The 287,801-nt window shown below is 42.8% G+C and overlaps 6 protein-coding genes and 2 long non-coding RNA genes across 17 annotated transcripts; 3 read left to right on the top strand and 5 right to left on the bottom strand.

The window, feature by feature from the left end:
- The first annotated feature begins 4,800 nt into the window (after window positions 1–4,800).
- On the top strand, window positions 4,801–18,874 carry FAS (Fas cell surface death receptor). 2 transcript variants are annotated; one of them, XM_081189771.1, is made up of 9 exons: window positions 4,801–4,955; window positions 7,236–7,410; window positions 8,111–8,251; window positions 9,270–9,381; window positions 10,774–10,838; window positions 11,354–11,446; window positions 12,465–12,520; window positions 14,286–14,322; window positions 17,760–18,874. In XM_081189771.1, the coding sequence occupies exons 1-9, from the start codon at window positions 4,896–4,898 to the stop codon at window positions 18,041–18,043; spliced, it is 1,023 nt and encodes a 340-aa protein (XP_081045897.1). In that variant the 5' UTR covers window positions 4,801–4,895; the 3' UTR covers window positions 18,044–18,874. The 2 variants fall into 2 exon arrangements, with proteins under 2 accessions (XP_081045897.1, XP_081045898.1); XM_081189772.1 differs by lacking the exon at window positions 11,354–11,446.
- A 71,219-nt stretch (window positions 18,875–90,093) lies between these two features.
- Window positions 90,094–91,624, bottom strand: CH25H (cholesterol 25-hydroxylase). The gene has a single exon (XM_081192461.1). The coding sequence runs from the start codon at window positions 91,552–91,554 to the stop codon at window positions 90,598–90,600; it is 957 nt and encodes a 318-aa protein (XP_081048587.1). The 5' UTR covers window positions 91,555–91,624; the 3' UTR covers window positions 90,094–90,597.
- A 15,358-nt stretch (window positions 91,625–106,982) lies between these two features.
- LOC308584736 (putative lysosomal acid lipase/cholesteryl ester hydrolase) lies at window positions 106,983–161,030 on the bottom strand. Of its 3 annotated transcripts, none has more exons than XM_081189748.1 (9): window positions 125,791–126,049; window positions 124,730–124,847; window positions 120,728–120,926; window positions 120,130–120,191; window positions 117,006–117,145; window positions 114,544–114,690; window positions 113,779–113,850; window positions 111,874–111,945; window positions 106,983–108,478 (listed from the first exon to the last, which is right to left on the bottom strand). In XM_081189748.1, exons 1-9 carry the CDS (start codon window positions 125,917–125,919, stop codon window positions 108,245–108,247), a joined length of 1,173 nt encoding a protein of 390 aa, XP_081045874.1. In that variant the 5' UTR covers window positions 125,920–126,049; the 3' UTR covers window positions 106,983–108,244. The 3 variants fall into 3 exon arrangements, with proteins under 3 accessions (XP_081045874.1, XP_081045873.1, XP_081045872.1); XM_081189747.1 differs by lacking the exon at window positions 125,791–126,049 and adding an exon at window positions 160,771–161,030 and having other exon boundaries at window positions 106,985–108,478; window positions 120,082–120,191; XM_081189746.1 differs by having other exon boundaries at window positions 107,780–108,478; window positions 120,082–120,191; window positions 125,791–126,046.
- Window positions 137,029–205,063, bottom strand: LOC308584734 (putative lysosomal acid lipase/cholesteryl ester hydrolase). 4 transcript variants are annotated; one of them, XM_081189745.1, is made up of 9 exons: window positions 204,855–205,063; window positions 204,205–204,322; window positions 199,141–199,339; window positions 156,752–156,813; window positions 154,489–154,628; window positions 151,470–151,616; window positions 147,075–147,146; window positions 140,380–140,451; window positions 137,029–138,271 (listed from the first exon to the last, which is right to left on the bottom strand). In XM_081189745.1, the coding sequence occupies exons 1-9, from the start codon at window positions 204,981–204,983 to the stop codon at window positions 138,038–138,040; spliced, it is 1,173 nt and encodes a 390-aa protein (XP_081045871.1). In that variant the 5' UTR covers window positions 204,984–205,063; the 3' UTR covers window positions 137,029–138,037. The 4 variants fall into 4 exon arrangements, with proteins under 4 accessions (XP_081045871.1, XP_081045868.1, XP_081045870.1 ...); XM_081189742.1 differs by having other exon boundaries at window positions 156,704–156,813; window positions 204,855–205,062; XM_081189744.1 differs by lacking the exon at window positions 199,141–199,339 and adding an exon at window positions 157,601–157,799 and having other exon boundaries at window positions 204,855–205,062.
- Window positions 205,064–207,033: 1,970 nt separating this feature from the next.
- LOC308584806 lies at window positions 207,034–213,719 on the top strand. Its single transcript, XR_014007022.1, has 3 exons — window positions 207,034–209,601; window positions 210,151–210,220; window positions 213,390–213,719. It is a non-coding gene; the product is annotated as an uncharacterized lncRNA (long non-coding RNA).
- Window positions 210,781–258,179, bottom strand: LOC308584732 (putative lysosomal acid lipase/cholesteryl ester hydrolase). Of its 2 annotated transcripts, XM_081189739.1 has the most exons (11): window positions 257,908–258,179; window positions 256,924–257,041; window positions 252,143–252,341; window positions 250,326–250,435; window positions 249,033–249,172; window positions 247,340–247,486; window positions 243,917–243,988; window positions 241,180–241,251; window positions 236,842–237,165; window positions 212,884–212,913; window positions 210,781–212,850 (listed from the first exon to the last, which is right to left on the bottom strand). In XM_081189739.1, the coding sequence occupies exons 1-9, from the start codon at window positions 258,034–258,036 to the stop codon at window positions 236,932–236,934; spliced, it is 1,221 nt and encodes a 406-aa protein (XP_081045865.1). In that variant the 5' UTR covers window positions 258,037–258,179; the 3' UTR covers window positions 210,781–212,850; window positions 212,884–212,913; window positions 236,842–236,931. The 2 variants fall into 2 exon arrangements, with proteins under 2 accessions (XP_081045865.1, XP_081045866.1); XM_081189740.1 differs by lacking the exons at window positions 210,781–212,850; window positions 212,884–212,913; window positions 247,340–247,486 and having other exon boundaries at window positions 257,908–258,097.
- On the bottom strand, window positions 212,850–232,757 carry LOC308584731 (putative lysosomal acid lipase/cholesteryl ester hydrolase). 3 transcript variants are annotated; one of them, XM_081189736.1, is made up of 9 exons: window positions 232,535–232,757; window positions 231,553–231,670; window positions 226,570–226,768; window positions 225,353–225,462; window positions 223,276–223,415; window positions 221,526–221,672; window positions 219,941–220,012; window positions 217,469–217,540; window positions 212,850–213,235 (listed from the first exon to the last, which is right to left on the bottom strand). In XM_081189736.1, the coding sequence occupies exons 1-9, from the start codon at window positions 232,661–232,663 to the stop codon at window positions 213,002–213,004; spliced, it is 1,221 nt and encodes a 406-aa protein (XP_081045862.1). In that variant the 5' UTR covers window positions 232,664–232,757; the 3' UTR covers window positions 212,850–213,001. The 3 variants fall into 3 exon arrangements, with proteins under 3 accessions (XP_081045862.1, XP_081045863.1, XP_081045864.1); XM_081189737.1 differs by lacking the exon at window positions 221,526–221,672 and having other exon boundaries at window positions 232,535–232,754; XM_081189738.1 differs by lacking the exons at window positions 231,553–231,670; window positions 232,535–232,757 and adding an exon at window positions 230,846–231,474.
- Window positions 232,906–236,568, top strand: LOC308584817. The gene is made up of 2 exons (XR_014007033.1): window positions 232,906–235,275; window positions 235,322–236,568. It is a non-coding gene; the product is annotated as an uncharacterized lncRNA (long non-coding RNA).
- Window positions 258,180–287,801: the final 29,622 nt, after the last annotated feature.

The following is a 287,801-nucleotide window of genomic DNA, read 5'->3' as shown; positions in this document are numbered from 1 at the left end:
AGGGACGTCCTAGGGAAACATTCCAGGATCAAATCAGAAACTGGGACTGCTTCTCTAAATCCGGGACACCCCTGGAAAATAGGGACACTTGGAGGGTCTGCATTTCGCATACAGTAAATGCTCTTCCTTTATAGCAACTGGGAGGGGAAACTTTTCAGTTGATTTTCCCTACTAGGGGCTACAAAGAGAGCACAATCCATGCCAACAGTGGCATTTTCCCAGTGGTGGCAACGCTGTGCTCCTCTTGATGGGGCAGAACAAGGCAGTAGTGGGGTTGGGGTAAGCTCTCGGGCAACAGCGGTGGCAACTCTGCCAGTGCCAACCTGGGGCTCCACAGACCTCACTGTGGGCTTGGTATAGTTATTTATTAATGTCTCAAAATTATAAAATTGTCAAGTAGCACCTTAGAGACCAACTAAGTAAGTTCTGGGTATAAGCTTTCGTGTGCATGCACACTTCTTCAGATACCTGAAGAAGAAGTGAAGAAATGGTATCTGAAGAAGTGTGCATGCACACGAAAGCTTATACCCAGAACTAAGTTCGTTGGACTCTAAGGTGCTACTGGATAATTTTTAATTTATTTATTTTGTCTGCATCAGACCAACATGACTACCTACCTGAATCTATTAATATCTCATAAGAGATAATACAGAAGGCCTGGCTCATTTTTGGAGATTTAGGCTGCAATCCTATGCACACTTACTTGGGAGCAACTCCAATTGAATTCGGTGAGTCTTATTGCTGAGTAGACATACATAGGACTGTGCTGTTAGGCTTTTTTGTTTGGTTTTGGTGTTTTTGATGTTGTGCTTTTACAAATGATGCAGACTACCCCAAGGATTAATGGAGGGTTGAAAAAGCAGGAAAAGGAAATGCTCTTTTGCTGTAATATTGTACACGAGAAGCAATACTAGCTTCTCAGTCACCACAACTTGCTAGCAGTATCTGCCTTTTTTTTTTTTAGAACTTTGTGCATTTCATCCCCCCTCCCAACTGCACATCCTGTGATGAATTAGAAAAACAAGAGCATGATTTCAAAACTCAGCACCTACGTAGTGGAGAACTGCAGTTGGATTTTGAAATACTGCTCTCAGACAATAACTGCACATGTCTGCCAACTATAGATAGTGACACTGGCCGCCATTTAATTACTCCCAGCTGCCATCTTCTAAAAGCTGTGGTTTGCCAAGTTCATGAAAGTGGTAAAGGACACATATTTTATGATGCCTTCTAAATGATGGGATATGAGCCATTTGGAAATCTAGATCAGTCAGATGTCTAGGATGAATACCCCCCTCATGTCACGTAGAATGCAAAGCAAGAACCAGCAAGGGAAGATCACATTGGCCTGAGCTAGCTCAGAGGTCGGTCATCTGCTTTACGTGCAGGAAGCCCCATGTTAAATCTCCAAGTAGGGAGGGGAGAGACCCTCTGCCTGACACCCTAAAGGGTCACTGCCCATCACTGTAGACAATAATGAGCTAGATGGGCCAGTGTTCTGACTCAGTACAAGGCAGGGTCCTATGTTCCTAAATGTCCTCTTATTATATCCCTCTACTTTATCTTATCTATTTATTTCATAAACTTTATACCTCCTGATTGATGAAAGAAAGAAAGAAAGAAAGAAAGAAAGAAAGAAAGAAAGAAAGAAAGAAAGAAAGAACACCTCAAAGTGGTTTACCAAAAAAAGATAAAACAATAAAATTATCACTAGGAAAAATTAACAAGACTAATTTAAAATTTTCAGAATGCTAAAATAACAATAGACTAAGAACAGATGAAAACTGTTCATGTTTTCTAATTACGTATGTCTTTCAGATCTCACATAAATCCTGTTTCAAAGCAGCTGCACTGGTTGCCAGTTTGTCCCAGGGTCCAATTCAAAGCTAACATGAGTGTTTAATGACTGAGACTCCTGATAATACCTGGTAAATCTCACTCCTTCCTTACAGACCCCCCCCCCCTCAGATGGCAAGATCAGCATAGGGAGCCCTTTTGGTTGTTCCACAGCCCTCAGAAGCTCAGCATGGTGGTGGCCAAGGACACAGCATTCTCTGGGCAGCCTCTAAGTTGTGGAACTCCCTCTCCACAACGGTGCATCTGGCATCTTCTTAAATAGCTCTCATTTAAAAAAAAAATACCTCTTTACCCTGCTTTTGACACTTGAGCTGTATATCTTCAAGATCCACCTTATTTCTGTGATTGTAATTTTTTTAAAAAAACTGTTTTGAACTATTGTGCTTTAATTCTTGTAATCTGCACTGGAGTTTAAGGATGAAGGGTGGGGAAATTAATGATGATGTTTCATATAAGTAAATAAACAACATATAAAACATTACATTTCTGATAGAAAATTACCTCAGAACTGACAACGGTGTAGTACAAAGCTCACACTAGGGAAAACCAGGAGGGGATTCTTTCTGTAAAGCTGAAAATTCATGGGAGCCTTGTGGCTAAAATAAAGACTCTGAGATGGAAAGGCATTTACATTTAAGGCTAACGTTGCAGTGATTGGCTGTGAGCACACTAAGGCATCAAGCCAAATTGTTGTTGTTCCAGTCTAAGGGAATGCTTGGGCTATTTGAGGGGAAATGCTGGTTCTACTGTGAACAATGCAATGGCAATTTTCAACATATGGTTTTATGGCTAAAACAAGATACATAATAATATGTGAAACACATATTCCATTTAGTTTCTCTCCAGCTGCAGCAGTGTCATCGTGAGCAGGAGTCTTTCGACCTAATCACCTACTACTTACCCCCCAAAGGAACCATTTAAGGGCAAAATGGTTTTTGTGGTTTCTCAGCTGTGCTGGCTGCTTGGGTACTCAAACTGAGTGGCTTCAGATTACAGGAAGAGATTGGAGCTGTGTAGCTGAAGCCCAACTTACCTTAGAGACTTTGGGTGGTGTCTAGGGCTGAGCAATGTCTGGTTTTCAGTGTTGTGATATATCACCAGCTAAACATTGCAATACAGTGGTACCTCGGGTTAAGTACTTAATTCGTTCCAGAGGTCTGTTCTTAACCTGAAACTGTTCTTAACCTGAAGCACCACTTTAGCTACTGGGGGCCTCCTGCTGCTGCTGCGCCGCCGGAGCACAATTTCTGTTCTCATCCTGAAGCAAAGTTCTTAACCCGAGGTAAAATTTCTGGGTTAGCAGAGTCTGTAACCTGAAACGTATGTAACTTGGAGCATATGTAACCTGAGGTACCACTGTATACCGATATATCACAATATCTGAAATAAGGATGGAACTATGTAGAGGTGAACTGGGTAATGTTCTGGCAACTGCTACTACCTAGGGCAGGCACTCCCAAGCTCGGCCCTCCAGATGTTTTTGGACTACAATTCCCATCATCCCTGACCACTGGTCCTGTTAGCTAGGAATGATGGGAGTTGTAGTCCCCAAACATCTGGAGGGCCAAGTTTGGGGATGCCTGACTTAGGGGGCTAAAACCGATACATTTTTACTTAGCTTTAACATATTGTTACAACTGTTATTTTATAGCACAGAGCAACTGGGGTGGCAGAAATCACGAGAGAAGCGATGACCGACTTCACAGTTTCTCCCACATCACAATTTTTTTCACATAGCACATGCAAACATTGTTAGCAAGAAACAATAAACCCGAAGAGAGATATAACACTAACCAAACAAAAAGGCTGCTTTGTCAGATGATCTAGTCGTATAGATCACAGCACTCAACAAGAGTTTTATTAAGGCTAAGGGGTTAACACTGAAGCACTTTTGTGCATGTCTAGTCTCCCAAACGAACTCAGCCAGCCCTCACTCTGACTGATGGACAGAATCATACTGTCACACGCCATCCTTATCTCCAAGTGGTGAGAGATTCCAAAATCTGTGCAGCTTGATAATATATTGTTGCATGCCACTCCAGTCTCTGAGAGATTCTATGGTTTCTGTGCTCTTTCCCGGGGTTCGTGTTTCCTTTTGGGAATTACGTACAGTGAAGACTGCAGTGTTTTTATATAATATGGTTTATTTACACATGTATACAACCTGAGCCTGTGATGGAGGGGTGCACAGCATTAACACCCCCAAAAGTTCTCAGTTCTTGTTTCTCCCATAGCCACAACCTTGGATTCAAACAGTCACTAAACTTCCTCTCAAATGTTGCTTTCTAGCTTGTTACTTCTAAGTCACATCACTACAAACTCAACTTTCTGGATTTATCTGTTGAGGGAGGGCCCCCCACCCATTTGACGTCTTTCACCAAGCCTCTTAAGCCCCCTTAATGGCTCATCACCTTGGTTCTCACCTCATCAGAAGGCTGGCCTGGCTATTACAATAATTGGAAGCCACCCCAAACACGCATAGGATCACAGGTTTGGAAGGGTATAAGGAATCATCCAGACTGACCACTCCCCCAAACTCATAACAATATTTTGCATTCTGAACCAGAGAGAACCTTTGTGGGGGAAAGATGCTCAGCGTGCGCTGCATCTCGAGCTGTACAAATTCTTATTCCTAAACAGGAAACCTTTGAGGGCCTTTGTACGCATTTGCAAGCTGGAGACACTATTTAGTGCAGCTTGTGCACAGTGCAACCACACACCCAGAATAAAGGAGCTTTCAAAAAGCCTTGTTCTTTCTACCATAATGGTCACTTGTTTGACAGTTGAGGTGTCAGGACACCTAGTGGCAAAGACACAAGTAACAGCAAATGCTTTAAAGATTCCTTTGGCTCACTGCAAGAATGACATGACAAAGTCCGTTTGACTTGAGCTGTTCACAGAAGGGTGTTTCCTTATCTTGAAATAGCATGAGCTCTCCAAAGCAGAGTGTGTCACCGGCCCTTCAAGCCGTGTTTACATTGCTGACTATAAGGGGGAGGGAGTTTCTCAGAAGTGCTCTCCTTTCATTTTCTTTTTACATGCGCCGGCGAAACAACATGGCCAAGAAACTTGTTCTCTGCCTCTTAACCCTGTGTCTGGTAAGTATTATTTTTTCCCCCACATATCACCTCCCTGTAATCATTGAAATACCTGTTACTAGCCACAACATTCTTATTCAGAAGCATTCTGTCAGTCTGTTGTTTTGAGAGTTTTTGCCAACAGTTCTGAAGGAAGGCTGCATGAGAAACGGTAGTCAGAGAGTGGCAGGGTTTGAAACGGTATCCCAAATGATTGGTTTGGTTTAGTGTTTTGAACAGTGTGGTTAGCTGACCCAGAAACAGTTTGTTTTTCTCTTGTGTAGCGGAAAAGAAGGTACTTTGAGAAGCTTAAACCTCAATAAAGATTATTAAAGCCTTTTTTTAAAAAACAACAAATTAAAAGCATTAATTCATAAACTATTGGATGCAGCCTGTACAGTAAATTCCTTTTCTTATCTGGCTATGCAACTATCACCAGCACATGATGGTGGTTTTTTCCTTCCCTCAAACGACTAGGTTAGGTAAGTTAAAATCTTTGGATACTTAGTTTATTATAATGCAATGCTGAGTTGTGTCAATAGGAAGTTGGTCATTGTTGTCAACTGGTTGGGACTTCAGCTTTCTTCCTGAATGTATTATTCACAAATATATTTCAGAGAAGCAACAAATCTCTCGCTCTTAGCACGATGCACTTTAATATCTATGGTTGACTGATACAGATAGGTAGCCGTGTTGGTCTGCCATAGTCAAAATAAAAAAATCCCTTCCTGTAGCACCTTAAAGACCAACTAAGTTAGTTCTTGGTATAAGCTTTCGTGTGCATGCACACTTCTTCAGATACTACCAAGAACTAACTTAGTTGGTCTTTAAGGTGCTACAGGAAGGAATTTTTTTATTCTGACTATGGTTGACTGAGTTATTTTACTTTACAAATTAATCAAAGGGAAGTCCCAAGAAAAACTTGAAGGAAAGAGGGAGATGATACGTGGTAACTGTCAAGTCTGGGCATATGCCGTTGAGCTCAAGTCAGTAAGAAAGTACCTATGAGTCATTAAGTGTTATTGTATTCATGTAATAGAATAATATAACAGAATTTTCCATCCTGTGGACCACCACCTCATGCTAGATATGGTATTTTTATGTGCTCTGTTCTGTAGAAAAAGTCCCTGTCTTTTTTCCCCTTTTTCTTTTAAACTAGCACATTAGAGACAAGATTCTAGATCTTCCTGTCATGCTAACTTTCTAGACACATGGACACATTTCACTTGAGGAACCGTTTAAAGATGCAAATTTCTCATCTTTAGCAATTTGAAGGAGGGTAGTCTCAGCTGGACTCTATCGTGTGAATTTGCCCTGAACATGATGAAGATTAGAAATTCTGTTGTTTTACTCACCTTAGTAAAATGCAGCATATTATTATCAGTTTCTTATTGTTGTAGTAAACATTATGTAGTAGTTTTGCTACAGATAAGCTCAAGACATAACAGAAACAGGAAATCTTGTTTTGGGGGAGGTATGGAAGCATGCCAGGTGTACTAGATTTCTAACACTGTATCTGGCAGAATTTAAACTGGAGTGGCACAGAAGCTGCACTGATTGTGACAAGGACAGGCCAGAATGGAAATTCCTGCCTTCTTAACTGGGTAATCAGGGATGATTGTAAAATGTGCAGGATTCCTTTGCTTCCTTCACTACTCTGCTCAGGAGGGGAGAACTCCCTTAGTCACTGGTCATGTTGCCTGGGGCTGATGGGAGATAGATTTTTAATGAAATGGCAACATTAACTTGCAAAGCAAGGACACTCAATATGATACCAGACAGGTTACTATGCTATAAAATAACATTTAAGACACAGCATGCCCTTAAAAACACCAAAGGAGCCACAGCAGAGAGTACTCTGGTTTCCAGATGGGGAAGGGCCTACAACATCCCAATAGCTGCTTCTTCTATTTTTCCTCACAGAAAGGAAAACTTAAGCTATGTCCTTGGGGTGCTTACATCTTCCTTGGGGTCACACCAGTAGCCAAGAGTGATTCTCAAAATTACCCACAAGGAAGCCTCCCCCCACAAACTCAGAACTCCCAGTCCCTTCTGTGCACCCTTCTGTCATCAGAGTATATCTGCTTTGTTCTTTATTTTCATATGAATAAAACTTGACAAGGAGCAATTTGGTTGTCTTTATTGCCTATCAGAATCCAAAGAGAACTATTGTCTTTTCGGAAAATGCCATAATGCATTGAAATGCAATATTTATATAGTCTCTCTCTCTCTCTCTCTCTCTCTCTCTCTCTCTCTCTCTCTCTCTCTCTCTCTCTCTCTCTCTCTCTCTCTCTCATATAGGCATTTGATTTTATTACTCCTGGACCATTGCATGAGAATGTGTCTATGTCTATGACGCCCAGAGCACATAAGAAACCTGGGCCAGTGAAAAGTATTTTTAAGCGGAATGTTATCGGGTGTCGGAATGATACACAATATCTGTTTCAAGATCTTTGCTGTGATAGTTGTAAGCCCGGTAGGTATGATTGTAAGATAACTGAGAAGCATTTCCATTTTCAATAGTGGAGAGCTGAAACACGGGCACATTTTAGGAACATGCTCACCCCTATGGAACACTCAGCCTCTCCAGGCAGCTTTATACTTTGTTTTTGCATGAACCTGATTGCAAGGCAGTAAATGTTAGAGGGAAATGAATTAGGTTCTCATTGCCAAGGCAACCAGACTGATGCTCCCTCTCTCTCTCATCCAGTTAGAGCAGAATACAGATGGGGAAACACATTGAAGCCCTGTGCAGGCATTCTAGTCCCCATGAGGGAGTGGCTAGGGAAACCCAGCCAGATGGGTGGGGTATAAATAATAAAATTATTATTATTATTATTATTATTATTATTATTATTATTATTATTGCCGAGATAAGTGTGCTAACTCTGGCCTCTGTTGCCATCACCATCACATTTCATGTGTCATTCTCATAAGGTTATCTAAAAGGAAAGCGTTTGAATATTACTCTGTCAAGCTCCACTTAAGTCACATTATTAAATAGTTTGGAAATGGATACCTGTTTAACCTAATCACTATCTGGTTAGCATTGTTCCTGCAATGATTTGGCACTTAGGTGGTGCTGAACAAGAAAAAGTGATTCAGGAAATCTGAGACATTCAAGTGAATCACACAATCTTAATGTTTAAACTGCTTTTTTGTTTTTTTTAAAATAGGTTCCTTTGCTAAACGGAAAGGTTGCACAAAGGACAATCCTACAACTTTTTGTGGAAAATGCATAGATGGGGAAGAGTATATGGATAACTACAATTATCACCCTGAATGTCTGCGATGTGGTCACTGTGACACTCTCCATGGTATGTTCACAATCTAGAACTATTGGTTGTTATGCATATTGCATTAGAGAGAAATGTTTTAAGTGCATGTCTTTGCAGAAAGCCTAGCATGTGCATGATCCACCTATAACACAGAGAAAAGGCTTCTTGTCTCCCTACACATGTTCCTCCATATATGCATCAGATTGCATGCTGGGTAAGGTGGTGGTGGCAGCCATTGCACACACTGGCCTCTAGGGGATGGGAACCAAATAACAGAAGAGGACTCTTATTTATTAAAACAGCTAAACATTATGTGTTGCTGTGGTGAAGACATGTAGACACATGGAACAAAATAGAACACAATGGGTGCAATATAGAAGTTATATCCTGATTTTCATCAACTGAAGACTCTTAAATATATGATTAAGCCTTTGGCTTTTCATTGAACTTCAAGAACACTTAGAATCACAGAGCTGAAGGGGCCTTGCCAATCATCTGTTTCTTTGCAGGGAATACAGGGCTACAGCAGCCCCTAACAGATGGCTGTCCAGCCTCTGCTTGAAGACCACCAGTACTTGGTTGCTTTGTTGACTTGTCCTTACCATTAAGAAGTGTCTCCTAATGTTTTCCAGAAAATCATTGGGCCGTAGGCCAGCATGCAGCTATTCCCTGCCATTTCCATGGAGGAACAGAAGCACGCATGCACATGAAAGGTGGGAGGGTAGCAGCAAGTCTGATAAAGTCCACTGGTGTGAATGAAATTTAGCACACCTTGGTGGCATAACACAATAGGTAATGCAGTGTAAACAGAACATTAGAAACTGGGGAAGAAGTACTAGCATTATAACCAGGAAACCTAACACAACAATCCCAATGTACCTCTTTTTTGTGACAGTCCTCCAGGAATCAGCTTTGTTTCTCTTCAGATTCAGTCCAATTCATCTGAGTCTTCAAAACCTGCCCACTATAAAAAGAACCAGTTCATTCATACACACACACACACACACACACACACACACACACACACACTTTAATATAATGTTTCTATTTATTTTAGGTTTTGAAGTTGAAAAGAATTGTACCATCCACCAGAACATAAAATGTAGATGTAGGTCTGGCTACTTCTGCAATTCTTCTGAACCATGCCGCCACTGTGATCCATGCGATGAGTAAGTCTCCTGCACAATTACTGACTAAAGGGCAATTTGAATGAAAAACAGGGACCGGAGACAGGATCTAAAGCATTTTTGAATTGTAGATCTTGCATTTGAACCTCTGAACCTGCTCCCAATATATGTGGTCTCAGAAATATACAGTATCCACCCCATAGTTCTAAACATCTATTGCTTTGATGAGATAGGGTTGACTAGGGATGCACGAATCCTTTAAATTGAACACAGTTTTGTATGCGATATTCCCTGCAGTGCACATTTTGTACAGTTTACAACACTCTGCTCCTTAAATATGCATTTTTGTATGATTTTCTAGGCACTGCTCTTGAAACACACCCTTTGCACATCATATTTCCCCCTGAAAAATAGTTGTTTTTATGCATTTCCCCCATAAAATCTGCATTTTTTGTATGCACTTTCCCATAAAAGATACAGATCCCCGAATTTGAGCAATGCAAACCATCAACCTCTAGGGAGCCACAGATTTTGCACCCCTGCTCTGTATTCATAGGAATGCAAGCCTCGATGGTCTGATTTGAAACTTTGTCCAAATCACAGGCTACTCATTATGGACTACCACAAAATAAGTAAATCCAGAAGGAAGAGAATGCACAATAATTTCCAAACACTAGGTGGCATCTTTGCTCTTCTTCCATGTGTTTCCAACCATTCTCTGGGTGTGTTTTGGAGTGGAGCATAATCTGAAGCTTGGCCAATGGTGAGGGACGATGTACAACCATAACCACACTTTCCAGCTTCTCCGTAATGGACTCTAAGTTTCACCTAAACAGGGACCTGAACCTAGCCTAGAAAGCTACTGAGGAGTGCACGTGCTTATGCTTCAAAGTCGTTTTCTGGAGCAGAATGGAATAAGGGTGTGCATCATTAGCAATAAGTATTGGATACTCCAGGCATGGTATATAAATACCAAGAGCCCACTCTTTTGCTTTTGCATAGTTCAAGGATGGGAAATCAGTGGCTTTCCAGATGTTGGACTTCAACTCCCATCGTTCCTGGCTATTCTCTATGCTGGCAGGGGCTGATGGGAGTTGGAGTCCCGACAGCAGCTGGAGAGCTACTGATTCCATATCCTTGGCCTAGCCTGTGGAACAGTGCCTTCTATTTGTTTCACATAAAGTTCTAGCTTCCAGCTCTGGCCATTGATATCAGAGACTCTGAGCTGGAAAGTCAAAAGATCTAGACTGCAGCTTCTGGGAGGTCCAGCTTGACAATGTCATTGGAGGACACATTCCTCCAAAATGAACTTCAAAATTCCTATATCATAATAAGAAACTCAAAAAGCAATAACTTGAGGAAATTGACTATTTTGCTCTGTTCCCTTGACAGATGACCTAATCTTTCCATTGTTTTCAAACAATTTATTCACAGGTGTAAAGGTGGTAAAATTCTAGAAAATTGCACCCAAACCAATAACACCAGATGTGACAGAACAGGTAACCGTTGGGATCTTTGACTTAGCTCTGAAATATACCTTAAACAAGGGAATGATTACAAAAGAAGAGTTGGCTTTCGGTCTGCTGTTTCAGATGCATGACAACTTCAGTTTTCAGTCAGCCAAACTTTGGCCATCCTATCACTGGTCACTGGTTGGAGTGGGGTGGAGACCTCTCCTACATACAGCGCTCACTACTCTGCCTTGGGGTGGGTGGGAAGTGAAAGTCGGCATCGATTGCTCAAAAACTCAACAGCCACAGAGTGAAACAAACAGTTGTGTGAATGGGCTGTCAGTTGTTTTCAACCTGACTATATTTAAGGGGATGTTTGCATTTTGTACTGAGTGTGGTGGGGCTGGATTTCATTTGTTCATTCTACCCATAAAATGGCTTTGTGTCAAAGCTGAGCCTCATGAAGCAGAAACCTGCCATGTGAGCCATATAAGTCTAAAATGCTTATTGGTGAAAAGTATCTGCATATTCTGTATGAAACTTTGCAATGTTCTACTTAACAGAGATTGTACAAGATAAAACAGCTTCAATTGTTGCACCCGTTGTAGTCATCATAGTCGTCATGGCGGCGATTGCCATTGGGGTAATGTGGTATGGTAAGTTGATGCACCTTTAAACTACCTTATTTATGTTCTAAAATATTCCACAACCTGCAATGCATGCTTGAGGGTTGTACTTAAGGCTTATGTAGCATAGACATGGGTCTTTTCATGCCCAGCCACATTTAAGAAAAGTTTGAGAGATTGTCTCAAGGTTCATGTGAACGTACTTCCAGAGAACTAAGGTAGTAAGCCTAACCCCTCTTACCTGGGAGTAAGCACCATTAAATTCTACATGATTTAGTTCTGAGCTGGTATTCCATCAATCTGTTTTTTTGTCCCCAGCTTGAATCCAAGGGTGGATAGGGCTAGCAGGAAGGTTTGGGCTGGATTGCGATGAGACAGTGCCAGATTGTCTCGAGTTGGGTTGGCCCACCTGAAGTCTTTGTACTTCAGGAAATGGGCTTCTAAACTCCACCCAACAACTTGTTTAATCGAGGTTTTAAAACCCTGATTAAGCATACAGTCAGGAGGGGGTGCAAGAAGGAGGTGCTGTGTCACACCCTGTCCCCACATGACTACAGACCTCTGCAGCAATCATGATCCAACCACCCACTCATCTGGTGAGCAGAGGGTTCAGTACTGCTCAATTTGGCTGCACGGACCTGTTCACCTGATGGAAGCAGGCTACTGGGAACAGCACAGTGCAGGGCTGTTTGAAAGTCCTTTTGCAGACAGCCTCATGCTATTGTTTTCAGGGGTTGCCTATCTCACCTTCTTTCCCCCTGTAATCCATCACTCCCCCTACCTTTTGACCATCTCAGATCACTGCAGGTGGGCCAACTCAACTCGAGACAATCTGGCACTGTCTCATTGCAATCCAGCCCAAACCTTGATCCACCCAAATAAGCCCGATACAATTTGGGATATGGACTTTGGTCAAATCTGGTTCACAGCCCTAATGGGTGCTTCTAGCCAGTGATGTAGAATTCTATGTCCCTTCCTATTGCTACTCCTGTTGTTTTATGAATGTAGTAAAACAAACAAACCATAGTTCTTTTCTGTGTGGCTGCAGTGCGTAGAAAGAAGAAAACCGCAGAGTACAATCTCAAAGAGGAGCCAAACGGAATGGTGAGTATCCTTTCTTACTTTGAATACAGTGCATGGCATTTACAATAAAATAGTATATAAATTTTATGAAATAAATATATAAACATAACCCAAGGAATATTGTAAGAACAGGGGGCAATGTTTCTCCTTAGATGAAAAATAGTTTTGCTTCTCTTTGGGACACCTATTATTTGCAGGCAATGATGAAATAGCCAAACTGGCCTGGACCAAAATCAGATCCCTGGTTATACAGTAAATTCAAAGCATATTACAGCTGGCCACATAACAAAGTCCTTTGATCTAGATATGTGTATGTCTTTTTCACATTCTTATTTTAATTGAGTTTTATAGTTAGTTGCAAAAAAATAAAATAAAATGTACATTGAGTTGCGTATTGAAAACAAAAAAATAATGAACTTAACTGTGTCTTACTATGTTTTAATTTATTGGAAGCCACACAGAGTGGGTGGGGTAACCCAGTCAGATGGGTGGCATTTAAATAAATTATTATTATTATTATTATTATTATTATTATTATTATTATCCCTCACCCCCCCACTTTTACCCAACCCGAAGGCATAGTTCAGATCTAAATAATGATAGTAAAGTTCATACAAGCACTGAAATGAAGAGAGTCTGACATCAATATAAAGGAAGATATTAACATATTACATAATGCGGCAGGTACAGTTTGTCCTGTAATAATCCTTGTTCTTGGGCTCGATAAGCATGCATGCCATTTTGCAAACCTCATTACAAACTGACTATTAATCTAATTAGAAGATGGAACAATCAGATGTACCTTTGTGCATCATTTGGCCATAGATGTATTTAATTGCTTCTTTAGATCACATTGAAGTCAATGGTATTTAAATGCCATGAGTAACCTTGTGTTAGTTAGATGAGGGCTTGCCAATGTGGTGTTCCCCAGGTGTTCCTGGACTACAATTCCCATCATCCCTGACCATTTTGTCGTGTTTGTTGGGGCTGAAAGGAGGGTACTACATTGGCTATACCTCTGTTAGATGATGTATCAATAAGACACAAGGTGCCTGGTCTTGTGTCCCTGCTACAAGGGGCCTTGCACCTGGCCTAGGGGGTGGGGCCCAGGCTCATGCTGAACAGCTAAAAGAGGCTCCTGGGAGGCCACTGGGACATTGCTGGAACAATTCTTGGGTTGGGACAAATGGCTAAAATGTTCTAAAATGTTTTAAACAGTTTTAATTTTGGTTCCTCTGTTTCGTTTTTGTCAGGTTGGTGTTGGTTAAATGTTTAGTTCCCCCCGACCCAAATTAATTACATTAATTTGGGTGAATTCTTTCCAGTAGCACTGTTTATTGTTGTTGTAGTTAGTGATTTCTATTGATTTATTGGTTTGTTGCTTGTATAGGATATTTTGTTTTTGACAGTGTTTGAAAAAAGAAAAAATTCTGACCTCCTTTTTACTCTTTTGCCTAGTGTTCAGACCTTAGTTGGCACAAAGAGTCCTTAAGAAAGAGCACTTTGCAGAATGCTGTTTTTATTCTTAAAAAGTCTCCTCCAACCACGATCGACAGCTTTACACACATCAAACACAACCAGCTTTCTACCATCCAACCAACCCAACACCACACTAACATTGACCACTCTATATATACAAGTACAATTTGGTGAAAGGTTGCATGAGTCATTGTAGGCCGCTGACACATGCTGACTTAGTTCTTTTAGCATTAAAGAAACAGCGGCCAATTTTTAGCCGTAACAGTTTTTAATGTTTGATGTTTTGTTTTTTTATATATGTTGTAAGCTGCCCTTAGAGGAAATGGAGCCTCTCCGTTATCCAGGTATGGAAATATATATATGATGACTGTATTATTATTATTATTATTATTATTATTATTATTATTATTATTAATTGAATTTATATACTGCCCTATACCCGGAGGTCTCAGAGTGGTTCACAGAATAAAATCAAAATATAAAAGCACAAAATACATAATCAAAATAAAAACAACCCAATAACCCCCCCCCCAAAAAAAACCCCACCACATTTTAAAAGGGAATAGGCATGTTGGCCTGTATACAGGGGTGGAGGAAGGGAGTGCTGTGGGGGCAGGATGCCCCGGGTGTCACCACTGAGGGGGGGTGACAAAACGCCGGGGTGGCACTCACCGCGGGGCCTGCAGCATGCCCAAGCCAAGCGTCTCTCCAGGGAGTGACACAGCAGCTTGGGCATCCGCTGGCTCCGTCTGCCCCAAACAGTCCTCCCGCTGCCTTCCTCCCAGCTGTAGGGCGACTATGTGGGAGGAGGCAGGCAGATTCCGGAGGCCTCACGGAGTGTTCTGGCCTGGCTCGTCCTGTCTTGTGGGTGGCTGGCCCCGCCCCTGGGTGCAGGGCACACGCAGCCCCAGGCGCCCGATCGGCTTGCTCCGCCACTGCCTGTATAGCACAGATTTGGCCATGGTATCATCTTAGTTACAGCACAGACTTTTGCAGTATGTTCTGCTTTTAGCAGAGTCTGGAAACTTCAGCTGGTTCCTAATGTGGCAGCTGAATTATAAACTGGAGCTGCCTTCTTAGGAGCATGTTAGGAACTGCACTGGTTTCCAATGGTTTCTGGACCTAATTCAAAGTGCTGTGGCGATCTTTAAAGCTCTTTATCATTTGGGACAAGTTTATCTGAAGGACCCTTTACAGGCAAACCTGCAATAAGGCCTCCTATGTGTTTCATCTACATTGTCAGGAATAGGTAGAGGACCTTATTGGTAGTCATCATTTATGGAACTCCAGAGAGAAGAGGAAAGCAGGGGCTCTCTAATGGTCTTCCACTATATGGATAAGACCATTTTTTTTAGAATTGGACAGTTCAGTGGTTGTCAGGGACTGGACTGAGGAGGAATGCTGGAGACCGCCTCCCCCTCCTTCTGAACCTTCCAGAGAAGAGGAAGACAGTACTGATTTACAACAGTGGTTTGCAGAAGGTCACGGCTCAGAGATAGAAGAGGGACAAAGATGAGAAATAATGAGGGGGGGGGGAGTAGAGCCAGAGCAGCTGGCTGACACGTTCTCATTAGAAAGCATTCCAGACCCACCTTCTCCCAGAACCCAGCGAGCAGTGAAAGTGGGAGAGCAGAAAGCTAAGAGGCAAATGGCCTTAAGCAGCCACCATAAAGGGGGTGGTGCTGTTGACAATTAAGAAGGGAAGGGGGGAGGAGATTATTTGGAGCAATGCCATTACCCCAAGAGGCAACATTTCTAAGCTTCTCTCTGTGAACAATGAATAAAAGACATTGGTAAGAACTTATTATCTATCTATTACTGGCAGTCTGGTGTGAGGGGGAGAGATCGGATTCGCTGAAGCCTGATGGGTGGAGTGCAATAGGGCCAGCAATGGACCCTGTCTGGACTCTGTTGCCATCACATGATAGGAAGTGGCCCAATCTGGGAACTGGGGTAGCCAACGACATTTTTCCAACCGATCAGCACAAGTGCCAGGGCTGTTGATGCGGCACTGGCTTCCCTTCTCTATGAAGCCCACTCACTGTCGGCCAGGATTTAGTATTACATATTTAGATATGGATTCTAGTGAGACAGGTTTACATGTCTTGCTATTTTTTGGTCACTTGATTGCTTTCTTTTTCATTTGTAAAGCTGTCTAGGGAGCTTCTATGAAATTTTCTATAGCACCCTTGTCAGCTTTTCTCTCATCTCACTTTGATTAAATTAATAATAAAAGTCATGTAAAATTTTAATAAATGAGCTAGATGTCGCATGGTAGACATATGTAACCATCTCCCCCCTTTCTTTCTTTCTTTCTTTAGGGGGGGGGGATGAATAGCATTGCTGAATCATCCCAGGTTTTAGAAAGGTAGTTGTTTGCTTTGAAAGCACACACTTCCGCAAGAGGAAAAAAATGTATCGCCTTGGAGAAAGCATTCTTGTTATAGGGACATTTTTAAGCAAGTGTAACTCACTATACGACATGGGTGGCACTGTGGTCTTAACCACAGAGCCTAGGGCTTGCCGCTGAGAAAGTTCGAATCCCCCCGGTGGGATGAGCTCCCGTTTCTCGGTCCCTGCTCCTGCTAACCTAGCAGTTTGAAAGTGCAAGTAGATAAATAGGTACTGCTCTGGCAGGAAGGTAAACAGCATTTCCGTGCACTGCTCTGGTTTACCAGAAGCGGCTTAGTCATGCTGGCCACATGACCCGGAAGCTGTACACCAGCTCCCTCGGCCAGTAAAGCGAGATGAGCGCCGCAACTCCAGAGTCATCCATGACTGGACCTAACAGTCAGGGGTCCCTTTACCTTTAACTCACTACCAAGCTGTGTAAAAATGGAGGTGGAGCAGTCACATGAGAAGACAGTACCTCCTTGGAATGACATATTTATGGCTTTACATAGGCGTCATATATATAAATGACAGTAAAATTGAGGAAAATATTAAACAGGCAACTCTCAATTTATGTGGGGGTTACATTCTGGGGATAACATGTAAAGCCAAAATCAAGTATAGTCAAAACACATTAGGTTCAATGGCAGGTTGGATTGACAAAGTCTTTCCCCCTAGAACCTGCCCCCTTTCTCCCTACTTTTTTTTTTTAAAAAAGCAAACAAACAAACACAATTTTTTTGGGTAAACACTTAAAGATGAATGAGTGCAAGTTAAATGTGCATAAGCTGCGATTTACCTGTTTATGCAGATAATATGTTGTTGTGGGTTTAGGGGGTCAGTCTGGGTGTTACCCGAGTACCTTCTAATTCTTGGGTCCCCACACACAGTGAAGGCCAAAATCTGTTGCTGAATTCATTGGACAAGGTTCTTTGCAAGACAATGAGCTTCTCTGGCCAATTAAATGTCCTCAACAGCAACCCAAAAGAATGAGCTAGGTTGCAAGAACAAAAAATGTTGTGGTGCCCTCCTGACTAATGCACGAGCCTTTTTTCCACCCCCCTCACCTAGCTGCTATGTAGGAGAGAGATAGGGGGACAGTTGGGTGTGAGCTAAGCTAGAAGCAGGCTGGGAGCTGGAACATGCTTGCTCTGTGCTGGATCCAAATCTGTGATGAATGAAGAAGGAAGACCTTTGGGGTCAATAATGCTGTGAGCCCCTCCATATTATGACGAGGTTGTATATATGCATAAATAAAACCATATATCCTAAAGACACCTGACCTTCATTCCAAGGAAGCCAACCCTGGGAAGCACCTGGAACCCCTCGATTCTCTCTCTGTTTGGAGATTTGGATGGTGTGTAACATTTCCCCCATTTTTCCTTTCTAGATATTGATCTGCTCCCTCACATTCCTGTTATTGCAGAGGAGATGCGGCACTCAGACGTCATGACTTTTGTTCGGAGACTGAATGTGACGTCCAATCGCATAGATGTGATCATGAAGGATAATCCAAATGATGGTGCTGAGCAGAAAATAAAGCTGTTGGAATGTTGGTACCAAGAACATGGGATGAAAGATGCTTATAAGACTTTGATCACCACACTGAGAGACCTTCGCTTTCGTGCCACTGCTGATAAGATTGAACAAAAAATAAATGGTGCAAGAAAATAGCAATCACGCTCCTTCCTGATCACTGGTTTATATACATTCAGTTGATCTTCTGCTCACCTCATGCTTTTGTTGGTGTCATCAAATAGTGGATTGGCTACAAAGTGTATGACTTTTGTTCTCTTAATCCAGTGTCTCTCAATGAGGGGTGTATGAGGATCTAAAGGGAAGGAGGATATGAGTGCTTCCATGATATTTAAATTCATTAGAAGTTCTAATGAAATAAAGGAGCCTCGTTTGAAGAGGAGCATGAGATTTGTTTGAAGAGGAGCATGAGAGGAGCATGCAGAGAAAAGGAGGCATGGATTAAAAAAAGATTGAGTTAATTCTTCATTGAATGGGATCACACTAATTCAGGAAAACAAAACAAATAATCATGAAATCTTTCTTCTTTCGCTGGCGGAAAAAGAAAATCGATTTGTCAATCCAAAATTCAAAATTCGGGAATATTCAGCACAGCTCTCTTTCTAAAGTGCTGAAACAATACTGCTTGCAGACCAGCACTGTTTATGTGTTTGTTTATCACTGCAAGAGAGTGGGTCTTTTCAGTGGTGGCACCCTGGCTGTGTAATGCCCTGCCCAGAGTGGCTTGGCTGGTTGGTGCCTGCCTGGGAGTGAATTTAGTGCTAGTCAAAAACCTTAATATTATTTTCTAGGCCTTTTAATCTGTTTTAACTTTAAGCTACCTTTGCTTTCTGTTACTTCTTTGTTTTTATTGTTATTGAATTTCACATGGTTTTATTTCTCCTTGTAAGTCACTCAAGAATGCTGTTGCAGCCTATAAAATTGGTTCAGCGTGTAAATATGTAAATAAACAGTTTATTTAAAAAGGTATCACTATTCTCCAGTATTCTCTCCTCGTGAAAAGATGGATCCTATATAAATTACCTGTGAAATTTCTTACCATTCAAAGAATATTATGATTTGTCCCAGCACCTTTATCTGAAACCCGCCTACAAATTTCTATATAGCCATTCTGAACATCTTCCAAAGGCCAATTAGGCCTGGCAACAGAGATGTTTGAATGCAACTCACCCATTTTTACATATTTGCAAATAACAGCTGGGTGTGTGTGGTCCGTATTAGGACATGATGCAAGAACACTGTCGCTTTACTGCTGCGCCATTTTCCAAAATGGAAATTGCAACCCCCCCAAGTATATTTTGCCCCATTAAGAGGAGAGCAAGCGAGAGATCTACATATATACATTTTTTCCCCTAACAGTGCAAATAGTATGTTTTACCCTAGTGTATGTGGGACGCGGGTGGCGCTGTGGGTTAAACCACAGAGCCTAGGACTTGCTGATCAGAAGGTCGGCGGTTCGAATCCCCATGACGGGGTGAGCTCCCATTGCTCGGTCCCTGCTCCTGCCAACCTAGCAGTTCGAAAGCACGTCAAAGTGCAAGTAGATAAATAGGTACCGCTCCGGCGGGAAGGTAAACGGCGTTTCCGTGAGCTGCTCTGGTTTGCCAGAAGTGGCTTAGTCATGCTGGCCAGATGACCCGGAAGCTGTACACTGGCTCCCTTGGCCAATAAAGTGAGATGAGCGCCGCAACCCCAGATTTGGCCATGACTGGACCTAATGGTCAGGGGTCCCTTTACCTTTACCTTTATTCATTTTTGTACCCATTCCATGGCTGGAGAAATGCAATGCAAAATTTGGAGAAGCATGAGTTTTGAATGAGGACTGCATGTTTCAGTTCGCTTATTGTTTCAGAAAGCACAAATGCTAACTGAATTGAATTTCTCCCCTATCCCTACTATGGGGCCAAACAGAAGTTCCCTGCCATTCCTTTCTAGAAATGGCCCTGCAGATGGGGGTCTCTAACTCCCAAACTACAGGCTCTAAGACTGGATGTGTTGGGTCAAGCAGGAAAAAAAAGAAATGGGGGGAGGAGGAGAAAATGACTCAAATATTTCAGGAGCCAGACCAAGCTCTCCTGCTCACAAAGGAGACATGAAGCTGATGTAGATTATACCCTTTCCTTCCTAAAAGGTGCACAGACCTTGCATTTCCGTCTGGTGGCGAACTTTAGATAGAATGGAATTTCCCCAGCAGCTGTGACTATTCAAACCTTTCTTCTTCTCTTCCTCTTTTTTATTTTTATTTTAAGAAAAGCACCTCAGGAATGAGTCATTCCCTCCCAAGAGAAATGTGTAGGCCTGGCCTATATATTAAATGAGGGCTGTAACAGTGGTTTCAACCTTTTCTCCATAATTCAAGAGGCAAAAGTCATTCCAATCCCCCCCAAAAAAGAAAGAAACACCAAAAGGGGGAAGGAAGAGAAATTAAAACATTTGGTGCTCGCTTCGGCAGCACATATACTAAAATTGGAAAAAGAGAAATTAAAACAGTTGCACAAATAATAGCAATGCATGTGTTTATTAGGAGAAAGTTACACCCAAACACCGATGAATTGTCATGAGGATTTTAAAAAGAAATTAATCACAAATTGCTACAAAAATGTGTAGAGCCAAATTTGACATTGGCAAGAGGAGAAACAGAGAACAAACATTGACAGGTCCTTCCATGGCTTTTGAGAGTATTCTCATTGAAACCAGCCGGGCTTACGTCTAAGCAGACCCCATGAGTTCAGGGAGTCTGTGATAGGCATGGTGAAAGTTGAAGAAGGGCAGTCTGTTATTCCATATGCCTTAAATCTGAACTCTTTTTCCATACTGGCTTCACTGACTGCCAGTCTGTGGTCTCTGAGAGTACAGTGGTACCTTGGGTTACAGACGCTTTAGGTTACAGTCACTTCAGGTTACAGAGTCCGCTAACCCAGAAATAGTACTTCGGGTTAAGAATTTTGCTTCAGGATGAGAACAGAAATCGTGTGGCGGCAGCGAGAGGCCCCATTAGCTAAAGTGGTACCTCAGGTTCAGAACAGTTTCAGGTTAAGAACGGACCCAAGGTACCACTGTACTCCTGTCCTCCAAGTTAATGCAGTCCTCAGCAGGAAAAGAGGTTTCCTGAGTTGTTATGTGATATTTGTATGATGGGGAGAAAGTTACACATCCTTAACATAATCGGCTCAACTGAATGGTTTTCCCTTTGTGGAAGTATCCACCAGATGGCAGCATTCTAATAATAAATAAATTCAGGAAGTTGGTGTCTTTTTTTTCCAGTAAAGAAAAAAAGAGTTCCAATTTTTTAACTTTTTTTACTTTTTTAAAAAATGAGATTGAGCCCCCAAATCCTTCCAGCACTCAATTCTTGTCTGCCAGTTACAGAACTATTGGTGTTGAAAGTCCTCTATGCTGACTGCCCTAAGATCTTCCAGAGCGTGGAGCCAAACAACCACTATTTCGAAGAATGAGTCAGTCTGCAAGGCCTGCCATGGTGCTGGCAGCCGTTTCCCCCCCAGGAGGGAAATGAATGAAGTGGATTGCTAAAAACAAACAAACTGCCAAACTCATTTCTGGAAATTGCCGCCTTTCACACAGCCTGCCACAATTATTTTAGCCTTATTAAAAGATATATAGCTATAAAATGATCTGGGCAAGTTATGTTGCTCAAGTTTCAGTTACACATGAAACCTTAAACTCAGGGCTGCAGCTTTAACTTACTTATCGGTTAGGCTAATCTCTCTGAAATCTACTGGTGGACCATAAAAGTGCCCCAATTAATTGTCAAGCAGTTTTAAAAGAACTGCTTTTAATACAAATATTTATAAAAGCTGCAGGTGGCAAGCATTATTATTTTTAAAGGCTCCCCCAATCTCTCCCACACAGGTGAGAATGCCTCTTTTAAGATTGCTACTTATATATAAATAAAAAACAAAGGGTCTACTCAGAAGTAAGTCTTTGAGTTCAATGGCACTTGCTTTTGGGTTAATGTGTGTTAGACTATAAGCGATGCCCATGTGATTACTTGACTTTTTCAATCCCAACCATGGCTACTCAGAATTAAAACGAACTTACCCCTAAGTAAGTGGCCATAGCATTGCAGCCGGCAGATTTTTAAATGCAAGAACAGCTCTACTTAAACTCTGCTGCTGCTCACCTGTAGATTTTAGTAAACTCCAAGATCATATTATCAAGAATGGAGGGAGCATATATTTTAAAATATGACAGGTTGATCCAAAATTGAAATTAGAACTTTTGTAGAAGCAGCAATGCAGACCTTTCTCTTCTTTGTTATTATTGGAAGTCATTAAAAAAATATAGCATTATGGCTATCGAGTCAGCATCAGGTTAACACAAACCAATTCATCCATGCTATTTAGAAGTTTGGGACACAGGTGGCTCTGTGGTCTAAACCACTGAGCCTCTTGGGCTTGCGGATCAGAAGGTTGGTGGTTCAAATCCCCACGACGGGGTGAGCTCCCGTTGCTCAGTCCCAGCTCCTGCCAACCTAGCAGTTCGAAAGTACGCCAAAAAGTGCAAGTAGATAAATAGGTACTGCTCTGGCGGGAGGGTAAACGGCGTTTCCGTGCGCTGCTCTGGTTTAGCCAGAAACGGCTTAGTCATGCTGGCCACATGACCCGGAAAAACTGTCTGCAGACAAAGGCCAGTTCCCTCAGCCTGAAAGCGAGATGAGCGCCGCAACCCCAGAGTTGTCTGCAACTGGACTTAACTGTCACGGTCCTTTACCTTTACCTTTTTATTTAGAAGTTTGTTTGTCATTGCATTGTCCCAAAGAATCTGTTTTCCAAAGCAGGAGGGTGAAAGCTTCGCCGGCAGCCATGGGACTGAGTGGTGGTTACGAGTAGCCACAAACGGAAATCATTTGGTGCCAGAGGTTCTCCATAAACTGGAATAAACTGTTCCTCATCAACCACAGATTGCATGAAGCGGATAAGCATGGTTTGCTAGCCTCAATTTTAATTGCTGGTAGGAGAGCAGTGAGCAAGCACAACATCTCAGATGCACTTGGGGAAGTGGCTTTGGGGTTCATAAATAATACTTTTAATTGCCACCAATGTATTTATGTTTTAGCCCAAAGGTCTGGCTTTCTTCCACACTTGCATGCTACTCCTATGAGCTACGTGACTCAAAACATGCGACAGAAATGGCCTCTTCATTGTACTTGTTCGGATTGTATAGTCAGCCCTCTACTCCACTTGAGTCTGTTTACCTTGAGACATTTCAAATTTCACCTGCCTGTTGAAGCGCAGGGCTGCTTTCCTCCTCCTCCTCCTCCTCCTCCTCCTCCTCCTCCTCCTCCTCCTCCTTCTCCCAAGCTTGAAAAAAGAGGAACTACACAAATTTAGTTAGTTATTTTGTATAAAAGTACAGTGGCACCTCTGGTTACAAACAAACTTAACTTGTTCCAGAGGTCTGTTCTTAACCTGAAAATGTTCTTAACCTGAAGCACCACTTTAGCTAATGGGGCCTCCAGCTGCCACCATGCCGCCACCACCCAATTTCTGTCCTCATCCTGGGGCAAAGTTCTTAACCCGAGGTACTACTTCTGGGTTAGCAGAGTCTGTAACCCGAAGTGTTTATATTCCGAGCTACCACTGGATTGGGACAGTGTACAACAGTAAAACATAAAACACAAACTATACAGTAATCATTAAAGTGCCTGCAATTTAAACAGCTGCAGACATCAGTCCATGAAAAGGGCTTCAACAGATGCTTGTAAGTCAAGGCCAGCCCAAGTAATAATAATAATAATTTATTATTTATACCCCTCCCATCTGGCTGGGCTTCCCCAGCCACTCTGGGCGGCTTCCAAAAGAATATTAAAATACTATAATACATCAAACATTAAAAGCTTCCCGAAACAGGGCTGCCTTCAGATGTCTTCTAAAAGCCTGGTAGTTGTTGTTCACTTTGACATCTGGTGGGAGGGTGTTCCACAGGGAAGGCGCCACTACCGAGAAGGCCCTCTGCCTGCTTCCCTGTAACTTGGCTTCTCGCAGTGAGGGAACTGCCAGAAGGCCCTCGGTGCTGGACCTCAGTGTCCGGGTAGAACGATGGGGGTGGAGACACTCCTTCAGTCGGTAGAGCACGAGACTCGTCATCTCAGAGTTGTGGGTTTGAGCCCCATGTTGGGCAGAATATTCCCACTGCCTTGCAGAGAGCTAGACTAGATGATCCTGGCGGTCCCTTCCAACTCTACAATTCTATGATTCTAAGACATGCGACAAACAACATAATGCACCATTCCCAGTCAGGGAAAAAGCGATGAGTGAAGGTCTTGCTGCCTGAGGCATTTGCCTCAACCTTGCCTCATGGGTGGGGTGGGCTGGCCTGACTGAAAGTCAAATGTGAGCATACCTGCTGAATCTCTACTGGAACAATATTTCACAGAATGGAACCGTTGGCATAAAATGCCCAACTTCTAGTGGAGGCCAGTGGGGCGCCCTCTTGTAACATGGGGGACAACTAACAACTGCTCAGGCAGTTCTTAAGGTATCATGGAAACCAAGTTATTCAGGGCTTTGTATATCAGTATGGGAATCTTGATCCTGGCCTGGTGGCATATGGGCAGCCAATGTAGATATTTTAGCAGAGAGGTCCACCATCTCTCCCTAACCACCCCCCCCCATGGTCTAGGCACTGCATTCTGCACCAGCTGGAGCTTCTGGCCCAGGTCCAAGTGTAGTCCCACATGTTCTTTCAGTCCATTCTCAATGTTACCAGTGCATGGAGTACAATGGTCAAGTGATCCCAGTCCCAATAGGGACATGGTCGGCATAAAAAACAAAGCTGGTGATAGGCATCCCTAACCACCAAGGTCATGTGGACCTCTAATAACAAAGACTATCCCACAGTTTCCCCAAGCTATATAACTGTTCTTTTAGAGGGAGTGAAACCCGTTGAATAACAGGCTACCGGCCTATATTCTGGACACCGGATCCACCTACTCACAGTCGCCTTCTCCCTAGGTAATTAGTGTAATCCAGGAACACCTGAAGTTGCTCCATCACCGCCCTCCTCAAAACCTTTCCTACTTGAAGAAATCCTGAAGAAAAGATGAATACATCTCTGAAGCCAGCAGAGTGCAATTAATTGGGGAACATTTGATTCCCCTTAGGAATGAGGAAGAAATGGATTCATTTCACTTTCCAAGGTGAACCTCCCTAATTTGCAATCACACCAGCCTAAGACTGATGTTCTTGAAGGAAGGGACTCACAAGTATGTTCCTTCCCCACACACCAGATGTTTGATAAGTTTAGGACTGCAGCCTTAGGAAACCCTTTCTACATGTGTCCATTTGCTAGAGAATGTCTTTGCATATGTATTGCGAAAGATACTGGCTATACCCACCAGCCTAGTTTAAGTATGATGCTGAACAGGTAAACAGTTTGTAACTGTGCAGGGATCCACACCACCTGGATCACGTCTAGTTGTCACATCTGAGGTATCTGTTGAAATATCAATGGTACACTGTAGCACATTTTTATTTGTTAATGGCCATTGCGCTTAAATTGTCTGTTCTCTGGACTGCTTTGAGCACAACGTAGTTGTAGAAAATGCAGTATGTGAATTGTGAAAATGCAGTATATGATTATGCAGTCTACCTCCAGGCCACAGAACAACAACAACAACAACAACAACTCTGGGTTGCCCCATCCCAGATCAGCGACATAAACAATCTGGCTCTTCAGAGAGGAACTCCTATGTGACTTCATATGTGAATTTCCACTTCTCAGACTAACATCCTGATAAGAACTTAGCTATCCAACAGATCTTGCACTTTTTTGAATGTCGCAGTGTAGTTCTCAGCAGTTTAAACATGTAAAATGTGGATGGAGATACATATTTTGAGAGAAAACACACATATAAATATATATTCAGATATGTATACAGTGGTACCTCGGGTTAAGAACTTAATTTGTTCCGGAGGTCCGTTCTTAACGTGAAACTGTTCTTAACCTGAGGTACCACTTTAGCTAATGGGGCCTCCCGCTGCCACTGTGCCATCGCTATTTCTGTTCTCATCCTGAAGCAAAGTTCTTAACCCGAGGTACTATTTCTGGGTAAGCGGAGTCTGTAACCTGAAGTGTCTGTAACCTGAAGCGTCTGTAACCCAAGGTACCACTGTATGTAGTTTGAGAGGGTCCCCCTCCCCCCCCCAAAAGAAACCCTGCATATTAGTGCAGAAATGGGACAGGCTGGACTTATGACGAAAAGCTTGTTTAAGTGACTCAAACCAAAACCAGACTCCTCCATCCCTTCTTTTCATACAATTCCAAGAAGCAGAGTGTTACTTGGAACACACTTTAAAAACCGCTGTTCTAGACTCTCTTTTACATATTTATTTATTTTTAAGCATTAGCTTTATCTTCAGCTGACCACACCCACAGAACAGCTTACACAAGATGAATGACAAATAAAACAGTCCCTCCAGCCGATTTACTGTCCTAATTGCAAGATGGGCCCGGGTGTGTGTAGAAACAAAGCAAGCAAACTCTGGCGCCAGTTCTTAAAGCTACAGTTGTACTGGAAACAATTCAGGGAGAGGACGGTGCAAGGGGAGCTGGTGTCCGAGCAGTTGACTGATGCATGTTTGCATGTGGTGCTCATAGAAAAATCCTATTGATTAATCCTTCACATTTCTATAGCGCATCCAAATGTGTACAATCCTCTGCATGTCTTCTTAGAAGTAAGTCTCACTGAATTCAATGGGGCTTACTCCCAGGTAAGCAGCTATAGAATTGCAGCCAGAATAGGTGATGGTCCCTTAAGGAAGCTTAAAGGCAGGCCCAGCTCCAAATTTTGGTGCTTTTTCCCCACTCCCCATCACTTACAGGTTCGCAAGCTGTGTCAAGGTAAAAGGTAAAGGACCCCTGGAAGGTTAAGTCCAGTCAAAGACGACTATGGAGTTGCAGCGCTCATCTCACTTTCAGGCTGAGGGAGCTGGTGTTTGTCCACAGACAGCCTTCTGAGTCATGTGGCCAACATGACTAAACTGCTTCTGGTGCAACAGAACACCGTGATGGAAACCAGAGTGCATGGAAATGTCGTGCCTGTCAGTCTGTAGCAGAGCTGCTGAGCAGAACTCAATATCTGTCTCCACCAGTGGCACCATTACAGCAAGACTCTCTGGTGCCCATTTGTCAGGGTGGGCCGGCTTGATTCCAGGCAGTGCTTGGGAGGACAGAGCATGGGGGCAAGAGCTCTCTTCTGCACCACTATCAGGCCTCTTGTCCAGTGCCTCCCTTGGGTCTAGTGCCACTGAGTGGTGTGCGGCCAACAGAATTAAAATGGTCCCACCATCAAGTTAAGGCATGCCATGTAGACCTGGAACTGCAACTCATCTGTCCCCTCAGTCTGTGACACGACTCTGCTGAGACACATCAGTTGTAGTGGTGCTGGCAGTGGCTGTATTCCAGTATTTGCCTGAATGGGCCTTGAGCTGGTGCCTGGCCTCTTTAAGAGTGAGCAAGGCTTTCTTCTTCTTCTTCATTTCTTAATGAGCATCCTGGATGGTGTTCTAGTTTTACATCATAAACACAACACCGTTTCCCACACTTTAATTGGCAGAGATCCAACAGATTGCCTCCACAGAGCAAGGTAAAAAAAGGTAAATGACCCCTCCCCTGACAGTTAAGTCCAGTCACGAACAACTCTGGGGTTGCAGCGCTCATTTCGCTTTCAGGCCAAGGGAGCCGACATTTGTCCGCAGACAGTTTTTCTGGGTCATGTGGCTAGCATGACTAAGCCACTTCTGCTGAACCAGGGCAGCGCACGAAAACACCATTTATCTTCCCGTCAGAGTGGTACCTATTTATCTACTTGCACTTTGATGTGCTTTCGTACTGCTAGGTTGGCCAAAGGGTAGGTCGCTAGATAAAATTATAAGAATGCAGTAATAATAATGATAACAATGCATCCCATCTCTGTCTTGAATATGTTAACAGTGCCTATGCAATAAGTTATTCCAATCAATTTTCTGATGCAAACTTCTATTTAAAAGGGTTGCAGCTTCATACTACTGTTTTACTGGACCCAGCACCCATTGTCCTTTGCTGGTAAATTTGCTGCCTTTTTCAACATCAATCTCAAGACAGAACTGTTGGGGGGTGGAATAATAACTGTTTTGCACTGCATGTATTCTTTTAATTGAAACAGAGGTGGAACATTTGGTCAGAGGTCAAGAAACAGCCTGGTTGTGGACACAGCTTTGGAATGCCATGGACCTATTGTAAATTCACAAAAGGAAATGGCATGACCGTGTACAGTAAGCACAGGACAAAGAGACATTCTAGGAAAACACATCCTCAAAGTTAAAAATATTCTATCTCATTTGGGATATGTATGATCGTTTTATAAAGCATCAAGGGATTAGTGATTTTTTTAAAACACACACACACAAACACACACACACGGTGCACCAAGAAATTTTGGGCCCAATGTTTTCTGGTCTTGAAAATACTATTGCAAAGGGGAGGGACAGCAGTGGAGGTGGAGTGGACTTAATGATGCTATTGTAAATACGTATGTGATGGTTGTAATAATTATGATAGCCTACCGTGTTTGATGGGATGTTAAAGGTGTTGCAGCTTGGCATGAACCCATGTGTACAGTGGAAAAGCTACAGTGGTGCCCCGCAAGACGAATGCCTCGCAAGACGAAAAACTCGCTAGACGAAAGGGTTTTTCGGTTTTGTGTTGCTTTGCTAGATGAATTTCCCTATGGGCTTGCTTCGCAAGACGAAAACATCTTGCGCTTTTTTTTTTAAAGCCACTTGAAGAGGCGCAGTTGCGACAGACCGTGCTTCGCAAGACAAAAAACATCGCAAGACCAAAAGACTCGCGGAACGAATTATTTTCGTCTTGCGAGGCACCACTGTATATGGAAACCTTGAGCACTTATTAAAGAAGAAAATGAATAATAGTTTCCCGCTTTAATGTCATTTTGGGGAAATGAAAGGAAGCCAGGAAGAGGGATTCAACAACTATTGTATACTTTACTAGTTTTCTCTAATCTAAGATAATAAAAAACCTCATGAAGTAGCTTCTCTTTTTATTCAAAGAGTAAACAGTTGAAGAGATTTCTGGCATACACGAGGGATGCACTTTGCCTTCTTAAATAGTCAGCGTGTTTCTGAAACGGAGAAACAGGAAACTTTTCCAGTTAGGCTGTGTCTTCACCAGCTGACTTCTCCGAAGGCAGTGATGCACAGGAAACAGGGCCACAATGTTAAATGTGCTTGGTATGCCCATTTGGTAAATGTGCACAAGACTAGCCAGCTCAATACGCTGTAGAGATGTTGTTCGACTCCCTTAAGCTACCAAAGCCCATGAGCAGGGCGGGTGGGAACTGAAGCCCACAACAGCATCAGGAAGGCACCAGATTTGGTCCAAAACAATATTTTGCCTTTACATTTCAGCAGCTGTTCTGAAGGGGAAGTCTATTGGATAGGTTTGATTTTGGTCCAAAATCACAGCATACCACACTAAAAACTCTGGCTTTCGTCTATCAGATGTGCAGCTCTGCACTGCAATATCAGACAGTGAACCCTTCCAAGGCAAGTAGACTAGACATCACCATATGGCAACCAGATTGACAAAGTTGTTGAATGGTGGATCACAGAGACAGGGAAAACTCAACCCTTTCCACACAATCATGGTTTTCATCCATATGCGTGGGAACATTTTCTACCACGTTAGTCCAGGGCCATGCCAAGACATGTTGCTCCCTGGAGCCCCCACCCATTTTGAGTATAGAATCCAGTTGGTCTGACAGTATAATTCTTCTTCTTCAGCACTAGTGCTGTCAGCAGCACCCTCCCCTGCATCTGGGAGCAGCAGCCCAGCTTTGGGAGCACAAGGCAGGCTAGCTTAAAATTCTCTAGAGGAATGGGAGGGATGTTGACCTCCCCCGCATATCTACTTCCCTCTGCTATGGTAGGGTTGGTCCTGTTTTATGCGAGCAGATGTGGTTGCTTCATAAAGGGGAAAAAAATCAATAAACGGAAGTACTTACAAACCAGTGGATTCAAATTGCAAGAAAGGAGATTCTGACTAAACATTAGGTAGAACTTTCTGATGGAGAGAGCTGTTCAACGGTGGAATAGACTACCTTGGAAGGTGGTGGACTCTCCTTCCTTGGAGGATTTTAAGCAGAGGTTGGATGGCCAGCTGCCAAGGATTCAGTGGGTGGCAGCTAGGGAAGGGACCTCTTTAGTGGTGGCACCCTGGTTGTGGAATCTCTCTTAAAGAAGCTCATTTTGCACCTACCATACTTTGGAATCATTTTGACCATATATTCTTTTATTTGTAACAGAGACAGACCAAAACTGATACAGGATCTTATTACATTTACAAGATACAAAATATGTAGTGCACATCACTAAGAATTCTTCCCCTCTCCCCAATAACTCTTTTGTAAGATGTTGCTGCTGCTGCTGCTGTTTAAAAGAGAAAGCTCTTGCTTCCAGCTTCAAATTATTAATGTATTTTATGAAAGCCCTGAGTGCCAAACTTTAGCTGGAACCCAAAGGGCCCTTTCCACGCATGTCAAGAACTTCCACATGCGCCCTGGCTTATTTCACCACCACTCATCAGATGATCCTCCTGATGTTACTTTAAAAATTGGAAATGATTTGTGTGTGGAGTGACATGGGAAGTTGCTTTCAGAAGTGTGGGAAGACAGAGCTCTTAAGACCTGCCAGTTAGGAAACTTTTTGGGAAGCAAGTCATTGTGTCAGAATATTAGGCCTGGTGTAATTGGTCTTTTGGACACAGCAAGAGTAGGAAATCCGAGACCTAGGTGCCAAACTTGGCCCCCCATATCTCTCTGTTGGGCCCTCAGGACTCTGCCAAGAGACAAATGTCACTGGCCCAGCTGGAATGTATTCTTGTGGCAATGCCTTTTGTGATTGTGCCTTTTGCTGCCTGAGATGGAGAGATGTATAGTGGTATGGCTGGCTAGAATGTAGCCTTATGTGCAAAATCACACCCACAAAACTTCACTTTTGCCTCTGCCCAGTCAATGGACCCTCAGAAGGTCTGCACACCCGAGCTGAAAAAGGTTTCCGTCCCTGGTGTACCATAATGGAGGAGTGAGGACAGGAATGTGATGAAATGCTGGGTAGAGGTAGAGTGAGTGACAGATAAGAGAGTGTCTCTGTTGGGATTGACAGCTGGAGGTAGTTAAAAAGAGAGATGCTAAAGAGAAAATGAGGGCATGAGATTGGATGGAGAGTAAAAGGACAGCCAGTTTTTTGGGCATCAGAATAGCCACTTATTCTGGATGTTATGTTCGCTAATTATTTACATGTTGATGCTTTAACTGTCTGTGCTCTGGTCTTTGGTTACTCCACATGTCTCCACATGGATGTACTCAAGTAGGAATGTAAAGTGGGGGGAAGGGACCCACTGCTCTTTGTAAGTCAGTAGATGGTTGAATTTAAGGGAAGCCTAGACTCAGTGGAGTAGCTGACGGAAATGACTTACTGATCTCCTGGGGATGTCAGAAACACTTGTTGCCTTTTTGTTCTTCCGGCTTCCCAAATGACACTGAATGTCAGCCAATAGCTTCCTGGTAAGCTAAACACAGTTTTCTAAACATTTTCAGACATCAACACATCCTTTTTACAGTAGAGGGGAAGTCAGACACCCATTGTGTGGCCTATCTAGAGATCGGCTGGAAGATAATATTTTGGGGGTTTTTCTGCCTGGCACACCTTCAGTTACTTCTTTACAAGGAGCACAACTTCAGGATAATAGAGAAGTGCAAGGAATAACGAGGACCTGGATGGCGTGGATTGCTTGCTACAACACATTCCTGGCTACTTTCCGAGAATAGAACAAACAAGCAAGCAATAAGAAGAGAGGCATGTGTTTGTACAAATGACGATTTAAGCTACAGACATAACATGAAGCCGGAGAAGGAAGGTTGTGTTTACACAAAAGAGTGCGGAAGAAAAAGAAAGCCAAGACTAAACTCAAAGGCTCGTGTGATTTTAGGTTGTATCAATAGTAGCATCATTTCCTAGAAATAATAGCTCTACTTCATTCTGACATAGTTTGACCTCACCTGGGGTTGTGTGTTCATTCCATGTTCCTGGCTTTAAAGAAGATGAAGACAGACTGGAGTGGGTTCAGAAGATAGCAGCATGGAAAAAAATGAAAGGCTGAAAGAACTGAGTATCTTTAGCCTGGAGAAAAAGCAACTGGTGGGGGCAAGATAGCACTGTGCAGATACCTGAGGAACGGTCACGTAAAAGAGAACAAGTCATAGGAAGACCATGTCCCAGAGAGCAGGATCAGAGGTTTAAGGATGGTAAAATGTGGTTGAAGATTAGGAGACATTTCTTCATGGTTTGACCATGGAACCAATTACTTAGATAAGTGGTGGACTCCTCACTGGAGTTCTTCAAGGAGAGACCGTTATGTCATCCGTTGAAGATGCTCTAGCTCTGGATTTCCTGCATTGAGAAGGAAGTTGTACTACAGAGCCTACAAGATCCCAACTCTATGATTCCAAGACACTGGAATGGGCCAGTATATATTTAGGCAACTCTTGGGCCTATTTTGCACATGCATTACTTGGCTTCTTTGCATTTGATGACTGGCACCTGATAACATTGTTTTTTTGGGTAGCTTACAGCATCACTAAAATGTTAACATATAAATAATGTTAAAACAAAACAAAACAAGCAGATTTAAACAGAATTTTAAATATTATCAGCTCCAAGACCTTCAAAAGGCCCGGAAAGAGCAAAGGCTCTTTGCCTCACATCAAAATGACTCCAGAGTAGGTGCAAAATAAGCTTCTTTGGGAGAGATTCCACAACCAGGGTACCACCACTAAAAAGGTCCCTTCCCTAGTCGCCACCCACTGAACTTCACCTCAGGGTCCAATTAAATACAAATGGGAGGAGATAACCAGAACAAAGCACAAACATAAAATGGTCAATCCACCCAGTGCCAGCTGTCAATCTAGCATGTGAGAATGTGGATATAACTAGGGGTATAAAAAGGCATTGTTTTCTGATCAACCTTGTATTTGTTGCATGCAGCAATGTTTCCATTCTGTTGCAGTTCATCTTCAGCCAAAAATATATATTAATCATCTTGCTGCCTGCTATGGTGAAATTGTGACATTTATGCAATGCTATTTTTCTAGAAAAAGAGGTGCCAGAACTGAGTTCTGGCTGAAAAAAGCCCTGCATTTATGTAATTTGCATTGTTACTCCACCCCATTCATTTAATTACAAAGGAAACACAATGCAACTGTGGGGTAGGGGGAGTAACCAACTACATATCCTTTACAGATGGAGAGCAACAGCAGCAGCAAATACTGATTGTATTTGCTGGATTGATTTCTCTTCTGGAATGGGACAAATAAGGGAACATTTCTGCTCCTGTTACTGTTTTTGACAGATTTATCACATGATTTATTAAGCATTCATGTTCCTGCTGGGAGAAACAGTCAAGAGAGCCATTGTTGCTTGTGCAACGTATGGGCACACTAATTCTTGTTCTACAATCAAACACATAATGCAGTTCTTCGGAGCAACTCAAATTATTTTCCCTGCCCTAGAAAAGTATATGAGCAAAAATGACAGTGAAGCAAAAGAAAAGTAAGTGAACATTATTGGTACTCTCCATTATGCCACCATCAAATCTCTTTAAACAATGATGACTATTGTTTTTCTCCAGCTAACGAACAATGCTTCATTTAAGAACTGTTTACAAACAGAGACTTGGTTGAGACCAACAAACAAGCTGTACTTGCACTATATAGTTGTTCTTGGACAAAAAGAAATTACATGATTGTCTCTTGCTGCATTTTCTCAAATTGTTAGCAGATGGAGGGTAAAGATCTAGCAATAAAGTCATGTACTAGTAGTCAGGAGGAGAAATCTGGGAAGCAGGGGATATGTACACAATGAACCTCTGATTGCTTGGAAGCAGTGGGTGCATATTAAGTAACAAATCTATAAAGACCAGTCACTAGAGTAGGTGGTGGTTAGAGGAAAACAATAAGGTCATTGGAAGGAATGGTTTCAAGCTGAAAATCTTGAATCAATTAGATTTGATTTAATTTTTTTGAAAAGCACAGACTGTCACTTGCATTAGAAGAAAGGCATGTTTGGCTACAGCAGGACACTCACAGATTATGGGTGAATCAATTGCTATTCCCTGGTCCTGAATGGGGTAACTGTGCCCCTGAAGGACCAGGTGCGCAGCCTGGGAGTCAATTTGGACTCACAGCTGTCCATGGAGGCACAGGTCAAATCTGTGTCCAGGGCAGCTGTTTACCAGCTCCATCTGGTACGTAGGCTGAGACCCTATCTGCCTGCGGACTGTCTCGCCAGAGTGGTGCATGCTCTGGTTATCTCCCGCTTGGACTACTGCAATGCACTCTACGTGGGGCTACCTTTGAAGGTGACTCGGAAACTACAACTAATCCAGAATGCGGCAGCTAGACTGGTGACTGGGAGCGGCCGCCGAGACCATATAACACCGGTCTTGAAAGACCTGCATTGGCTCCCAGTACGTTTCCGAGCACAATTCAAAGTGTTGGTGCTGACCTTTAAAGCCCTAAACGGCCTCGGTCCAGTATACCTGAAGGAGCGTCTCCACCCCCATCATTCTGCCCGGACGCTGAGGTCCAGCGCCGAGGGCCTTCTGGCGGTTCCCTCATTGCGAGAAGTAAAGCTACAGGGAACCAGGCAGAGGGCCTTCTCGGTAGTGGCGCCCACCCTGTGGAACGCCCTTCCAGCAGATGTCAAAGCGATAAACAACTACCTGACATTCAGGAGACATCTTAAGGCAGCCCTGTTCAGGGAAGTTTTTAACGTGTGATATTTTATTGTATTTTTTGTTTTTATGGAAGCCGCCCAGAGTGGCTGGGGAGGCCCAGCCAGATGGGCGGGGTATAAATAATAAATAATAATAATAATAATTATTATTATTATTATTATTATTATTATTATTATTATTATTATTATTATTATTCTATCCAGAGCAGATGGAAGCAAAGGCAGTTTGCAGGCTCTTTATACTTAGGGGAAGTTGGAGTAAAAAGAGCATCAGAACAGACTGCTTTACTCCAACCTTCCCCTAAGCAAAAAGAGCCTGCAAACTGCCTTTGCCTCCATCTGCTCTGGATAGAATAGCAGTTGATCTCCTAGTCTCTTTAGACAACTCTTTGCTCTATACCTGGACCTATCATTTCTGAAAGCCCAAGTTGCAGCAGTGACCAAGGACTGCCCTTCGTAGCTCCAAGGGTAGAGCTGCAGCCCACATGTGCATGGTAGATGGGAACAGAGGCAAAAGTGAGCGAAGGAACTAATATGAACTTTGCCTTTATACAGTGGGCCAGTTTCTACACACACTTGCACACACCCGTCTATCCTCCATCCAGGAATGCTTCATCTGAAAGATGTACAAGTCTTGCATTCAGTCATCACAATCAATAAGTGAAAATTTTAAAAAGAAGAAATATAAGCTAGAGTGGTGCTCACATTCCCATATGAGGATGCCTTCTATATGATTAAGTCCTGGGGGCATTCATTAATGCTTTTGCAATATTGAGGCTGGACTACAATAAAACACTCTCTTAAAGACTCTTTTGGTTGTATTGAAGCTTTAATTGGTGTGGGATATAGTATAGTAAAAAAAAAAAAAAAAAAAAAAAAAACCTTCCTTGAATGGCTTGGAGCCTATGTAACTCGCAAGGTTGGGAAATTGAGGGATTGCTTCACTTACAAGCCACTTTCCCCACCATAACCTCTGCCCAAAGCATCCTCTAGCAATCATTCAAAACATCAAAATGCCAAAGCACTTGAAATCCAAAATATACCGGCAGAGGAAAGTGATGGACTATATGACACTGGCCGAGATGACAGGCAGAATCCGTGACCAACGAAAAGAGACGGTGGAAGAAGAATGGAGAAAATTTAAAAGTTATCTTAAGGACTATTATAAACTTAATGAATGTTAAAGTGTTGTGGTTCTTAGAAACAAAGGGATACAGTGACATAAGATCAGAGCATAGAGAGGACTAAGATGACAGAGGTTGGAAAGTAACAATTGGGAGTTGCTATAAAATTTTGGATATTGGGATGCAGAAAGGGGAGGTATGGGGAAGTCCCAGAAAAGAGGTTTATGAAAATATGTTATGAAATTATACGTGTATGTTTGTCTTTTTAAGTGTTTGTTTGTTTTCTAAAAATTCTGCAAAACCAATAAAAATTTTATAAAAAAAAAAATGAAATCCAAAATATACCAAAACAGAGAACATGTTACGTGACAAAAAGAATTTGGCAAACATCAAATAAATTCAATATTACAAAACAACCTAATCTTTAACTCCATAGCAAAATAAGAGTTGACCGATGATAAGGTTTCTGTTGCTGCTCTGGCCTCACTCCATGGAACCTGGCTTAAATACAGTTCAGAAGGGAGAGATAGATGACAGACAGCGGTCATACAGGCTAGATGACATACAGCTGGCTCCTATATCCGACACTGACACATGGCCATCCACATGTTGTTGTACTACAGCTCTAACCATCCTTGACCACTGGCCAGACTGGCTGAGGCTGATGGGAGTTGCAGTTCAACAACATCTGGAGGGCAAGATGTCCCCCACCTGGCTTGGAGACAACCTTCTCCCCTATATTCCATCATTACATTTAAGCTGAACCAAGTTAATTGTCTTGGCTGCACTGCCCATCATTTCAAACAACTGGAAAAATTATCCTCCCAGCTTTAAAACACTCCTCCCCTTGAGATTTTCCAGATTCCAAACCTGAGATGCAGAACTTTCAGAAAGCTCAGCAAAACAGCATTATTTGGGCTGCCGTTTGGCGATGGGTGTTAACTGGGGTGGTGTGAAGTAACTGTAATGCTGTTTGTGTGTTTGTCATGTTTAATCACGTTGTGTTCCATTCTGCATGTATTCTCTTGTGCTTTTAAACATTTTTCCTTCCCCACCCCCATACAATCTAGAGATGAGGCTGAGTAGAGAGTGAAATAATAAAAAACATCTGAACAGAGCAACAACAAGGAGAGGCAAATGGGAAATGGAAACCAATCACAAAGCAAAAGTAACATGAGATCAACATTTTTTGAAATGCTCGTAGGACCTACGCATGCAACTACATAAAAAAATAAAGTTCTTTGCTTATAAGTCACCATGGTAGATTTTAGCATTTTGCTGAACACTTTGTCTTCTTAAGGAGGCATGTTTAAATCACATTGCAACAGATAGGATTTAAGCACCCAGTTGCCTGCTTAATTTGAGTCCTTTTTATTTTAACAGAAAACCCATCTGGAGCATGCCCATGTATTTAAAATAGTTACTGGAAGGATGGAGGGGCCAACTTACTCCTTTGACACTGTTCTCATCTTGCCCAACCACATATTTAGGCTAACAAAGGACAGAAGGTGAAAGAATGACATGTGCATGTGGTTAGTTTAAAAAGAACACCCCCAACAGTATCTGAAGCAACAGCATTTGACACATGTCTTCTCATGATTAATCATACTGAGTTCAGTGAGACTTTCTACCAGCTAAGCATCTTTGGGGTTGCAACATAAATGCATTTGTCAGTAGAGATTGACAATGTGATCCTGCAGATCCTCTCTAAATAATAGTTTAGACTGAGTGATTTTTTTTTTTTACTTATAAACACAACCTGAACATAAAGAGAGAGAGAGATTGCACGTTCTTTTGTGGTTCATGAAAGTCTTTAATAATTTTTTTAAACAAACAAACAAACAAACAAACAAACAAACAAACATCTGTCTAGCCTGACAGAATGCACTGGAAATCATTGTATAATTACAAATGCTTGAGTGTGTATTCTCAGCTCACTTCCCAAAGATTAGACCCTGTTTCTTCCATTTACTATCCAAATGCACACTATACAAGTTGTTTTAAAAAGTTCTTAAATGGGCCACCTTTATTTTGAAAGCAGCTACCAATCCACAACGTGCTATTGATATAGCTCAAGGCACCCCACCAGCTTCCAGCTAACCCCCCCCCCCAGCTCTTATTTATTCCCCAGAGCTGCTGATTAGCACAAACAGCATCTTGTTGGCCAAAGAGTAATAAGAGAGAGAGAGAGAGCGCTGACAGAAAGCTCATATGTGGCCCTGATCTATATAGGTTGAACATTCCAAATCATTGTCCCATGGCTTCTTGGTCTTCATAGTTAAAGTCCCTTGTTTAACCATGCTTTCAAAAAAAGCAGGAACTGTTTTGTGCAGATTTTGCCCTTAGTACTTAATGGTTAAATGGCAGTGAAGAGCAAAGCTTACCGTAATTCTTTCATTGGAACAGAGTTTATTATCTATACTAGCCAAAGTACAGTCATCTCACTTTTCCAAGGGATCTGCGTAAAAATTGGATCCAATAGAATTAATCTGAGTCTGGAAAACATGTCAAGCAGAAAGAGGAAGTGGAAAAGAGCATCACTCTTCCAACTTCTTCCTTCAACCCTTTCGTATTTTTCAAGGGAGAAAATCGATAACCACCCTCACTACTTCATAACTAAATGAGGGGCTCAGAAGCTCTATTTGTGCCAGGGGAAGACCTCATGGGCACCATTTTGCCTGCAAGCACAATGTTAGCCACTCCTGTCTTAGACAAAAGGAGAATGAAGAGGAAGGAAAGGGTCACATTCTGCTACTATCCGGGCTACTGCTACAGAGGAAAGGGCCATATGGTAAATTGCACCTGGTTGGGGCACCAGTTCTAAAGCAAGAAACAGTACAGAGCAGCGTTTCCCAAACTTGGGCCTCCAGGTATTTTTGGACTACAGTTCCCATCATCCCTGACCACTGGTCCTGCTAGCTAGGGATGATGGGAGCTGTAGTTCAACAGCAACTGAAGACCCAAGTTTGGGAAACCCTGGTATAGAGTAAAAGAGCTGCAAACTGTACACAGTACAAGGGCTGTAATTTATTATTATTATTATTATTATTATTATTATTATTATTGACAACCATCCAACACATTCTCCCATAAAATATGCTGCCCACAGTAGGAATTACAGATATGGTGTCCATGTTAGTTCTATTCTTAAGCAACCTTCGATTCCAGCATATTTGTGCACAAGAACTTGCAAAGGGCAGACTGGTGTAATTCTTTTACGGGTGCAAAAATTCTAGAATCTTTGGTCTAGAGACAGGTAGGTATTTGTTGCTCAAACATGGCCTTCTTTCTTCACTAGCTGTGAAAGGTCTAGTGATTTTCTTCTGTCCCCAGATATTAGAGAGAAGGAGCACATCACATGCACGTATGCACACACTTTCCTGTTATACAGTTTGTTTTCTATTTCATGATCAAACATGCCACAAGTTTCAGGTCAGATAATGCTTTTGTACTTTGTTCTGTTCCCACCCACTTTGGGCTTCCACACCACACCCCATGCTAGCTTCCATTCACCATCAAGACACAATGTCAGAGGACTTCCCCTCTGATTGCAGCACAAGAACAGGAATTGGCACATGAGCAATCATGTTTAAACCACCCACTCAAAAGAGTCCTGTCTGCTAGCCTGGATTTCAAATCAGGAAATAGGAAGCATGGAATTCTGATTTCCCAGCAGGAGAAAGAGAAGAGGAGAGACTGTTGTTAAATGCCAAGTTCTAATGCAGTAGATGTTAACCTTTTCCTACTGAGGACCCAAGATTAACTACAACTTGGGACAAACCCTTGACTTATTTCTTTTAAAAAGAGTTCTCTAGAGTGCCCTACCCAGATAGAAGGGAAAAGAGGGTTGCTGCATACCTACAAAATAACTACGAAACATGTACACTTTTAGTAGATGTAGCTAGCTATGAATAGCTGAGAAAATCCACCTTCAATGAAATTCTTTTTTCTGCTACAACCATTAAAGGTACAGGAACCCGATCTTCCTTCTGCTTTGGACTCTGTGTGTCTCTCTGTGTTTCTTTTCCATAAGAACACAATATGTTACCAGATGCTTATGAGAAGCCCACATGGAGGATGTGAGTGCAATAGCACTCTCTCCTGTTCATGTTCCCCAACAACTGGTATTCCATGGGCTACTGGGAGCTCCTTGAGATGGCCTACTTGTTGAGCAATCATCCTGAGTTGCTAGCACAAAGCCTACACAGATGTTATGTCTTGTATTTCTTTGGGTATTTTTCTTAAGTTGTTAAATTTTCATCCCACATTCATCTTGCTCTGTTTATTTGTGCTCATATGTCTTCCCATTAGTCATTTGTTCATCCCACACTCTTTGATGCATTTCCCTGGCACTTCCCTAACGGCAAAAAGTCCATCTCTTCTTTTGAAGTGAATTAGCTGCCCTTTGGCCGACAGAGCACTTTAATCCACTTCAATCACACAGAGCTTAATTGGCCTCCCACAGAACAGCGACAGTTTGAGAAGAACCCTGTCTCTGATCTTGGAGGTGGAAAATATCCCTTCTGGATACCGATAGCCTTATTCCCCATGAATTTGTCAAATCCTCTTTTAATCCTTTCCAAGCTGGTGGACAACATTACCTTTTGTGGTAGCAAATTCCATCGTTTGTGTGCCATGTGAAGTGCTTTCCTTTTTTCAAAATAATGTTGCAGTGTTCCTACTGGGGCTTACTTAGCTCAGAATATAGCCCATGTCCGCAACTCAACCCACCGGCTGAAGGACAATGCACCCGTGTATGTTCAGGGTCTCTCTCTTCTCTCTGGCGATCACTCGTAGCCGAGTAAGATTGTCTTCCATAAACACAGCTTTAAAGATACTCATCCTGCCTTGATGTGTGAATACATTGGCTTGTGTCCAACTAAATTAAGAGTGGAGCTAAATTAGCCACAACCATTATTTTCTAATCTGAGCAGAATTAAATGTGGGATGCCACCCACAGTGTTTATCTACACCACAAACGTATGTTGCTTCTCACCATCATGACTGTCTGGCCCCACCAATAATCCTATGAACCATAATTTGGAACTATAGTTCCCAGGGTCATTGAAGAGGCTGGGTGGCAGGAGATTGATTGTTAAACCAATGTAGATTTGTAGAGTAAGAATGGCCAAGAAATGCATTCCTTTAGGAGCACATGGATCGAGTTATATCCTGGCTCTTTCTCTGGGATTTTATCAATGCCGGGAACAGACCTGTCTTATTTTCCCAGGCCTTTTAAGACTTCCAAAGATCTCATATATCTATTTTTTAATTCTTTCAATCTACTGATTAATCATTGCATTATTTCATTATAACAGTAAGCTGCCTGGAGAATGTTCATGTCTGGCAAATAAATATAATATAGATGATCATGCACACACATTGGAAGATTCAAGACAGACCAAAAAAAGTACTTATTTACACAGCACACAGTTAAGCCACAGAATTCATTCCCACTCGATGTAGTGACAGCCACCAACTTGGATGGCTTTAAAAGAGTGTTAGACAAACTGATGGGGCATATTCTACCAATTCTACCAATCTCTGCCTTGCTTGAATTTCTTATTGGGTACCAGAAGTGTCCTAGTGTTCTTCTCATTACATAGAAGACAGGATGCTCATGCCTTACATGGTTATATGCCCATAAAGCAACACTTGCTAAACTGAACAGTAGAAGACAGACTCTTTTTTTGTAGAGGTTTCAGGACCAAGACTGAATGGCTGCCTATCAGGAATGATGTAGCAGTGGATTAGCAAATGGCTTGATTTCCATACCATGTGGTCAGAATGGTACTGTCTTTGTCAGCACACATAATGGAAATGCAAAGAGCTTTGCGTGGATGTTGTCAGTCCTTGCTTTCTCCATGGGCCACTGCAGCTGTAGCAGGACTGAACCCCCCCTTCCCCCACTACTGAACTGTTACCTGCATCAGCTGAGTCAGTGAGGAGAACTTGGACATCGTGGTAGAAGAATGGGAACAAAAGTGACACCTGAGGGCAGCATCTTGCCTAAGACTATCTAGTAACTTTGTGCCTTAAGCCTTAAGTAAACCCGTCGCTTGGAAGAGACTTTCCAGCTGATCCCTGTAGAACAGGGATGTCCAACAGGTCGATCATGATCTACTGGTCAATCCCTGGGAGGTTTTGGTAGATTGAGAACAATTGCTGCCTTCTCCTTCTGGCCCCGCTATCTAGATCGCTATACTGGAAGACAGAGCTCTTGCTGCGAGGCTGACTGTTTCATTAGCGATCTCTTGGTGAGTCACTTTTTTATCTATTCCTTCATCCTGATCCCCCCCCCAAACAGGATTTCCCTCCCTACAAATGCTCAACAAATTTGACCTGAACCCCCCCCCCCAAAAATATTTAATAATATATGGGTAGATCATTGCCAGTTTTTAATTGTGTGAGTAGATTGCAGTCTCTTGGAAGTTGGCCACCCCTGCTGTAGAACATTCAATATTGATGTGTCTCTGCCAACAATTAAAATCATTCTTGTCTACCAGAGCACTTGCAGGCCCTTGATCATCATCATCTCACTTATTCTTTGTGGTTTATTCTTGGCCTACTGTGTGATGTGTATATTGCTACAGTGGTACCTCAGGTTACAGACGCTTCAGGTTACAGACGCTTCAGGTTACAGACTCTGCTAGCCCAGAAATAGTACCTTGGGTTAAGAACATTGCTTCAGGATGAGAACAGAAATCGTGCTCCGGCGGCGCGGCAGCAGCAGGAGGCCCTATTAGCTAAAGTGGTGCTTCAGGTTAAGAACAGTTTCAGGTTAAGAACGGACCTCCAGAACGAATTAAGTACTTAACCCGAGATACCACTGTATTGTATATTGTGTGGTTATATTTTTTTAAATTGTTGTACACCACTTCAGTGAGTTTTGTGAAAATCTTTTAATAAATAAAAATAAAATAGCAGATAATGAACAAGAGAGAGAGAGAGAGAGAGAGAGAGAGAGAGAGAGAGAGAGAGCCATAATCAGACCCTGCCTGAACTTCAATAATCAATGTGCTTACTCTGTTCTGGTTGAGCAAACAATGTACTCCCTTTCACCTCCAAGCTGAACTATTATGCAAGAGTATCTCCACAGACAGATCTGGATCCAAATCTAGGAGAGTCCAAAAATAGACTAGAGACAGACATGAAACTCTTTCAGATGACAATCAGGGGAGAATCAGTGCTCTTGCTCCAAGTCTGGGGCAGCTGCAGAACCTCTGCAATGCCAGGGGGCCCATGCACTGCCATTTTGGATTCCAAATACAATGGACACACAAATGGGGTGAAGGCTAAAGATTTTATTAAACAACAGGTGGGGGGAGGTTGTATCAGACCATGGTCCATCTAGCCCGCTGATTGACAGTGGCTTCCATGGGCTCATATGGAGACTTTTGCCCTTGATTATCACCTAAAAGTGATAATCAAGTTCAAAGGTAAATAAGTGGCTGAATCAAAAGGGTGAAATGTTCATTCATTAGATGATGATGACGATTACTACTAGATGTATCCTATCACATAAGTATTATGACTTAATGCTTAATCATATGTCATATCATTTAGAGCATGAATGGAGAAACTGCGGTCTTCCAGATGTTGTTGGACTGCTGCTCCCATCCTCCCTCACTTCTGGCTGGGCTGACAGGGGCTTGTGGGAGTTGGAGTCCTCCATCTGCAAGCCACAGGTCCCCACCCCTACCATACAGACCTGATAACAGAGATTAGTAACCCATGATTGCAAGGAAGGGGGGAAAGAGCCACAAACACAACAGTTGTTAAGTGACTGAAGCAAGCTTTTCAGGACATAAATAGCAGAACAAACTGAGGGAGATCTGAGGGTGAACGAACTAACTATTCTGCTAATTTGTAGAAATGTTGCACTGAGAAGTACAAAAGGGGAAGCAGAGGGAGAATCTATCATTATGTGCCTTCTTTCAATGCATTCGGTAGAACTGGGACTTCTAAGTATAAGGTCGCCTTATCCAAGACAGCCTGTTCTACTGTGGCTAGTGGCAGCTCTCCAGGGTTTTTCCCACAGACATGAAGGAGGAATCTGGCTGATGCCAGGGACTGAAGTGGGGATTTCTACATGCAGGTCATGTGCTCTCTCCTCTGATAAGTCATTGCTGTTATTGGACTCCAGCTTCCACAAGCTCCTGCAAGTGTGGCTGGCAGTCTGGGAGGGATGGGAACTGTAGGCCAATGATCACATTGTCTTGTTGAGATGGGGCAGAGTGGCTTGACTTTCCCCCCTTGTTCCCTCATTGCTTTTTTGCCCTGGGCAGAAAATAGCAAGTGATCCATCTGTGGCTTTCCAAAAGACTCAAGTCAGTGTTCTTGAGCAGGTAGGAAGCCTATATATGTGTTCTGCTGTAAGGATGCAGAGGCTCCTTTGTGCATTGCACAGACTCCAGCGACTACATTCCCCCTTCACTTTTCACACATTCACTGAACCTGTGTGTGTATTGCTGGGTGGAGGGAGAATTCTAAAGTATCTTGCAGAAACAGGATATGATTTTTACATCGTTCCTGGATTTGGGCTTACCAGGGAGAGCATACCATGAAGGTCAATTTGCCAAGTCTTTTGAATAGACTTTCTGTGCAGACTTTTAACTGCTGTGCTGGCGTGCAAGGCAAGGGTCTTTCCAGCATGGAGATGCAGTGGTGGGAGCAGAAGTTTCACATGCTGTTTTGATGTTTCACACGCAGCTTTTAAAAGCATCACAGACCTGCCCAGGGAAATCTATGGGGATTGATGCTTTTCAACTTTTGACTGAAATTGAGCTGCTTCGTTGTGTGTTTTTAATGCTTTCTTACACTCATCCTGGGATAAGTTGTTTTGCAAATCAGAATAACATTTCCTCTCCTTGCTCTAACTCAGCCCTCACCTACATAAGGCCCACCAGATGTTTTGGACTATAACTCGTATCAGACCCAGCCAGCAGGGAAATTGTAGACCAAAATGTCTTGGCTGCACCAATTTCTAAAGCACCAAAGAATGAGGCAGAAAATATGGAAACTTTTTTTGGGGGTAGAGAAAGGTGGGGATGTGGATTCTAGAAAGTTGAGGATAGATTTTGACACAGCACTAGCTTTTCTTTTCTCATTTCTGTACTCTCTCTCTCTCTTTCACCTTTACAATAATTTTGCAGTCTTGTGATTATAACCTTAGTGCATCTCCTCCAATACAAAGTGACTCCAAACTGGGACACCAGCTTCCAGGGCTGCATTCCAGTGTGAGTCACATAACCCACACAAGAGTGTGCCCCCCCCAAACCACCACTTTTTCCAGCATGGTGCCTGAAAATGTTTGATTAGGGGTGCGAAAGATAGGGCTTTTTTCAGGGCAAGAGTGTGGCCCAAAATTGTGCAAGATTGCAGTGGCCATTTGGTAATGGTATGTTTCTTTTCTCTGGGACAGTTGATGGGCATATTAATGTTGCAATACATAGGGAGCGGTCAGGTAAAAAAAAGGGTGGGGGCTCCTGCAACTTTAATAGTTGTGTAAAAGAAAGGATTTCAGCAAGTGTATCTTGGCAAAGGTGCAGGATATTCTTTTGCATCTGGCTTCTCTCAGTGTTATTATTAACCACTCACTCTTGATTTCCAATGGGCTAAAAACAAACCCCCAAACCTGCCACTCAAAGCTGTTTGTACAGTTTCATTTCACAATCCACCTTTTTAGACATGGCTTTTGACTCTGCATAACAATCAGAGGAAGGGAATTTTCACGCCGCTGGGATTTCCCATGGCACCACAGAGGCACAGAGTGCTTTCTGTCCCTATGAAATCAGCTGGGGATTTTCCCATCCTGAGTGCTGACTACATTCTGCTTGGTCATTCATATTATTTTGCTTTGCCGCAGTCCACCTGTACAAACCCTACCAGACTGATGTGTCTATTTATATGCAATATTTGAATCATACTTTAAGGTGCTCGGAAGTGACTTTATGACACACTTTAAAAATCAATGCAATATCAAATCACAAACTACTTCTACAACTAATAAAGGTTAAAAGAGCAGAAAAAAGAGGCACTTACCTACTCACCAGAGCTTGGGTGAAAACTATTGAGCACTTTATTAAGGCGGTTCTACTGCAAGCACAGAAACCCTTTACCAAGACAGTTAAGAAAGGCTACCAGTGTAAAAACACCTTCAAGAATTTCAGATTAGAACAAAACAAAGCTAATTTGCCCCACCCTAATATCAACCATTAGAGTCACAGGCCCCCCACCAGCAAACGTGGGTGCTGCAATTCATGCTCCTATTATTATTATTATTATTATTATTATTATTATTATTATTATTATACCACCTTTATCTGCCAAGGCTCTCAAGATGGTGTACATGGTTCTCCTCCTCCCCATTTCATCCTCACAACATGAGGTGGGTTGGGCTAAGAGATGGTGACAGGTCCAAGGTCACTCAGTGAGCTTCAGGGCTGACTGGGGATTCAGACCCTGCTCTCTAACCATTGTGCCACACTGGCTTCCATTAGACCCAGATCAGAGACCAGTTTTGATACAAAAGGGCATGGATAAAAAAGGGGTAGATTTTCCTTCAGAGAGGGCCTAGATGCATGTTTCCCTAGCACTAGAGGGTGTACATGTTGGAAAAACTTGCCACTACTCAGTGAATTTCTGCACAGAGTGACCTTGACACAATCTTGCATCAGATGTTCACACCTGGTGGCCATTAAATGGATCTTTTTCCTCTGTAAAAACTGTGCCCAGAATCCTGAGTAAAAAGCTGTATTAAAATGAGCAGTTTTAAAAATTAAAATACTGGGGCAGCACATTTCTAACACTTCCATTCGCACTGACAGTAATGCCATTGAAAATTGCCAATTTCTTCAACGGCAGCTGAAATTACTGACTGAAGCAGAACCTTCATTTAGTTTCTGCTTTTTATTGTTTTTAGCCATCTGATCACATTTCTAAAGAAAGCCTGGGTATATGTGATGAGGGGAAGGAACTGAAACAGACACCAAGTCATTTCCTTGCTTGCTTCTGCATGCTGTGGCCGTGATGGGCTTTCATGAATCAAACTAGCCTATCATTTATAGCTCTAACCAAATAAAGTAGGGGTAGGCAACATGGTGCCCTTCAGGTATTTGGGTGCCTGGCAATGATGGGAGTTGTAGTCCACAATATCTGGAGGGCTCTACGTTGGCTATCCCTTGAACAGGACATTTCATGCAAGACTGTACAATATTCCAATAGGCATGGCATGATTTCCTTTTTGTGCAAGATGTGGGAAATTGCTCTTGGGCACAGCAGAGTGTGGCAGATCATCAGAACTATCATAGCAGTAGCAGTCGATACAGTAGTGTGGCTGATGTGCTCCCAATGTTGAGCATCACTGCCAGTAATCAAGGAGAGGGGCAAAGTGGCAAGCAATTTTGGCACAGCGTAGGTACGGCAACAGGAGGAACACCACTGCTGCACCTGCACTGCACAGAGCTCCCCGCGGCCTTGCCCTTCTCCCTCTTGGTACTTGGCAATTGTCATGGACTGGCTGGGTACAGAGGAGTGGTGGGAGGCACTATCTGGGGAATCTCCAAGGGAAGAAGGCTCGTAGTCTGGAGACTGGTGGTGGGATGACAATGAGTGGTCAGAGGGGAAATACTGGGGGAGGAGGTGTTGGAAACTGAGGAGGCAACAGGGTTTAGTGAGCAGGAAGAGGCTGTGGCAGAGAGCAGTCCAGAATCAGAGGCAGAAGCAGAAGCAGAAGCAGAGTGGGGTCAAGAGGCAGAGCGGAGGGCAGCTGCTGAAGATTCCAGAGAGTCTCCCTCTCCTGCTGCAGCCAGCTCCCATGTTTCCCAGAACAGAGAAATGAAGGGGGTGGACCAAAGAGAGACAAGGACAGCCCGCCTTTTCTTTCTGCTGAGTGGGGCCCTGACTTCTCTCCCAGTATCCTACCCAGATGACACAACTGCCCAAAACACAGCTGCTTCAGAAACGGCACCGAAATTGTGCTTGCTACAGCACCCTTATAAAACCTGAAACACAAATACATTGTTAATGAAGGGATTTTGACAAAAGTAACATAACCCTACTGTGCTCTGCCCTTTCCAAAAGAAACAGAGTTTATAATTGAAGTATAGCCCCTTAGGCCCAGAGTTCTGGGAACTGCTGTGAAGCTCATTGGATCGTAGCCACAAGCCTTTTCTTTAAAAACAAAGCATCACATGCTTCATCCACAGCCACATTTTTTTAAAAAGAAAAAAGATACAACAGTTCATGCCAGCTTCAGCATAACTCTCTCCCTGCCTCTCCTAGAATGCAGAATCTGCTGCATTTGGCCAAAGTTAAGGAGAACCTTCTTCCAAATCCTGTAAATTCTCCCTTTTCTTTTCTTTTCTTTTCTTTTCTTTTCTTTTCTTTTCTTTTCCTTTCCTTTCTTTTCTTTTCTTTTCTTTTCTTTTCTTTTCTTTTCTTTTCTTTTCTCTTTGTGTGTGTGTGTGGAGATAGAAGCGCTTGCAATTTTTTTGTGCCAGAGCTTGTTGTTCTTAACCTGAGGTACCACTTTAGCTAATGGGACCCCCCGCTGCCGCTGCACCACCACCGCATGATTTCTGTTCTCATCCTGAGGTAAAGTTCTTAACCCGAGGTACTACTTCCGGGTTAGCGGAGTCTGTAACCTGAAGCATTTGTAACCTGAAGCGTTTGTAACCTGAGGTACCACTGTACCCATTTTTAGGCTTCCTAGCCTTCTCTTCGAGACTCCTCCCCCATCATGGAGTAAATAATATGATTTCTTTGCCTCACATTGCCAATATAATTTGGTTTTGTTTGTTTTTCAACACATGTAAGATGCTCCTAACTGGCCTGTACATGCAAGACACAAGAAAGGCTAGACCTGGCTGCAGCAACTGCTCACTCTGAGCTCCACTATAACAACAATACCTCCTCCTTCTTCTTTGCTGCCCTGTCTCCGTGTTTAGGGGGGTGCCTGGTCACTCTCTTGCTGCTCCTCCATTCATCCTTCTCTCCCTACCTGCCACCTCGAGGATGGGATACAGCCAAGAAGCAGCTGCTCTCCCTCCTGGACCACCACCAGCAACCTGGGGACAATAATGAATGAAAGTGCCCTTTCCGTACACGCACACAGCCCATGTAGTCAGAATACCTGATGTTTTAGAGTCAAGCCATGCACTGGACATCAAAAGATAAAAGGCAGGGGGGAGGGGAGAGGACAGCCTGGAAGAAAAAAAGAGCACTGGACCTCACCACGTGCTGCTGCTTTGCACTGCACTACTTAAGAAGAAAGCAATCAGTGCATTTTTTCCCCAGGACACACTACCTATTGAAAGGCCAACATGCCTTCCAACGGGTCCCCTCCTCTACTGGTGGTCTCTAGTGGGCTTACCTAGAGACAGTGGTGACTGCAGCAGTGCTCCAGTTTGTACTGATAAGTATTTTGCTATTCCTGCCACAGCTTTGGTGAGATAACGTATTGGGCTGGATCATTAACAAAGGGGGACCTCATTATAGAGTCTTGGAGGCTGCACAGGCCTTACATCACTCAGCCCTAGTTGCCCACTGGAATCTAGATGCTTGGCCTGTGACACAGTGGATACCATTGTGCTGGCAACTCCCAGGACGTGGCCTCAGCAGACAGGCTCAGGTGTAACCTAGGGACAGCAGATGGGCTCTCTAATAACCTGTCTATGTCTTATGCCTAGGTAACCCCACATTCTTGCTGTAATCATGAACGTTGTGGCCTATTTTAACGCATCTTTGGTTCTCATTCTACCTTAATTCTGCTCCTGGGAGTTAGTCACCTTGTGCAGGACATACAATTACATTGCTATCTTCACAAGAGTGTGGGACATGTGAATTATTTGAGTTCACCTCATAATTTTCCAGGAACAAATGACTCAGGCATCCCTACTCAGCTCATATTGAAGATCAGGGATTTCACCTAATGCCTTCATACGCTCTCTCGCTGCAATATGAAATAATCCTCTTAGGTGCACTGTGCTCTGTCCCATGAAAGCAAAATGAAATTTCCAGCAAGGCAGATCAAAAGAGTATGACTAATACTGGATGTGAAATTGGGTTAGAGACGGATTCTCAAAACTTGGGAACTAAAGAGCATGTCTTCGGCATGTCTATACAGGAACCAAATGAAGAAGTTGGTTATTTCTAGTTTCTGTTTTTCTAGGGTCAGCTTTTCAGTTTCTTTCTAGTCAAAACCAAACCGAGGCAAAACTGCACACAGAAAAGTATATATTGGAAGAAATGTGAGCTAAAATGCTGGTGAATCTTCATTAGTTTTTAAATATATATACACAAACATGAAACAGATGTGGAGAACTGAACTAAAGGTTGGGAAACCAAAATGGACAAATCTGCCCATCCCCAACCATAAGGCTTCAAAATTCTTGTTAGGGCTGCTCAGGGTTTCATGGTCACCATCACAACCCTTGGGGCTTGTAACCATCCCAAAACATGTGACAAAAGACTTTCTGAACTTGGTTTCCTAAACCAGGCAGGAGGATTGTGATCTGAAGTGGGGTGTTTCATGATATTTGGCTTCATTAGGTAGAGATCACCCACCACAGTGCTGTGTGTCTCTTTGTGTTGTGGGGTTTTGTTGTCGTTGTTGATGATTGCTGCTGACACCAAAATTGATGGAGTCTTGGAGGGGTCTGGAAGATTTAATTGCGATACCAGATCAGGACCAGGATAAGTGGTTAACCATCTGCTGTATTAGAGTGATCCACTCTTAGAGACTAATGGGATCGCTGAGGGATTCATGGGGGCTATGAAAATGTTACAGCTGGTATGGTTGATGTTGAAGTTTTACTAGTGCCATGAAATTCAGAGATGATCCAGGTGGTCCACACAACTATTCCCACTTAGGAACATGTTAATCTGCTTTATACTGAGTCCATTTTCTACACCAATGAGCAGTGGCTCTCCAGGGTATCAGACAGCAGGTCTTTCCCTGGCCCACCAGGAGATGCTGGAGATTCATTCAGGGATCTTCTGCATGCAAGTCACTTGCTCTCCTACTCAGCTACATACATGGCCCTCAGGCCTGAAAGGGTTGAAGACCATTGATTCTACTTTAGTCATTCCCTCCTGTTTGAAGGTACGAATCAGAAGGGTGCAATTTCAGATTTCAGGGCTGAAGGATAGGGTTGCAGGGGGGTGGAGGAAGTGTCCCAGGAAATATATCCCCTTTTGGATATATACAAGATTAAACTCAAATGTATGGTTGCACTTCCACTAAATGCATCAATTATCTCAGCAACACAGGTCAAACAGTCACCGTGTGTGGTCCTTGGCATGCACACCAAGGACATAAACCTATTTAATAGCTTATACTATTAAGTTGCTCAGCATGAGAACCACAGAGTTGGCTTGAAGATATAGGTGTGTGGTCTGAAATGTGGGAGAGTGAGAGAAACCCCACCCACCTTCTGAAAAGATACTAAAGGGCCTTTAGGAATAGTGTTATGGCCTCTGACCAGCTGTTCCTTTTGTCAGGCAGATTGCATGTTACTTGCTCAGAATGGTTGGAGGGTGGGAGCTAATAGGTGACAATTTCTCCTGAGTGTCAGCCACCAGAACTTTGCAAATATGCTCTTCCTTCCACTGATGAAGGCATGCATGCCTGTGAAGTAGGGATGGAGAAGAAATTTGATTCAGCTCACTTTTAAAGAACTTGCCTAATTTGCACCCTCCGAAACAATACACAGGCTGCATCTACATTGCTATTAAAAATGCTCTGAAAATGCTCCGGGGGGTGCATTTTAAACCTCACAATGGAAAATTTCATAGAGTTCCGATTTCAGCTCTACAGCGCCATCTGATGCCACAGTGTTACAATGCAATTATAACGTCTCATTTTTAATAATGTGGCTGAATCCACAAACTGAAACACAACCATTCTTTGAAATTCACATTTCTCTGAATTTTGCAGCGCAGTTCTCCAGCCAAGCAATGCATATATTGGCATAAAGAATGCTTTGGTATAACACACTAAAAGCATTCTATAAGGGAAAATAGCTTGGGGAAAAGTGTGCATATTTGTCAAAACTGCATAGAAAAAATGTATATTATGAGAGATTCGCACTAAAATGATGGTGAATTTCCATGAGGATTCTTCTAAATAAATAAATCACAAATTGCCACGAGATGTGAAGAACTGAATTCAAGATTGGGAAAATGAGAAATTGCAGGACCTGTAAAAACGACAGAGCTCAAAGCATCTTAAGGAATCTTGTGCCTCTTTCTGGAAACTGGCATGGAGTAATAGATGGATGGGAATGTTAAGCCCAGTGGCCCCAATTCATCACTCCAAACAACTCCCAAGCCTCTCATTCTGACCCTTGGGACTCTCCAAAATCACACCACTTTCCCAAAAATAATTTCTACAGGTCCTGCTTTTTGCACCTTCCTTGGGTGTTTTTCCTGACTGGAATGTGTCCCTGAACTCTGCTAATGCCTCTTCTGCCCTGGAGGGAGGGATGTACAAGTGTGCATAGAAACAAATCTCTTGTACATAGGTACATAGGTAACATAGGTACATAGGTAACATTGCTCTGCCCTCTTTTGCTTGCACAGCACTGGTCTGTGACCCCTGGGAGTCGACCCTTGGCTTGAAAAGGGTTTCCCACCCCCAGGGTAAGGGATCTTCTGCCCAAGAGGAGTTTGCAGGCTGCCTGCCTGCATATTATAACTAAAGCAAATCTTTCAAAAACACCAGTAGTTTCTCCAGCAATCCCTCCTTCAAAACCCTGCCCTTGGGACTTCTCATTGCTTAGGGAAGTGTGCAGCATATCGCAAGAGGCTTTCTTTGGAGTCTCACCAAGAACAGCTCCCCCAGGCAAAGCAGTTCTGTGTGTTGTTTCACACACGGCTCCCTAGAAGGTTGCAACAGCTGCGATGTTGGCTATGACCAGTGCCTGGCTATTTATCTATATCTCTCTTGCACTTAGGGCTACATCCATCACAGCTTCTGTGGAAGCAGCAAGTTGGGAAATGAATGGCTAGTATTATCAATCAGATTTTCATACTTGTGTTGGTAATCCACCAAGGCTGGCTTGACAAAGCACTGAGCTCAGTGACTGGCCGATTTATCAGCTGAAAGTTCATCCTACAAACTCTGAGAGAGAAGATGGTGGTAGGAGGAGCACATAATGTTCTCTCTGTTGCATATGCTTCTTGACAAATTGTACTTTGTTACCACCAGTTCCACCAACCATTTCATGATTTATTGATTTACTATTTCCTTGTTTGCCTTGGATGATTAAAAAAGACCCCTGCTTTTCTAAGGAATTGAGTTCGTTCGTCTAATTGTCTGAGATTTTTTTTTTTACAAACACCTACTTTAGATTTCACAGAAACATTTAGGGTATTTCCAAGAAATTGCATCAAGTGTACTTAGTGCAGACTTGTGAAGAGTTTATGATTAAGCAATAAAAGTGCACAATCAAACAACATTGTTTCTAATGCATGAAATGTCAGGGATCTGAGTCATGTGTTCTTTTGCTTCATGGTTATGGAGCTTCATAGCTACAGAGGTGGCTATGACTAATAGCATCTTCAAAAGATTTCTAGCATTTAAAAGTCGGTCACTGCAGAGTAGAACACACCAGATTGCAGAATCTTATCAGACCCTTTGGGATCCCCTTGGTAGCTGGTGGAACCATACCACAACTTATTTCTGAACCATTGTCAGAGTTGGGAAGCAACACCCTTTGTAGGGTAATGGGGCTGACTTTCCACTGGCAACAACTGCATATCTCATTATTTCGCCTTTCCCTTTAAAAGTAGTAGTAGGGGGTCAAAGGGAGTGTAGAAAAATGTATGTCATGCAAATTTGCAAGCATTTTGGGAAAGGATATCCAATAGATATGGTGGCCTGTTGCCAATTAATGCCATGACTAGAAATAGGTGAATGTGACAATTATGGTTTCTCGTTTTTTCCAATCACATGTTCATTCTCCACATTTCTACATCAGTTTGGGGGGGGGGGGTTGGTCAGCAGTGTTGCGCAGGTTTCTCCATTTTATATATGCAATTTTGCCTTTCTCCCTATGTGTGCACACAATATGAAGCACAATATGAAAAGCGGGTGAGAAGAAAGTTAAGGGGAGCATAGAAGACTGCAAGGCAACTGAGTGGAAAAGTGGCTTCAGATAACTTCCCAGCTCCGCTTCTTATCCATCACTTTTCAGTGAGTAGCAATGCTGTTGTTTCACGCTACCAGGTTTTCTGATTCTTTCTCCCACAATTCATCTCTTTAGGGCACAGATTAGCTGTGATCCAGGGCACAAGGCTGAGAGGGTGATGAGAAATGTAGTTTCCTTAAGGGCTATTGTATTAGAAGGTGGGGAGGACTGACAATTACAATAACCCTTGTAAGAAATACACTGCAATGTCCCACAAAGACAAAGAGGAAGCAGGGGAACATACCTCTCCTCTCTATGTGCTGCTGGTCCTGACCACTACTTGATAGATGAAGGAAGAGGGAGGTGTTTGGAAGGAGCAGGACTGGTGATGATCCTCTAGGATGGCAAGGGCTAGCAATTACAGTCGGTCCTAGGAGAACTAGATCTCCCAGAGGCCTCAGTGTGCTGTTAATCAGTGCACCAGAAAAATGAAAGTGGAGGAGGACAATACACATGACCTCCTCTCTCCATGCATTGCTGCTGGTGGTCCCACAGCAGCAGGGGGTTTGGAGGGCATGGATGGGCTGAGGGGAAGGAAGCCTGGAATTATTCTGTAGCTCAGAATTTGATTTAGGCAGGGAATAAATTCCAAGGGCTGTAAAAGTTCACCTCTCATTTGGGCCAGCTTTATGAGCCTGGGAAGTTCTTTGAGCCTGAGCTCAAGAGAATTTCATCTGGACCTCTATCCCACTGAAACGCCATTGATGACCCCCTTGCTGTCTTACATTAGGTGACTGTTGATATATAACAGGCAGGGCCCTAGAGAGGCCCTGGGCTCCTCCATTTGTGAGGCCCCTCCCCACCCCACCCCCTCACCCTCAGGACTAGAAGAAAATGGAAGTGTTATATACAAAACTGAGTGAAGCCAAGGATGACGGTGGGTATTTAAAATTCTGCAATTCACAATTTCTCCTCTAAAGGACCTAAGATGTTATTGTTAAATACCATGGTGATTTTTAAAAATGCATAAAATTAACACTGAAAAACTTTTGCAATAGCTGAACTTTGTAAACATTTTGGGGCAGGCCGCAGGCCAGGTCTTCCTGTTATATACCTACTGGTATTGACAAGGCATCTGACCCACACCTGAATCTCATGGCTCATAGCCTGATGAGTTCTTTGGTCTGCAGCCGCAATGTGGAAATAAAGGATGAGATTGCCCACCAGATACCAGGCACTCTATTATTAAAATTAGGCCCCAGTCTTTTGTTACAATCCCCTTCTCAATTAAGTAATCATTTTTAATCTAGAATTTAAATTCTCAAAACTTTCTTATTTGTTAATTCAAGCAAGTAAACTACTCTCACTTCATTACAAACAGTATTTCTACCTGCAACACACCTGAGCAAACCTGCTTCTCTTCCTTTCACAGATATATTGTTTCCATTTGCAACTGCAGCTGCTTCTGATGAGTCATCATTTAACTCTTTTCAGGCGGGGGGGAATTAGCATCAGACGCCATGTGCATGGAAGTTGCCAAATCAATTAACCAACTAGAAGAGTTACTGTTAATAGCACCAGTTTTCCTATAACTTGATATTGCTGGATAGTTCTGATGAACTGCAAAAGCATTTTTAGTTTGCTTTCTGTTGCCACCCTGGAACTTTTCTTTAGTAGTGCCACCTTGTTTTGTATGATTCCTTGCAAATGAAGGAAAACAACTTTTCTGCTTGTATATGTTGATAATATAATTTTGGTTACTGAGAACAAACAAGATTGTACCAAAACAAGATTGGGTGCTGGCCTGGCCAGAACATAGGCATCTTGTGACAAAGGTGACCTGTGTGCTTGCTTGCTTGCTTGCTTGCTTGCTTGCTTAACAGCTTTTGGAAACTTGAAGGTCCCTGCTTTCCCTTCTTATGGTCTTTATATTGGACCTGGAAACTCCAATAGAGAGCATTCCATGTCTCTTAGGCTCTTAGGTAGTTCCAAAAATCCAGAGTCCATTAATAAAACACAGTGTTCATTCATAAAGCAGTAACATAAATCTCCATTGCTACATATTGGGTGTGTATTTCAGCGGTTGAACGTACAGGTTTATGGCCATGCTGTAGTGTAATGCTTATGCGACTGTGAATAAAAGGTGGCTGGGCTCATCATCCTGGGGTTTGAGGGGGGGAGGGGACAAAACCGTTTTCCAATAAGTGCCCCGCCTTTTATTTTCATAGCAAGTCCTTGAGTCTGTACTCTGAATAGTGACACCAGGGACCTAGAAGGTGCAGGGTTTTCAGTCCAACCCCTGCACAGTCTAATCAGGGCTGACCTTAAAGCAATTGGAGAAATTTGGCCAAATTGGGCCCCATGGGGGCCCCCGCACCAGGGAAATCTGATGGATTTTATTTATATCTATAAGATTTTGCAGACTTTGGCTGTGAACTGGGGCCCTACAAAAATCAATAAATCAAATTGTGCCCCACTGCTTCAAATTGGGTCCCACTAGCTAGCCCTGAGTCTCATAGTTGCTGGGCCTGAGTTGTCCTGCCCTCGCATGAAGTCTTGGGTTTGCAATTTTGGGAGAGGGGAGGTTGCCTGATGGGGAGCGGGAGGACTGGCAAGGCCCCCTAGATTTAGAGGCCCTAGGCTTCAGCCTACTTAGCCTATACATAAATCCAGCACTGATAACAGGTCTTCTTCCACTACAATGACTACACTGGAATGTACTCCCCAAAGAGAGTTAGCCTCCCTGCTTGTCTACTTGAAAATAGCTAAAACTTGGCTCCTAAAATAACATTTTTCCAGCATGATTAAATGGGCTGTTGGCAACTAGATATTGTCCCTAACCTGGCCCTCACCGCCCATCCTTACATTTGTTTTATTTCTGTTTCAAATAGATTGCAGTGAGTTTGTAACTGAGCTGCCTTTTTTAAAAAAAACAATGCTGAAAGACTGTGTATACAATAGAACTGTAACAAATGCCTAGCCATTCATTTTTTCACCATAAAAAGGTGCCAATTTGGGGTGATGAAACAGGCACCCAAAATGCAGACCCATGTTTCTATGGTACGCAAACAGGCCACAGCATTTCAGTGGAACACATCACTTTACTTTCAGTGTTGTTTCCACCCAGCTCCTGCTGCTGCATGTTCTACTTATAGAATTTGGTGAAGTGGTTTGAATATTGGGTTAGAACTAGCGAGATCCAAGTACCAAACTCCACTTGGCTATAGAGCTCACTGTCTTACCTTGGACCAATCTCAGCTTAACCTACCTCTCAGGGCTGTTGTGAGGGTAAAATCACATACGTTGCCTTCAGCTCCTCAGAGAAAGGGTGGGTTATAAATAATGATGAAGCTTGAATTCATGACAATATTGACGGACTGCATGAAAGTCCTTAATTTCCAGTTGAACCTCAAGTATCTAAATGGAATGACTTTTATTTGATAATGCGGTGTATTACTTTTTGCACAGGCTGTAACCAGCCCTATATTTTCCTGTTCACTGTGAAGAATGGAGCTAGCTTAGATGAGAAGAGGTGTCTTTAGGGGCAAGACAGCCCCTTTTTTCAGTTCCCTCTGAGTCTTCAGCTTGAGCTTGTGTTCCTCTTTAATGCTCATTCCCATAGTGAAGGTGAGAAACTAAGTGAGAAAGGGGAGCTTTCTACACAGCTACTTACCAGTTATAACATAAATCCAAATTCAGCAATAATTTTCTTGCACACGCACATGCACACACACATATGAATGTGTGTGTGTGTGTGAGAGAGAGAGAGATTACAAAATTAAAATACATATAAAAATACATCCATATATGGGGGATGGAATCATACAATAAATCATGAAAAATAATTTGCTAAGAAGACAAATGCCCAAATAATGTTTTACAGTCATCAAATTTCCCCCCCTCAAAATCTAGATTTAACCCAAATAAATCACATTGATTTGCATGCATTAAATTAAATCTATTGGGATGTTCTGTGCAGCTGAAGGGAGAGGCGTTCAAGACAGACATAATAAGAATAACATAAAAATAAAATGGTTTCTATAATCTTTCCATATACTTGATAATCACACTAGTGGGATTTTATACTCTCAGAATCTATGTGAAGAAGAGCAGCCCTAAATTCAAAAACTGCAGGCAACATTCCCAGGAAATTGCTATGCTGTGCACTTAGCACAGGGTTTTATAGAAGGAGAAGTTTGGGAAACCAGTAAGTCCTTGTGGGGGGTGGGGGAGTTCCAGCCTTTAACCAATGGAAAAGGATTTCCTTGTGGACAAGTGGGCACCATGTTGTTGACCAGAGTGTGTAATTAGAGAAAAGCAGCCAACATATGCAAATTTTGTTGCATTCCACCCCAATCTCCAAGCGGTGCAAGATTCCAGGAGTTCAGGACGCTTACCCAGGATTCATGTTCCCTTCTGAATGAAGGATAGCGGAGACTGCAGTGTCTTTAGGGTATATGGTTTATTTACACATCTATACAACTTGAGCCTATAATGGAGGGGTTGACCGCATCAACACCGCAAGAGGGTTTTCCTTCTCCCATAGCCAAACTTCCTTTGTTTCCTTAATGGCCTATACTTCAAGAAACTTGTCTGGCTATTTCAACAATTTGAATCCTTTATTAGATTTTAACACTTGCTCTATTCAGGAATTAGAAGGGTCTCAGCATATAGCCCACCCCACTCCCCAAACTCATAACAATACATGAACAGAAGCAATACATGAACAGAAGCAGTTGTCAGGAGGGGATAGAGCAAAATTCACCCCTCTCTCCCAAAGAGATGCTCACTGTCCCTCTAGTTAGGACATATTTGTAAACAGGATTCCTGAGTCCAGGTTTTTAGCAGAGAGGCTGTCTGCATAACAAACACTGTAAAGTGGGGCACAGATTAAATCAGCCTTGGTTTAACCAGAGGAAAGAGTGAGTCTTACAACAAACCCTGGGTTTTTCTTCGCACGTAGTTTAAACCATTACATCTTACGTCGTTGTTGCAGTGTCTATTTTGAGATATTAAAACCTCAGCAGCCGAAAAAGTTATTTCTGAGCAAACCGCCTCATTTTCAACTATAATAGCCCAGCCACTGCAGCAGTACTGCAAGTTTGTGGTTTTATACAAGGAGTGGAACTTGCTATAGGTACATATTTAATTTTGCTTGAAGGGGCAAAAGGTTTCGTATGGGGTCTGGTGGATGACTCCACCACATTTATAAATATAATAGTATTCTAAATTCCCTCACAAGTGCACATGCAGACACATATAAAAAATGAATTGGCTTTTAAAATAGTGAAGCTACTTGCAGGGCTCTTTGGGCAATATTAATGTATTCACTGCAACTAAAATACTTTAAAAAGAAGCTCATTGTTTTAAGTAGTCTGTGTGACAGAGTACTAAATGTATAATCTTTCAAGAACAGGCAGTCATATTTGACAGTATAACACAGGTATTGTTTATGGTATCCTAATGTTGTAAATAAAAATATGCCCTTTTCCCTTATGGGGTATCCAAGAGCCCATATAGAGTCCTTACATAGGTTCCCTATTGGTAGGAGAAAATAACAGAGGCCAACCAGAGAATATTGAGAAGCAAAGCAGCTAGTAAGCTTGATCTTTATTGATCTGTTGCAACAGGGTACTCCCCTCACACGCAGGAGAGGAAGAGGACCCAGAACAATGGCGTGCAAGGCCTTATAAAGACTTTTGAAATTCCCATCCTCTAGACCAAGACCACCCCCAGAAACATTATGCATACATCACAGAAGGGGTGTAACCTAAGACCACCCCTCAGATACATCCCACCTACATCACAGAAATTTAAATGTTGTTTTTCTCCTGTCACAGTTTATCTCCTGTCTAGCAGGTTACTTGATTGGATTTCCTGGGGAGCCTGGCCATTCTTTTGTAGTGGTAAAATACTTATTTCCTGGGCCAGGTCACAGGCTCACACCTTATTCAAACAGACATATCCTTGAGACAGGATTTGTGAGGAAAGAGACAATGGGGAGGCTTTTCCAGTTTAACCTTGCAGAGAAAGGATTTGGTCAGTTTAGGAATCAAAATGGTTCCAGATTGGTCTTCCTGTGTTGATCTATGTATGTGCAGTTATGAACATTACCATATATCTAAGACCATAAAATTCCTATCACACTAAGGAACTGGGCAATATTTCATCTCAGCTAAAAGCATGTCTGTTTTCTTTCAAAATGCATTTTTTACCTTACAGGATAAAAATGAATGTGGCTAATTTGGGTCTGATGAACTAAATACACCTGTAATATATTTGAAAGGGAGAGGGGAATGAGCAAATTTAAAGATACTTGCACACACAAAAAATATGAAAGTACACAATGCCACTTAGGTTCCTGGAACTTACAGGGGGTGAGTAATTGTTAACTCAAAGGAACAGGACAACACCATCTAGCACAATTAAATTCTACCAAGCATCACACACTCGTGTTGTTGTGCCCAGTGAACTGTGCTGACGATTTAGAGGTGTGCTTCATCCTTCAAGACGTCAGTGGCTGTCTCTATCTCCATTCAAGAGTAACAAAATCAGCAACCACGAGAATCCGGAATAAAAGAGATGGGCTGCCTGAATAAAAACAGGCATTGACTAAATAGCACCATTTAGCCTTGGCTTTATGAAAAACCCTCGATGTTCTTTCCTCTTTTAAAAGGAAATGGAAGTGGGCTATGTAATTTGCTTCTAACAACATGAGGCAGATGGGCTGGAGAAGAGGAACAATCCAATGTCATGTGTGTTATAACATGCACAAGTAATTTCCTGTTTGTTTTTTATCCAGGACATTCTGTTTATATGAACTGAAAAGCACTGGGATGCAGCTGTTAATTCAAGAGAACTGAATATATGAACCTGATCGCCCCTTCTGTGCATGCAGTTGGATCATGTGCCCTGCTTTAGAGAGGGCTGTCTCAGCAGTGAAATTATAGTAATCATTTCTAAATTTTCAACTCTACAAATAAATTAGTATGTGGAAATGTAATGCAAACCAGTGCCCCCCCCCCGTGTGTGATACATTTCCTCTTTCTGCCTAATGCAAAAGTGGTTGTCCTATTCCAAGTATAAGTGACCAGCAGAAGTTTGGATGGTAGTTGGAAGAAGGTTCTTTCACAGCCACTAATGCCTGGCTGGCTGACAGAGTGCACATTTGCTGGCTAAGGGCTTGAGGGTAAGAGGTTCCAATGATCCCCTTTTACGAATGAGGAGGAGGTGCTCTGTCAGGAGTTCAGCCTACACTCGAGTAGGACCCTGGCAGAGACACATGCCTGACTGGCATGTTTACTCCCTCCTGGTCGATTGTTCAGGAGCTTCTTCAGCCCAAACATCACAGCGACCGATGCCAACTGACACCGGCACACTTAGGGATCCGCACAGTTTGCACATCATGTGTAACAGACCTCAGCAACTCAGCATTTTGGCTAATCTACTTTATTTACATATAAACACACACGGAGCACTGCAACATGGCTCCCTCTCTCTCTAGCATCAGACAGCAAAGAGAAAAAAGAACAAAGGACAATAGCCCCACTTCACGGAACACAGTAACACAAACATCCTGTCTTCGTCACTTCCCACTCTGTGGAGTCAAAACATATACCATCATGTGATAGACAACAATCCCATGACTGAAATCATGGAGCAGGAATTCTAACATGCTCTGCATCTAGTTCATTCTACTCTACCGTGGGCTGTCTTTATATCATAACTTTGGACCAGTTTATGCCTGTAGTTTTTGCCTGCACAATCAAGAGGAGAGCTGTTAAATGCACCCATTTCTTTCTCTAAAAGTGAAACTTATTTGCACGAATGATTCAGTGTTATCTCCATGTTCTCTCTCAGCACTGCAGTCACATGTGTAACTGACATTCAGTCCCATGAAAACAAAAGTGCTCAGACTGGGCTGGATCATTCCCACTGAGATATACTAATGATGCCTACATTTTACTGCTTTTTAATAACTAAATAAACAAACAGGTAATTTTTCTTACTTCCAAATTTAAATATTTTTCAATAAAAAAAAAATTGACTTTTTTTCACTACATTGTCCCTGACAAAGAGCTTTGGCTCAAAATAGGTTTTTGGGAGACTTCTATATGACAACTTGGTACGTAGTTAATATCTTTGCAATCAGTTATACCACTTTAGGATATTGCCATCTCTAGAAGGTTAAAAAAAGATTTTCAAGCCAAATCTTACACTCTGATCTCAGAAGTGCTCCTCTCAACATCCTGTTTATTGAGCATTCATCCTGATTTGTTACACAAATATTATGCAAAGATTAGACTGCATCTGGTCTTTACTGAGCCTTCATTCTGATTTGTTTGCAGGGGTGACTATATTACAATAAGCATATATCCTGCATTCATCCTGATTTGTTTCTGGGGTCCTTAAACACCTACCCATTAATTATTTGTTCATGTCACACAGTGCATTTTCCTGTCACTTTTCTAACTGCAAGCAGTCCAAGGTTTCTTGAGTAAATTTGCTGCACCTAGGCCTTGGGAAGGGCACCTGTCACTCACCTTATGCTTGACAATTTATAGTTAAGAGTCCTACTACTTCTGAAAGACCTCAGGTTCCCCCTCTTTGACTTGAGGTGACCTGATACAGGAGAGGATGGAACTCCTGTACCTTTCAAAAGTTGTGTTGAAGAGAGAACCTTTGCTGCAGAATGGCTGAAGAAAACATGGCAGGTGGCCCTGCTGATAAAGCTAATATATAATGGGAATGTCTTGTATCCTACTTACCAAATTATTGAATGATGGACCCTGTGTATTCAGTTGTGGAATGACAGAAGAAATACCTCTGCCACATTAATTTAATTTTCTATCACAATGTTACTATTCCTTTTTGTTCCATTCCCTCTTTTCCTTACTACTCTTAACCCCTTATTATTGTATTATAGCAATATTTGTATATTTATATACTGTGTGTGTGTGTGTGTGTGTGTGTGTGTGTGTGTGTGTGTGTATATATATATATATATATATATATATATATATATATATATATAATTTTTTAATTTTAATTTAAAAAAGAACAACAACAACAACAACAACAACACAACAACAAGAAAACACGCACAGACCCTCCAAGTGCCCTTATTTTCCATGGACAGTCCCGTATTTACAGAGGTCATCCTGGTTTCTTATTTGATCCCAGAATGTCCCACTTTTCCTTAGAATGTCCCTATTTCAAATTTTGGAGGTTATGGAGTTATGCGGCCCCCAAACCAAGGAGATAAGTAACTTTACAACCTTTAGAAGACATCTGAAGGCAGCCCTGTACAGGGAAGTTTCATAATGGTTTATTATGTTTTTAATATAAGATGATGATGATGATGATGATGATGATGATGATGATGATAATGAATGAATAGGACATCCCTATTTTCATTGGATAAATATTGGAGGGTATGCAACCACCCACACCAACATAATGGGGAGATGCAACCGGGGGCGGGGGAGTCCAATAAGGGCTGAGCATGGAAAAAAGAATATGATAAGTGAGAGTTTTTTGTTTCTTGGTATCTGTCCATTTATGGAGAAAACAAAGTTCACTGGGAATCAGCCAGTTTTCAGCTGTTTTCCCACAGGGACTGCCAATCTGTTTCTTCCAGTAAGTCTCTGTTGAGCCTACCACTCATTTCCCGCTGGAATTCTGCTTGTACATTCCCTCTCTTTTGCCCTTAAAATTACTTTTGGCTAATATCTCACTGCCTCCAAAGAGTATTATTCAGGCTGCTTCACAAGAATGGAGCTAAATGGTTTTAACAAGCTGGCGCAACCACAAATAGGTTTAAAGTTTGGATCTAATCAAAGACAGACAATATAGACAGCGACCGTGTTGAGGGCTGATGATAACTGTGAGTCATTTCAGAAGCAGAAAAACTCCAGGACAAACAAAGGGACAAAAGTAAACCACAATACATCTGTCTAAGCTGTAATGATTGACTTTTTAAATTCTGAGAGGTGCTTGAAAGCTTTTAACCAACAATAGCAAGCAATTAATTAAAGCCTGTTGTTCCCAATGTGTGAGGTAGGCTGAGGATACAGGGGAAGTTTCTAGATGAGGAAAGAGCTCCCCCCCCCCCCCGAGTTTTGCAATATAACATACTTCTGTGCATGTTCACACTTGCTGGGTGAAGAAATGAAGAAGTCATCAGCTTGCTACCACCAAACTTTGGGACAAGGCCATCAAAATCAGTTCAACAATGTCCTACTCAGCAGTGGGGGAGATAGTGCCCTTGTGACAATGCTGTTGCTCTCTTCTTTTTCTGGGGAGATATGGGGGTGTGTGACCTGTTGGCTCTTTTTGATCAGCTCAGAAGTTCTGGAACTAGAGGCACCATATCACAGTGGTTTAATTCCTATTTGCAGCACAGATTCCAGACAGTTGCACTGGAGACTTCTGTTCATCTGCTTAGCATTTATACTGGTTTAAAGATGTAAGGGCTTGGACAGGGAACAGAAAAAGGAGTGGTGGCTTGTTTCTTCCCAATTTTTCAGCTTCTGTTTTGTTTTCTTCATTCTGACACCCAACTCTATAGCTCCTTTCCATCACAATCAGGAGAGGCTGCTCTGCTGTCTGGATGCAGCAATGGGTGAGAGCCAATAACCTGAATCTTAATTAGACAGAGTCACTGATAGTGGGCCATTTCCAGGTCCAGGAGGTCAGTAGATGGCCTGCTCTGGATGGAGTTGCATTCCTCCTGAAGGAAAATGTTCATAGCTTTCTAGGGCCATCATTATCACCTGAGATTCATGTTTCAGACCTTGCAGATCCTTGATAAGATGGAATGTTTCAAGAGGTGGCAGAAAGATATTTTGAAATTTGTCTGGCAGGGCAAAAAGCCCAGAATTAAATTTAAAATATTGACAGACGCTAAAGAAAGAGGGGGTTTTGCCCTGCCGGACTTAAAATTGTACTATGAGGCAGCAGCTTTTTGCTGGCTGAAAGAATGGATGCTCCTCGAGAACACAGACATTTTAGACCTGGAAGGTTTTAACAATGCTTTTGGTTGGCATGCATATCTATGGTATGACAAAATCAATCTGAATAGTGCCTTTAAAAATCACATTGTTAGAAAAGCATTGTTCAATGTTTGGATAAGATATAAAGATCTGTTGGAAAACAAAACCCCTAGATGGGTGTCACCAGTGGAGGCCAAGGCAGTGAAGAAACTCAATATGGAGGTCGGATGGCCGAAGTATTGGGAAATTTTGGAACAGGATGGAGATAAGTTCAAATTACAAAGTCATGAGAAATTGAAACATAAAGTACAAAATTGGTTTCAATATCATCAAATAATGGAGTTTTTCAAACAGGACAGGAAAATTGGCTTCCAGGTGGAAAAATCAAAACTAGAAACTGAATTGTTAGAACCCAATACTAAGAATTTATCTAGAATGTATAACTTGTTGCTGAAATGGAATACACAGGATGAAACAGTCAAATCGGCTATGATTAAGTGGGCACAGGATGTTGGTCATAACATTATGTCAGCTGACTGGGAATGGTTATGGAACACCGGTATTAAATTCACGGCATGTAATGCCTTAAAGGAAAACATTATGAAAATGGTCTATAGGTGGTACATGACCCCAGTCAAGCTGGCAAAAATTTATCATATGCCCGATAACAAGTGTTGGAAATGTAAAGAGACTGAAGGTACCTTCTACCACCTTTGGTGGACGTGCCCGAAGATTAAGGCTTTCTGGGAAATGATCTATAATGAAATGAAAAAGGTACTTAAATGTACTTTTCCTAAAAAACCAGAGGCCTTTCTCTTGGGCATTGTCGGCCAATTGGTGTTAAAGAGGGATAGAACTTTTTTTATGTACGCTACAACAGCAGCAAGAATACTCATCGCAAAGTATTGGAAGACACAAGATCTACCCACTCTGGAAGAATGGCAGATGAAAGTGATGGACTATATGACATTGGCCGAGATGACAGGCAGAATCCGTGACCAAGGAAATGAGACGGCGGAAGAAGAATGGAGAAAATTCAAAAGATATCTTAAGGACTATTATAAACTCAATGAATGTTAGAGTGTTGTGGTTTTCAGGAACAATGGGATACAGTGATATAAGGCCAGAATAAAGAGATGACTAAGATGACAGAGGCTGGAAAGTAACAATTGGGAGTTGCTATAAAATTATGGACATTGGGATGCAGAAAGGGGGGGGTATGGGGAAGTCCCAGAAAAGAGGTTTATGAAAATATGTTATGAAATTATACGTGTATGTTTGTCTTTTTAAGTGTTTGTCTGTTTTCTAAAAATTTTGTAAAACTAATAAAAATTTTATTAAAAAAAAATCATTATCACCTGAGATTCAGGTAACCCCACTGGCAAGGAGCTTGCCAGGCGTGGCCCTCTCTAACCTAGTTACAGTAGTGCATGCCGTGGTAGCTACATCTAGACTACCGCAATGCACTCTATCTGGGGTTGACCTTGAAAACTGTTTGGAAGCTGCAGTTGGAGCAGAATGTGACTGCCAGGTTACTGATCGGTGCTGCAAGTTGGGATTGTATGTCAGCAATCCTTAAGAAGCTGCTATTGGCAATACCAGATCTGGTGTTAGGTGCTCACTTTATAAAGTACTAAACATCTCAGGGGCCAAGTATTTGAAGGGGCACCTCTCCCATTATCTGCTCATCTCCGTTTCAACTTGCTAAATCCAACAATCGAGTACCAGCAGCAGTGATGTAGCAAGGTCAGGTGGTACCCGGTGCAGAAAATTTATTGTAACCCCCCCCCCACACACACACATTGAAATCTAGTTGGACTCCCAAGAGACTGCGAACTACTCACAGACTGGCTGTGATCCAACCATTGTCATTGCCAGGAGTTGTTCAGCTTTTTAAAGGGAAGGACTGACCAAAGTTATTGAGCTTTTGGGGGGTTACAGGGCTTGGGTCCTGAGTTGAGGAAGCTTCTGTTTCTCTCCTTCACTCCACCCTCCGCTTGTTTGTTTGCTCGCCTGCCTCCTTCCCATCCTCTCCCTGCCTGCCTGCCTGCCTGCCTCCTCCAGCAGCCTGGGAATGTGGGGCTGTCAAAACAAAGACAGAAGGGGGGGGACCGCCGGCAAAGCGCTGCAGCTCCCACCCTTCCCAAGATGACTTGGGGTAGGTGGGAGTCGCAGGCAGGCGGCGAGCCAAATGTCACCCCCCTCAGTGATGACACCCAGGGCGATCCGCCCCCACCTTGCTCCACCCCTGACCAGCAGACTGCCAGATGGCCTTTCCAATGCTAGAAAAATGCAACCTGTGCTGCTGATAGAAATGGTACGACTCATGCAACACATTGGTGACTAATATACATACAATAATTACCAAAATAATTATATATTCTTTATCAATCTTTTGAGAAAAATACAAAACCTTGTGTAAAGCCACAGAGACTTATGAACAACCCAACTTAAGATGAACTTATAATGTCTGGTTTTGATGGATTTTTCAAATGCTTAACTGTCTTTGATTTTCTTTATAATTTTAGGTAAGTTCATAAAGATACCAACAAAGGGTAAGTTCGATGTTGTTCACAATACTGAGAGATGCTAGTGGAGTTGTAGATGGATGTTAATGAAGTTGTAGACAGGGTGCTGGCGTTTTGCACCTGTTTCACCCTGGCAGTCCAAGTAAGTCTGCTGTTCGCCCCTGATGGGGCCCTTCTACTGGGGCTTGCAGGTAGCACACTCCCAAGGTAGTTTTCCGGGCTTCTTCAGTGGTCTAATCTCAAAGCCTTGATATGTGTATTGATATTCAATTTCATAAAGAATACTCTTTCTTGGCTTAAGCTTAAGAGATTGATTTGCTTAGCCTTTCTAAAGCTGACAAGCTCCACAGAGCTCACCAGCATGGGGTTTGCCATAGCATCTTCCAGCCAAAATATCCTGCTTTCTTCATTCAACCCATGAGTTACGGTAGTTCAGAAGACCAAGGATACGAAAGTCTTTTTAGTGACTTAAGGCCACTTACAGAACAGGGGTTGGAAACCTCAGGTCTGGAGGCCAAACACAGCCCTCTATGCCCTTGTCTAGCCCTTGGGATTTGCCCCAGATTACACCTCCTCTTCAGCCACCCTTCTCCTTCCTAGGCCACATCACTCACCAGCCCTCCTTTGTTCCTCCTTTGAGTGTTTTTGTCCTTGAACTCTGACCATGACCCTTGCCTGGATTAAGGATAGAGGGTGGTAAAACTAGCCTACTGTAGAAAGGTCAAGTTGACATTTGTTATTCTTCCCACTTATACCCATGTGTCCCCTGGAAGCTTGCCCAGAATGAAACATGCTCCTCTGATAAAGGTTCCCCACCCATGTTATAAAAGAAAAGGTTGCTTGGATCATGATGGTCACATGCTCCACATGAATGCTCACCTCTTTATAGTCCTCCCTTTTTTATTCAGCTACTTTGAATTATTCCACATCATAAATTTTTCCCCTTTCCGCCATTATTTCATGTATGCAACATCAGTAGGGTTTGTCCTAACATGTAAACTTCCTCAATAAACCGCTTATCTGCAATAAAAGGCATCATGTCATTGGGCTGTTTGCACATAAATCCTGTTCTTGTCTGATCTGGCCACGGCCATGAGTGGGAACCTGGACACCACCCAGCTTGCAATCAGTAAGCTGTGGCAAACTTTTTAAAAATACATTGTTCAGAAAGTCCTTGCGGCACTAAAATACTGGATTTGCTGTCAGAAAAATCACTATAAAAATGACTTTATGTTTTGGCCCTGGGACTTGTTTACTGAACAATAGAAATAAAATACATATGAGAAAAGCATTGGCTTGGAGAAGCATTGGCACTGCTTTACTTCTCACATCGGCAAAGTTATCTTCCCAGTAGACTTTAGTGCCAGTTTAGGTAGGACTTTGTGCAAATGTCCTCTCGAAATCCTGCAGCTGTAGCAGCAGCCAGTCATTCCTCCTGAAGCCACTGCCCAAAGCCCTTTTCTTCAGGTAGAGTACAACACTGTGCGTGCCTTGCAGACTGCCCCGAGCCCTGTAAGCTATGCTGCTGTCCTCTGATCTGTTCAACTACCTGATCTGTTCAACGCTGATCTGTTCAACCACCAGTGTTGGAGTCAAGCTGTTGGAGTCAAGCTCTGTTCAACCACCCGTGTTGGAGTCAAGCTCAAATATCAGTCCAGACAACCTTTGTATGTGGAATGAGGGTGGGGTGCCATTTTGTCCTGGCAAAATGTCTTGGACCAGCCCTGCTCTTAGCTTCTGGCAGAGAGTGGGATATTGGGGAACAAAAGGATACCACACATAGCAGTTAAATATTGTATAAGCAGTGCTTTATCTTTTTGGTAAAAAAAAGGAGGTGCCGGTACTCTTGATGAAAAAGCCGTGTGTGTCAGCAAAAAATTAGGAGGTGTCAGTACTTTGTGCCATCACAAAAAATAGCACTGTGCAGAAAGGAATGGAGGCTTTAGTTAGAAATGGGGGCAATACAAGTGTGTCCCTATTTTTATGAAACACTGGAGGATACAGTAGTGTATGGTTTCACACGGAAAAACTCTGCAATTGGAAAAAAAATGGGGGGGGGGGAATCCCCAAACTTCCAGTTTGGGGAAGTGGGATTTTAATGAGGTGCTTTAGTGACAGGACACCTGCTTTGCAAGCAGAAGGTCACAGGCTGAATGCCAGGAATCTCCAGGTAAGACAGGGAGAGACCCCATCAGAAAAACCTGAAGAAAAACTGTGAAGTTTCATCAAGTCAGGGTAGACTATGCTGAGCTAGACGGTTTGGTTTAGTCTAAAGGAGCTCCTTGGGATGCATTCTTTAAACCAGAGTTAACAGCCCAAAGGTTGTTTGTGTAACGGTCATCAACCATATAATGATATCGCGTAATGACTTATTTTAGGCCTACTACACCTCACATGCAAAGAATGTGTGTAAATTTCCAAGGAAGACGGCAGCAGCTTGCTTCCCAAGAAGAGCATCCATTTCCTGGTGGCAATTGCAATACTTCCCATCTACTGTCTACTCCTCCACAGGCTGAGTAAGCAGAGGTCAATGGCTCCAAGGGCACGCGAAAGTTGGCAGACGCCAACCCCAACCATATGGTTCAACACACCACTTTCCAACTTATTGCTATTCTTTCACATTAATGCCCTAGGTCCTTTAGAGAGTTTATTTGCCAAGATTTAGGGGCTGCCATAAATATCCAAAGGCGTGTACACATTAAAAACTGTTCTAAAAAAAACCAACAACCAATAAAATGGTGACAAAATAATCCTAATGATCAAAGCAAATGAGAAACAACCCAAAGGGATTAGCTCCCCAAAATGCAGCAGGTTTTATCTTTCCTCCAGAATGTCACAAGGGAAGAGGATAAACAACAAAACCTCTGCCGCCATGACTAAAAGACCCAGCTTCTTCCACGCAGATTGGAAGAGGAAGCCCAGCTTTGTTCATAAACCTTTATTTTGGAGGAGGTTCATATGGAAGTTATTCCTGGCTTCCACCAGGCCACTGTTTTGTTTGTTTGTATGTATGTATAGAATATTTATACCAGGCCTGCTAACCAGAAGTGGCTCCACTGTCGAGGACAGCAGCACACAAGAGCAGCTCCCTGAACAGCACATACAAGCATGTGTTCGGGTCTGTAGGGGTTAACTGATTCAGGAACCAGAGCCATCTTGCCAATTCCCTTCCATGTCCTTTGCAGGACAAATGGACAGAATACTGCTTGAATAATTTCCCTTAGTGAAGGGGCTAATCTCAACATTAAAAAAATAATAATGGCAGGAGAGATGTATATTCCAAGAGGGGCTGGTGTCCCATTGACTCCCATAGCTATGGGTATTAAGCATAACTGCAATGAGAAGCTGTATTAGCCTCACTAAGGGCTCTTCCATACCATGTTTCTAGGCACAGGTAAGCATTTGTGTGTGTGTGAGCATTTTTTTCCTGCACTGACACGAAAACCTGCTGTTTATCGCTGAAAGCTGCCATCTGTGTAAAACCCAAATTGCCGCTTGTTCCAATTCAGTGTTAAAGAGTAGGTTTTCCTGGTGAAAGTAACAGGGCAAAAAAATTAAAAAGTGCTCAGACAATAGAGGTTTTTTTATTTTATTTTAAAAATAATTTTACTGGTTTTACAAATACAAAATACAAATAAACACAAACTAGTAAAAAAACATATCTATAAAAAGAGATTACCTGAATCTTGAGACTCCCCCCCCCCCCATTCCTTCCTTGGAGTTTTATTTTAAGCATCTATACCTGCATATTCATCCATACTCCAATTTTTATATTAAACCATATTGTCCATAGTATTTTTTCAACCACAAGTGAGTCAAAATCCTGCTCTTGTTTCCATCTGCTTGCAGTGGTCTCCTGGGTAACTTTTAAATTTTTCCCATTCTTTTATAATTTTTTTCTCCTCTTGGTTTCTGGGTTTTCCCGTCAGCTTTGCCATCTCAGCATAGTCCATCAGCTTGATTTGCCATTCTTCTCTGGTGGGGATTTTGTCTTCTTCCCAGCTCTGGGCTAATAGCATCCGAGCAGCTGTTGTTCCATACATAAAGAGTCTTTTGTGCTCCTTTGGAATATCGGTACCTGTAATTCCTAGTAAGAAGCTGCTGGAAAAAAAATGCATAAAATAACTTTTGTTAAGAAACCAGAAGCTTTCACACAATAGAGGTTGAAAGTGTGACCTGTGCCTAGAAAGGGCCGGGTGAAAGATAACTGTGGATGAGCCCTGAGTGACTTGATAACTGGTGTTTTGTACATATATGGTTTTAAAAATGCTTAGCTATTACATGCTGAGATGAAAACATACCAGGATTCCAATTGCTGTCAGTACATTGAATGACCTTGTCACAACCCTGACGAGGTTGTGCCGAGGGCAGCAGTGTCTCTCAGCCCATCTTTACTCTGCTGGGACTTTTCATCTTCAGTTGAAGACAAACAACTAACGTTCACCCATGCAACCATTAAATCAGCATGCAAACTCAGCATCAGTCATCATTTTCTGGAGTTGATTTCATTTCCAGACAGCTTTCAGAATGAGGCTATGAAGTGGGGAGGATGCTCATGGAATAAAATGTGTATGTCAGGAAGGTGGATTTTGTTTTTTTGTGTGTTACTCATCTGATCCCAAAGAAATAGCTTCTGTTACAATATGTTATTACCTCAAAATGTCCTTGCTACAACCCTATGTCAGGGATGGAACTCTAGAGGGCGAGATAGAGGAGGAGGAATGGTGGTCACATACACCCTTCTCCTGATGCTGCAGGAGAAGAGGGAGACAGCCTTGATTTGCAGCAAGGCTTTGAGGGGTTTGAGGGAAGCCACAGCTCAGAGAGAGACGAACAGAAAAGTTGGGAAGTGTTAGAAGAAGGGACCGGGGGGGGGGCTGCAGCAGGGCAGCCAGATGACACATTGCCACTGGAAAGTATTTCTGATCCCCCTTCTCCCAAAACGTGGCATTCGTTAAGAGTCCAGGGACAAAGGACTCAAAGACATTTGATCACAAGTGGCCACCGTAAGGCAAGATGCTGTTGCTAGGGAGGAGAGAGGAGGAGCCCAGTTTGGAGCAACGCCATGCTAAGGCTTGTTGCGTTCTTTCATCTCTCGCTATTAGGATTGAATAAAACTCATTAAAAAGGTCTCTCCTTGTTTTCTCTGCTCTTGCTGCAACCAGGGAGGAGTAGCTTTCCTGAAGCCTTGGCAGAGCCTTGACACCCTGCGATTTAAGGTAAATCAGTGAAGGCAACTGGGGCTGCATAAAGCAAATCCACCAGCCAAAGAATCCTGGTGACTGAAGTTTACCCCTGATGGAGCCATAAATCCCAGCATTCATATTCAGTTCAAGTGTCCTGCAGATGTTTTGGGCTACAACCCCACAATCCCCTGGGGCTGAAGGGCACAAGATTGTTGAAGGCCGCTTCAGATACTGTTCCAATTCCCACTGTTCTCTTCCTGTTCTGGAACAGGAAATTCTGTCACCTGCTATGTCCATGCATCTAAGACATTTTGGACCGATACATTTAAAATATCTGTTTGGGCAAGTCTTTTAATTGTATGATCCCATGCGCTCAAATACAGTAGGCACCAGCTCTTGCTGACGAAGGTGTTTTATTCCACAGGTATCACACGACAATGATTCATAAAGGAAGGTTCAAATGGTGAGAGTAGGAAACAAAATTCAGTGTCGTGCCATTGTCAGGACCGGAGGTAAACCACAAAAGTAAACCACTGGAAATGATTAACTTGATTTGGCTTAGCAGCTCAGAAGTGAAGAGCTTATTTTATGAATATAATGGAAAACATTCGTAATGAGCTGAACCGAGAAAGAGAGAGCCAACTAGATTCGTAATCTGACATCAGCTGAAATGTGGCTTGCTATACCAAGAAAATGCCGCAAAAAAATAAGTTCTGACTTCAAGGTATTGTTTATGCAATACTTTCAGCCTAAATAATTACTTTTTATCATTATCAGAAGTATTGGGCACTCAGGAAACCAAAAGACAGGGCAAATAGTAATCTGAGAGCAAAATTAACTAAACTGCATAAGCCGCCCAACCAGTTGCTTTGAGAAAGCTTTTATAGGAACCAAAGATGAGGTGGGCACTCTAGGAATCCTCAGTAATGTCAGAGAAGATACTGGAAGCAGATCCCTTGTGATGTCAGTGAGCAGGGACAGAGAACCTGTGGTTCTCCAGATGTTGTTGGACTTCAACATCCATCATTCCTGACCACTGACCATGCTGGCTGGGAGTTAAAAATAATTTCTGGAGAGCCCCAGTTTACCCATTCCTATCAAAGAGAATGCTGGAACAAGGCTCAGTGTGACAAATATCATGAGCCGACTCAGGCTGAGAAACAAACAAAATATATTTCTACTCCTGAGTCATGAATTGCCAGGCATTTTGGTTCTGCCAGTTGATTTACTTCAAAGCACCTTCCCTGCTGAACATCCGGCATTTGCTTCAAATGTATTCTTCTTATTATTATTCCAACAGGCTTTCAGCTGAATTCTGATTTTATTGTCTTAACTCATTTCGAGTTTCATTGTGTCGAGTCTCATGTGCAACACTTAGAGATGACAGTGATTAAGAAGTATAGAAATCACTAAAATAAAAACAAATGAATTTAAAAGTGAAATACACATTGACTAAGTTCAGTCATAAAGGAAACATAGGAAGCTATTTTACAGTGTGGTGTAGTGGTTAGGAGCGGTAGACTCATAATCTGGTGAACCGGGTTCATGTCTCCGCTCCTCCACATGCAGCTGCTGGGTGACCTTGGGCTAGTCACACTTCTAGAACACAACTGGCTGGGGGCAATTTAGCTCAAATGTGCTAGGAGAATTATTTCCCACTGTAACTCTATTCCCTTCCTCCTTTGTGCATGGGGAGAGGAAGTTCAGAACGAGTAGTCTCAAACCATGGTTTCATATCCTAGTTTTGGTAGCCCAACAAACCAAAGTTGTAAACAAAAACTGCTGTTTTCTCCAAGCTGGAAAAGGAAAAGGAGCATGTGAACCCTAGGCTCACCCTGGGACACTCTCATAATGGGAAGCCACATAGTCATTCAACTAAAGAAGGCTTGCCTGAAATATTAGACCCAAATAATCAAGATTTTTAAAAGCACAACATGAAAATAGAGAAAAAATGCCAAAAATTGTTTGGACAAGTGACATGAGGCCAAGAAGTGAAGGCTTTCCAGTTGGCTCCACTCGCAAAACCACATCAAATTGTGCAACATACATCGTAATGCTGTCAACCCATTAAAGACCATTTTCTTGTAAGGATCATGGCTAGCAATCAAAGTTTTGCAATGCTGTGGGTAAATAAGCAGTGATGACAGCCAACCACAAAGATGATAAATGGATGCAGACATTTCAGATCTAGACTTGTTGCTATATTTTAAGCTATACAATAGAGGGAACTATTGTAAGGTTAGCAAGCAGGATATATAGAAGGAAATAGTGCGATGATCACAACTCTCTGGGGGTGTGTTGAGTTGTTTTAGTTGTGGTTCAATGAAATTTCACAGTAGTTTTTTAAAAAATTGTAAGCTGTCTTGAGGGTCTGTGGTGATGAAAAAAATTAAGAAAAATGAAAGGGAGAAGCTAGATAGCACTGCAGTTTTCTTTCACAATCAATGGAACATTTATGTCACCCTCTCTAGTTTTCCTAGTATTAATGTATTGTACACAGATATAAGTACATAATAATATAGGAATAGTCCTACTGCATCATGTCAATGGCCCATATAGTCCAGCATGCTATTCTCACAGTGACAAACCAGATGTGTATGGCAACCCCGCAAGCAGGACCTAAGCACAACAGCACAATCCTCTCCTGCCATTTCCAGCTACTGGTATTCAGAAGCATGTGACTTCCTGTTCAGATATTGTCTGGTTTCTAGGGCCATATTTTAGGACAGGGATGGGGAGTCTGTGGCTTTCCAGCTGATGCTCAGCTACAGCTCCCATCATCCTTGGCAATTGTTCATATTGGCTGAAGCTGCTGGGAGCTGGAGTTCAAGAACCTCTGGAGAGTCAGTCAGTCTCCATCCCCGTTTTAGGATCATTAGTTGTCACCCATTTCCAGTTCTACCTGGATACACTGCACAAAGATGCAGGCTCCAAGCTATGGGGACCAAGGAGAAGCAGCCTCATGGGCAACCTTGTAAGTGCAACAACACATTCTAGCATCTCAAATACTGCTAGCATTTTTATTTTAAAGGTAGACTATTGCAATCCTATAGTCATCCAACTCCTAAAACCTTGAGATGGCAATTTTGATGGTAGGATACTAAGAAATTACTGTTGTTGCTCTTTCTTGACAGTTAGGTAGCAGTCTACTGCATCTCTTTCTTCTATATACAGTTAGGTATGGAACCCAATTTCTAAAATAAACTGCAGCAACAATCCCAAAAGGTTATTTTATAACCAATAATGCATAGAAAACACAACTTTTGAACACAACACAATTACTCCTGTTCTGGATTTTATCATGCTATTTTACTGTTTTTGTGTTTGAATGCTATTTCGATATTTTTTTTTAAAAAAAACACCACTAAATTGTTTAGAAATGCCTTTAATTAATTAACAAACAAATAACCAGGTCTACATAATTGTGGTGCTTGCTGTACAAAGATTATTTGTCAACTGAGTGTACTCTTGGTTTACTGCTGCTGGGACCCTGATTCTGTCCCATATTTGGGAAAGAGCTGGTGGGAAGATGTCACAAAAATCTTTATTGTTAACAAAGGCAAAATACCTGTCTAGCAAACCATTCTTCAAAATCATTCCCTTCTCTTCACTTGGCAGATGTGCTTCAAAAGGGATCTCTGAGTAAGAATCCGGTGGCATCCCTTTCATAGTGTGACAAAAGACTTCAGCCCTTCTCCCCATCCCAAGACAGCTTTAGAGCTGATGAATAAAGTGGAGCTAAGCATAGATCTGTTTATAATATTGCTGAAAGAAAGAAAGAAAAGGACCTGGGCTAGCGCTGTGCAAATCTGTCCATTTTGGTTTCTTTACTTTCCCCACCCTTATGTCCAGTTTTCCACTTTCCACATCTGTTTGTGATTATTTTTTTACAAAGAAAAAAGTCCTTAAATAACTTCGTTAGCATTTCAGTGTGAATTTCTCCTCTTATACACATGCTTGTATGCAGCTTTCGCAAATGTGCTCATTTTTACAAAGCAGTTTTCACTTAAATATGCATTTTTATGCATACATTTCCCCTGACCCATGCATTTCTATACACATTACTTGGCTGCATAAGTGCACTGCAAAATTCTTAGGATTTCAAATTCCAAAATTTTGTCCATTTATTGTTTCGCAAAGGGCCAATTTATTAGGTTCAGTTGTAAATGCAAACTGATTTTACATCATTTCTCCCAGAACCCTAGTTTGGTCCCTCTTTTTTCCAGTCATCCACAACATTTTTCAACCATTAATATAAACTAACAATATAATTTCATCCAGTATTAACTGAGCTGACCCCCCACAAAATGAATTTTCTGGGAAATAACTTAATTTACCTCACCACATACAAACACAGATTACTTTAAAAATCCTACACAGCTGAGGAATATTTAATGAAATGCCCTGCATCAATTCTGACACCCCCCAAATAGGGTGGAGAATTTGCAGAAGCCGTTTCTGCCTGGCTCAAATCTCTCTTTTTTCTATACTTTATGAAGCTGTGAACTACTTCTAGCATCTACCTTCCAGGCTAACCTTCTGCAAGTAAGTTGTCCAACTTAGGGATGCTGGAGTATGATGAAGTTTTTTATCAGGACAACAAGTAAGTTGTCCAACTTAGGGATGCTGGAGTATGATGAAGTTTTTTATCAGGGAAGAATGAGTGCTGGTCAGTTTGAATTGCTGCTAATTATATACAAGTGGTAGATATTTACGCCAGAAACTTCATTGCTGTTATTTCTATGGGAAGTACTGTGACCTTTCATAATCAACCTATATACTGAAACCCACATTTCTCTGGAAGCATTCAACTGCCAGGGGTAACAGGATCGAACAAACAACGTGTTAGTCAAAAGCAATGAAAAATTCATTAGTTACATCCATTGTTTCTTCCAGAATTAATGTTGGAAAAACTTTTATACATATTCCAATGAAAACACAATTCACTTATCATATATGTTCCAATGAAAACATGATTCACTTATAAGTAGAGACATTCTGAGTCTATACTGTACTTTGAAAGCTCCCAAGGCCATAAAACACCCCAAAATCAAATGAAGTATATTACAAGGAAACATTGCTAAAGTAAACCAGGGCCAGACGATTACATGACTCTCTGTTCAGGCGCATTATTGCCTGGAATCTTTATTTGGTTTTATAAAGTGCCCCAAAATAATGTGCTTATAATTTCCTAGGAAATTCCTGGGTTTTAAAATAATCTTGCACATAACAAGGGATAGGGGAGAAATTAAATTATTCTCTTATTTAAAGGAAAACCTACCAAATTTGCACTTCCCAAAACAATACACAAACCAAAGTACAGCCATCCTTCAAAATCCGCACTTATGGGAATTTTGCAATGCAACCAAGTAACGTGTACAAAGATGTATATACTAGGGTTATGAGTGCATGAAAGTGCACATATCAGTGAAAAACAGCATAAAAACATGTGTTATATTAGGGGAAAATAATATTATTTTATTTTTATTTATTAAAATTCTTTTGCACAAATGGGTATATTGGGTCAAACAGCATTTAAGAAGTATGTATTAGAAATTTGCACTAAAGTGCTGATAAACCTTCAGAATGACTTTTCTTTAAAAAAAACAATGTAAATTGATGTGGAGACCTGAATTTAAGATGGAAAACTGAGAAACAGAAAGAACAAAAATTGACAATCTCACCCATTCCTAGACAAAAAAGCAGATTTCCTTTGTTGACTATCAATGTAGTTCTGTTATCACAGAAATAAATTAAGATTAATGTCAGCAGTGGGCTGGTTTTAAGGTGATAAGGCACCACAGGAGCCCTGCTCAGGTATTGTCAGCTGGTGAGTTGAAAGGAGCAGAACGGTGCTCTCCCTGACATTACACCCTCACACACAAACTCTTTACTCACATAGTTCTATGCACTCAAAAGTTTCTCCAGAATCTGGAATACTGATTGTTCAGGCCTCTGGATTTTGAGGTTGCCTTGGTGCATTCAGCTATACTAACAAAGGCCCCCTCCTCCTTCTGAATTGTTTGCTATGGGAGCAATGGATTCTGGAATAAGAATGTAAGATTAACCCTGCTGCATCAGGCCAGTGACCCATCTAGTCTGGCTCTGGGCCGTCATAGTGGCCAACGAGATGTCTATGTGAAGCCTGCAAGCAGGACCTTAGAGCAACAGTGCTCTGTCTTCATATGGTTTTCCAGTAACTAGATTTCAGAAGCTTAGTGCCTCCAGCTAGAGAGGTAGAACATAGCCATCAAGGTAAACTGCCAAGTGGCTGTAATAGGGCCAGACTTTCTGCAGCACTAGGCACTTGAACATTTCCCTCTGCCCTTATAGCAACTGTAACAACATGGGCAAACCAAAGGGCAGGGCTGAACCAGGTAACTTTTGGCAAGGGAGAGTTGTGGTATGGAAGAATTTGGTGAGTCAAATGGTGGATTGAAGCCAGTAGGTCAGTGTGTGTGGTTAAATGTGGAAACAGTTTACTGAACTCACCCCGATTAAAAGTATTCAGCAAAATTATTGATGCTAAAGGCAAAGCTAAGCATGAAGATTGTGCGCTGCCTCCTCACATTTTAAACTTTTGTTTCAATGCAGCTGCAGCAAGGCTTTGAATCTGATCTGAGCAGATCCAAGGGGAAGGGTTTTTAAGGCTTTCCCAAGATAGTTTTCTGATTAGAACTGCTCCCGCCCAGCTCTTTTTGTCCTCCCTGGAGAAAATGTAGACGGACCCCAGTATTTTTCTCCTTATAAGCAGGAAAACAAGGACAGCGAGCAAATGTTGATCAGAAAAATGATCTACAGAGAAAGGATTAAGCACCTCTTCCACACCCGTGCTTCAGTCAAACACACACACACACACACACACACACACACACTGTATTAAAGTACAAAGCCAAACTGTCTGGAGATACTGCACATTTCTCCCTCACTACAAGTAGGTAAAATGAGCAGGAAATATGCCTGGTTGCTGGCTAACTTAGAAACTGGTTATCTGTAGTTCCCAAACATTAAGCTGGTGTCAGTGTTGAACTTCTTCTCTTTGCTATATTGTTAAGCAGAATAAACCACAAAAATCTTGCTCACCAAGTTTCCCAATGCTCACCAGCAGCTACAAATTATGAGGAGCAAGACAGGGGAATTAGTTACGTAATAAGTTCCATGCTCAGTGTAGCAATACTGTACTCCTATAGAATTTCTCTGAACTTTGAAGAGAATAAAGCAGCTGCCTATGGCCAGACAGAGCCCTAAGTTGAAGCCCCCTCAGAGCTTTTTATTGAGTCCAGATGCCTTGCAGAGGAAGAAGATGCCAGAAAGTTTTGGGTGGGAAATCCCCAGCTCCTTGTAGCTTGGTTTTTGCCATCAGCCACACATGTGGTTCATTTGTTGCATTAGTCAGTATACAAAATAAACAACCTATTTGGCACAGCCTCAGAAAGGACTGAGGTTTGGGATGTCGGCCACAAACATGGTGAATAAGTAAATATGCCATAGGCAAACTGAGGAAAGCGCAGCAGATAAAAAAATAACCGTGCAAATTCAGTCACAGTGGTTATCCACCTAACCAAGACTCATTCCTAAGAAATGCAAGAAACTCAGCAATGGGTAAAGAGCCATCATCATTAAAACCGTATAACAACCTGCTCTGAAGAACATATCTTATAAACGTGAATTCCTCAGCTAAAATGCCTCTACTGTTTCAACCCAAGAGGAAAGCATTTTTTCTCATGATGGCATTATGTTCAGATCTGGTCTTGTACTTTGGTCCTGCTAAATGCAAAGCTCTACAGCTCATCAAACTCTTTTCCTCTTAGGTTGTGGCTGTTTCAGCTCCATGTCCCCAGGATGCTTGCACATCCTGTTGCTTCGTGTGCTTATGCAATCGCCAAAAGTGATCCATGTCCCACTATGATATGAACAGCCTAGGGCGATGACCTGAATGCTCTCATGCCCAAGGGTCCACATAGCTTCAGAGGTGGGAGTGAGGCTGAGCCACCCAGAGTTACATCACTCCTTGTTTGGAAGATACAGTCAATTACTTCACAGCCACTCCTATATCCTGCTGCTTCCAAATGTCCTTAATGAAAGCAACACCCATCTCTGTCAACACCTTGGCTTCAAGTTTCAGCCCTCGGGTTTGCTGAACACATTTCTTTGAGCACATTTTATGGCACCCGGATCCGCTGCACTTCATAACTTCACTCTTTGCTCTTGTACAAACGATGAGTGACATTGTTATATCAGGACAAATTGAGGAAGAGTTAACATACAAAGACACTTGTTTTGAGAAATGATCACAAATTGCCTATAGGCTCATCCAGACTTCCTATTGCACTGTGTCCCCCAGGCACAGGGCTGAGGTTTAAAGCTCTGTGTCTTGAGTTGTGTGTGTGTGTGTGCATGCATGTTGGGCATAGCACTTTTCCAGGGGAAACCCATGTTTTACCACTGAATTGGAGCAAATGGCAATCAGCAGAAAACCCGGCTGCTGTTTGCTCTGATATAGCAGTTAAATGTGGGTACTCCTGGAGAAAGTGCCAGGACAATCAATCAATCAATCAATCAATCAAGGCTCAGACATGAAGCTTTAAATCCTAGCCCTGTGCCTAGAAAGGTGGCACAAAGAGAAGTCTGGATGAGCCCTGTGTGTTTCAGCAGTTATCCAGGAACAGAATGAACTGTGTGAGAATACCTCCTCAATAGACCATTTACTTTTCAGGATTTTATATATTTATGTATTTCCAGAGTGGTGCATATTCTAGTTATCTCCCACTTGGACTACTGCAATGCACTCTACGTGGGGCTGTCTTTGAAGGTGACCCAGAAACTACAATTAATCCAGATTTGTGACTAGGAGTGGCCACTGAGACCATATGACACAGGTCCTGAAAGAGCAACATTGGCTCCCAGTACGTTTTCGAGCCGAGCACAATTCAAAGTGTTGGTGCTGACCTTTAAAGCCCTAAACGGCCTCGGCCCAGTATACCTGAAGGAGCATCTCCACCCCCATTGTTCAGCCTGGAGACTGAGGTCCAGTGCCGAGGGCCTTCTGGCAGTTCCCTCACTGCGAGGTTACAGGGAACTAGGCAGAGTGTCTTCTTGGTAGTGGCACCCGCCCTGTGCAACACCCTACCATCAGATGTCAAGGAAATAAACAACCATTTGACTTTTAGAGGACATCTGAAGGCAGCTCTGTTTAGGGAAGTTTTTAATGTTTGATCTTTTATCGTGTTTTTAATATTCTGTTGGGAGCTACCCAGAGTGGCTGGGGAAACACAGCCAGATGGACAGTGTATAAATTCTTCTTCTTCTTCTTCTTCTTCTTCTTCTTCTTCTTCTTCTTCTTCTTCTTCTTCATCATCATCTTCATCTTCATCATCATCTTCTGGTTCAATGTTCAACTAAGAAATCATTATTGGCCACTCTCTCATTTAAGATATGTCTTAAAGACTCCTTTATGTAAATTCAGGCCACATCTGCACTATTCATTTAACACAGTTTCTGAGCACTTTGAACAATCATGACTTCCCCCGAAGAATCATGGGAAGTGTAGTTTGTTAAGAGTGCTAAGAGATGCTAGGAGAGCTCTATTCCCCTCACACATCTACAATTAGCAGAGTGGTTTGGCAATCAATGTCAACAAACTTCAGTTCCCAGGGTTCTTTGGGGGAAGGCATGCCTGTTTAAAGTAGTATGATTATGTCTTAAAATGTATTACCTTGATGGAGGCTCATTCCCTTTCCTCCAAGGACCTCAAGGTGCCACACTTGGTTCTCCCTGCTCTCCATTTTATCCTCACAACAACCGTCTTTGGTTGGTTAGGCTGTGAGATAGAGAGTGGCTCAAGGTCACCCAGCGAGCTTCATGGTAGAGTGGGAAATTGAACTCCCAAGTCCTAGTTTGATACAACTAGGTGTTCAGTATTTCTTCTTCTTCCTTCCTGAGTCTTTGAAAGGTCATAGGAAAGGGTGCCAATTTTCTCAAAGATGAATGCCAGCACAGGAAGTTTTCTTTTGTTGCTGGTTGGTTCTGTAGAAACTCCCACATTTTTGCTTAGAGAGACTTGTCTCCCCGCCAGCCACACCTTTCCGCCTCAGGATCACATTACAATATTCCTGCAGCCCTTATATGGCATGAGGAAGTGAACGCAAGCAGCAGGCACTATTAGAAGAAACCTTTAGGGTGCAAAGATCAAGCAATAACTGGAGTTCATAATTAAAGGCTTCAGAAAATTTTGAGAGTCATAGATCACAAGAGCATTTGCTTTTGCACTTTATTCAACCTTCCTATAAGATTTAGGGCTCATCCAGACTTCCTTTTTTGCCATGTTTCTAGGCACAGGTCTGGGCTTTAAAACTCCACTTCTGGGCGGTGATTGTTGTTGTTGTTGTTTGACCCAGAGCTTTCCCCAAGAAACCCTATGCTTTGCTGCTGAATTGGAGCAAATGGCAATTGGATTTTCTGTGAGTGCCAGGAAAGAAACACTCAGACACGTGCAGCACAAAGGGAAATCTGGATGAGCCCTTAGAGGTAGCCAGGGATGGGAGTTAGGGCTCATTCACAGTTCTGCTTGTGCCTTTAGACAGATGCATTTAGATACTCTGAACTAGTGGCTGATGCCCATTGTGACTGGTAGGGCAGAAAACAGGAGGTAGAACCAGAGCCAATAGCAAGCAGAGACAACTAATTCTAGTTTTGCCACCATCCTCCTCGCTGCTGAATTCTACATGGGCAACTCTGAGACCAAGGACGAAGGGGAAGTTGACAGGTGTTGTCAAGTCCTGGGCTGTCTGTATGCAGGCAGGCAGGCAGGGCTGACTGAGGTTGGTGGGGCAGTGCCCTTATGTGCCCACATGGACCAGCCTCCACTGCTCTAAAATGAGACCCCCCCCTGTACACTCAGGCATGCTCCTATAATGGACCTACAAAATCAGACACTTGTGACCAATGCACACACAAAAGCTAGCATCTCATCTTCTTTGTCTTGTTGCATTTCCTCCTTTATGGACATCCATACTATTAAAAGAATCTTGCAGAGAAAAGCAGCAGCTGAAATATTTTCCCCTTCCCTGCTGAGTTCCCTCAAGTCGAATGTAATCACCATTGTTACCTGGAGGAAGTGTTGTCACCCACCATCTGTGCCTGATGTCACTGCTCACTGCGCCCCTTCCCTCATATATTTTCCCCCAACAGGATTTGAACTGCTTTTCTCTCTGTCTGTTTCTCTCTCTTTCTCTGATGTGGCTCAGACGTTGTTCAGCAGCGCATCCTGATTGCTTAGACAAACACACCACAAGCTCCAGTAGTGATGATCCATATAATCAGATTCTGACTTCCTGGTGCCCTTTACAATGGGTGGCATTTAGGCAAAAGACACCCATTGAGATCATGGGCAGATCAGGAGTGATTTGTTCTAAAATTACATAGAAAATTACTTCTTGCAATACGTTTCATGTGCAGGTTTTGTATGTGCCCATGTGGTTAGCTTTCTGCATTACTAATTTAGTGCACAACTGCTGAGTTAGCATCATGACTGCCTACCACCTGGAAACAGCCTAACTTGTAGCCCTGCAGATGTTATTGGACTACAGTTTCCATGTTCCATGACTATCAGCTGTGCTAGCTGGAGACTGCAGTCTCCACCGTGTCTTCAATTCTCCAACGAAGCACGAACCCCAGGCGAGTGCCTCGGGGCTCTTGCCACCACTTGGCAGAAAGTGTGTGTAGAGGGGTGGAACTCAACTTTTGTAGCACTATGATAACGCTAGAATTATCACAAGTACAGTGTTTGAATGCACAGCAGTATTGTATTTTTCACTGTGAAAAACAACCATTTTTAAAATGTCATTGAAATCCTAGTAACGCAGGTCAGTTCTAAAAGTAAATATGAACTTTTTGCCCAGGTCAGCTGAGCCTGGGTCTCAGTCCCTAAATCTCATCCTGCTCAAAGCCCTGTGAAAAGTACTAGCTGCATGAAATATTCTAACAATTTTCCATTACCAGGCAAAGCATTTTCAAGGCTCCAGGTCTCGAAACTGTTGAAAAGAATAAAGCAGAGCAAGATCAAACATGTTGCCTTTAACGTTATATAGATGGTGTGAACTCTCTAGGAGTTTTTATTTCTGATACTTAACTGGATTTGTTAAAAGTAGGGATATATTGGCAACAACAGCATGAGCAATCAAAACTCGAAATCATCGGCACACCCACCAGCTTTGCGGAAAGTGTTCACATTTGGTGAATGACTAGTTACTGAACAAAGAGAAATAGAATAAACTATTACTAAATCTCTGACAGCTTCTGGTTTAAGCATGTCAAACAGGAAGTACCATGCCTATGTGGTTTGACCTATTTTCATAATGTAAATCATTTTCCCCTTGATCTGAAGCTTGGGCATAGGGGAAGACCCATTGGTCAGCTTTCCATCAAAGCTGTGCCTCCTTCACTTACTCTGTGCCAGGGCGGAGGAACCCTCCAGATGTTTTAGGACTCTAACTCCCACCAACCTCATTCAGCATGGCAAATGATCAGGGATGGTGGAAGTTGTAGTCCAGCAGCATCAGGAGTGCCACAGGTTCCCCAGCTCTGCTCCATGTTGAACCAGAAGACGCTGCTTTGAGGGAGACTTCAACCTTCTACATGGCAAGCTGTTCCTCCCATGGCTGTGGTATGTATGTGTGTGAAGCACAAACCTATGATGCAGTGGAAGAAGATCTAACTTGCTTTTACAGTAGTACCTCGGGTTACATACGCTTCAGGTTACATACGCTTCAGGTTACAGACTCCGCTAACCCAGAAATATTACCTCGGGTTAAGAACTTTGTTTCAGGATGAGAACAGAAATCGCACAGTGGCAGCGCAGCAGCAGCGGGAGGCCCCATTAGCTAAAGTGGTGCTTCAGGTTAAGAACAGTTTCAGGTTAAGAACGGACCTCCGGAATGAATTAAGTACCTAACCAGAGGTACCACTGTACATAGATCCAGGAAGTCTTCCATAGATCCAGGAAGTCACCAACTGAGCAGCTGTGAAGATCAGTAGATAGCTATCTTAATTACTTCCACAGTCCATTTGTACTCATAAGTGTTGGGTGTATAAGTGTATGTCCTACCTTTCAGTTGTACACCATCAATTAAAACAATATGCATTCCATAAAACAAAAAAGACCAAACCAAAAGAGATTTAAAAAACCAAAAAACAGTACCCATACATTGAAGAGGAAGAGGAATGTAAACCAAGTCAAAGTTGTGGCAGAACAAAAAGATGTTGGCAGCACACCAAAAAAGGGACCAACTGCATTTCCCAGCCTAGGCCCTGTCCTTCACTCCAACCAATCCGACCTCTGATGATGGGCCTCTGCTGATGAGTGCAAGGGAGGGGCAGACTTGTGAGACAACGCAGTCTGTGTAAGAAGCCAGTAGATCAAAACAGTGATGTACATCGCTCTGTTCCCCCTAAGCCACACTTTATTTCTACCACAAAATTCATCTGCAACTATGAAAACTGTTTTTATTTGCCCCTCTTAGCCTTCCACCTTTACCCAAATACAAAAAAGTGCAACTAGCCGTTCAGTGCTTTGTATCCAGTCATCACTCTTCATGCCTAGGGCAAAAGGAGCTTGCAAGGCCTACTAAGTTTGTTATTGGTATGAGCTTTTGTGTGCATGCATACTTCTTCAGGTACAAAGAAGTGTGCATGCACACGAAAGCTCATACCAATAACAAATTTAGTTGGTTTCTAAGGTGCTACTGGAAGGATTTTTTTAAATTTATTTTTTTTTACTATGGCAGACCAACACGGCTACCTACCTGTTGCAAGGCCTAGGCAGAGAAAGCTGGGTGGGAATATGAAAGCTGTGTGTGCAGGTCTCCTGTGCCTCGTACAACTCTGAATGTGGTCTCTGATGCAGGTTTGGAAAACAGGGCTCTGGTGAGACCTTTCACATGGGTGCTGCACCCATGTTGCAAATGACTCAGGTCCCATCTATTTTATTTAAATGCTGCCTCCACCCAGGCAATTTTACAGGCCAGTTATACTTTACAGCCACCACTTAAACTTTGCAGCACCTTTTAGAGCTGTCCATGCAGAAGATATAATCACACATGGTGTGCTTTGGCTACTCACGAAGGTAACACCAACCCAGGCATTTGGAGTGACATGGAGAAAATTGTGCCATCCGTGTCAGGGGTGAGCCACAACACTAAAACAGTTAAAAAACATTCAATAGCTGCAATATGGCGCCATTCCTGAAACTTGCTGTACTAAAACAGGAGAAGTGTGTCTAAAGGTCTTATCATCTGATTTATGGCTCGGTGGCAGGGCATATGCTTTGAGATCAAAGGTCCCAGATCCAATCCCAATAATCTCCAGTATAGATGTACTGAGTCCAGTAAGGATATGTTCAGTCCCAGGCATCTCAAGGTAAGACAGAGAAAGACCCTTGTCTGATACCCAGGAGAACAACAGCTGCACAATTTAGATACAGCATGGAGCGAGATGGGCCTGTGGTCGAACTCAGTATAAGGCAGCTTCCTATGTTCCTAGATTTGGGAATTTCAAAACATAAAGGCTTGTTTTCTTGAAGAGGAACTTCAAGACACTTTCCCATGCATGAGTCAGTGTAGTAACATACCCAGCAACTGGCCTGATAAAATCGGGGCATCCGGTTTTGGGGCACTGTGGGTCTCCAAAAATGCATGATCTTGGAGCCCAAAAATGAATGTGTGGGAGAGAATATGCCGGATCATGACCTTGTGTGAGATCACAGAGCCCCAAAACATGTGTTTTTGGGCTCCGTGATATGGCGAGAGGCTGTGATCCCATACATTTTGCCCCAAAATGCATTTTTGAGGCTAGGTGATCTTGTGTGGGTCACATGACTCACACAGGAACAGAGCCATGTCCCAGATATTGGAGGGTTAAAATGTTGGTGGGTATGTAGCAAGTTGTTTCTGTGCTGGATTCTGATCATTGCTTCCAGTGGTCAAATCCCCACAGAGCTAGCCATGAACTCATATGAAAACAGCAAACCCATGTCTCCCTGGCTAATGTTTCATAATAAAAACTGCTGGATGAAGGGTGGTATACCAATTTTAACAACAACAACAACTGCAAAGAGGGGCATACAAACATATCCACCCATAAGTATGTAGATATAATGCCCACCACCCACAAATATCTCATTAGAAATAGAAATTGAAGGGCTGGGTTAATTACAATATTTGTTAATCATTTCTATAGGATGCCTTTCCCCAAACCTTCTACTGCAGGGGCTCTCAGACGTTCTACCCCCAGGGCTCACTTGGAAAGGTTGACAAAGACTGAGAGCCCAACAGTCACAGAATTCTGGAGGCAGAGATTGCCATACTACAGCTGGTGGTTACTGACATTTTCTACTGATATCTGATTTGTCTTTGGAAATTATTAAATACTTCCATTTCCACCCCACCCCCAAACATCTCTGTCTCTCAGCCATCTTTACCAGCATGCAAGCACTTGCTGGTCCACCCGAAAGACATGGCTAGTGGGGATGGTGCAGGTAAATGAGGAAGCAATTTGTAGGCTGTGGCACTCAGACTCAACTGAAAGCGGCCCAAGTCCCATGTGTGGGTCTCAGCCCAATGTCTGAGAAATTCTGCTGCACTGGAAGTTTCCATTAATTTTTCTTCTATGTTCTGTTATGTTCTGCTATTGCCGGTCCTTTCCTTTTCTCCTTTTCTTTTACTGTTTTGAATTATTTCAGATAGATGATAGAGATAGATGATAGATAGATAGATAGATAGATAGATAGATAGATAGATAGATAGATGATAGATTAGATAGATAGATAGATAGATAGATAGATAGATAGATAGAGATAGATAGATAGATAGATAGATAGATAGATAGATAGATAGATAGATAGAGATAGATGACAGATAGATAGATAGATGATAGATAGATAGATAGATAGATAGATAGATGATAGATAGATAGATAGATAGATAGATAGATAGATAGATAGATAGATATAGATAGATGATAGATAGATAGATAGATAGATAGATAGATAGATAGATAGATAGATAGATGATAGATAGATAGATATAGATAGATAGATGATAGAGATAGATAGATAGATAGATAGATAGATAGATAGATAGATGATAGATAGATAGATGATAGATAGATAGATAGATAGATAGAGATCGATAGATGATATAGATAGATAGATAGATAGATAGATAGATAGATAGATAGATAGATAGAAGATAGATAGATGATAGATGATAGATGATAGATGATAGATGATAGATGATAGATGATAGATAGATATAGATAGATAGACCGATAGACAGATGATTATGATGATAGATAGATAGATGATGGAGATAGATAGATAGATAGATAGATAGAGATGAGAGGGGGGATACTGGAAGTTAAAAAGGAACTGTCCCTATAGAAAAATGCTGATTTGGCTGCACCACAATGCTTAGGACAGGTTATAAGCAGTTATATAAGCATCACTGCAACAGCGGTACACCAGCATCATATGCAAATAGGCCAGCACAAATGTTTAGGAAGGAGGATATTTAGGAAGCAGCTTTTACTGGTTTTTTCCCTTCCTAAAAAGAATATTTTCCAGATTCTGCCACTGATGTACTCTATATCCCTATGAATGAACTTTAAATGCAGTGTGATTAGCTGGAGGGGATGGCAGAAATCACAGTTTAGGAAACTGAGGATGCTTTTCTTCATGCACTGATCCAAGAGGATCCCATTGAAAATTCATGGGAGCTTACTTCTGAGTAAACATGCATAGGATTGCATTGTGAGGCTTGATCTTCACATGTAGCAGAATGACACAATAAGGTTTCAAAGCGGTAGTTGGGCTCTTCAAATTCAGACTACCAATGGAGGGTGGATATCACATGATTTAATGCCCTCCTGAAGCTGCAGGTAGAAGATCAACACGGCAAGAAGTGGGCTGGTTATAATAGGTTGTGTTTTTGTTTTAATTTTAGGAAGCTTTTTCACATGTGGAACCCATGCAGTCTAAAGTGGTGTGGTCCACTTGTATCACCTCTTTCTGCTGTGTCTGCAGACTATACATTTAATATGATGTATTTCAAAGAATTCTGGGACCTGTAGTTTGTTAAGAGTGCTAGATATGGTAATTCTGTGAGGCAGAAACTACAGCTCCCTCGATTCTTTGGTGGAAGCCATGTGCTTTAAATGTGTGTTGAATATCCTTTAAATGTATCATGTGAATCTACAACTGAAATCCTAGACACACGTATTTGGGAGTAAGTCAAATGGAAATAAATAAAGGTCACTTTTGGGTTGGCATGCATAAGACTGGGTTGTCAAATTGATCACCTAGAAAAATCTATTCCATTGCTTTTGAAGAATAGTGTGGAAAATAAACACAAAAGGGGAAAATGGAACAATATAAATATTTATTTTTCCAGTATAAAATAATAAAACATAAATAATTCTGACTGAACAAATTATAACAAATCGCATATCCATTAGATCTATTGACAGTCATCAGAAATGTTATCAGGTTAGATGCTTCTTCTTCATTTTTCTTTGTGTGTCCATATTTTATTTCCAATATGAAGCCAAGATATATTCCATAGGAATCATAATAAGCATTAATTTGACTCTCACAACTCATCTTCTCATTTCAGCAAGCAGAAACTCTCTTACATACACATTGAGCATACACATTAGCCTTATAAAAGCTTGGATAGCCAAAAGAAAACGGACTCACAGTGATAGCCTCTCTCCGATGGCTTCATTAAAATTGCTTGTTCCAAACAACCATAGGGCTATGCATACTTCACAAAAACTGTTCCATAAATACATTAATATAAATAAATTCAGTGCAATGGTGTGGGTTTGTTTCCAGATGGTTAATCTGGAGAGGATGGCTGAACTCAGCTTCTGGCCAGCTTCTCTGACATGTCATTTTCCCCGACAGCATGGCTAAGTGTTCCAAAGAGACGGTCCCAGTGAGTAAAGTATGGAGCATAGTTGAATTTGAACTTCAAGTGATGGAGATCGTGGTGTGGTGCTCCTCCATACAGACCAAATGGGACCAGTCTGTGGGTCGACCACGGCAAGTCATAGCCAGAATGATCCTCCACCGCAAACCAGATGTTGGCAATGAAGAATGTCATCTCCGTCAAAGGATGACACTTCAGCAGCATTGGGCTGATCCCAGCAAAAAATCCCAGCCAAAGCAGTTCCCACATGCTGGCATACTGGGTGGTGAGAGCAAATGTAGAGATGTGTTTGTGGTGGACCTTGTGGAAGGTCTTGTAGAGCCAAGGCACCCGGTGATGGAGCAGATGCCACAGGAAATACAGGAAGTCAAAGAGCAGCAGGCAGAGCGTTATGTCCAGCAAGAGCCTCGGCAAGGCAGGAGCTTTCACTGGCAAACTCACTGGTCTCCAGTACCAATGAGCGACAGTCACTGGGAAAATGCAGACCAGGTGGTGGTAGACGTTTTGAGTCATGCAAAGCGCCATCATACTCAGAGTGGGAGAACTCTGGGGCTGGATTTTGTACTTTCTCAAGGCTGGGACTCGGGTGCTGAAGAAGTCCAGAGCGATGAAAGGCAGGCAAAAAGCTGTGTATAGCGTAAAGTTGAACAGCACTGGGAAGAAGGGTGACTTGAGCAAAGCCTCCTGCGTTACGATGAAGTCCCAAACCGGCTGCAAAGTCAGCATGCCTTCCCTGTCCTCCAGCCCATCACAACTGAGCAGCTCTCTGTTCTGAACACTGGAGTTCATGTTGCCTTGTGCTGCTGCCGCCGCTGCTTGTCTGTCTGTCTGCTGCTGCTGCTGCAACCGGGCTCCTTTTAACCAGCCTTCTTTCATCCACTCCTTCATATGACATCACAAAAGAAGGGGGAGGAAATTCCTTTAACTAACCCGTGCAGTTTCCTTTCTTTCTCAAAGTTAAAGAAAGCAAAACGTGTCAAAGGAATTTCCCCGTTGCTTATTTCACCTGTTTCCCATTGGCTGAGCTGCCCTTGGCCACGCCCCCTCTTCTGCACATTCCATTGAATTTTTCCATTGGACGCAAGCCTGTATAGCCTGTTGCTTATCCAAGCTAGTTTGTGAAAGAAATGACATTCTGCAGGATGCAAAGGCATAGGGAAATAAAAGAGGAATGCATGCACAACCTCCAGGCAAATGAAATCAGTACAGTCTGACTAGGGTGTGTTTCAAAAACTGGGAAAGAAGTGAATCACATTCTCAGATTCGTGAGACGTATTGAAAGCACGAGAGTCTAAAAACAAAACCTGGAAACTTAACTTCTGGCTTCTCAACTGTTGGCATGTACTAGAGCAGGGGTAGCCAATGAGGTGCCCTCCAGCTATTGCTGAACTTCAATTCCTATCAGATAATAATAATAATAATAATAATAATAATAATAATAATAATAATAATTTATTTATACCCCACCCATCTGGAATAGGGATCAGCACATAACTAGGGCTGCTAGGCAATCGTGTCCATTTTTGTTTCTTTCCCCCATTTTTCCAGTCTTAAGTTGGGCACACTTCATTTCCACATCTGTTTGTGATTTTTAAAGAAAATAGTCCTCATGAAAACTCACCAACATTTAAGTGTGAATTTCTCCTAATTGTATGCAACTTTGCCTAATACAGTCATACCTCATGTTACATTAGGTTCATGTTGCGTCTTTTCGGCTTGTGAATGCGGCAAAAATACACGTGTGCTTCACCACGTGGCGCTTGCACAGAAGCATTCTGCGTGTTTCACACATGCACAGAAGTGCTCTATCGTGCTCTGTGCTTGTGCAGAAGCACCGTTCTAGTTGCAGACTTTTCAGGGTGCGAACGGCACCCCGGAATGGATTGTGTCCGCAACTAGGGGTACCACTGTATATGCATTCTGCAAAGCCATCTCCCCTGCTACAGTGTATTTTTGCATGTTTTAATTCATGTATGCATTTGTATCAACATTTTACTTTTTGGGGGGTACACATTAGGCGGGTAGAGAACTGCATTGCAAAATTCGGAGAAGTGTGAATTCTGTGTTTCAGTTCATGTATTGTTTTGGAAAGTGCAAATTAGGTTGATTCACCTTTAAAGAGGAACTGAACTGGATCTCTCCCCCATTTATGCATGCAACCCATGCAAGTCATTCATATATAACACTCAAGTGGCAATCCCATGCACACTTAATTGGGAGTAAATTCCAGTGAACATAATAGGAATTACTTCTTAGTAGACATGGATAGGATTTTAAAGGGTAATTTAGTCAGTGTGGTGTAGTGGTTAGACTGTTGGTTGAGGACCTGGGAGACCACAGTTCAAATCCTGCCTCAGCCTGGGTAACTTTGGGTAACCTTGGGGCAGTCACAATCCCGCTGCCTAATCAACCTCATGGAGTTGTTGTGAGAATATGGTGGGGAGGGGGGAGAACTATGAACACCACCTTGAGCCCCTTGGAGGGAAGGTGGGCTATAAATGTTAACAGAGACAAAATAAAATAAATCATAATAACAGTATTAGCAGCTGTAGTGCTCTACTGTACTAAGCACTGGTTTACAGTCAAGTTCATGCCACCCCTTTGAGAACCAATGTCCTCTGACAGTTCAAGTCTTCCAGAACTATCACCACTTCTTATGGTTAAAGACCATAAACGAGGGGAAATTGTGAAGAGCCTTGTATCTCTCCGTCCTCTACACTTGAGGTTATTGGCACAACTGAATCTAGGGGTATATTGCGTCATCCATGACATGACTGTTGGAAGAAATTACCGGAACGAGGCACCACAAATGGTTCAAAACTTTAACTTCTGAAGGGACTGTGGAAATTAAGTGTCACTGCCATCTACTGGACACAATTAAATATGCAGGGCACCCCTTACTAGTGCACACAGTGCTCATCCTGAGGGATTAGAAACTATTAATGAATTAAAATGATTCCCCCAAAGGGAATAAACTCTACCTTGTCTGTTGTAAGTGCTGTTTCTCACTTCCCTTGGGGCTATAGGAAATTAAGGATGTGTCAAGGATTAAGCACTTCTAATCTTAAAAATCCCCCAAGACACATAACACCTCTGTCATTTCAGGGATTCATTTTATTGGCCCACATCCAACTCATCACTACCTCCAAGAACTGGTCTAACACCTCAATTGCCTCTTCTTATTCAGATGAGACAGAGAGCTAGAGCTGGGTGTCATTTGTATATTGATGACACTTCATGCCAAGTCACAGAGGCTTCCTAAAGTTGTTAAATAGCATGAGGGACAATATGGTATGCTGTGGTACCACAGGACAACTCCCATAGTGCTGAACTGGAACCTCCCATGACTATGTTCTGGAAGCAGCCCTAGAGGTAAGAGCAAAACCACTGATGTATAGGGACTCCAGCTCCCACCTCTTTGAGATACTTGAGAAGGACACTGTGGTCCACAGTATTGAAAGCTATGGAGAGATGAAGGAGGACAAGCAGGGTCACACTATCCATAATTCTCACCTGATAGATGTCATCAACAAGGGTGCCCAAGGCAGTTTTAGTGCCATGACCTGGTCAGAAGCCAGACTGGAATGGATCCAAATTGCTAGTTCTATTAACTACATTCGTGTTCAGATGTTGTGTATCTAAATCCTGGATCAGATTAGGGTTACCAGACATCCTCTGTTCCCGGGGACAGTCCCTGTATTTGCAAATCTGTCCGCAGGAAATGTGGTGCTGGTAATCTCAGCAGCCCGGAGCCAACCTGATAGTGCAGTTGGCTCTGGCTGGCTTCAGGAGCTGCCCGCTGCCCGCTGCCGCCACCACTGCTGAAGGGGAACCAGGGACGTCCAGCAGTACAGATTTCCTGCCCCCTTCCCCCTTTGTTTTGACAGATCGGGGGAGGCTTGGGAGTCACGGGCAGGCAGGCGTTGCCCAGCAGGGGCACAAGGTGTGTGGTTTCTCTGCCAGGCAAGGTGCAACGCCCTTCTTTTGCACCCTGTGAAACATAAATGTGCAGAGTTTTTTAAAAAAACAACAACTGAGAGTTTGGATTTGATATCCCACCTTTCACTCCCTTTAAGGAGTCTCAAAGCGGCTAACATTCTCCTTTCCCTTCCTCCCCCACAACAACCACTCTGTGAGGTGAGTGGGGCTGAGAGACTTCAGAGAAGTGTGACTGGCCCAAGGTCACCCAGCAGCTGCTTGTGGAGGAGCAGAGACGCGAACCCGGTTCCCCAGATTACGAGACTACCGCTCTTAACCACTACACCACACTGGCTCTCACAACTGGGCAACAGCCACCCACCTGTGACTCCCAAGCCTGCCCCGATCAGTCAGAACAAAGGAGGAAGGGGGCAGGAGATTGGGGGAGGCTCGGGAGTCACGGGCGTGCGGCGTGCTGTTGTCCAGTTTTTAAAAAACTGTGCATTTATGTTTCACAGGGTGCGAAAGAAGGGCTTTGCACCTTTATACAATATGCATGTGTGCTTGGGACCAGGGTCTTTTGCCTCACCATCCCCACTACTGACCCCCTGTTGCTACTCAGCTTCAATAAATAAATAAATAAATAAATAAATAAATCATTGAAAAAAATCTGGTAACCATACCCTAGATGCTGTTGGACTCCTAGTCCCATAATCCCTTATCATTGGCAATGTTGACTGATGGGAGTTGGAGTCCAAAAACTCCTGGAAGGCCACTGGTTCCACCCTGCTGCACAACTCTAAAGACGTGATGGGGAAACGATTTGGGTGAGCCATTAGACAATACTTTGTGGAAGAGAATCTGGGTAAAAACTGCCTTTAAAGCTGTTTCACTAAGAATCCAGGAAAATGAACTTGGGTATATATGCGTCATTGAATAAATACATCATTGAATAAAATGACGTATGAGCTATGTCGAAATAAATTTAAAAATAATAATAAAAAACCCTGTCCAGTAGCACCTTGGAGACCAACTAAGTTTGTTCTGGTATAAGCTTTGGTGTGCATGCACACTTCTTCACGCTGAAACAGAAGTCACCAGACCCTTATATATAGTGGGAGGGTGGGGTGAGGGTTTTCTCAGAAGGGTAGTGGGAGATGGGTGATTGGCTTAATGTGCCTGATTGTGTCAGAATGGGAACAAATGCTGAAAATGTGGCCCTTCTGATGGGTGAAGCAACTGCCGCACCAAACATAACTTGTGAATGAGCTATCATGTTCAGTAGGTGGGAGGAGATACATCCCAGATCTCAGTGCTTTCCTATAGACCGTGTTTACACACTCTGCTGCCACCTACTGGGTGTACCTGACATGGTGCACACTATACAGGCATTTGTGAACAAGGCCCCAAGCTATAATCTTGTTTTCTAAAAGGTCTTCTGTGTAATATGATTGCACTGGTGGATGTACCGGCTAGAGCTGATCCTTGCATGCTTTTCCATCTTCACACAAGAACCCACAAATTATTGTCATTCTGCTTAAGCAATCACATTTGTTTTCTGCAAAAGAAGCTACATTAGGGGGTTGGCTAGATATTGGGAATCTTGCTTTCAGGCCTTAGCAAAAGGTTTCTTTGTCTCTGGCTCTCTTTGTTTCTGTTTCTGTTTCTCTCTCTCTCTCTCTTTGATACATGTTGCAAAAGCAGCATCCTCCATCTAAAGATGTTACAGAACAGTTACAAAGCACCATTTGTAAGTGCCACAGCTGCATCTTTTGATGGCAAATAGCATCAACTCACTTTAAATAGTAGCTTGTTCCAGGAAGGTATCCAAATAAAAGCAAAAAGTGGCAGCACTATGAGATTCAAAAAAGCAACAAAAACTCCTATGTCTAGGATCTTTAACTAATGATTTCGCCATTACAATGAAAGCTACTTAGTAAAAGGTGAAAAGTATATATGATCTGAATAGAAACCAGAGTTTAAGGATTAAGTATGTTGCTCTGAAGTGTCCATATTGTGAAATGTAATACAGGGATTTTAGAATATTTGTGAGGTTTTCTTTCTTTCTTTTCTCTCTCTTCTATGTGTCCTCCTTTTTTCCCTTATCTCTTTCTATACTTTCCCATTTCTTTTTTCTTTTGCCTCTCTCTTTCCTGTTTCCCCCCTCTCTCTTAGTTTTACCATATGCATTAGATAGTAAGAAGGTATAAATTTTACCTGATAAGAATATATATGTGTGTATATATATGTGTGTGTGTGTGAAATTAAACAATGAGCAAAGGGGGGGGGACTTGCAGAACACTTCCCCCCTTTTGTAAGTGCACTTGCTTGCTATACTGTGTTTGTTGGTACCACTTTTCCATTGGATCACTGCTGGGACAGCTAGAGGTTACATGGGCTAGGAGAAGGCTTAGGGAGGTCTTGATGAAATGGCACTATTGTATGGAGGTTATTACTATTACTATTACTATTACTATTACTATTACTATTACTATTACTATTACTATTATCACTCCACTCATCTGGCTAGGTTTCCCCAGCCACTCTGGGCAGCTCCCAGCAGAATATTAAAAACTCGATAAAAGATTAAACATTAGAAACTTCCCTAAACAGGGCTGCCTTCAGATGTCTTCTAAAAGTCAAATGGCTTATGTCATTGACATCTGGTGGGAGGGCATTCCACAGGGTGGGTGCCACTGTCAAGAAAGCCCTCTGCCTGGTTCCCTGTAACTTCACTTGTCACAGTGAGGGAACCGCCAGGAGGCCCTCAGAGCTGGACCTCAATTTGCTGAACGATGGGGGTGGAGACACTCCTTCAGGAATACTGGGCCGAGGCCATTTCTCAACCCATTTCATTCAATACAGATACATTACATTAATTAACTATACATTCCATCCTAATCCCACCAATTTTCTATGGCAGAGGTTGACAGCAAGAGTACTGAGTTAATACCACCCCCAACTCAGAAATGCAGAAGGGTTTTCCATCCCCACCTCTGATTTGAGAATGCACAAAAGAGTTAACAGTGTGAGCTTAGCATCAGAATTACTGACATTTTCTAGGTACCAAAGAACGTGTTCTTTACCAAAAACCTAGGTCAAGGAAACCTGATGGAGAAAATGAACAGGCAGTTATTTAAAAGGATGGGGAGGTTAGCAGGTGTAGAGTGGTTGCACAAGGAAATGTGCCATTGTGGTCTAAACCACTGAGCCTCTTGGGCCTGCCAATCGGAAGGTCAGCGGTTCGAATCCGCTTGACGGGGTGAGCGCCCCTTGTTTTGTCCTAGCTTCTGGCAACCTAGCAGTTTGAAAGCATACCAGTGCAAGTAGATAAATAGGTACCACTGTGGTGGGAAGGTAAATGGAGTTTCCGTGCACTCTGGCTTCTATCACGGTGTTCCGTTGCACCAGAAACAGCTAAGTCATGCTGGCTAGATGACCTGGAAAGTCATCTGTGGACAAATGCCAGCTCCCTTGACTGGACCATCCAAGGATCATTTACCTTTACCTAATACTGATGCATAACAAGGCACAGGGATGTCTAAACACTCCCAAAAGTCTTCCTTTGTAGACAGTGGATCAATGTTTAGGAACTTCCAGGGACTGCCTGGATACTGAGGAGTGGGCACTAGGAAATAACTTGCTACTATTTTTGTGTTTTTATGCTGTGAGCTACCCTGTGATCCTCGTATGAAGGAAATTTAATTAATTAATTAATGTAAAATAAAAACTCTTGGATCCAAAATTTAAACCACTTGTTCTGAATTGTCAAGCATTTCTGACACAACTGGTTATTCTTATAGACATTCCTGTCATCTGTTTTGAAATTAATGCTACAGAAATTCTGACATTTAGGATACCCAAGTAATTGCATTATTTCTCTCTGGTCTTGTACAGCTTCTTGCTCCATGTGGTTTTTGTGACTAAAAGTGATTGTCTGACCATCTCTTTTTTGGAGAGATCCTTCCAGAGTATCATATCTACAGGAAAACTTCTTCCTTCTTCCTTCTTCCTTCTTCCTTCTTCCTTCTTCCTTCTTTCTTCTTTTCCTTCTTTCTTCTTTCTTCTTCCTTCTTCCTTCTTATTTGGCGATCACTCGTAGCAGAGTAAGATTGTCTTCCATAAACACGGTTTTAACAGTGAGTCCGTAAGTGACTGTGGGGGCCAATTCTGGATCCATCCCAGCACCCTCCCAAACCCCCCAAACCTAGAAACATATGCGGCCTAGGACCCACGTACCTACAGGACCGCCTCTCCTGGTATGCCCCACGGAGGACCTTAAGGTCTACAAATGATAACACTTTGGAGGTCCCAGGTCGCAAGGTGGTTAGATTGGTCTCAACTAGGGCCAGGACCTTTTCAGTACTGGCCCCGACTTGGTGGAACACTCTGTCACAAGAGACTAGGGCCCTGCGGGACTTGACATCTTTCTGAAGGGCCTGCAAGACAGAGCTGTTCCACCTGGCCTTTGGTTTGGACTCAGTCTGACCCTTAACTTTCCCTCCCCTTACAGTTTTGACCTATGGGCTACTTTTAAAATGAGGCTGCATTTTAAATTGCATTCTAACCTGTATTTTAAGTTGCTTTATTTTTTTCCCCTATTATGTTTTTATTGTAATTTTATTGGTGTTAGCTGCCCTGAGCCACGCTTTGGCCAGGGAGGGCGAGGTATAAATAAACTTACTTACTTACTTACTTACTTACTTATTTACTTACTTATTTTTACTATTATTATTATGCATAGTGCACAGGTTTCTTCATTATTTCATAACTGCAAGTATGGTTCCTAGTGGATGTGGGTGTTTATATTTTTTTCCCCTTTTTCCGCTTTATACATTTTTATTAATTTTTTTATTAATTTTCCATTGATTATACATATATACAGTCTAGATTACATAAATTGCATATAACATAGCTGTTACAAGAATCATATATATAGTACACAGTTATTTTAGGCTCCGCCGAGCCTCGGACTTCCCTTCACTTCATTGGTAAGTATCAGATAATTTCTGAAGTTACGTGTTTTATCTCCTTTACATATTTGCCAAACACTGTTAGAGTTATTCTAACCCTGCCAGAGTCATCAAAGTTGTATACTTGTCTCTTATAAATGTCAGATATTTATTCCAATTTTCATGAAACTTCTGGTCATCCTGGTCTCTTAGTCTTCCTGTTATTCTAGCTAGTTCAGCATAATTTATCATCTTGATCTGCCAGTCATTTATAGTATGTATTAATTCCATTTTCCAGCTTTGGGCTAACATAGTTCTAGCAGCTGTTGTGGCATATAGAAACAGATTTTTGTCCTCTTTTTTGATTTCCTTGCCAACTATTCCTAGCAGGAAAGCTTCAGGCTTTTTGGGAAAAGTATATTTAAATTTTTTTTAAGTTCGTTGTAAATCAGTTCCCAAAAGCCTTTTACTTTCCTGCATGTCCAACACATATGATAGAACTCACCATCCCCCTCTCCACATTTCCAGCATTTCTTAATCTTCAGTTTGTAAATCTTAGCCAATTTCACTGGTGTGAGATACCACCTATAAATCATCTTCCAGAGATTCTCCCTTAGTGCCGTACACGCCGTGAATTTCATATTTACATTCCACAATTCTTGCCACTTTACAAAGTCAATGTTGTAACCAATATCTATGGCCCATTTTATCATGGCCTCCTTCACCTCTTTGTCTTTTGTATACCAATCCAGTAAGAGGTCATACATCCTAGATAATGTTTTGTTTTTACCTTCTATGACTTCCACATTAAATTTAGATTTTTTATCTTCAAATCCCAGTTTCTTTTTATCATCTTTTAACAGATCATTCACTTGATGGTATTGCAGCCACCGCGTAAGTACATTCTTTAGCTCCTCACAGGGCTTGAGTTTTATGCCCTGATCAGTTTTATTGATAAGTTCTTCATAGGTGGCTTTTTTCCCTTCCATGTTAGTTTTTTTGACAGTTAAGACATCTATTGGTGAGATCCACCATGGAGTTTTCTTTTCCAGCAGGTTCTTATTTCTTTCCCATACTTGAAATAATGGTCCTCTAATTATATGATTTAGAAAGCCTCTATGAACTTTCACCTTTTCGTACCACAGGTACGAGTGCCACCTGTACCTGTTATCAAAGCCCTCTAAATCCAAGATATCAGTATTCTCTAGCTTTATCCAGTCTTTCACCCACGTTAAACAAGCCGCTTCATAATATAAACTCAAATCTGGTAAAGAAAAACCCCCTCTTTCTTTTTTATCTACCAATATTTTCATTTTTATTCGTGATCTTTTCCCCTGCCAGATGAATCTCGCTAAGATCCTTTGCCAATCTTTACACTGTTTTAGTCCTTTCATTACTGGTATAGTTTGAAACAAAAATAACATTCTGGGCAGGACATTCATTTTAATAACCGAAATCCTCCCTAAGAAGGAAAGTTTCAATCTCTCCCAGATTTCTAAATCTTTCTTGACACCCTTCCAAGTAGCCTCATAATTATCTTTGTATAAGTTTATATTTTTTGCTGTGATCCACACTCCTAAATATTTTACCTTCTTAGCAACCGTAATTCCCGTCCTTTGTTCTAGCTCTACTATATCTTCCTTGGTTATACTTTTTGTTATCATTTTGGTCTTATTCCTGTTAAGCTTGAGACCTGCCACTTTTCCGAATTCTTCTAGTTTCTGTAAGGCTTCTTGTAGACTGTTCTTAGGATCTTCCAGTGTTAATATCAGGTCATCTGCAAATGCTTTTATTTTGAATTCCTTACTTCCTACCTTAATTCCTTTAACCTCCGGTGTTTCCCTTAACCTTTTATTAAACACTTCCAACACTGTTATAAATAACAAAGGGGATAAGGGACAGCCTTGCCTAGTCCCTTTGGCAATATCAAAGGCCTCCAATATATTGTTGCTTATTATAAGTTTGGCATTTTGCTCTTGATAAATAGCCTCAATACCTTTTCTAAATCCTTCACCAATTCCCATCGTTTTTAAATTTTCCTTCATGAAATGCCAGGAGACATTGTCAAATGCCTTCTCGGCATCAATAAAGATCAGCGCCGCCTGTTTGTCTATTCTACTATCCAAATATTCAATAATGTCTATCACATTTCTTACGTTGTCTTTCAATTGTCTCCCCGGGAGGAAACCCGTTTGGTCTTTATGGATTCTTTTATTTAAGACATTTTTAAACCTTTCCGCCAGTACGTCTGCGAATAGTTTATAGTCGTTATTTAATAACGAGATAGGTCTATAATTTTTTACCTCTAAGCCATCTGTATCTTTTTTAGGGATTAAGGTGATATACGCTTCTTTCCAGGTGTTTGGAATTCTCCCTTCTTTTAATACATTATTCATGACTTCACATAGCACTGGGGAAAGTTGATCACTTAATATTTTATAATATTTAGCCAAGATACCATCTGGCCCCGGCGCTTTTCCTGTTCTCATTTTTTTTTATTACTTTCCTAATTTCTTCCTCTGTAATTGTCTGATTTAGATATTCTCTTTCTTCAGTCGTGATCTGTTGCAATTGGTATTTTTTCAAGTAATCTTCTATCTCATTATCTATCTCTTTTTCTCTTTTGTATAATTCCTTATAATATTTCTGAAATATCTTCTTTATCTCTTTTGGGTCCTCCACTATCCTTTCTCCATCCCATATCTTACATATCATGTTTTGTTTTTCCTCTCTTAATTGCCACGCCAGGTATTTTCCTATCTTATTTGCTGATTCAAAGTTCTTTTGTTTCATCATTTTGATCCTCCATTCAATCTCCTGGTTCACTATCATAGAAAATTGAGCTTGTAGCATCCTTATGTTTTGTTTTATTATTTCATCTCCTGGTTTAATGGTTAATTGTCTTTCATTCTCCATGAGATGTAATAAGATTTATTCTTTCCTTTTCTCTTTTTTTCTTTTTTGAGATGCTATTTTTCTGGATTAGGAAACCCCTCATGACGGCCTTCCCAGCGTCTCACACTATTTCTAGAGATGTTTCTTTATTCAAATTCCACTTAAAATATTCCTCAATTGTCTCTTTTGCTTTATTTACTATCTTTTGATCATTGAATAGATTTTCATTCATTTTCCATCTTAATGTTCTAAAGTCTTTTCCTTTTACCTCCATATATACTGGATTGTGATCAGATAAGATTTGTGGGAGGATTTCAGTCTTAATTACTCTTTGGGTCAATTCCTTCGAAATCCGAATATGGTCTATTCTCCCCCAGCTTTGATTTGGGTTTGAAAAGAAAGTAAATTGTTTTATCGTGGGGTTTTTAAATCTCCAAGCATCAATTAGTCCCAAATTTTCCACTAATTCGAAGAAGGCTTTCGGTAATTTGCCCTCCCTCATTTCCTGTTTTCTTATTGATCTATCCAAGTTTGGGAGAACCACTCCATTAAAGTCCCCCATCAATATCAATTGTTGGTCCATCCATTCTAACAATTTGTTACCTAGTTCAGAATAAAATGCTGATTTTTTTGTCATTGGGAGCATATATCCCAACCACAATTATCTTTTCTCCTTGATGGGTGATCTGTACTACTATCGTTCTCCCCTCTTCGTCTTTATGTATTAGTTTTGGATCAAGTTTTTCTTTTATATATAATACCACTCCTCTTTTCTTGACATTATCCGATGCTACAAAGTCCAACCCTAATTTCTTATTACTTAAAATTCTTTTATGTTTTCTTGTTACATGAGTTTCTTGTAGACAAATTATGTCAAGGTTCTTTTTAAGCAATACATGAGCAATTTGGTTTCTTTTATTTTTATTGTTGAGCCCGTTCACATTCCACGAGGTTATTTTTAAAGTCATTTTTAATGTACAATCAGTAAGTGGTCGAATCTAAGTTAGATCTGTTCCTTGTTATCTGTCTCTTCCCCTTCTTTTTCTTCGTCTAGGTTTTCCTCCCCTTCTCCCTCTCCACTTTCTTCACCTCCACCCCTCTCTTCCCCCATCTGCACCCCTTCTGGTTCCCACCCTCCCAACCTTCCCATTTCCTTCTCATATCTTCTTGCAAATTTATCCAATTCCAGAGAGCTGGATAGTTTGAATTTTTTTCCCTTGAAATAGAATGAAATCCCTTCCGGGAACTCCCATCTATATTGGATCCCGTTCTTCTTCAGTTGGTTAGTTAGTTTTTTATAAACATCTCTCTTACGAAGAAATATTGAAGGAATCTCTTTAAATATAATAATTGGCTTACCCTCAATACATAGTTTTTGATTATAGTTTAACTTTAGTATTTCATTTCTCATATCCAGAGAGTTAAACATAACCAGGACATCTCCTGGCAGTTTCTTCCCTCTGGCTTTGGCTGATTTTGTTTTTATCCGAAAAATATTTGCAACTGAATATCCTATGTCTTCTTCCTTCATATCTAACCAAACTGCCAATTCTCTAACCAATTTAGATCGTATATTTTCATTTGGTTCCTCAGGGATCCCCCTAAATTTCAGGTTTGATTGCTTCTGTCTCATTTGAGTCATCGCCACACTATCCAGTAACTCTTCCTGTATTTTATTTATCTCCTTCACCTCTGTCTTAATCCTGTCCATATCTTTCCTATTTTCTTTGGTATCTTTTTGAACCCTTTTCATTGAGTCTTCAAGTACTTTGGATCTTAGAGATAAATCTTTTACTTTTCCTGTTAGCTCTCCCACCACCCCTTCTAATCTCTTATTCAATGAGTCCTGTACTTCCAGTAATTTTTTCTCAATATACTGTTCATTGTGTTTAAATTCTTTCCTTATTTCAGCCATCAAATTATCATAGTCCTTAATTTCCTTCCCCTCTTTCCCATTTTCTTGTCTGGATTGTCTCCTTTCAGCAGGCGTTCCCGCCCCCTTTTTCATTTTGTATATCTATTAGTCTTAATTAACGAGAGAGAAAAAAAGAAAAGAAAAGAAAGAAAAAGTTTTTCCCCACCCTTAGGGGTCACTCAACTGTAATTTAGGAAATTTCTTTGTTTTCCCAATGTAGTACCTTTCTGGCCCCACACAGTGGCGCTTTACTTGCATTCACCCTTTTAGTTCTTCAGTATGAAGTCTCTCTCCACTCACAACTAGGGGACCAGTTAGATGGATCGTTTACAGTCACAAAAAGCAAATGAAAGGGGAAGAAAGTACTCGGGATTTAAATCCTAGAGAGTAAATAAAGTAGAGAACATCAAGACACAAGGGGGAGAAAAGGAGGTGGGAAACATCCAGCTCAATACTTTCCAGGAAGTAGGGATGACGTACAAGGCGGGTTTCGAAGCCGGAGCAGAAAAGATGGAGGGGAGTCAAAATTAAACCGAGAGATTGCCATGGAAAGGCAGCAGGATCTAGCGGGAACGTAAAATCTTGCCAAGGTACTGTGTTTAAGTCTTCTTTTCTTTTCTTTCAACTTAGCCATTTACTCCCCGTTTTCTGTAGTGATAGGTTAAATATTTAAGGCGCCAAGGTTACCTTCTCCTAGATGATTACAGCTGTGTGCCGCTTTAAAAGAAAAACAGGAAATGGGGCACAATGGCGGCGAGAGGTTCCACTGTTTTCCAAAGTTCTCCTCTTACGGTTCACTTTCTCCTCCCAAACCTCTCGTCGTGTCCGCTCCGCTCAATAACAAACTCAGCTTTCAGTCAATTAAGCACCCCAAATAATAAAAAGAAACAGTTTCAGCTTGAACACATTAGGCGGGGGGAGGTATATACAAAATGCCATAACTCGGAACAAAGTCTCACTTAAATATCCTAGACTGGGTGAAAAATCACAGTCCCTTTTAGTCGCTGGCGTAGCGTGCTCCAACCAGGGCAAAGCAGAAATGTTTCTATCCGCTTTTCAAATATTCAACTGTTTTCAATCAGTCCATTGCCTCAGATTTTTACACTTTGTATCTGAGGTCTCTCCGCAACACCCACTCGGCAGTTACAGTCTTACTGCCTCTCCTCTCCCAGTCTTCCGTTACACGCCAATTACTCTTACCGCTAAAGCAAATTCCTTCTTCTTTCATATCATAGTATCTTTGTTCCGCTGGTTTCTTTAACTTAAATTCAGTCTGTTATTATTTTAGTTATGACCCAGCTTCTTAATTGTTGTTGGAGGCTTGCCGCTTTCACTTGGAGCCTGAGGCTTCACAACACGGGGTCTGTTGCTTCCCTTTCATGCTGCAGCTCCAATCCTGTTCTCAAACTTGATTTAAAATGTCCGAAAAGCAGGGGAGCACCGGCAGCACCGCCAGGTACCTGTCCCCCAAGATAATCCTCTTTGGGTTTTGAGGTCCACGGAGCCTTTGTGACACCTCTAGACCCCTGCGTTGTTCGAGACCCCCCCGAAGGGAAGCCTCGTGCTCCTTTCCTGTGGCTGCGGTTCACTGGAAGTCCGGGTGTGGGTGTTTATAGGTGTGTGGGTGTATATACTGTGTTGACCCGAATATAAGCCACACCCAAGTAGAAGCCACACCTTTAAAATTCAAGGGGGGGGGGAGAAAAAGACAATACTCAAATATAAGCTGCTCCCTTAAAATTCCACAGGCACTCACACTCATTCCATTTTACCGTATATCTGTTTCAGCAATCATATCGTAAAAGCCAATTTTTGTAAGCTTGCGGATTTAAGCTGTACGTTAACTTTTCACGGTCGGGATTTGGAAGAAAAGTGAGGCTTATATTCAGGCCAATACAGTAGATCGATTGTAAGGTGTCATCACTCTGTTTTCATTGGTTGTTATCCAAGGTTCTAATGGTAGGGGTGGGGTGAAGTTGCTCTGAGAAAACAGTGTGACGGTGGGGGCAAGAGAGAGGCAAGCGAGAACAGGTTAATATGGCAGTTTTAGTCCGCTGGTAATGGCTGGAAGGGAAAGAGAAGGAACCAGAGGAGAGAACAGTGGAACTGGCTGGGAGTCAAGGGGAAGAGAAAGCTGGAGAGCAGGAGGAATTGAGAAGAGGTCAAGTAGATCTGGAAGGTGGTGTTTCTAGCACTGAGGAGATTAAAGATGAGGCATTGGGAGGAAAGATGAGGAGTATAGGTTGGAGGAAGGTTCTCGGGAGCAATTGTGCTTGTGGTAAATGGCTGGGGGGGTTAAAGGGGGGGCTATAGAAGAGAAGGAGGGTGGGAGTGGATGTCACTTTAGGCCCTTGCAGTGGCAATATTTACTGGACTGAATGTAGCAGCACTGCAGAAGAATTATGTGCCCCCTTTGTCTTCCTTGTTGCTTCCATGCTTCTCTTTGCATTTATGGAGAGTGGAAACTTCAGCCCTGGTCTACCGAGGACAACACTCAAATACATGGTCAAATCTTGCATTCCAACAACTAGGGACTTTAATTTTTTTAAAAGAAATAATTTCCAAGTAAATGGTGTTTAGTCCCAAGGTGCCAATTTTTAAGTAAGCGTGACACATCGTGTTGCTTTCAAGACGAAGGTTTATTGCTTTGGAGCACTCTGAATGAGAGCTGGTCTTCCTAACTCTGTTATGGGGAGTGGGGTAGTATCCAACTTGGTCATGTTCATTAATATCAATGAGTCTACTCTGAGGAAAACCTAGTTGACTACTACCCAATATCTTGTTTCTAAAAAGCTTCCTAAAAGCAGATTTCATGTTACCACAGATGTTAGCAAGGTTTTAACAACCCCACTCTCCATGACAAAATTTGGGAAGATCAGATTTACTTTCATATATACATTATTATGCAAGTTTAATGACCTAAAGGCTTTTTCCTTCATCAGGACTACTGTGATGAGAATGCAACTTAAGTTGTGTCTCAATACTCCCATTAAAGATGTATGGATTTAAATCCTTCTGAGGAGGGCAAAGATTTAATTCCCTGGGGGATTACTAAACTGCACATAGACATCCTAGCAATGGTTGTTTTATTATGGAAGGGTTTTCATGGATAACAAAGGAACATATAGCATTTCTGTTTTCCATCTTTTCTACAAGTCAGTTACATTTGGTGTGAGACACTGCTGTCATAGACACTGCGAGTTGAAGGGGAGAGAGAGAGGTGGGGGAGAGAAGGGGAAGGTAGGGAATGCTTTCCAGGGTGAATTTTCTTAAGAAATATGGGAGTGACATATCCCAACAGAGGCTCCTCTGTCATTAGTGCTTCTCTCCCCTTTTCTCTATCCAAAGTGAAAATTAGAGATAAGAAAAACTAACTAGAAAATTCCAGCAATACAACTGCTGACTAAGGGAGGATTCCAATCTAGACAGAAACTAATCAAATTAAAGTTCACAACTCAGCGGCAGAGAGGAAGAGAGAGAGAGAGAGAGAGATTAGATCAGAAACTACTGAGGGAGCTAAGAAAAGGCAGCACTCTATCCCAGAGCAGATAGATCCCAAGGCTGGGAAGCAACTGGAATTGGACCAGTTCCTCAAAGGAAAAGACTTGAATATTACCACAATAACTTTTTCTACCCTCAATAGTCATGCTGTGCTAGAACAAGAATCTGCTACACAGCATGATGAAGCAAGAGCAGCAAAGAATCTTAGCCGCTCCTAAAACAACGGAGGAACACCCATGGTCACTGAAAGAATTAGAAAGGGCAAGGTTACTAAGCAAATCTTTCTTATAACTGAGACTGTGATGAACCTATATGAGAAATGGAATCTTAAGAAATCTTGCAGTGCTTTTCATCAACACACATTGACAGTGATGGGTTCTGAAGGAATACTTCACATTCACTTATAAGTCTGCATTAAATCCATTATCTCTATGTACATGCGCTGTGGGGCATCATAGCCTATGATAAAATCCAGGTGTTCCCATTCAGGAATATCCTTGTGGTAAACTAAGTTTGGGATCTGAGGCAGCAAGAGGGCCACGTCCTTTGAGTCTGCAACCCAGTCGTTACCACCACTCCAGACAGCTGTTGGAAGAGTCATCCATTGTACGTTGTAGAAAGGTGGTGTTGACTAAAAGAGAGAAGATAAAAAAAGTTTAAAAACAGTCTGCAAAGTCTCCCTGCTCAAACACGCACACTTGCAAAACACAAGCATATCTAAGTTGAGGGTTGTACCATTAATGCGCATGTTGAACTATTAATGTGCATAACAACTGGGCATTCATCAGAAGTTGTGCAAGAAAGTGCACATAATCCATCCATGAAGAGGAAATTGTGCAGATTGCCTGGTCAACCTACATCTCAGGGTTGTGCTTCCAGCCTCATACTGGGCAAAAAAGTCCTGCATTGTAGGGGGTTTGACTCAATGACCTCTGTGATCCTTCCCAACTCTGTTATGTGATGATTCTATGATTTTTTGAGTACCTAAACTTTGTTCTTGTCCTTACTGTTACTAACCAACTGAGCCTAGATAGTAACATCTGCCTGTTTGTTTGTTTGTTTGTTTGTTTGTTTTTAATGGCAAGTGGCCGAGACCCTGAGCTGCAGGCCGCTCTGCCTGGCTGTAAATCCAGCACTGATTGTCTGGATTTACTGATTGTTCTGTAGGAATGAGATGGTTTTCATGTAACATTAAGCCCAACTATGACTGAGCATGAATGTGCACTCTGCCTAAGAGGAGTGCACAGACACTTTGACCCTTTTCTGGTCTCCTTACTGCTGCTTTAGCATTAAGGACAAAGCCAGGCTCATGGTTTGTCTCACTCCAAACAAACCACAAGATGGAACCAAAGTTTGTTCTCATATTTACAACTCATTCAGTGTCTGGAGAAAGACAAGCCACATGCCTGGGTTGAGCAACTTGCTAAACCAAACTACGGATTAGTGTGCAGAATCGCAACAGCAGGAGAGTCAAGGGAATTGTGAAGTGGCCAGGCTCTCCTCTCAGGAAGTTCTTCCACACCAGCATTCATAGCAAGCTTTGGTTTGGCTTAGCGTTACCTACAAACCAGCTCAGTGTCTTTGACTCATTATTCCCAACAGTCATCATTATTCCCAACAGTGATTCTTCCTACTGCTCCAGTTTTGTTAGCACTGAAGAAACATGATTGCAGTTTCAAGACAGACTCTTCTGGCAAATTTCAAGTATGGCTGTTAGAACCAGACTTATATCTTAGTTAGCTAATGTATAGAGGGATAAATTTGAAAGAAAGAATGGAAGCAATCCTCATGAGTGTGATGTATTGCTTTATAGAAAAATGATCTTCATTATATGACAGGGGAGTGAAGATAGGCACCTGGCATATGGCAGATTTGTCAACAAATTTACATCCCCATATTACATTTGAGATATATTTTTGGGATATAGAAATTAGATATTCTCAAGGGAATCTGGAGACCATTCCCTATAGTAAATGTGCATCAAATTTAAGAGATATTTTGGCATATCCTAAAGTAAATCCAAAACCTCTTTAACTCCCTAGATATTATCAAGCTGAGCCAAATAATTCCCATGTGGGAGTTGTAATGGTGGTAAAAGGAATTCCTTGAGCAATCCTGATTTTAATCAAATTTATCACCTTAATGAAGCATATAACCACAATACTCAAGGGAGTGATTAATGAAGATAATGCCCTCACACATTGGCATGGCCACAAGAAAGATTAAGATCTGGACAGGGGAATGCAAAAGTTGCATAAGGACCAAAAAACTCAATGTGTCATTGCTTAAACATTGTATAGAGGAGCAGTGTTATGCTAAATCTAAAGTATTGGTGCTTTGAGAACATACATGGTTCAGAGAAACAATTATAGACACAATTTAAAAGGAAGGAAATACGAGGGATCTATATTCAGGTAGGTAGCCGTGTTGGTCTGACACAGTCGAAATATATAAAAAAATAAAAAAATAGTCCAGTAGCACCTTAGAGACCAACTATATTTGTTCTTGGTATAGGCTTTCGTGTGCATGCACACTTCTTCAGATACACACTGTGCACGCACAAGAAAGCTTATACCAAGAATAAACTTAGTTTGTCTCTAAGGTGCTACTGGACAATATATTTTATATATATATATATATATATATATATATATATATATATATATATATATATATATATATATATATATATGCTTTCGTAGATTTTCACGGGTACAGGAATGCAGGTTTTGGTGTCTTCGGGTGTCTTCCCGTGTAAGAGTTGGGGTGTCTAGGCGAACCTCGTCGAAACGTCGCCTAGACACCCCAACTCTTACACGGGAAGACACCCGAAGACACCAAAACCTGCATATATATATATATATATATATATATATATAATGCCACATTTCTTGCCATTCCAGTTATTATTATTGTCACTGTATTGACACAATGCATGGAATTTTTATGAAATGGAGCTAGATGTTAGAATTTTTCAGCTCCGGCCCATCTGGAGCTGATACGGCTCATCTTGGATCGAGCCCAGCAGAGTATACATCCAGTGTTCACAATGAAAGGATGAGGCAGGTATGGTGCTACATTGCTAAAAGCTTTATTCCTAAGCTATGCAGAGAGCATACAAATATACATCTTGTCTCTGTGAGAAGCAGAGAGCAACTCCAACAAAGAACGACAGAACAAAGGAAACAGGAAACCAGTGTACGTCACATCCCTTCTCTCTTTCCCGTGGGAAGCCAACAGTATCTGGACTGTAGGATGAAAACATAGTCCCATGACTTGCAGCTGCTGCTCAGTGAAGAGGGAAACAGAAACCTGATTATCCATGCAATGGCTATTGTTCGTAAAGTAATAGCAGATCCTCTTACGTGAGTTCATTGAAACCACCCATGACCACTGCATTGTCAAATGTTATTTTGGCAAGTTTTTCCATTTGTTTGTGTTTTTGTTTGTTTATTTGCATATGTTCCTATTTTTGAGATATGGTTCCATTTTGTATGCATTGCTTTAACAGATGGTTGCCATTTATTTATTATTATTTTTGTACAAAGCTGTATCAACTGAACATATTGGCTTTTGACTTCACATAAATAAAGGTGCTATTTGGATCTGATTTGGTGAGCATACTGTGACAAAAGTCAGGTGCCCGTCCCTCCCACTGCCGAGTGGTGGCAAGAGCCCATGGGGTCCCAGGCACCCATACAGGGTTTGTGTCCCTTTGGAGAATAGAAGACATGGCGGACACTTCTGTGGCTTTAAGAAATATTATTTGGATTTACATAAACAAATAAGTTAGTATATTTATGGGCACAACAACCGTTTAATTTTGTGTATGTAGAACCTGGTGATAAACTTCATTTAAATCTGCTACCCTTGACTTTTTAATTTTACCTTGGAACTTCATGTTATCCACCATGTGTTTTATGAGCAGCAGCCTTTGCCACGAGTACCTGTGGCCAAGCCTTACCAGTATCTACCCTCATATAAACACCTACAGAGAGAAATCCTCAATTTGTGAGAAATTCTTACCTGGTTGTGGTGAAGCATGTTTGCTTCCTTGCTTCCCCAGTCAAAGCCTTTGAACTTCCCAGCCTTTGCAATCTGAAAAAGAGGTGTGCCATACTTTGAAAAACCAAATGGGCAAAGCAGGTGATATAGAAGTGTGCTATATGAATAGACCATGGCACTGGCATAAACCGGGATGTTGACTGTGTCAAAAACCATGCAATGATTAAGGCTATGCAATAATGTCTAACTTCATCTTTAGTGAGAACAAAAGTTAATGTAAACATACAAAAAAGGTACACAAAGCTATTTGAAAGCAGTAGACCTGTTTTTTAGTACTGCTCAAACTTCTACGCCTCCTCAGTTTATCTGATATCTCGAGAATGTTTGACACGTGTCCTACTAGAAATGAAGTGTTACTAAAGTGAATCAGGAAGAGGTTTACATTGGAATCTGGAAGGAGCACCTTGCAAGGAGCTTTGACATCCTTGACATCCATTAGGATGCTTTGACATCCATTAGGTAATTGACAGATTTGAGGCCCCACCCTAATGTTAAACGTTGCATGTGAAACTGATCCTGATAAGAATCGGGCCTGTGGAGCAAAAAAAGGTTCCCCAGAATTGATCCAAAATAGAGAGCAGGTACAAGGGAAGCAGTGGCTGGGAAGAAACAACTCGATTGTGGGATATATGAGCCTCAAATAACCAGCATGTTTAACCCTAGTTAATTCATGAAGGGTTTAAGACAGTCCAGCCAGGCTTAACTAGGTCATTCCCCCTCACTTTGGAAGGAAGGGCTACCAAAGCCATTATTCATTCTCTTTTCCACCCTCTGAATCCAATCAGAAAGGACATCTTAGCTAGATGCTCCAAGCTTCTATCGTGTGGCTTTAGCAAGCCAACTTTGTGTTTCTATACAAATAATTAAGATGACACTAAGTTAAAGTGCCTGTCTTTTCGTGCACATGGGAAAGCACATGACTCTGTAAATAAACCATTTATAACTTACCAAACATATGCTCTTTTTCTATGCTAAGGGAAAGAAGGGGAGTTTTGGAAGAAACTTAAAGGGAGATATTTAAAAGTTCTAACAGCCTATATTTCCATGTTTTGTGATTTTAAATTTCTGCTGGGGCTCCCTCACCATAGTGTATTTGCCCCAAACCTGGATCAAGACATGGAGGGAATTCTCCTTTTATTCTTTTAAACCATTTACAAACAAGCATTAATATCCAACAGAAATGACTCTCATGAACAAGTCAGGTTCCAATGCGCTTCTACAATGCCTCTTCTACCGCAGATAGGAAAAAAACAAACCCATGTTATTTAGTGCTACAAGTCTGTGACTTGTACCTCTTTGTCAGATTGTTCTGTTCTACTGCATTCAAGATCATGTGCTCCCAAATCATAGCACTGCCTTGCCTGCCCAATGATATGAAGACACAGCCTTTGCTAGCCTGGAGCCATGCTGATGCTTTGGACTACAACTCCCATCAGCACAAGGCAGCGTGGCCTGGCTGATGGGAGTTGTAGTCCAATCAGGTGGGCAAAGGTTGCAGTAGCACTGGGTTCTTCACTGAGACACAATTCAGTAAAATATCACAGAAATGTAGTATTTTGTCCATCTACATGCAGAGGGACTATTTTGACAATAAAAACAAATCCATTGGGGATATTATTGTATCTTTAGCTTTTGAAATACTCCTGTTTGGAAACATTTAAACACAATAAAACTCTCTCAGCTTTAAATCCTTTTTCATATTTCTGGAGTATGTAAAAAGAGAGGCTGAGTTATAAATATTTTTTTCTTTTCATCGTATTTATTCATTTCATTCTTAAAAGTCTTTGTAAAAGCCTGTCCTGATCACCCATTCTTCAATCAATACAGAAAACTGTTTTTAAACAGAAGAGAGGGTTTTGGTGCCACCTGAGTCCAGTGAAGCATGTTCTGGATAGATGTCCCAGCTGGGAAGTGTGATAAATAAACATCGATTCGACTCTGTAAGAAAGCGCAAAGTGATTAGCTGAATTTATCACAAATTGCAACAGCCACTTCCCTTCCATTTGGTTTGTTTTAACAAAAGCAGTGCACCAGAGCTCAACATCGGGATATCACACAGGAATCCATGTTTACATAGTAACTCCACTTCACTTAACACTTTCCATGGGGCAAGCACAGCACACTGTCCAGGGGGGCACAATACTTGCCTTGTCTCAGGCACTGGCAACCCATGCTATGTTACTGCTCCTAGTGCAAGAGACACCATGGCACCCACACAGGCTTTTACTAGTGCCCCAGAATCTGAGCGGTGGTAGAGAGGAGTCTCTCTGGCCACTCCACTTAACTCTTTCCATGGGGCAAGCACAGCACACAGTCCAGGCGCTAGGGTGTACAATACTTGCCTTGCCGCAGGCACTGGCAACCCATGCTATGTCACTGCTCTTTGTGCAGGAGACACCATGGCACTCACACAGGCTTTTACTAGTATCCCAGACTCTGAGCTCTCCTTTAAAAAATAAATCTCTATACATCATAGACACAAAATGATCAGGCAAAATGTGCAGTTATCTTCTGTGTTTTGTCTAAGTGTAATTAAGTTATGGATGGCACAAATAGCAATCACTTCAGAGAAGCCTCCATACACCTACCTTTTTTTAGAGCACACTCCTATTAAGTAATCAGAAATCTTACCATATTGAAGTTTAGCACATTAAAGCCATGCAACAGGAATAAAACAGTGCCACAAAGATAATCCATTGGGAAACGGTTACACAAGGAAGTAGCACACCATTTCATTGTTCTGTCTTGAGCTAAAAACTGCTTAGTTCCAAACATTTTCTGCCAAAACAAAAACATTAGTACATACACCATTTTGTTAGTCAATTCTTTTTTCCTATGGATACTTCTAACGAGTAGCAACAAAATATTACACCAAAAAAAAACTGTTATGAGAATCTTCCGCTCTGACATTTAGGATAGAATACCCATTCAAATCCCACAAGCACTGTCAGACACCCTCCAAGTGTCACTATTTTCCAGAGGCTATCCCAGATTTACAGAAGCCATCCTGGTTTCTGATTTGATCTGAGAAAGTTCCACTGTTCCTTAGGATGTCCCTATTTTCACTGGAGAAATGATGAAGGGTATGGAGTTTTGCAGCCCCCCAGGCAAGGAGATAAGTCACTAGACAACCTTCAGAAGAAATCTGAAGGCAGCCCTGTATAGGGAAGTTTTTAAATGTTTAATGTTTTGTTACGTTTTCATATATGTTGAAAGACACCCTGAGTGGCTGAGGCAACTGAGTCAGATGGGTGGGGTATAAATAAAATAAAATAAAAAGATGTCCCTATTTTTTATAGGAGAAATGTTGGAGGTTATGATCCTCTGCAATATTTAAGACACAGACATTGTAATTAGAGCCATCTAAGAGATGTGATGCAGTTCAGGTGCATCTTGCCATGTATACAACGTGCAGTTGGAGTCCTTCTAAAGTGGTTCAGGAACAAGCTAGTTGGTAATGGTTCCCACAGGAACACTAGTTCAGTAGGAGCCCAAATATGCAAAAGACATGAGTTATGCAAACATTTTGCCAAATGTCCATTTTGCCAAATGTCCAGTACCTAAATAGATGTGCTTGAAATCATTTAATTCTCCAGTCATTTCAGGAAAAGTGCCTTACTGCTCTATTGTATGCCTAGTGACTTAATTTAGTGTCGTGTCTCCTGACTTCATCCCCAGGCTGAGAAGATGAGAAGTAGCTATTCCTCAAATCTGAAAAGGACAGAAGTGTAGCATAGCAGCCAAGTGTGACTATAACATGGCGGGAAAACTGACCATGCTCCAATGTTGTTTTATGGATTTATAGAGCTAAAAGCAGCAGGGCAGAAGACATACACAACACAGGAGACCCAAGTAAACAGCCTCCAACATGATCAGTGAGTGTCTCTGAGCCCTAAAAATGGGCACATGTGCCTGTAAATATGATCAGCATGGCTCTCTTCCCCTAGAGCTATTCATTGTTAATAAGGAATTAAGTCCGCAACTTGAAAGAAAGAAAGAAAGAAAGAAAGAAAGAAAGAAAGAAAGGTAGAAACGGGGCAGGGTTGCAGGGGAAAGGGCTTTGGCAATCCCACCTGCCATTGAACCCAAAAGGTTTTGACTCTACTTGGTTTTGACGTTATGCAAGATCCCTGGAGCACATGCTTACTGTACTGTAAATAAAGCAATACTGTTATAAATACATTCCTATGTAACTGTTCAGAATTATTGCTTTAACGGCAACTAAGTTACCCACAGGTGTGATCTGCCACCATACCGAAAAGTTTCTCATGGCAATTTTATTAAGAACCGTAGAGATTTGCGCCAAATTCTTTAATATGAGCACTGGATGCAAACAGTATCCATGAATATAGGGCACCAACACCTGTCTTTTTCTGTCCACAGCAGAAACTGGAACCCATGACACATACAGCAAGGGAGAAAAGCCAGCCCCTCATTCTTTTTACCCCCCAAAAGTCCTGGCACAGAACAGCCAAAGCGACACTGTGCTATCAAGTTGCAGCATTGGCTAGCTTGAGCTCTTTAGTGGCCTAAGAGCATTATAAATGGCCTCAGGTCAAATGGAAAGGGCATCCCCAAGTACTGTATTTTTCCGTATATAAGATGACCTGTTTTGACCCAAAAATGAGGTTCAAAATTTAGGGTCGTCTTATACACGGGTACTGCTGAGAAGGGATGGGCGAATGGTTTTTTGGCACGAGCCCGAGACTGTAAGCGGCGCTTTCAGCAACACGAGTGGAAACCACCTATCAGCTGCCCGATCGCCGCCAGAGGCTGCCAATCACACTCCTGCTTGCTGTGACAAGGGCAGCTGTCTATTGGCTGTGACAGTGGAATCGGAAGGGCTAGTGGCGGCAATTGGGCAGCTGCAACATGAGTGGTTGTGTGCTGCGTTCCGGTGGGTGAGCGATTTTCAGCATTCCCCCCAAATAATCCTCCCCCCAAAGCCCCTATTTTCTAAATTTTGAGGCCCCCAAAATAGGGGGCATCTTATACGTGTGGGCATCCTATAGACAGAAAAGGATGGTACTTAGCTACATCCAGCAATATTTGCATTCTGTTGTTTGAACAAATATTTTGTCCGAAATACGTACTTTGAGCTGAGGTTCAGGAACCATTGCAAGTTTGGTCAAAGCCGTGTTGGTCAAATACTTTACAGTGGCTACTGGGGCCAATGCAAAGAATATTTTGATCTTCTTGGCTAGGTGTGGCATGGTTGAAAATGCAATGAACGCTGGGGGGGGGGAGAAATGAATAGAGTTAGCAATGTAGTCTTGAAAAAACCCAGTAACCAAATCTTAAACCCGGTTTTCACATAATGCAAAAGCAATCAAGTACACGGAATTGTATGCCCTGCTTTTTTAAAAAAAACCAAAGTGACTTACAAGATTAGTGAAATAAAACAACGACAGCAATAATAGTAGCTAAAACTGAGGATAAGCAAATCTGAAGTTTAGTTCTCCATGTTTCTGGTATTAACTTTTTGTATCTGTAATTTTATGTAGAAATTGTTTGGTTTGGTTATGTAGTTTTTAATGTGTTTTATTTAATTTTATGACTACTTTGCTATATTTGTAATTATGTAAATCTTTTCATATTGTAAGCTGCCATGAGCATTGTTTTAACTGTGGAAAGGAGACGTACAAATAAAATGATGGTGATGATTCCCCACCCGTTTTTTAAGTGCTTATGAAAATCATTTTAGAGCAATTTTCTTGAAGCTTGCATGATTTGTCTGCAATCTTATCCAGTACTCACAGTTTTGCAAAGCACTTTTTCCAAATATAATGCTTTTTTGTATATATTTCCACTCATGCATTTTTACCCTAGTATATGATTTTTGTGCACATTTCTTGGATGCAGAACTTCTTTCCAAAGTCTAGAGAAGGGCGTATTTGGAAGGATGGTTGTGTTTCAGCTCACATATCGTTTTGCAAAGTGTTAATGAAGAGGAATAGGCGCATGAAATCACAGTGAAAAACTGACAGAATAGAAAGGCCAGAAGTTTAAAAGAGAAGCAGCAAACCAGAACTCTAGGGTTGCCAGGGCTCTAGGGCTGACCTAGTCTCCAGGTTTGCCCGGTCCCCTCCAGGGGGATTGCAAGCTTCAGCTCAGCAAGAGCTAGCTGTAAATTGTAACATTGACTCTCTGGAGCACGCGCGCGCGGGGGGGGGGGGTCTTCCCTCCTTCACTTCTACCCTCTCCTCATTAACCTCCATCTCCAGGGCTTTGTGGTGGGAAGGAGTGCAGAGGAAGAAAAGGAACTGGGCTGGGCTCAAAAGGAGGAGAGCTGTAAGAGTGTGCATATGTGGTTGACATAAGGTGTATTGCTGCAGAGCACATGAAGAGTAACAGCCATAGCTGAGACTTCCTGCCCCCCCCCCCTCAAAAAGAAACCCCAGAGCAATTCTTGGATGGCTCTCAAATAAGTCAGAGGAGGCAAAGACAAAAATTGACAGAAGTGGAGACTGGAGAGTCTAGACCAGGAATTGTCAACCTGGTCCCTAGTGGGTCACTAGGTCACTAGTGGGTGTTTCATGATTCCAGGTGGGTGGTAGGGGGTTCTACGGCACAAGCTGAATTCTCCTTCCATGGAACACTGGTGAGTGGCAAGGAAATTTTACCATCAAGAAAGATGCGTTAGTGGGTGGTAGGTATAAAAAAGATGTAAAGACAAAAATTGACAGAAGTGGAGACTGCAGAGTCTAGACTAAAGGAGGTGATTATTATTTAGTTTAGTTTAGTTTAGTTTAGTTTAGTTTAGTTTAGTTTAGTTTAGTTTAGTTTAGTTTAGTTTTTAGTTTAGTTTAGTTTGAAGCAAAGAAAAAACCAAGAAATTCTTTTCAAAACAGAAATCAATGACATGATGGAAGAGGGAGCAGAGTGTTTAAGGAAATGGAGGATTTTACCAAACTAAAATCTGGATGGAAGGCAGAATTACAGTTGCAATTGAAATTATTCAACCCCCATTGCAAATTGGGTTCATTATCAAAATTTAGAGACTTTCAGCTATTTGCAATGAGGAAATTAAAACAAAACGCAATTGAATTGTGGGCCCAGCCACAGAGCTGAAAATGCACCAGTCTCACTATTGTTCAACCCCTTCATAGCAAGCATCTTTAGTACTTTGTGGAGCAAGAGTAGCTGTTCATGACATCACTGGGGTCCACCTCTGGGATCATCTTGACCTAGCAACCAGAGGAAGGGGGGTGAGGTAGACACGGGCCGCCCCGGGTGTCACCACTGAGGGGAGTGACAAAATGCCAGGCTGCACTCACTGCGCGGCCTGCAGTGTGCCCGAGCCACGCGTCTCTCCGTTTGCTGCCCAAACGGTCCACCCACTGCCTCCCCCCCCCAGCTGTAGGGTCACTGAGTGGGAGGAGGCAGGCAGACTCCACCGCTGGTAGCAACCCTACTAGAAATGGTGCATTATAATCTGCGCATCACAACAGAAAAGGCCCTGCCTTGTTTCTGACCTACTTAAAACTTTATAATGCTGTATATATTTCCTCAGTGGTGTAATAACTGTAAATTCACTTGCTTAATACATACTGTAGCTAATAACAACATTAATAATAATTTCATTATTTATACCCTGCCCATCTAGCTGGGTTTCTCAAGTCACTCTAGGCTGTACTAAGAACCAATAAAACATGAAGTGACAGTCAGAGGTGAGGTGAATTTCAAACCGGTTTGGTTATAGAACTATGATTTATCAGATCAAGAAGGAGTGTTCAGCCAACAAGTTCTCTTCTCCTCTTGTCTCAGGGGCCTTGAGATATTTCATCTCGGGGTTATTAAACTATAGTTTGCTGTTACATCCAGACTGGGAAACTGTTCCCTAAACTCTGACTGCAAACTAGGCCTGATACTGGTTTGCAATCCAGGATTTTAACAGTTTCTCAGTCCAGACAAACCACTTTTTATAAGCCCCTTAACAAATTTGAATCATCACCTATATGGGAAATATCACAAAGGAGGAAAATGCAGGAAACCGAAATGCAGGGATTCTTATTCAAGATGCTTCTCCATGGGTGTCCATAGGTTCCATGGAACACCACTGTACCATGAGCAAGATTTCTCTTGAATTTAATATACAACAGCAACTGCGCATAAAAGTATGTAGCTAATAGAATTGCCAGCATGTGTTTAAGAATCTTGCTAACCTACCCATTGTGCTGCCCTGGGAATGACCAACATAAAATATTTTTTCCTGACCAGTTTTGTTCAAGACGAAGTTTATTGAAGCTGGAAGGTCGTATTTAGCCATTTCATCAAAACTGCAAAGAAAAATGAACATGTTTAACAGACATGTATATGCAGTGTGATCTACATTGTGAAAGCCTAAAATGCCCTGTTCTCTGTCCAGTGAAATACAAGAACAAAAAGATTTTTAAAATATCAGTTTCAGGAAGAACAGTATTTATGCTGTGGGCAGGAGAGGACTCTGCTTTCCCTCCAACCCATGTCTGTCTGAGGAGCTTCAAATTCCAGCAGAGATTCAGAAGGACCAATATTGAGTCTCTCCAGATCAAGTCTAATTGCACCTGAAGTTAAGCTGATCTGCTATCATCTATTCTATGGAGTTCACCAAGGCCATATTTTCCCCAGGAACAAACAAATTGTTTGTTTGTTTAAAGGGACAACTACCAATTTTACTTACTTGGAAATGTACTTCTATACCTCCATATCATATATTATAAGAGGAGGTGGAAAAACATGGCTCCACTAGGAAGAGCATGACTAATTAAAATTTTTCCCAAAGGGTGAACTAGGAACCAGAAACAATAAATTGGGTTTAAAAAGCTCACTCTACCTGAATAGCCAGAATTCTTGATGCTTCTCAGTATAGTTGATGTGTTTGTTGGACCAGGTGTTACCTCTGGTATCTCCGAGCCAAACATCATAACCAGCATCAGCCAATATAAAACCCAGGCTGTTGTAGTCCATATTAAGCACCCAGTTACTGCTAGAACCAAGCAAGCCATGCTGCAACAACACTGCGGGCCTGGGACCTAAAAGTGAATAGTTATAAGCATAGCTACAATAAGTCATTTCAGTGTCTCCATCCAATAAGATGCAGAAGGGAAGGGCAAGGCACAGGCAGCTTGACCCAGAACAGCCTTACGTGGCCAAGCTCTCCTCACATTGCACCTCTGCTCTCCTTCCCAATAATCACCAGTGATGGTGGTGTTAAGAAGCCAGGAGAACAATGATGCCCCGCTTGTTCTGCCTCACTGACCACTAGTGTGTATCATCTACTATAAACGTGGGATGCAGAGCAGCCCAGCAATTTCACATGTCTGGAATTTCAGTCTGGAATGAGTATCTTCTAAATGCAATATGGAAAGCAAGGTAGAGGTATTTTTAAGAATCAACATAAATCATCAGTTCCGTATTTGTCACATTTGATTTAAAAGTACTGTATGAGGAATCAGAACACTCACTTTAATATTGTGAATGATTGCTTTCATCTATCTGGTATCGTATGAATAGCTCAACTATGTAGACCAATCGTAGGTAGCAGTGCCTGTTAAAGTATTGATTAGAGTGTTGATTAAGCTGAAATAATTTACTGCTTGATCTTTGAACCTGATAATGGAGATTAAAGCAGGCAGCTGTGTTGGACTGACGCAATTGAAATATAAATAAAATAAATAAAAAATTGTCCAGTAGCACCTTATAGACCACTATGTTTGTTCTGGTATAAGCTTTTATGTGCATGTATCTGAAGAAGTGTGCATGCACACAAAAGCGTATACGAGAACAAACTTACTTGGTCTATAAGGTGCTACTGGACAATTTATTTATTTTTTGACTTATAATGGAGCTTGGCACTGGAAGCAGGAGGCTCAGTCATCTGCCCTTCCTTCATTGCACCACCTTTGCTGCTCAGTTTTCAGATCATCCTTTAATCAAGCTTAACAAAGGCAACGCCTTCAAGCTCTCCTACCACATTTTCATTGGACTGAACTTCTCGCCCAAGTAAAAGCTGCAAAGAACACACATAATTACATTGGGAAATTGAGCTGGCAGTGTCTACATTTACCCTGTTAGCTCTCGCTAATCTGTCAGTGACTCACTCTAGATGGCTGAAGTACATATAGAATCATAGATTTCTAGAGTTGAAGGAACCCCAAGAATCAACTAGTCCAACCCCCTGCAACGCATGCATCCATGACAGATGCCCATCCAACCTCTGCTTAACAATCTCCAAGGAAGGATAGTCTACCACATCTCATGGGACTCTGTTCCCCTGTTCAACAGCTCTTATGGTCAGAAAGTTCTTCCTGATGTTTAGTCAAAATCCGATTTCTTATAATTTGAATCCCTTGGCTTGCTCCATCATCCATGGGACAGCCCTTTAGATATGTGAAGATGACTATCATATCTCCTCTCAGTTTCCTCGTAACTAAGCTAAGCCGACCCAATTCCCTCAACTGTTCCTCGTAAGGCTTGTTTTCCAGACCCTTTATCATCTTTGCCATCCTCCTCTGCACACACAGAATAATAGAGTCCAACCCTCTGCAATGCAAGAATCTCAAATAAGGCATCCAAGACAGATGGCCATCCAATCCTTACTTTAAAATCTCCAAGGAAGGTCCACCACCTTCCAAAGGAGTCCATTCCACTGTCAAACAGCTCCTACCATCAGAAAGTTCTTCCTGATGTTTAGATGGAATCTCCTTTCTTGTAACTTGTAGCCATTGGTTCAGGTCCTACACTCCAAAGCATTTGTCAATATCTTTCTTAAATTGTGGTGCCCAGAACTGGACACAGTATTTCAGGTGCACTCTGACCAAGGCATAATAGAGCTGCACTATTGCTTCCTTTGACCTGGTCACTGTACTTCTGTTGATGCAGCTTAGAAGAGCATTAGCATTTTTTTGCTATTTCATCACACTGTTGACTCATGTTCAGCATGTGGTATACTATGTCTTCTAAATCCTTTTCATACGTACCACTGGTAAGCCAGGTTTTCCCAATTTTATATTTGTGCAGGACATGACATTTAAGGTGCTGGTTTTAACCTTTAAAGCCCTATACGGCCTAGGACCCTCGTACCTACGGGACCGCCTCTCCTGGTATGTCCCACAGAGAAACTTACGGTCTTCAAATAAAAACATCTTGAAGATCCCAGGCCACAGAGAGGTTAGGCAGGCCTCAACTAAAGCCAGGGCTTTTTCGGCTGTGGCTCCGATCTGGTGGAACACTCTGTCACAAGAGACTAGGGCCCTGCAGGACTTGACATCTTTCCGCAGGGCCTGCAAGACAGAGCTGTTCCACCAGGCCTTTGGCCAGGGCACAGCCTGACTCCCTCCTTCGGCAATCTTCGCGGAGCTCTGGCCCAATGGTTGCCATTGCCATTGGTTTGATTTGAATTGATTTTATAATGAATGATTTTAGAGTGTTGTGTTGTACTGTTGTACTGTTTTATTGTTGTTAGCCGCCCTGAGCCCGGCTTCGGCTCGGGAGGGCGGGATATAAATAAATTTTATTATTATTATTATTATTATTATTATTATTATTATTATTATTATTTGCCCATACTGAAATTCATTTCGTTAGGCATCCACAATAGATGGCCACCCAATCCTTACTTAAAGTTTTGGCCAGTTATCCAATCTGTTAATAGCAACTCAAATCCCAATTCTGTCTTTAGTGGCATTGGATACCCCTCCCAGTTCAGTATCTTCAAATTTGAGGAACATCCCCTCAGTACCTTCATCCAAGTCATTTATAAAGATGTTGAATAACAATGGACCCGGACAGCACTGTACAGCACCCTACTTATCACTTTTTTCCAGGATAATAAGGAACCATTTGTCAGGAGTGCATGCAGGATCCAGACCCTGTGACTGGTAGGGCCTCGCAGGACTGGGGTCTTCCTGAGTTTGGCCTGGAAGGGCAAGGCGCGGCCTCACAGGTGAGCCTTGACAGAAGACTCATAGCACCTGGTGGCAAGGGCCGGGAGCAGCATTTCCCTCTGTCTCTTTGCCACAGCAACACGCTACCCACCTAGCTGTGCTTTGGCTTCCTGACTCCTGGTATCCTGACTCTTGGACCCTTGGCTTCCTGACCCCTGGTTTCCTGATTCGTGGACTCTTGACTTCCTGACCCCTGGACTGCTGACCTGGACTGCTGATTCCTGTGTCCCGTCTTCTACCCCAGTCTCGACATACCAAGCCGGGACTCCAACTGCCTGTAACCTGGACCGTGACACTGTTAGTTAGCACTCTTTGGGTTTGGTCAGTCAACCAGCTACAAAATCACCCAACAGTTACCTTATCCAGTACAGTCATACCTTGGAAGTCGAGTGGAATTTGTTCTGGAAGTCCGTTCGACTTCCAAAACGTTCAGAAACCAAAGTGTGGTTTCTGATTGGCTGCAGGAAGCTCCTGCAGCCAATCAGAAGCTGTGGAAGCCCTGTCAGATATTTTGCTTCCAAAAATAGTTCGTAAACCAAAACAGTCACTTCTGGGTTTACTGCGTTCGGAAGCCAAAACTTTCGAAAGCTAGCCTGTTCAAAAACCAAGGTACAACTGTACTCATTTTACCAGCTTCTCTGCAAGAATATCAAGGGGGACTTTGTCAAAAACCTTACACAATGTCCATAGCATTCCTTTGTTCCACCAGACTTGTACCTCCATCAAAAACTCCATCAGAAAAAGAAATTAGATTCATCTGGTATAAGGTTTTCTTGCAATAAGTAAAAAGTTTCCAAAGCAAGAAATTATTGTTTTTCTAACAAAAAAAATTAAAAGTCCTCACAGTATTTGCATGTATACATAATATATACCTCAAAAAACACACTCACCCGATTTCCGGTTATTTCGTTTCCCATGAGGAATTCTGTTAATACTCAGGATATACCCATCATCTGTCACCACTTCATATGTCTCACTGGGGTATCCTCTGAAAGAAATAATTTCACCCTAGGTGGCAGGGGAGAAAAGAAAGGTTTGGTTGGTATAAGGCTTGGGTCTCTCCCACACACATGAGACAACTGCGGCAGTTGATTAATTAAGATTTATTGGTTCAACAAAAAGCCCTGGTTGGAACTCCACTAATTTCAGTCTTCCTCTGATGCCACTGTTGTCGGGACTGAGCTCCGCCCCCTTTTCCCCCAACAGGGAAACCCCCACCTCCACTTCCTGTAATTTTCACGCTTCTCGGCTAATCTTATGAGTCTACGCGATCAGGGTGAGTGCATTCTCTCTATTTCTGTGTCTGTGTCACTATCAGAGCCTTGCAGATGAATTCCTGCTCCCTGTGTCTCTTCGTCTCTGTGTCTACAAAGGTCAAATTCCTGTGGCTAACTGCTTCTCTCCTCCCCCCCCTTCCTCTATGCCTTCTCTTTCGCTGCTTGTCAGAAAGTCCAGTTCTCTGACAGTTGGGACTGTAAAACTCCTGGACACAGAAGACTACATCTTTAATAGTAATGTATCCCAAACTCCACTCAATCCTCTTGGACGACTTGAAAATTGCTGAAGATCTTTGTGGACCACTTAAGGATTTTTCTTCATGCTGTTGAGCAATAATAATGCATAGGGCAAGATGCTAAACTTGCTACTGCTGATACCTAAATGAAGTTCACAGAGCACTGGGGTCCCATGAAGCAGATGTGGGGAGCTACTTTGGGAATGCTTAAAAAAACAAAAACAAAAAAGAGCTGCAAACTGCCCTGAGCAATGATGCATTGAGAGGGCAGGGTACATATTTCAAAATCATCATCATTGTCATTTTCTTGCACCTGCTATCTCAGCATTCCATGAAAAACAAACTTTAGGTATGTGGAATATAGCACAATTAAGCAGCACTAATAACCATAAATGCCTTGAGTTAAACAAATAAAAGAATAAAAGATGGATGGCTTACAATATCCATAGTAGCTTCTGGGTGTACAGTTCTTCTTTTCATAAACATTCCTGAAGTAACAAGGGCTTGGACCAATCCTGCCCCCATTATGAAGAGCCACATCCTTGAAGTGCATGGAAGCAAATCCATCTTTCAGGGTGAAGAACAAGACTGGGCTCCACAAAGCTGGATTAAAGAATATGAGCTTTAACCTATATCATATACTGGAGAATGAATTGGCAGATAGTGTGGCTTAAATAGGTTGCCACTCTTCACCAAGTACAACACGTTCCTGGAAGGAACAGAAACATCCTCTCTAATTGATATCATTGGTTCAATCTTGCCCAACTCCCAATATCATCCTACACAAACTTCTCAGAAGGTATTTCCACTGACTTCCGTGTGACACCTTTCAAGGCAAGTGGGCATGGGACTGCAGTCTCAGTTCAACAAAAGATTAATCAACATGTAACAGATCATTTAGTGCAGCAGTTAAGAGTACAATGATCAATTTGCAGGTAAATTAAACTGCTACTGGTGCAGGGAGGACAAGTGCCAGAGCACAAGGAATCACCGTTTACCTTCTCGTCTCAGTGGTACCTATTTATCTACTTGCGCTGGTATGCTTGCAAACTGCTAGGTTGGCAGGGGCTGGGACAGAGCAATGGAAGCTCACCCCATTGCACGAATTCAAACTGCTGACCTTCCAATCACCAAGCCCAAGAGGCTCAGTGGTTTGGACCCCTCCCAGGCATATGGAGTTAATGTTGGATAGATGAGAAAGAACACTTTGCAAATGTGGTTGACATGCACAACAGACCTTCTGAGAAGTGTTATGGCGGTCACTGGTTCTCCACAGGACTGTAATCAATACAGCAACTACTGGTAACCTCATGTATATTGTATAATGTATAACTCAAAACTACCCAAGTGAGGTGTTTTGAAACACTTACTTACCCTTAATAAATCAGGATATGCACACGCCAAACTTGCCCTTGGCCTTTCCTGTTTAGCATGTAAAGGATTCCAGGATCCAGCTCTTAATGATGCCTTTCAATTACATGCACACCCAGAAAGTGCGTGCAATGGCTTCATTTAATGCAAGAATTAGAAGCCATGCTCCTCTATTGCCCCATATCTTCTGACTTATATTAAGTCACCATTTTGTGAGTACCAGCAGGATATGTAGTCCACATGAAGAAGAAGAAGGAGGAGGAGGAGGAGTTTGGATTTGATACCCCACTTTATCACTACCCGAAGGAGTCTCAAAGTGGCTAACATTCTCCTTTTCCTTCCTCCCCCACAACAAACACTCTGTGAGGTGAGTGGGGCTGGGAGACTTCAATAAGTGTCATTAGCCCAAGGTCACCCAGCAGCTGCATGTGGAGGAGTGGAGACGCGAACCCGGTTCCCCAGATTACGAGTCTACAGCTCTTAACCACTACATCACACTGGCTCTCAACTGAGGGAGCAACTGGTGCAACTGAGAATAAAGAAGCATGTGGTGGGGAAAACATGGCTTCCAAAAGAACACAAAAGCTATAAAACAGGGGAACACAAGTTGGGGAAATACCAAAAAGCAAAACATGTTTGTTGTACAGAGAAAGGTGGAAAACTGAAGAAGAGGAGTGAAAATCCCAACACTCCTACTTGCTACAGAAAAAACTGCAACTCAACACACATTCAGCAGCATTTGCTGTGGTGCTGATGGTCAACAGGCAGTGCATATGTGTCTGTTCTGATATATTTCTTTTTTTAAAAAAGAAAGTTCTCCTGGTACCTGTTTCTGATCTGGAAATGGTCATAACTCTGCCAATAGCAGCAAAATCAGCAACTGCAAACTCTTAGATGAAAACTACAGCATCTTTTATATAATAATGGCTTGATGAAATATGAAAAAATCATAACGTTATTAGAACTCACATTTTGTAAAAAAGAGGAGGCTGTGCCTATTAGTAGCTGGATGGAGACATGGTCCTTATTTATTATGGCCTGGAATGACACATATTTGGGGAATAAGATTAGATATAATTTAGCTATATTGTTAAACAGATATGAGTGGTTAAGATAATTATCTATGTAATATTTTTCTTTTTTATGTAGTTTGTTATTATTTGTTTCTTTGTCCTCCTTTTCTTCCTTTTTATATTGTGAATATTTATTATCAAAGGGACGCGGGTGGCGCTGTGGGTAAAACCTCAGTGCCTAGGACTTGCTGATCATAAGGTCGGTGGTTCGAATCCCTGCGGCGGGGTGTGCTCCTGTCGTTCGGTCCCAGCTCCTGCCCACCTAGCAGTTCGAAAGCACCCCTAAGTGCAAGTAGATAAATAGGTACCGCTTTATAGCGGGAAGGTAAACGGTGTTTCCGTGTGCTGCGCTGGTACTGGCTCACCAGCTGCAGCTTCGTCACGCTAGCCACGCGACCCGGAAGTGTTTTCGGACGGCGCCGGCTCACGGCCTCTAGAGTGAGATGAGCACGCAACCCTAGAGTCGGACACGACTGGCCCGTATGGGCAGGGGTACCTTTACCTTTTATTTATTATCAAAGTATGGTTTAGATGGCTAAAATAATAAAAATACTTGGAAGCAGAAATAAAAATGAATTATTTTCTCATAATGAAATGAGAACCTGATTGTATTTGTACGGCACAGGTGTCATAAGTCAAATTGCCCTCTTGGGAGTGAGTTGCTTTCTTTCTCTGAGTGTCCCAGCACACCTGTCTCTGCTTTTGAGTAAATGGTGCCAACTTGGACCCTGTGGAGGATCCATTGGAAATGGGGCAGAGTTTGAACTTCCGGTTTAAATTCCTATGGCTGATTGAGGTGATCCCATTCCTGTTTCATTTTTCTCTTTGGAATTTTACAGATTTGCTTCCATTGCTTATGTTCTGCTGTTCTAAGGGAGAGAAAGCGTTCTTCAAAATGTTGGTTTTTTAATCAGAGATTTGTTCAGAGAGCCAGTTTAAATATCTGAACATTTATTTATGAGGTTATGGGAAGAGTCAGAATTTATATACTGATGGCTGTGTCAAGGTTTCCTATTTTAATGTATGAGGACTGGGTGGTGAAGAAAAAACAGACTATTAAGTGGATTTCCTTCCATCTTCCAATTCAACCTCTGTCATGACATAGACTCCTGTTATGATTTTTACCGTAGTTCTCTATAAATGTTTCTTAAAACATGCACACTAGAATTGCACACCGCTCATGGCAAGTCATATAAAATGTTTTCCTGCAACTGTAATTATGCTCCAAGAACACCATCTGAGAGAAAGGCATGAAAGGTTATTGAACCACAAATGGTTTAGGCAACACTTTTTAGCCCAGGGCCCTTTGAAAACCTGGGGTGTGGCTATCATTATAGCAGCAACAACCACCTTTCAACAGCCAGTTATGTAGTTACATGACAGGGTGCCAATTAGAAGGAAATAGCAACACCCCAAAGAAACATTAGGAAGACTTTAGTTTGCATCCAACATTGCTGTTCCACTCATGCAACAGACCTGTACTTGCAAAATGGAATTCCATGTACTCTTCTTCCCCCTGCAGCTTCTTGTGCACCCTCAAAAGCTGTTCCAGTGTGTTGCAGGACCATCTGGAACTGATTTGGTGGGAATAAGTAAGTCAAGGGAAGACCTTTTGCATGAGTGGAGCTCCATTTGTGCAGTGTTGGCTACAACTCTTCATGTTTCTACTTAATAATAATACTTTATTCACTCCATCTGACAGACTGAAGGAAGGATAGGAACCTCAAGATCTCTGTGCCCACCTTGAATGGTTTTTACTTGTGTTTTATGCCTTACAGAAGAAACAGAAATATCAACATATCTGGAATCACACACCATGCTATTTGGCCACAGATGATCAGACAACATATTCAAATCAATTAGCTACTAGTGATATAATTTAAATGATTATGTAAAACCTAAAACTGTAGTTAAAAGCAGATTCTCCCAAAGCATTTGTTCTCTCTCTCTCTCTCTCTCTCTCTCTCTCTCTCTCTCTCCCCCCCCCCCAAAAATAAATAAATCTGGAAGGCCCTCCAGCCTATGGGAGCTTCCGTACAACTGAGCTGTAATGGCTACTCCTTCGGCCGTATTTTCGGAACCCATCCAGGCTCTCCTCCAACGGTGATTAATGACCTAAGCCTTTGAATGAGACTTCAGGCACACTCTCCATACATGCAGAGTATCAGACAGCAGCAGAATGAGCCAGAAATATGTGCTACATTGCTACTTTATTTCTAACTACGTAGGACAGAAAAGAATATGCATCTGCTTTCTGTGAGAGACAGAAAACAAACTGAACACAAAGAAACGGGAAACCAGTAACATCAACATCTGTCTCCTGTGGGACTTCCAACAGTCTGGAATGTCAATAAAGTCTTGTGACTCCAAGAACTGCACAGTGGCATAACAGAAACCTAACACAGCCATCCAGAGCAGATTATGTGGTTGGTAGCGGATCCATCAGCGCTACAATTTGCATCCTGTATCTCTAACACAGAGATTATTGTGAAGATGATGTTCAACAACTTCACAGAGTTAGTAGTCATGTTAATTAAATTTGAATATTCATACCTAGAATCCATATCTGATTCCTTCATTTCCCAATTGTAAAGTCACCAGAAACATCTGGCTTACCCACAGAGAAAACATAATACTAGACTAGATGGACCATCACTTTAAACCAGGAGGACTCTTAATAAAAGTAGTGAGCGGCAGAACATATTGGACGACCTGCAGGTGAGATATCCCCCCCTTCCCTGCCATGGGGGGTCACCAGGGATAATTACCCCCATATTATCCCTGATAAATTGCACGACTGGGGGGGGGGGTGTCAAAAGCCATGGCAATCGCAACAGAAGTCCTACAGCTCTATATTTTGGGACAATGTTAATTTTCATTTCTTTAAAAAACAAAAAGCAAGAGGAGAAGACTGAAGAAGCAGCTACAGCTCGTTAGACAGGAGTTTGTGGTAATACTGACCCTTTAACTCTGGTTATAGCATTCCAAAACTGGCCATTTTTTAACTGACTGCAGAATGCTTATGGGAAGCAAGCAACAAGTGGCCATTTAAAGGTAAAGGTAAAGGTACCCCTGCCCGTACGGGCCAGTCTTGCCAGACTCTAGGGTTGTGTGCCCATCTCACTCAAGAGGCCGGGGGCCAGCGCTGTCCAAAGACACTTCCGGGTCACGTGGCCAGCGTGACATCGCTGCTCTGGCGAACCAGAGCCGCACACAGAAACACCGTTTACCTTCCCGCTTGTAAGCGGTCCCTATTTATCTACTTGCACCCGGGGGTGCTTTCGAACTGCTAGGTTGGCAGGCGCTGGGACCGAACGACGGGAGCGCACCCCGCCGCAGGGATTCGAACCGCCGACCTTTCGATTGGCAAGCCCTAGGTGCTGAGGCTTTTACCCACAGCGCCACCTGCGTTTACTCATCACCAAAAGAAGATCCAAAGAGAATTCAAGTTTCTTGCCTCTGTGTATACATGAAAATCTTGAAATAATTGCTATACTTAGTGCTATTGGTGCACCTATATAATTATATTACTTACTGAGCGCTGGAAATTGCTGTTGTGCTGACATCCTTCTTTGAGGGATTTGGTTGCTCACTGTAAAAAGATGGTGCTTGACTTAGAATCATAGAGTTGGAAGAGACCACAAGGGCCATTGAGTCCAACCCCCTGCCAAGCAGGAAACACCATCAGAGCACTCCTTAGATGAGCCCCTGGCCTGATCCAGCAAGCTCTACCTCTGTTCTTAATCTAAATGAAATCTATGTCACCATAGTGGGGAAGACAGCTCATTCTCCTGTCCACATGCTATGCATTGATGGGGCATGATGCCAAGACTCCTGCTGTTTTTTTTCTTATTCTTTAAACTGGACTTGGCCCAGGCAGCTTTTCAAACAGAGGAGTGTCCTCTGGAAAGTAAGGCATATGGGCACTCTAGTGCCTAGCTGTGTCAAATTGGAAGCAAATGGTGCAAATGTGGTCCTGTTGAGGGATGGGTGAAGAGACTGCCATGCCAAGCATAACATGCAAAGGAGCCGCCACATATGAAAGTTGTGCCTGGGGAGGTGGGGAACCATGCTAACTCAGTGTTTCTCAAATGAATCCTCCTAGGCTTCGTATGCTCAGCTGTCACCTATCAAGTGTGCTCTAAATGATTACACTACGCCCGCAGGCCTGAATGAGTTTGAAGGCTTAAAACTTGCTTTTTAAAAGACTTCCTATGAAAAATGCTTGCAGTACTGGAGGCAGCTACTATGTCTGGTACAGTGGTACCTTGGTTCTCAAACTTAATCCATTCCAGAAGTCCGTTCCAAAACCAAAGCATTCTAAAACCAAGGCACACTTTCCCATAGAAAGTAACGCAAAATGGATTAACCAATTCCAGACTTTTAAAAACAACTCGCAAAACAGCAATTTAACATGAATTTTACTATCTAACAAGACCACTGATCCAGAAAATGAAAGCAATAAACAATGTACTGCAATGACACAATCAATCAGTAGCTGAACTGAGTTCCACACAGTCACAAAAACAAAACAAAAAAGAGCTGCAAAAAAAAAGCAGAATAGATAGATAGCAAAAACAGACAGACCTTGGTGTAACACTCAAATCGGAAGTGTGACACTCAAAAAGGAGCATGTTCGGCTTCTGAAAAAAGTTCACAAACTGGAACAATTACTTCCAGTTTGCAGTGCTTGGGCTCCAAGTTGTTTGAGTACCATGGCGTTTGAGAACCAAGGTACCACTGTAAATGTATGTTTCTGCATCTTCACATAGGAACCCACAAGGTATTTTCCTTAAGCAAACAAAATGATTGCTGCAAAGGAAGCAACGTTGCAGGGCAGGCTAAATATTGGGAATCTTGTTTCAAGACACTTAAAAGGAGGGATGGTTTCTTTCATGTTCTCTTTATGTTGCAAGAAAAGCATCTCCCAGCTAAAGATGTAATAAATGAGTTACAAAGTATCACTCATAAGGGCCACAGCTCCATCTTGTGGCATCAGACTGCATCAACTTGCTTAAAGTGGTAACTCGTTCCGAAAATGTATCCAAACTAAAGCAGAAGACAGCAGCACTCTTAAGATTCAAAAGGCAACAGGAACTTCCCTGCTTAGGATCTTCCTAATTATGGATTTTGCACATACTGTATATTTATAATTAAAGCTGCAAGGGGCTTATCCTCACCACCTCAAAATCCACCTTACAGGTTGCCCGTTTCACTTTTCGCCTATATGGTAGGAATGGTACTTCATTTTTGTACTTTCTAGACTGGAGAATTTGAAACACATAACATCTCTGTTCTTTCAGAATTTAGTTTTAAAAACTTGATCCACATCCAGCCTGTCACTGCCTCCAAGCACTAGTGTAACACCTCAATGCCTTGTTGTCTCATTTTGGATTGTATTCGGAGCTTTATCTACAGCCCCTTTGCTAATAATCCCCAGCATGGAATCCACCTTTTTCACAGCAGCCACAACATCTTTATCAAGCTCTGACCCCATGATCTCATTCCTAGTCCATCACTGCCAGTACAGACCCCATGAGCATATACAGGATGTGAAATTAAGATTTTATCTGCCCCAGTGTGTATTAGTTTATATACTTCAATTATTAAAAAAAAAAAATCAAAGGAGGATTTCCCATGTTCCAGGTGGCTAGAGATATTGTCCTCATTAAAGTCTCTGCGTTTTTCGCTATTTTCCATTTTCATAACTCTGATTTTAACCGTCCTCATCTTCTCAGAGCAATCAGTCACTATTTCTGCGACTCACTATCTTTTTAAACAGTTCCTGATATTATTAATACTCAGGAGGCATTTTTATTCCATATTATTCTCTGTCCAATTATTTTGAAGTGCAGTCCTCTTTCTTTGATCCCTCCTTCATTCGACGTAGTCTTGTTAAGGCTCTGGGCCTCATTTCAAAGTTGAAGTTTATGGCGGCGTATCAACAAATTCTTTCTGATCTCTCTTAATATGCTGGTGTGTCTTTATGTTTCCATTACGATATGATACGATACGATAATCTTTATTGTCATTGTCCCATACAGAATAATGAAATTAAGTACTGTATTGTGGGGTATGCTTTAGGATCTGTATGTTATATGAGAATTATTTCGGTTTCTTCTAAAGGTTGTCCCCTGTCTCATTCCCTTAGTTATTTTACATTTTTCAGTTATAACATTATTCACTATCAACATCGCTTGTTGTTCTGAATACATTGTGTCTATTCCATTCATATAGGTCTGTCCAAAGTCCATCATTTCAATTAGTATACGTCCAGGAAACCCTGTCAAATGTCATTCCTCACCTCCAAATATTCTATTACAGCCAATATATTTCTTATATTGTCTTTCATCTGTCGGCCTGGTAAAAACCGGGCCTGGTCTGAATGTATCAAATCTGTTGACTTGCCAAATGCAAGATGGTTCTTTTAAAATTAGATTCAGAATCAATACAAATGCAAGTGAGTGAGAAGATTACAGGTTTTATTCCAAACAGCAAGCAAAATATACATTCTCAACCAGCCCTTCAATCTGCCACCGAGAAGCCCTGAAGAAGTGACTGAAGTGACCTCCAGGTAGCCTTTGATGCACAGCACTGTGGCCAACAGTCTATGACAAACTTCTGACTGTGATGCCCCAAAACTAAGATATTTTATGGATGTTGTGTCCTGTTATGTCAGTACATCAAGGACAAAAAGCCAGACCATAGATCAAAGGCTTTTACTGACCAATACTATTCACCAACAGGCCACACGTCAAAGACCTTTTTACAATGCATAGAGAAGGTAATAAAACATAGATAACCAAAGTTGGTAAGAGATAGACAAGAAGCGTTGACCATGTCGGATCACTATCTCCTTGAAATTACAATAATCTTCTGCATTATCCATACCTCCTTTAAAATAAGTTTTAAATATTCCACCATTATCCTGGAAAAAAAGCTTATACAGTCATACCTTGGGTTGTGATCGCTGCGGGTTGCGTGTTTTTGGGTTATGGACGCACCAAACCCAGAAGTACCGGAACGGGTTACTTCTGGGTTTCAACGCTCGCACATGTGCAGAAGCGCTAAATCATGCTTTGCGCATGCGCAGAAGTGCCCAATCGCATCACATGCGTGCGCAGATGCAGCGCTGTGGGTTGCCAACGTGTCTCCCGCACGGATCATGTTCGCAACCCAAGGTTCCACTGTAATTGTTATTTAGCAGGAAAATTGGTCTATATTTACCCCCCCCCACACACACACACACTTCAATGTCTTAATCTTTGTTTTCCCCCACTGTATGTAAATGAAATACCTTCTGGATATTCCCATTTATAGCAGAATTTTTTATTTTTTTAATGCACCCTTCAGGAACTTATAGTTATTCCTTTTCCTCAATAGTCGTGCTGGAATTTCTTTCAAAATTATCACTCTTTGGTTTTCTATGAATCACTTCATCTCATAATTTGATTGTAGAATCCTGTAATTATCTGGGAGTTTAGGATCACTAAAGAGTCCCCTGCTATTTTTTCCACTTTAGCAAATCTTAATTTTATCCTGAAGATCCCATTTACATATTTCTCCAACTCTTCTTTCTCCACCTCCATCCAAGCTGCCAATTCCATTATTATTTTCCCCTTATCTCTTCATCAATTGTTTTAGTTGAGAGCTCTTTAATTTGTCCTGCCAGCCCTTCCACTGACTTTGTATTACATTCAGTTTGGCACCCATCCTATACATTTATTCCTCCAGATTTTTAATATGTTCTGTTATGTTATTTCTCATATCTGTAATTAATTCTGCAAGGTCAATTTTGGTTTCTGGGTCTTGGACAGACCCTCTCTTCCCTTGTCCTGGTCTTTTTTTGCCATATTTACTTATTTTTCCTCTTCCTTTAAACTTATTTTTACTTTCCTCACTCTTATTTCCCCAGTTAAAACTTCTGTTGCAATTTGCCTCCCTCGACTCCAGGTGTCACTTCTACTCCTTTCTCACCTCCCTCCCTGTTCTCCCTCCTTGTTTAGAATCCTCCTTGGGCTTTCACACACTGTCCACTGCTGAGGCAATCAGGTTTCACAACAAAACACTCTTCTCAGCCAACTCTGCAACTGAGTCCCTGACTCCAAGGTCAGGGACAGGAGGAGGATAAACCATAAGCAACCTCAAAACGGTGAGAGAAGTGCACACCAAGTACATCCCAAATTTTGATCCCAAAATATAGTCTACTCGCAGGGGCTCTGGGATGCTGTCAAAGCTCTGGCACCGCCTTTCCGAAATATAGTCTAAAGCAGAGGCCAAATTTGTAATCCAAAACTTAGGGAGGTAAATAAGAGGTTCAAAAAAATCTTCAACTGTATTCAGCCTAATCCCAAATGTCTGCCAACAATACAGAGTGATCTTCACTCCCCAAAATAAACACACACTTTGATTTCTTCAGTTTCTTCTCTGCCTGATCCACAACAGATATAAAGCATGTAAAGTATATAACCATCAATTTTATTGTAACTAAAGTCAAAAGGGGATATATTTGTATCCAACTCTCACCCGCTAATAGCTGTCTCTCTCTCTACAAATCCAATTCAGTATATGTTTTGAACTTGCCACGGTTGAAACTCTTAAGACTTTCATTATGTTACATTCCAGTCAGTCCCTTCTGAAAGTTTTAAACAAAATAAATACCTGGGTGGTTTTTGCTATTAAAGAAATATACATCCCATTTAGAACAAAGACCAGATGCAATATGTCTCTCCATTTCCTGTTTACCAGAGAGCAGATTTACTTTCAGTTTTAATCCACCGCAATTTAAAATATCTACATTCATATGTAATTTATCCAAATTTCACCTTTTTTATAGTAGCAGTGTGTCGTCCTCAAATTATTTCACATTTATGAACTGTTTCCATGCAAAGTATGTGTCGCAAGAAAGGAGCAGTTATCTGTTTTTTCACCCCATCTCTAGGCAAATTTTCTCTTTTCCAACTGTCTAAAATTTAGTTTATCCAATGTGGCTTTAAATTTGTCAGAAAAGGTTGCCGTGTCTTGGCCAAAGTTCAAGGCTTCTCGCTTGAGGCTGAAGTCTGCTTCTTCTGCTTCTGCCGCTCAATCCCGTCTCTTCTCCCTCTTTGTCTTTTCACGCGGGGGGTGTAGGTGTGTGGACGGGATGGGACGGGATGGGAGAATCTGCAAAACAGCTTCTGAAGCTCCGCACCCAAACTTTCCTTTTGGGCTTCTTTTGGGGGCACATTACCCATCCCATTTTTCCGCAAATTTTTGCTTTGAGTTTCCTCTGAGTTTACTAGTCAGTTGAGCCATCTCCACCAATTCGTGTAATTTGATTTGCCAGTCTGTTATTTTTGGAGCCTCGAGTTTCCAAAGATGTATGGATTTAAATTCTTCTGAGGAGGGCAAAGATTTAATTCCCTGAGGGATTACTAAACTGCACATAGACATCCTAGCAATGGTTGTTTTTTATGGAAGTGTTTTCATGGATAACAAAGGAACATATAGCATTTCTGTTTCCCATCTTTTCTACGGGTCACTTACATTTGGTGTGAGACACTGCTGTCATAGACACTGCGAGTTGAAGGGAGGAGAGAGAGGTGGGGGAGAGAAGGGGAAGGTAGGGAATGCTTTCCAGGGTGAATTTTCTTAAGAAATATGGGAGTGACATATCCCAACAGAGGCTCCTCTGTCATTAGTGCTTCTCTCTCCTTTCTCTATCCAATAATTAGAGATAAGAAAGACTAACTAGAAAATTCCAGCAATACAACTGCTAACTAAGGGAGGATTCCAATCTAGAGAAAAACTAATCAAATTAAAGTTCACAAGTCAGAGAGGAAGAGAGAGAGAGAGATTAGACCAGAAACTGCTGAGGGAGCTAAGAAAAGGCAGCACTCTATCCTAGAGCAGATAGATCCCATGGCTGGGAAACAACTGAAATTGGACCAGTTCCTCAAAGGAAAGGAGTTGGATATCACCACAAGAACTTTTTCTACCCTCAATAGTCATGCTGTGCTAGAACAAGAATCTGCTACACAGCATGATGAAGCAAGAGCAGCAAAGAATCTTAGCCGCTCCTAAAACAACGGAGGAACACCCATGGTCACTGACAGAATTAGAAAAGGCAAGATTACTAAGCAAATCTTTCTTATAACTGAGACTGTGATGAACCTATATGAGAAATGGAATCTTAAGAAATCTTGTAGTGCTTTTCATCAACACACATTGACAGTAATGGGTTCTGAAGGAATATTTCACATTCACTTATAAGTCTGCATTAAATCCATTATCTCTATGTACATGCGCTGTGGGGCATCATAGCCTATGACAAAATCCAGATGTTCCCATTCAGGAATATCCTTGTGGTAAACTAAGTTTGGGATCTGAGGCAGCAAGAGGGCCATGTCCTTTGAGTCTGCAACCCAGTCGTTACCACCACTCCAGACAGCTGTTGGAAGAGTCATCTGTTGTACGTTGTAGAAAGGCGGTGTTGACTAAAAGAAAGAAGATTAAAAAAAAAGTTTAAAAACAGTCTGCGAAGACTCCCTGCTCAAACACACACACTTGCAAAACACAAACATATCTAAGTTGAGGGTTGTACCATTAATGCGCATGTTGAACTATTAATGTGCGTAACAACTGGGCATTCATCAGAAGTTGTGCAAGAAAGTGCACATACTCCATCCATGAAGAGGAAATTGTGCAGATTGCCTGCTCAACCTACATCTCAGGGTTGTGCTTCCAGCCTCATACTGGGCAAAAAAGTCCTGCATTGTAGGGGGTTTGACTCAATGACCCCTGTGATCCTTCCCAACTCTGTTATTTGGTGATTCTATGATTTTTTGAGTACCTGAACTTTGTTCTTGTCCTTACTGTTACTAACCAACTGAGCCTAGATAGTAACATCTGCCTGTTTGTTTGTTTGTTTGTTTGTTTGTTTGTTTGTTTTTAATATCAAGTGGCCAAGACCCTGGGCTGCAGGCCGCTCTGCCTGGCTGTAAATCCAGCACTGATTGTCTGGATTTACTGATTGTTCTGTAGGAATGAGATGGTTTTCATGTAACATTAAGCCCAACTATGACTGAGCATGAATGTGCACTCTGCCTAAGAGGAGTGCACAGACACTTTGACCCTTTTCTGGTCTCCTTACTGCTGCTTTAGCATTAAGGACAAAGCCAGGCTCATGGTTTGTCTCACTCCAAACAAACCACAAGATGGAACCAAAGTTTGTTCTCATATTTACAACTCATTCAGTGTCTGGAGAAAGACAAGCCACATGCCTGTGTTGAGCAACTTGCTAAACCAAACTACGAATTAGTGTGCAGAAGAGCAGCAGCAGGAGAGTCAAGGGAAGGGTGAAGTGGCCAGGCTCTCCTCTCAGGAAGTTCTTCCACACCAGCATTCATGGCAAGCTTTGATTTGGCTTAGCGTTACCTACAAACCAGCTCAGTGTCTTTGACTCATTACTCCCAACTGTCATCACTGTGATTCTTCCTACTGCACCAGTTTTGTTAGCACTGAAGAAACATGATTGCAGTTTCAAGACAGACTGTTCTGGCAAATTTCAAGTATGGCTTGAAATTTAGGCATATCTTAGAACTAGACGTATCTTAGTTAGCTAATCTGTAGAGGAATAAATTTGAAAGAACATACTGGTGTGATGATCTTCATTATATGATGGGGAGGAAAGATAGACACCTGGCATATGGCAGATTTGTCAACAAATTTACATTTGAGATACATTTTTTGGAAAGGTTGACAGCTATTGTATCAACTGAAGTTATTGGCTTTTGACTTCACATAAGCAAAGGTGATATTAGGATCTGATTTGGTGAGGATACTGTGACAAAAGTCAGGTGCCCGTCCCTCCAACGGCCGAGTGGTGGCAAGAGCGCATGGGGTCCCAGGCACCCATACAGGGTTTCTGTCCCTTTGGGGAATTGAAGACATGGTGGACACTTCCATGGCTTTAAGAAATATGCTTTATTCATCTATTTATGCTTTGAGTCTGCCTGGAGGGAGGCCAGATCTTATGGCATGGTCATTTCAAGAGGAAGTGGTGTGGGCAGCCTCTAGCCTGCCTGATCAAGATGGGTCTCTGTTCTTCTACCTGCTTCTTCATTCCAGCAACCCTTGCTCAAAAACACCCTTTTCCTGTCCCCTCAAATACACACTCTATCACTTTGGCAACATCTCATTCCCCAGGCTAAAAGCTTCCTATCCCCAATGGGCCATAAACATTTTTTGTCATGTTAACAGGTTTGGTCTTCACTAAGCCTGCCAGTCACGAATTTTCTGTCTGGAACAACTCTGCAACTTGTACTTTAATCCACATCCCAGTTAATCAAAATCCTAGCATTTTTTCATTTCTAGGGTTTAGGGAGATCCCTCCCCTAAATCTATAACAAGAACTACTATAACAAGAACTACAAGAACATCTCATGTGCTATCTAAAGAGTTTCTTTTTAATCTGATTGTTCACACCTTGGAGATGTATTCTGTTGATACATGCTCTGTCTATGGATTTATGTTAAGCTACCCAGTATCTAACCTCATATAAACGCCTACAGAGAGAAATACTCAATTTGTGATAAATTCCTACCTGGTTGTGGTGAGCCATGTTTGCTTCCTTGTTTCCCCAGTCAAAGCCTTTGAACTTCCCAGCCTTCACAATCTGAAAAAAGGTGTGCCATACTTTGAAAAACCAAATGGGAAAAGCAGATGATATAGAAGTGTGTGATATGAATAGACCGTGGTACCAGCATAAACAAGGATGTTGAACGTGTCAAAAACCATGCTATGATTAAGGCTATGCAATAATGTCTAACTTCATTTGTAGTGAGAAGAACAAAAGTTAATGTAAACATACCAAAGAAAGCTATACAAAGCCATCTGAAAGCAGTAGAGCTGTTTTTTAGTACTGCTTAACCTTCTACATCTCCTCAGTGTATCTGATATCTTGAGAATGTTTGACATGTGTCCTACTAGATATGAGTTGTCTGTTTTACACCTACCTGGAAGCAACTCTCATCTAACTTAGGGGAACTTTAGTAAACACACATAGGTTTGGGCTGAAAATTTCTCTTCAGATCTAATATGAATTCTCCTCTCTGCCTCTGGGCAGCTGGATTAAGTTGGGTGGTTGGATAAGTAGCCCAGGTATCCCATTGCTCAGAAATCAGAATTTTGTGCAGGGATCAGGAATTTCCACTCCACAGTGCAACTTAGTCTGCCAGGGGATCCAGTCATAGAATCATAGAATCATAGAGTTGGAAGAGACCACAAGGGCCATCGAGTCCAACCCCCTGCCAAGCAGGAAACACCATCAGAGCACTCCTGACATATGGTTGTCAAGCCTCTGCTTAAAGACCTCCAAAGAAGGAGACTCCACCACACTCCTTGGCAGCAAATTCCACTGTCGAACAGCTCTTACTGTCAGGAAGTTCTTCCTAATGTTTAGGTGGAATCTTCTTTCTTGTAGTTTGGATCCATTGCTCCGTGTCCGCTTCTCTGGAGCAGCAGAAAACAAGCTTTCTCCCTCCTCTATGTGACATCCTTTTATATATTTGAACATGGCTATCATATCACCCCTTAACCGCTTCTTCTCCAGGCTAAACATGCCCAGCTCCCTTAGCCGTTCCTCATAAGGCATCGTTTCCAGGCCTTTGACCATTTTGGTTGCCCTCCTCTGGACACGTTCCAGTTTGTCAGTGTCCTTCTTGAACTGTGGTGCCCAGAACTGAACACAGTACTCCAGGTGAGGTCTGACCAGAGCAGAATACAGTGGCACTATTACTTCCCTTGATCTAGATGCTATACTCCTATTGATGCAGCCCAGAATTGCATTGGCTTTTTTAGCTGCCGCGTCACACTGTTGGCTCATGTCAAGTTTGTAGTCAACCAAGACTCCTAGATCCTTTTCACATGTACTTCTCTCAAGCCAGGTGTCCCCCATCTTGTATTTGTGCCTCTCATTTTTTTTGCCCAAGTGCAATACTTTACATTTCTCCCTGTTAAAATTCATCTTGTTTGTTTTTGCCCAGTTCTCTAATCTGTCAAGGTTGTTTTGAAGTGTGATCCTGTCCTCTGGGGTGTTAGCCACCCCTCCCAGTTTGGTGTCATCTGCAAATTTGATCAGGATGCCCTTGAGTCCATCATCCAAGTTGTTGATAAAGATGTTGAATAAGACTGGGCCCAAGACAGAACCCTGTGGCACCCCACTAGTCACTCTTCTCCAGGATGAAGAGGAACCATTGATGAGCACCCTTTGGGTTCGGTCAGTCAGCCAGTTACAAATCCACTGAGTGGTAGCATAGTCAAGACTGCATTTTACCAGCTTCTTTACAAGAATATCATGGGGCACCTTGTCAAATGCCTTGCTGAAATCAAGGTAGGCTACATCCACTGTGTTCCCTTCATCTACCAGGCTTGTAATTCTGTCAAAAAACGAGATCAGGTTAGTCTGACATGACTTATTTTTCAGAAATCCATGCTGACTATTGGTGATCACAGCATTCCTTTCTAGGTGCTCACAGACTGTTCGCTTAATGATCTGCTCCAGAATATTCCCTGGTATTGATGTCAGACTGACTGGGCGGTAATTATTTGGGTCCTCTCTTTTCCCCTTTTTAAAAATAGGGACAACATTTGCCCTCCTCCAGTCTGCCGGGACTTCGCCTGTTCTCCAGGAATTCTCAAAGATGACTGCCAGTGGTTCTGAGATCACATCTGCCAGTTCTTTTAATACTCTTGGATGCAGTTCATCTGGCCCTGAAGACTTGAATACATCTAAACTAGCCAAGAATTCTTGTACTATCTCCTTAGTTATTCTGGGCTGTGTTTCCTTTGCTGAATCATTTGCTCCAAATTCTTCAGGTCGGGCATTGTTTTCTTTATCGGAGAAGACTGAGGCAAAGAAGGCATTGAGGAGTTCAGCCCTTTCTGTGTCCCCTGTTTGCATTTCACCATCTTCTCCTCTGAGTGACCCCACTGTTTCTTTGTTCTTCCTTTTGCTACGAACATACCCATAAAAGCCTTTTTTGTTGCTTTTAACCTCTCTAGCAAACCTGAGTTCATTCTGTGCTTTAGCTTTTCTGACTTTGTGTCTACACGTGCTGGCTATTTGTTTGAATTCCTCTTTGGTGGTTTCCCCCCTTTTCCATTTTTTGTACACATCCTTTTTTAATCTTAACTCATTTAAAAGTTCTTTAGCTAGCCACCCTGTCTTCTTTAGGCACCTTCCATGTTTCCGTTTCATTGGTATTGCCTGACGTTGTGCTTTTACTATCTCCCTCTTAACAAACTCCCAGCCATCATGAACTCCCTTTCCTTTTAGTATTACTGTCCATGGGATCTCACCCAGCACTTCCCTAAGTTTTATGAAGTCGGCTTTCTTAAAGTCAAGAAATTGAGTCCTAGTATGCTTGGCTGCTCCTTTCTGCTGTATAGTAAACTTCAGAAGAGCATGATCACTCGCGCCTAATGATCCTTCCACTTCTACCCCACTAACCAGGTCATCAACATTGGTTAGGACCAGATCTAAAATGGCTGTTCCTCTTGTTGCTTCTCCCACTTTCTGGACAATGAAGTTGTCTGCAAGGCCAGTGAGGAATCTGTTTGACCTTATGCTCTTGGCTGAGTTTGACATCCAACAAATATCCGGGTAATTGAAGTCCCCCATTACTACTATCTCCCTTCTTTTTGCATGCTTGGCCATCTGTTCCAGGAAGGCATCATCTATGTCCTCCGTTTGGCTTGGGGATCTATAGTAAACTCCCACAATGAGGTCACTGTTATTCTTCTTTCCCTTAATTTTGACCCAAATGCTCTCACTTTGGCTTTGAGGTTCTAAATCCTGGATCTCTTCACAGGTATACACATCCCTGACATATAACGCCACTCCTCCTCCTTTCTTGTCTGGTCTGTTTCTCTGAAATAGATTGTATCCCCCCATTATTACATTCCAATCGTGGGACTTATCCCACCAGGTTTCAGTGATGCCTATTATGTCATATTTAGTTTGCTGTACCAAGAGCTCAAGCTCATCTTGTTTATTTCCCATGCTTTGTGCATTAGTGTACAGACATTGAAGTCCATTAATCATCCCCCCGTGCCTCTTATTTAAGGATTTTTTCCTCCCACCACTAGGTCTGCGTGCTGTTTGCTCCATTTGGTCTATGACATTTGGATGATCATCTTCATCAATTGATAGACTCCTACCTTCAGGAGCACTATCTCCCTCCCCCACATTAGTCAGTTTAAAGCCCTCCTGATGAGGTTTCTGAGATTTTTAGCAAAAACATTTCTCCCAACCTTTGTGAGGTGCAGCCCATCGCTTGCCAGAAGTCCATCTTCAAGAAACTGCAGTCCATGATCTAGGAATCCAAACAGTTCCTGTTTACACCATTTGCGAAGCCAGCTGTTCACTTCCACTATTTCCCCCTCTGTCCCTGGGCCACGTCGTTCAACTGGGAGGACAGATGAGATGACAATTTGTGCATTTAGTTGCTTCAATTTCCTGCCGAGAGCCTCGTAGTCTCTTTTGATCTTCTGGAGGCTATTGCTTGCAGTGTCATTGGTTCCCACATGAACCAAGAGGAAGGGGTATTTGTCAGTGGTTTTATGATTCCTTGCAGTCGTTCAGTTACATCTTGGATCTTAGCCCCGGGGAGACAGCACACTTCCCGAGACATCTTGTCAGGCCCACAGATCACTGCTTCTGTTCCCCTCAGTAGGGAATCCCCTATCACCACTACACGCCTCCTCTTAGGTTTGGTTGGGGTTCTTCCGTGAGCTGTCTGTTCCAAGGTAGCCTGAACATTCCCTGAGTCTCACCCAAACACTTTCCCACAAAGACACCCACTTGCCCATCAGCTGGTCTTACTCATTTAAATTCTGCAGTATTCCATGCAAACCTCGTCCTGATTAAGGAAGGAGTTTGCATTGGAAGTGTTACTAAAGTGAATCAGGAAGAGGTTTGCATTGGAATCCAGAAGGAGCAGCTTGCAAGGAGCTTTGACATCCTTGATTGTTCTAATAGGTAATTAATAGGTTGGATGCCCCACCCTGTTGTTAAACTTTGCATGTGAAACTGATCCTGATAAGAATCGGGCCTGTGGAACAAAGGAAAAGGTTCCCCACTTGTGACACAGTCAAAATTGATATAGGCCACTTTAAAATGTAAATACATTTGTCTAATCATGTCTATTCAGAACCATTCAATAGGACTTATTCCCAGGGAAGTGTTTCTAGAAATGCAGACGAAGTCACAGAATCAGAGATAGAAAACACCAACTCCATCCTAAAGTTCCAGTTACAGATAGGTAGCCGTGTTGGTCTGCCATAGTCAAAATAAAAAAATTCCTTCCAGTAGCACCTTAAAGACCAACTAAGTTAGTTCTTGGTATGAGCTTTCGTGTGCATGCACACTTCTTCAGATACACTGAAACAGAAGTTGCCAGATCCTTCTATATAGTGAGAAGGTGGGGAGGGGTATTACTGAGAAGGGGGGTGGGAATGGGAGATTGGCAGGTAGCTGAGATGAGCCTGTTGACGACTCTTAACGACTGTAATAGGTCTTACAGGAAAAGGCAAGGGGTGAGAAGGTGAGAAATGAATCCAATGTCTTTGTTCAGACCAGGTCTCTCCATGGTTTTAAGTTTGGTAATGAGTTGCAATTCAGCAGCTTCTCTTTCCAGTCTATTTCTGAAATTCCTTTGTAGTAAAACAGCTACTTTAAGATCTTGTATAGAATGTCCTGGGAGATTGAAGTGTTCTCCTACTGGTTTCTCTGTTTTGTGATTCTTGATGTCAGATTTATGTCCGTTTATTCTTTGGCGTAAGGTTTGGCCTGTTTCTCCAATATAGAGAGCTGAAGGACAATTGCTCATCGTCTAACATTGTGTATGCCATCAAATGCCAACAGTGTCCTTCAGCTCTCTATATTGGACAAACAGGCCAAACCTTACGCCAAAGAATAAATGGACATAAATCTGACATCAAGAATCACAAAACAGAGAAACCAGTAGGAGAACACTTCAATCTCCCAGGACATTCTATACAAGATCTCAAAGTAGCTGTTTTACTACAAAGGAATTTCAGAAATAGACTGGAAAGAGAAGCTGCTGAATTGCAACTCATTACCAAACTTAAAACCATGGAGAGACCTGGTCTGAACAAAGACATTGGATTCTTATCTCATTATACATGACTAAGCCATTTCTCACCTTCTCACCCCTTGCCTTTTCCTGTAAGACCTATTACAGTCGTTAAGAGTCGTCAACAGGCTCATCTCAGCTACCTACCAATCTCCCATTCCCACCCCCCTTCTGAGTAATACCCCTCCCCACCTTCTCACTATATAGAAGGATCTGGCAACTTCTGTTTCAGTGTATCTGAAGAAGTGTGCATGCACACGAAAGCTCATACCAAGAACTAACTTAGTTGGTCTTTAAGGTGCTACTGGAATGAATTTTTTTATTTTGTCCATCCTAAAGATTATTTCACACAATTGATCCAAAATAGAGAGCAGCTTCAAGGGAAGAAGTGGCTAGGAAGAAACAACTTGATTGTGGGATATATGAGCCTCAAATAACCAGCATGTTTAGCTCTATAGATTAGCATGATGGGTTTAAGACAGTCCAGCGAGGAAGGGCTACCAAAGCCATTATTCATTTTCTTTTCCACCATGTATATCCGATCAGAAAGGAAATCTTAGCTAGATGCTCCAAGCTTCTACTGTGTGGCTTTAGCAAGCCACCTTTGTGTTTCTATACAAATAATTCAGATGACACTAAGTTAAAGTGCCGGTCTAGCCTGGAGCCATCCTGATGCTTTGGACTCCAACTCCCATCAGCAAAAGGCAGCGTGGCCTGGCTGATGGGAGTTGGAGTCCAAACAGGCAGGCAAAGCTCCCAGTACCATTGGGTTCTTCACTGAGACACAATTCAGTGAAATACCACAGAAATGTAGTATTTTGTCCATCTACATGCAGAGGGACTATTTTGCCAATAAAAACAAATCCATTGGCGATATTATTGTATCTGTAGCTTTTGAAATACTCCTGTTTGGAAACATTTAAACACAATAAAACTCTCTCAGCTTTAAATCCTTTCTCATAAAAACAAAACATATTTCTGGAGTATGTAAAAAGAGAGGTGGAGTTATTAAGAATTTTTATTTCAATCATATTTATTAATTTCATTCTTAAAAGTCTTTGTCAAAGCCTGGTCTGATTGCCCATTCTTCAATCGATACAAAAACCCTTTTTTAAAAGAGAAAAGAGGATTTCAGTTTTACCTGAACCCAGTGAAGCATGTTCTGGATAGATGTCCCAGCTGGACAGTGTGATAAATAAACATCGATTCGACTCTGTAAGAAAGTGCAAAGTGATTAGCTTAATTTATCACAAATTGCAATAGCCACTTCCCTTCCATTTGGTTTGTTTGGACAAAAGCAGTGCACCAAAGCTCAACATCAGGATATCACACAGGAATCCATGTCTACATAGTAACAACACAACTTGACGCTCTAAACTGGTTACTAATCCCAATATGATGTTACAAAAAAAAAACAAAAAACCCCAGAAATTATCTTAGAGCAAGGCATTTCAGTCTTAACTGTCCCAGAACTTAAATGCATTTTTTTTACATTTTATATATCAAATTACTTGCAGTGCTATTCTATGCACATTTACTAAGAAGCAAATTGTACGGTGTTCAACCAGGCTTCATCCCATGTACCTTTGCACAAGAGAAGAAGAAGAAGAAGAAGAAGAAGAAGAAGAAGAAGAAGAAGAAGAAGAAGAAGAAGAAGAAGAAGAAGAAGAAGAATAGTAGTAGTAGTAGTAGTAGTAGTAGTAGTTTGGATTTGATATCCCGCTTTATCACTACCCGAAGGAGTCTCAAAGCGGCTAACATTCTCCTTTCCCTTCCTCCCCCACAGAAAACACTCTGTGAGGTGAGTGGGGCTGAGAGACTTCAGAGAAGTGTGACTAGCCCAAGGTCACCCAGCAGCTGTATGTGGAGGAGCGGAGAGGCAAACCCGGTTCCCCAGATTACGAGTCTATCGCTCTTAACCACTACACCACACTGGCTCTCTGGTTAGATTACAGCCTAACTATAATGCTTTTCATCATACAGTACAACTAGAACCAATCCAGGTACGGTTACTAACAATGACTGATGCAATAGGCATTGCATTGTCTATGTTCCTCCTACAGAACATGAATTCACCCTATCCTGCTTGAGTACCAAACCTGGCCTTGGTGTGCACTTATGGCTTCTCACTTCATGTTCCTGGGCTGATGTGCACCATCTTTCAATGCACACAAATGTTCAGTTCCATTTTACAAGCATATGCACACAAACCCTTATACAAATATTGGAACTAAATGTGTGATTGCTTGTTTTTTATTGCTGTTTGTTGTTGTTGTAATAATAATAATAATAATAATAATAATAATAATAATAATAATAATAATAATAATAATTGTATTATTTATCTCCCGCTTATTCCGGGCAGCTTACAGCACATATTTAAAAGTGTTGTTGTTTTTTTAAAAAGCAGTATCCCACCCTGTGACCACCTGATGAAATTTAGAATGTAAATAATGAATAATTTTAGAGGAATATTGGCTGGAAAGGAAGCAAGAAAGGGCAAAGACAAATAAGCAGCCTACATAAGAATTTGTACATAAGAAGGGGATTTAGACACTCCCTTGAGTGGCATATTGTGGGGCAGTTGCCCAGGGTGCAAAATTCTTAGGGGTGCAAAATTTCAACACCCAGCAATGCCTCTGTACAGCTCTGCTCTTCCATCACTGGGCTCAGTCGCAAACGGCTTCTCCATGCAAACCAGGAAGTGACCTCTCCAGACAATGGAATAAGTCTTCCTTTCTTGTTTTTTATAATAATATTTTATTAAATTTTAACAAGGAAAAGTTACAGAACAATAAACACAAAAATAGAAAAACACAAAAAAGATACAAAAGCCACAGTTTAACATAAAAAAGTAAAAAGAAAAAAAGAAAAAAATATATAAAAAATCCCTCATTTCAATTTCTCACCATTCATTTACTTATTTCCCTGACTTCCTCCCACCTCCCTTTTTTGTATTCCATTTAAAAGTTGGTTCAGCAAATTCATACCCTCTTATTTTACCCATAGTTATTTATCCTCATATGTTATCACTTCAACTTTAGATCTAATATCAATCGATTCTTACAAGTTCTTGTATTATCTTATTACTAAAACTTCATTACCATTTAAAAAAGGGAAAAAAAGAATAAGAAATTTCACAGCTCAATTTCCCATTAGTTTCTTTAACCTTATTTTACCTTCTAAACCTTCAAATTTTCAAATTTTAAACCCTAATTAAACTTAACTCCTTTAAGCCTTTCTGCTAAAGCCAATTTGTTCCTTTCCAGCACGTTTTAATATTTCATTAGTATTACACTAATTCCAAAATTAAAATTGTTTATACAAAAAAAGATTTTTATACTGGATTTATCCAACGTCCCTTCTTCCTGGTTTCGGATAATGTCAGTCCTTCCACAATTATATTCTATCCATCCATCAATCAGTCAGTCAGTCAATCGGGTGTTCTAATATCTGAGGCTCTCAAGTCCTTTCTATGCCCCCTCTGCTGGTTTTCTTGTTCCTGCTTATAGTTGGACACGTCCCTGTCTCTTGTTGGGTTCTTACCTATTTTCTTCCCTTTCTCCTTGGGGAGTGAATCTCCGGGGATCTACATACAGAGAAATTCTCCATTTTCTTTTATCAGATTGTCCCATTCCCCGATAATCCACTCCTCAGCATTTGATTTGTAATCCAAAAAGTAATTGTTCCAAAAATAATCATCAACTTGCTTCACAGTCCCACCAGAGCTGATAACTTCCTTAACTCCGAAATTCAACAGATATTCCCCAGGTTCAATCTTCCAATGTTGCAGCTTTTGGTCATGCGGGATTTTGAGTCTCTGTATCTTTTGAGGTGCAATCGCAACCTCTTCCGTCTTCCTCTGCCCTTGGACTTGCCTTGATAAACCAAATTCCTGTATTAACTGTTGTGAGGTTTCTTTAACTTCGTTTCCTATTAGCTCGTCTTTACTGGCTGGAGCAAATATAAGATCCAACTTTTGGTTCATCAAGGTCACTTTCTCATCCAGCTTCTGCAGCATGGCATTTATTTTGCCAAGGGCACCAAGAAAGACTTCCTCCTTATTCATTTTCTGTCAAGGTCAAATAGCTGGTCCCACGATCAGAATTCACAGATGTTATATCTTCTCTGTAAGTTGCAACCAACACACTGGCTAGCTCCCTCTAGGGGATACAGTTACTATTTAACGTCCATCTTTAAAGTGTATCCAACAAAGGGATATTTACTTTCGATTTTCAGATTCTTTGTTTCCTTTCAATGTAATGCATGCAAGCAAAAGGCAGCATTAGAATTATTTTATCTCTCTTTTAGTTCTGTCTATCAATAGTTTTCCTAGTTTCAGATAGTAGTCATCTCTGACTATTTCTGTCCTGACAGTCCGTCCCCAGGTTTGGGACGATGGGAGCTTGTGTTCTTACACTCTCTTTGCAGGATTAAAAGGTCAAAATTTCTCCCCCCCCCCCTTTTCTCCTGCTGTCAAGGGGGTCTTTTATGGTTAAAGATGCAGGAAATTTCAATCTTAAAGTCAATTTTTCCGGCTTTTTAGCTTATGTGATCTTTGCTTCGATCTATTTACAAAAAACGGGAGGCGGACTTCCTATTTACACCTTCCCGCTTCAGTGCCAAATTCAATATTATTCTTTTGATCAAAGGGAAAATTCCTTTGATCTCCCGATCTTTCAATTGTCCTACTCACGGGTTGTTGTTTAAAAGCCGAATTGTCATAGGAAAAAGGACAGCGCTCTCCGACACCAGCTGTGCAGCTTCACTCCGCAGAAGTAGCGATTGACTCACAGCACCGTGCCAGCACCCCGTCTTGCTCCGGAGCCCTTTGCAGGGTTCCTTTGCCAACGGGGGGGTGCGAAAGGTGCCCGCCGAGTCCCACAGTCGCAGGCTTCACCCGCCTGCGATTTTTGAAGGGTCCCCGCTTCGCTGTAGCGGTAAGACCCGATTTCTGCGGAGCTTTCTCCCTCTAGCTTAGAGGGAATCCGCCATTGTCAGTGGCGCCGCCTCCGGAAGTCTCCTTCCTTTCTTATCTCTGTGGCTGCAATCTCCTGGATGCCACAGATGTCGTTATGTGGTTGAATGTGCACACATATTCTGTCTGTTTCCCTCCTTCCCATCCCACTCTGTGTGGTCCCTGTTTAAACAACGCCACAGCAAAGGCAAGAAGATGCCGGTCAATGCGCAGGGAGGCCTTGAGGGAGGATAGGCAGTGGTTGCACATGTGTGCTGCTGTACTTGAGCACAGCCATGAGGCTTATTAGGCTTATTATGTCACTGCTCCTAGTGCAAGAGACACCATGGCACCCACAGAAGCTTTTACTAGTGGTCCAGAATCTGAGCTCTCCTTTAAAAAATAGATCTCTCTCCATCATTGATGCAAAATGATGGGACAAAATGTGCAGGTATCTTCTGTGTTTTGTCTGAATGTAATTAAGTTATGAATGGCACAAGTAGAAATCACTTCAGAAAAGCCTCCATACACCTACCTTTTTTTTAGAGCACACACCTATTAAGTAATTAGAAATCTTACCGCATTGATGTTTAGCACATTAAAGCCAGTTCCGATGAAGACAACACTGCCACAAAGATAATCCATTGGGAAACGGTTACACAAGTAAGTAGCGCACCATTTCATTGTTCTGTCTTGAGCTAAAAACTGCTTAGTTCCAAACATTTTCTGCCAAAACAAAAATATTAGTACATATGCTATTTTGTTAGTCAATTCTCTTTTTTCCTATGGATACTTCTATCGAGTAGAAACAAAATATTACAAAAAAGACTGTTATGAGAATCTTCCACTCAGACATATAGGATAGAATACCCATTCAAATCCCACAAGCACAGTCAGACAGAATGACCCTCTGGACCTTCCAAGTGTCCCTATTTTCCAGAGGCTATCCCAGATTTACAGAAGCCATCCTGGTTTCTGATTTGATCCCAGAAAATTCCACTGTTCCTTAGGATGTCCCTATTTTCACCGGAGAAATGATGAAGGGTATGGAGTTTTGCAGCCCCCAAGACAAGGAGATAAGTCACTATACAACCTTTAAAAGACATCTGAATGCAGCCTTATATAGCTAAGTTTTTAAATGTTTAATGTTTTGTTATGTTTTTATATATGCTGGAAGCTGCCCAGAGTGGCTGGGGCAACCGAGTCAGATGGTTGGGGCATAAATGGAATGGAATGGAATGAAACCTTCCAAAGTGGTTCAGAAACAAGCTACATGGTAATGGTTCCCACAACATGAACACTATTTAGGTAGGAGCCCAAATATGCAAAAGACATGAGTTATGCAAACATAGCCTCCAAGGGCATTGGTTTCTTTATTTAATTTTATAATTTTTTTAATTATTTTCCATTTTTAACATTATTATAACATCTTATTTCCTTTTACTAATTCATAGCTCCACCAAACCACTTGGCTTCCCTCCATTCCGTAAACTGGTTTTTTGTATAACAACATCATATTTCCACACATTTATACCATCTCAATCCTACACTTTTTTTCTTGGTTATTTTAGTCTTAAAGCACAAGTAGAAAGGTCCTTCCAATGAGCTTTGTGAGGTTTATTGCAGTCCTGCAAGTGTCTTTACATGTTTACAATAACTGTCTATTTATTGAATAAATTTACTCCAGTCTCTCTGGAACGCTTTGTCACTCAGGTTTCAAATTTTGCCTGTCAGCTTTGGTAATTCTGCATAGTCTATAATCTTCGTTGATTTCTAGACTTTTGGTGTCCTTCTAAAGTGGTTCAGGAACAAGCTAGATTATAATGGTTCCCACAACATGAATACTATTTCAGTAGGAGCCCAAATATACAAAGGACATGAGTTATGCAGACATTTTGCCAAATGTCCAGTAGCTAAATAGATGTGCTAGAAATCATTTAATTACCCGGTAATTTCAGCAAAAGTGTCTTACTGCTCTATTGTATGCCTAGTGACTTAATTTAATGTCATGTCTCTTGACTTGACCCTAGGCTAAAAATACAAGAGGTAGCTATTCCTCCAATCTGAAAATGACAGGAGTGTAGCATAGCAACCAAGGGTGACTGTAGCATGGGGATAAAACTGACCATGCTCCAATGTTGTTTTATGGATTACAGAGCTAAAACAGCAAGGTGGAAGAGATAGACAACACAGGAGACCCAAGCAAACAGCCTCCAACATGATCAGTGAGTGTCTCTGAGCCCTAAAAATGGGCGCATGTGCCTGTAATTTGATCAGCATGGCTCTCTTCCCTTACAGCCATTCCTTGTTGGTAAGGAAGTAAGTCCGCAACTAAGAAGGGAAGGAAGGAGGGGAGGGAGGGAGGTGGAAATGGGGCAGGGTTTCGGGGAAAAGGGCTTTGGCAATCCCACCTGCCATTGAACCCAAAAGGTTTTGACTCTACTAGGTTTTGCCATTAAACTAGATCCCTGGAACATAGGCTTACTGTACTATAAAGAAAGCAATACTGTAATAAATACATTCCCACGTACCGTATTTTTCGCCCTATAGGACGCACCGACCCATAGGACGCACCTAGTTTTTTGGGGGGGAAATAAAGGGGGGAAATTTATTTTTCCCCTAGGTGGGGGGCTGGGGATGCCCGAGCTTCCCCCGACCCCAGCCCCCAGAACAGGCGGCTATCCGCAAGCCTAGGGAGCCTGGCGGGAAGTCCCGCTGGTCTCCCCAGGCTTGTGGATATCTGTCCCCCGAGCTTGTGGGGCTGGCAGCCTCCAAACCAGGTTGGGGAACAGCAGGGTGGTGGCGCTGGGCCTCCCCGCTGTCCCCCCAGCTCAGGGTGGGAGTTCCCGCCGGGCCCGCAAGGCTTGCGGACACCTGCGCGAAGCACGGGGTGCCCTCCGGAGGGCGCCCCATGGTTCGGGCTGCAGGCTGCTGCCCACAAGCCTTGCGAGCCCACGGGAACTCCCACCGGGCTTGCAAGGCTTGTGGATAGCTTCCTGAAGCCTGGAGAGCAAGAGGGGTCGGTGCGCACCGACCCCTCTCACTCTCCAGGCTTCAGCGAAAGCCTGTATTCAACCCATAGGATGCACACACATTTCCCCTTCATTTGGGGGGGGTGTCCTATAGGGCGAAAAATACGGTAACTGCTCAGCATTATTGCTTTAAAGGCAACTAAGTTACCCACAGGTGTGATCTGCCACCATACTGACAAGATTCTCATGGCAATTTTATTAGGAACCATAGAGAATTGCACCAAATTCTTTAATATGGGCCCCAGATGCAAACAGTATCCATGAGTATAGAATACCAACACCTTTCTTTTTCTGCCCACAGCAGAAACTGGAACCCATGACACATACAGCAAGGGAGAAGAACCAGCCCCTCATTTTTTTACCCAAAAAAGTCCTGGCACAGAACAGCCAAAGCAACACTGTGTTATCAAGTTGCAGCATTGGCTAGCTTGAGCTCTTTAGTTTTCTAAGAGCATTGTGAATAGCCTTAGGTAAAATGAAACAGACATCCCCAAATACTGTTCTAGCTACATTAGGCAATATTTGCATTCCATTGTTTGAACAAGTATTTTTTCTGAAATACATACTTTGAGCTTAGGTTCAGGAACCATTGCAAGTTTGGTCAAAGCTGTGTTTGTCAAATACTTAACAGTGACTACTGGTGCCAATGCAAAGAACATCTTGATTTTCTTGGCTAGGTGTGGCATGGTTGAAAATGCAATGAATGCTGTGGGGTGGGAGGAGAAAAATAAATAGAGTTAGCAATGCAGTCTTGAAAAAACCCAATAACAAAATCGTGTATATTATCAAAATTTACAGACTTTCAGCAGAGCTAAAAATGCACCTTATACTGACTTCTCCAGTACCACTCTTATTCAACCTCTTCATAGCAAGAATCCTTAGTACTTTGTAGAGCAGCTGTAGCTGGGAACAACCCGTTCAGTTAAGGTTTCTGTCTTGATTTCCAAACAGTAGCTTTTTATGTGAATGACACGCTCTCAGAGACCATGATTAATGTGCCATTTTTCATGACATCCCTGGGGTTCACCTCTCTGACACCACCAAGAGCCACCCCTATAACAACTCCACTAGGTCTCAGGTTTGAGCCCTGAAATATCAGGATCTGGGATTATTTTGACCTAGGACCCTACTAGGAGGCAGGCAGACTCCACCGCTGGTAGCAACCCTACTAGAAATGGTGCATTATAATCTGCGCATCACAACAGAAAAGGCCCTGCCTTGTTTCTGACCTACTTAAAACTTTATAATGCTGTATATATTTCCTCAGTGGTGTAATAACTGTAAATTCACTTGCTTAATACATACTATAGCTAATAACAACATTAATAATAATTTCATTATTTATACCCTGCCCATCTAGCTGGGTTTCTCAAGCCACTCTAGGCTGTACTAAGAACCAATAAAACATGAAGTGACAGTCAGAGGTGAGTTTCAAACCGGTTTGGTTATAGAACTATGATTTATGAGACCAAGAAGGAGTGTTCAGCCAACAAGTTCTCTTCTCCTCTTGTCTCAGGGGCCTTAACACATTACATCCCGGGGTTGTTAAACTATAGCTTCCTGTTACATCCAGACTGGGAAACTGTTCCCTAAACTCTGACTGCAAACTAGGCTTGATACTGGTTTGCAATCCAGGATTTTAACAGTTTCTCAGTCCAGACAAACCACTTTTTATAAGCCCCTTAACCAATTTGAATCATCACCTATATGGGAAATATCACAAAGGAGGAAAATGACCGCTCCCCGCTTAAAACGGGGGGGGGGCTTTGCGTGGACGCGCGCAGCCCCTAGATCTGGAGCGGCTCCATCAGCATAGGTTTGGCTTTGCCTTCCCTCAGGTGGGATACCTGGAGGTCTCCGCCTACCTCAGTCAGTTGTCCAATCCCACCTGGGGGAAGCGTTGCCAAGGAGATCAGGCCAGGTAGGTGAGGGATTACCTGCCCACACAATAGAGGGAGGATCTTACCTGGGAATCCTCACTTGGCTCCAGAGCATTTCCCACCCTACCCACCCTCAGTTAATGTCTGCTTTTGCAGGTTAACTTTTCTTCATAGGTTTTGCAGGTTAACTTATCTTCACAGGTATGCGGGCACTGCTACATTAAGGTCGCTGTTAAATGGCCGGAAAGGAATTTCCCTGCATTGGCAGGTTTCGCCTTTCCCGTAGCAAAACGTCACAACTTTGGCGGTATCAGGCATTGGGCGGAATCCTTTAGTCCATCTTCCTCTTTGCGCCGGCGATGCCAGGGTTCCCCGTTAAAGGGGTTTCTGAAGGGAGGCTTTGACCATACGCCGAAAGGTTGTTATTGCTCTCCCCTGCGGCGGTGGCGTAACGGCGGCAGCTATCTCTGCTTGAACATATGTTCTCCAGAGCCGGCCCATCCCCCCCCCACACACACTGGATAACCCTGATGCTCCCTAGGTCCCCAGCTGGGGACTGGGGAGGGAGAACGCCCAATGCCTGAGCCAAGGTCTACCCACGTTTGAAATTTAATAAAGTTGTGGCCAATTTAATCCCATAGCACGTTGTCATGAGTCGTTATTTCACATGACGGGGGGGGGCGCTTGGGATCTGGGGACTCCGCCTGTCCACGCAATGCAGGAAACCCAAAGGTAGGGATTGTTATTCAAGATGCTTCTCCATAGGTATCCATAGGTTCCATGGAACATCACTGTACCATAAGCAAGATGTCTCTTGAATTTAATATACAACAGCAACTGCACATATAATTATGTAGCGAATAGAATTACCCGCATGTGTTTAAGAATCTTGCTAACCTACCCATTGTGGTGCCCTCGGAATGACCAACATAAAATATTTTTTCCTGACCAGTTTTGTTCAGGACAAAGTTTATTGAAGCTGGAAGGTCGTATTTAGCCATTTCATCAACACTGCAAAGAAAAAGGAACAGCCTATGTTTAACAGACATGTATATGCAGTGAGATCTACATTGTGAAAGCCTAAAATGCCCTGTTCTCCTCCCAGTTCAATACAAGAAGAGGCTTGGATCTGGCAGATCAGAGATCATCTCCTCCATGGATCCATCAAGTCACCAAGTCTATGAACATTTGTGAAACAGTTATCTGAATTAAGCCATGACTCATCTTCCTTATATATTTCCATTTTCACTGTTCACTAGCAAGCAGGGCCACACTATGAGCTGATCACTGCAAACTGAAAATGCCCACCAGACAGTTAAGAGCAACCATGTGGCTGCAACGGGGAAAGCAAAAACATTTTGAAAAAGTCAGTTTCAGGAGGAACAGTATTTATGCTGTGGGCAGGAGAGGACTCTGCTTTCCCTCCAACCCATGTCTGTCTGAGGAGCTTCAAATTCCAGCAGAGATTCAGAAGGACCAATATTGAGTCTCTCCAGATCAAATCTAATTGCACCTGAAGTTAAGCTGATCTGCTATTATCTATTCTATGGAGTTCACCAAGGCCACATTTCACCAAGGCCATATTTTCCCCAGGAACAAACAAATTGTTTGTTTGTTTAAAGGGACAACTACCAATTTTACTTACTTGGAAATGTATTTCTATACCTCCATATCATATATTATAAGAGGAGGTGGAAAAACATGGCTCCACTAGGAAGAGCATGACTAATTAAAGTTTTCCCCAAAGGGTGAACTAGGAACCAGAAACAAGAAATTAGGTTTAGAAAGCTCACTCTACCTGAATAGCCAGAATTCTTGATTCTTCTCAGTATAGTTGATGTGTTTGTTGGACCAAGTGTTACCTCTGCTGTTTCCAAGCCAAACATCATAACCAGCATCAGCCAATATAAAGCCCAGGCTGTTGTAGTCCATATTAAACACCCAGTTACTGCTAGAACCAAACAAGCCATGCTGCAAGAACACTGCGGGCCTGGGACCTGAAGAGGAAGAGGAAGAAGAAGAAGAAGAATTTATACCCAGCCCATCTGGCTGGTTTTCCCCAGCCTCATTGGGAGGCTCCCAACACAATTAAAACTACAATAAAACATCAGACATTAAAAACTTCCCTAAACAGGGCTGCCTTCAGATGTCTTCTAAAAGTCATATAGTTGTTTATTTCCTTGACATCTGATGGGAGGGCGTTCCACAGGGTGGGCGCCACTACCAAGAAGGCCCTCTGCCTAGTTCCTTGTTTTAAACATAGTTACAATAAGTAACTTCAGTGTCTCCATCCAATAAGATGCATCCTCACCTGGCCAAGCTCTCCTCACCTCGCACCTCTGCTCTCCTTCCCAATAATCACCAGTGACGGATGTGTTAAGAAGCCAGGAGAGCAACGATGCTCCACATGTGTGGCCTCCCTGGCCACTAGTGTGTATCACCAACTATAAACTTGGGACGCAGAGCATGCCGGCAATTTCACATGTCTGGAATTTGAGTCTGGAAGGAGTATCTTCTAAATGCAAGGCAGAAGTATTTTGGGGCGCAGCTCACCAGGCCCTGCAGATCTGAATTCATTTAAAGTAGCTAGGTGTTTCCTTACCACCTCTTTTCCTATCTTGGGCTGCAGCTCCCTCCTTACATCATTTAATATGTCATCACCAGGTAGGGGATCACTTTCTTTGTGAGTTAGAGACAGAGGCAAAGGGACTTCTGGTTTATAATAACGGCTTAATGATTTTATGGTCTTTATTGTACACTGTTTACAAAGTCAACACAAGCTCCAGTAATTCACTCCGATTCATCATGTTCAGTTGGCGCGAATGACTTAGGACACCTCCCCCAGCATTTCAAGTGTGACAGCTTTACGGCTTTCCTTTTGACCTCCAACCTATTTGGCGCACGCCTCAAAAGAGCCGACTGTACTCCCCCCCCCCTCCAAGTCTGAACTCAGCCTCAGCGGAACTGTTTGTTCTAGCTGTTTCTTTGTTTCAGCTTCTTGCACTTCTATGTTCAGGAGATCCAACCCCCCCCCCTGCTGGTGCCTGCTTCTTCTTCGTCTCTGACCAGGGTCTTCTATCATGAGCATTAATTCATCCACAATGCCTTTAATTTATATGACTTATTTCCTACAGTTATTCCTCTAATATCATCATCTGCTCTTATATATCTCACCAGTACCTCTAAGACTAAAATAAACAATAAAGGTGATAGGGGACACCCCTGTCTTGTCCCTTTTGTTATTTCACACTCATCTGCAGTTACATTATTAATTATTAATCTCGCTTGCTGTTCTGAATATATGGCTTCTATTCCTCTTTTAAATGTTTCTCCAAAGTTCATTTCTTCCAGGACATTAACATAAAGGTCCAGGAAACATTATCAAATGCTTTTTCCATATCTACAAACATCATTGCTGCTTGTTTTTCATTTCTTACTACCAGATATTCAAAAATATCTATTATAGTCCTTATATATTCTTTCATATGTCTTCCTGGCAGAAATCCTGTTTGGTCTTTATGTATTATTTGTAATAATATGTTTTTCATTCTATTAGGAGATTGGCAATTTAAATTAATGGAATATGCTGAAATAGCTAAATGAACTGGAAGGAAGTCTAAGAAATCAAGAAGACCACAAATATAAAAAAGAATGGGAAATGTTTACTGCATATTTACAAAGACATTGTAAAAGAAGTTAATACAATAGCAGGCTTTTAAAAACATTTGTAATATTAAGAATGTTTAAAATTGGAAATTTTAATAAATTTAATAAATTATAGACATGTATAATATAATATATTATAAAAGAACTAGGAGAGGAAATGGAGCGAAGTCAAGGGATCCGAGTAATCCCAAAATATGGATTTAATATGGTGTGAAGATGTTTTATTTTCTATTTTTATTTTTATTGAAGTTGTTTCTTATGGTTTATATGATGATAATGTTTAAATGTGAAAATTAATTTTAAAAAATTAAAAAAGAAGACAAAGGCAAAGCAGTTCTGCCTTTTCTCTGTCACCCAATAGCATACCTCCATATTCTCCATGCAGAGGACCTAATAGCTCAAGAAAGGACTAAAATGTGTTTACCCTAATCTATGGCCTTTTTTGGAATTTTATAGAAAAAATAGGACCAAAACATATAATTAATAAAATCATATTAATAATCACCCCTAACCAAACAGATTGTTGAGGTTTTCTTGCAATAAGTAAACAAATTCCAAAGCAACAACTTACCATTTTTTTAATAATTTTAAAAGTCCTCACAGTATTTCCATGTATACATAATAAATACCTCAAAAAACTCACCTGATTCCCAGTTATTTCTTTTCCCATGAGGAATTCTGTTAATACTCAGGATATACCCATCATCTGTCACCACTTCATATGTCTCACTGGATATCCTCTGAAGGAAATCATTTCACCCTTGGCGGAAAGGGAGAAAAGAAAAGGCAGGGTTTGGCTGGGAGTGTAAAACTCCTGGACACTTCTTTTCCACAGAAGGCTACATCTTTAATAGCAATGGTTCCCAAACTCCACCCAATCCTCTTGGACCACTTGAAAAATGCTGAAGGTCTTTGTGGACCACTTAATGATTTTTCTTCATGCTGCTGAGCAATAATAATGCATAGGCAAGATGCTAAACTTGCTACTGCTGATACCTAAATGAAGCCCAAAGAGTGGTGGGGTTACATGAAGCAGATGTTGGGAGCTACTTTGGGAATGCTTAAAAAACAAAAAAACAAAAAAAGATGCTGCACGCTGCCCTGAGCAATCATGCATTGAGAGGGCAGGGTACATACTTCAAAATCATCATCACCATCATCATCATATCCTTGCCCCCGGCAATCCCAGCATTCCATAAAAAACAAATTTCAGGTATGTGGAATATAGCACAATTAAGCAGCACTAATAACCATAAATGCCTTGAGTTAAGCAAACAAAAGAATAACAGATGGATGGCTTACAACATCCATAGTAGCTTCTGGGTGTACAGTTCTTCTTTTCATAAATATTCCTGAAGTAACAAGGGCTTGGACCAATCCTGCCCCCATTATGAAGAGCCACATCCTTGATGTGCATGGAAGCAAATCCATCTTTCAGGGTAAAGAACAAGACTGGGCTCCACAAAGCTGGATTAAAGAATATGAGCTTTAACCTATATCATATACTGGAGAATGAATTGGCAGATAGTGTGGCTTAAATAGCTTGCCACACTTCACCAAGTACAACACGTTCCTGGAAGGAACAGAAACATCCTCTCTAATTGATATCATTGGTTCAGTCTTGCCCAACTCCAAATATCATCTTACGCAAACTTCTCAGAAGGTATTTCCACTGACTTCCGTGTGGCACCTTTCAAGGCAAGTGGGCATGGGACTGCAGTCTCAGTTCAATAAAAGATTAGTCAACGTGTAACAGATCATTTAGTACAGTAGTTAAGAGTACAATGATCAATTTGCAGGTAGCTGATTCAAAGCTCATCTGGGTGGCATGAGGCACATTATTTTTCGGACCATAATCATATGGAGTTAATAGGTAAAGGTAAAGGACCCCTGGACAGTTAAGTCCAGTCAAAGACGACTGTGGGGTGCAGCACTCATCTCGTTTTTCAGGCCGAGGGAGCCTTCTTTTGTCTACAGAAAGCTTTCTGGGTCATGTAGCCTGCATAACTAAACTGCTACTGGTGCAGAGAGAACAAGTGCCAGAGCACAAGGAAACACTGTTTACCTTCTCGTCTCAGTGGTACCTATTTATCTACTTGCGCTGGTATGCTTTCAAACTGCTAGGTTGGCAGGGGCTGGGACAGAGCAACAGGAGCTCACCCCATTGCACGGATTCAAACTGCTGATCTTCCAATTACCATGCCCAAGAGGATCAGTGGTTTGGACCACAGTGCCACCCGCGTCCCAGGCATATGGTGTTAATGTTGGATTGATGAAAAAGAATACTTTGCAAATGTGGTTGACATGCACAACAGACCTTCTCAGAAAGCTGATTACACGACAACAGCAACCACACAGAGAGGCAGCCACCTCCCAATCACTCCAAGGGGTGAATCTGCTTCCAGAATTTTCCAGAGAGTTATGGCGGTCACTGGTTCTCCAAAGGACTGTAATCAATACAGCAACTACTGGTAACCTCATGTATATTGTATAATGTATAACTCAAAACTACCCAAGAGAGGTGTTTTGAAACAGTTACTTACCATTAATAAATCAGGATATGCACAAGCCAAACTTACCCTTGGCCTTTCCTGTTTAGCATGTAAAATATGCCAGGATCAAGCCCTTAATGATGCCTTTCAATTACATGCACACCCAGAAAGTGCATGCAATGGCTTCATTTAATGCAAGAATTAGAAGCCATGCCCCTCTATTGCCCAATAGCATTGAATGACACGTATTTGGCGAATAAGAATAGATATAATTTAGCTATATTGTTAAACAGATATGATAATTATCTATGTAATATTTTTCTTTTTGATGTAGTTTGTTATTATTTGTTTCTTTGTCCTCCTTTTCTTCCTTTTTATATTGTGAGTATTTATTATCAAAGTATGGTTTAGATGTCTACGGCCATACTACCCTGAACACGCCTGATCTTGTCTGATCTCGGAAGCTAAGCAGGGTCAGGCCTGGTTAGTACTTGGATGGGAGACCGCCTGGGAATACCATGTGCTGTAGGCTTTTGCCTTGGCTGCGGGTGGCGCTGTGGGTTAAACCACAGAGCCTAGGATTTGCCGATCAGAAGGTTGGCGGTTCGAATCCCCGCAACGGGGTGAGCTCCTGCCAACCTAGCAGTTCAAAAGCACGTCAAAGCGCAAATAGATAAATAGGTACTGCTCCGGGGGGAAGGTAAACGATGTTTCCGTGCGCTGCTCTGGTTCACCAGAAGAGGCTTAGTCATGCTGGCCACACGACCTGGAAACTGTACGCCGGCTCCCTCAGCCAATAAAGCGAGATCAGCGCCGCAACCCCAGAGTCGGCCACTACTGGACCTAATGGTCAGGGGTCCCTTTACCTTCACCTATGGTTTAGATGGCTAAAATAATAAAGATACTTGAAAGCAGAAATAAAAATGAATTATTTTCTCATAATGAAATGAGAACCTGATTGTATTTGTATGGCACAGATGTCATAAGTCAAATTGCCCTCTTGGGAGGGAGTTGCTTTTTTTCTTTGAGAGTCCCAGCACACCTGTCTCTGCTTTTGAGTAAATGATGCCAACTTGGACCCTGTGGAGGATCCATTGGAAATGGGGCAGAGTTTGAACTTCCAGTTTAAATTCCTATGGCTGATTGAGGTGATCCCATTCCTGTTTCATTTTTCTTTGGAATTTTACAGATTTGCTTCCATTGCTTATGTTCTGCTGTTCTAAGGGAGAGAAAGCGTTCTTCAAAATGTTGTTTTTTAAATAAGAGATTGGTTCAGAAAGCCAGTTTGAATATCTAAACATTTATTTATGAGGTTATGGGAAGAGTCAGAAATTATATACTGATGGTTGTGTCAATGTTTCCTATTTCAATGTATGGGGACTGGGTGGTGAGTAGGGAATTAATGGAAAACAGACTATTAAGTGGATTTCCATCCATCTTCCAGTTCAACCTCTGTCTTGACATAGACTCTTGTTATGATTTTTACTGTAGTTCTCTATAAATGTTTTTTTAAAACATGCACACTAGAATTGCACACCCCTCATGGCAAGTCATAGAAAATGTTTTCCTGCAACTGTAATTATGCTCCAAGAACACCATCTGATACAAAGGCACGAAAGGTTATTGAACCACAAATGGTTTAGGCAACACTTTTTAGCTCACGGCCCTTTGAAAACTTGGGATGTGGCTATCATTATAGCAGCAACAGCCACCTTTCAACAGCCAGTTATGTAACTGACAGGGTGCTACTTATTCACAAATTAGAAGGAAATAGCAACACCCCAAAGAAACATTAGGAAGACTGAAATATACTCGGAGTCGAGTGTGGATTTCATGCTCTTTATTCAGCTAATAGTAGTGAGGAATGGAAGTTCCTCCAAAATGTCTGCTTTATATACATTATTTACACAATGGGCCCACATGATTGGTGAATTCTGGGATTCTCCTGTAGGCCAGTCAGGTTGTGGATTCACTTCCACCTGGAGCTGGATTGGGTGGCTCCTGTGGACCAATCAGACTGCTGCATTCTGGATCCTATTGTTCTAGGACCAATCAGACTGCTGCATTCTGAATCCTATTGTTCTAGGACTAATCAGACTGCCGCAATTTGGATCCTATTCAATTCAGTACATAACAAAGACTTTAGTTTGCATCCAACATTGCTGTTCCACTCATACAACAGGCCTCTACTTCCAAAATGGAATTCCATGTACTCTTCTTCCCCCTGCAGCTTCTTGTGCACCCTCAAAAGCTGCTCCAGAGTGTTGCAGGACCACCTGGAACTGATTTGGTGGGAATAAGTAAGTCAAGGCAAGACCTTTTGCATGAGTGGAACTCCATTTGTGCAGTGTTGGCTACAACTCTTCATGTTTCTACTTTAATACACAGTTTAATGATGATAATAATACCTTTGAAGGTGACCTGGAAACTACAACTAATCCAGAATGCAGCAGCTAGAATGGTGACTGGGAGCGGCCGCCGAGACCATATAACACTGGTCGTGAAAGATCTACATTGGCTCCCAGTACGTTTCTGAGCACAATTCAAAGTGTTGGTGCTGGCCTTTAAAAGCCCTAAACGGCCTCAGTCCAGTATACCTGAAGGAGCGTCTCCACCCCCATCCTTCTACCCGGACACTGAGGTCCAGCGCTGAGGGCCTTCTGGTGGTTCCCTCACTGCGAGAAGCCAAGTTACAGGGAACCAGGCAGAGGGCCTTCTCAGTAGTGGCACCTTCCCTGTGGAATGCCCTCCCACCAGATGTCAAAGAGAACAACAACTACCAGACTTTTAGAAGACATCTGAAGGCAGCCCTGTTTAGGGAAGCTTTTAATGTTTAACAGACCACTGTATTTTAATACTTTGTTGGAAGCTGCCCAGAGTAGCTGGGGAAACCCAGCCAGATGGGTGGGGTATAAATAATAAATTATTATTATTATTATTATTATTATTATTATTATTATTATTATTATTATTATACTTTATTCACTCCATCTGACAGACTGAAGAAGGATAGGGAACCTCAAGATATCTGTGCCTATCTTGAACAGTTTTAATTGTGTTTTATGCTTCCCAGAACTCAGAACAAACAGAAATATCAACATATCTGGAATCACACGCCATGCTATTTGGCCACAGATGATCAGACAACATATTCAAATCAATTAGCTACTAGTGATATAATTTAAATGAAATAAAAAAATTCCTTCCAGTAGCACTAATGATTATGTAAATGATTATGTAAAACCTAAAATTGTAGTTAAAGTATTTGTTCTCTCTCTCTCTCTCTCTCTCTCTCTCTCTCTCTCTCTCTCCTAGAAGGCCCTCCAGCCATCCAGAGCAGATTATGTGGTTGGTAGTGGGTGGGTGGGTGGATCCATCAGTGCAACAGTTTGCATCCTGTATCTCTAAGACTTCTGGGTAGACCAGGAGAGCAAGGAAGCTTACAGAGATGATTTTGAAAATGACGTTCAACAACTTCACAGAGTTAGTAGTCATGTTAATGAAATTGGAATATTCAAACTTAGAATCCATCTCCCTTGAAAGCCTATATCTTGCAATCAAGTGGGGGTGAGAGAGAGAGAGAGAGAGAGAGAGAGAGAGAGAGAGAGAGAGAGAGAGAAGGAGAGGGAGAGAACTGATTCCTTCATTTCCCAATTGTAAAGTCACCAGAAGCATCTGGTTTACCCACAGTGGAATAATACTAGACTAGATGAACTATCACTTTAAACCAGAAGGACTCTTAATAATTGTAAAAATGTAAAGGGACCCCTGACCATTAGGTCCAGTCGTGGCCGACTCTGGGGTTGCAGCGCTCATCTCGCTTTATTGGCCGAGGGAGCCGGTGTACAGCTTCCGGGTCATGTGGCCAGCATGACTAAGCCGCTTCTGGGGAACCAGAGCAGCGCACAGAAACGCCATTTACCTTCCTGCCAGAGCGGTACCTAATTATCTACTTGCACTTTGACGTGCTTTTGAACTGCTAAGTTGGCAGGAGCAGGGACCAAGCAACAGGAACTCACCCCATTGCGGGGATTCGAACCGCCGACCTTCTGATCAGCAAGTCCTAGGCTTTGTGGTTTATCCACAATGCCACCCGCGTCCCCTTAATAAAAGTAGGAAAATGAAAAAGATGGGTGGGAGCACATTACAAATGGTGCTTGTCAACTTGTGCTCACAAGGTGCACAAAGGTGTATGATGCAACAACCAGGTCAGAATTTGGATGAGAGAACTACATACGCATCTCAAATTCCAACATAGAAAAATAAATGAGATATAATATGTATCATTAATGCATGTATGAAGAGAGCTGGCCTTAGGAATGCCATGTCAAGCGATGCTCTGTGCTGAGCTCAGTGACTGTGTGTGTGTGTGTGTGTGTGTGTGTGTGTGTGTGTGTGTGTGTGTGTTTTATGTACTCTCTGCAGTGGAAAAAGCAAGTGTCTGTAGTCTTTCTTTTTCTTCTCCAAGGTTCTACAATTTGTTGGGATACTAACTCCAATAATGATATTCCTTCCATTGGCTTTAAAATATGTTTCATTATCATTTTCCACTTGTTATTTGTAGTAGATAAAAATCAGTGTAACAAAGCTTTGCTTTAAGATTGTTACCAAGCACTTAACCCGTAAGAAGTCAGGTAGGTAAAAATGGATATTCTGACATGAAGAATGCGTGCTAAAAGACAACAACTGCTATGAAACAAAAAATATTAAAAGCAAAATACGGCTTGGTCATGCGGTTACTACAGCTCTATTTTTTGTTTTTTGTTTTTAATGTTTTTAATTAATTTTCATTTATAACACTCCAATTAATAACATATCAAATCTTGCCATATCATAATCCAAATAACAAAGCCAGTCATACATTCCCAATTATATAATTTACAGAGACTTCCCATGTTCTGGCTGGTCAGGAGAAAATCTTTTGTTTCTTGTTCCTGCTTTTTCTCTCCTGGTTGTTCACATCATAATTCCAATCTTAATCCTTTATTTTATCATAACAGTCACTGGTTTCGACTTTCAATCGTATTTCACAAATCCATATGTATGTTAACATGCAAGAGGAAATTTGTTTTTCTTGTTATTTGTTCACCAAATGTTTTTCGGCGCAGTCCCCCTCGGAGGTCCCTTTCTCATTCCACAGTCTTGTCTTCCAGGACTCTGGGTTGTCTTCCAGCTTTCCTTTGTTTGATGAAATTTAAAACACAGCAATCCTTTGAGTCTTTTAACGAACTGGTGTTTTGCAAATCCAGATAAGGGTCTTCAGTAGAAGGTATATTTTACAGTTAATAGTTGTTTGGTTCCTCTAAAATCCAGGCTTTGCTCCTGCCAGGCCCTAGGGGAAGCTTGCAAAGATCAAAGATTCACCTTCACTTTAACATATATATTTTTTTTAAAAAATCATTTTAATTGATTTTCCAATAAAAACAGCCAATCAAGATATCCGAATCATAATCTAATTAAAAACAATTAAATTTAATTTAAAAATGACCAAATTGTATTCCAAATTGTAATTATTAATTTTTCTGGGCTCCCTATAGTCTGGACCTCTGAAACATAGCTCCAAATCTTCGTTCCTGCCTCTTCTCGTTGTTTTCATGTTTTCCGCCTTCTTTAAAGTTCTCTGTCCCTGCCATGCAATTCTCAGTCATGCCAAAAATCATATATCCTTTCATCCATCAAATACAGCTTTATTTGTAAATATATATTTTTTCAACTGTCTATTTACCAACACAGCTTTTCCTGACTTCATTCCAATCTTCCAATCCGGGCTGTTGTCCAAGTTTATCATTTGACATTTAACGACGCAGCAACTCCCAAGTTGTTAAATCACTCCAATCCGGGTTGTTGTCTTTTGAGATTTAATGATGCAGTACCTTCCACATTGTTGAGTTGTTACTACAGTGGTACCTCCAGTTACATATGCTTCAGGTTACAGACTCCACTAACCCAGAAATAGAACCTCGGGTTAAGAACTTTGCTTCAGGATGAGAACAGAAATTGCGCGGTGGTGGCGGCACAGCAGCAGCAGCGGGAGGCCCCATTAGCTAAAGTGGTGCTTCAGGTTAAGAACAGTTTCAGGTTAAGAACAGACCTCCGGAATGAATTAAGTATGTAACCAGAGGTACCACTGTATAGATCGTTGGGCAGACTGTTTGCAATATTGCAATGTAAATAAACTGTAATCTACAGATATAAGTCATTTGGTGATTGATCAGCCTTCTTGGAGACCACACAATCCCCCCTTTCGGGCCCTAGAAGGGGGGCTGCTAGACATCCATTCAGCCTCCTCTCTCGCTCATAATGAAAAACTTCTGCAAACAGCTGCACTATCTGTTTTCCCAAATTGTTATCTCAAGTCATTACAAAGTCAGCCATCAAATATTTCCTGCTTCCCTTGAAAAAGGGAGGAATTCTCATTTTTCCGTGCTGTGTCATATTAACAAGCGCCATCTTGTTTCTTCTTTTATCTTTATCAAGTCTTTCAAGACTGAGTAAAGCTGCACTGTTGAATACAATATAATTTCTTGATGAGGCTTGGCATAGAAAACCAATTGTAGATATTGAGAATAGAAAAGAATGTGCCAAACACCTCCATAATCCAAATGCCATGATGAGAATCGCTTTGAAGTCTGAGCTTAATCACCAGGGACTGTACAGTTCTGTAGGTTTTTTCTTAGTCTTCTTCAGTCCAGACTATGTCTGTTTATTGTCCAAATCCAATTATTTTATCAAACAGATATTTCCGGCTATGAGAGTGACTTCAGAGAGTGCCAGCCATGTTGTGCTCTGGGACCCAGTGTCCTGCCGCTTGTACCTTGATGAGAACTGATAATCTCGGACATTCTGCGGGTCTACTAGACAGTCCTCCTCCACCCTGGGGAGTCTGCCAGGGCTAATTACCGGCACAGCTGGGATCCGATCGTATGGAAGTCAGCCATTTCCCACTGCCAGAAACAGGAAGCCCACCTTCACTTTAACTTTAATCCATATACGAGAAAAGTTAATGCCAGCAATGACCGCTCCCCACTTAAAACGGGGGGCGCCCTTTGCGTGGACGCGTGCAGCCCCTAGATCTGGAGTGGCCCCAACAGCATAGGCTTGGCTTTGCCTTCCCTCAGGTGTGATACCTGGAGGTCTCCGCCTACCTCAGTCAGTTGTCCAATCCCACCTGGGGGAAGCGTTGCCAAGGAGACCAGGCCAGGTAGGGGAGGGATTACCTGCCCACACAATAGAGGGAGGATCTTACCTAGGAATCCTCACTTGGCTCCAGAACTTCTCCCACCCTACCCACCCTCAGTTAATGTCTTATTTTGCATGTTAACTTGTCTTCACAGGTTTTGCAGGTTAACTTTTCTTCACAGGTATGCGGGCGCTGCTACGTTAAGGTCGCTGTTAAAGGGCCGGAAAGGAATTTCCCTGCATTGGCAGGTTTCACCTTTCCCGTTGCAAAACGTCACAACTTTGGCGGTATCAGGCCTTGGGCGGAATCCTTTTGTCCATCTTCCTCTTGCGGTGGCGATACCAGGGTTCCCCGTTAAAGGGGTTTTCTGAAGGAAGGCTTTGGCCGTACACCAAAAGGTCGTCATTGCTCTCTCCTGCGGCGGCGGCGTTACGGGGGCGGCCATCTCTGCTTGAACATATGTTCTCCAGAGCCGGCCCATCCCCCCCACACACACTGGATAACCCTGATGCTCCCTAGGTCCCCGGCTGGGGACCGGGGAGGGAGAACGCCCAATGCCTGAGGCAAGGTCTACCCACATTTGAAATTTAATAAAGTTGTGGCCAATTTAATCCCATAGCACGTTGTCTTGAGTCGTTATTCCACATGACGGGGGGACCGTGCAGGATCTGGGGACTCCGCCTGTCCACGCAAATGTGATTTCTTGTGTGAAATATTCCCCGGTTGTAATCCATCGGTTGTCTTCATCCCCACTGAAAAGGCCCTTTCTTTTTCTAATGCACCATAAATTACACCATTTTATCATCCCAAGCTGAGAATATATCTAATCATGTTTTTGTGCAAAGTCCCTTCATATCTTGCCAGTTCCAATTAGAGACCTCCACAGAGGTCCGCACCACAAATCCTCAGATACACAAGTTTTTATAAAATTCCTCTTGCATTCCATTTAGTTAATTAAATCTTTCTTTGTGAGGCTTGCCAAGTCATGAAGTAGCATGTATAGAAAAGAAACAGATGCTCACCTCACGTATACCGTAGCAAAACGACCAAAGTCCTTTCTGGATCAAAACCTTAGTACCCAGTGACTGGTTTGTTTAGCTGGTCCTTTTTGTCTCCTTTCCAGAACACGCCAGTTTCTGAGTCCAAATTCAAATATTTTTTAAGGAACAGGAATGCTCCCACTCATGGCGCTGGCAATGGAGAGTTTCCAATTTGTGCAATGTAAACACCCAGCATCCCTGCCACCGCATTCCATTGTAGCGAGCAGCAGATATCGACCTGCAGGTGAGAAGTCCCCCCCTGCCATGGGAGGTCACCAGGGATAATTACCCCATGTTATCCCTGATAAATTACATGACTGGGGGGAAAGGTGCCAAAAGCCATGGCGATTGCACTGGAAATCCTACAGCCCTATATTTTGGGACAATGTTAATTTCCATTTAAAAAAAAAACAGCAAGAGGAGAATACTGAAGAAGCAGCTGCAGCTTGTTAGACTGGAGTTTGTGGTAATACTGACCCTTTAACTCTAGTTATAGAATTCCAAAACTGGCCTTTTTTTTTTACTGACTGCAGAATGCTTATGGGAAGCAAGTAACAAGTGGCCATTTACTCATCACCAAAAGAAGATCCAAAGAGAATTCAAGTTTGCAAGTACTTGCCTCTGTGTATACATGAAAATCTTGAAATAATTACTATATTTAGTGCTATTGGTGTACCTATATAATTCTATGACTTATTGAGTGCTGGCCCCTTCATGGATCACTGCCTTGCCGTGGCGAAGGGGCTTGAATAACTCGGAGAAGCTATGAACTATGCCAAGCAGGGCACCCAAGATGGACAGGTCATAGTGGAGAGTTTTGACCAAACGGGATCCACCTGGAGGAGGAACCGCCAAGCCACTCCAGTATTTTCCCAAGAAAACTCCATGGACAACGACAAAAGGCATATAAAAGTTATGACGCTGGAAGATGAGCCCCTCAGGTTGGAAGGCGTCCAACATGCTACTGAGGAAGAGCGGATGACAAGTACAAGTAGATTCAGAGCTGATGAAGCGGCTGGGCCAAAGCTGAAAGGATGCTGAGTTGCGGATATGCCTGGAAGCAAAAGGAAAGTCCAATGCTGTAAAGAAAAATATTGCATAGGAACCTGGAATGTAAGAACCATGAACCTGGGTAAGTTGGATGTGGTCAAAAATGAGATGGCAAGAATAAATATTGACATCCTGGGCATCAGCGAACTAAAATGGATGGGAATGGGCGAATTCAGTTCGGATGACCATCATATCTACTACTGTGGGCAAGAATCCCGTAAAAGAAATGGAGTGGCCCTCATAGTCAACAAAAGAGTGGCAAAAGCTGTATTGGGATGCAATCTCAAAAATGATAGAATGATCTCGATACGAATCCAAGGCAGACCTTTTAACATCACAGTAATCCAAGTTTATGCACCAACCACTGGGGCTGAAGAAATTGAAATTGACCAGTTCTATGAAGATTTACAACACCTTATAAAATTGACACAAAAGAAGGATGTTCTTCTCATTATAGGGGATTGGAATGCTAAAGTAGGGAGTCAAGAGATAAAAGGAACAACTGGCAAGTTTGGCCTTGGAGTTCAAAACAAAGCAGGGCAAAGGCTAATAGAGTTCTGCCAAGAAAACAAGCTGGTCATCACAAACACTCTTTTCCAACAACACAAAAGATGACTCTACACATGGACATCACCAGATGGGCAGCATCGAAATCAGCTTGATTATATCCTCTGTAGCCAAAGATGGAGAAGCTCTATACAGTCAGCAAAAACAAGACCTGGAGCGGACTGTGGCTCAGATCATCAGCTTCTTATAGCAAAATTCAAGCTTAAACTGAAGAAAGTAGGAAAAACCACTGGGCCGGTAAGATACAATCTAAGTCAAATTCCTTATGAATACACAGTGGAAGTGAGTGTCAGGGAACTGCCATCGGAAGGACAGGTGGTGGAAGGGCTCACGGAGGTTGGGAGAGACTCAGCAGCTGAAGAGGGAACCAACAGGGGGAGAGGAGGGTCTCTGAGGGAAAGTGAGCAGGAGGGATGGCTCAGAGACAATTCCAGCGAGAACAGTGGGGAGGTTTCTAGACCTCCTATAGGGACACCCACTCCTCGCCGGAAACTGTCACGCCGTGAGTCCAGAAGACGTGTTTCCGTTAAGGAGCTTTTATGTTGGAAGCGATTCCGAAAGCAACCACTGTCGGAATCTGCCAGTGACTGACGGAGCCATGCTAGAGGGGCTCCGTTACAGACAGAGGTTTGCGGACTTAAACAAACTCTGAGGGACAAGGATTTTACGCACAAGCAGCTCATCATCCCCTCACAGTGAGGAACAGGTTTAAGGATTTAGATTTGGTGGACAGAGTGCCTGAAGAACTATGGATGGAGGCTCACAAGATTATACAGGAGGCAGCAACGAAAAGCATCCCAATGAAAAGGAAATGCAAGAAAGCAAAGTGGCTGTCCAACGAGGCCTTACAAATAGCGGGCAAGCAAGCAGGCAAGCAAAATGCAAGGGAGATAGTGAAAGATACAGGTAATTGAATGCAGATTTCCAAAAAAATAGCAAGGGGAGACAAGAAGGCCTTCTTAAACGAGCAATGCAAAGAAATAGAGGAAAACAACAGAATGGGAAGAACCAGAGATATGTTCAAGAAAATTGGAGATATAAAAGGAACATTTCGTACAAAGATTACCATAATAAAAGACAAAAGTGGAAAGGACCTAACAGAAGCAGAAGACATCAAGCAGATGTGGCAAGAATACACAGAGGAATTATACCAGAAAGATATGGATGTCTCTTACACTCCAGGTAGTGTGGTTGCTGACCTTGAGCCAGACATCCTGGAGAGTGAAGTCAAATGGGCCTTAGAAAGCACTGCAAATAACAAGGCCAGTGGAAGTGATGATATTCCAGCTGAACTATTTAAAATTTTAAAAGATGATGCTGTTAAGGTGCTACACTCAATATGCCAGCAAATTTGGAAAACTCAGCAGTGGCCAGAGGATTGGAGAAGATCAGTCTACATCCCAGTCCCAAAGAAGGGCAGTGCCAAACAATGCTCCAACTACAGCACAATTGCACTCATTTCACACGCTAGCAAGTTTATGCTTAAAATTCTATAAGGAAGGCTTAAGCAGTATGTGGACCGAGAACTCCCAGAAGTGCAAGCTGGATTTAGAAGAGGCAGAGGAACCAGAGACCAAATTGCAAACATGTGCTGGATTATGGAGAAAGCTAGAGAGTTCCAGAAAGACATCTACTTCTGCTTCATTGACTATGACACAACCTTGATGGCAGAAAGTGAGGAGGAATTAAAGAACCTTTTAATGAGGGTGAAAGAGAAGAGCGCAAAATATGGTTTGAAGCTCAACATCAAAAAAATGAAGATCATGGCCACTGGGCCCATCACCTCCTGGCAAATAGAAGGGGAAGAAATGGAGGCAGTGAGAGATTTTACTTTCTTGGGCTCCATGATCACTGCAGATGGTGACAGCAGTCACGAAATTAAAAGACGCCTGCTCCTTGGGAGAAAAGCAATGACAAACATAGACAGCATCTTAAAAAGCAGAGACATCACCTTGCCAACAAAGGTCCGTATAGTTAAAGCCATGGTTTTCCCAGTAGTGATGTATGGAAGTGAGAGCTGGACCATAAAGAAAGCTGATCGCCGAAGAATTGATGCTTTTGAATTATGGTGCTAGAGGAGACTCTTGAGAGTCCCATGGACTGCAAGAAGATCAAACGCATCCATTCTTAAGGAAATTAGCCCTGAGTGCTCACTGGAAGGAGCCACCTCACCATTGCCACTGTCACCTCCTCCTCCTCGACTGTCCAGTCAAGGAGGAGTCGGTAAGTTTTGGAAAGAGTTGTTCTTTTAGAATTTACAAGATCAGATTCGAATCAGGAAATTTCTGTTGAGAACCCCTTTTGTTTGTCAGATTTAAATTTTTCAAATAACTGATGGTATTGGAACCAGTCTGAAATGTGTTCTCTTATTTCCTCAAAGTTTTTTAATTTTATTTGGTTATCTTCATTTTTTAGAAGTATTTTATATGTTGGCCAGCTTTCCTGAGTATTTTTCCGTTTTACTGCTATGGCTTCTACTGGAGAAGTCCACCACAGGACTTTAGGCTCCATCAGATCTTTATATTTTTCCCATACAGCAAAGAGTGACTTTCTTATTATATGGTTGGTAAATTTTTTATGAATTTTCGCTTTTCCATATATTAGGTAGGCATGCCATCCCCAACGGTTGTCAAAACCTTCCAGGTCCAGGAGGTCCGGATCCTGCAACGTGCACCAATCTTTTAGCTAGGTGAAACAGGCTGCCTCGTAATAGAGTTTTAGGTCGGGTCTTTTATGTCTATTAAGATCAGGTGTTTAATCCTAGGTTTCTTCCCTTCCCACAAGAATTTGGAAATTTCTCTTTGCCATATCTTGAGACAAACTGCTTCGCCCAGTATTGGAATCATTTGAAATAAAAAGATTAATTTTGGAAGCACATTCATCTTTATAATGGAAATCCTACCCAGAAATGTTAATTTTAGTTTACTCCAGGTTACAAAGTTTTTTCTAATCTCTAACCAAGTTTTGATGTAATTATCCTGAAATAAGTTTATGTTCTTGGGGGTGATCCAAATACCCAAGTATTTCGCTTTTGAGGAGATTTTCAGGCCCAATATTTTTTCTAAGTCGTCCTTTTCTTCTGTGGTTACATTTTTAACAGGCATTTTTGTTTTTGTTATATTCTCCTTAAAGCCTGCTACTTCTCCAAATTCTTTAATCAATTCCAGCACTCTTTTCAGACTTTCTTTAGGGTTTTCAGTCATAATAAGTAAATCGTCCGCAAAAGCTTTAATTTTATATGTTTTGTTTCCCAGAGTGATGCCTTTAAAAAGCTCATCCTTTCTTATCTGATTGTTCAAGACTTCCATCACCAAGATAAATATCAGTGGTGACAGTGGGCAGCCCTGTCTAGTTCCCTTGTTTATTTTGCACTCCTCAGTAATTATTCCGTTGATGATCAGTTTTGCATATTGTTCCGAATAGATGGCATTTATTCCTTTACAAATATTTTCTCACAGTCCGATTTCTTCCATTAATTTTTTCATAAACTTCCAGGACACATTGTCAAAAGCTTTTTCAGCGTCCACCAACATAATAGCTGCTGGTTTATCAATTTTAATATCCAAATATTCTAATACATTAATCACACATCTAATATTGGATTGCATAAATCGTCCGGGAAGAAATCCGGTTTGATCTTTATGAATTACCTCTTTCAGCACCATTTTTAATCTATTTGCAAGAATGTCTGCGAATATCTTGTAATCGTTATTTAGCAGTGCAATGGGTCTGTAATTGGCCATGTTTGAGGCATCTGTTCCCTGTTTGTGGATAAGAGTAATAAAGCTGTCCTTCCAGGTTTTCGGTAGCTTTCCATTTGCCAGGATATTATTCATTAGGTCTTTCATGGGAAGAAATAATACTTGTTCTAACTTTTTATAGTAATTAGCTGAGAGACCATCTGGGCCCAGTGTCTTTCCTAATTTTGATCTCTGTATAGCTTGTTGCACCTCCATCGCTGTTATTGGTGAGTTCAAGATTTCAGTTTTTTCCTTAGGTATAATTGGTAGTTTATTTTTGCCCAAATAATCAATTATTTTTTCTAGAGTCTCTGGACCTTCTTTATATAGTTTTCCAAAAAAAACTAGCAAAATTTTTACTAATTTCCTTTGGTTCTTGAATCCATTTGTCTTCAATTTTAATTTTATTGATAATTCTATCTTCCTTTTTCTTCTTTAATTGCCAGGCCAGAAGTTTGCCAGGTTTATTTGCAAACTCAAAATTTCTATGTCTCAGCCATTTTATCTTCTATTCTATCTCTTCATTTATTATCATGGAGAATTGCGTCTGTAAAATTTTTATACTTTGCTTAATTAGTTCATCATCTGGTTTTTGGAAAAGGATCCTTTCCTTTTTTCTAATTTCCTCCCAGATCTCCATTTTCTTCTTCTCTTTTATTTTCCTTTGGAATGCGTTTTGTTGGATAAAGAAGCCTCTTATGATGGCTTTACCCGCGACCCAAACTGTCTCTAGATCCCCTCCTTGATTTAAATTAAACTTAAAATATTCTTCTAAGATTTGCTTGGCCTTCTGTACAGTTTTTTCATTGTTTAGCATACTCTCATTAAGTTGCCACCTTTTAACCTTTTCTTCTTTTCCTTTAAAGTTAACCCAGACCGCGCTGTGATCTGAAATTGTCCTTGGATGGATTTCTGCTTTTGTAATATTATTTAATAAATCCTTTGTTGTCCAAATCGCGTCGATTCGTCCCACCGATTTATGTGGCTCTGAATAATGTGTACATTCTTTCTCTGTTGGATTCTTAAACCTCCAAGCATCAAACAAATTCAGGAGTTCTATTAATTGGAGAAATGTAGTTGGGAGTTTGTTCTGCCTCTTTTCTTTCTTCTTTATTGTTCTGTCCATGTTTGGATTGACTACTCCATTAAAATCTCCTAATAATATAATTTCCGCCCCTAAATATTCTATGACTTTTTCTTCCAGGAATTGATAGAATTCGGATTCTCTTTCATTTGGTGCATAAATTCCAATAACTATAACTTTTTCATTATTGATCTTAACCTCTATAATCACTGTTTGACCTTTTTCATCATTGTAAAGCAGTTTTGGCTCCAGCTGAGGTTTTACATAGATTACCACCCCTCTCTCTTTTTCTTTACTTGATGTAATAAACTCAAGCCCCAATCTTTTATTTATTAATACTCTTTTATGTTTTTCCACTACATGGGTTTCTTGCAGACAGATTAGATCATATTTTTGCTTAACCAGAATATGTTTTACCTTGTTCCTTTTTTATTTTTCATTTAAACCATTTATGTTCCAAGTAATAAATTTATAATCCATACTTTATTTCTTATGATGCATCAACGGGTTAAATAAATAAATAAATTACACATTCAAGGTCTCAGTATATGTTTAATAAATTCCCTTCTTAGATCTGTCTCTTAACTCTCAACTGTTTGTTCAATTTCCTAACTCAGTGTTTCTCAAATGAATCTTCCTAGGCTTCATATGCTCAGCTGTCATCTATCAGGTGTGCCCTAAATGATTACACTATGCCAGCAGGCCTGAATGAGTCCAAAGGCTTAAAACTTGCTTTTTAAAAGACTTCGTATGAAAAATTCTTGCAGTACTGGAGGCAGCTACTATGTCTGGTACAGTGGTACCTTGGTTCTCAAACTTAATCCATTCCAGAAGTCCGTTCCAAAACCAAAGTGTTCCAAAACCAAGGCACACTTTCCCATAGAAAGTAATGCAAAATGGATTAATTGATTCCAGACTTTTAGAAACAACCCCCAAAACAGCAATTTAACAGGAATTTTACTATCTAACAAGACCATTGATCCATAAAATGAAAACAATAAACAATGTAGTGCAGTCACACAATCAATCAATCAGTAGCTGAACTGAGTTCCACTCAGTCACAAAAACAAAACAAAAAGAGCTGCCAAAAATAATGCAGAATAAATAGCAAACACAGACAGACCTTAGCCTAACACTCAGTGTGGCACTCACAACGGAAGTGTGACACTCAAATCAGAAGTGTAACACTCAAAACGGAGCATGTTCAGCTTCTGAAAAAGTTATCACACTTACTTCCATGTCTGCAGTTTTGGGGTTCCAAGTTGTTTGAGTACCATGGAATTTGAGAACCAAGGTACCACTGTAAATGTATGTTTCTGCATCTTCACACAGGAACCCACAAAGTCTTTGTGCCTCCTAGGTGGGTCATAAGGAAAGGGTTAAAATGATTGTGATCTGATTGGCCAGTGGAAACTGATAGGAGGAGTTAGAGTTAGAGTGGGTGTTTTTTGGAAGTCAGTTGAGAGTGAGGAGTTGGAGAAGGAAGAGGAAGGATATGTCTGTGGGTTGGTCGAGTTGTGCTGTGAGGGAGTGACAGGAACTGTTAGGTGGAGTCAGATAGATAGTTGGGATAATCAGTTTGAACTTGTTAGGAACGTATAAGACAGTATAGAAACTAAGATTAAGAAACTGCCAAGAAAAATTTACTGAAACCTTAAACGTGTTCATGATTATAAAAATAAACGTGATTATTTGTTAATGTTAACAACTGTCTGGACTCTGTGTGTACCCGAGGGAAATGGGTTGGTGGCAATGAAGAGGCAATCAGAGTGGTGGTACAGGGATCAATAGACTGTCAAACGTGGGGGCCCTGTGTGATCGCCACAGTCTTTTCCTTAAGCAAACAAAATGATTGCTGCAAAGGAAGCAACGTTGCAGGGCAGGCTGGATATTGGGAATCTTGTTTTAAGACACTTAAAAGGAGGGATGGTTTCTTTCATGTTCTCTTTATGTTGCAAGAACAGCATCTCCCAGCTAAAGATGTAATAAACGAGTTACAAAGTATCACTCATAAGGGCCACAGCTCCATCTTGTGGCATCAGACTGCATCAACTTGCTTAAAGTGGTAACTCGTTCCGAAAATGTATCCAAACTAAAGCAGAAGCCAGCAGCACTCTTAAGATTCAAAAGGCAGCAGGAACTTCCCTGTCTAATTACAGATTTTGCACATAGTGTATAGTTACAATTAAAGGTGCGAGGGGCTTGTGCTCACCACCTCAAAATTCACCTTGCAGGTTGCCCATTTCACTTTTTGCCTAAATGGTAGGAATGGTACTTCATTTTTGTACTTTCTAGACTGGAGAACTTGAAACACATAACATCTCTGTTCTTTCAGAATTTAGTTTTAAAAACTTGATCCACATCCAGCCTGTCACTGCCTCCAAGCACTGGTCTAACACCTCAATGGCTTCTTGGATCATTATGATATTGGGAGCTTTATCTACAGCCCTTTTGCTACTGATCCCCAGCATGGAATCCACCTTTTTCACAGCAGCCACATCTTTATCAAGCTCTCTACTCTGACCCCCATGATCTCATTCCTGGTCCATCCCTGCCAGTACAGACCCCATGAGCATATACAGCATGTGAAATTAAGATTTTATCTGCCCCAGTGTGTATCAGCTTACACTTGCTTGGATTGAATTGCATTTGCCATTTTACTGTCATTTTGGAGAGATCCTTTTGAATCTATTTATTCCTACTCTTTCCTTTCTGTTTCTAAATAGTTGCTATTGTTCTCTAGAGCAAATGTGCTTGTGGTAAATGGCTGAGGGGAGATTGAAGGAAGAGATATAGAAGAGAAGGAGGGGAGGAGTGGTTGTCACTTTTAGGCCCCTGCAGTGGCAATTTCAACTTAAACTGACTGTGGCAGCACTTCCAGAAAATTATGTGCCCCTTTTGTCCTCCTTATAGCTTCCATGCTTCTCTTTGAAGTTATGGTGAGTAGAAACTTCAGCCCTGGTCCACCGAGGACAATACTCTAATACATGGTCAAATCTTGCATTCCAACAACTGGGGACTGACATCAATGCAAATTTTTAAAAAATCATTTCCAAGTAAATGTTGTTTAGTCCCAAGGTGCCAATTTTTAAGTAAGTTTGACACATTGTGTTCCTTAAGATGAAGGTTTATTGCTTATATATATCTTGCTAATGTTTCTAAGTAACTACAGTGGTTCTTAAGATATTTTACAAATTGTTCTCATTTTTTTAAAAAAAAGTTTTATTAATTTTCAATAAAAATATTCCAATTAATGACAAATCAAATCATTCCTAATTACAATAATAACAATTCCACCAATTATATACTCCAATTATAAAAAAAAATTCAGAGGAGGACTCCCCATGTTCCAGGTGGCTAGAGATATTGTCCTCATTAAAGTCTCTGCGTTTTTCGCTATTTTCCATTTTCATAACTCTGATTTTTGACCCTCCTCATCTTCTCAGTCCATCAGTCGCTATATCTGTGACTCACAATCTTTTTGAACAGTTCCTTATATTATTAATACTCAGGAGGCATTTGTGTTCCATATTATTCTCTGTCCAATTATTTTGAAGTGCAGTCCTCTTTCTTTGATCTCTCCTTCATTCGATGAAGTCTCGTTAAGGCTCTGAAATTTATGGCGGCATATCAACAAATTCTTTCTGATCTCTCTTAATAAGCTGGTGTGTCTTTATGTTTCCATTACGATACAATATGATAATCTTTATTGTCATTGTCCCATACAGAATGACGAAATTAAGTACTGTATCGTGGGGTATGTTTCAGGATCTGTATGTTATATGAGACTTATTTCAGTTTCTTCTAAAGGAACCGCCCTCGCCCCCCCCAGTTCTGCCGGGCCCTGGGAGAACTGGCAGGGCCCAGAATTTACCATCATTCTGTCCTCAAATCATATATAGAAATAATCCATACAAGCAGATGTGTCTTAGAGCAAAGTATACGCCTTTTGTAGTCCAAACGAATTCCATTCTTTTTGTAACTGCGCAATACAGCCGCCATCTTTTCCCCCACCCTGTCCTCAGCCTGAGCTGCTTTCATATCAGATCTTACTCTGTCAATTCCAATTAGAGTTCTACGTTGAGGGTTGTGCATCATTCAATTGAAATTTCACCTCTTGTGCTTCCTTTGGATAATTAATTTCTTTCTGGGTGAGCTTTGCCAAATCATGAGGTAACATATATGATGAACGCAAAAAGATAGAGGTCTTTCATCTCATTAATCGCCGCATTAAGGAGAGTCCTTTTAGAGTCTGAAATTTAGCATCCATCGACTGTATAATAGCATCCATCGACTGTATAATTCCTTCCATCTGGAACATGCCGGTTTTTGGTCCGAATCTTTTTTTGAAAACAGGTATTTTCTGCTTGTGGGAGTGGCTCCAGAGAGTTCCCGGCTCATTCTGTGAAATTTTTCCCATTCTTGATTATTATTTTTGTTATCTTGATGTCTGATCTTCACGGTCATCTTTGCCATTTCAGCATAGTCCATCATTTTGTTAATTCACTCTTCTTTTGTTGGGACCTTCTCTTCCTTCCACATCTGGGCTAACAACATTCTTGCAGCTGTTGTCGCATACATAAACAGTTTTTTAGGTCTCTTGGTATTTCTTCTCCTGTTAAACCTAGTAAGAAGGCTTCTGGTTTTTTATTAAATGTTGTCTTAAAAAAAAATTAATATACCATTTCCCAGAAGCCCTTTACTACCTTTCATAACCACCACATGTGATAGAAAGTACCCTCCCTATCCTTATATTTCCAGCATAACTTAGATGTATTTTTGTACATTTTTGCCAACTTTACTGGAGTGAAATACCAATACCAACGGTCCATCATTTTCATACAGTTTTTCTTCAATGCACAACAAGCCATAAATTTTAAATTCTCTTTCCAGAACCTCTCCCATAAATTAATTGGTATGTTATAACCTACATCCTTTGCCCAGTGTATCATCACTACTTTGACTTCTTCATCTTTTGTCTCCCATTCCAACAGTAGTTTATACAGTTTTGATAGAAATTTATCATTATTTCCCAATAGTTCTTTTTCAAACCTCGAAAATTCCTTCCCAAAACCCACTCCTTTATCACACCTGAAAATATCATTGAGTTGGTGATGTTGTAACCAGTCTGTTAGCAAATACCTTATATCATTACATTCTTTCAATTTTAGTTTCCCACCTTCTTTAACAATTCCTTGTAAGTTGCCCATTCTCCTTTCATAATGACTTTTTTGACCAATATTGCTTCTAATGGGGAGAACGATCATCACGTTTTATTTTCCAACAGATTTTTGTACTTTTCCTATACTTGATAGCTTGATTTTCTTATAATGTGATTCAGAAATCCCTTGTGTAGTTTTGTTTTCCCATACTACAAATAAGCATGTCAGCCATATCTTTTATCATGTCCTTCCAAATCCAATACCCCTGAATTTTTAGTAGTACCCATTCCCGTAGCCAACAAATAGGACACTTCATAATATAATTTCAAATCTGGCAGAGAAAATCCACCTCTCTCTTTAGCATCTGTTAACAATTTGTATTTAATTCTGGGCTTTCCCCCCTGCTAGACAAATTTAGCAATATCCTTTTGCCACTGTTTAAAGTGTTTAAAGTGTGAGACTCTTCTCACAAAGACAAGTTCATCTTTCCCCATACCTCTGTGACTCTCTTTATTTCTTTCCAAACCTTTAAATAGTTATCCTTAAAAATATTTATATTCTTTGCTGTTAGCCGTACCCCTAGATATTTCACCTTCTTTTCTACCACCAGCTCTGAACCTTGTATAAATTACTGTAATTTTTCTTTTGTTATGTCATATTCTTTAACAAGACCTTTGTTTTGGTTTTATTAAGTTTAAAGCCAGCTAGTTGCCCAAATTGAGTAATTTTTTCTAGAACCCTTGGTACTTTTGCAAGGGATCCTCAACAGTTATTACTGTTGCTTTCAATTTATATGATTTGCACCCTACTGTGATTCCTTTTATATTTTCATCCATTCTTATATTTCTCACTAATGTTTCCAAAGTCAAGATAAACAGTAAAGGAGACAGAGGACAACCCTGTCTCGTTCCCTTAGTTATTTTACATTTTTCAGTTACATTATTCACTATCAACATCGCTTGTTGTTCTGAATATATTGTGTCTATTCCATTCATAAAGGTCTGTCCAAAGTCCATCATTTCAATTATTATTTTTTCATATACGTCCAGGAGACTCTGTCAAATGTCATTCCTCACCTCCAAATATTCCACTACATCCAATATATTTCTTATATTGTCTTTCATCTGTCGGCCTGGTAAAAACCCAGCCTGATCTGAATGTATCAAATCTGTTGACTTGCTAAATGCGAGGTGGTTCTTTTAAAATTAGATTCAGAAGTAATACAAATGCAAATGACTGAGAAGATTACAGGTTTTATTCCAAACAACAAGCAAAATATATATTATCAAGCAGCACTTCAATCTGCCACCAAGAAGCCCTGAAGAAGTGGCGAAGTGACCTCCAGGTAGCCTTCGATGCACAGCACTGCGGCAAAGGAGGGCAAAGATTTAATTCCCCAAGGGATTACTAAACTGCACATAGACATCCTAGCAATGGTTGTTTTTTTTATGAAAGGGTTTTCATGGATAACAAAGGAACATATAGCATTTCTGTTTTACATCTTTTCTACGGGTTAGTTACATTTGGTGTGAGACACTGCTGTCGTAGGCATTGTGAGTTGAAGGGGTGAGAGAGAGGTGGGGGAGAGAAGGGGAAGGTAGGGAATGCTTTCCAGGGTGAATTTTCTTAAGAAATATGGGAGTGACATATCCCAACAGAGACTCCTCTGTCATTAGTGCTTCTCTCCCCTTTTCTCTATCCAAAGTGAATAATTAGAGATAAGAAAAACTAACTAGAAAATTCCAGCAGTACAACTGCTAACTAAGGGAGGATTCCAATCTAGAGAGAAACTAATCAAATTAAAGTTCACAACTCAGGGGCAGAGAGGAAGAGGGAGAGAGAGATTAGACCAGAAACTGCTGAGGGAGCTAAGAAAAGGCAGCACTCTACCCCAGAGCAGATAGATCCCAAGGTTGGGAAACAACTGGAATTGGACCAGTTCCTCATCGGAAAGGAGTTGGATATCACCACAAGTACCATACTTTTTCTACCCTCAATAGGCATGCTGTGCTAGAACAAGACTCTGCTGCACAGCATGGTGAAGCAAGAGCAACAAAGAATCTTAGCCGCTCCTAAAACAACAGAGGAACACCCATGGTCACTGACAGAATTAGAAAAGGCAAGGTTACTAAGCAAATCTTTCTTATAACTGAGACTGTGATGAACCTGTATGAGAAATGGAATCTTAAGAAATCTTGTAGTGCTTTTCATCAACACACATTGACAGTAATGGGTTCTGAAGGAATATTTCACATTCACTTATAAGTCTGCATTAAATCCATTATCTCTATGTACATGCGCTGTGGGGCATCATAGCCTATGATAAAATCCAGATGTTGCCATTCAGGAATATCCTTGTGTTAAACTAAGTTTGGGATCTGAGGCAGCAAGAGGGCCATGTCCTTTGAGTCTGCAATCCAGTCGTTACCACCACTCCAGACAGCTGTTGGAAGAGTTATCCGTTGTACGTTGTGGAAAGGTGGTGTTGACTAAAAGAGAGAAGATTAAAAAAAGTTCAAAAACAGTCTTCAAAGACTTCCTGATCAAAACACACACACACACACACAGGTACAAACATGCAAAACACAAACATATTTCTTATTTGAGGAGAATGCAGGTTGAACTGTTAATGTGCGTAACAACTGGGCATTATGCGCATTCATCAGAAGTTGTGCAAGAAAGTGCACATAATCCATCCATGAAGAAGAAATTGTGCAGATTGTCTGGTCAATCTACATCTCAGGGATGTGGCTTCAAGCCTCATGCTGGGCAAAGGTGTCCTGCATTGTACGGGGTTTGACTCTATAATGTGATGATTCTATGATTTTTTGAGAACCTAAACTTTGTTCTTGTCCTTTCTGTTACTAAGCAACCGATCCTAGATAGTAACATCTGCCAATTTGTTTGTTTGTTTGTTTTTAATATCAAGTGGCCAAGACCCTGAGCTGCAGGCCGCTCTGCCTGGCTGTAAATCCAGCACTGATTGTCTGGATTTACTGATTGTTCCAACATAATGGGATGGTTTACATGTAGTTTTAAGCCAAACTATGACTGAGCATGAATGTGCACTCTGCCTAAGAGGAGTGCACAGACACTTTGACCCTTCTCTGGTCTCACTACTGCTGCTTTAGCATGAAGGACAAACCCAGGCTCATGGTTTGTCTCACTCCAAACAAACCACAAGATGGAACCAAAGTTTGTTCTCGTATTTACAACTCATGCAGCGTCTGGAGAAAGAAAAGCCACATGCCTGGGTTTAGCAACTTGCTAAACCAAACTACGGATTAGAGTGCAGAAGAGCAGCAGCAGGAAAGTCAAGGGAAGGGTGAAGTGGCCAGGCTCTCCTCTCAGGAAGTTCTTCCACACCAGCATTCATGGCAAGCTTTGATTTGGCTTACCATCACCTACAAACCAGCTCAGTGTCTTTGACTCATTACTCCCAACTATCATCACTGTGATTCTTCCTACTGCACCAGTTTTGTTAGCACTGAAGAAACATGATTGCAGTTTCAAGACAGACTGTTCTGGTAAATTTCAAGTATGGCTGTTAGAACCAGACATATCTTAGTTAGCTAATCTATAGAGGGATAAATTTGAAAGAAATAATGGAAACAATCCACATTGGTGTGATGTATTGCTTTATAAAAAAAATGATCTTCATTATAAGATCATATAAGTGAAGATAGACACCTGGCATATGGCAGATTTGTCAACAAATTTACATTTGAGATACATTTTTTGGCTATAGAAATTAGATATTATCAAGGGAATCTTGAGACCATTTGCTATAGTAAATGTGCATCTAATTTAAGAGATATTTTGGCATATCCTAAAGTAAAGGGACGCGGGTGGTGCTGTGGGTTAAACCACAGAGCCTAGGACTTGCAGATCAGAAGGTCGGCGGTTCGAATCCCTGCAACAGGGTGAGCTCCCGTTGCTCGGTCCCTGCTCCTGCCAACCTAGCAGTTCAAAAGCACGTCAAAGTGCAAGTAGATAAATAGGGACCACTCTGGCGGGAAGGTAAACGATGTTTCCGTGTGCTGCTCTGGTTCGCCAGGAGCAGCTTAGTCATGCTGGCCACATGACCCGGAAGCTGTACGCCAGCTCCTTTGGCCAATAAAGCGAGATGAACACTGCAACCCCAGAGTCGGTCAAGACTGGACCTAATCGTCAGAGGTCCCTTTACCTTAAAGTAAATCCAAAACCTCTTTAACCTCCTAGATATTATCAAGCTGGGCCAAATAATTCCCATGTGGGAGTTGTAATGGTGGTAAAATGAATTCCTTGCGCAATCCTGATTTAAATCAAATTTACCACCTTAATGAAGCATATAACCACAATACTCAAGAGAGTGATTAATGATAATGCCTTTATACATTGGCATTGCCACAAGAAAGATTAAGAATTGGACATGGGAATGCAAAAGTTGCATAAGGACATAAAAGTTGCATAAGGACATAAAAAACCCCTCAATGTTTTATTGCTTAAACACTGTATAGAGGAGCAACGTGATACTTAATCTAAAATATTGGTGCTTTGAGCACATACATGGTTCTGAGAAACAATTGTAGACACAATTTAAAAGGAAGGAAATCAGAGAGATCTATAGATTAAGGACAGTAGCATCCAGTGGACTTAAGGAGAACCTAAAATGGGTGTCTGCTATGCAACAAGTTAAAGATGTACTTTTAATGGAAATTGTGCCACATTTATTGCCATATCAGTAATTATTGTTGTCACTATATTTACATAATGCATGGAATTTCTATGAAATGGAGCTAGAAACCTGATTATCAATGCAGTTGCTATAGTTGGTAAAGTTATAGCAGATCCTCTTACATGAGTTGAACCCGTATCAACTAAAGTTAACTGGCTTTTGACTTCACATAAGCAAAGGTGATATTTGGATCTGATTTGGTGAGCATACTGTGACAAAAGTCAGGTGCCCGTCCCTCCAACGGCCAAGTGGTGGCAAGAGTGGTGTTAAATGTTCAGAAAAAGTCAGAAGCCCAAGGCAATATAAGTTCGTCAACTAAGTTTATTCAACATTTGTCAGTGACAACAACTCACTCATAGGAACACAAGAACCAAACTGACTGGACAACACAATAATAAACCCGAGCATGAACACTGACAGTTGACAGCTGAAAGTGCATGTGCTTACTTGTCATTAGAATGTTCATCTACCAACGCTTATACGATTGGCTAGAATGTGCCTTGTAACATAAAATGTGATAAACCCAATACATAACACTCATCCCCCCAACTTCCTAACAAAAGGAACAAACATAGTGATCAAGGTGTGCCGGCCTTTTCCGCTCCCACTTGGGCCATCGCGGTTCCTGTGCCCGAGTGGGTGACCTAGAAGGTTCTTCCAGCACCCGCGGTCTGAGTGGGGAGCTCAGCGAGGCCGGCTCTGAAGTGGTCCCTGCTGATGGAGCCACTGAGGATTCCAGCCTGAAGTTGCCCTGCTTGGGTAACTCAGTCACCGGTAACCTGTCTGGTTCCCACCCTGGCCTGGGCACAGAATCTCACTAAGTACCCATTTCTCTGTCCTCTGGTTCAACTTGAAGTTCCGTGTTCAGAGGTGCACTGGCTCTGATCTGATTGAGGTGTCGCTTCCAAACCAGTCCCCCCAGTTCTGTCCCCCTGGTCTCTGTTCTTCTACCTGCTTCTTCCTCCCAGCGATCCTTGCTCAAAAACAACTTGTTCCTGTCCCCTCAAATACACACTCTATCACCTTGGCAACATCTCATTCCCCAGGCTAAAAGCTTTCTCTCCCCAATGGCCCATCAACACTTTTTGTCATGTTAACAGGTTTGATCTTCACTAAGCCTGCCAGTCAGGAATTTTCTGTCTGGCACAGCTCTGCAACTTGTACTTTAATACTTTTTAAATGAAAGGTTCTCTGCATAAAGGATGCTATATAACAAAATAGTTGACTGATAAAGCTCGGAAAACTTAAAAACACCTTGTAGATGGATTCTTTTAATACATGCTCAGTCTATGGATTTACTTAAGCTACCCGCTATCTACCCTCATATAAACTCCTTCAGAGAGAAATACTCAATTTGTGAGAAATTCCTACCTGGTTGTGGTGAGCCATGTTTGCTTCCTTGCTTCCCCAGTCAAAGCCTTTGAACTTCCCAGCCTTCACAGTCTGAAAAAGAGGTGTGCCATACTTTGAAAAACCAAATGGGAAAAGCAGATGATATAGAATTGTGTGATATGAATAGACCGTGGTACCAGCATAAACAAGGATGTTGAACGTGTCAAAAACCATGATATGATTAAGGCTATGCAATAATGTCTAACTTCATCTTTAGTGAGAAGAACAAAAGTTAATGTAAACATACAAAAAAGCTACACAAAGCTATTTGAAAGCAGTAGACCTGTTTTTTAGTACTGCTTAACCTTCTACATCTCCTCAGTTTATCTGATATCTTGAGAATGTTTGACATGTGTCCTACTAGATATGAGTTGTCTGTTTTACACCTACCTAGAAGCAACTCTCATCTAACTTAGGGGGACTTTAGTATACACACATAGGTTTGGGCTGAAAATTTCTCTTCTGATCTAATATGAATTATCCTCTCTGCCTCTGGGCATCTGGATTAAGTTGGGTGGTTGGATAAGTAGCCCAGGTATCCCATTGCTCAGAAATCAGAATATTGTGCAGGGATCAGGAATTTCCACTCCACAGTCCAACTTAGTCTGCCAGGGGATCCAGTCTCACCCAAACACTTTCCCACAAAGACACCCACTTGCCCATCAGCTGATCTCACTCATTTAAATTCTGCTCTGCTTGGCAGTATTCCATGCAAACCTCTTCCTGAGGAAGGAAGGAGTTTGCATTGGAAGTAGGTTCCTGGAAGGAAGAACGGCAAAAGAGGCTTGAGCCCAGGGGGCCTTAGGCCCACCCCCGGCCGTCTGTCCATTGTCCTCCCTGGCCAAGGGTGGCTCAAAGGCCAGCTCAAGCAGGTGGGTGGCACCCGCCCAGGTGAGCCTCGCTTGGTGCCACAAACACCGCCCACCTGTGGGGAAGGGAGGGCGGATACCGTCTAATCAAATCTATTCAGAACCATTCAATTAGACTTATTCCCAGGGAAGTGTTTCTAGAAATGCAGGCTAAGTCACAGGATCAGAGTTAGAAAACACCAACTCCATCCTAAAGATTATTTCACACAATTGATCCAAAACAGAGAGCAGCTTCAAGGGAAGCAGTGGCTAGGAAGAAACAACTTGATTGTGGGATATATGAGCCTCAAATAACCAGCATGTTTAGCTCTATAGGTTAGCACGATGGATTTAAGACAGTCCAGCGAGGAAGGGCTACCAAAGCCATTATTCGTTTTCTTTTCCACCATGTATATCTGATCAGAAAGCACATCTTAGCTAGATGCTCCAAGCTTCTACTCTGTGGCTTTAGCAAGCCACCTTTGTGTTTCTATACAAATAATTCAGATGACACTAAGTTAAAGTGCCGGTCTAGCCTGGAGCCATCCTGATGCTTTGGACTCCAACTCCCATCAGCAAAAGGCAGCGTGGCCTGGCTGATGGGAGTTGGAGTCCAAACAGGCGGGCAAAGCTCCCAGTACCACTGGGTTCTTCACTGAGACACAATTCAGTAAAATACCACAGAAATGTAGTATTTTGTCCATCTACATGCAGAGGGACTATTTTGCCAATAAAAACAAATCCATTGGGGATATTATTGTATCTGTAGCTTTTGAAATACTCCTGTTTGGAAACATTTAAACACAATAAAACTCTCTCAGCTTTAAACCCTTTCTCATAAAAACAAAACATATTTCTGGAGTATGTAAAAAGAGAGGCGGAGTTATTAAGAATTTTTCTTTCAATCATATTTATTAATTTCATTCTTAAAAGTCTTTGTCAAAGCCTGTTCTGATTGCCCATTCTTCAATTGATATGAAAACCCTTTTTTAAAAGAGAAAAGAGGATTTCGGTGCTACCTGAACCCAGTGAAGCATGTTCTGGATAGATGTCCCAGCTGGACAGTGTGATAAATAAACATCAATTCGACTCTGTAAGAAAGCACAAAGTGATTAGCTTAATTTATCACAAATTGCAACAGCCACTTCCCTTCCATTTGGTTTGTTTGCACAAAAGCAGTGCATCAGAGCTCAACATCGGGATATCACACAGGAATCCGTGTCTACATAGTAACAACACAACTTGACGCTTTAAACTGGTTACTAATCCCAATATGATGTTACAAAAACAGAAAAACAAAGAACTCCAGAAATTATCTTAGAGCAAGGCATTTCAGTTTTAACTGTCCCAGAACTTAAATGCATTTTTTTACATTTTATATATCAAATTACTTGCAGTGCTATTCTATGCACATTTACTAAGAAGCAAATTGTACGGTGTTCAACCAGGCTTCATCCCCTGTACCTTTGCACAAGAGAAGAAGAAGAAGAAGAAGTAGAGGAGGAGGAGGAGGAGGAGGAGGAGGAGGAGGAGTTTGGATTTGATATCCCGCTTTATCACTACCCAAAGGAGTCTCAAAGCGGCTAACATTCTCCTTTCCCTTCCTCCACCACAACAAACACTCTGTGAGGTGAGTGGGGCTGAGAGACTTCAGAGAAGTGTGACTGGCCCAAGGTCACCCAGCAGCTGCATGTGGAGGAGCGGAGACGCGAACCCGGTTCCCCAGATTACGAGTCTATCGCTCTTAACCACCACACCACACTGGCTCTAAGGTTAGATTACAGCCTAACTATAATGCTTTTCATCATACAGTACAACTAGAACCAATCCAGGTACGGTTACTAACAATGATTGATGCAATAGGCATTGCATTGTGTATGTTCCTCCTACAGAACATGAATTCACCCTATCCTGCTTGAGTACCAAACCTGGCCTTGTTGTGCACTTATGGCTTCTCACTTCATGTTCCTGGGCTGATGTGCACCATCTTTCAATGCACACAAATGTTCAGTTCCATTGTGTGCATATGCACACAAACCCTTATACAAATATTGGACCTAAGTGTGTGATTAAATGATTGCCTGTTTTTTGACTGCTGTTTATTGTTGTAATAATAATAATAATAATAATAATAATAATAATAATAATAATTGTATTATTTATCTCCCGCCCATTCTGGGCAGCTTACAGCACATATAAAAAAGTGTTGTTGTTGTTTTTTAAAAAAGGTATCCCACCCACCCTGTGACCACCTGGTGAAATGTAGAATGTAAATAATGAATAAATTTAGAGGAATATTGGCTGGAAAGGAAGCAAGAAAGGGCAAAGACTAGTAAAAGCCTTTTACTAGTGCCCCAGAATCTGAGCTCTCCTTTAAAAAGTAAGTCTCTATCCATCATAGACACAAAGTGATGGGGCAAAATGTGTAGGTATCTTCTATGTTTTGTCTGAATGTAATTAAGTTATGAATGGCACAGGTAGTAATCACTTCAGAGAAGCCTCCACACACCTACCTTTTTTTTTAGAGCACACTCCTACTAAGTAATCTTACCGCATTGAAGTTTAGCACATTAAAGCCATGCAACAGGAAGACAACACTGCCACAAAGATAATCCATTGGGAAACGGTTACACAAGTAAGTAGCACACCATTTCATTGTTCTGTCTTGAGCTAAAAACTGCTTAGTTCCGAACATTTTCTGCCAAAACAAAAACATTAGTACATATGCCATTTTGTTAGTCAATTCTCTTTTTTCCTATGGATACTTCTAACGAGTAGCAACAAAATATTACCAAAAAAACCTGTTATGAGAATAGAATTCCCATTCAAATCCCACAAGCACAGTCAGACAGAATGACCCTCTGGACCCTCCAAGTGTCCCTATTTTCCAGCGGCTATCCCAGATTTACAGAAGCCATCCTGGTTTCTGATTTGATCCCAGATAATTCCACTGTTCCTTAGGATGTCCCTATTTTCACCGGAGAAATGATGAAGGGTATGGAGTTTTGCAGCCCCCAAGACAAGGAGATAAGTCACTATACAACCTTTAAAAGACATCTGAATGCAGCCTTATAGAGGGACGTTTTTTAATGTTTAATGTTTTGTTATGTTTTCATATATGTTGGAAGCTGCCCAGAGTGGCTGGGGCAACAGAGTCAGATGGTTAGATGAACCGATTCAGATGGTCAGATGAACACTAGTTAGGTAGGAGCCCAAATATGCAAAAAAACATGAGTTATGCAAACATAGCCTCTAAGGGCATTGGTTTCTTTATTTTATTTTATTTTATAATATTTTTATTATTATTTTCCATTTTTAACATTATTATAACATCTTATTTCCTTTTACTAATTCATAGCTCCACCAAACCACTCGGCTTCCCTCCCTCCCGTTATCTAGTTTTTGTATAACTACATCATATTTCCACACATTTATACCATCTCAATCCTTGACTTTTTTCTTGGTTATTTTAGTCTTAAAGCACAAGTAGAAAGTTCCTTCCAATGAGCGTTGTGAGATTTATCGCAGTCTTGCAAGTGTCTTTACATGTTTACAATAACTGGCTATATATTGAATAAATTTACTCTAATCTCTCTGGAACGCTTTGTCACTCAGGTTTCAGATTTTGCTGGTCAGCTTTGGTAATTCCGCATAGTCTATCATCTTCGTTGATTTCTAGACTTTTGGCGTCCTTCTAAAGTGGTTCAGGAACAAGCTAGATTATAATGGTTCCCACAACATGAATACTATTTCAGTAGGAGCCCAAATATACAAAGGACATGAGTTATGCAAACATTTTGCCAAATGTCCAGTAGCTAAATAGATGTGCTTGAAATCATTCAATTCCCCAGTAGTTTCAGCAAAAGTGTCTTACTGCTCTATTGTATGCCTAGTGACTTAATTTAGTGTCATGTCTCCTGACTTGACCCTAGGCTAAAAATACAAGAGGTAGCTATTCCTCCAATCTGAAAATGACAGGAGTGTAGCATGGCAACCAAGGGTGACTATAACATGGGCAGAAAACTGACCATGCTCCAATGTTGTTTTATGGATTACAGAGCTAAAAGCAGCAGGGTGGAAGAGATAGACAACACAGAAGACCCAAGCAAACAGCCTCCAACATGATCAGTGAGTTTCTCTGAGCCCTAAAAATGGGTGCATGTGCCTGTAATTTGATCAGCATGGCTCTCTTCCCCTACAGCCATTCCTTGTTCGTAAGGAAGTAAGTCAGAAAGAAAAAGAGAGAGAGAGAGAGAGAGAGAGAGAGAGAGAGAGAGAGAGAGAGAGGACGGGATTTCAGGAAAAAGGGCTTTGGCAATCCCACCTGCCATTGAACCCCGTAGGTTTTGATTCTACTTGATTTTGGCTTTAAGCAAGATCCCTGGAGCATAGGCTTACTGTACTGTAAAGAAAGCAATACTGTAATAAATACATTCCCATGTAACTGCTCAGCATTACAGTGGTACCTCTGGTTACGTACTTAATTTGTTCCAGAGGTCCGTTCTTAACCTGAAACTGTTCTTAACCTGAAGCACCACTTTAGCTAATGGGGCCTCCTGCTGCTGCTGCGCCGCCGCCGCCACACAATTTCTGTTCTCATCCTGAAGCAAAGTTCTTAACCCAAGGTACTATTTCTGGGTTAGGGTTAGCATATGTAACCTGAAGTGTATGTAACCCAAAGTACCACTGTATTGCTTTAAAGGCAACTGAGTTATCCACAGGTGTGATCTGCCACCATACTGACAAGATTCTCATGACAATTTTATTAGGAACGGTAGAGAATGGCGCCAAATTCTTTAATATGGGCACTGGATGCAAACAGTATCCACGAGTATAGAGCACCAACAGCTTTCTTTTTCAGCGCACAGCAGAAACTGGAACCCATGACACATATAGCAAGGGAGAAAAGCCAGCCCCTCATTCTTTTTACCCCCAAAAAGTTCTGGCACAGAAGAGCCAAAGCGACACTGTGCTATCAAGTTGCAGCATTGGCTAGCTTGAGCTTTATAGATGTCCAAGAGCATTAAGAATGGCCTCAGGTAAAATGAAACAGACATCCCCAAATACTGTACTCAGCTACATCCTGCAATATTTGCATTCTGTTGTTTGAACAAATATTTTGCCCGAAATACATACTTTGAGCTTAGGTTCAGGAACCATTGCAAGTTTGGTCAAAGCCGTGTTGGTCAAGTACTTTACAATGACTACTGGTGCCAATGCAAAGAACATCTTGATCTTCTTGGCTAGGTGTGGCATGGTTGAAAATGCAATGAATGCTGTGGGGTGGGGGGAAAGGAGAGAAATGAATTGAGTTAGCAGTGCAGTCTTGAAAAAAACCCAATAACAAAATCTTAAACCGAATTTTTGCATAATGCAAAAATAATCAAGTACACAATGTTGTATGTCCTGTGGGGGACCATTTATGGCCATTTTTCAAGTCAAAATGAACTGTTATTTATTCATAATTAAATCTGAAGTTTGCTTTTAAATTCAAAATCACTTGCAATATTAGTGAAATAAACCACAACAGCAATAATTATAGCTAGAACTGAGGATGAGCAAATCTCAAGTTGAGTTCTCCATGTTTCCACAGCAATTTGTTAAGTGCTTATGAAAATCATTTGTATCATTTGAAAATCAATTGTATTACTGTGTGCATAATTTGCCTGCAATCTTACCTAGTACCCACAGTTTTGCAAAGCACTTTTCCCAAAAATAATGCTTTTGTATGCTATTTCCACTCATGCATTTTTACCCTAGTTTATACATTTTTGTACACATTTCTTGGATGCAGAAGTTCATTTCAAAATCTGGAGAAGTGTGAATTTGGAAGGATGGTTGTGTTTCACCTCACATATTGTTTGGCAAAGTGTTAATGAAGTGGAATAGGAGCATGAAATCACAGTGAAAAACTGACAGAATAGAAAGGCTTGAAGCTTAAAAGAGAAGCAGCAAACCAGAACTCTCTAGGAATTAGGGTTGCCAGGACTCTAGGGCTGACCTAGTCTCCAGGTTTGCCTGGTCCCCTCCAGGAGGATTGCAAGCTTCAGCTCAGCAAGAGCTGGCTGTAAATTGTAACATTGACTCTCTTCCCTCCTTCATTCCTACCCTCTCCTCATTAACCTCCATCTCCAGGGCTTTGTGGTGGGAAGGAGTGCAGAGGAAGAAAAGGAACTGGGCTGGGCTCTAGAGGAGGAAAGTCTTTAGAGTGTGCATGTGTGGTTGACACAAGGTGTATTGCTGCAGAGCACATGAAGAGTAACAGCCATAGCTGAGACTTCCTGCCTCCCCCCATGCAAAAAATCCCCCAAACAATTCTTGGATGGCTCTCAAATAAGTCAGAGGAGGCAAAGACAAAAATTAACAGAAGTGGAGACTAGAGAGTCTTGACCAGGAGTTGTCAACTTGCTCCCTACCGCCCACTAGTGGGCATTTCAAGATTCTAGGTGGGCGGTAGGGGGTTCTACGGCACAAGCTGAATCCTCCTTCCATCGAGCACTGGTGGGTGGTAAGGAAATTTTACCATCAAGAAAGATGCATTAGTGGGCGGCAAGTATAAAAAGGTTGACTACCCCTGTTCTAGACTAAAGGATGTGTTTATTATTTAGTTTATTTTAATAAAGCACCCCTTCATGGATCCCTGCCTTGCCGTGGCGAAGGGGCTTGAATAACTCAGAGAAGCTATGAACTATGCCAAGCAGGGCACCCAAGATGGACAGGTCATAGTGGAGAGTTTTGACCAAACGTGATCCACCTGGAGGAGGAACCGGCAAGCCACTCCAGTATTTTCCCAAGAAAACTCCATGGACAAAGACAAAAGGCATATAAAAGTTATGACGCTGGAAGATGAGCCCCTCGGGTCAGAAGGCATCCAACATGTTACTGAGGAAGAGCGGAGGACAAGTACAAGTAGATTCAGAGCTGATGAAGCGGCTGGGCCAAAGCCGAAAGGACGCTCAGTTGCGGATATGCCTGGAAGCGAAAGGAAAGTCCAATGCTGTAAAGAAAAATATTGCATAGGAACCTGGAATGTAAGAACCATGAACCTAGGTAAGTTGGATGTGGTCAAAAATAAGATGGCAAGAATAAATATTGACATCCTGGGCATCAATGAACTAAAATGGACGGGAATGGGCGAATTCAGTTCGGATGACCATCATATCTACTACTGTGGGCAAGAATCCCGTAAAAGAAATGGAGTGTCCCTCATAGTCAACAAAAGAGTGGCAAAAGCTGTATTGGGATGCAATCTCAAAAATGATAGAATGATCTCGATACGAATCCAAGGCAGACCTTTTAACATCACAGTAATCCAAGTGATGACGCGGGTGGCGCTGTGGGACGCGGGTGGCGCTGTGGGTAAAAGCCTCAGCGCCTAGGGCTTGCCGATCGAAAGGTCGGCGGTTCGAATCCCCGCGGCGGGGTGCGCTCCCGCTGCTCGGTCCCAGCGCCTGCCAACCTAGCAGTTCGAAAGCACCCCTGGGTGCAAGTAGATAAATAGGTACCGCTTACCAGCGGGAAGGTAAACGGCGTTCCGTGTGCTGTGCTGGCTCGCCAGATGCAGCTTTGTCACCCTGGCCACGTGACCCGGAAGTGTCTCCGGACAGCGCTGGCCCACGGCCGATAGAGTGAGATGGGCGCACAAACCCCAGAGTCTGTCAAGACTGGCCCGTTCGGGCAGGGGTACCTTTACCTTTACCTTTAATCCAAGTTTATGCACCAACCACTGGTGCTGAAGAAACTGAAATTGACCAGTTCTATGAAGACTTACAACACCTTCTAGAAATGACACCAAAGAAGGATGTTCTTCTCATTATAGGGGATTGGAATGCTAAAGTAGGGAATCAAGAGATAAAAGGAACAACTGGCAAGTTTGCCCTTGGAGTTCAAAACGAAGCAGGGCAAAGGCTAATAGAGTTCTGCCAAGAGAACAAGCTGGTCATCACAAACACTCCAACAACACAACAACACAAAAGACGGCTCTACACATGGACATCACCAGATGGGCAGCATCGAAATGAGATTGATTATATTTAATGCAGCCAAAGATGGAGAAGCTCTATACAGTCAGCAAAAACAAGACCTGGAGCGGACTGTGGCTCAGATCATCAGCTTCTTATAGCAAAATTGAAACTTAAACTTAAGAAAGTAGGAAAAAACACTGGGCAGGTGAGATACAATCTAAATAAAATCCCTTATGAATACACAGTGGAAGTGAGGAACAGGTTTAAGGATTTAGATTTAGTGGACAGAGTGCCTGAAGAACTATGGATGGAGGCTCGCAAGATTATACTGGAGGTAGCAACGAAAACCATCCCAATGAAAAGGAAATGCAAGAAAGCAAAGTGGCTGTTCAACGAGGCCTTACAAATAATGGGGGAGAGAAGGCAAGCAAAATGCGAGGGAGATAGTGAAAGATACAGGAAATTGAATGCAGATTTCCAAAAAACAGCAAGGAGAGACAAGAAGGCCTTCGTAAATGAGCAATGCAAAGAAATAGAGGAAAACAATAGAATGGGAAGAACCAGAGATCTGTTCAAGAAAATTGGAGATATAAAAGGAACATTTCATACAAAGATTACTATAATAAAGGACAAAAGTGGTAAGGACCTAACCGAAGCAGAAGACATCAAGAAGACGTGGCAAGAATACACAGAGGAATTATACCAGAAAGATATGGATGGCTCGTACACCCCAGGTAGTGTGGTTGCTGACCTTGAGCCAGACATCCTGGAGAGTGAAGTCAAATGGGCCTTGGAAAGCACTGCAAATAACAAGGCCAGTGGGAGTGATGGTATTCCAGCTGAACTATTTAAAATTTTAAAAGATGATGCTGTTAAGGTGCTACACTCAATATGCCAGCAAGTTTGGAAAACTCAGCAGTGGCCAGAGGATTGGAGAAGATCAGTCTACATCCCGATCCCAAAGAAGGGCAGTGCCAAAGAATGCTCCAACAACCGCACAATTGCACTCATTTCACACGCTAGCAAGTTTATGCTTAAAATTCTATAAGGAAGGCTCAAGCAGTATGTGGACCGAGAACTCCCAGAAGTGCAAGCTGGATTTAGAAGAGGCAGAGGAACCAGAGACCAAATTGCAAACAGGCGCTGGATTATGGAGAAAGCTAGAGAGTTCCAGAAAGACATCTACTTCTGCTTCATTGACTATGCAAAAGCCTTTGACTGTGTTGACCACAGCAAACTATGGCAAGTTCTTAAAGAAATGGGAGTGCCTGATCACCTCATCTGTCTCCTGAGAAATCTCTATGTGGGACAAGAAGCTACAGTTAGAACTGGATATGGAACAACTGATTGGTTCAAAATTGGGAAAGGAGTATGACAAGGCTGCATATTGTGTCCCTGCTTATTTAATTTATATGCAGAATTCATCATACGAAAGGCTGGGCTGGATGAATGCCTAGCCGGAATTAAGATTGCCGGAAGAAATATCAACAACCTCAGATATGCTGATGACACAACCTTGATGGCAGAAAGTGAGGAGGAATTAAAGAACCTTTTAATGAGGGTGAAAGAGAAGAGCGCAAAATATGGTTTGAAGCTCAACATCAAAAAAACAAAACGAAGATCATGGCCATTTAGCCATTTCATCAAAACTGCAAAGAAAAAGGAACAGCCTATGTTTAACAGACACGTATATGCAGTGGGATCTACATTGTGAAAGCCTAAAATGCCCTGTTCTCCTCCCAGTTCAATACAAGAAGAGGCTTGGATCTGGCAGATCAGAGATCATCTCCTCCATGGATCCATCAAGTCACCAAGTCTATGAACATTTGTGAAACAGTTATCTGAATTAAGCCATGACTCATCTTCCTTATATATTTCCATTTTCACTGTTCACTAGCAAGCAGGGCCACACTATGAGCTGATCACTGCAAACTGAAAATGCCCACCAGACAGTTAAGAGCAACCATGTGGCTGCAACGGGGAAAGCAAAAACATTTTGAAAAAGTCAGTTTCAGGAGGAACAGTACTTATGCTGTGGGCAGGAGAGGACTCTGCTTTCCCTCCAACCCATGTCTGTCTGAGGAGCTTCAAATTCCAGCAGAGATTCAGAAGGACCAATATTGAGTCTCTCCAGATCAAGTCTAATTGCACCTTAAGTTAAGCTGATCTGCTATCATCTATTCTATGGAGTTCACCAAGGCCACATTTCACCAAGGCCATATTTTCCTCAGGAACAAACAAATTGTTTGTTTGTTTAAAGGGACAACTACCAATTTTACTTACTTGGAAATGTATTTCTATATCTCCATATCATATATTATAAGAGGAGGTGGAAAAACATGGCTCCACTAGGAAGAGCATGACTAATTAAAGTTTTCCCCAAAGGGTGAACTAGGAACCAGAAACAATAAATTAGGTTTAGAAAGCTCACTCTACCTGAATAGCCAGAATTCTTGATGCTTCTCAGTATAGTTGATGTGTTTGTTGGACCAAGTGTTACCTCTGCTGTTTCCAAGCCAAACATCATAACCAGCATCAGCCAATATAAAGCCCAGGCTGTTGTAGTCCATATTAAACACCCAGTTACTGCTAGAACCAAACAAGCCATGCTGCAAGAACGCTGCGGGCCTGGGACCTGAAGAGGAAGAGGAAGAAGAAGAAGAAGAATTTATACCCAGCCCATCTGGCTGGTTTTCCCCAGCCTCATTGGGAGGCTCCCAACACAATTAAAACAACAATAAAACATGAGACATTAAAAACTTCCCTAAACAGGGCTGCCTTCAGATGTCTTCTAAAAGTCATTTATTTCCTTGGCATCTGATGGGAGGGCATTCCACAGGGTGGGTGCCACTACTAAGAAGGCCCTCTGCCTAGTTCCTTATTTTAAACATAGTTACAATATGTAATTTCAGTGTCTCCATCCAATAAGATGCAGCCTTACCTGGCCAAGCTCTCCTCACTTGGCACCTCTTCTCTCCTTCCCAATAATCACCAGTGACAGTGGTGTTAAGAAGCCAGGAGAGTAACGATGCCCCACATGTGTGGCCTCACTGGCCACTGGTGTGTATCACCAACTATAAACTTGGGACGCAGAGCAGGCCAGCAATTTCACATGTCTGGAATTTGAGTCTGGAATGAGTATCTTCTAAATGCAATATGGAAAGCAAGGCAGAGGCATTTGGGGGCACAGCTCACCAGACCCTGCAGATCTGAATTCATTTAAAGTAGCTAGGTGTTTCCTTACCACCTCTTTTCCTATCTTGGGCTGTAGCTCCATCCTTACATCATTTAATACGTCATCACCAGGTCGGGGATCACTTTCCTTGTGAGTTAGAGATAGAGGCAAAGGGACTTCCAGTTCAGCATGAATGGCGGATGGAATATGGTTAACAGCAGAAATATTAATATATTAAAATATAATTATGGAAAAATATGGAAAAAATAAAAAGAAATGTAGAAATCTGTTTTGTTGTTCTTTTAAAATAATTTTTATTAAGTTTCCATATTACCAAATTAAACACATCAAACCAATTAATCCCAATTATAACAATACATATCATATAATCCAATTGTTTTCCAAATTATAAATTTTTGTGGGGGGGTACCCATGCTTTTTGATCGGCAGGAGTCCAATCCTCGAATATATCTGCTGCTCTCATATTAAGAATGATATTTTCAGTCCCCTCTTCTCAATCCTTGTCATTACTCATTTTCCTTTTCATTCACCTCCGAGTTGCTCCGCAAGTGGGATGAAAAAAACAGTCTTATTTATATTTCTGTGTGGACTTTGTACTGCTCTCTCATAAATCACTCTCATCCAATAGTCCAGGCGCTTCTGCTCGAGCAAGCAATCGCCATCTTGTCATTCCAATGAAATACAGTCTAAAAGCTCGCTCGTTAACTTTCCTGACCTGTTGCATCGTAAATTAGTCTTTTCCAGGAGGGCTGCCCCTTCCAGTTCACAATCGCATTCAAATAATAAATCTTCGGCTCGCCTTCCCCAAGACCAATCCGCCTGCAACAAGGTCTTTCTTTCCGTATCAAATCTCCATTCTGGCTGCGTCACAAGAGAGCCCTTCTTCTTTCCAAATCCTTCACAGAGTACAGCCTTTAAATTCACATTGTTCCCACACAGTTCTTTTTTAATCCCATTTGCCAATTAGTTGTTGTGACGGATCTTCTAATAGGGAGGGTTATTAGGTAATCACATGAAAGACAAGAAATAAAAAGTCATCCCCCCCCCTTTCCGTCTGATGCATTCCACATACCAGCATGTCTGTAGTACTTTGATGTAATCTTCCGTCTCAGTCTTCTTCATTTCGGTGGTAAAATTATTAGCAGATAAAAAACTCCTGCCTCTCTCGAAGCATGTGTGTTATCTTTCTCCAATTTTTTTCCTTTTAAGTAATGCAACTAGTTTCGCTCCTGGAAGCAGCTTCGGAGGAGTTCCAAGACCCACTGAGGGTTGTGCACCCAGTGCCTCACCCCCTCCTTCTTCCGAACTCGGGGGCGATTTATGCCAACTGCGGGTGAAAACTGCATCTCTCCCCCCTGGAGAGATGAGGGAGACTGATTTACTCCCCATAATCAGCCTCTAATTACCTCGTGCAAGCTGGATAGATGTTATTATCCACCATCTTCCAAGGCGCCCCTAGCGGCCCCTAAGAAATTTAGAAATCTGGGGAAGAATGAATTTATCTTTACTAGGAAGGAAAGGGGTAGTTAAGATGAATTGTAATGGCTTGGCTCTCCCACAGAAGCGAGACACCGGTAGCAATTATCTCAGGTTTATTGCTCAAACACATAAATCACTCTGGAGCTCCTTCACTCTGTGTCTGACTCCAAGTTCTCAGTTGCCGAGTCTAAACTCCACCCCTTCCTCTTCTTCCAATAGGTGAAAAAACCCTTTCACTTCCGCTCTTTTTCCCTCCTCTCACTGAACTTTTCGCGCCTTCGAGTTTTTGGGCTGGCTATTCCTGGCCTCTCTCCATCTGTTTCTGAGCTAAGATTGGTATTTTGTTTATCCCTGCTCTGGCTCTCCCTTCCTTGGTCACTATGCTCAGGGATCAGATTACCATTGCTATCTGCTGGCTGCTCTCTGTTCTCTGAAGCCATGCCGCTAGGCTGCCCTCCTCCCTCTCACATTCCAGCTCACATTCCCGTGTCCTTATCTCTCTTTGTCTGTTCTCATTTCCAGCCTCTGTCAGCTCCAGAACGAAGCTGACATGAATGTATTGCCAAAAAAATTATTTTTATTTCAATCAATCCTAGTGATAAGTAATGTGAATTGCTTTAAAGAGTGGCAGAGACATACTTCAAGATTCATTTGGAGAGGCAAGAAGCCAAGAATAAAATATAAATTATTAACAGACCTTAAAGAAAGAGGAGGCTTCTCACTACCGATATAAAATTATACTATGAAGCATCTTGTTTGTGTTGGATACAGGATTGGATAACATTAAAGAATGTAGGCTTATTAACAGAAGGCCAAGCTACATAGAAGCTTCCAGAACCACATAATAAGAAAGGCAATTTTTCAGGTTTGGGGGAAATATAAAGATCTATTAGAACAAAAAACACCATGGTGGCTTTTGCCACTGGAAGCAATAGCATTCAAAAAAATAAACCCAACTGGGCAACATATAGAGAGCTGTTAATGGAAGTGGATAATAAATTAAAATTAAAGGAATATAATGAAATAAAAGAAGAGGTAACAGATTGGTTACAATATTTTCAATTAAATGAAACATTTAAAAGAAATAAAAAGAAAGGATTTGCATATTAAATTTCAAAATTCCAGAGAAAAATAATAGAAAGTGAATATAAATAACTATAAAAAATGTATAATATTTTGTTGGAATGGGAAACAAAGGACGAAGAGGTCAAAAGTGTAATGATAAAAAGGGCAAAAGATGTGGGACATAATATACAGATGACAGATTGGGAAAGATTATGGAAAAATGATATAAAATTCACAGCATGTACGGCTCTTAAAGAGAATTATATGAAAATGAGGTACAGATGGTATCTAACTCTAGTTAAATTATAAAAAATGCATAAGACAAAAGATCATAAGTGCTGGAAGTATAAAGAAGTAGAAGGCACTTTTTACCATATGTGGTGGCAATGTAAGGTTATAATAAGTTTCTGGGAAAAGATTTATAATGAATTGGGGGGGAAATGTTAAAAATAACATTTGATAAAAAGCCAGAAGCCTTTTTAATACGAATAACTGGAATAGATATACCAAAAGAATATAAAAACTTGTTTATGTATGCAACAACAGCTGCCCGGATATTGATAGCTCAACATTGGAAAGAACAAGTGCCAACCAAAGAAGATTGGCAATTTAAATTAATGGAATATGCTGAAATGGCTAAATTAACTGGAAGGAAGTCTAAGAAATCAAGAAGACCACAAATATAAAAAAATTGGGAAATGTTTACTGCATATTTACAAAGGCATTGTAAAAGAAGTTAATATAATAGCAGGCTTTTAAAAACACTTGTAATATTAAGAATGTTTAAAATTGGAAATTTTAATAAATTTAATAAATTATAGACATGTATAATATAAGATTATATAAAATAACCAGGAGAGGAAATGGAGGGAAGTCAGGGGATCTGTGTAATCCCAAAATATGAATTTAATATGGTGTGAAGATGTTTTATTTTCTATTTTCTATTTCTATTTTTTATTTTATTGAAGTTGTTTGTTATGGTTTATATGATGATAATGTTTAAATGTGAAAATTAATTTTAAAATATTATAAAAAGGAAAAGGAAGACAGAGGCAAAGCAGTTCTGCCTTTTCTCTGTCACCCAATAGCATATCTCCATATTCTCCATGCAGAGGACCTAATAGCTCAAGAAAGGACTAAAATGTGTTTAACCTACAGTAGATATTAGGCATATTAGGCAACTGGGCATATAAAACGACCCCCAACTTTTGCTGTTCAATTTTAGAGTTTTAGAGTTATAGAGTTTGAGCACTGCCAGGGGCAGAGCGCACACCACTCCGCTGCCTCTGACGTTGCAGCAGCAGAATCAGCAGCCCGAGGTGAAGCGTTTGGCAGGCGGGAAGGTGAGTGCCACACTCGGAAGGGCTTTCCGCATCCCCTTCTGTGGGGAGGGAGGAGGAGTGGCGGCAGAAGGGGCTCCTCTGCTCACCAGCTCCCTCTCCTTTCCAATGCGTATAACCGGCGTATAAGACGACCCCCGACTTTCGGGGTGATTTTCCAGGGATAAAAGATCACCTTGTATGCCGGAACATATGGTAATCTATGGCCTTTTTTGGAATTTTTTAGAAAAAATAGGACCAAAACATATAATTAATATAATCATATTAATAATCACCCATAACCAAACAGATTGTTGAGGTTTTCTTGCAATAAGTAAACAAATTCCAAAGCAACAACTTACCATTTTTTAAATAATAATTTTAAATGTCCTCATAGTATTTTCATGTATACATAATAAATACCTCAAAAAACACACTCACCTGATTCCCAGTTATTTCTTTTCCCATGAGGAATTCTGTTAATACTCAGGATACACCCATCATCTGTCACCACTTCATATGTCTCACTGGGATATCCTCTGAAGGAAATAATTTCACCCTTGGCGGAAAGGGAGAAAAGAGAAGGCAAGGTGTGGCTGGGAGTGTAAAACTCCTGGACACTTCTTTTCCACAGAAGACTACATCTTTAATAGTAATGTATCCCAAACTCCACCCAATCCTCTTGGACCACTTGAAAAATGCTGAAGGTTTTTGTGGACCACTTAATGATTTTTCTTCATGCTGTTGAGCAACAATAATGCATAGGGCAAGATGCTAAACTTGCTACTGCTGATACCTAAATGAAGCCCAAAGAGCACTGGGGTTACATGAAGCAGATGTTTGGAGATAGTTTGAGAATGCTTAAAAAACTAAAACAAAAAAGTGCTGCAAGCTGCCCTGAGCAATGATGCATTGTGAGGGCAGGGTACATACTTCAAAATCATCATCATCATCATTTTCTTGCCCCTGCAATCCCAGCATTCCATGAAAAACAAATTTCAGGTATGTGGAATATAGCACAATTAAGCAGCACTAATAACAAAAAATGCCTTGAGTTAAGCAAATAAAAGAATAAAAGATAGGTGGCTTACAACATCCTTAGTAGCTTCTGGGTGTACAGTTCTTCTTTTCATAAATATTCCTGAAGTAACAAGGGCTTGGACCAATCCTGCCCCCATTATGAAGAGCCACATCCTTGATGTGCATGGAAGCAAATCCATCTTTCAGGGTAAAGAACAAGACTGGGCTCCACAAAGCTGGATTAAAAATATGTGCTTTAACCTATATCATATACTGGAGAATGAATTGGCAAATAGTGTGGCTTAAATAGGTTGCCACTCTTCACCAAGTACAACACGTTCCTGGAAGGAACAGAAACACCCTCTCTAATTGATATCATTGGTTCAGTCTTGCCCAACTCCCAATATCATCTTACGCAAACTTCTCAGAAGGTATTTCCACTGACTTCCATGTGACACCTTTCAAGGCAAGTGGGCATAGGACTGCAGTCTCAGTTCAACAAAAGATTAGTTAACGTGTAACAGATCATTTAGTACAGCAGATGAGAGTGCAATGCTCAATCTGCAGGTAGCTGATTCAAAGCTCATGGAGTTGATAGGTAAAGATAAAGGTAAAGGACCTCTGGACAGTTAAGTCTAGTCAAAGGCAACTATGGGGTGCAGCATTCATCTTGCTTTTCAGGCCGAGGGAGCCGTCTTTTGTCCACAGAAAGCTTTCTGGGTCACGTGGCCATTATAACTAAACTGCTACTGGTGCACAGAGGACAAGTGCCTGAGCACATGGAAACACTGTTTACCTTTCCGTCACAGTGATACCTATTTATCTACTTGCACTGGTATGCTTTCAAACTGCTAGGTTGGCAAAAGCTGGGACAGAGCAACAGGAGCTCACCCCATTGTGTGGATTCGAACTGATGACCTTCTGATCAGCAAGCCCAAGAGGCTCAGTGGTTTAGACCACAGCGCCACCCGCATCCCAGACATATGGAGTTAATGTTGGATTGATGAAAAAGAACACTTTGCAAATGCGGTTGACATGCACAATGGACCTTCTGAGAAAGCTGATCACATGACAACAGCAACCACACAGAGAGTCAGTCACCTCCCAATCACTCCAAGGGGTGAATCTGCTTCCAGAATTTTCCAGAGAATTATGGAGGTCACTGGTTCTCCACAGGACTGTAATCAGTACAGCAACTACTGGTAACCTCGTGTATATTGTATAATGTATAACTCAAAACTACCCAGGAGAGGTGTTTTAAAACAGTTACTTAACATTAACAAATCAGGATATGCACGTTAATAAATCAGAATATGGCACGGAATCCTTCTAACCAAAAATCAGTTCGTGAGCTACCTGAGGTCACCCGGAAAAAGATTGCAAAGGAGGTGGCTTTGCATCGTATGGCTGGTCCTTTTGGCGCCCCCCCCCTTCATAATTTGCATGTATCCCCATTGGGTATCGTGCCGAAGAAAGCTCCAGGTGAATTTCGTTTAATTCATAATTTATCACATCCCAGGGGTACCTCAGTCAACGACGTTATTCCTCTGGATAACGATCAAGATGATTCGGAAGTTCGGCCACGCTGCTTTATTGGCAAAATGCGATATTGAATCGGCATTTCACTTACTGCCAATTCATCCAGAGGATTTTGGGCTGCTAGGTTTCCAGTTTGAGGGCAAATATGACTTTGACAAAGCCATGCCTATGGACTGTTCAATAACGTGTGCCGCTTTTGAATCTTTCAGCACGTTTTTGGAGTGGGCCCTCAAATTTAAAACCGGACTGGGCGGAGTAACACATTATTTGGATGATTTTTTATTGGCCTCGGCTTGCAATACCGGCAATTGCTTGGTGTTCCTGCGAGCCTTTGCTGACCTTACGCAGGAACTGGGGGTTCCGCTCGCTGCGGAAAAGACCGAGGGTCCTTTGACCCAGCTTACTTACCTGGATATCCTTTTGGATATGGTTTCCCAAACTTCCTGCTTGCCAAAAGACAAGCTGGTAGCCTTGAAGAAAGTCATAGAGGAATTGCTCCCTCTGAAGAAGGTGTCCCTAAGGCAACTCCAGTCACTATTAGGACACCTGAATTTCGCGTGCAGGGTGGTGGCTCCTGGGTGCCCTTTCTGTTCACGCCTGGCTCGACTCACGGCGGGGTTGAGGGCCCCACATCATCGAGTGAGCCTCTCCAGTGAGGTGAAGGCTGATATTTGCATTTGGCTTGAATTCCTGGACTTACATAATGACTTCCAGGTACAATCAGATGCTGCAGGTTCCCTGGGCTTTGGTCTTTACTGGAAAGGCCGATGGTGCGCCATGCGTTGGCCGCCTGCGTGGCAGGGAGGAGCCATTACGCGGGACCTAACTTTTCTCGAGTTTTTTTCCATTGTAGTGGCAGTGCACTTGTGGGTCAATGAGTTCAGGGACCGTCGTGTCTGCTTCTGAACTGATAACCAGGCAGTGGTGACCGTGCTGGCCAAGCTGTCATCACGCTCCCCCAGGGTGTCGCCCCTTTTGCGGGCCTTTGTGTTGCATTGTTTACGTTATAATATAGTGTTTTCTGCACGTTTCATTCCTGGGGTATCTAACGAAATTGCTGATGCTCTGTCCCGTTTTCAGATGGAGTGGTTCAGACTCCTGGTTCCAGAGGCTCGGATACGTCCGGAATATTTCCTGGATCATCTCTGGAACCTTGGCAGCAATTAGTTTTGCAGGGAGCAGCGGCATCTATTTCCCCTTCTACCCTCAGATTGTACACTAAAGCTTGGACTGATTTTTTGGCATTTACGCATCAGTCGGCCAGTGGGGAAAGGGGGGTCCCGCCCTCCTCTTCGCAGGTGTTAAGATATTTGGCGCACCTATTTCAGTTGGGACGAAATAGTGCAGCTAAGACAGTCAGGATTCAAGCAGCTGCTATAGCATTTTTCTGTAAATAATTTTTTGATAAAGATCCGTGCGCGAAGTTTATCGTATGCAAGGCCCTTGAAGGTTGGGGTAGACTTTGTCCTTCCTGGCCAGCAATCCGGCGCCCCATCTCATTTGACTTGTTGAGTAGGATGCACAAAAAGTTGTGGGATGTGTGCTGGTCGGGGTATGAGGCTCGCCTTTTTTCGGCAGCCTTTTCTATTGCCTTCTTCGGAGTGTTGAGAGTGGGTGAGCTCGTGTTGGAGGCTCACAGGGACGGTCGTTCTAGGGGCCTATTGCTCCAGGACGTACAGTTATCCCCCGTGGAGCTGAGAATCACAATTAGGAACCCAAAAACGGATCAGAGGGGTAAGGGAGCCCTCATTCGTCTCCCTGCTACGGGGGAAGCAGGCCCTTGCCCTGTAAAAGATGTCAGGAAGTACCTGGCGGTTCGCCCCCCAGGGGATGGTCCTCTGTTGAGGCATGAGAATGGGTTGCCCCTGTCAAGACACCAGTTTGCAAAAGTGATGCGTAGGGAATCCTGGCTTGTGGCGACATGGCCTATGGTTTTGCCCCCCATTCCTTTAGGATCGGGGCTGCCACGATGGCAGCTCACTGGGGCTTGTCAGCCGCCAGGATAAAGGATATGGGTCTCTGGAAATCAAATGCGTTCAGAGGTTATGTCCGCTAACAATTTTTGGTATCTTACATTCTTTTTGCTTGTTTATCTCAGGTTTAGCAGCTGTCCGCATCTGGATGGTGGGGCACAGCATCATCCATTGGGCTGGCATCAGAGCATGGCAGTCCGGATTGGGACCAGGTCTCGGCCTTCCTCCACATGTTCAGTTGTCTTGGCTGTCCAGACGGGGAATGCGCTGGTCACACTTCCTGCCGCTGATTCGGAGGCAGATGCTGTTGGAAGGGCCGCCCACGGCTATCGTGGTGCAGCTGGATGAGAATGACTTGGTTTCCATGAACTGTTTTTCACTACGTGCTGCAATTTTGGGTGACCTGGAGAAGCTGTGGGCAGTGGTGCCGACAGCAAAAATATTTTGGTCAAAGCTTTTGCAACGACGCGTTTGGATGGGTAGTCGTTGCCCAGCTGCCACCGAAAGGGCCAGGAAATGCATCAATTCTGCTGTGTCTAAAAAGATTTTTGAGCTGGGTGGAGATGTGATTTCCCATCCTGAGATTCTTTTTCAGGCTGAATCCTTTTTCAGAGCTGATGGCGTGCACCTTTCTGCCTTAGGGAATGAGGCTTGGCTGGGTGCAGTGGTGGCTAAGCTGAAGGCTTGGTTGGGTGTGTGAGTGGTTTGGCGGTGAGCTGAGGGCTCCATGGCGGTTAGGCATTGGTTAAAATTGGTTGTTGTAGGGGTAAGTGCCTACCCCTCCAATGGTGGTGCGGAAAGGGAATTCCGTTAAAGGAATCCAGGGGCTTGCCATTCTTTTCATCCTTGTCCCTGGCATCGAACTTGGGCCGTGCAAGCCCCACAGGAACATGAGGGTGAGAAGTGAGGGACCGATGCCCAGCTTCATTTTCTCACCCAATACTTGTTTCCCACGCTGGATTCCGTTGGAATCCGGAAGGCCAGCTCTGTCCCTGGGGGCAAGGACAGATAGTCATAACCAATGCCTAAGCAACCACTCACAGGTTTTTTTGTATTTTGAATAAAGTTGTGGCCAAAATTATGCCAAAATCCTTAAACAAAAATTGATGTGTGATGTGTGAATTTTTTGGGGGTGGCATTGTGGGACTCAACACGCAACAGTTTTTAAAAACATGCACATTAGAATTGCAGTCATAGAGATGGCTTTCAAATGGGCCATTCATCACTTCATGAGCTCTGCCTTTAAGGTTCCACAGGACCACCTTTCTGGAAATTCTTCAACTTTGAATGTGAATACACAGGTAAGGTAATTGATTTCGGAATATCTGCTGGTGGCTGATGTGTGCGTGTGTATTGTGTGTTATGAGATTTAATTCTTTCTAAGTATCTCCATATCAATAAACAATATAGAAGAAAGACTTGTGTAAAATAAACCAGTTGCAGCAGAATGGAAAATACCAAATGATAATTTGAGTGGAAGTTGGAGCAGATTGAGTCACACTTGCAGCACCCCTTGTGGCAAGTCATATAAAATGTTTTCCTGCAGCTGTAATTATGCTCCAAGAACTCCATCTGAGAGATAGGCACGAAAGGTTAGTGAAGTACAAATGGTTTAGGCAACACTTTTTAACCCAGGGCCCTTTGAAAACTTGGGGTGTGGCTATCTTTATAGCAGCAACAAACACCTTTCAACAGCCAATTATGTAACTCACAAGGTGCTACCATATTCACCAATTAGAAACACCCCAAAGAAACATTAGGAAGACTTTAGTTTGCATCCAACATTGCCGTTCCACTCATGCAACAGACCTCTACTTGCAAAGTGGAATTCCATGTCCTCTTCTTCCCCCTACAGCCTCCTGTGCACCCTCAAAATCTGCTCCAGTGTGTTGCAGGACCATCTGGAACTGATTTGGTGGGAATAGGTAAGTCAAGGCAAGACCTTTCGCATGAGTGGAACTCAATTTGTGCCGTTTTGGCTACAACTCTTCGTGTTTCTACTTTATTACAGTTTTGTAAATAGATAGATGATGATAGATAGATGATAGATTAGATAGATTAGATAGATAGATAGATAGATAGATAGATAGATAGATAGATAGATGATAGATAGATAATAGATAGATGATTGATAGATAGATGATTGATAGATAGATGATTGATAGATACCAGAGATTCTTATACATCCCTTTACTTGGAACATGATCCGCTTCACTGTGCTGCAGAGAGGGTGGCAAGCAACGAAGGCAGTGGTCAAGGGAATTTCTATAAAGAAGTCCCCAAGCTTTGAAAACCCCTTAAGAGTCAGACTGAAAAACTTTTCTCTGAGATTAATTCTCTGGGATTCTTAAACAGTTTAGGTCTCAAAAAGTTTTTTGAAACAACTCAAGAATCAAAGAAAAGCATTAACTGCATTGTGGAAGGAAATATCAAAGGCATCATGAATACAGTAAAATAATATGTCATGATTATTGCTCAATAGAAATAGTTGAGGCAAAAAACTTTATTCACTCCATCTGACTGAAGTAACGATCAGGAACCTCAAGATATCTGTGACCACCCTGAATGGTTTTTACTTGTGTTTTTTACCTCCCAGAACTCAGAAGAAACAGAAATATCAACATATCTGGAATCACACACCATGCTACTTGGCCACAGATGATCAAGCAATATATTCAAATCAAATAGCTACTAGTGATATAATTTAAATGATTATGTAAAACCTAAAACTTTAGTTAAAGGCAGATTCTCCCCAAGCATTTGCGCGCTCTCTCTCTCTCTCTCTCGCGCTCTCTCTCTCTCTCTCTCTCTCTCTCCTGGAAGGCCCTCCAGCCATCCAGAGCAGATTATGTGGTTGGTAGTGGGTGGGTGGGTGGGTGGGTGGATCCATCCGTGCAACAGTTTGCATCCTGTATCTCTAAAACTTCTGGGTAGACCGGGAGAGCAAGGAAGCTTACAGAGATGATTTTGAAAATGTTGTTCAACAACTTCACAGAGTTAGTAGTCATGTTAATGAAATGTGAATATTCATACTTAGAATGCATATCCCTTGAAAGCCTAGACCAGGGGTTGTCCACCTGGTCCCTACCGTCCACTAATGGGCATTTCAGGATTCTAGGTGGGCAGTAGTGGGTTCTATGGCAGAAGCTGAACCCTCCTTCCATCAAGCACTGGTGGGCAGTAAGGAAATTTTACCATCAAGAAAGATACATCAGTGGGCGGTAGGTATAAAAAGGTTGACTACCCCTGGCCTAGACCTTGCAGATAAGTGGGAGACAGAGAGAGAGAGGGAGGGAGAGTGTTATGGCTTGGTCTCTCCCACAAACATGAGACCACTCTGGCTGTTAATTATTTCAGATTTATTGCTAAAACAACAAACAAGGACGGAGCTCCTCTACTCATCATCCTCCACAGAAGATGGAGCTGCCCGGACTGAGCTCCTCCCCCTTCCCCAGCACGGAAGCCCCCACCTTTTTTCCAGTATCTTTCGCATGTCTCAGCCACTTTTGAGATCCTACGAGATTTGGGAGAGAATGCTTCCTGCATTCCAGTGTCTGACTCACTATTGAAGCTCTCACACAGCCACCTGTCGCTCTGGCCTTGTCTTTCATCTCCCCTTTGTTCAGAGCTCAGGTTACAGCTGCTCTCCCTCTCCTATCTGCCTTCTGCTGTTAACTGTTCTCTCTCTATGCCTGCTTCTTCTTCTCCTGTCAGCATCTGAGCTTCGCTGATAGAGAGAGGGAGAGAACGAGAGAACTGATTCCTTCATTTCCCAATTCTAAAGTCGCCAGAAGCATCTGGCTTACCCACAGAGGAAACATAATACTAGACTAGATGAACCATTGCTTTAAACCAGAACAACACTTAATAAAAGTAGGAAAATGAAAAAGATGGGTGGGAGCGCATTACAAATGATGCTTGTCAACTTGTGCACAAAGGTGTATGATGCAACAACCAAGTCAGAACCAGGTCAGGCTCTACTTCTGTTCTTAATCTAAACAGAAATCTAAACAGAAATCTATGTCAACATAGTAGGGATGGGCCTGCTCATTCTCCTGTCCACGTGTTATGCATTGATGGGGCATGATGCCAAGACTCCTGCTGTCTTTTCTTAATCTTTAAACTGGACTTGGACCATACAGCTACTCAAACAGAGTGTCCTCTGGAAAGTAAGGCATATGGGCACTCTAGTGCCTAGCTGTGTCAAATTGGAAGCAAATGGTGCAAATGTGGTCCTGCTGAGGGATGGGTGAAGAGACTGCCATGCCAAGCATAACATGAGAATGAGCCACCACATATGAAAGTTCTGCCTGGGGAGATAGGGAACCATGCCACCTCAGTGTTTTTCAAATGACTCTTCATAGGCTTCATATGCCTCAGCAGTCACTCAGCGGGGCAAGGTGGGGCAGGATGCTCCACGGGGCCCTCTGAGGAGTCTGCCTGCCTCCTCCCACTCAGGTACCACTGTACTGTGATGAGAAGTCACTTGAGTTATGTCTCAACACCTCCATTAAAAATGCATGGATATAAATAATGATAAGCAGTTCAAAAATATTATTTTCAAAGGAATTATTTTGTGTGAACAAACAGGGATTTCTTTCCAATGTGATTTTTTTTTGTAGTTTTTGTAGTTGTTGTTGTCGTCATCATCATAGGCATAGACTGATGGTGCTGATTTCTTGAAGGACTATTTCAGGATCACAAACTCACTGATAATTCTGCATAAACTCAACTATCTCTTTATACATGTGCTGTGGGGCATCAAAGCCCAAGATGAAATCCAGGTGTGCCCAGTCGGGAATAAACTTGTGGTAAACTAGGTTTGAGACCTGAGGCAGCAGCAGGGCAAAATCCTTTGGAGTTGAAGCCCAGTCGTTTCCACCATTCCAGAGAGCTGTTGGAATAGTCATTTGTTTAATATCATAGGAAGGTGCTGTTTCCTAAAAGAGAGGGGGAAATAACAAATACTTTAAAAATACTTTATAAGTTAGGACTCTGCAAAAAATTTCCTGATCAAAACAAATGTGCACGTGCTCACGCGCGCACACACAAACACATATATATTGTCTCCCTGCTTATTTAACTTTTATGCAGAATTCATCATGCGAAAGGCTAGACTGGATGAATCCCTAGCTGGAATTAAGATTGCCAGAAGAAATATCAACAGCCTCAGATATGCTGATGACACAACCTTGATGGCAGAAAGTGAGGAGGAAATAAAGAACCTTTTAATGAGGGTGAAAGAGAAGAGCGCAAAATATGGTCTGAAGCTCAACATCAAAAAAACTAAGACCATGGCCACTGGTCCCATCACCTCCTGGCAAATAGAAGGGGAAGAAATGGAGGCAGTGAGAGATTTTACTTTCTTGGGCTCCAAGATCACTGCAGATGGCGACAGCAGTCATGATATTAAAAGACGCTTGCTTCTTGGGAGAAAAGCAATGACAAACCAAGAAGATCAAACCTATCCATTCTGAAGGAAATCAGCCCTGAGTGCTCACTGGAAGGAAGATCCTGAAGCTGAGGCGCCAATACTTTGGCCACCTCATGAGAGGAGAAGACTCTCTGGAAAAGACCCTGATGTTTGGAAAGATTGAGGGCACAAGAAGAAGGGGATGACAGAGATGGATGGACAGTGCGGGAGACAGTAGAAGACAAGAGTGCCTGACGTGCTCTGGTCAATGGGGTCACGAAGAATCGGACACGACTAAATGACTAAACAACAACAAATATGTTAAGGGGAATATAAATTGAGCACTTAAAGTGCATAACAACTGGACATTGTGCAGATTTAAGATGCATTGTGGAGAATAAGCACATCATCCATGAAAAGTAACTTGTTCACATTTCCTGGTAAATATACATGGTTTCCAACAGGCTTTGAACAATGTGCATATATTGACTATCCTTTGTACATTCTCTGGCCATTTTGCATAATCTCAATCAGGTCTTGTGGAATGTGCTGCATTTTGTGCATTCTGAGGAAATGAGCTGTTTTGGGGAGAACCCATTTCATTTTTGCATTAGTGACATGAGCACCAAATCAGCATTATTTCAGTTTTAAAAGAGATCCTTCTTGCACATTTCAGATATCATCATGCAAGCAGACATCTGAGTTAGCAAATCTACATGTGGATAAATTTGAAGGAACATACATACTGGACAGAAGCAGTCTGTATAATGGTGACATATTGCTATATAAAAATATAATAATAATATTTATTATTTTTATTTTTATTTTTATTATTATTATTATTATTATTATTATTATTATTATTATTATTATATCCTGCCCATTTGTCTGGGTTTCGCCAGCCACTCTGGGTAGCTCCCAAGGGAATAGCAAAAGCATGATAAAACATCAAACTTCTAAAAGTCAAATAGTTGTTTATTTCCTTGACATATTAAGGGAGGGTTTTCTGCAGGGCGGGCACCACTACCAAGAAGGCCCTCTGCTTGGTTCCCTGTAACCTCACTTCTCGCAGTGAAGTAACCAGCAGAAGACCCTCGGAGGAAAGTGTAGACAATATCTTCATTTTATGACAAGGGACTGAAGATAGACATCTGGCATCTTGCAGATTTGTCAACAAACCTACATTCCCATATTAAATCTGAGAGATACATATACATTTGATACAGAAATAAGCTATTTTCAAGGGAATCTGGAGACCACTCCCTATAGTAAATATGTACAGTGGTACCTCAGGTTACATACGCTTCAGGTTACAGACTCTGCTAACCCAGAAATAGTGCTTCAGGTTAAGAAGTTTGCTTCAGGATGAGAACAGAAATTGTGCTCCGGCGGTGCAGCAGCAGCAGGAGGCCCCCATTAGCTAAAGTGGTGCTTCAGGTTAAGAACAGTTTCAGGTTAAGAACACAATTCAGGTTAAGAACACAATTGTATTTACACAATGCAGCAATGCAGCTTCATTTTCTGGTGAATGGAGTCCACCGTGCGAGGCCAGCCCTTGTCCCCAGAGCCAAGTGGGGCCACGCTGTGCCTCCTGCTGCTTGTCTGCACAGTGGGGAGCATGGCCGGCCAACATGGCTGTTAACAGATTGAGGTTGAATCCTGACAAGACAGAAGTACTGTTTTGGGGGGAGAGGCGCCGGGCGGGTGTGGAGGACTCCCTGGTCCTGAATGGGGTAACTGTGCCCCTGAAGGACCAGGTGAACAGCCTGGGAGTCATTCTGAACTCACAGCTGTCCATGGAGGCGCAGGTCAATTCTGTGTCCCAGGCAGCTGTTTATCAGCTCCATCTGGTACGCAAGCCGAGACCCTACCTGCCCGCAGACTTTCTCGCCAGAGTGGTGCATGCTCTAGTTATCTCTCACTTGGACTACTACAATGTATTCTATGTGGGGCTACCTTTGAAGGCGACCCAGAAACGACAACTAATCCAGAATGCGGCAGCTAGACTGGTGACTTGGAGCGGCTGCCGAGATCATAAACACTGGTCTTGAAAGACCTACATTGGCTCTCAGTACGTTTCCGAGCACAATTCAAAGTGTTGGTGCTGACCTTTAAAGCCCTAAACAGCCTCGGTCCAGTATACCTGAAGGAGCATCTCCACCTCCATCATTCTGCCCGGACACTGAGGTCCAGCGCCGAGGGCCTTCTGGTGGTTCCCTCACTGTGAGAAGCCATGTTATAGGGAACCAGGCAGAGGGCCTTCTCAGTAGTGGCACCCACCCTGTGGAACGCCCTCCTGCCAAATGTCAAAGAGAAAAATAACTACCAAACATTTAGAAGACATCTGAAGGCAGCCCTGTTTAGGGAAGCTTTTAATGTTTAGTATGTTATTGTATTTTAGTGTTTTGTTCGAAGCCGCCCAGAGTGGCTGGGGAAACCCAGCCAGATGGGCGGGGTATAAATAATAAGTTGTTGTTGTTGTTGTTGTTACCTGTTCACCATCTGACTGAGGAGCAAGCATGTGCTGTCTGGGCAAGGTGGTCAGGGACACAGCAGTGAGGCTGGGCCAGATTCCAGGGTCCAGAAACCCCCAGAAACAGGGCAGGAATCCCTGCATAGGGGTGCCTGATTTGTGCCACTTCAAAATTGTGTGCCCGGAGCCATGGTCCCACTGCCCCCTCATGCTGCGCCCCTGACAGTGTGGGGAATTTCTATGAAATGGAGCTAGAAACTATTGTCATCAGATCAACACTGCAATATTGTGGGTAAAATAATAGCTTCTTTCACTTAAGTTCACTAAGTGATCCCCGCGGTGTAGAAATTTTAATTTGTAAGTTTCTCATTATGTTTACTTACTTACTTTCATACGTTCCTATTTTCGAGATATGTTTCTAATGTTATATGCATTGCTTTAACAGATGATTGCATTTTTTGCAAACCTGTACCGACTGAAGATATTTAATTTTGACCACGACACAAGCAAAGGTAATATTTGGATCTAGTTTGGTGAGATTTTTAGTTAAAGTGATTGGTTTATTTGGATATTAGTTACAATTTTTAACAAAACTGAGAGACTGAACTCATGCATGCAGAATACTGCATAGCAAAATAGTCCACTGAAGAAGCGTAAAATGCCAAAATGTGTTTGGTATTTCAGTTATCCAGAAAGTTTTATTAAAAAACATTAAAAATATATTATATAGCAATATATGCTATCTAATTAATATAATTAAAGAAGTATAAGACCATCTCATGCACTGTACAGAAATTTTATTTTTATTAGGGTTTATTGTATAATTGTGGATATATTATTTTGATAAATAGTTTATAGATTTACATATTAGAATTTGTTAACGTATTCATGAGCATCACATCCATTAGAAGACATCAGAAGGCAGCCCTGTATTGGAAATTTTTAATGCTTGATGTTTTGTTATGTTTTTATATATGATGTAAGCCAGCCAGAGTGGCTGGGAAAACTGCCAGATGGGTGGGGTATAAATCATTATCATCATCATTATCATTATCATTACATTTTGTGTATATAAAGCCATGTTATAAACGTCAAAGATTATGACCTTTAACTATTTTGTTTCATAGTGCAGCTACATTTTATCCACCATGTATTATATGAACAGCAGCCTTTGCCATCAGTAGCTATTGCCATACCTTACCAATATCTACCATCATATAAACAGAGAAGGGAGGGAGGGGAGGAGAAAGAGGGAGAAAGAGATGGGAATTAGTGAAAAATTCTTACCTGGTTGTGGTGAGCCATGTTCTCTTCCTTGCTACCCCAGTCAAAACCTTTGAACTCCTTACTCCTCCTATTCTGAAAAAAAGAAGTGTACCATATTTTGAAAAAACTAAATGGGGAAATTATTATTATTGCTGTTAATTATTAATCAATAAATACCTGAGGATCATAGTGCAGTTTACTATATAAAAGCACAAAAGCACATAACATAATAACAAAACAATACGCACAGACACAACAGGCACAGCAGGTTGTGAGGAACATAGAAGAGAAGAAAAAGTTCTTACCATCTGCTTTTTATTCAATATTTACAGAGAGAGGCTTGGAACACAGCCTCTTGGGATAATGGCGTTGTCCCGAGTGACTCTCCACCCCTCCCCTTTTTTCATTTGTCATTGTCATCATCTCCCTATGGGTGCCACGGAGGGCCCTCTGTTTCTGAGCTCTTTGCTCCACTACCTTCAAGGATCGCTGGGTTCTGGGAGAGAGGGGTGTGTGGAATGCCTTCTAAACACATTGTGTCCATCAGCTGTCCTCCCTCTGGTGCTTCCTCTTCCCCCTCCACGTCTCCCATCATTTCCCAGCTTTCCCCTCATCTGCCTCTGAGCGGTGACCTCCCTCAAACCCCTGTTGTAATTCTGAACTGTCTTCTTCTTCTCTGGAAGGGTCAGGCTGGGGAGGAGGTCACTGGGGAGGAGGCCATAGGTTGTGTAATTAGCCAAAGGCCAGGGAGAAGAGGAATGTTTTTGCTCAGTGCCTAAAGATACCGTATTTTTCGCACTATAGGACGCACTTTTTCCCCTCCAAAAATGAAGGGGAAATGTGTGTGCGTCCTATGGTGCGAATGCAGGCTTTTGCTGAAGCCTGGAGAGCGAGAGGGGTCCGTGCGCACCGACCCCTCTCGCTCTCCAGGCTTCAGGAAGCTATCCCAAGTCTTGCAAGCCCGGCGGGATGTCCCGCGGGCTCGCAAGGCTTGCGGGCAGCAGCCTGCACCCAAAAGCTGGGGACAGCGGGGAGGCGCAGAGCCGCCACCCCGCTATTCCCCGACCTGATCTGGAGGCTGGCGGGGGGAGAAGCAAGCCTGCTTCTCCCCCCCCAGCCCCACAAGCTCGGGGGATAGGGGGATGGCGAAGCGCCGCCATCCCGCTATTCCCCGACCTGATCTGGAGGATGGGGGTGGGAGAAGCAAGCCTGCTTCTCCCCCCCACCATCCCCACAACCTCCAGATCAGGTCGGGGAATAGCGGGATGGCAGCGCTCAGCCATCCCGCTATTCCCCGACCTGATCTGGAGGCTGGGGGTGGGAGAAGCAAGCCTGCTTCTCCCCCACACCATCCCCACAACCTCCAGATCAGCGGGAGAGGCGCAGCGCGCCTTTGCCGCTGTCCGCCGACTTGTCTAGAAGGCTGGCGGGGGGAGAAGCCTGCTCCTCCCCGTCGCCAGCCCCGCAAACTCGGGAGACAGCGGCAGGGGCGCAGCGCGCCCTTCCCGCTGTCCCCCACTTGGTTAGAAGGCTGGCCCAGCCCCGCAAACTCGGGGGACAGCGGGAGAGGCGCAGCGCGCCATCCCGCTGTCTCCCGACATGGTTTGGAGGCTGGCGGAAGGCTTCCTCCTCTCCCAGCCCCACAAGCTCCCTGGGGAAAGCATTCCCAAATGGGAAGATACTGGGGAAATGGCCAGTTCCTATGTGGCCATCCTCCAAATCTTTCATGGAAGATTAAACTTATGGGGACTTAAGTAAGTCAAAATATATACCAGGAACCAGGAACTCCCATGCCACAAGACAATCTTATTCTGCCAGGGGATCCAGTTTGGCCCAAACACTTCTCCCAAAGTCTCCCACCTCCTATCCAGCTGAGATTGCCGCTGAAGCCAGCTGGGTGGGTGGGTGGGTGGGGGTGGGGGTGGGGTGGGGTGGGTGGGGGTGGGTGGGTGGGTGGGTGTGTGGGGGTGGGGGTGGGGGTGTGAAAATCCTACTCAGTTTGCCGGAATTCCATGCAAATCCCTTCCCAATTCAGAAAGGAGTTTCTCTTAAAAGACTTGTTAAAACAGATCAGCAAGAGGTCTGCATCAGAATCTCCAGGGAAAATAAAGAGGAGGGATCAGTTTCATCTGCACCTTGCAACACACTTTGAAATCCTCCATTGATACAACAGGTAATTGACAGGTAGGCGGCCCCACCCTGCTGTTAAATGTGATCTATGAAACTAATCCTGATAAAAAACTCCTGTGGTATGACAGGAGTTTTTGTAAGGCCACGAAGAAATTACCAGCAACTACCTTCAACACCAGGTTCTCCCAGATCATGGCCCTTCTTGGCCAGCCTTATGCTACTGACACACAGCCTTCACTAGCCTAGAACCCTCCAGATGTTCTGGACTACAATTCTCATCAACCCCAGCCAGTGTGGCCTGGCTGATGGGAGTTGTCATCTAAGCAAGTTGGCACTACCAACACCTGATGATTTAGGTGCTACCTGACTCCAGTGAAGCACGTTCTGCACAGATGTCCCAGCTGGGCAGTGTGATAAATATACATTGATTCGAGTCTGAAAGAAAGAGCAAAGTGATTAGCTGAATTTATCTCAAAGTGTAACAGCCATTTCAATTTCATTTGGTTTGTTTGAACAAAACAAGTGCACTCTAGTGCTCAACATCTGGATATCATGCAGGAATCAGTGTTTAAGTAGCAATTACATGCCAGTTTTGGAGATCAACTTGACACTTCAAACTAGCTGCCAATGCCAATATTGTGGTACCAAACAAGAGCGAAATTCGCTTACAGCAAAGCATTGCCCCACAACATAAATACATTTCTACTAATACTGCAATCCTATGCACGTTTACTAAGAAGTAAATTGTACTGTGTTCAACCAGGTTACACCCAGGTAACTATGCACAGGATTACAGCCCCAGTTATAATATTTTTCTTTATATAGTACAACCAGGGCAATTACAGACATATCAGATAACATCCATTTGTGCAGTGGGACAGGCCGTTGTGTATATTCCTCTTGTAGGACACGAATTCACTCCACCCTGCTTTGGTGCCATGTCCAGTTGTGTTACCAACCATAATTAAGGGCCACTCCTAGACTCTTATTAGGAACTATGAACTGAAACTCAGTATTGCTCTTAACTATGGTCCTATTGCATCATGGTGGCAAGGAAGACACAGCCTTCTTGTGACCCATAAGGCATTACCTGCATTCTGTTTTGGGGAAGTGGACCCCTGTATGGGGAATTGCACAAGGGCCCCCAAGCACCTTAACCAGGCCTTGGTGCACACCATGACTTCTCACCTCTTCACATGTTTCTTGGGCTGATGCGCAGCATCTTTCAAGGCACACAAATATTAAGTTCCAGTTTACAAGTATCTGTACACAAAGCCATATTGGTTCATTTTGTTCTTATTTTTGCTCTTATTTCTATTGTGTATTTAATATTTGTTATATTGTATTGTCTCAATGTGGCAGCTGTGCCCTCTTAAGCTTTCTGCCTTAATGCTACCAGACAATAATTTTCCAACAACAACAACAACAATAATAATAATAATAGCTCTGCCCATTTGGACACCTCTGAAGATATTTCACCCCATTCTGCAAGTCTTTTTAAAATTTGAGGTGACAATTTCAACCTTCACCAACTTGGACATCTCTGAAGATATCATTGCCCAAAATGTGGGCAGCTCCAACCAATCAGGTTGCCTCTCAATATATCATCACCAAACTTGGTACGAGGACTCCTGAGGTGGATATATTAGTCTTCAACTATGATTGCATGCAGTGCACCATTTTGAATCAATATGGTAGACCAATTTAACTCAAATTAAACACTTAAATTTAAGTGGCAGTCCTGGGTTGGTTTTTGTGTGTGCACGCAGCCCAAAATATCACAAATTACACTATCCACTAGTGCTCAATGAAGTAGTCATCTGGGATCCACTTCTCCAGGGTTAATTAAGAAATGGATGTTATAAGCAGCAACCATTTCAAAGAAGCCTCCACATACTTTTCTTTAGATCACACTCTTTACCTCATATTATGTAGTTAGAAATCTTACCAGATTCATGTTTTTCACATTAAAGCCCGTCCCTAGGAAGAAAAAACTGGCACAAAGATGATCAAATAAGAAACTATTACACAGGTTAGTAGCAAACCATTTAGAAGTTTTGCTTTGAGCACTAAACTGCTTGGTTCCAAATATTACCTGTCAAAACAAAAACATTAGTACACAGGTCATTTTGTTAGTCAAGACTGCTTCCCTTGAGATACTTCCAGCAATATCGGGTAGCAAGAAAATATCACAAACAGTATTATGAGAATCTTCTACTCAGATTGTCAGACTAGAATGCCCATTCAACAATCCATGGCCATAATGATGATAACAGCAATAATTCAAATCCCACATGCATAGTCAAACAAAAGGACCTTCTGCTATATTCAAGACATGGACATTGTAATTTCAGCCATCGAAGAGACAAGATGACACAGTTAAAGTGCATCTTGAGATGTATGCAATGTGCAACTGGCGCCCTTCCAAAGTGGTTCAGGAACATCATTTCAGTAGGAGCCCAAATATGCCAAGGACTTGCTGTTGTGCAAACATACCCACAAATAGCCAATAGCCAAATAGTTGTGCTGTGCTTGAAATCACTTAATTTAGGGTTGCCATACGTCCGGACATATCCAAAATACCACATTCAGAAGTAGTGCACAGATGTTGGGCAAAAAAGCTCAACAATTTGAAATATGGCAATCCTACTTAATTCCCTAGTAATTTCAGCAAATGACGCCTTCTCTATTGTCTACATGTTAACATAAGAGAGAATGATTTTACTGCCTTGTCTTCTGACTTCTCCAGGTTGAGAATACAAGGAGTGGCTGTTCCTACAATCTGAAAAGGGCACTTCAATCTGCTTTTGTCTAGGGTAGAAGTAGTGTAGCACAGAAGCCAAGGGTGAGCTGTGAATCATAAAGCCCCCAAGGTAATCAAGTATCCCCCTAGCCACAGTCAGTATGGGGCTTTAGACAATCCACAATCTCTCGTTCTCAATCCTCCCACCAACCAGACTCTAATCTGGGAACAAAACTGATCATGTTACAATGTTGTTGTATGAATTACTGAGCTAAAAGTGGGTGAGGGGGACATTTGGCCAACACAGAAGTCCCCAAAAGCCTCCAACATGATCAGCAAATGTTTCTGAGCCCCAAAAAATGGGCTCATGTGCCTGTAACTGCCCACCACACTGTGACCATCCCAAGTTATTTCTCAGTAGATTGGTTTGGCTCTCTTGTCCTATAGTCATACATTGTTTAATACTTAAAATAAACCAATAATGTAATAAATACATGCTCCTATAACTGTTCAGCATTATTGCTTTAAGGGCAGCTGAGTTACGCACAGGTGTAATCTGCCTTCATACTATCAAATCTTCATGGAACTTCTATATATACAGTTTTCCCCATCAGTGGGAGCTGCAAGTTTGTACCAAGTCCTTTCATTTGGGCTCTTGAGGATTGTTCTCACAACAGCACCTCTTTCTTTCCTGCCCGCAGCAGGTGTTTTGTGCTGGCACCCATGGTATTTACAGCAAGATAGAAAAATGGGCACCCCAATTTTTACAGATCAGCTTAGACTGAGCAACACCCTGATACCAAATTTCAGCATTCGCCAGCTTGAACAGTTTAGGTGTCTATGAGAATGACAAATGGCCTCAGGTCAAATGATGGATACTTTCCTAAGATCTTAGCTACAGCGAAATATATTTTCACCCTCTATTTTAAACAAATATTTGGTCCAAAATGCATACTTTGACCATGTATTCAGGCATGCGAGTGATCACAGCTGTTATTGGGCTGATAGAATAAACCGTGTTGACCAATGGTGCCAATCCAAAGAACATTTTTATCTTCTGGGCGAGCTGTGGCATGGTTGAAAATGCAATGAATGCTAAAAAACAAGATGGGAAATAGAAATAGAAGATAAATGAATATAGCAAGCACTACTGCCTTGATCACAATACAAGAAAAAAATCTTAGCCTTTTCTCATAACACAAAAGCGATAAATACAGTCAATCCTCAGTTCCTCAATGGCTCTGTTTTGGAACATTTCAGCTCCCAAACACCAAAAACCCAGAAATAAATGCTCCAGTTTTTGTACATTTTTCGGAAGCCAAATGTCAGAGGCGGCTTCCGCTTGAGTGCAGGAAGCTCCTGCAACCAATCGGAAGTCACTCCCCAGTGTCAAACGTTTCGGAAGCTGAATGGATTACATTTGACAACCGAGGTTTGACTGTATACATTATTGTAAGACCTGTGAGGAATGGCTTATGGTCACATGCTTCTAGTCAAAAGAAATATTGGAAAGTACACGCTCATATCCCCTCCTCTTGGGAGCCTTAATAAAGTACTTCCAGGATTGTTAAGCTACAGTTTCCTGTTACAGCCAGACTCAGAAACTTCTGTTTAAATTCCAACTACAAACCAGGTTTGATCCTGGCTTGAAATCCAGGATTTTATTCCAATTAAACAAGACTTTGTCAGCTGAGATGAACTGAAGCAACACAAAGCACATAAAACAAGGTTTGCGAGGGGAGTACAGTGGTACCTCGGGTTACAGACGCTTCAACTTACAGACTCCATTAACCCAGAAATAGTACCTCGGGTTAAGAACTTTGCTTCAGGATGAGAACAGAAATCACACAGCAGCAGTGGGAGACCCCATTAGCTAAAGTGGTACCTCAGGTTAAGAACAGTTTCAGGTTAAGTACAGACCTCCAGAATGAATTAACTTCTTAACCCGAGGTACCACTGTATTATATTCCATACACTTCTTTTGAATTTTGAATTTGAATTTGAATTTTGAATTTGAAACTCTCTTAGTCACACTTTTTGAACTAATACATGAAGTGAAAAACAATTATCATTTGAATTCACACTTATTTGTGCCTCCTTCAACGACACAATGAGGAATCCAGACTGCTTTCTGTCTGTCAGAAACAATAAAGCGGAAAGTGAGGCGAGTGCTGTGCCCACCTTGAGCTCCTTGCTGCTTACGGTGTTAGGACCCTGAACATGAGATTCATCACCATCATTCATCATTTTGATGAATTTTGTTGTATGTCCAGTTAGTAAACTGCTATAATAAATCCAGTTCAGGGAGACATTGATCCCAGCTGAGTGATGGAGATGGTTCTGGGAGGAGATGAGGGGAAAAGCAATATCTAGAATGGAAAGTTTATTTTACTCTGTATCTGAAGAAGCCATTACAGAATCAGTAAGATTCCTTAGGGCATTGGAATTATCCTATTCCAGAGCTTGTATTGTTGGGAAGAATAACAGAGGTAGATTTTCAGCAACTTGACACAAGTGGAGTTTGGTACTGGTTGTGATAGCTAGATTTTGCTGTGAGAAAGCAGCTTTGGAATAATTTTGTAAATAGTGGTTAAGAGCGGTAGTCTCGTAATCTGGTGAACAGGGTTCGCGTCTCCGCTCCTCCACCTGCAGCTGCTGGGTGACCTTGGGCCAGTCACACTTCCCTGAAGTGGGGGAGGAAGGGAAAGGAGAATGTGAGCCGCTTTGAGACTCCTTAAAGGGAGTGAAAGGCGGGATATCAAATCCAAACTCTTCTTCTTCTTCTTCTTCTTTCTCTAAGTCCATAGCAGCTTTGAAACATTTCTTTTATAGGAACTGTTACTAAGGGGAAAATGCAGGAAACCTACACAGGGATTGTTATTCAAGATGGTTCTCCATGTCTAGTGGCTCTATGTGTAACCACTGTACTATGACCAAAATCTCTCTTGAAATTAATATACAACACCAAGTGTACAAATAAACATGTTGCTATTAGAATTGGCAACATGTGTTTCAGAAGCTTCCTAACCTACCCATTGTGGTGCCCTGGGAATGACCAACATAAAATATTTTCTCTTGTCCAGTTTTTCTCAGGATAAAATTTATTGAAGCTGGAAGGTCATATTTAGCCATTTCATCAAAACTGCAAAGAAAAGGAATAACAGACTGTGTTTTACAGACTTGCATACAGACTTCTCCAGCCAATGCAATACAATATCTGGCAAACCAGAGATCACCTCCTTCATGGACGACAAATTCTCTGAACATTTGTGAAACAATCTGATTTAAATTAAGTCATGACTCATCTTCTTTAGATATTTCCACTGGCACTGTTCACTAGCAGTCAATGAAACACTGTGAGCTATTCACTGAAAACTTTTCTGGCAGGGAGTAGGAGATGGATGATTGACTAAATGGGTATAGTAAACCTGTTGACGACTGCAATTAGTCCTACAGGAAAAGTGAAGGGATGGTATGCAGATGATTAGCATATCTCATTACCCTACCCCACCCTCCCACTATATATAAGGGTCTGGTGACTTTCATTTCAGTGTATCTGAAGAAGTGTGCATGCACATGAAAGCTTATACCAAGAACAAACAAAGTTAGTCTCTAAGGTGCTACTAGACATTTTTTTATTTTATTTTTATTTGTCAAAGAGTTACAGTGCCTGCTGTGCTTGTACAGGAGAGCCATGTTTTGTCACAGCTGGGGCAGATCAAGGCATCTGGTTCTGCTGATGCAGGTGTACCATGCCATTTCTCATCCCAGTGGTAATTTCTCCTCTGTTCTTTACTGTGGATATACCACCTAACTATCTGTCTCCAGGCACTGCTGTTGTCTGCAAGAGATTCCCACAAGGTGGACTTGATGTTGCTAGCCTTCACATCATGTTTGGAAACGTCTTTGTAATACACAGTTGGTCGGACAGTGGGCCTGCTGCCTGAAGTCAGCTCCCCATAGAGAACATCTTTGGGGGATCTTATCATCTTCCAGTCTTCATCAGAGCATCTAATTCCCCACATGAACAATATGTGCTGTTTGTTTGTTTGTTTGTTTGTTTGTTTGTTTGTTTAAAGGAACAACTACCAATTATATTTACTTGGAAATATATTTCTATACCTTTAGATTGTCAGGGTGCTGTTCAATGTTGAAACAGAAGCAGAGAGAAGAGCATGGCAGATTAAAAACCCCAAAAGGAAGACTAGGAACCAGAAACACATAATGAAGTTTAGAAAGATCACTCTACCTGAATCGCCAGAATTCTTCTTGCTCCACAGTATAGTTAATGTGTTTCATGGACCAGGTGTTCCCTCTACTGTTTCCTAGCCAAACATCATAGCCAGCATCAGCCAGTATGAAGCCCAGGCTGTTGTTGTCCAGATTTGACACCCAGTTATCACTACTGCCAGACAAGCCATGTTGCAGAAACACTGCGGGCTTCGGATCTGCAATAGAAGTCTTTTAAGTATAGTTATAAGAGATAACTTCAGTGTTTCTTTCCAACAAGACAGTGATCCATCACAACCTTCAATGGCAGTTGTTGTCATTCCATATTTCAAGTAGCAGCCAGTGAAGTGGTCAGGTGGGGCCATGTTACTCTCATGGCTTCCCGGCAAACTGGGTTGCTGGTGCTTACAAAGAGCAAGAAGGGAAAGGGAGAAGTGCATGTTGGTGGAGCCAATCCAATTCCCTCACCTCTACATGCAACACCAGGTCAAGCTCCCCCAACCTTGCCGTGTCTGCTTTGCTCTCTCCAGACGTGGGTTGTCAGGTTGTCCATGAATGTTAAATCACAGAGTGGTGAGATCCAGATCTCAAACAAGTCTGCCTTTAGAAACCTCCAACACCTTGCAATACTACACTGCAGTCATTAAATGACTAATGATACATTTTGGGGAAAGCTGTTAAAATATTTCTGACTATTATGATAGAAGTGTTGTTTCGGAATCCAAAGGGATATGTTGTCTTCTCATAAGGCCTGCTTCATGAAAAAGCTTTTTTCCAAAACAAAAAAACTTGGGGGCATTGCCACCACATGTGCATAAATGAGCCAGTGACATTACAAATTCTTGAACTGATATATTTTTACTCATCTTATTCAATATAATCTTTTTATTCAATAAGTCATCTTATTCTTACATTTTAAGCCATTTTACTCAATTATAATTTTATATAATTATAATTATATAAAATTATAATTATATAATTACAATTACAATTATAATTATATAATTGGCACTGGAAGCAGGTGGCTAAGTCCTCTTGCCCTTCCTTCATTACACCACCTTTGCTTCTCAGGTATTAGGTAGCCCTAATATCTTTCCGAAAAGCAACACCCTTAGACTGTCCTTTGCATTTCTTTTATTATAATTACTTAAGAATTTCCTCAAATTTTAATACATACATATGTGAATTGCCTTTAACCACCCTCATTCACTCTACATAATACCCAAATTGTTAATTTCTGCTGCTCACAGTTCAGGTCCTTCTTGTAAAACTATCTGTCTGTTATACCTCTTCAAGTACTCTACAAAGGGTTTCCACTCCTTCCTTAGCAGTGTCCCCTCTTGATCCCAAATTTTTGCTTTCATACTTGCCAGCTCCACATAATCTATTGGTTAATAATAATAATTTATTATTTCTACCCCACTCTTCTGGCTGGGTTTCCCCAGCCACTCTGGGTGGCTTTCAATAGAACATTAAAAACAGAATAAAACTTCAAATATTAAAAATTTCCCTAAACAGGGCTGCTTTCGGATGTCTTCTAAAAGCCGGATTGTTAGGAAAAGGAGGGGACATTTTATCACATGTGGTGGGATTGTAAGGTAATTTTAAAAAATTGAGAAATGATATACAACGAATTGAAGAAAATGTTCCATTTAACATTTGTTAAAAAACCTGAAACATTTTTGTTAGGGATTATAGGAAAAGATCTGCCAAAAAAGCTGAAAAACATCTTCACGTGTCCGACAACGGCCATGGGAGTTTTAATAGCACAAGGATGGAAGACTGAAGAAACCCCAACTGAAGAATCATGGCAAGAAAAATTGATGGGCTATGCAGAACTGGCAAAACTGACATACAAGCTACTGGACAAGGATAACTGTGACTTTAAATGGGAATGGGGATGAATGGGACTTTAAATGGGAATGAAGGGGAACCCTTTACAAAGTATTTGAAAATGCAACAAAGCAAACTGGACTCCTTGGCTGACTTTGAATAAACATTCACAAACTTTTTATTGATAATAATCAGCTAAATAGAGGATCTATACAACTGTGTAACATGCAGAAAATAGCATTTTTAGAGAAATCAAAGACTGGAACTGAGGGAAGTCAGGGATTGTGGGTGGGTGCGTTCTGTGGGGGGAGAGAGGGGAGGAAAAATGGGGGGGAAATAAAGATGATATGTTTTTGAATAATATGTTTTAATTTTGAATAAAAACTTATTAAAAAATAAAATAAAAATCGGATTGTTGTTTATTTCCTTGACATCTGATGGGAGGGCATTCCACAGGGCGGGCGCCAATACCGAGATGGCCCTCTGCCTGGTTCCCTATAACCTCACTTCTCACAGTGAGGAAACTGCCAGAAGGCCCTTGGAGCTGGACCTCTGTGTTAGGGCTGAACGATGGGGATGGAGACATTCCTTCAGGTATTCTGGATCGAGGCTGTTTAGGGCTTTAAATTGTGCTCAGAAATGTACTGGGAGCGAATGTTGTTCTTTCAGGACCAGTGTTATATGGTCTCGGCGGTAACTCCCAGTTACCAGTCTAGCTGCCACATTCTGGATTAGTTGCAGCTTCTGGGTCACCTTCAAATATAGCCCCACATAGAGCGTGCTGCTGTAGTCCAAGTGGGAGGTAACTAGAGCATGCACCACTCTGGCGAAACAGTCTGCGGGCAGGAAGGGTCTCAGCCAGCGTACCAGATGGAGCTGGTAGACGGCTGCACTGAACACAGAATTGACCTGTGCCTCCATGGACAGCTGTGAGTCCAAAATGACTCCCAGGCTGCACACCTGGTGCTTCAGAGGCACAGTAGCCCCATTCAAGACCAGGGAGTCCCCCATACCCGCCCACACCCTGTCCCCCCAAAATAGTACTTCTGTGTTGTCAGAATTCAACCTCAATCTGTTAGCTGCCATCCATCCTCCAACCACCTCCAGGCACTCACACAGGACCTTCACTGCCTTCACTGGTTCTGATTTAAAAGAGAGGTAGACCTGGCCTGCATCCCGATTGGAAGGCATCAAAATGGTCTGCATCCTGCAGGCATGCCTGGAGTTGTTCTGCAACCATCCACTCAATCACCTTTCCCAAGAATAGAAGATTTGAGACTGAGCGATAGTTGGCCATATTGGGCGGGTCCAAATGTGTTTTTTTTAAGAAGCAGTTTAATGACCACCTCTTTCAGCATGGCTGGGAAGTATTCACCATCCTGCAGTGCCCATCGCCCAGCCCTTCCTGGCTCGCTTTTATTAGCCAGGATGGGCAAAGATCAAGGAGGCAGATAGTTGGTTTCACTCGTCCAAGCAGCCTGTCCACATCCTTGGAGGTAGCACATTGGAATTGATCCCATGCAACTTGACTAGACAGGACTCTAGCACTTTCCCACCCCAGCCCTGCTCCCATGGTGGAGTCTACCTCATTCCGAATCTGAGCAACTTTGACTGCAAATTAATTTTTTTTGCAAAATCATTGCAGGAGGTCTTCGGGGCCTTATAAGGCCCCAATGGCACAGATGGTTCCGTTAAATTAGGAACCACCTGAAAGAGTCTCCTGCTGCTGTTTTCTGCAGATGCAATAGAGGCAGTGAAGAAGGTCCTCTTCAACGTCACTATTGCCACTTGGTAGGCTCAATGCTGAGCTCTAACCTGTGTCCGGTCCGATTCAGAATTAATTCTCGGTCACTGGTGCTCTAGCCATCTCAATTAATGTTTCATTGCCCTCAGCTCTGGGAAAAACCATGGGGCTGTCTAGGCTCCATGCAGTTGGAGAGGGCACTTTGAAGCCAGACAGTTGATAGCCCTACTTAACTCTGCACTCCAGCGGGCCACCAGGGAATCAGCTGAAAGGCCATCAACATAGGATAAAATATATCCTACCACTCTCTGGAAACCATTTGGATCCATTAAGTGGGGGGGGGGGCAGACCATCCTGCAGAGGGGAAGGGTTGCAGAGATGTCCAGTTGTACCAAGAAGTGATCTGACCATGGCACTTCACTTTTATTTAGTGTCAGATCACCCACATCCATAGAGATAAACACCAGGTCTAAGGCATGTCTAAGGTTTATTTTGCTACTCCTCTTTAGTTTGGATTTCTTGGTCTTTTCACCTTTGTGCATAGATTACTCAATCTGCTATTGTTGCATACAAGAAGAGATTAAGTACCTACTTGGGGATATCAGAGTTTGTTACTTCTAAGAGGAAGGCCTCTGGTTTGGGGGGGTGTCATCTTTAATATTTTTTTCAGTTCCCCATAAATCATTTCCCAGTATATTTGGCTTGCTTACATGCCTACCACATGTGGAAGAAGATGCCCTACATCTTTTGGAATTTCCAGCATGACTTGGTTCGCTCCCCCCTCCCCCCCCCCCCTGCATTTCACTTCTCACTCAAGAAAAAGCTGCATACAGCACACAAAGCCATTGGGCAATGGAATTGGCAGTGTCACCAACTCTTCACAGCCCTGGTGTTTTTCTCCTTTTTTTTATTCAGGCTGTGACCCCAATAAATGGCCGAAGAACATATATCTTTAATAACTGCAAAAACACTCTTTTGCAACTAAAGAGATTTCCCCCCACACAAAAGATTGCATGCAGTTCCCTATGACTTGGGTCAAGAAGGTATGGAGAGCACAGCTACGTCAGCACAGAAAATGGCTGCTGTCAACATGGACTATGAACTATTTATTCCAGCTTCCTCATCTCCTTATCACCATATGTCCTTACTTCTTTAATAGTTCAGGAAAGGAGTAAGAAGCACTTGACCTCAACTACCTATATGGCCTATCTTTTGCAATACTATAGAAAAAATAGAAGAAGGACACACTCAACAATCATAATAATAGTGCACATTACCAAACGAACTGCCTATGTTCTTTTGCACCAAATCAAATTTTAGCAAAGCAAGAATTCATAATTTAATAATAATAATAATAAATCCACAAAATATCGAACATTTGTATATATGTGTACACACAATATATACCTCAAAGCACACACTCACCCTTGTTTGACTGATTTCTTTTGCCATGAGGGATTCTGTTAATACTCAGAATATAACCATCGTCTGTCACCACTTCATATTCCTCACTGGGATATCCTCTGAAAGAAATAATTTCGCTCTGCAGGGTGGAGATGGTGTGGTTGGACAGGTTAACAAGCAACTGTAAGATGTCTACAGTCCACTGCTTTTTAGGTGCTGGTACTCACCATGAAGTTTTTATAGTAAGTCCCATACTTTTAAACAAACAAACAAACAAACAAGCAGAGTGTATCCTTGAGTGCCCCCTGGAAAAAAAGCATTACTAAACTTATTTTCCACATGATAGAATTGATAACTGGAGTGTGCAGATGGGTGATAAGCCAGATAAGGTAGTAAAACCATCTCACACAATCACTTATTTGTCAGTTCTAAAGAAATCCAAGAACTGATTACCTGCCTCCCTCTGCTGAAATTAGAAACGAAGGGAGCCTTTTGTTGCAGAATGTCTTCCCAGGATACCTTCCCAGCCAATTGCTGCTGTTGCTGCTGTTCTACATTTTTATGGCTGTTGTTCCCAAAGTCCTCCCCTCTCCCCCTCCCTTGGACCACTTGAAAATTGCTGAGGGACTTGGTGGACCACTGAATGATTTTTGTTCTTGCTGCTGAACAATTATAATGCACTGTGCAGGATGCTAGAGTTGCTACTGCAGAGCACCTAACTGATGTTCACAGAGCACTGGTGTTCCGTGAAGCAAATGTTGGGAATTTTATTGAGATTTAAAAATAAAATAAAATTCCAAGCTGCCCTCAGCAATGATGCATTGGGAGGGCAGGCTACTACGTATTTCAAAATATTATAATAAATATTTTCTCATCCCCTAAAACCCCAGCAGTCCATGGAAAATTAACTTCAAGGATGTGGCGTACAGCACCATTAAGCAACACTAATTGTCAAAGATGCCTTGAGGTAAGAAGATGAGAAAGGAAAAGGAAAATGGCTTACAATATTCATAGTCGCTTCTGGATCTACGTTTCTCCTTTTCCACAATATCCCCGAACTAATAAGCACTTGGACCAAGCCTGCCCCCATTACGAAGAGCCATATCATTGATTTGCGTGGAAGCAAATCCATCTTTCAGCCCAGATATACAAGACTGCTCCTCAGTCACTGAGAAGATGTACTTAGGTTCCGCGGAATGAAATGACAGACAACATGACTTTAAATAGGTTGACATTATTTGTCAAGAGCAAACACCACCTACTTGGAATGGCAAGTCATATTTAATTGATATTATTGGTTTGGTCTTGCTTAACTTCCAGGATAATCCTCTCATGTAATTTCCACTGAGTTCCATTTGATGTTCTTCCAGGCAGAACTTTTCAGCTCCCGAATGATTGAAAACTGGAAGTGGGTGTTCCAGTTTTTGAATGTTATTTCGGAAGCTGAATACCTGACAGGGCTTCTGTGGCTTCCTGCAGCCAATCAGAAGCCGTGCTTTGGAAGTCAAATGTTTCGAAAGTCAAACGGACTTCCGTAATGGATTCTGTTCAACTTCTGAGGCACAACTCTACACAAAATGGCTGAGCCAAAGTCCACCTATAGTTGTAATCAATAAAATTGTGTCCATTTTTAGTGTGTGTGTATAATATTTTTTTATTAATTTTTAATTACAATAATCCAATAAGAGCCACATTATCACAATTCCAAATTACAATACAATTTAAAAAGTCAATTATTCAAATACAGAATTAAACAATTTTGGGTGACGTCCCGTGTGCTGGACTTCAGGGTAAAAAGTTCTTCTTTCTTTCTGCTTCCATAATCTTGATTAGTCCAATTACAAGAGTTCTGGTCTCAATCCTTTATTTAACAGCCACTGATTTCATAACTTTCATTCGTAATTGCATATTTAATAAATTTTATTTCCGCAAGAGGAGTTTATGTCCTGTAAATTTCTGTGTGAGATGTTAAGCTTCCATTTGTTTCTTCATTCTTCTTGTTGTAATCCAGTAATACAGCATCTCTGCTTCCACTTTTTTGCTCTCTCTCTGCTCTCAGGGGCTGTATTTTTCATTACGTCACACGCTATTTTGTTTGTCAAAGTCTAACAAAAGGTCTGGCAGGGAAATCTCTCTAAGTTACAATTTTTCTTATCCCAAAAATGCATAAGAAGAAGTGAGCACAGATATTCTTTAAGGGAATTATTCATTAAGGGAAGAAAAAACACCTAAATAGCAAAAGAACAACAATCAAACACCTAACAGTAAGCAAGGAACTTAAATATTATCATGAAACAACGAACTATAAAAAAACTAAAACAAATGGCAAAGGAAGGTGGGAGGGAGGAAAAGGAAAGAAAAAAATTTCTTGTAACAGACGAAGTTCTTGTAGCATCACGCACCAGCTCGAGTCTGCTCGAATGATCTCTGAATGTGCCAACCTGAACAACCAGGCGGCATCAGGGGAGGGGCAGAGGAAGGAGGATCAGGCTCAGTAAATGCCCTGTTCGATGACAATGCCATGCCCGATGGTCTCAGGGGGGCCCCCTCTTGCTGTTGCGCTAGCACTTGTAGTGGCAGAGAAAGTGTTCCTCTTGGCATCAGGAGTCCTCTGGTTTCCCCCACAGCTGGTGTTCTCAGGGCCACAGGATGATACCTCTCCTCTGCTGCAACCAGCTGCCAGCCCTGTGGCTTAAGAGTCTCTGGAGTCTTGAGGGTGGAACCCTCCTCTCTGGCTTCCCTAGGTGCCTTTCAATTGAGTCATCTGCAGAGTAATATATCTTGACCAACCAGTCTGTTTCAGTCCAGGAGCACCGCTGGCATGCAGGGCAGCTGGATCCACAGCTGGGAGGACAGAGCAGGCACACAGCACAGTTGGACCCACCCACAAGCCAAGAGGGCAGAGGCGAGCACAAGCGGAACACTCCTGCAACACAGCTTCACCTCCCTTAGTTCATTTAAAACGCCGGGTCAAAGCCTGAGTCAGAGTCAGTTTGGAAAAAGTTCAGAAGATTAATTAAATTGTTTAGAGTTACGCGTCCTTGAAATAGGCTGGGCGGTGGCTGTTCAGCTGTTCGACTTCGTTAGATCTAATTTACAGCGCCAACATCACAAGTTCTCTGATATAAAACCCCAGGTTGCCAAACTTTTGATAAGAAGGGGGTTAAAAGATTAAAAGGTTTAAAAGTTTAAAAAGTTAAAAGGAGTAGGAGCCCCCAACATCTAATTGAGGAGCTCTCAACTTGTGAATGAGCTGCCACACATTAAAGTTCTGCCTGGGGAGATAGGGAACCATGCCACTCAGTGTTTTTCAAATGACTCTTCATAGGCTTCATATGCCTCAGCAGTCACTCAGCGGGGCAAGCTGGGGCAGGACGCTCCACGGGGCCTCCGAGGAGTCTGCCTGCCTCCTCCCACTCAGCCCCCCTACAGCTGAGGAGGAGGCAACGGGCGGACTGTTGGGGGCAGTGCAGAACCTGCAGGCGCTCAAGCCACCACGTCACTCCCAGGAGAGGCACATGGCTCGGGCGCACTGCTGGCCCCGCAGTGAGTGCCACATGCCATTTTGTCACCCCCCTCAGTGGGGACACCCGGGGTGACCTGCCCCCCCTTGCTACGTTCCTGATCAGGTGTGCCCTAAATGATTACACTACACTGGCAGGCCTGAATGAGTCCAAAGGCTTCAAACTTGCTTTTTAAAATACTTCCTATAAAAACACTTGCCGTACTGGAGTCAGCTACTAGGTCTAGTATTTGTATGTTTTTGCATCTTCACACAGGAACCCACAAGGTCTTTTCCTCAAGCAAACAAAATTGCTGCTGCAAAGGAAGCGACGTTGCAGGGCAGTCAAGATATTGGGAATCTTGTTTTAAGACATAGTACTTAAATGGAGGGATGGTTTCTTTCATGTTCTGTTTATGTTGCAAGAACAGCATCTCCCAGCTTAAGATGTAACAAACGAGTTACATAGTATCACTCATAAGGACCACAGCTCCATCTTGTGGCATCCTGTTACTGCCTCCAAACACTGGTCTAGCACCTCAATATCTTCTCTTGATCAGGATGCCATTATGATACTGGCAGTTTTATCTTCACCCCTTTCCTAATGATCCCTAATATGGAATTCACCTTTTTCACAGCTGCGTTACACTGGGTAAATATCAAACCTGGAGTCAGGGGAACCACTATCTATCTCCCTCCATTGGGAGAACTGTCCATTTATTTCTACTTCCTACTTCATGTTTATTAACAGTTACTAATTCACAACAAGACCTCTCCTCCTATTCCATGGCTGGATCTAAACACATCAAAAAATGTTTCAGGAAAATGCATTGTAAAGCTCATACAGCGGTACCTTGGGTTACAGATGCTTCAGGTTACAGACTCCGCTAACCCAGAAATAGTACCTCGGGTTAAGAACTTTGCTTCAGGATGAGAACAGAAATCGTACTCTGGCGGCACAGCGGCAGCAGGAGGCCCCATTAGCTAAAGTGGTGCTTCAGGTTAAGAACAGTTTCAGGTTAAGAACGGACCTCCAGAACAAATTACATTCTTAACCCGAGGTACCACTGTACATGTAAAGCAAAACTATTCACACCATTTCAGTCTTGAGAATATTACATGACAATCACCTCACATGATTGTGACGTCAGGTGATTGACAGTTGGGGAAGATAAGGCCCAAGCCTCCTGATCACATCCACTTCCCCACCACTGCTCTACACTGACTGGCAGATGTTCTCCAGGGCTTCACAATGGGCTCTTTCCTGATCCCACCTGGAGATACTACAGGCAGAACATGGAGCCTCCTAGGTGTGAAGCAGGTGTTCTACCATGGAGGGCAGCATTCTAATACATGCACAAAACCTTCATTCCAACAAGTAGGGGCTGATATCAGTGCATATTTCAAAAATTATTTCCAATTGTGCTTAGTCTCAAGGTGCCAGTCTTTCAGTAACTGTGACGTGTCAGGTTGCTTTCAGGATGCAGATTTAGTGTTTTGGAACACTTGAATGTAGAGCTGGTCTTCCTAACTGTGTTATGGGAAGTGGGGTGGCATTCAATTTAGTCATGGTAATTAATTTCAATAGATATACTCTGAATAAAACTTAGTTTAGTACGATCCAAATCATATTTCCATATTGTCAATTCCACAGATGTTAGCAAAGAACTTGTCTCTACCTCACACTGCACTGCATAACAGAGTTTGGGAAGATCACAGGTCCTTTCTTCGTGACTACAGTGGTACCTCGGTTGTCAAATACCTTTGTTGTCAAACAAATCAGCCCCTGAATGTCGCAAACCCGGAAGTTGTAGTGTTTGTAGTTGTTGTTGTCGTCGTCATCATAGACATAGACTGATGGTGCTGATTTCTTGAAGGACTATTTCAGGATCACAAACTCACTGATAATTCTGCATAAACTCAACTATCTCTTTATACATGCGCTGTGGGGCATCAAAGCCCCAGATGAAATCCAGGTGTGCCCAGTCAGGTATAAACTTGTGGTAAACTAGGTTTGAGACCTGAGGCAGCAGCAGTGCAAAATCCTTTGGAGTTGAAGCCCAGTCGTTTCCACCATTCCAGAGAGCTGTTGGAATAGTCATTTGTTTGATATCATAGGAAGGTGCTGTTTCCTAAAAGAGAGGGGGAAATAACAGCTTAAAAAATACTTTATAAGTTAGGACTCTGCAAAAAAATTCCTGATCAAAACAAATGTGCACGTGCTCACGCGCGCACACACACACAAACACATATATATAGTCTCCCTGCTTATTTAACTTATATGCAGAATTCATCATGTGAAAGGCTGGACTGGATGAATCCCTAGCTGGAATTAAGATTGCCAGAAGAAATAACAACAACCTCAGATATGCTGATGACACAACCTTGATGGCAGAAAGTGAGGAGGAATTAAAGAACCTTTTAATGAGGGTGAAAGAGAAGAGCGCAAAATATGGTCTGAAGCTCAACATCAAAAAAATGAAGACCATGGCCACTGGTCCCATCACCCCCTGGCAAATAGAAGGGGAAGAAATGGAGGCAGAAAGAGATTTTACTTTCTTGGGCTCCATGATCACTGCAGATGGTGACAGCAGTCATGATATTAAAAGACACTTGCTTCTTGGGAGAAAAGCAATGACAAACCTAGACAGCATCTTAAAAAGCAGAGACATCACCTTGCCAACAAAGGTCCGTATAACTAAAGCTATGGTTTTCCCAGTAGTGATGTATGGAAGTGAGAGCTGGACCATAAAGAAGGCTGATCGCCGAAGAATTGATGCTTTTGAATTATGGTGCTGGAGGAGATTCTGGAGAGTTCCATGGACTGCAAGAAGATCAAACCTATCCATTCTGAAGGAAATCAGCCCTGAGTGCTCACTGGAAGGAAGATCCTGAAGCTGAGGCGCCAATACTTTGGCCACCTCATGAGAGGAGAAGACTCCCTGGAAAAGACCCTGATGTTTGGAAAGATTGAGGGCACAAGAAGAAGGGGACGACAGAGGACGAGATGGTTGGACAGTGCGGGAGACAGTAGAAGACAGGAGTGACTGACGTGCTCTGGTCCATGGGGTCACGAAGAGTCGGACACGACTAAATGACTAAACAACAAAAAATAATATGTTAAGGGGAATATAAATTGAGCACTTAAAGTGCATAACAACTGGACATTGTGCAGATTTAAGATGCATTGTGGAGAATAAGCACATCATCCATGAAAAGGAACTTGAGCTGTTTTGTATGTGACACTAAGTCAAACTATGAGAGCCAACACAACCTGATAATAAGAATTATTCTATATTTCAGAGGGCCGGCTTTCCCAAGCCTTATGCCCTCAGATGTTTTGGACTATAATTCCCATCATCGCAGCCAATTGGCTTTATTTCCTGGGTTGATGGGAGCTGTCCTTCAAAACATCTGGAAGGAACTAGGTCGAAGAAGGTTGTTGCATACAAAATTTGTCTATTTATTTTCTTTATCATATCGTTCTCGGATAACCAAGTGTTCATGGAGCTTCATTTTATACTAACATTCCATTCCATAGGAGGAAGGCATATTGATGATAGAGGATCCTTTAAGCAAAATGGAAGTAATACACATATAGGCAGATAGAGAGAGACAGAGGGAAGGAGGGATAACCCATTTCATTTTTGCATTAGTGACGTGAGCACCAAATCAACATTATTTCAGTTTTAAAAGAGATCCTTCTTGCGCATTTCAGATATCATCATGCAAAGCAGACATCTGAGTTAGCAAATCTACATAAGGATAAATTTGAAGGAACATACATACTGGACAGAAGCAATCTGTATAATGGTGACATATTGCTATGTAAAATAAAATAATAATAGTAGTAGTAGTAGTAGTAGTAGTAGTAGTAGTAGTAGTAGTAGCAGTAATAATTTTATTATTTATACCCTGCCCATCTGGCTGGGTGTCACCAGCCACTCTGGGTAGCTCCCAAGGGAATAGCAAAAGCATGATAAAACATCAAGCTTCTAAAAGTCAAATAGTTGTTTATTTCCTTGACATATGAAGGGGGGGTTCTGCAGGGCGGGCGCCACTACCGAGAAGGCCCTCTGCTTGGTTCCCCTGTAACCTCACTTCTCGCAGTGAAGTAACCAGCAGAAGACCCTCGGAGGAAAGTGTAGACAGTGTACAGTGGTACCTCAGGTTACATACGCTTCAGGTTACATACGCTTCAGGTTACAGACTCCGCTAACCCAGAAATAGTGCTTCAGGTTAAGAATTTTGCTTCAGGGTGAGAACAGAAATCGTGCTCCGGCGGCACGGCGGCAGCAGAAGGCCCCATTAGCTAAAGTGGTGCTTCAGGTTAAGAACAGTTTCAGGTTAAGAACCAACCTCTGGAATGAATTAAGTACTTAACCTGAGGTACCACTGTATCTTATCTAAGAGATATTTTGGCACATCCTAAAGTAAATCCAAAACCTCTTTAACACCATAGAGGTATTGCTGGGCCAACTATTTCCCCTGTGGGCATTGTAGAATATGTACTAATGGTGGCATAATGAATTCTGCTAGCAATCCTGATCATAATCAAGTTTACCATCTTAATGAATCATATAAACACAATACTCAAGGGTGTGATTAATGAAGATCAGTGCAAGTGTCCTTATACATTGGCACTACCGTGAAAAACATCAGGATATGGATAGGAGAATTCAGCAGTTGCATAAGGAATAAAGAGCTTCATGGGCCATTGCTTAAGCACTGTACAGTGGTACCTCGGGTTACATACGCTTCAGGTTACATATGCTTCAGGTTACACACTCCGCTAACCCAGAAATAGTGCTTCAGGTTAAGAAGAGCAACATGATGCTAAATCTAATATTTTCATGCTTTAAGAACATACACAGTTCAGAGAAACAATTATAGACACAATTTAAAAGGAAGGCAGACACATGGATCTATAGATTAAGTACAGTAGCACCTGGTGGACTTAAGAAGGACATAAATGGATATCTGTTATGTAACAAATTGAAGATGTACTTTTGTTGGAAATTATACCACATTTCTTGCAATTCCAGTTATTTCATGACTTTAATATATGTGTCTGTGGAATATTGAAAATAAAAAAATTCCTTCCAGTAGCACCTTAAAGACCAACTAACTTAGTTCTTGGTATGAGCTTTCGTGTGCATGCACACTTCTTCAGATAAGTGTGGAATATTGGTTATTGCCATCACTCTATTTATACAATGCAGCAATGCAGCTTCATTTTCTGGTGAATGGAGTCCACTGTGCGAGGCCAGCCCTTGCCCCCAGAGCCAAGTGGGGCCACGCTGTGCCTCCTGCTGCTTGTCTGCACAGTGGGGAGCATGGCCGGCCAACATGGCTGTTAACAGATTGAGGTTGAATCCTGACAAGACAGAAGTACTGTTTTGGGGGGACAGGAGATTGGCGGGTGTGGAGGACTCTCTAGTCCTGAATGGGGTAACTGTGTCCCTGAAGGACCAGGTGAACAGCCTGGGAGTCATTCTGAACTCACAGCTGTCCATGGAGGCGCAGGTCAATTCTGTGTCCAGGGCAGCTGTTTACCAGCTCCATCTAGTACGCAGGCTGAGACCCTACCTGCCCACAGACTGCCTCACCAGAGTGGTGCATGCTCTAGTTATCTCTCACTTGGACTGCTGCAATGCTCTCTATGTGGGGCTACCTTTGAAGGTGACCCGGAAACTACAACTAATCCAGAATGCAGCAGCTAGACTGGTGACTCGGAGCGGCCGCCGAGACCATATAACACTGGTCTTGAAAGACCTACATTGGCTCTCAGTACGTAAGCCAGGCAGAGTGGCTGGGAAAACTGCCAAATGGGTGGGGTGTACATCATTATCATTATCATTATCATTATCATTATCATTATCATTATCATTATCATTATCATTATCATTATCATTACATTTTGTGTATATAAAGCCTGGTTATAAACATCATGTAAGATTAAGACCTTTAACTATTTTGTTTCATATTGCAGCTACATTTTATCCACCATGTATTATATGAACAGCAGCCTTTGCCATCAGTAGCTTTTGCCATACCTTACCAATATCTACCATCATATAAACAGAGAAGGGAGGGAGGGGGAGGAGAAAGAGGGGGAAAGAGATGCAATTAGTGAAAATTCTTACCTGGTTGTGGTGAGCCATGTTCTCTTCCTTGCTACCCCAGTCAAAACCTTTGAACTCCTTACTCCTCCTATTCTGAAAAAAAGAAGTGTACCATATTTTGAAAAAACTAAATGGGGAAATTATTATTATTGCTGTTAATTATTAATCAATAAATACCTGATGATCATAGTGCAGTTTACAATATATAAGCACAAAAGCACATAACATAATAACAAAACAATACGCACAGACACAACAGGCACAGCAGGTGGTGAGGAACATAGAAGAGAAGAAAAAGTTCTTACCATCTGCTTTTTATTCAATATTTACAGAGAGAGGCTTGGAACACAGCCTCTTGGGATAATGGCGTTGTCCCAAGTGACTCTCCACTCCCCCTTTTCTCATTTGTCATTGTCATCATCTCCTTACGGGTGCCACTGAGGGCCCTCTGTTTCTGAGCTCTTTGCTCTACTACCTTCAAGGCTCGCTGGGTTCTGGGAGAGAGGGGGTCTGGAATGCTTTCTAAACTCATTGTGTCTGTCAGCTGTCCTCCCTCTGGGGCTTCCTCTTCCCCCTCCACGTCTCCCACCATTTCCCAGCTTTCCCCCTCATCTGCCTCTGAGCTGTGACCTCCCTCAAACCCCTGTTGTAATTCTGAACTGTCTTCTTCTTTTCTGGAAGGGTCAGGCTGGGGAGGAGGTCACTGGGGAGGAGGCCATAGGTTGTGTAATTAGCGGGGGGGGGTGTGAAAATCCTACTCTGAAGGGAACTGAAGGAGGCAGTGGTGCGCCCGCTCTTAAAGAAAACATCATTAGATCCTTTAGATCTATCCAATTACCGCCCGGTTTCGAATCTTCCGTTCCTGGGTAAGGTGATTGAGAGAGCGGTTGCTGAACAGCTTGGTGGGTTTCTGGATGAAACATCGGCTTTGGATCCATTCCAGTCCGGCTTCCGCGCTGGTCATGGGACCGAGACGGCTCTGGTCGCCCTAACAGATGACCTTCGTAGACAGCTGGATCGAGGCGGGTCGGGGCTGCTGATTCTTCTAGATCTATCAGCAGCTTTCGACATGGTCGATCACGAACTTCTGGACCACCGCCTTGCCGACGTGGGGATCCAGGGCACAGTCCTTCAATGGCTGCGCTCGTTTCTCTCTGGTCGGGGACAGAGGGTGGCACTTGGGGGGGAATTGTCATCGCGCCACTCCTTGGTGTGTGGAGTACCTCAGGGTGCGATACTCTCCCCGATGCTTTTCAACATCTTTATGTGCCCCCTCGCCCAGCTTGTTCGGAGTTTTGGGCTGGGTTGTCATCAGTATGCCGATGACACCCAACTCTATCTGTTGATGGATGGCCATCCTGACTCGGCCCCAGACACACTGACCAGATGTTTGGAAGCTGTGGCTGGATGGTTACGTGGGAGCCGGTTGAAGCTAAATCCTTCGAAGACAGAGGTCCTGTGGCTGGGACGGGGCAATATGGGATTGGGGGGGCAACTCCCATCTCTTGCGGGGGCGCAATTAGTGCCAGCACCGTCCGTTAAGAGTTTGGGTGTAATCTTCGACACCTCCCTTTCCATGGAGGCGCAGATTGCAGCTATAACAAAGGCGGCATTTTTCCATCTCCGCCAAGCTAAGCAGTTGGCTCCTTACCTCTCTCGCCCTGACCTAGCCACTGTGATCCACGCGACGGTCACCTCCAGACTGGATTATTGTAACTCGCTCTACGTGGGGCTGCCCTTGAGACTGACCCAGAAACTCCAGCGGGTGCAGAATGCTGCAGCGAGACTCCTTACGAGGTCTTCGCTGCGAGATCACATTCACCCGGTGCTATACCAGCTGCACTGGCTCCCGGTGGAGTACAGGATCAGGTTTAAGGTGCTGGTTTTAACCTTTAAAGCCCTATATGGCCTAGGACCCTCGTACCTGCGGGACCGCCTCTCCTGGTATGCCCCACAGAGAAACCTACGGTCTTCAAATAAAAACATCTTGAAGGTCCCAGGCCACAGAGAAGTTAGGCTGGCCTCCACTAGAGCCAGGGCTTTTTCGGCTGTGGCTCCGATCTGGTGGAACGCTCTGTCACAAGAGACCAGGGCCTTGCGGGACTTGACATCTTTCCGCAGGGCCTGCAAGACAGAGCTGTTCCACCAGGCCTTTGGCCAGGGCACAGCCTGACCCCCTCCCTCGGCAATCTTCGCAGAGCCCTGGCCCAATGGTTGCTAGTGGCTTGAATTAATTAATTTTTATAATGAATGATTTTAGAATGTTCTTTATGTTGTACTTTTGTACTGTTTTATTGTTGTTAGCCGCCCTGAGCCCGGCTTCAGCTGGGGAGGGCGGGATATAAATAAAATTTATTATTATTATTATTATTATTACTCAGTTTGCTGGAATTCCATGCAAATCCCTTCCCAATTCAGAAAGGAGTTTCTCTTAAAAGACTTGTTAAAACAGATCAGCAAGAGGTCTGCATCAGAATCTCCAGGGAAAATAAATATGAGGGATCAGTTTCATCTGCACCTTGCAACACACTTTGAAATCCTCCATTGATACAACAGGTAATTGACAGGTAGGCGGCCCCACCCTGCTGTTAAATGTGACCTATGAAACTAATCCTGATAAAAAACTCCTGTGGTATCAAAAAGATTCCCCAACCCTGTTTTGTTTTTGCAAGGCCATGAAGAAATTACCAGCAACTACATTCAACACCAGGTTCTCCCAGATCATGGCACTACCAACACCTGAGGATTTAGGTGCTACCTGACTCCAGTGAAGCACGTTCTGCACAGATGTCCCAGCTGGGCAGTGTGATAAATATACATTGATTCGAGTCTGAAAGAAAGAGCAAAGTGATTAGCTGAATTTATCTCAAAGTGTAACAGCCATTTCAATTTCATTTGGTTTGTTTGAACAAAACAAGTGCACTCTAGTGCTCAACATCTGGATATCATGCAGGAATCAGTGTTTAAGTAGCAATTACATGCCAGTTTTGGAGATCAACTTGACACTTCAAACTAGCTGCCAATGCCAATATTGTGGTACCAAACAAGAGCGAAATTCGCTTACAGCAAAGCATTGCCCCACAACATAAATACATTTCTACTAATACTGCAATCCTATGCACGTTTACTAAGAAGTAAATTGTACTGTGTTCAACCAGGTTACACCCAGGTAACTATGCACAGGATTACAGCCCCAGTTATAATATTTTTCTTTATATAGTACAACCAGGGCAATTACAGACATATCAAATAACATCCATTTGTGCAGTGGGACAGGCCGTTGTGTATATTCCTCTTGTAGGACATGAATTCACTCCACCCGACTTCCGGGTTGGCGCGGACAGCTAATGGCGGATTCCCTCCGAGCTCCGGAGGGAATCGGCTCCGCTGGGGACGGGTCCGGCCGCGACGGCGACGCGGGGACCCTCAAAAACCTCAGGCGCGGATGCCTGAGGACCTGGTGACTCGGTGGGCACCTTAAGCGCCCTCCCCGATTCACGAAGAGCCTTTTTAAAGGCTACGGAGAGGATACGGAGAGTGGCGTGGTGCTGAGAGTAAACCGCTACCCCAGCGGAGCGAAGCCGTGTGCCATGGCTGAAAAGCGCTGACTTGCTTCCTTGAAAATTTGGACTGAAAGAATTACCCGTGAGTAAGACGGATTGGGACTTTAAAAATTTTTTCCCTGAATTGGAGACGACCGGGGGTGTGCTAAAAGGAAGTCCGCACCCCCCCTGCAGACGATTTAAGCAACGACATAAGAGCTAAGCTGGAGAGCCTACCCTTGGTGGGGTGAGTTAAAAAGGACACTAACTTTCAAGATTTAGTTAAAGGAAATTTTGTGCTGGAGAGTGGAGTTTTGGAGACCCTCTTTATGTTTTGAGCAACCCCCCCTCCCGGGCTCGGGAACGTCCTGCCTTTGTGCCTGTGTAAGAGCTGCGGAGTTTGACAGCTGTCAAAGCTGTCAAACGGGCAGTTTAAAGCGGAAAAATCACTATTTAAGATCCCTCTGGAATAAGATGAGTTATAATTGAGTTAAAATTGTTGGAAACAAAGTAACAATAACAAGCTAAAGGACTGTTGGAGAAAAGTCTAATAAGTAACCAAATTCCCTCTAGGGGGAATTCTGTGAAACTACAATGGATACAATGGCTGTGGATGGAAAGTTACTAGTGGAAATCGAAAGGATGTTTCAATTGGTGGGAACCTTACAAGAGCAGAGTTTAGCCATGAACAAACAACTTAACATTATGACCTTGGGAACAGGCAACTCTGCTGTTTGTATTGAGGACCTGAATGAGAAAGAATCCACAGCTGAATGGGAAACAATGTCTACAGAGGTGGAAGAGACTAAACAAGAAAAAGAGAAAGTAATCTTGGGAAGCAACAACCAAAAGCTGATATCTGTGGAACACAAGCAAGGAGACTCTGGGAACACATCTACCACAAGTCTGCGAAAGATGCAGAAGAAGAAGGAGGAGGTTCTGGGACAATATATACAGGAACTTAAAATAAAGAAATATGACTGGGGCCTCCGTTTGGACTTTGATTTTGAGGATACAGGCTTTGTGGAAACACTCCAGCAGTTGCTTTCCAATCTCCTTGTGGGAAGAGAATATGTTTTGATGGTGAAAGATCCCTTTCCAGACTTGATGATTGACATAAAGGACTATCAACGAGACCGGCGGAGAGGGACTGAAAGGGACTTGAAAGCCTCGGACGTGAGGAATCCAGGCTGAGAATCTGGACTTTGGATTTTTATTGGGAAGGGACAAAAACCGGGGATGGGAGGGAGGGAAGAGGAGATTCTTAAAAACTCTTAAGACTTTTATGTTTGGTTAATAATGACTTTTATTCAAGACAAAATGAAAAATCGATGGAAGAGAACTTAAGTCCAACTTAGGAAAATCAATTTTTTTATTATAAAAGAGGCAACAAAATGAATAAGATGGTTAAGAGGAGAAATACCAACTTGCTGATATAATCTTGGGAATTGGGATGCATGAGGGGGGGTGGGGGGAAGTCAGGGAACAAGGTTATGAGAAGAGGATTTGCTGAATTTATACATGTTTGTGTCTTGTGTTATTGTTGTGTTCGTATTGTCTTTATAAAAGCGGAAAACCCAATAAAAATTTTATAAAAAAAAAAAAATGAATTCACTCCACCCTGCTTTGGTGCCATGTCCAGTTGTGTTACCAACCATAATTAAGGGCCACTCCTAGACTCTTATCAGGAACTATGAACTGAAACTCAGTATTGCTCTTAACTATGGTCCTATTGCATCATGGTGGCAAGGAAGACACAGCCTTCTTGTGACCCATAAGGCATTACCTGCATTCTGTTTTGGGGAAGTGGACCCCTGTATGGGGAATTGCACAAGGGCCCCCAAGCACCTTAACCAGGCCTTGGTGCACACCATGACTTCTCACCTCTTCACATGTTTCTTGGGCTGATGTGCACCATCTTTCAAGGCACACAAATATTAAGTTCCAGTTTACAAGTATCTGTACACAAAGCCATATTGGTTCATTTTGTTCTTATTTTTGCTCTTATTTCTATTGTGTATTTAATATTTGTTATATTGAATTGTCTCAATGTGGCAGCTGTGCCCTCTTAAGGTTTCTGCCTTAATGCTACCAGACAATAATTTTCCAACAACAACAATAATAATAATAATAGCTCTGCCCATTTGGACACCTCTGAAGATATTTCACCCCATTCTGCAAGTCTTTTTAAAATTTGAGGTGACAATTTCAACCTTCACCAACTTGGACATCTCTGAAGATATCATTGCCCAAAATGTGGGACAGCTCCAACCAATCAGGTTGCCTCTCAATATATCATCGCTAAACTTGGTACGAGGACTCCTGAGGTGGATATATTAGTCTTCAACTATGATTGCATGCAGGGCACCATTTTGAATCAATATGGTAGACCAATTTAACTCAAATTAAACACTTAAATTTAAGTGGCAGTCCTGGGTTGGTTTTTGTGTGTGCACGCAGCCCAAAATATCACAAATTACACTATCCACTAGTGCTCAATGAAGTAGTCATCTGGGATCCACTTCTCCAGGGGTAATTAAGAAATGGATGTTATAAGCAGCAACCATTTCAAAGAAGCCTCCACATACTTTTCTTTAGATCACACTCTTTACCTCCTATTATGTAGTTAGAAATCTTACCAGATTCATGTTTTTCACATTAAAGCCCATCTCTAGGAAGAATAAACTGGCACAAACATGATCAAGTAAGAAACGATTACACAGGTTAGTAGCAAACCATTTAGAAGTTTTGCTTTGAGCATTACACTGCGTGGTTCCAAATATTACCTGTCAAAACAAAAACATTAGTACACAGGTCATTTTGTTAGTCAAGACTGCTTCCCTTGAGATACTTCCAGCAATATCGGGTAGTAAGAAAATATCACAAACAGTATTATGAGAATCTTCTACTCAGATTGTTAGGCTAGAATGCCCATTCAACAATCCATGGCCATAATGATGATAACAGCAATAATTCAAATCCCACATGCATAGTCAAACAAAAGGACCTTCTGCTATATTCAAGACTTGGACATTGTAATTTCAGCCATCAAAGAGACAGGATGACACAGTTAAAGTGCATCTTGAGATGTATGCAATGTGCAACTGATGCCCTTGCAACGTGGTTCAGGAACATCATTTCAGTAGGAGCCCAAATATGCAAAAGACTTGCTGTTGTGCAAACATACCCACAAATAGCCAATAGCCAAATAGTTGTGCTGTGCTTGAAATCACTTAATTTAGGGTTGCCATACGTCCGGACATATCCAAAATACCACATTCAGAAGTAGTGCACAGATGTTGGGCAAAAAAGCTCAACAATTTGAAATATGGCAATCCTACTTAATTCCCTAGTAATTTCAGCAAATGACACCTTCTCTATTGTCTACATGGTAACATAAGGGAGAATGATTTTACTGCCTTGTCTTCTGACTTCTCCAGGTTGAGAATACAAGGAGTGGCTGTTCTTACAATCTGAAAACGGCACTTCAATCTGCTTTTGTCTAGGGTAGAAGTAGTGTAGCATAGAAGCTAAGGGTGAGCTGTGAATCATAAAGCCCCCAAGGTAATCAAGTATCCCCCTAGCCACAGTCAGTATGGGGCTTTAGACAATCCACAATCTCTCGTTCTCAATCCTCCCACCAACCAGACTCTAATCTGGGAACAAAACTGATCATGTTACAATGTTGTTGTATGAATTACTGAGCTAAAAGCGGGTGAGGGGGACATTTGGCCAACACAGAAGTCCCCAAAAGCCTCCAACACAATCAGCAAATGTTTCTGAGCCCAGAAAATGGGCTCATGTGCCTGTAACTGCCCACCACACTGTGATCATCCCAAGTTATTTCTCAGTAGATTGGTTTGGCTCTCTTGTCCTATAGTCATACATTGTTTAATACTTAAAATAAACCATGTAATAAATACACACTCCTATAACTGTTCAGCATTATTGCTTTAAAGGCAGCTGAGTAATCTGCCATCATACTATCAAGATCTTCATGTAAGTTTGTACCAAGTCCTTTTTCTTGGGCACTTGAGGGTTGTTCTCACACCAGCACCTCTTTCTTTCCTGCCCACAGCAGGTGTTTTGTGCTGGCACCCATGCTACTTACAGCAAGATAGAAAAATGGGCACCCCAATTTTTAGAGATCAGCTTAGACTGAGCAACACCCTGTTACCAAATTTCAGCATTCACCAGCTTGAACAGTTTAGGTGTCTATGAGAATGACAAATGGCCTCAGGTCAAATAATGGATACATTCCCAAGTTCTTAGCTACAGCCAGAGATATTTGCACCCTCTATTTTAAACAAACATTTGTTCCAAAATGCATACTTTGACCAAGGATTCAGGCATGCGAGTGATCACAGCTGATATTGGGGTGATAGAATAAACCGTGTTGACCAATGGTGCCAATCCAAAGAACATTTTTATCTTCTGGGCGAGCTGTGGCATGGTTGAAAATGCAATGAATGCTAAGAAACAAGATGGGAAATAGAAATAGAAGATAAATGAATATAGCAAGAAATAGAAGATAAATGAATATAGCAAGCACTACTGCCTTGATCACAATACAAGAAAAAAATCTTAGCCTTTTCTCATAACACAAAAGCAATAAGTACAGTCAATCCTCAGTTCCTGAATGGCTCTGTTTTGGAACATTTCGGCTCCCAAACACCAAAAACCCAGAAATAAATGCTGCAGTTTTTGTACATTTTTCGGAAGCCAAATGTCAGAGGCGGCTTCCGCTTGAGTGCAGGAAGCTCCTGCAACCAATCGGAAGTCACTCCCCAGTGTCAAACGTTTCGGAAAGCTGAATGGATTACATTTGACAACCGAGGTTTGACTGTATACATTATTGTAAGACCTGTGAGGAATGGCTTATGGTCACATGCTTCTAGTCAAACGAAATATTGGAAAGTACACGCTCATATCCCCTCCTCTGGGAGCCTTAATAAAGTACTTCCAGGATTGTTAAGCTACAGTTTCCTGTTACATCCAGACTCAGAAACTTCTGTTTAAATTCCAACTACAAACCAGGTTTGATCCTGGCTTGAAATCCAGGATTTTATTCCAATTAAACAAGACTTTGTCAGCTGAGATGAACTGAAGCAACACAAAGCACATTAAACAAGGTTTGCGAGGGGAGTACAGTGGTACCTCGGGTTACAGACACTTCAAGTTACAGACTCCATTAACCCAGAAATAGTACCTTGGGTTAAGAACTTTGCTTCAGGATGAGAACAGAAATCACACAGCAGCAGTGGGAGGCCCCATTAGCTAAAGTGGTACCTCAGGTTAAGAACAGTTTCAGGTTAAGTACAGACCTCCAGAATGAATTAAGTTCTTAATCCGAGGTACCACTGTATTATATTCCATACACTTCTTTCTCTAAGTCCATAGCAGCTTTGAAACATTTCTTTTATAGGACATGTTACTAAGGGGAAAATGCAGGAAACCTACACAGGGATTGTTATTCAAGATGGTTCTCCATGTCTAGTGGCTCTATGTGTAACCACTGTACTATGACCAAAATCTCTCTTGAAATTAATATACAACACCAACTGTACAAATAAACATGTTGCTATTAGAATTGGCAACATGTGTTTCAGAAGCTTCCTAACCTACCCATTGTGGTGCCCTGGGAATGACCAACATAAAATATTTTCTCTTGTCCAGTTTTTCTCAGGATAAAATTTATTGAAGCTGGAAGGTCATATTTAGCCATTTCATCAAAACTGCAAAGAAAAGGAATAACAGACTGTGTTTTACAGACTTGCATACAGACTTCTCCAGCCAATGCAATACAATATCTGGCAAACCAGAGATCACCTCCTCCATGGACTACCAATTCTCTGAACATTTGTGAAACAATCTGATTTAAATTAAGCCATGACTCATCTTCTTTAGATATTTCCACTGGCACTGTTCACTAGCAGTCAATGAAACACTATGAGCTGTTCACTGAAAACTTTAAAAGTCCACCAAATAGTTCACAGTGCCCATAGGGTTCCTGCAATGTGACAGTTTTAACAGGCAAGCTGTCCCTAAATCTCAAATATCAGCACCTGGAGAGCCAAATAAGTCATGACTTTAGAACACATTTGCACAAAATAGGAATTGCCAGTAGAGTGCCCATAAACCTGTTGGGTGGTATAAAAATTAAACACAGGCAGATTAGAAGGGGGAGAGGAATGCTTCTGTTGTTGGTACTAGTGTGACTAATACTGGAAGCAAAAGGAGAAACATAAAGCTTTTTAAAAAACTGAAGTTTCAGGAGGCTCTGCCTCACCTCCCTGCATATCTGAGGAGCTTCAAATTCTGGCCAAGTAACTTTACTCAGAATCAGCAGGACTCACACTTGGTCCCAGGGGGGCCGACTTGTGCCACAGATTAAGGGTGCCCAGCAGCATGTGCAACGTAATGTGAGGTCAGGATGTCACATTGCCCCTTGAGGTCATGAAGTCACATTACATTGCACGCGCCACAGTGGCACCTAGGAGCCCTGGAAGTCACCTTGGAGGCCCTGTTGTGTGGGTGCTGAGCACCCACAACAAAAATTTGGCACTAGCACTTGGTCCTCCCACATCAAATCTAGTTTCACCCGAAGCCAACCTGATCTGTTTATATCTACGGAGTTTAGCAATGCCATATTTCATCCTTTCAGTTGGAGTTATCCCAGCTGTGTGCTTTGTCTTGTTGCCAACATCCATCTGGGTCAGGAAGAGTGTGCCTTCGAGGATGAAGTCAAAATGTCAAAGCTTATACCAAGAACAAACAAAGTTAGTCTCTAAGGTGCTACTAGACAATTTTATTTATTTTTTATTTATTTGTCAAAGTGTTACAGTGCCTGCTGTGCTTGTACAGGAGAGCCATGTTTTGTCACAGCTGGGGCAGATCAAGGCATCTGGTTCTGCTGATGCAGGTGTACCATGCCATTTCTCATCCCAGTGGTAATTTCTCCTCTGTTCTTTACTGTGGATATACCACCTAACTATCTGTCTCCAGGCACTGCTGTTGTCTGCAAGAGATTCCCACAAGGTGGACTTGATGTTGCTAGCCTTCACATCATGTTTGGAAACGTCTTTGTAATACACAGTTGGTCGGCCAGTGGGCCTGCTGCCTGAAGTCAGCTCCCCATAGAGAACATCTTTGGGGGGTCTTATCATCTTCCAGTCTTCATCAGAGCATCTAATTCCCCACATGAACAATATGTGCTGTTTGTTTGTTTGTTTGTTTGTTTGTTTGTTTGTTTGTTTGTTTGTTTGTTTAAAGAAACAACTACCAATTATATTTACTTGGAAATATATTTCTATACCTTTAGATTGTCAGGGTGCTGTTCAATGTTGAAACAGAAGCAGAGAGAAGAGCATGGCAGATTAAAAACCTCAAAAGGAAGACTAGGAACCAGAAACACATAATGAAGTTTAGAAAGATCACTCTACCTGAATCGCCAGAATTCTTCTTGCTCCACAGTATAGTTAATGTGTTTCATGGACCAGGTGTTCCCTCTACTGTTTCCTAGCCAAACATCATAGCCAGCATCAGCCAGTATGAAGCCCAGGCTGTTGTTGTCCAGATTTGATACCCAGTTATCGCTACTGCCAAACAAGCCATGTTGCAGAAACACTGCGGGCTTCGGATCTGCAATAGAAGTCTTTTAAGTATAGTTATAAGAGGTAACTTCAGTGTTTCTTTCCAACAAGACAGTGATCCATCACAACCTTCAATGGCAGTTGTTGTCATTCCATATTTCAAGTAGCAGCCAGTGAAGTGGTGCAGGTGGGGCCATGTTACTCTCATGGCTTCCTGGCAAACTGGGTTGCTGGTGCTTACAAAGAGCAAGAAGGGAAAGGGAGAAGTGCATGTTGGTGGAGCCAATCCAATTCCCTCACCTCTACATGCAACACCAGGTCAAGCTCCCCCATCCTTGCCTTGTCTGTTTTGCTCTCTTCAGACATGGGTTGTCAGGTTGTCCATGAATGTTAAATCACAGAGTGGTGAGATCCAGATCTCAAACAAGTCTGCCTTTAGAAACCTCCAACACCTTGCAATACTACACTGCAGTTATTAAATGACTAATGATACATTTTGGGGAAAGCTGTTGAAATATTTCTGACTATTATGACAGAAGTGTTGTTTCAGAATCCAAAGGGATATGTTGTCTTCTCATAAGGCCTGCTTCATGAAAAAGCTTTTTTCCAAAACAAAAAAACTTGGGGGCATTGCCACCACATGTGCATAAGTGAGCCAGTGACATTACAAATTCTTGAACTGATATATTTTTAGTCATCTTATTCAATATAATCTTATTATTCAATAAGTCATCTTATTCTTACATTTTAAGCAATTTTACTCAACTATAATCTTATATTGGCACTGGAAGCAGGTGGCTAAGTCCTCTTGCCCTTCCTTCATTACACCACCTTTGCTTCTCAGGTATTAGGTAGCCCTAATATCTTTCAGAAAAGCAACACCCTTAGACTGTCCTTTGCATTTCTTTTATTATAATTACTTAAGAATTTCCTCAAATTTTAATACATACATATGTGAATTGCCTTTAACCACCCTCATTCACTCTACATAATACCCAAATTGTTAATTTCTGCTGCTCACAGTTCAGGTCCTTCTTGCAAAACTATCTGACTGTTATACCTCTTCAAGTACTCTGCAAAGGGTTTCCACTCCTTCCTTAGCAGTGTCCCCTCTTGATCCCAAATTTTTGCTTTCATACTTGCCAGCTCCACATAATCTATTGCTTAATAATAATAATTTATTATTTCTACCCCACTCTTCTGGCTGGGTTTCCCCAGCCACTCTGGGTGACTTTCAATAGAACATTAAAAACAGAATAAAACTTCAAACATTAAAAATTTCCCTAAACAGGGCTGCTTTCAGATGTCTTCTAAAAGTCGGATTGTTAGGAAAAGGAGGGGACATTTTATCATATGTGGTGGGATTGTAAGGTAATTTTAAAAAAATGAGAAATGATATACAACGAATTGAAGAAAATGTTCCATTTAACATTTGTTAAAAAACCTGAAGCATTTTTGTTAGGGATTGTAGGAAAAGATCTGCCAAAAAAGCTGAAAAACATTCATGTGTGCGACAACGGCCATGGGAGTTTTAATAGCACAAGGATGGAAGACTGAAGAAACCCCAACTGAAGAATCATGGCAAGAAAAATTGATGGACTATGCAGAACTGGTAAAACTGACATACAAGCTACTGGACAAGGATAACTGTGACATTAAATGGGAATGGGAATGAATGGGACTTTAAATGGGAATGAAGGGGAACACTTTACAAAGTATTTGAAAATGCAACAAAGCAAACTGGACTCCTTGGCTGACTTTGAATAAACATTCACAAACTTTTTATTGATAATAATCAGCTAAATAGTTTGAGGATCTATACAACTGTGTAACATGCAGAAAATAGCATTTTTAGAGAAATCAAAGACTGGAACTGAGGGAAGTCAGGGGGTCAGGAAAAATGGGGAAATAAGGATGGTATGTTTTTGGATACTATGTTTTATTTGAATAAAAAAGTTATTTAAAAAATAAGATAAAAGTCGGATTGTTGTTTATTTCCTTGACATCTGATGAGAGGGCATTCCACAGGGCGGGCGCCAATACCGAGATGGCCCTCTGCCTGGTTCCCTGTAACCTCACTTCTCACAGTGAGGAAACTGCCAGAAGACCCTTGGAGCTGGACCTCAGTGTCAGGGCTGAACGATGGGGGTGGAGACATTCCTTCAGGTATACTGGATCAAGGCTGTTTAGGGCTTTAAATTGTGCTCAGAAATGTACTGGGAGCCAATGTAGTTCTTTCAGGACCAGTGTTATATGGTCTCGGCTGCCACTCCCAGTTACCAGTCTAGCTGCCACATTCTGGATTAGTTGCAGTTTCTGGGTCACCTTCAAATGTAGCCCCACATAGAGCGTGCTGCACACCTGGTGCTTCAGAGGCACAGTAGCCCTATTCAGGACCAGGGAGTCCCCCACACCCGCCCACACCCTGTCCCCCCAAAATAGTACTTCTGTCTTGTCAGAATTCAACCTCAATCTGTTAGCTGCCATCCATCCTCCATCCACCTCCAGGCACTCACACAGGACCTTCACTGCCTTCACTGGTTCTGATTTAAAAGAGAGGTAGAGCTGGCCTGAATCCCGATTGGAAGGAATTAAAATGGTCCGCATCCTCCAGGCATGCCTGGAGTTGTTCTGCAACCATCCACTCAATCACCTTTCCCAAGAATAGAAGATTTGAGACTGGGCGATAGTTGGCCATATCGGGTGGGTCCAAAGGTGTTTTGTTTTTTTTAGAAGCAGTTTATTGACCACCTCTTTCAGCAGGGCTGGGAAGTATTCACCATCATGCAGCGCCCATCGCCCAGCCCTTCCTGGCTCGCTTTTATTAGCCAGGATGGGCAAAGATCAAGGAGACTGATAGTCGGTTTCACTCATCCAAGCAGCCTGTCCACATCCTTGGAGATAGCAGATTGGAATTGATCCCATGCAACTTGACTAGACAGGACTCTAGCACTTTCCCACCCCAGTCCTGCTCCCATGGTGGAGTTTACCTCATTCCGAATCTGAGCAACTTTAACTGCAAATTATTAATTTTTTTGCAAAATCATTGCAGGAGGTCTTGGGGGCCTTATAAGGCCCCAATGGCACAGATGGTTCCGTTAAATTAGGAACCACCTGAAAGAGTCTCCTGCTGCTGTTTTCTGCAGATGCAATAGAGGCAGTGAAGAAGGTCCTCTTCAACGTCACTATTGCCACTTGGTAGGCTCAATGTTGAGCTCTAACCTGTGTCCGGTCCGATTCAGAATTAATTCACGGTCACTGGTGCTCTAGCCATCTCAATGATTGTTTCATTGCCCTCAGCTCTGGGAAAAACCATGGGGCTGTCCAGGCTCCATGCAGTTGGAGAGGGCACTTTGGAGCCAGACAGTTGATAGCCCTACTTAACTCTGCACTCCAGCGGGCCACCAGGGAATCAGCTGAAAGGCCATCAACATAGGATAAAATATATCCTGCCACTCTCTGGAAACCATTTGGATCCATTAAGTGGGGGGGGGGGCAGACCATCCTGCAGAGGGGAAGGGTTGCAGAGATGTCCAGTTGCACCAAGAAGTGATCTGACCATGGCACTTCTTTTGTTTCACTTTTATTTAGTGTCAGATCACCCACATCCATAGAGATAAACACCAGGTCTAAGGCATGTCTAAGGTTTATTTTGCTACTCCTCTTTAGTTGGGATTTCTTGGTCTTTTCACCTTTGTGCATAGATTACTCAATCTGCTGTTGTTGCATACAAGAAGAGATTAAGTACCTACTTGGGGATATCAGAGTTTGTTACTTCTAAGAGGAAGGCCTCTGGTTTGGGGGGGGGGTGTCATCTTTAATATTTTTTTCAGTTCCCCATAAATCATTTCCCAGTATATTTGGCTTGCTTACATGCCTACCACATGTGGAAGAAGATGCCCTACATCTTTTGGAATTTCCAGCATGACTTGGTTCGCTCCCCCCTCCCCCCCCCCCTGCATTTCACTTCTCACTCAAGAAAAAGCTGCATACAGCACACAAAGCCATTGGGCAATGGAATTGGCAGTGTCACCAACTCTTCACAGCCCTGGTGTTTTTCTCCTTTTTTTTATTCAGGCTGTGACCCCAATAAATGGCCGAAGAACATATATCTTTAATAACTGCAAAAACACTCTTTTGCAACTAAAGAGATTTCCCCCCACAAAAAAGATTGCATGCAGTTCCCTATGACTTGGGTCAAGAAGGTATGGAGAGCACAGCTACGTCAGCACAGAAAATGGCTGCTGTCAACATGGACTATGAACTATTTATTCCAGCTTCCTCATCTCCTTATCACCATATGTCCTTACTTCTTTAATAGTTCAGGAAAGGACTAAGAAGCACTTGACCTCAACTACCTATATGGCCTATCTTTTGCAATATTATAGAAAAATAGAAGAAGGACACACTCAACAATCATAATAATAGTGCACATTACCAAACAAACTGCCTATGTTCTTTTGCACCAAATCAAATTTTAGCAAAGCAAGAATTCATAATTTAATAATAATAATAATAATAATAATAATAATAATAATAAATCCCCAAAATATCGAACATTTGTATGTGTACACACATACAAATATATATATATGTGTACACACAATATATACCTCAAAGCACACACTCACCCTTGTTTGACTGATTTCTTTTGCCATGAGGGATTCTGTTAATACTCAGAATATAACCATCGTCTGTCACCACTTCATATTCCTCACTGGGATATCCTCTGAAAGAAATAATTTCGCTCTGCAGGGTGGAGATGGTGTGGTTAGACAGGTTAACAAACAACTGTAAGATGTCTACAGACCACTGCTTTTTAGGTGCTGGTACTCACCATGAAGTTTTTATAGTAAGTCCCATACTTTTAAACAAACAAACAAACAAACAAGCAGAGTGTATCCTTGAGTGCCCCCTGGAAAAAAAGCATTACTAAACACTTATTTTCCACATGATAGAATTGATAACTGGAGTGTGCAGATGGGTGATAAGCCAGATAAGGTAGTAAAACCATCTCACACAATCACTTATTTGTCAGTTCTAAAGAAATCCAAGAACTGATTACCTGCCTCCCTCTGCTGAAATTAGAAACGAAGGGAGCCTTTTGTTGCAGAATGTCTTCCCAGGATACCTTCCCAGCCAATTGCTGCTGTTGCTGCTGTTCTACATTTTTATGGCTGTTGTTCCCAAAGTCCTCCCCTCTCCCCCTCCCTTGGACCACTTGAAAATTGCTGAGGGACTTGGTGGACCACTGAATGATTTTTGTTCTTGCTGCTGAACAATTATAATGCACTGTGCAGGATGCTAGAGTTGCTACTGCAGAGCACCTAACTGATGTTCACAGAGCACTGGTGTTCCATGAAGCAAATGTTGGGAATTTTATTGAGATTTAAAAATAAAATAAAATTCCAAGCTGCCCTCAGCAATGATGCATTGGGAGGGCAGGCTACTACGTATTTCAAAATATTATAATAAATATTTTCTTGTCCCCTAAAACCCCAGCAGTCCATGGAAAATTAACTTCAAGGATGTGGCGTACAGCACCATTAAGCAACACTAATTGTCAAAGATGCCTTGAGGTAAGAAGATGAGAAAGGAAAAGGAGAATGGCTTACAATATTCATAGTTGCTTCCGGATCTACGTTTCTCCTTTTCCACAATATCCCCGAACTAATAAGCACTTGGACCAAGCCTGCCCCCATTACGAAGAGCCATATCATTGATTTGCGTGGAAGCAAATCCATCTTTCAGCCCAGATATACAAGACTGCTCCTCAGTCACCGAGAAGATGTACTTAGGTTCCGCGGAATGAAATGACAGACAACATGACTTTAAATAGGTTGACATTATTTGTCAAGAGCAAACACCACCTACTTGGAATGGCAAGTCATATTTAATTGATATTATTGGTTTGGTCTTGCTTAACTTCCAGGATAATCCTCTCATGTAATTTCCACTGAGTTCCATTTGATATTCTTCCAGGCAGAACTTTTTGGCTCCCGAATGATTGAAAACCGGAAGTGAGTGTTCCAGTTTTTGAACATTATTTCGGAAGCTGAATACCTACTTGTAATAACAAGTCATATCTAATTGATATGATTGGTTTGGTCTTGCATAACTTCCAGGTTAATCCTCTGGTGTAATTTCCACTGAGTTCCATATGATGTTCTTCCAGGCAAGTAGACAGTCTCAGTTTAACAAAAGGTTTGTCAAAGAGTAAACGCTAGTTTAGTGTTCTAATTAAGAGTAAAAATCATCAATCAGCAGGTAGATGGTTCAAATTCAGTGCTATTTTTCTAGAAAAATAGGTGCTGGAGCTTCCCATGAACATCTCCATTTGTTCTTTAATAATGGCAGCGACACCCACCTGAGAGGTGCTGGAGCTCAGTTCCTGTGAGTTCCTGCTTGGGGGGGGAGCCCTGTTCAAATCTCATTTCTTTGGGTGGTTTCAGACACATTATTGTTCTTCTCACTGTAGTCATATGGTGTTCATACTGTCCAAACATACTGGCATGATGAAAAAATACACTTTGAATATTCCTCTTTGGTTAACATCCACAATGGACTTTCTACATGACAAATGCAAACATGCCAAGTGGGAGGAGTCGGGATGGCAGACCAGAGCGGCAAAGTTCTCACTTTTCTTCACTGACCAGGGTTAAAAGCCAGCTGCGCCTGATACTGGCAGTACAGTTGGCCACAGAGCAAACCCTCCTTCCCTCATGCTTCTGTTTTTAAACTTGTCTTTGTCAGGAAATCTTGCCTCTCAGGAGAAACTGGCCACTCTCCAGGCACCCGGCTTGATCTCCTCTTGACCTCCCTGTCTGCATTCCCGAGCAGGATCCAGGCTAGGTCACGATCCTCGATCCTCCTCAAGCGTGAGAAGAACACACCAGGCAGGGGAAAGACATAGACAGAAATGTATTTACATGCCTTTATTTCTGTCTTTGCAGCGTTACAGAGAAACACATCTGCTCTCTTCAAACTCCAACAGCAGAGAGACAAACTCCACCTCCTGTACTTCCTGTACAGCTCAAATTACACTCTGAGCTAATTCCGGTGCTCAGCACTGTGAAAAGACTGTCCCTTTGTTTCCCACGGAACAGTACCCAACATTCCCATTATGTTTTGCTTCCAAGCTGCTAGTTCGTGGTCGCATTGCTCCTTTTCCGTAACATACTCCCCCAAAAGAATCAATGTGTGCTGCAAGCAAAGCGTGATCCAGAGAAGAAAACAAACAGTTGTTATACATATAACACTCCCCTGTTGTTTCAGTTCCACCCTTGGAACTACCCGCCACTGGTTTCCCCAGTGTACCTCTCTGGTTGTCTGACTTCCAAGAAATGAGTGCATCTGCATTACCTTGGCTAGGGAATGTAGTGTTACACTTAGCAACTCCCTGTTGTGTCTTTGTCTCTGACTTAGACACAGCTTCAACCTGTCTTGAGTTGTTAACAATAGTAACACATGCAACAGCTGAGTTAGCAAACTCTTTTGAATACCTCTTGGGTGGTACACCCTTTGTAACTCTCTCAGACCTGCGTATGAGGTGCTGATCCTCTCTGCTCACTGGTTCAGTCTCAGGACTCTTTGGTGAACCAGTTCCAATAGTAAACAGTGGTTCATCCTTCACCTGTGAAGGTCTATCCATTGTGTGAGATTTCCTCTCAATGACTGTCAACTGAGCTCTGTGAGCTATCACTGTCATTTTCAGTACCACTGTAATCAGTAAAATCATCATCATCATCTGAATTGTCCTCTGTGGGAAATGTGTGAACAATTACTCTCTCCTGTTCAGGAGCACTTTCTAGAAATTTCGTGAGAATCACCTGACCAGATTCAGACAAAATTACTCTGTAGAGACCCTTTTCATAACCCACAAAAATGACTCTGGCATTCTTTTCTCCACCTGGAGCTTCTGTCCTCACATGAGACCCAAAAACCTTAAAATGGGCAACAGAAGGTTTTCTATGGAACAGCTTCTCAAAAGGAGAACTTTCCAAATCTTTTGAAACCTTTCTCAACCAAGTGTAACAATAACACATTATCGACTCCGCCCAATACTCATGAGGCAAAAGTGAACTCAGCAATTGCGCCTTCATCCCTTTTTGCAATTCTTTGTTCACCTGTACACAGACACTTCTGTTCCATGCTTCTGCAGAAACAGCAACCCTGTGCCTTATCCCTTTCTTATCCAGGAACTCCTGAAAATCCTGTAAAAGAAAAACTGGCTTTTCATCTGTGAAAAGACAATCAATGTTAGCATCATGAACATTTTAACTTTGTCACAAAACTCTTTAAACTTTTCTAAGGCCTCTTGTGGTTTCTCCAACACAAATACCCAGACATAATGAGAGAAACAATCCACACACACAAGATAATATCTTGCATTGCCTCTAGATGGTGGTAGAGGACCAACCACATCAGCATACACCCGCTGAAATGCGCTGTTGACCCTTGTCTCCTTCTTGACATTCTTCGTCACACCTGCGAGAGAAATTATGTTAGAATCAGATGAATTACAATTCATGTAATCACTTTGATCAAAAGTCAACAAATACAGTCCATCTTTCTCTCTGGCAGAAAGATACAACTCTCCATCTTTGAAGATCTTGCAGCTTTCACTATCATAGGACAAAGTCAGTCCTTTCTTTGCGATCTGCGAAACACTCAGCAGATTGAACTTTAAATCAGGAACCAAATACACATTGTTAATAGTCAAGTTCAGACTTTCAAGATACACAGTTCCAAACCCGGTCGCTTCCAGCTCCTGACCATTGGCCTGCTTCACGGTGAAGCTTTGCTTCTTAAACGTTGAAAACAGACTTCTGTGCGATGTCATGTATTGAGTGCAACCCGTGTCAATGATAAACGTGTTCTCCACTTCTGGTGTGGTTCCTTTCGACATCAAAGCTTTTGCAGGTTTCACCTGGGACTTGGTACGACTTTTGCCTGATGCCTCAGGCTTTGCAGAGCTCCCCTTAGCTCCTTTCTGTTGACGTGGCTTCTTACAGTTCCGCTGAAGATGCCCAGTCTGTCCACAATTGAAACATCGGACAACGTTCAAAGCTTTAGCTTGCTCTTTCCTTGCAATGGCAGTGGGGGCGCTACAACTCCGAGCCTCTCTCCCCCTATCAGCAACATCCATTGCAGCAAGTACAGGAACAGCAACAGTGTGGGATTTATTGATCAGGGCGTGACCTGCTAATTGGTTTACGATCCAACTTAGCTCTTTACAGCGGTCCGGCGCGCTTCCAATCAGCTGCGCATTCTGCTCCGTTCAGTCACGCCTAGCAGAGTAAACACAGCGGCAAAGCTGTCACTTAGCTTCAGACAAATACACAGAGTACCGGATTGTCCATTTACAGTTGTTTATTGCGCCATTTCTCAGAAAACTCCTGGACTTCTCGCAGCCATGACAAACTGCATCCTTCTCTCTCAAAGACCGAGAGGAACAGAGGGGAAAAAACTCCTCCCAGCTTCCAAAGCTGATGTCAGAATGTTGAGGCATCATGGGAACAACTTAACCTCTTAAGTTCCAACTCTAACACCCCCTCTTGCATCACATTCTGACAAGACCTGTGGAACATCCACATAACTCTCAGATTCATACTGCGCAAAACTTACCCACACACCTGTGGCCTGATACCTTTCAGGTGGAATACCCTTCGTTGTGCGACTTGACCGTCTGGGCACAAATTCAGATGTTTCCCCTGACACACCATCACCAGCAGGTGTGTCCTCAGCATCACGGGATTCCCCCTCTGACTTAAAACGACTTCGAATCCTCTCCATCACACTCACCGGAGAACTAGGCTCACTCTTGGCCTCTCTTTTAACAACTTGTGGAGATGCCCCACCCTGCTCCAGACTTTGGTCAGTGACCTGATGGTCATCAGCAGACTCAGCCTCTCCTTCCTCCTCCTCAGAACCTTCCTGCTCTGAGTCAGAAAGACATTCTGATAGAACATCACGCTTGACAGGAGTCTTTGACCTTTCATCCTGTTCGTAGAACTCAGCGTGTTTGCTGATCAGCACCTTACTCTGATCACCTGATGGGAACGCAAACCTCCATGCACGCGCTGCTGGCTCATACCCACAGAAGATCATTTTCCGGAACTTGGATCCATCTGGCCCTTGCAAAACCTTAGGCACCGGCACAGATGCGTTCCAACCAAACGTACGCAGAAAATGAATCTGGGGTTTCCTGCCATGCAACAAACCAAAGGGTGTGTCACCTATCAGTGAATTGTAGGTACGGTTCCAGGTGAAGCCCACATACCTGATTGCCTCCAGCCAAAACTTTGGTGGCAACCCAGAATCTGCCAGCAACACCTTTGCAGCCTTGACCAGAGCCTCACATCTAAGCTCTGCCACCCCCCTCTGATTGGGTGAAGTCACTGTGTGACATATCCCTTTCTTGCGAAAGAACTTCTGCAAAGCAGATCCTGTAAACTGAGCACTTCTGTCACTGGTGACTGCTTGCACTTTGGTGGAGAACCTTAGTTCCACCTCCTCAATCCAACCTTTGATCAGCTGTGCTGCATCTTCCTTGGATTTGAGACCATGAGTCCAGGTGTTCTGCGTAAAGCTATCCTGCATCGTCAGCAGAAACCTGGCCCCTCCCAGACTTGGTTCCTTTACGGGACCCAATAGATCTATGTGAACCAGTTCAAAGGGTTTGGTGTTTACCCTCTCCACCTTTGGGTAACTGCACCCTTTTACCTTTGCCTGTCTGCATGCTTCACAATTTATGGCACATCCACATTCTATAATGTTACAACCTCTGGTGACCTCAGGCAGCGCCTGTAGTTCTTCTAAAGAACCATGAGCTGTCCTAGTATGCCAAACATGGGCACATGACACATGAGTGGGAACTGTAGCACGCAGGGCTTGTGCTTTCTCAACCTTCCCCTCACCCTCCAGAGGCGTTTTAAGAATGAAGAGATCATTCTGCCCCTTTTTAACCTTGGCAAGTATCCTCTCTCCTTTGGAGATTGTGCAGACATCATCCTCGAAGCAAACCTTAAATCCCTTCTTTAACAAATAAGGCACAGACAAAAGACAGTGGTGTATCCCTGGGACGGTACAACACTCCAACTGCTCCTGCAAAACAGAAACATAAACATTTGCAACATTAGTTACATTTCGTTTCTGTCCATTTGCGAAAAGTACAGTTTTTCCGGCCGGAACTGCCCTGCAATTCCACATCTCGACAGCAGGGGTCTCTGGAATCAAATTGCAATTAGCTGCAGAGTCTATTACAAAACAAAGCCCAAAGCCTTTCTCACAGCTGTCCTCAAACAATGCCAGACTGGCTGTGAGCTGATAAGTCTCCTTATGGTGTTTGTCACGTCCACCTGACTCAGTCCCACGCCTGGCTGTTCTTCCAGGCTGGTTGCCATGGAAACCCAACTGGTTCCCATGGGAGTTGACCTTGACAACTTCCTGCCTTGCCTCCTTGCTCCGGTGGGGGCAATTGCGACGCAGATGTTCCGTCGAATTACAAATGTAACAACGACGAACGGAAAAAGCCTGGACCGTGCATTCCGCTGGCTTGGCTCCGCCCTTACAACCAGAGCTCCCGGTGCCAGTCCTGCCCTCTTTCTGGCGTCGTTCTTCTTCGTCCTGTAAGCGACCCGCCACGTAATTCAGCGTCAAATTCTGGGGATCCATCGATTCCAGAGTTAGACACAGATTGTCATAACTCTTGTCCAGAGAGCTGAGCAAAATGTACACTTTCAGCTCCTCTGAAAAGTTGACTTGTAACAGTCTCAGCTGGTTAAACAGGGCCAGCATATCAGTTACATGCTTCCTGATGCTATCCCCAGGACGTAACTTCATCTCAAACAAGCGTCTGGTGGTGTGGATCTTTGCCCCAGCCTTGGTTCTGTGGTGCACCCGTTCCAACGCTTGATAGGCCTCACATGCATTCTCCAGCCCCTCAACCAAAGGCAGCTGCGAGCCATCCAGGCTAAGCACAATTGCTCCCAGGGCCCTTTGATTTCTCCTCTGATAATTACGGGCATCTGCTATCTCAGCTGCTGTAGCTCCAGCCCCTGGTGTGGGAAGTGGGGGTCCCTGGACAGCCTCCCACAGTCCCTTCGCCACCAGCCATGCCTTCAGCCTCCTGCTGTATTCTTGCCAATTCTTGCCATCCAATTTTTCGAAAGGGACGGAATATGAATCGTGGCCTTCTGCCATGGTCTCCCGTTCTCCCAAGGCGCCCCTAAGCTGTACTCACTAGTCACCAGCTCTTCCGGCTCCTGTCCGTGGAGAAATGATTCCTTGCTGCCCTCAGCACTGCTGCAACTCAGCACAGGCAGACCTTTGCTTCTTTCAGCCAGCTGCTTGCCTCAGAGTCAGACCTCCGCCTCCGGCAGCTCCACTGCCTCAGAACGCAGACTTCAAAGCATTCCGGCAGCCTCCAGCGACAGCTTTACAAGCGGTAAATAAGGCCTCCATAACCTGTGGGATTTATTGATCAGGGCGTGACCTGCTAATTGGTTTACGATCCAACTTAGCTCTTTACAGCGGTCCGGCGCGCTTCCAATCAGCTGCGCATTCTGCTCCGTTCAGTCACGCCTAGCAGAGTAAACACAGCGGCAAAGCTGTCACTTAGCTTCAGACAAATACACAGAGTACCGGATTGTCCATTTACAGTTGTTTATTGCGCCATTTCTCATAAAACTCCTGGACTTCTCGCAGCCATGACAAACTGCATCCTTCTCTCTCAAAGACCGAGAGGAACAGAGGGGGAAAAAACTCCTCCCAGCTTCCAAAGCTGACGTCAGAATGTTGAGGCATCATGGGTGTGATGGCCTGGGATTCCGATTCGGAGGATGAAACAGAGGAATCCCAGCCTGCACAGGAGTCCCCGCCTCCAGGGCCGGCTGAACTAGGGCAAGGCCTAGATGCTGAAGAGCCTGCACCTGTGGCAGTGCATCAGGAGCTGGCCCCAGGTGAAGCCCTTCTGGCCCCAGAGGGGCTTGATGACTCAGTGGCCACAGGTGAGCCTCCTCCAGGGCCCAGTAACCCTTCGGCTTCTCCTGATCTGCAGAGGCTTAGGGCAGAGAGGCGAAGGGAACTGGTTGCCCCCAGGAGGAGTGCTCGCCTTAAGGCCAGAGGAGGCGGGGCTCCTGGGGGCCGGGACCGCCCCTGGCCTTAGAAGAAGATAAAGCCCGGTCAACCCGGCCCCAGGTTGCGGGAGCAACGTCGTTGTTGGCTTCGGACCTTCCTGTGTTCCTGATCCCTGCTCGGCCTCCTGTTCCTGACTATCCGGTACTCCTGTTCCCTGCTCGGCTTCCTGTTCCTGACTATCCAGTACTCCTGTTCCCTGCTCGGCCTCCTCTTCCCGACCATCCGGTGTTCCTGTTACCTGCCCAGCCTCCTGTTCCAGTGTTCCTGTTCCCCGCCCGGCTCTCTGCATCGGACCTCGCTCCTCTTCGTGTGGACTCTGCTACACTCACGGTACCTTACCCCCGGGACCAGCACAGTTTGCTCCCGCCACACCCGCACTCCCCCTTCGTAGGGGTGCGTTCGGGAAGAGCCAGAGGCCATGGCTGACCAGGCGGCTACACTGGTGGCTTTGGCCCAGGAGAACCAGGCCTTGACTCACACCGTGCAGCAGCTCAGTGACGCGGTTGTGGCACTTCAGCAATGCTTGGAAGCCCTACCGGCTCCTGGGGCCGACGCCCCGGCTCCTGGCAAATATCCAGTGGCTTTGCCGGAGAAATTTGATGGAGCCCCGGCCAGCTTTCCCATGTTCCTGGCCCAGGCCAAGCTGTATATTCAGGGGCGAGCCCGGAACTTTCCACGGTGGCCGCATATACCACAGAGTTTCGGCTGTTGGCACAGGACTTGACCTGGAATGATTCGGCACTGCGGGACCAGTATCTCGAAGGACTTTCGGACGAGGTACTGGACCAGTTGGCCACAATGGATCGCCCCACCACGCTAGACACTCTCATTCAACGGAGTCTACAAATAGACGACCGGTTGGAGGATCGTCGCCAGGCCCGGGGTCGCCGACACTTCCAGTTCACGGCACCAGCTTTTTCCGGCAGCCCCACGGTCGCAACTGATTTAACGGAGGAGCCTATGCAGCTCGGGGCAGTGCGGCCACGCCTTACCCCCGCAGAGAAGGCGCGGCGTCGGGAGGGAAATCTCTGTCTTTACTGTGGCGGAAGTGGACACTTCGCTCGGTCTTGCCCTGAGAAACGCCAGCCGCAGGGAAACCGCCAACCCCAGTAGCTGATGGCCCTAGCTACCGGGGGTCCCAAACCGTGCAGAATGGGCCTGCACCAATGGACTTGCAACATCTTATGGTTTCGGTACGTTTATACCCTCCAGGTGGGCCCTGGATCCTCACCCATGCTTTGGTGGATTCAGGGGCAACCCGCTCCTATATGGACGCTGCTTTTGCCGCCCATCATCAGGTGCCACTTCGGAACAAGCCAGTACCGGTCCAGGTGGAAGCGATTGACGGACGACTTCTGTGTTCAGGTGCCGTTACTCAGGAGACCCAGCCCCTGGTCCTGTGTTTCCAGCAGCACCGGGAGTTGCGAACTTTGGACATTGCCTCTATGCCCCGCTTCCCCCTGGTGCTCGGGATGGACTGGCTGGTAGCCCACAGAGTTCAGATTGACTGGGTCAAATGGACCGTGCACTTCCCAGACCCATGTTCCCATGCTCAATCCGGGACGCTGGCGGCCGCGCCCTCAGAGGAGGCAGCACCCACGCTCCCAGCCGTGTATCAGGACTACCAGGACGTGTTCGAGGAACGGGGGGCAGACCAGCTGCCGCCGCATCGGCCTTTTGACTGCGGCATAGACCTCCAACCCGGAGCGCCTTTACCGGTGAGTCGCTTATATTCTCTAACAGAGCCAGAGCGCGAGGCTTTGCAGGACTTCTTGCGCAAGAACCTGGAGCGTGGGTTCATTAGGCCTTCCACCTCGCCTACCGCGGCACCAGTGCTTTTCGTTAAGAAGAAATGTGGGGAACTCCGCCCTTGCCATGATTACCGAGCCCTGAACAAAATTACCGTCCCAGACCGGTACCCCTTGCCCCTTATCTCGGAGATGCTGGAGCGGGTGCAAAGGGCACAGGTGTTCACCAAGCTGGACCTCCGGGGGGCCTACAACTTGATTCGGATCCGAGCCGGGGATGAGTGGAAGACAGCGTTTGGGACCCGGTACGGGCAGTTCGAATATTTGGTTATGCCTTTCGGGTTGTGCAACGCGCCTGCTGTGTTCCAACGTTACATCAACCACGTGTTTCAGGACTTGTTAGACAAGTACGTGGTGGTGTATTTGGATGACATACTGATTTACTCCCGTGACCCGGCTCGCCATGAGGGACATGTCCGGACCGTGCTGCAGCGCTTGCGTGAGCACCGTTTGTACGCAAAGCTCAGCAAGTGCGAGTTCCATCAGCGGACTGTGGACTTCCTTGGTCACCGGCTCTCTCCGGATGGGGTGCAAATGGACCCGGGGAAGGTGACAGCGGTTCAAGAATGGGCGGCACCCCGGAACCGCAAGGACCTACAACGTTTCCTGGGGTTCGCCAATTACTACCGGACCTTCATCGCTGATTATGCTCATCGCACCACCCCGTTGACCCGGCTACTGCGCCCAAAGACGCCGTTTTCCTGGGACAAGGAGGCAGAGGAGGCGTTTCAGGGGTTGAAGGCCTGTTTCCAGAGGGCACCAATCTTACAACATCCTGACCCCTCTCGACCCTTTGTGGTGGAGACCAACGCCTCCAGTACGGCTCTCGGTGCCGTCTTGTCTCAACAGATTGGTCCTGAAGCGCCACTCTTACCCTGTGCCTTCTATTCATGCCAGCTCCTACCAGCGGAGCGTAACTATACTGTGTGGGAGCGGGAACTACTGGCCATCAAGGTAGCCTTCGAGGTCTGGCGCCACCATCTTGAGGGGGCACGACATCCGGTGGAGGTGAGAACTGACCACCGGAACCTGGAGTACCTCCAGACCACCCGCAAGCTGAACCAAAGACAGATCCGGTGGGCGTTGTTCTTTTCCCGGTTCCAGTTTCGGATCCGCTACATCCCTAGCTCTCAGAATCAGAAGGCGGATGCCCTGTCCCGGAAACCTGAAGACAACGCAGACACGGTACAGCAAGCAGAACCCACCACGATCCTACCTCCGGCTGCATTCCTGGCCACCCAGGAGGCGCAGCCACTGCAGGTTCGGGTGCGGGAACAGCAGCGGGTTGACGCTTGGGCCCAGGAACGACTCCGGGAGCTGGCTGAAGGGCCCAGCCCAAAGTATCCGGGGCTGGTCCTGCATCAGGGCCTCCTGCTGCACCACGGTCATCTGTACATCCCGCCAGGGCCACTGCGGCTGGAGGTTCTCCGGATGGCCCATGATGCCCCAGCAGCGGGGCACTTTGGACAGTATCGGACCACCCATCTGGTCAGTCGTGAGTTTTGGTGGCCCCACCTGAAGGCTGACGTGGCTCGCTACGTTGCTGGTTGTGATGTCTGCCGGCGCGCCAAGGGACCTACCGGGCGACCCCCCGGCCTACTTCAGCCATTGCCAGTTCCACCGCGCCCTTGGCACACGGTTTCGTTGGACTTTGTAGTGGACTTACCCTCGTCTCGTGGCTGTACCTGCCTTCTGGTTTTCTCCGACCATTTCACCAAGATGGTGCACTGCGCTCCCTGTCCATCTGTACCCACAGCCAAGGAAACTGCTCAGCTGTACCTTCAGCATGTCTTCCGCCTGCATGGACTACCTGAGCGCGTGGTGTCCGACCGGGGCGTTCAGTTCACATCCCGGTTCTGGCGAGCATTACACCAGACCCTTGGGACAGAGGTCTGCCTCTCGTCAGCCTACCACCCACAGACCGATGGCCAGATGGAACGGGCGAACGAGGTGCTGGAGCAGTACCTCCGGTGTTACTGCAGCTACCAGCAGGATGACTGGGTCGACCACCTGGCATTGGCGGAGTTCGCCTATAACAACGCGGTGAATGCGTCCACCCAGCAGACCCCGTTCCAGGCCAGTTATGATTATCATCCAAGGCTGTTTCCAGAGGTGCTGCCAGCATCCGCGGTCCCAGCGGTGACGGAGTGGCTTCAAGAGCTCCAGTCCCAGCAACAGCTTTTGGTGGAGCAACTGCACCAGGCCAAGGAAGCGTACAAAGCCCAGGCCGACCGCCACCGCCAGGCGGGGCTGGAACTTTGTGTCGGTGACCTGGTTTGGCTCTCCACTCGTCACGTCCACCCCTCTCGACCTTCGCAGAAGTTGGACGCCCGCTTCACCGGCCCGTTCCCTATCGTAGACCAATCTCTCCTGTGGCATTCCGTCTCCGGTTACCCGCAACCCTGAAGATTCACCCGGTCTTCCACAGGTCCCTTTTGAGTCCGGTGGCCCCACCCGACGAGTTCCACCCGAACCGTCCCCGACCGCAGCCAGTGTTGGTTCGGGGAGAGCCTGAGTACGAGGTGGAACGCATCCTGGACTCCCAATACCGCAGGGGAAAGCTGCAGTATCTCATTGACTGGAAGGGGTACGGACCAGAGGACCGTTCCTGGGAACCAGCGGCCAACGTCCACGCACCTGCCTGCCTCCGAGAGTTCCATGCGACGTACCCCGGCAAGCCGGGTCTGGACCCTCGGTTGAGGGGGGGGCCTGGGAGGGGGATGGTGTGATGGCCTGGGATTCCGATTCGGAGGATGAAACAGAGGAATCCCAGCCTGCACAGGAGTCCCCGCCTCCAGGGCCGGCTGAACTGGGGCAAGGCCTAGATGCTGAAGAGCCTGCACCTGTGGCAGTGCATCAGGAGCTGGCCCCAGGTGAAGTCCTTCTGGCCCCAGAGGGGCTTGATGACTCAGTGGCCACAGGTGAGCCTCCTCCAGGGCCCAGTAACCCTTCGGCTTCTCCTGATCTGCAGAGGCTTAGGGCAGAGAGGCGAAGGGAACTGGTTGCCCCCAGGAGGAGTGCTCGCCTTAAGGCCAGAGGAGGCGGGGCTCCTGGGGGCCGGGACCGCCCCTGGCCTTAGAAGAAGATAAAGCCCGGTCAACCCGGCCCCAGGTTGCGGGAGCAACGTCGTTGTTGGCTTCGGACCTTCCTGTGTTCCTGATCCCTGCTCGGCCTCCTGTTCCTGACTATCCGGTACTCCTGTTCCCTGCTCGGCTTCCTGTTCCTGACTATCCAGTACTCCTGTTCCCTGCTCGGCCTCCTCTTCCCGACCATCCGGTGTTCCTGTTACCTGCCCAGCCTCCTGTTCCAGTGTTCCTGTTCCCCGCCCGGCTCTCTGCATCGGACCTCGCTCCTCTTCGTGTGGACTCTGCTACACTCACGGTACCTTACCTCCGGGACCAGCACAATGGGAACAACTTAACCTCTTAAGTTCCGACTCTAACAAACAGTTCCTTCATTCCCCCTTTTGGGGTCAAAGCTCTCCTCAGCTTTCGATGAGCTTTTAGGAATTTGGCCAGCACCACCTTGGCTCACCCCTTCTGGGGTAGTACTCTTTCGACTCTTGCTTCTCAGTCCAACTTCACAAGCCTTTTGGAGCCTCTGAGAGAACAAAGCCATCTCAATTTCAAGCCTCAGCTTTCAGCTTTGCAGCTTGTAAAATCCAATAGTCTCTTTCCTGTTTACTGCCTCACTCTGGCAGTTAAACACAAGCTGTTTGAAAGTCCTTTCAAAAACAGCGAAATAGACAAAACAAACTTCGTTTCTCAGCCTCTCACTGTTCCAGCCCCTTGTCAGTAAGTTTCCACCCCACCCACGTATCGTTGCTTAGCAACTGTGCATACCAGGCTTATCAAGGTATGCGAAGTATGTGGCTATCTTCCAGTGCTGGTTTCATCCAAACGCAGACACTCAGTGAACCGAAGAATGCTTCTTTACGCGTTCACTCTCACAGCCATAAAACACCATACCTTTGGGGCTCCGTTGCTCAGCAAACACCTTCTCTTGGTGCCCAGCCGTCTGTGTAGCTTCCAGCTGCACGTTTACTGTAGCTTCCATCCCTTGGTGCAAAGGATGAAGTACGATCCATCAACCTCTCTTGCAGTTTTCATGGATCAAAACCATCGGCTCAATGCTACCATATGTCAGGAAATCTTGCCTCTCAGGAGAAACTGGCCACTCTCCAGGCACCCGGCTTGATCTCCTGTTGACCTCCCTGTCTGCATTCCTGAGCAGGATCCAGGCTAGGTCACGATCGGCGATCCTCCTCAAGCGTGAGAAGAACACACCACTCTTCCCTGCCCCCAGGCAGGGGAAAGAGATAGTCATCAATGTATTTACATGCCTTTATTTCTGTCTTTGCAGCGTTACAGAGAAACACATCTGCTCTCTTCAAACTCCAACAGCAGAGAGACAAACTCCACCTCCTGTACTTCCTGTACAGCTCAAATTACACTCTGAGCTAATTCCGGTGCTCAGCACTGTGAAAAGACTGTCCCTTTGTTTCCCACGGAACAGTACCCAACATTCCCATTATGTTTTGCTTCCAAGCTGCTAGCTCGTGGTCGCATTGCTCCTTTTACGTAACAGTCTTAACCTTGCTTTGCTTCCTGTGCCCACTGCAGTTGACTTTGCTATGGTTCTCAAATAGTGTCCATATTCCACTAGGTGGAATCCTAGTCATCGAGGTTATGGGTGAATTAGAAAATGTAATGCTGGTGGGCAACAAAAGAGGTTTAAAGACTGTCTCAAGGCAAATTTTTAAAAATGTAGTATAAATACCAACAATTGGGAAACACTTGCCTGCGAGCGCTCAAAGTGGAGAACAGCCTTTACCAAAGGTGTCATGGGCTTTGAAGACACTTGAACTCAGGATGCAAGGGAGAAACGGGCTAAGAGGAAGGCACGCTTGGCAAATCCACACTGTGATCAACTCCCATCCGGAAACCAATGTCCCCACTGTGGAAGGATGTGTGGATCCAGAATTGGCCTCCACAGTCATTTACTGACTCATTGTTAAAACCGTTTTCATGGAAGACAATCTTACTCGGCTACGAGTGATCGCCAAAGAGTAAGAGAGGTGAATTAGTGCATCACCCTGACCTAAACCAGGTGAACTTGGGGGCAAACCGTAAGAGGGGTCCAGGTGGAAGTCGCTGTCCAGAAGTCAACTGGGGGGAGATGGTCCATGGCAGCCTGGTGATGACTACCTCAGTAGATCTTAGGGAGGCGATAATCCTTGGCAGGGCCCTTGTAGTAAAGTTAGTACATTTCAAGAAGCTGTTCTTTGGTCAAGCAGAGAACAAGGCCTTGTGGGAAATCAGCAAGCCACAAGAATTATGGGAACTAGGTCATGTTGCTTTAACTCGCAGACCAGCAGGCTCCAAGGGTGTGAAATGTTTATTACGGGAGAGGAACTCTCTGGTTAATTTGAAGATTTGACACCTGGAGTTAAAGTTATGCACATTCACCCAGTGTTGTTATCTGTCCTTTAATTGCCTGAGTATGTGCATCTGCATAAGCTCCACGAAGCTCCACGGAAGGAAGGAAACACCTTTGATCTAGGTTCTGGAGCCTTAATTAGCCCAGCTGTCACAAGTTAAAATCATTAGCCCACAAGCTGGTCATTGGAGAATTTGAATGTAACCAAGGATTGTGATTGGACCTGGGGGTTCTGGTTCCACATGCAAATTGGGGAAAAAAGATCTTGAGAATGGCTGGAAAAGCGCTCTCTGCAACTTGCAACATCGCCTGGCTGTTAGCAGCCCACCTAGCTACAGTCGTCGTCCTCTTTGTGATAGAGATTCCTGTTTGTCTTTCAACGTGGATCATCTGAAGGACTTTGAATTACCTTATCTCTATCTAGGTGTTAGAAGTGAGTATTAGTCAGCTATATTCTACAATGTTGTTGTTTTTTCTTAGCTTGTAATCCACAAGAGAAGTGCCTGCTTTTTAAGCATGTTATCCTTATGTTTTTAAAATAAATTTTAAGAAAGAAACTTTTCTTGTTCTGTGTGCCTATCTGGAGGGGAAAGCTAAGTCCAATGCCTAACTTCTTGGTTGCGCTCAACCTGAGAATTTCTGTCTGCAAGTATGTGGAAACAACTTGTAGAGTGGGGTAACCAGCAATAACGGGGCACAGCCTTCTCCCTGGGTCTGTGGCTCTGGGTTCCCCGGGACAAAGGGAGTGGTGGCAGCATTACCAGTTCTGTTATGTTCTGATTCTGAAAAATAAAGTGTCTGCCAGCCCTGCTCCAGAAACCTGGCCCAGCCGGAGAGCAAAGGCAGGTGAGGGAGGGGCGAGCGGCTGGGGACCTTTACCACAGCCCTGTTCAAAATTTCAGCCCTCCGTCATTCCTCTGACAGGAGGTTAAAATAGATGTACAGTCGTACCTCAGCTCCCAAACACCTTGGGAGTCAAACTTTTCAGCTCCTGAATGACTGAAAACTGGAAGTGAGTGTTCCAGTTTTCGAACATTATTTTGAAAGTTGAATGCCTGACTTCCAATTCTGTGGCTTCCAATTCTGCAGCCAATCAGAAGCAGTGCTTTGGAAGTCAAGTCAAATGTTTCAGAAGTCAAATGGACTTCCGGAATGGATTCTGTTCAACTTCAGAGGCACAACTCTACACAAAATGGCTGAGCCAAAGTCCACCTATAGTTGTAATCAATAAAATTGTGTCCATTTTTAATATGTGTGTATAATATTTTTCATTAATTTTTAATTACAATAATCCAATAAGAGCCACATTATCACAATTCCAAATTACAATACAATTTAAAAAGTCAATTATTCAAACACAGAATTAAACAATTTTGGGTGACGTCCCGTGTGCTGGACTTTAGGGTAAAAAGTTCTTCTTTCTATCTGCTTCCATAATCTTGATTAGTCCAATTACAAGAGTTCTGGTCTCAATCCTTTATTTAACAGCCACTGATTTCATAACTTTCATTCATAATTGCATATTTAATAAATTTTATTTCCGCAAGAGGAGTTTATGTCCTGTAAATTTCTGTGTGGGATGTTAAGCTTCCATTTGTTTCTTCATTCTTCTTGTTGTAATCCAGTAATACAGCATATCTGCTTCCACTTTTCATTGCGTCACACGCTATTTTGTTTGTCTAACAAAAGGTCTGGTATCGAGCCATAGCCCTTGGCAGGTCTCCAACTTACCTTTCTCATCCAACGCTCAGCCACTAACGATCTGGCGCCCCACCAAAGCTATGGTAGATCTTCAAAAGCATAGCCCTAATTGTGATTCAGTGGAAGCCCAGTGCTTTAAAACGTATCAATATTCTCACACAGTTCCATTTTTGTAATAATCCATAAATATTATCTTGTTCTCATTAATTTCCTCTTGCTTTTTTTTTAAAAAAAATTAATTTCTTTTTTAACACAGTATTTCCAACATTCCAATAACAAACAAATATACTTTTTGCTCTGCCAAGCTTGTGACTTCCCTCCATCCCTTCAACCGTTCTTTTTTTATTTTCAGGTCTTTATACTGCACTTAAATTGTGGTTTGAGGACCCGTTCACTGCATAGTGGAATGAAAACACAAGGACACGTGATATAAGGTTAATGGGCAAGAAAAGGCCACAACTTTATTGATTACAGCAAGTGAAAAGGTATTGGCTTAGGCATTGGATTACGTCAGCTGACTCCACCCACTCGGAGAGGGGTGAGTCTAAAACAGGGGGGTGTATTCACCAGTAGGTGGAGCCTGTTGATGCTAATCCAACTATAAGCTCTCCCCGATGTCACCGAGGGTCGTGCCATGGCCTCCCGCCACGCAGGCATCGGACAGAATACACGACCACCAGATTCCTTTAACGGAATGCCCAAAAATTGAAGGCGTAGGCGATGGCCACACCTAGCCCTTCCACACACCACAACACATTATTCCAATGCCTAACCTACCCACCAATACCACAAAAAGTTGTGACGATTGCTACAAAGTAGGCGAAAAAATCAAAAAGCCTAATGCCAAATGGAAAAATTCCTACCAGGCCCCCTGGACAACCAGGGCGACCAACCTAAGGTCCATAGCAAGGCCAAAAGAAAACTGAGACCCTGAGCTCTAAGGGAGTGGAGGGTGGGTAACTCGCGACGGGAGTTGGGAATCTGCCAGGGAGATAGTGTCCATCATGAGCCCCCAAGCCGGAGTTCTGGACGATCATCGATCTTCCGTAGACAGGCAGATCCAGCAGTTAGCGACACGAAGCCTCTGGAAATTCCTAGCCACATTCCAGGCTTGTGTACACTGTTTATCAGCAGAAACACAGCCAAAAGCTTGCACCGCAGAAGAGTATATTTAGCATATTTACAGACTTTATTAGCGTTTAAAAGAACAAAAGAAAACGTGACCGTTCTGTGTCAGCATCTCTGGCCAACTGGCAAAAACGAAAGGAATATCAGAACATAAACATCCTGTGAATAGGACATGTGCAGACTCTGTTACTCCCAAAGCCTGCTCCCTTTAAGGTGGAACGGAAATATCCTAACATCCTCCCCCTTTCCGTGTAACCTGTAGTACCTGTGGTTCAACCCAATTGCAACTTCTGTGTGTAAACCTTAAGTTGCTCTTTGTTAACAACCTTAGACAACAGATCAGCAGGAATTTCATTTCCTGCCATGTAGGACACCTGAATCAGTCCTTTCTGAATACACTCTCTTGCACGATGTAGCTTAATCTGCAAGTACTTGGTTCTCTGCTTGCAACTCTCGGAGTTCAGCAAAGCCAAACACGATCTATTGTCTTGATACACTTGTATAGGACATTTCACAGACACTCTGATGTCCTTAAACAGTTGCATCAACCATTCACAATCCATGAGTGAAAATGACAGAGCATTGAGTTCTGCTTCACAGGAACTTAGGCTCACTGTTGTCTGCTTCTTGCACAACCAGTCAAACAGGCAGTGGTTGTACATGTAGCATACTCCAGAAGTGCTTGTACCATCCGTGGTGTCACTTCCAAAACTAGCATCTGCAAAGATTTCAAGACCTCCAGTCTTCTGACTGGTGAACCTCAGCCTGTAGTGCATAGTCCCTTTCAAATAGCGGGCTATGCGCTTCAGAGCTTTCCAATCCTGAACCGTAGGATTGTTGGCATGTCTGCTAAGCAGATTACAGCTTACAGCTATGTCAGGTCTTGAACATCTGGCAATGAAATTCAGCTTGCCTAGAATGCATCTGTATAGCGTTGTGTCAGAAAACGCTTCAGCAGTACTGTCTACCTGGTAACCTGTCACCATCGGTGTGTCTGCTGGGTTTGCATCAACCAAATTCAACCTGGTTAACACATCAGCAATTTTCTGTGTTTGGTGTACCAGAAAATTACCTGCTTGGTCCTTCTCCACCTGCAGAGAAAGATAGTTGGATACCTCACCAAGATCCTTCATGTCAAAATGCTCCTTCAGCTGAGCTAGGGTGCTTTGGTAAAAAGCCTGATTCTTCCAAAACATCAGAAGATCATCAACAAAACATAAACAGTACAGTTTGTTTTGCCCCTCCTCTTTGACAAACGCATATGGATCAGCTTTGCCCTGGTGAAAACCTAGAGAAAGCAATGTCTCAGTGAGTTTTGTGTTCCAACACCTAGCACTCTGCTTGAGACCATATAAGGATTTCCGCAGTTTACAGACCATTCCCTTCTGTATCTCCATCCCATCAGGTGGAAGCATGAACAGCTCCTCCCCCAAAATCCCGTACAAAAAAGCTGTATTAATGTCATGGTGGGAAACATGCAGTTTCTCCTCCGCAGCGACCTTGAGCATCAGCCGAATGCTCTCATATTTGACTGTGGGTGAGTAGGTCTCGTGGTAATCCTGTCCTGGTACCTGTGAAAAACCTCTGGCAACCAATCTGGCTTTGTGTCTGACTACCTTGCCATTCTGGTCTGTCTTTGCCTTGAAGACCCATTTGCTGCCAACCAGTCTCATTCCTGGGACTACCGGTACCAGTTCCCAAGTTTGGTTCCTGTTCAAGGAATCAACTTCAGCCTTCATGGCATTAAGCCAAGGCTCAGCATCTTTAGAGGTTAACTCCTGAACCTCTTTGAAGCTTGAAGGTTCCCACACCTTCTCTGAGCTACTAAGAACAGCAGTTGCTGTCTTAGCAAACTCATCAGCATACCTCTTTGGAGGTCTGCCCTTGGTCACCCTCTCAGATCTGCGTACTAGACGCAAGTCTTCTGGACTCATCTCCTCTTTCTTAGGAGAAAAATGACCAATGGTGAACAGTGGTTCTTCCAGTTCATTGTCAGACGCATCAGATGGTCTGACTGAGGCTTTTGCGCTCTGGTAGTCTGCTGTGTCGTCACTGTCACTGACATCAGCAGCAGCGCCGCCCACTGAACTGGAATCCGAACTCTGATCATCATCATCCTCCTCCTCCTCCTCATCATCATCATCCTCATCCTCATCCTCATCATCATCAGCAGCTTCCTCAGCTTTAGCTGCTTGCTTGACATCACCTTCATCCTCCTCTGGGTAACTCTGGAAAATTCCCACATTTTCCCCCCACTTAGGATTGTACTCAACACTCCTTGTGAACTTAATGGACTTAGAGTTAGTCATCCATACCTGGTATGCACCTTTTTCGTACCCCATGAACAAACCATGTGCCCCACGCTTCCCAAGCTTGTTGGTTTGTTGTGTGCGTACCCACATGTCAGAACCAAATATTTTCATGTGTTTGGTGTTGGGTTTCTTGCCAAACATCTTCTCATAGGGGGTACAACCAATGGGTGATGACAATCTGCGATTAAAAGAATAAACCAAATTCCCCAAAGCTTCCCCCCAAAACTTATCAGGGAGATTGGCATCATGCAACAAGGTTTTTATTCCTTGCAGCAATGTCTGATTTGCTCTCTCCGCAAGCCCATTCATCCATGGTGATCTGGGCATTGACATGTCATGCTGGATTCCCTTCTCAGTCAGGAAAGCTTCAAACTGCTGAGAAGTAAACTCCCTGCCCCGATCAGTAAACAAACAAGAAATACGTTTACCGTGCACATTCTCCAACCAAGCACAGAATGCCTTAAACTTCGGAAACGCTTGCGATTTCTGTTCGAGCAAATACACATGAATGTACCTGGAAAAAGAATCAATCAGAATCATGAAGTACCTTGCTCCTCCTAAAGAGGGCGCAAGTGGCCCAACCAGGTCCGCATGCACTAGCTGGTAGGGTTTGGAAGCCTGCCTGCTAGACTCCTTGCCTTTGGGAGCAACCTTCACCTTGTTCTCTGCACAGGATACACATTTCATGTGAAATTTACAGGGTTTGATGTTCAAACCCTCAACCACCTCTGGCATCTTGGCCAGTGCCTTCCAAGAGAGGTGACAAAATCTTCGATGCGCATCGTGAATGCAACCTGCATGAAGAACTTTGTTAGTCTGTGCAACACAACAAGAATCAGCACTAGACACAACAGCAGTGTCCTCATAAGTTATATGGAACAAACCATCCATAAACTTTGCATGCAAATAGTCCTCTTTGCCTTTACTGATGACACAGACGCTCCTCTTGAAGGAAATCTGAAAACCACACCCAGTAAGCTGTGGGACGCTAAGCAAGTTGCTCGCCGCTCCTGGAACAAAAAGTACACCGCTGATGGTTGTGTGCAAACTTGCAAGTTTCACAGTCCCTTCTCCTGCAATTTGCAACGTCCTTCCATCAGCCAGGTGGATCTCACCTTCCTGAGGCTTGAAGGAGATAAAGAGATGCCGATCCTTCGAGATGTGGCGGGTACAGCCTGAATCAACAACAAAGCTGCCTTTGGCTGTTGGAGCAGTCTTTACAGCAAGCAAACCCTTGTTTTGCAGCTTGCCCCCCTGCTCCTGGCCAGCAGACTTGCCTTTAGCCTTTGGTGAAGCTGTGCCAGCAAACATCGCTTTGTTTTTCCCTGGCGCGGGCTTTCCACCCCCCTTCTGCTTCGGGCCACCTGCAGGCTTTTTCTTCTGTTTATTTCCAGTCTTTGGACAAAACCTCTGAGTATGACCTTGGTTCCCACAGTTCCAGCACTTCACAGCTGCCAACCCTTTGGCTCCCCCTGGAGGCTGGAATGCTGTCCCACTTTGCTCCCCCTGAAGCGCACAAGCCGACTCAGCTGCATTCCTTCTATCATATTCATTTTGCAAAGTTGCCAAGACCTTTGTAGCAGTGAGGTCTTGCGCAGGGAGGGTCGCCAGCTGACTTGCCACGGCATGATAGCTTTCATCAAGGGAGTCCAGGATGAGAATAGCAAACAGTGACTCAGGCATATTGAAACCTCTCTGAGCCAATTCCTGTCTGAGATGCTGCAACTGTAAAACGTGGGCTCTAAGATCTTCCCCTGGCTCCAAACGCTTCCTGTGCAGCTTTCTGAAATAAAGCAACACAGACCCAGCCTCTTGTCGGAGATGACAGGCTCTTAGCCCGTCCCACATGTCACGGGCAGTTGCCTTGCCAGCCAAGGTGATTAACTCTTCAGGAGCTACTGAGAGCAAAATTATTCCCATGGCTCTCGAATCTTGTGCTTTCCACTCATCTGTCACAGGGGCTGGGGGGTTCTCAGAAACGGTATTCCATGTTGGAGCTGGAACTTAACAGGTTAAGTTGTTCCCATGATGCCACACCATTCTGACGTCAGTTTTCGAAGCTTGGGAGGAGCTTGGGAGGAATTTGTCACTCTCACTCTATGCTGTGAGGGGAAAGGAGCAGTTTGTCATGGCTGCGGTGAGTCCAGGAGAATCCTGGGAAATATCGGAATAAAGAACTGACAGAGACAAACCTGGACTCTGTGTGTGTTTGTCTGGAAGCTGAGCCGAGCTACGTGACAGTTTACACCGCTGTGTGAAACTCTGCTGAGACGTGACTGAGAGCTACGCAGGGGAAGTGTGCCGGGCGGCCATAAATTGCTAATTGAGGATCAATAAATCAATTAGCGGGAGTCACGTCAGATCAATCAAACTCTAAGAGGTTATGGCTGAAAGCAGTCCTGGTTTATCCGAAGATATGTTAAAATAAACGGCTGACAAACAAACAGCCATAGGTTATGGGTAACCTAAATCATCGATCGTAAACCCGTCACGGGAGAGCTGCCGGAGCTTTGAAGTCTGCGGTGTCGAACAGAGAAGCACGGCAGGAGGCAGAAGCAAACAAGCAAGCTGAAAGACGCAGAGAGTGCCTGTGTTGCTGAGAGCTGAGATCGGCAAGGCGTCGTTTCTCCAGGGAGAGAAGCCAGAGGAGCTGGTGCTTTTGTAAGTACAGCTTGGGGCCCCTTGGGAGAACGGAAGGAGATGGCGGACGGCCATGATTCATTCTCCGTGCCTTTCGAAAAGTTAAACGGCCAGAATTGGGCGGAATGGAGCAGAAAGCTGAAGGCCTGGCTGGTAGCTAAGGGTCTTTGGGAGGCGGTCTTAAGGCCTCCACTGCCTCAACCAGCAGCCGGAGCTGCAGCTGCAGTAATTGCAGACGCACATGCTTCGCAGAGGAAAAATCAGAAAGCCCTGGGAGCTATAGTGCTCAGTTTGGAGGGTTCAGAGTTGCCCCATGTGGAGGGGTTGGAAACTGCGCATGAAGCTTATGCTGCTCTTGAAAGAGTGCACCACAGGACCACGGCTGGTGCAAAAATCCACACCACCAGGCGTTTGTTTGAGATGAAGCTGCGTCCAGGTGGGGACATAAGACAGCATGTTACAGAGATGCTCTCTGTGTTTAATGAACTGCGGCTGTTGCAGGTGAACTTTACAGATGAATTGAAGGTTTATATTTTGCTAAGCTCTCTGGACAAAAGTTATGACAATTTATGTCTAACTTTGGAGTCTATGAGTCCGCAGGATCTGACTCTGGCGTACGTCACAGGACGCTTGGCTGACGAACAGGAGAGACGTCTCAGGGAGAGCAAGTCTGGCGCAGCGAGCTCCACCGGGAAAAGGGGGGGCAAGCCAGATGAGAGCTTTGTTCAGGCTTTTTCCACTCGTCGGTGCTACGTGTGTGGATCTCACAGTCATTTGAAAAGAGACTGCCCACAGAGAGCGAGGGCAGCTGCACAGGAAGGTTTCAAGGACACTTCTCATGGGAAACAGGCGGGTTTCCATGGTAACCAGCCTGGGAGAACAACCAGGCGTGGGACTGAGGCTGGTGGACGTGCCAGGTGCCAGGAAGAGACTTATCAAATAACAGCTAGTCTGGCGCTGTTTGAAGACAGCTGTGGGACAGAGGAGCTAAGTTTTGTTATTGACTCTGCAGCTAATGGCAATTTGATTCCAGAGACACCTGCTGTTGAGAGGTGGAATTGCACAGCAATTTCGGCTGGAAAGACTGTTCTCTTTGCAAATGGACAGAAAGGAAATATGACTAATTCTGTAAATTTGCATTTTTCTATTTTACAGGAAACGTTGAAGTGTTGTACTGTTCCTGGGATGCACCACTGTCTTTTATCTGTGCCTTATTTACTGAAAAAGGGATTTAAGGTTTGTTTTCAGGATGATGTGTGCACAATCTCCAAAGGAGGGAGGATGCTTGCCAAGGTTAAAAAGGGGCAGAATGATCTTTTCATTCTTAAAACGTCTCTGGAGGGTGATGGGAAAGTTGAGAAAGCACAAGCACTGCATGCTACAATTCCCAATCATGATGAATGTGTTCATGCTTGGCATACACGAACAGCTCATAGTTCTCTAGAAGAACTACAAGTTCTACCGGAGGTTTCTAAAGGGTGTAAGATCTCAGAATGTGGACATGCTGTAAGTTGTGAAACTTGCAGGCTGGCAAAAGTAAAAGGATGCAGTTATCCAAAAGTAGAGAGGATAACAACAAAACCTTTTGAAATGATTCACATAGATTTGTGGGGTCCTGTAAAAGAACCAAGTCTGGGAGGGTCACGGTATCTGCTTACGATGCAGGAGGATTTTACGCAGAATTCCTGGACTCACGGTCTTAAATCCAAGGATGATGCAGCACAGCTGATCAAAGGATGGATTGAGGAGGTGGAACAAAGGTTTTCCACCAAAGTGCAAGCTGTCACAAGTGACAGAGGAGCTGAGTTTACAGGTTCTGCTTTGCAGGAGTACTTTCGCAAGAAAGGGATACGTCACACAGTGACTTCACCCAATCAGTGGGGGGTGGCAGGGCTGAAGTGTCAGGCTATGGTTAAAACTGCACAGGTGTTGCTGAAAGATTCTGGGTTACCTCCACGGTTTTGGCTGGAGGCAATCAAGTATGTGAGCTTCACCTGGAATCGCACCTACAATTCCATGGTAGGGGACACACCATATAGTTTGTTGCATGGCAGGAAACCTCAGATTCATTTTTTGCGTATGTTCGGGTCACATGCGTCTGTGCCGGTACCTGCTGCTTTGCAGGGGCCAGATGGATCCAAGTTCCGAAAAATGATCTTCTGTGGGTATGAGCCAGCAGCGTGTGCATGGAGGTTTGCGTTCCCATCAGGTGATCAGAGTAAGTTACTGATCAGTAAACACGCTGAGTTCTATGAGCAGGATACAAAGTCACAAGCTGCTGTCAAGCGTGATGTTCTTTCAGAGTGTCTCTCTGATTCAGAACAGGAAGATTCTGAGGGGGAGGAAAGAGAGGCTGAGTCCGATGATGACGATCAGGTAACTGACCAAAGTCAGGAACAGGAGGAGGTATCTGTAGTTTCTCCACAGGTTGTGAAAAGAGAGGCCAAAAGTGAGCCTAGCTCTCCTGTGAGTGTAATGGAGAGGATTCGAAAACGCTTTAAGTCAGAGGGGGAATCCCATGATGCTGAGGACACATTTCCTGGTGGCAGTGAGTCAGAGGTAACGTCTGAGTTTGTGCCCAGAAGGTCTAGTCGCTCAACAAAGGGCATTCCACCTGAAAGATACCAAGCGACAAGTGCGTGGGCAAAATTCGCACAGTGTGATTCTGGGAGTGTTGAAGGGGTTCAACAGGTGCCTGGAAAAGATGCCGGGAAGGGGCACAAGGCAAAGGGGAAGGTGTTGAACTCAAAAGGGTCTTGTCAGAATGGGCGGCAAAGGGGGTGTTGGAGCTGGAACTTAACAGGTTAAGTTGTTCCCATGATGCCACACCATTCTGACGTCAGTTTTCGAAGCTTGGGAGGAGCTTGGGAGGAATTTGTCACTTTCACTCTATGCTGTGAGGGGAAAGGAGCAGTTTGTCATGGCTGCGGTGAGTCCAGGAGAATCCTGGGAAATATCGGAATAAAGAACTGACAGAGACAAACCTGGACTCTGTGTGTGTTTGTCTGGAAGCTGAGCCGAGCTACGTGACAGTTTACACCGCTGTGTGAAACTCTGCTGAGACGTGACTGAGAGCTACGCAGGGGAAGTGTGCCGGGCGGCCATAAATTGCTAATTGAGGATCAATAAATCAATTAGCGGGAGTCACGTCAGATCAATCAAACTCTAAGATTCCATACCCCAAGCCTTCTCATCTGGCCCTCACAGTACCTTGCCCAGGTCTGATAGTTGTGGCCATTCAGCTTTAGTGGACACAGAGCAGTTTCTGAGGTCTGTAAGAGATCCATCTCAGCTTTTTACTTGAGCCGTGAGCCCTATGCCTTCAAAGACTCCTTATCTTGGCAGCTATTAATCACGAAGCCTCTTTGGCTCAGCTCCCAGGCCAATTAAGCCTTGCCGGAGATCAAAGACTCCTTGCCGAGGTAAAACAGAAAAGCGTCCCTTCCTTTCGCTTTTCCCCCAACATACCTCAAACGCAGTCTGTTGCAGCTTTACTCTCCTGTAGGTGCTATGAATCTGGGCCCAAAACCTTGTTGTTGGGAATCTGCCAGGGAGATAGTGTCCATCATGAGCCCCCAAGCCGGAGTTCTGGACGATCATCGATCTTCCGTAGACAGGCAGATCCAGCAGTTAGCGACACGAAGCCTCTGGAAATTCCTAGCCACATTCCAGGCTTGTGTACACTGTTTATCAGCAGAAACACAGCCAAAAGCTTGCACCGCAGAAGAGTATATTTAGCATATTTACAGACTTTATTAGCGTTTAACAGAACAAAGGAAAACGTGACCGTTCTGTGTCAGCATCTCTGGCCAACTGGCAAAAACGAAAGGAATATCAGAACATAAACATCCTGTGAATAGGACATGCGCAGACTCTGTTACTCCCAAAGCCTGCTCCCTTTAAGGTGGAACGGAAATATCCTAACAGAGTGAGGCCGGGAGGCTGGCGCCACAGCAATTTACGCTGCCGTACACCCCCCTCGAATGCACCTGGTTGGGTGCCTGTCAGTGGGTGCCAGCCAGGTGAGTGGGAGGCAGGGGGCTAACGCCCCCTGCTTGAGGTGGAGACTGGCTCCCGCCCACAACCACTCCCCTCTTTTGCAGGAGGAGAGTCTTTTTTGACTTCTGACCTTTGTATCCTTATAATCAACTCTGTCTCTTTGGTCTAAAAAGTTTTTTTTTAATTTTCATTGCAGGGTTTTTCAATCCCGCTAGTGTCTTCACATTTTTACAGTAATTATTCATATACCAAATAAATTTATTCCAGTCTCTTTGAATTTTTTGGTCATCTTGGTTCTGGATTCTACTGGTTAGCTTGGCTAATTTCACATAGTCCATCATATTCATCTGCCACTCCTCAATCGTTAGTAATTCCTGCAATTTCCGCTTTTGGGCTAATAAGGTTCACCGCTGTCGTGGCGTACATAAATAATCTTTTATCTACCTTTGCAATTTCCTCTCCCATCAAACCCAGCAAAAATGCTTCTGGTTTTTTGGGGAAGGTATATCTAAACATCTTTTTTAACTCATTGTAGATCAGTTCCCCAAATGCTTTTACTTTATCACAAGTCCACCACATATAATAAAATCTCCATCTTTCTCTTTACATTTCTTTGCCTTAGCCTTTACCGATTTAACATTTATCCTAAAATAGGGTTACCAGATGTCCCCAGTTCCTGGGGACAATCCCCAGATTCATCAATCTGTCCCCGGACAAAATCTGCCCCCGGAATGTCCCTAGATTTTAATTAATGTCCCCAGATTTATGCCTGGGGACTTCCGGTGAGGCAACATGGTGAGCGCCATGGCAGCAAGCAGCACTGGAGGACCCGGCCACGTCAAAGTTCCAGCCAGCCAATCCGCTGACTGGGGGGGCTATTTAAACAGAGGTGCGAGCCAGAGAGCTTCCTTCTGGCTTGCTTCCTTGATCAACACTTGCCCCAAACATGTGCAGAGCTGCCCACAGTGCTCTTCTGCCGTGGGCTCGGTGTGCCCAAGTTGGGGGGTGAGTGAGGCACTGAGGTGGTGAAGAAGAGGAGAAGCATAGAAAAAAGCTGTGCCGTATTGAGAGAGAGAGAGAGAGAGAGAGAGAGAGAGAGAGAGAGAGACGGAGTGCGGCTGTGGCTTCTCCTCACAGGAACAAAGAGGTGCGAAAGTGAAGGCTGGGGGGGGACAGGGGGAGGAAGGAAGGCGGGCGGGTAGGCTCCTTTGCTTTCTCTCCCTCCTCTCCCTCCAATGGCCACCGCGGAGATGGTCAGTTTAACAGGGGGTGAGGAAGGTGCCTTGTCCCTGCAGCAAGTGACAAACATGGTTTTAAATGTTTTAAGTGCTTTTAATTTGCTGCACCTTAAATGGTGGGTTTTTTATAATATTATATTATTTTATTATTTTATTTCTGCTTGGGGTGGGATAAGTATTTAGTCAGGGTGGGGAGTAGTTTAATTTAACATAATTGTTTCTTTGTTTTTATTTTTTATTCTGTTAAATTACTATATAGTTTGTATTTTGCTTTTTAAGGGGAAGGGTCAGGGCTGCCTGGGAGTGGGCCTCAGCCAAAAGAATGGCTGGGGCAGGTCCCACAGGGGGGGATGTATTGGGACACGTGATCTCAGTGATTACGGGCAGGAGGAGGAGTTATGCTAAGACCAGATCATGTCATTACCGAGGAGGCAGGTTTAGTCGTTAATTGAGGACTATCCCTGCCTCCAGGTCTTGTCCTGACCGGAAGGATACTGGAATCAGCAAGGGAAACCCACATGACCTGAAAGTGTTGCTGTGCAATGCCAGGTCAATGATGAATAAAACCACTGCCATCCACGACCTGATTGTGGATGGAGGATTTGACCTGGCATGTGTGACAGAGACCTGGTTGGATGAAGCAGATGGGCCTGTCCTTGCCACTGCTTGCCCACCAGGTTTCTCTTACGCACACCAACCCAGGTCAGGTGGGCGGGGAGGGGGGGTCGCAGTGATTTTTAGGAAGTCATTAGTCTGTACCAGGCGTCCTATTGGGAAGACCCAGTTTTCTGAGTGCATGTTCTGGAAGCTGGGCAATAGGGGCAGTACAGGATTCCTCTTGGTGTACTGACCTCCCCGCTGCACCAAGGATTCCATGCCCTAGCTGCTTCAGGTCATGGTGGATATGCTCCTGGAGACACCTAGTTTGGTTGTCCAGGGGGATTTTAATATCCATGCTGACACAACCTTAGAAGGGGCCGCTCAGGACTTCATGGAAAGCATGGCCTCCATGGGGATGTCCCTGAATAAGTTTGGTCCAACTCATAGCCGTGGACATGCCTTAGACTTGGTGTTTACCTCTACGGATGTTGGTGATCTGACACTAACTAAAAGCGAAACAAAAGAAGTCAGCCATGGTCAGATCACTTCCTGGTGCAACTGGACTTCTCCATGACCCTTCCCCTCTGCAGGGAGGTGGGACCGATTCGGATGGTCCGCCCCTGCTACTTAATGGATCCAATTGGCTTCCAGACAGTGGTAGGGGAGTTTTATCCCAAGTTGATGGCCTTTCAGCTGATTCCCTCATGGCCCGCTGGAATGCGGAGTTAACCAGGGCTATTGATTGTCTGGCTCCGAAGCACCCTCTCCGATTGCATGGAGCCCAGACAGCCCTGTGGTTTTCCCCGGAGCTGAGGATGATGAAACAATCATTGAGACGGCTAGAGCGCCGGTGGTGGAAAACTCATTCTGAATCAAACTGGACACAGGCTAGAGCTCAACATTGAGCCTACCAAGTGGCAGTGGCGACAGCAAAGAGGGCCTTCTTCGCCACCTCTATTGCATCTGCAGAAAACAGCAGCAGGATACTTTTTCTGGTGGTTCGCAATCTATCGGAACCACCTGCACCACCGGGGCCTGGTAGGGACCCCAAGATCTCCTGCAATGCTTTTGCAAAGTTTTTTGCAGATAAAGTCTCTCAGATTCAGAAGGAGGTAGACACCACCGTGGGAGCTGGGCCAGGGCGGGAGAGTGCTAGAGTTCTGTCTAGTCTTGTTACATGGGATCAATTCCAATCTGTTACCTCCGAGGATGTGGACAGGCTGCTTGGAAAAGTGAAACCGACCACCTGTCTCCTTGATCCTTGCTGGCGGATAAAAGCAAGCCGGGAAGGGCTGGGTGATGGGCTCTGCAGGGTGGTAAATGCTTCCCTCTGTGAGGGAGCCTTCCCAGACCCGCTGAAAGAGGTGGTTATTAAACTGCTTCTTAAAAAAATCTTTAGACCCGGCCAATATGGCCAATTATCGCCCAGTCTCAAATCTACCATTCTTGGGCAAGGTGATTGAGCGGGTCGTTGCCAAACAACTCCAAGCATGCCTGGAAGATG

Source organism: Podarcis bocagei (assembly GCF_964188305.1).
Source record: "Podarcis bocagei genome assembly, chromosome: 4".
Lineage (NCBI taxonomy): Eukaryota > Metazoa > Chordata > Lepidosauria > Squamata > Lacertidae > Podarcis > Podarcis bocagei.
The sequence above is the reverse complement of the archived record's forward strand: the minus strand, read 5'-3'. Positions and strand labels throughout refer to the sequence as shown.

Coding starts and splice junctions, on each gene's coding strand:
- LOC308584734 (XM_081189742.1), bottom strand. CDS start 204,983: ATGGATTTGCTTCCATGCACATCAAGGATGTGGCTCTTCATAATGGGG. Junction 154,629..156,703: donor TTCCGAGGGCACCACAATGG/GTAGGTTAGCAA, acceptor CCCACCCCACAG/CATTCATTGCATTTTCAACC. Junction 151,617..154,488: donor TTCCTGAACCTAAGCTCAAA/GTATGTATTTCA, acceptor TTGTTTTGGCAG/AAAATGTTTGGAACTAAGCA.
- LOC308584731 (XM_081189736.1), bottom strand. CDS start 232,663: ATGGATTTGCTTCCACGCAAATCAATGATATGGCTCTTCGTAATGGGG. Junction 221,673..223,275: donor TGCCTGAATACATGGTCAAA/GTATGCATTTTG, acceptor TTGTTTTGACAG/GTAATATTTGGAACCAAGCA. Junction 217,541..219,940: donor ACGTGCTTCACTGGAGTCAG/GTAGCACCTAAA, acceptor TCTTTTTTTCAG/AATAGGAGGAGTAAGGAGTT.
- LOC308584736 (XM_081189747.1), bottom strand. CDS start 160,899: ATGGATTTGCTTCCATGCACATCAAGGATGTGGCTCTTCATAATGGGG. Junction 124,848..160,770: donor CAGAAGCTACTATGGATGTT/GTAAGCCATCCA, acceptor CCTGCCACCTAG/GGTGAAATTATTTCTTTCAG. Junction 111,946..113,778: donor ACATGCTTCACTGGACTCAG/GTGGCACCAAAA, acceptor CCTCTTTTTCAG/ATTGCAAAGGCTGGGAAGTT.
- LOC308584732 (XM_081189739.1), bottom strand. CDS start 258,036: ATGGATTTGCTTCCACGCAAATCAATGATATGGCTCTTCGTAATGGGG. Junction 257,042..257,907: donor CGGAAGCAACTATGAATATT/GTAAGCCATTCT, acceptor TCCACCCTGCAG/AGCGAAATTATTTCTTTCAG. Junction 250,436..252,142: donor GAAGAATTCTGGCGATTCAG/GTAGAGTGATCT, acceptor TTTTCTTTGCAG/TTTTGATGAAATGGCTAAAT.
- CH25H (XM_081192461.1), bottom strand. CDS start 91,554: ATGAAGGAGTGGATGAAAGAAGGCTGGTTAAAAGGAGCCCGGTTGCAG.
- FAS (XM_081189771.1), top strand. CDS start 4,896: ATGCGCCGGCGAAACAACATGGCCAAGAAACTTGTTCTCTGCCTCTTA. Junction 9,382..10,773: donor CACTGTGATCCATGCGATGA/GTAAGTCTCCTG, acceptor ATTTATTCACAG/GTGTAAAGGTGGTAAAATTC. Junction 11,447..12,464: donor CATTGGGGTAATGTGGTATG/GTAAGTTGATGC, acceptor GTGTGGCTGCAG/TGCGTAGAAAGAAGAAAACC.